Source organism: Filicampus tigris, chromosome 3 (assembly GCF_054856515.1).
Source record: "Filicampus tigris isolate MCC_2025a chromosome 3, RoL_Ftig_1.0, whole genome shotgun sequence".
NCBI classification, from domain to species: Eukaryota; Metazoa; Chordata; class Actinopteri; order Syngnathiformes; family Syngnathidae; genus Filicampus; species Filicampus tigris.
Window position 1 is genome coordinate 17111086 of NC_141219.1, and position 288358 is coordinate 17399443.

At 40.2% G+C, this 288358-nt stretch overlaps 11 protein-coding genes and 1 long non-coding RNA gene across 25 annotated transcripts in view; 7 read left to right on the forward strand and 5 right to left on the reverse strand.

The window, feature by feature from the left end:
* The first annotated feature begins 2492 nt into the window (after window positions 1-2492).
* On the forward strand, window positions 2493-19718 carry aqp9b (aquaporin 9b). Its single transcript, XM_086025539.1, has 6 exons — window positions 2493-2739; window positions 3232-3358; window positions 8884-9021; window positions 9962-10080; window positions 10717-10934; window positions 15823-19718. Exons 1-6 carry the CDS (start codon window positions 2638-2640, stop codon window positions 15983-15985), a joined length of 867 nt encoding a protein of 288 aa, XP_085881665.1. The 5' UTR covers window positions 2493-2637; the 3' UTR covers window positions 15986-19718.
* Window positions 19719-19896: 178 nt separating this feature from the next.
* lipca (lipase, hepatic a) lies at window positions 19897-31822 on the forward strand. The gene is made up of 9 exons (XM_086025135.1): window positions 19897-20143; window positions 23424-23611; window positions 24391-24570; window positions 25752-25869; window positions 25939-26172; window positions 27824-28066; window positions 29028-29142; window positions 29323-29541; window positions 31312-31822. The coding sequence occupies exons 1-9, from the start codon at window positions 20041-20043 to the stop codon at window positions 31427-31429; spliced, it is 1518 nt and encodes a 505-aa protein (XP_085881261.1). The 5' UTR covers window positions 19897-20040; the 3' UTR covers window positions 31430-31822.
* Window positions 31823-31927: 105 nt separating this feature from the next.
* adam10a (ADAM metallopeptidase domain 10a) lies at window positions 31928-58892 on the reverse strand. Its single transcript, XM_086025134.1, has 16 exons — window positions 58514-58892; window positions 52921-53071; window positions 48004-48122; window positions 47335-47493; window positions 44449-44549; window positions 44185-44343; window positions 44002-44094; window positions 42636-42813; window positions 41129-41292; window positions 40851-41034; window positions 39081-39231; window positions 36611-36794; window positions 36415-36526; window positions 35697-35917; window positions 35487-35613; window positions 31928-34246 (listed from the first exon to the last, which is right to left on the reverse strand). Exons 1-16 carry the CDS (start codon window positions 58572-58574, stop codon window positions 34152-34154), a joined length of 2259 nt encoding a protein of 752 aa, XP_085881260.1. The 5' UTR covers window positions 58575-58892; the 3' UTR covers window positions 31928-34151.
* Window positions 58893-61898: 3006 nt separating this feature from the next.
* mindy2 (MINDY lysine 48 deubiquitinase 2) lies at window positions 61899-96245 on the forward strand. 3 transcript variants are annotated; one of them, XM_086025913.1, is made up of 10 exons: window positions 61899-62312; window positions 62412-62796; window positions 64035-64092; window positions 70296-70360; window positions 78812-78970; window positions 79152-79254; window positions 82319-82461; window positions 84707-84880; window positions 87384-87572; window positions 88034-96245. In XM_086025913.1, exons 1-10 carry the CDS (start codon window positions 61969-61971, stop codon window positions 88223-88225), a joined length of 1812 nt encoding a protein of 603 aa, XP_085882039.1. In that variant the 5' UTR covers window positions 61899-61968; the 3' UTR covers window positions 88226-96245. The 3 variants fall into 3 exon arrangements, with proteins under 3 accessions (XP_085882039.1, XP_085882038.1, XP_085882040.1); XM_086025912.1 differs by having other exon boundaries at window positions 61899-62796; XM_086025914.1 differs by lacking the exon at window positions 88034-96245 and having other exon boundaries at window positions 61899-62796; window positions 84707-84898; window positions 87384-87526.
* LOC147150122 (uncharacterized) lies at window positions 78030-87548 on the reverse strand. Of its 2 annotated transcripts, none has more exons than XR_015086192.1 (4): window positions 87390-87548; window positions 83513-83562; window positions 82744-82806; window positions 78030-79310 (listed from the first exon to the last, which is right to left on the reverse strand). It is a non-coding gene; the product is annotated as an uncharacterized LOC147150122 (long non-coding RNA). The 2 variants fall into 2 exon arrangements; XR_015086193.1 differs by lacking the exon at window positions 78030-79310 and adding an exon at window positions 81132-81198.
* Window positions 96246-97111: 866 nt separating the features above from the next.
* On the reverse strand, window positions 97112-114471 carry sltm (SAFB-like, transcription modulator). The gene is made up of 20 exons (XM_086025708.1): window positions 114307-114471; window positions 113426-113513; window positions 113288-113343; window positions 111428-111455; window positions 109123-110284; window positions 108522-108565; window positions 108327-108436; window positions 108106-108255; window positions 107406-107518; window positions 107193-107332; window positions 105433-105533; window positions 105296-105352; window positions 105083-105210; window positions 104712-104871; window positions 104479-104597; window positions 103239-103415; window positions 101443-101745; window positions 101215-101353; window positions 99975-100186; window positions 97112-97677 (listed from the first exon to the last, which is right to left on the reverse strand). Exons 1-20 carry the CDS (start codon window positions 114439-114441, stop codon window positions 97572-97574), a joined length of 3528 nt encoding a protein of 1175 aa, XP_085881834.1. The 5' UTR covers window positions 114442-114471; the 3' UTR covers window positions 97112-97571.
* Window positions 114472-115322: 851 nt separating this feature from the next.
* rnf111 (ring finger protein 111) lies at window positions 115323-146205 on the forward strand. 3 transcript variants are annotated; one of them, XM_086026190.1, is made up of 15 exons: window positions 115323-115421; window positions 122071-123025; window positions 127418-127550; window positions 132586-132740; window positions 134984-135178; window positions 135267-135646; window positions 137403-137643; window positions 137772-138129; window positions 139594-139719; window positions 139805-139922; window positions 141328-141408; window positions 143379-143474; window positions 143710-143796; window positions 144056-144159; window positions 144962-146205. In XM_086026190.1, the coding sequence occupies exons 2-15, from the start codon at window positions 122149-122151 to the stop codon at window positions 145077-145079; spliced, it is 3069 nt and encodes a 1022-aa protein (XP_085882316.1). In that variant the 5' UTR covers window positions 115323-115421; window positions 122071-122148; the 3' UTR covers window positions 145080-146205. The 3 variants fall into 3 exon arrangements, with proteins under 3 accessions (XP_085882316.1, XP_085882317.1, XP_085882318.1); XM_086026191.1 differs by having other exon boundaries at window positions 143713-143796; XM_086026192.1 differs by lacking the exon at window positions 143710-143796.
* Window positions 146206-147725: 1520 nt separating this feature from the next.
* myo1ea (myosin IEa) lies at window positions 147726-213172 on the reverse strand. 3 transcript variants are annotated; one of them, XM_086026187.1, is made up of 30 exons: window positions 213049-213172; window positions 211459-211719; window positions 191489-191632; window positions 188803-188892; window positions 185586-185680; window positions 179650-179737; window positions 177656-177745; window positions 176327-176458; window positions 175702-175836; window positions 175465-175597; window positions 172816-173012; window positions 172176-172256; window positions 171557-171643; window positions 171372-171455; window positions 169242-169409; window positions 167488-167573; window positions 163634-163715; window positions 162388-162494; window positions 160965-161063; window positions 159642-159786; window positions 156517-156631; window positions 156251-156420; window positions 156031-156176; window positions 154102-154248; window positions 152532-152692; window positions 152369-152449; window positions 151797-151992; window positions 151305-151340; window positions 149856-150025; window positions 147726-149217 (listed from the first exon to the last, which is right to left on the reverse strand). In XM_086026187.1, exons 2-30 carry the CDS (start codon window positions 211459-211461, stop codon window positions 149141-149143), a joined length of 3345 nt encoding a protein of 1114 aa, XP_085882313.1. In that variant the 5' UTR covers window positions 211462-211719; window positions 213049-213172; the 3' UTR covers window positions 147726-149140. The 3 variants fall into 3 exon arrangements, with proteins under 3 accessions (XP_085882313.1, XP_085882312.1, XP_085882314.1); XM_086026186.1 differs by lacking the exon at window positions 213049-213172 and adding an exon at window positions 212713-212809; XM_086026188.1 differs by lacking the exons at window positions 151305-151340; window positions 213049-213172 and adding an exon at window positions 212713-212796.
* A 25-nt stretch (window positions 213173-213197) lies between these two features.
* mtmr10 (myotubularin related protein 10) lies at window positions 213198-228560 on the forward strand. The gene is made up of 16 exons (XM_086026195.1): window positions 213198-213764; window positions 214729-214789; window positions 216660-216796; window positions 217123-217195; window positions 217634-217776; window positions 220741-220834; window positions 220919-221066; window positions 221473-221560; window positions 221669-221757; window positions 223366-223496; window positions 223596-223665; window positions 223909-223979; window positions 224157-224329; window positions 224418-224588; window positions 224781-224963; window positions 226257-228560. The coding sequence occupies exons 1-16, from the start codon at window positions 213708-213710 to the stop codon at window positions 226863-226865; spliced, it is 2298 nt and encodes a 765-aa protein (XP_085882321.1). The 5' UTR covers window positions 213198-213707; the 3' UTR covers window positions 226866-228560.
* A 1577-nt stretch (window positions 228561-230137) lies between these two features.
* atxn1l (ataxin 1-like) lies at window positions 230138-244187 on the forward strand. 2 transcript variants are annotated; one of them, XM_086026194.1, is made up of 4 exons: window positions 230138-230276; window positions 234226-235001; window positions 235158-235397; window positions 236122-244187. In XM_086026194.1, exons 2-4 carry the CDS (start codon window positions 234348-234350, stop codon window positions 237511-237513), a joined length of 2286 nt encoding a protein of 761 aa, XP_085882320.1. In that variant the 5' UTR covers window positions 230138-230276; window positions 234226-234347; the 3' UTR covers window positions 237514-244187. The 2 variants fall into 2 exon arrangements, with proteins under 2 accessions (XP_085882320.1, XP_085882319.1); XM_086026193.1 differs by having other exon boundaries at window positions 234226-235397.
* Window positions 244188-245224: 1037 nt separating this feature from the next.
* Window positions 245225-267277, reverse strand: znf821 (zinc finger protein 821). 5 transcript variants are annotated; one of them, XM_086025084.1, is made up of 6 exons: window positions 267146-267277; window positions 255167-255298; window positions 254931-255031; window positions 253725-253823; window positions 252539-252705; window positions 245225-251843 (listed from the first exon to the last, which is right to left on the reverse strand). In XM_086025084.1, exons 1-6 carry the CDS (start codon window positions 267147-267149, stop codon window positions 250928-250930), a joined length of 1419 nt encoding a protein of 472 aa, XP_085881210.1. In that variant the 5' UTR covers window positions 267150-267277; the 3' UTR covers window positions 245225-250927. The 5 variants fall into 5 exon arrangements, with proteins under 5 accessions (XP_085881210.1, XP_085881212.1, XP_085881208.1 ...); XM_086025086.1 differs by having other exon boundaries at window positions 254931-255034; window positions 267146-267276; XM_086025082.1 differs by lacking the exon at window positions 267146-267277 and adding an exon at window positions 264795-264864.
* The window catches only part of ap1g1 (adaptor related protein complex 1 subunit gamma 1), a 27130-nt gene continuing 5920 nt past the window's right edge, over window positions 267149-288358 (forward strand). Inside the window, exons 1-22 of one of the 2 annotated variants that reach the window (XM_086025079.1) lie at window positions 267150-267424; window positions 274094-274297; window positions 274384-274508; window positions 274692-274833; window positions 275386-275482; window positions 276814-276890; window positions 279772-279867; window positions 281082-281162; window positions 282561-282659; window positions 282741-282796; window positions 282999-283112; window positions 283220-283360; window positions 283632-283686; window positions 283813-283935; window positions 284051-284140; window positions 284533-284657; window positions 284767-284871; window positions 284978-285119; window positions 285228-285354; window positions 287399-287503; window positions 287590-287750; window positions 287911-288009. In XM_086025079.1, coding sequence (XP_085881205.1) covers window positions 274097-274297; window positions 274384-274508; window positions 274692-274833; window positions 275386-275482; window positions 276814-276890; window positions 279772-279867; window positions 281082-281162; window positions 282561-282659; window positions 282741-282796; window positions 282999-283112; window positions 283220-283360; window positions 283632-283686; window positions 283813-283935; window positions 284051-284140; window positions 284533-284657; window positions 284767-284871; window positions 284978-285119; window positions 285228-285354; window positions 287399-287503; window positions 287590-287750; window positions 287911-288009 — 2361 coding nt within the window. In that variant the 5' untranslated portion in view covers window positions 267150-267424; window positions 274094-274096. Of the gene's footprint in view, window positions 267425-274093; window positions 274298-274383; window positions 274509-274691; window positions 274834-275385; window positions 275483-276813; window positions 276891-279771; window positions 279868-281081; window positions 281163-282560; window positions 282660-282740; window positions 282797-282998; window positions 283113-283219; window positions 283361-283631; window positions 283687-283812; window positions 283936-284050; window positions 284141-284532; window positions 284658-284766; window positions 284872-284977; window positions 285120-285227; window positions 285355-287398; window positions 287504-287589; window positions 287751-287910; window positions 288010-288358 lie in introns of both variants that reach the window. The other variant, XM_086025080.1, reaches the window with a different exon arrangement.

Genomic DNA, 288358 nt, shown 5'->3' on the forward strand with positions numbered 1-288358 from the left:
GCACCTTGAACACAGCAATGTAAACTTGTAGAAGTTAGTTCATATGACAAACGTCCGACGATGAGGATGACGTTAAACGATGATAATGATAACGAAATGTCTCAAAGGACGCTTCTTGCCCATCAGCACATCAGACCTCTTTTTTTTTTTCTTCACACCAAGCAAGAGTGTGTGAGAGCGTGCGCGCGCGTGACGTGTGCGTGCGTGCGCGCGCTCAACTTCAAAGAAGAGCACGCATCGACTCAGTGACAATGATGAATGCATTGCAAACACAAGCATCCCCGAGCCAGTCGCCTGAGCGCTTCACAAAGCCAAGTGAACGGAAGATAAGGCGGCGGGCGGACAGGGGTGACAAAACTCAGCCGGCACTGTTTTTAAACGTATTCATGGAGCTCCCTCTGTTGGATGGACGCGGCCTCCGACTAGGAAAGCACACTTCTCACCACTTTTTTTTTTTTTTTTTTTTGTTAAACCCTCCATGGTATACCAAGTTAGTCATCACTAACATAATGGTGGCATAATACGTCAAAATGGAGCAAAAACAATATATATATATATCAATTTTGATTTAATCAATGAAGATTTAGAAATTGTGGAGCTTTATTGTCATAATAGATGCAATGAAACTCTACTAATACTAATTTCAAACAGCGCAAAGAAAAGCATGATAAAATACAAATAAATATACATACGTTTCAATTTCCATCCATCCATTTTCATCTGTATTCATTAGGGTCATCATAGGTGAGCTGGTATATTGATACTGATACTACTACTGTACTTCTTGTACTACTACTACTACTACTACTACTACTACTACTACTACTACTACTACTACTACTAGCTTTAGTACTTCTGCTAATATATATATAATGACATTTCTGGAGTAATAGTGTGTGAATACTGACAAGCAGTGAAATTAATTGAATTTTTGAAATGTAGAAAGTGAGACGTGGGGTTTGAATAGGATGATGATACAATATCTAATACTATCTTTTCATTTGGGAATATTTGTGTGAAGAGTGTGGAATTTTGGGACTGTTGTTTCCAAGATTTGGTTGGTTGGTCATTTTATTCAATCAGCTTTGATAGAAGAGAACAGAAAAGTCGATACAATTTTTCAAGAAAACAGTCGTAGAATGAAGCTTCATCTTCATCAGTAAACCTTTTGTACATAACAAAGCATATTTCAGCAAAGAAAATCATTGACCACATTATGCTAACACAAACAAAATTCACCAGCAAATAAAATCATTGGCCACAACACACAAAATTCATCATCTCACAAAGTTGAATTTGATAATAGATTTTTTTAACAACCTTGTCAAACCAAAAACAATTCACAATTTTATACTTACACTTCATTCATTTATTTCATCAATACTTTAAATTTGAACTTAATCTTTTTTAATGTACTTATCTATTTTATATTTATTATCGGGCTCAGGGATTTCTTCTGCTAAATTATAATCAGCATCGACAAAAAAACGACTAAACTCATTTGCTATATCTCAAATTTTTTCAATAAAGTCTTTATCTTTTAAGATGTCCTGAATGAATGGGACATTTTGAAGTTGAAATGGTTTGAATTGGTTGACGAATGTGAAAGGATGAGGTATGTCAAGTATTACTTCATTTGAGAATTTTGAAAATATGAGAATTTGGGGAGTGTGATAAATAGCTCACAAGATGTTCTTAATTAAAGAGCTGAATTTTTTAAAATTTGAATCCATGGAGAAATGTGGAAGGAGGAGAGGTAAATTTGTAAAAATGAGCTCTTAAACATGGGAATTTTATTCAAAGTTTGGGTTGGGCAATATGACTGAAGATTATATCACCATATAAGTGTTGGTCGATATCGATATGTATTGAATTTTTTTTTCTTTCTTTAACTGTTGAAAATAACACCCATTCCACTCAAAACACCAGGTCCCGCCTTTTAAAGCCATACACACTCAAAGTCAGAGATAGAACATGCAGATTAGGCAAAAATAATGTTATTGTGTTGACACTAATATTGGATTTTTTTTATCTGATTAACTGATAGGATCAAATGAGCGATTCTAAAAAAAAAATTGCTAGCTGCAGCTTTACTGGGCTTCCTCCAGTGGTATGTGAGGGAATCACTGCCTGACTACAGTTCAGATGAATTTAACTATTAGGTCAAATATATTTGCATTTAACCTTTGTTTTTAGACATTTATTGAGGCACAATTTGTATTCAACTTTTATGTGCAGAAATATATAATTAACATTACAGTATTTTGTATTCCCATATTTAAGCACATTGTTGATGTTCAAATTAGGCATAATGTTACACTGGCTTACAACGATATAAAATACATTTTTTAGAGGAAAAAAAAACAATATCTTGTTTTTGATGCCCACTTAATCTAACGCTGTCCTGATGGTAGTATTTGGAGAGCTAAGTATTTTTTTGTTTGGGGGTGGGTGGGGGGGGGGGGGGGGGGTTGTTTGTTGGTATCCCCCACTAGTGGTGACAAAGGGAGCTGCATCCCGCAGAGGCTCCGGCATGGAGTGGGAGGCGGCAACCTGCGGCGAGCATCGTCGCTTCTCGCCTCTCCTTCTCGTTATGTGTTTATTGTGTGGAAGGAGCACACGACGGGACGAGGGGAAATGGAGAGTGAGTGCCGAAGGAAGTGGAAGGCGAGATTTGCCCTGAGGCGAGACATCTTGAAGGAGTTCCTGGCGGAGTTTCTGGGGATATTCGTCCTGATAGTGAGTAGCTGTCCCGTCTGCCTGCGTGCACCTGTCATTCAGCTTAAACCGCCGCTTTAAGGCTGCTAATTAGGTGCCTCTCTACCTCTCCTGGGACTCTGCTGTCTGTCACATACACGTCTCGATTAAGACACATAGTGCACTTTGATGTGGGACAAGATCTTCAGCATCACAGTGTTTGCCTGTTTTAAATGTCCTCACATTGAATATATCTGTGAGCTTTTTCCCCACTTCTTTTCACCTCCACCTGTCACCACCTAAGTTCAATGACTGTGACCCATTAGTGCAGCCTTTTTATGCGTGGATGACTGCTCTCATTTGTTTTGTCCTAACTAAGTGGGGGGATTCTTTATTTTGCTCGGACAAATTGTGGCTGGCAGTTGGAGGTTGTTGTTAGACAAGGGGCTAGTGTTAAGGCTGCCTATAATTGGAACGGTGGAGGAAAAAAAAAAAACAACAATAAGCAGCTTCTCGTCCCTGTGTGTCTCGCAGCTCTTTGGATGCGGTTCAGTGGCCCAGGCAGTCTTGAGCAAGGGGGCTCTGGGGGAGCCCCTGTCCATCCACCTTGGCTTCACTCTGGGACTTATGATGGCCGCCTATATTGCAGGAGGCGTTTCAGGTAAAAGTATCTGGACACAAAAATTGGATACACGTCTGAAATAGGTGGTGGAGGCAATCATATGGCTGCTATTTACGCCACAAAAATGTAAAAGTGACACAAGAAGGATTAACAGGGGGTCCCCTCCCAAAGAAATGACATTTGAAATGGGGCTTCTCGATGATGATTTTTTTTTTTAATCACGATTATTTTGGTAATAATTTAAATCACGACTATTCGACGGTCATTTATTTTTTGGTACAAAACAAGAAAATGTTTTAACGTAAAAAAATATCAGGAAAAATACATTTCTTTGAAACACTATGTAAGTTCTTTTTGAACCAAACAAAATTGATCAAATTAGTTATTATAAAATAAAAATGTGTAAATGTATAAATTCAAGTCTGATTTCTTTGTGGAAACAAACATAGTGCGTTGGATATAAATGCATATTAATGATCATTTTTTACGATTATGCCAATTTTCTAATCGTGGAGTGTAATAATCATGCTTGTAATTGAATTTCGATTAATTGCACAGCCCTAATTCAAAATATAAATATCTGGGGAACTACATGTACATGTCCTGTCGGCCAGTGTGTTTTCATTTTTTTAATATTAATATGCCCCAAAGTCACTTTTATATTTTGTTTCGGGTATAATTTGGACAGACGTGACGCAGCAGCATTTGACAGCTTAGGCTTTGCAATTTTTGTAAGCATGCCTGCTCAAATTGACATTAAGAGCAGTGTTGCAAAATTGATACCTGGCAAGATGTTTTACTGCAGTTACCTGACTATAGTTCAGTCCAGTGCAACCCTGCGAAGAGACTTTCTAGAACGCCTGCTCTATGTGTTTGGTTTACATCAGTCGTGGTAAGTAGCAAGCCTTCCTCTGCGTGCTTTGTCACGAGAAGTTTGGAGAAACTTGCCGCGGTTAGCATAAATTGTTCTAAGCGTTACGTTGGAGCAGTGTGACGGCCATGAAGATTCTCAAACTGGCAGAGTCGAGGACCGAAAAGCTTCTTGCCAAGTGGAAATTTTACAACACTGCTTCAATGTCAACTGGCGAGCCATCGGCAAGGCAAGCTTTCAAAAACCGTAGGGCCTAAACTGCCGAATGATGATGGCTACACGTCTGTCCAAACGATACCTGAAACAAAACAGAAAAATAGTGTATTGTGACTTTGGGACTCGCTGACATTATTCTTTGGTAGCGCGCAGTGAGATTAAAATATGTGCAGTGAGATTAAAATATGTGCAGCGAGAAACTGTCAAATGAAACTAAGCAGGTTTTGTTGTAAAATAATACATTACTCATTAAAATTCCAACAAAATTTAATAAAACGTAATGCACTTAAGTATATCTTGCCTAACATTTTCTAATGCCTCAATGATTTCGTGCCTAAAGTCCCACACTTGCATGACATCGGTCTACCTCCTTAAAAGAGGCTAATTTCAGCAAGGCAAGCAATGTTGTGTATAAAGTGTGTTTTTATCTATAATAGTGTCATTTTGACAAGCATGTTACAGAAATGATATTGAAATGCCTGGAAGATGTTTTAAATTGTGGAGAAATGAATATGTCTCCTTTAAACTTGTTTTTCACATATCTCAATACAATTTCAGATAATGTGAGTGAAAAGTGACCCAAAAGGAGAAGTATTATACATTCCGCAATCGGATGAATGTACGATCACAGATATCCTCGTCTGATTTTAGAATGTAAAAAAACAATAACAACAAAGCAGCCGTCGTTCACGGTGATATCAAAATATCATGAAATATAATATCTTAGAGCTCCTTGTGGGCTTGCAGAGCATCAATAATGGGCATCATTAAATTTTAAACTGTAATTAGAGTGAATGTGAAAGTTTTTGTTGCGCTGGCTTGATCACTGCTTTTCATTTCCTTCACTGAGAGGCAGTAAAGCGAAGCGAGGAGAAGACATTGTTACAGCGTGCAGAACATGTTTGGATTGAAATAAAAAGTGAATGCCACAGAAGGTGCAGGGACAGCAGAATTATCACAGTATAACCGATTAAGGATGGTAGTGCATAACCGTCTTTCTCCCCTTAAAGCCTGGAGAGCATATACGTCATTTTCTTTTTTTTATCCAATTGTTGTTCTCTTAACCAATGAAATGCATCAGAATATAGACGTGACGGTGTCGTGAGCCCGCAGAGGATGCTCGGGAATCCTTTCGAGTCATAATGGCGGACGCCGTCGATCGCGGGAGCTTTGAAATGAGTAACGGCAGTGATATAGACGATGCGCTTGTGGACTTTGAACCAGTAGAACCAGTCGAACGTGATATATGGTTAAGATATGTGTTTGTAGACAATGACAATATCGACGTCTTTGTAACAAAATAGAGGATGGTAATTACCACTTGAGTTTTAAAATTAACAATAGCGCATCTCTTACACTGACCCTTTATTTTTACATCTTCGATTGACACGGTAAAGATGAATAAACTCGGGCCTTTGTGCAAGCCACGTGTCTAAGGTCTCAAAATATTTTGGAGTTATGTTTCTGTCTGCTACAGGGGCTGAGATATTAATTATTTTGTAGGTGTTGAATTTCTGGGAAAACTTCAGGTTTTCAAGGGTAATTCCAAAGATGACCTTAGGTTTTGGGGAGCTGTTGAGCCAGGCACTTTAGGCCTTAATGGGAGAACAAAGAACGTTAAAAGTTTGCCTCATTAGGATTGCAGCTGAACTGGAACCTATCCCAGCTTGACTTTACGTGAAAGACAGACTACAGTTTGGACTAGTCGCCAGTCAATCACGGAGCACATATTCACAGCAGCAATATTCACAATTTCACCAAAGTAGGAGCAACCAACAAAGTTTGAAAAAAAAAAAAAAAAGACAAGAGCAGTGTTTTAGGGGACACCAAGGAAAATTGAAATCTAGCAGGTAGAAAAAGTGACGGAGGTTTCAGGCATTGCCGTTAGTCTGTGGGAAGTCATGAATAATAAAAGTAATAAATATCATCCAGTCATGCCTCAGTAATATTCATCCAATTATATAACTAGTGCAAGAGCCATCTGTCTCCTATAGGCCAGCCACTTATCTTCTCTAAGGTCGCAAGTAATATACTGACGGTATACAGCAGACCAAGGCAAAGTAGGGCCCGGGGGCCACATCCGGCCCACCCGCAGTCTCTGATTGGCCCTCACAGTGACCAGGAAGTCGAAATGAAACAAATGAAACGTGAAATATATGATGCTTTGATTTTGAAAGTTGTGTTTTTATTTTGTGTGGATGGTAGTACAAGCGAGGTGGGAAGCAAAAGTGTCTGCAATGTTGCCAATTTAGCAACTTTTCTAACCGCTCTAGCAACATTTTTTCCCAAAAGAGCGACCACGGTGGTGTTAACGTTAGCAACATACTTATTTCCTACACGGTGGAGGGAAGAGGAACCAGAAGATTTGGCTGGATATTACTGTATGCAAAACCACAGTTTCATATGTTGTTCGTATTGGAGGTATTATAAGTCATCATTGTATCATGACACATCACTGTCAATAATATTATGCTTTGGCTAATGGCTAATATGAGTTATATTTTTGTTTAAAATGTGTATTTCTTAATTATAATAATACAAACCATATCTACACACGTAGCAACTTGTTGAAAAAAAAGACTACACTTTGTCTGTATGATTTTGAATTTATTTTTAAAAAGTTGAGGTTAGCATGTTGGCTTGGCCCTCTGCAAACGTTCCAGTTTCTCACGTGGCCCTTTTGCAAAGTTAATTGCACACCCCTGCTATGAGATGTAATCATACAGTAGCAGATGTATCTCTTTCTCACTACTATTACTACATTTGTCTTTGTAACGCCGCATCATTTAAACATTTGTTGTTGATAGTCATTACCAGAGCTGGGCATCGCCTAACCGTCACAAAGTTCCCGTCTGCATATTTAGCGCGGTCCCAGTCAAGTCCCGCGTTGGCGACAGCCAGTCGGCGTCGAGAACAGAATGTTCACGTCACACGCAGGCGCCGCACGAGCAGATAAAGAAAAAATATCAAATAAAAACAACAGACACACACACGTGTGGTGATCGGTGAAATAAAACCAATATGGGGCACATGTCATTGCCTCTATGGAGCCGAAAGGTGTGCGCCACCTGCGTGTGACTTGGTCCTGGTAAAATCCATTCTCGACGCCGTTTGGCCAACTCGCACCGACTGGGACCACGTGGGGGTCGGCTAAATATGCAGACGGGGACTTTGTGACGGTTAGGCCATGCCCACCTCTGGTCATCACCTCACTATTGGCCACCTCATATCTCTCTAAACTTTGTACATTTGTGTTTTATGTCCAAAATGTATCGTGCCTTTTTTTTTTCGGTCTTACCACGAGAGTAACTCCAACCGTGGGAGACAATTTCCTCGTGTTGGCCAATAATTGTGATCGGGATTCCGATGTCCCCGATGTAGCGTCCGGTGTAAGCGTCCCACACCGGCATCGCGTCGAGTTGGTTTGACTGGACGATGCTTGCGCTGTCTACTTGCTCTCTCCGTGACTTAATGAGAGTCGTAGCGGTAAGGCTTGAGAGGACAAGGAGGTTAATATATGGAGAGATTCTGCTGCATGACTGGGCCATTTGGGCCCCGGGGTCCACAGCACAGTGGGAAGCTTCTGTGGGACGACATGTCTGAAGATGATCATAGGTATTGGACTAATGAGCTTTACTGGGGCATGGGTCTCCGGAGAGGAAGGCAGGAGGCTGGGGGGTCAGGTGTGACCAGCCTGCCTTTAAAGGCTTCCCTGGCGGGGAGGCCCCCGTCGCCGAAGAAAACACAATTGTCTCCTCTTTGTAGTCCCCCGTTTTGGAGGACGGCGGAGCGCAAGTGTGACACATCCTGGTCACTCTAATGACCCGCGCTCTACGTGTGCCTTAAGCCGCTTGGGCCAGATTATGTCACATGCAATTGGGCCCGCCGCTTCTGGCTGCGTTGTTGCGCCCGGTGTTTGTGAACAGGATGGGGAGACGAACAATGGCCGCATGGTTGATACCCCCCAGCGGTGTTACCACAGAAAGGTCAAAACGGAGATCCCAGAGTGTTAAATAAATGAGCCCACACTGTCAGCGCAGGCCTACAACATTTGGATGGAATGTTGTTCACTCTGCTTTTTTAGGGGGGGGGGTTGTGAAGGGCAGAGCTGGGCATTTGTCTACAATTTGACTGTCCGTTTATCGCCTTCCGTCTGCAGCGTGGGACTCTTCCGCTGTCCGTTTTGTCAAGCCGGACCAAATAGTAATCGCATACACTGGAAAATGTCATTTAAGAAATAAATACTTGTTTTTAGAGGATTCTGACTAAAAATAAGTGAAATTACCTGACAGTGAAGTAAGATTTTTTTTATTATTTATAATTAAATGTACACGAGGTTAAAAGATAAAGCATGCCCAAGAGTGCATGTCATTTACAAAGTGGCGAACACCCACCCATGTTTTTTTTGTGAACTCACCCAAGTAAGGCCTTTTTAGTCAGAGCAATGACTTTGTGCTTTGTGGTTGTGTTGCTCCAGGAGCCCACGTGAACCCTGCAGTCACCCTGGCTATGGTGATGCTGGGCAAGATATCCTGGAAGAAGTTTCCCGTGTATGCGGCCGCCCAGTTTTTGGGGGCCTTTGCTGGGGCCTGCTGCGTTTATCTGTTGAATTATGGTGAGTAAAAATGTCTCGACAGTCGACACCCACACAAGGTACAGTGGAACTTCTCTAGGTCCACTTCTGGTTTGTTCAAATTTGGAAACAATCATTTAAAAAAAAAAAATGGAAATGGAAGCTATCATGACACTTTTAAAAGCATTTAAGGCACCGTGCTGCTCTTAAGAGAAGTTTAAGTAAATTGTCTACTCAACTGTGATACCAATGATACCTCAGATAAATATTCTATATAGTTATCATCAAATTGTTCCTGCTGCATATAGTCTAATATCAGAATTGCCTCCAAAATTTTGCTGGTCCGTCATTCGGCATCCGTCATTTTCCGTGACTAATCAAATTGTAATCGTCAGTTTGTCGGTCAATTTGTCCGTCCAAAGTCTGTCGGTCCGTCGGTCCCGCCCCCCTCCAAAATAAACGCCAGCAAAACGGACGTCCATCAGTGACAGACTGATGGACCGTCACTGACGGACGCGGTTAGTGACAATTACACTGACGGACAAAATCCCACTTCTGTTAGTGCTTGGTCTGTCATTTTTAAAGTGTCCCATCAGTCATCAATCGTCAGCAAAACGGTCATGATAGACTGACCGACCGGACCGTCATTTTTTTTTTATTTACAATATCAACAAAAATCTGAGTGATTACATTGTCAGTCATCCAGGTCATGGTAATTTGCATGGATTGAATCAAGGCGACCAGACTCTTTTTATTGGTTGAAATTGTTCTGTTTTCTTCTTGTTTACTGTAAATGTTTAATATTTACTTGGGCAATTATGCTATCAGGCCATTGTTATCTTTTTGGAATTGTTTGTTGATGTTCGAGGATCCACCGTTCAGTGTTGAAAATGTTCCGTTTCTTATGAGTGATTCCCTCTCTGTAGTTGCATTTTGCTGATTCAAACTCAAAGCTCTTTTACTGCATGTGTTGTTCTCATAGATGCTTTAATGGATTATAGCAACGGAGAATTTATCGTTATCGGAGAGAACGCCACAGCCGGCATATTCGCATCTTACCCTGCAAAACATCTCTCGACGCTCAACGGATTCCTCGACCAGGTAATAACTAAAATGCGCCCGTTTTTGTCTATTTTTTGTACCCGTGCCAAAGTGATTTGTGTTGTGTACACCTGTATGTTTTGCAGGATTGGACAAAACTTTGACCTATGTTCTCTGAGTGCTCTTGTTTTCCATATGGAAATACTGATGATGAAAAGTGCAAACAATCTTACGTAACACTGACTGTACTGTATGTAGAAGCTACTAGAGCGTGCAAAGATGCTTGAGAGCATACATACCGTGCGCCCGTGGGCATAAATGTTAACGTTGATGTGACTTGTTTGCTGACGAGTGAACAATTCCGCACAACGCTAAAAATAGATGTCACGTGTCCTTGATATATAAGTATATCTGTGCTGCATCATTGAAGAGCACGCAGGAGGATTTTTCATCACATAGCTTTTCATTTTGTTTTCTGATTTGCACGTAAACAGTCGTATGTTTGTCTGCTTTAAAGCTGTCTCATGGAGCCATAAAGCAGGGTAAAGGGAAAACCGTGTAATAAGCTTAAACCAAACAAGAAAGGTCACAGGTGATCGCAATTTACAAACCTCCTCTGGAAAGCGGCATCGTACAGTCGTTTTGTGAGTTGTGGTTTGGCGTTGTGGCGGACTGACCGCCTGTGCGTACTGTCAGGTGGCAGGAAGTGCTGCGTTGATCCTGTGCATCTTGGCCATTACGGACTCGAGGAACATCGGCGCTCCCAAAGGCATGGAGCCGCTGTGCATCGGCCTGATCATCCTGGCCATCGCCGTGTCCATGGGCTTGAACTGCGGCTATCCCATCAATCCTGCACGAGACCTCAGCCCACGACTCTTCACCGCCGTGGCGGGATGGGGATGGGATGTCTTCAGGTAATCGGAGCCGAGGAGTTATGAGTTGAATTTGTTCCGCGACCAATCATTTTTCAATTTGCCCACCGTCTACCACTACGGAACAAACAGTTTAGAAGAAAAATGGTATAAGCACATTCATACACAAGCTGCTGCCCAAGCATTTAAGTGGCTCGCAGTTAGCCAGGCGCTAACCTGAGTTACTGTAACAACAGCCAAATCTACACTCTCACTTGTTGACTCCCACGTCACTCACCAAGCCAGGCCGCATCCTTTAAATGCATACACACTTAAAGTCAAAGATATAATAGTGTGCAACATGAGAACGGCGATCCAGAGTAGACAACAATATCTGCACCTCACACGCATATTTTGTTGTTCAATAAAGCAAAATCTTTTTTATGACAAGTAGAAAAATCAATTTGGTAAATATTCAATTGCTGCAGCCCTACTGAAGAGATATTTGCATTATCCATTCTAGATGTTCCTACCCCGGGGCTATGCGAACCGCTACAACTACCGATGTCACAATTTTATTGGTTGATTGCTTTAATGCAACCGCAGCCAAATGCTTCATGTTTTCGACCGCACTCATGGATCACATAAAAGAAGAGAGATTATTGTACTGCCAATTGAAATAAGTATTTATTGTGTGTTTTGAAATTTTGGCCATAAAAAGCTGATGCTTTTAGCAAATGTTCAGTGCAGTGTTGCGGCCCTGGCTCACTGCTTGCTGACACTCCCTCAATGTATTATTGCACATCCTCATGTGAATAGCACAATTCACAGGCACATCTCTTCCTTTCAGCCTCTCTTTGTTATTAATATTTCAACGAGCACTCGTGTATTTTGTGCATTTTGAAACCTTACTGTGCCATTCGGGAGAATAGGGAGCCAGTGATATGAAATATTCAATGATTTTAATAATGCCAAAGTGTCTTGACCCGGCAGACAGCTCTGACTTCAGACTACTGCAACTACTTTGACTTCACTTGATCACACTCCACTACAAAGCACACATTGTTTTCTCAAACTCGTCCACGATTCTCATGGGAATTCAGTAGGATTTCATCCAATAACACATAATGCGCCGTAACTACTGCAAAATCTCATATTATACACATGTACAGAGAAAGAAATGCTATTTAAAGCGGAAGTCAACCCAAAGATATTTTTTTCAAGAATATGTTCTATGCAAGCCCACTAGTTGAAACAGGGCATTCTGATAAATATTGCGTTTGTGGAATAAGTGTTAATCCACTCGTTTTTAGCCATCTCAGGGGGCGGCCATTTTGTCACTTCTGTCGACTGAAAATGACATCACAACTGCTCACGACAACCAATCACAGCTGACCTGTTTTCTGAATCTGAGCCGTGATTGGTCGTGAATCCTAACTCGTTTCCTTCTTTTTTAGGTACTGTCCATGCGTTTTTGTAGGAGATACTATATTTATATATTTAAAAGACAGGGTTCAAACTCAACAATATTTATACAGAATGCAAAAATTTCTTGTGACTCCAAAAGTATTTTCTCTCTCTCAAGTGAGCTGATCATCTTGATCAGATATATCTATGTCAGTCTTCTGAGCCAAACAGTTAAGCTTGAATTCCCGCTCAGACAAAGTCACTGGAAAGTTGGACCGCATTCAACTCATTTAATGGACAAACATGTTGCTGTGTTGGTGACTCAAAGTTACACCGGACTTTCTAAAACCCTGTTGACAACTTTCCACCGAGGTGCTTTGAAGTGCCGATAATAACGTAGCGTAAACAATCTCCAGGTCATGTGGCGTTTTTGTTTTCTTTTGATGTGACAAATAAGAAATATTGCCACCAAATATATGGTGCGTCCGGAAAATATTCACAGTGCCTCACTTTTACCACATTTTGTTATGTTGCGGCCTTATTTTAAAATGGATTAGATTCATTCCTTTTTTTTTCTTACCTTCTAATTCTACACACAACACCCTATTATGCCAATGTGAAAATAATGTTTTTCAGATTTTTGCCAATGTATTAAAAGAAGCCAAACAAGAAGAAAGTACATGTCCATACGTACTCGTTCAGGACAATGAGACCAAACAGAGTGTTCTTGTGGTGATGTGCCTTGTGATTGGCTGGCGACCAGTCCAGGGTGCACTTTGCCTGTCGCCCAGATTCCGCTGGGATGGGCTTCAACTCACCCGCGACCCTAATGAGGAAAAGCACTTTAGAAAATGAACGGACGGATGCATAGTTGGAAGGCCGTGATGCAGAGTGTTTCCTTCCAGATTAATCACCATGTGGCTTAAAGACTTGCAAAATATGCTCATATGGATGCATGCACATACAGTATAGGCTCTTGCTTCTACTTCCTGTTGAACATCTGCACATTTAATCCTATATCTACTTCATCCATCCATTTTCTTTCATTTATCTGGGGTCGGGTCACAGGGGCAGCAGCTTATGCAAGGAAGGCCAGAGCTCGGTCCCAGATGCCCGAGCCACCACATTTGGCTGATCCCCGACACATTGTGGAAGAAACTCTTCAAATTCATTTCCATTTATTACAAAATGAGGAGTAGATGTTGAAGTTTTTCAATCTTGGGCTTGTGCACTCCTCGCGCTATCCACAACTCTATTAACACTGCCTGCTTACATTTCTTGTGCTGTGCACGAATTGACAGGCGTGACAGTGGCAAGTTTATCATAGTTAACGAAAACGAACAAAGTAACTAAAACTAAAATTGAAATTAACTTTTTAACAAAATTGAAAAAAAAGGCTAGTGCTTTTATGCGATAACTAACTAAAATTAATTGAGGTTACAGTGAAAATGACCTTCATTTTCGTCTTTGTCAATTCTTTTTATGCATGTGATACAGAGCTTAATTTTTTAGTAATTTTACTCAACAAATACTCCACACATTTTTTTTTAAAAAAAACTAAAACTAATACTAAAACTACCATAGTACAAAGCATTTCCCCCCCCAAAAAATAGAACTAACAACCCCACTGTAAAAACTAATTAAACCTTACTCAATTCAAAAAAAAAAATTCTAAACGAAATAAAAATGAACTATAATGAAAAATCCCAAACTATTTAGAACACTCGACAGTGGACGTCTTCCTGTCTCTGTAGTTTTGCTTCATTTGGGCTTTTGTTTTGCTAAACCGCAATACAAATTGTTTTCTTCGGGAGTAGACATTTTCTCTGGGTTTATTTCACAGAACATTTCATCAGCCGAGTACCTGATTAAAAACTTTGAGAACCGCTGAGTAAACCGTAGTCCCTTGCCATATCGTGCATCACTTTTTGTGGACTCACTGCATCGTGGATTTAAATCATACATATTGAATATACTGATTTTTTTGCTCTCTCGCTAGATTTTGTGGTGATATTATTTCCACAGGGACTAATGTTTCAAATCTTCACCTCTCCAAAACCATCACTTTAATGGAAACCCAAAAAATGAACGGTATGTTTGTTGAGCCCTTAATATTGCACCATCGGAGAGCAAAAATAACAGATCCATGCGGGGGATTGAACACTGCTATGGATTTGTGGAAAAACAGGTCAGCAAAAGCATGTTGTATTGACAGGCAATATCTGAACATTCATATTTTCTGTTTTATTTCATTTGACATTGCTTCTCGGATTTAAAAAATAGATAGATCAGATGTTCCACACCAGTTACTCAGTACTTAAGTATTTCTTTGTTCACTAAATACTGCATGTACGTACTCTTACGCAAGTAATTATTTGTAACACTTCTTTGTACTTGAGTCATGTTATTCTAAACTAATGCTACTCCTACTTGAGTACAGTTTCTGGCTACTCTGCCCACCTCCACTTTTTTAAATTGTAAAGTAACTTTGTGGACATCTTAGATATTTCATTTCGAAAAATGTGCGATCAGGGCAGGGGATTTCATCATCCCATATTAGTGTAAATTGTGTGCTCACTGTGACAAAGTGAGCCTGTGTCCTGAACAGCGGCACATAAGTGGACAATCCAGTGGCATGCCGCCTGCCGACAGCCTTGGACTTCCTGGGAGCCTCCAGGAGGGATAAGACAGACCCCCTCGTCCTCCGCCCCCACACCGAGTCACTTGTACACTTTTTCTTTTATCTTTTTTTTTTTTTTTTAAATAAACCTGTGCCTACTTTCACCTGCTGTGCTACAATGTTAAACGCTAATCACTCACTTAAAGAGTCAGCCAGAGTGACAATGAGGACACATGCAGCAGACAGAGCTGCTTATTAGAAGACTTTAATCAGGGATAAAGACGGGCTGCTTACCTGCGCTCGTCCACTCTGACATCAACATCTCTGCACACGACTGGACCGTGCACATGCTTTCGTCTATATGATCACATGAATCGTACATTTTTCATCAAATATACAGGGTATCCATAAAGTCGCCTTAGAATTTAACACATTTATTGTGAATTGAATTAACAGTCAAATATGTGCCGGTTATTTTACTTTGAGGTCATCTTGTTGCAGCTATAGGCAAGTATTCATCTTCTGGGTTGGCGTCAATTACGCGCAGCTTTTTGCTCTTCATGGCAGAGCTCTGTCCTGACATGCTGCAGTTCCTTGGCAGCAAGATGCCACAAGATGGTGCCAAAGCATTACTTTTATATTGGACACGGCTTTGGCCTGAGCACAAAAACAAGAACTAACAGTGGCTGGCCACCTCCCCAAAAATTCTAGCCATAGATTAATTTGCGAGTAGAGAATTGTAAATATGCAATGGATTGATGAATGGATGGATATTTTAAGAAGAGTAAGCTCACTTTCTACTGTAAATTCACTTTGTCAGTGAGGCCCTAAACCAGGGATGAGCACATGTTCTTTAGTTAAAGTTCTGTGTGGCTCCAATAAATGCCTTTAGTGTGTGTTCACGTGGATGTGTTTTTCTCGCAGGGCTGGAGGTTGCTGGTGGTGGATCCCTGTGTTCGGACCCATGGTTGGCGGCGCAGTGGGAGCCGCTATTTACTTCCTTTTCATCGAGCTGCACCATGCCCAGCCCAAACAGCAGGAAGAAAACAACGGCCAGCAAAAGTATGAAATCATAACTTTGTCTTAGAATCAAAGATGGTGACGGCATAAAGCAGTTGAAGAAATGTATGATTTCTCTCAGACAATCAATGAAGAAAGGCAATTTTAAGGATGGAAAAACAGTATTAATTTATAAAACAATTTACTCTACTGTACTGTTATATTGTTATTCTTCATTTTTTATTTAAACAGTTACAAAGTCATTTCAACTATTATACTGCGGTTGAATACCAAGTAGAGTATTTCAAGGCGTGCGTTTACCTCAATGAAAATTGTTCATTTCAGGCACATCAAAAAACATAGAACATTAAATATTTTATTATTTTTTTATCCTGGACGTTATCAGTAACTCTTGGTAAGGTACAGTTGTCTTGTTTTCACAAAACTGAACGTACATCAGGCTATTATGATAACATCAATTTCGCAGGAACAATGTACTTGCGCGTGATTCATGTACCGTATGTATGTAGGAAGGGTGCATTTTAGATCCATTTTCTTTTAAACAGCATGATCATTAAATATTGTGTACTTACCATTTGTATTACATATTTTAGCACCTAAATATGTGTATTTGCTCAAGTAAGATACGGTGGAACCTGCATATGATACGTCCGCATGTTGACCACCAAGATGTGCCAACAGTTTTGTTCTATCATAAAAAGTGTACAGACTAAGTAGTAAGTACACTTATAGCCTACTATTTTGTCATACAAGCAGCACACACATACACTCACACATGGATGAAAAACACAGTGTATTTTCTTTAAATATATTGCGTTAGAACCAAATAAGAATACAGCAAGAACAAAATATAATTAGGATTAAGGAAATAAATCAAATTTAAAAAACAACAACTTCATTTTAATTTTGTTTGGGATTGCAATTCCGACTCACAACTGCGTACAAATATACAGGGAAACTAATCACTGTGAAATAAATCTAAAAGTAAAAGTACTAACCGTGTGTGGCAATTTATAGGAATTGCTCGATTTGATTAAGCCTTGTGATATTTTATTATTTGGATTGATGATGTGATACTGAGCAGCCAGAGAATATTTCCGTGTGTGTTATGGAGGTTCCACTGTATACGAATGCATTCTAGTAATTATGTGTTGAGTAGTATTCATTTTATTTTATTTTTTGCATGTATTCAAAGCTTTGTCAGTAGTTGGAGATGTTTTTTATGTTGTTATGATTAATATTATTATTATTATTATAATACATTTTTTTGTAGAAACTCCCGCCTTAAATGATTCAATGCTCCTCCCTTCTTTTTGTATTCAAGCACCCTAGAGCACAGGTGTTAAACTCGGGCCCTTGAGGGCCACTATCCTTAGATGATTCCCTCCTCCACCACACCTGCTTCAAGTGATCAGCTCATCAGCAAGCTCTACAGGAGTGTTATTAGTGAGCCTGATTATTTGAATGAGGTGTATTGGAGGAGGGAAATATCGAAAACATGCACGATAGTGGCCCTTGAGGACCGGAGTTTGACACCTGTGCCCTTGAACTATAAAGTCAAAGTAACACCAAAATGTCGTTACTGTGTCAGTGAAAAGCCCGGAACACTGTAGTTGTTTACACGTGGAAAAAACGAATTGACATGTAAGTAAGAAACATTAAACATACATATATGTATTGACTTGACAGTGTATGGTTAAGAATTCCCACATTGTGTTTTTTATTTGCTGAGGAGAGTTGAAATGTACTTATAAAGTTATATCACGTGTACATTGTGTGCGTGCCTGTGTGTTTGCGTACAAGTAGATTGATTGCCAACAAAACGGAAATGGAAGGAAACAAAAACAGACCAGCTCCTTAAAGCTCTTTTGCTGATCCCTGATGACAATAATAATGTGATAGTCCTAATGGGGATCGAAACAGTCTCATTGATGTGGAGCAATGGAGGAAGAGCAGCATTATTTATAAACATGTGCACTTAATGGACATTTAAATAAAGAATCAAGTTTTAAAAGTTTCATATTTAATGAATATCAAACTGTAATGGTGTTGTAGTGATTTCCAACGCAGGAGGTTAAAAGCTTGTTTGGAAGGCTTCTTATAATTTTTTTGAACCCTGCTGTCTTTTCCTTTGGTACACCAAAAATGTTCATTCAGTCTCATTGTGACTCACTGCATGTTTAAAGAGTTACTCGGGGTAAACATTTTCTCTGCAATAATATCTTCTATATGCCCCCACTCTCTCTCTCGCAGTATTCTGGTTAATATTGTGTTTGTGAAATAAGAATTAGACACCCGGAATTGGTTGCCAGCCAATCTCAGGGCACACACAGACAAATGAACATCGACACTCACAATATCATACCTAGGGACAATTTAGAGTGTCCAATTAAGCTACCGTGCATGTTTTTGGAATGTGAGAGTACCCGGAGAAAACCCACGCAAGCATGGGGAGAACATACAAACTCCACACAGGAAGGCCAGGGCCGGATTCAAACCCATGACTTCTGCCCTGTGAGGTAGACGTGCTAACCAGTCCGCTCACCGTCATGCGCTATTGTGCCAAAGATAATATAGAATCATATACAGTACATGCCTATACGTGTAGTTAATTGGAAAGCTTAAAATAACATTATATGGCTCATTTATAACAAAACTTTATTGTTGTTATATTTAATGTTTCTTCCTGTAAAATTATTCTCCCAACAGTCTTTTTCCCCCCTCATATCGATTCATTATTTTTGTAAAATTCTGAGACTCGTGTTTAAGAATAAAACCTTCTTCTTGGATATTAAGGGTTCTATTTACTTATCCAGCGCAAGTTTCACGCAAAGCGCAAAACTCCCTCAGGAAAGGCGTCGAAGTAGGTAGCACGGCGGAGTCCATTTCAGGACATTAACAGATGCTTTGAAATGTGTCAAGCAAAAAAACGTGGACAGCCTTTGGCGCCATTAGACTAACGAGGGATCCAAGAAGTATACTGGTGCACAGTTAATTTGTATATAATGCTATTATATAAAGCTTATATAAGATCATGGGCAATGAATGAAGAGTACGGTTTAGTAGTCCCCAGAGTGCATCCTGAGCTCATCAACCTGACACTATAACAGCTATTACAGTGTGTATGAGCTGACCTTCACTATTTTTTCTTGATATTTGTTATCTTTTTTCATAGGGAAATCATTTCCTGTTGTATTGATTTACTGAACATCATTTCAAGTGAGACAGTTAATGGATAATAAACACGCACACACAAATGTTTGCATTTGAACAATTGTGTCGACTTGACGTCGCATGTTTTTCTAAATGTAACTCCAGACTGAAAAGTGTGCATTACCTGAAGCAGTAACATTGGACATGACCTTTTTCTGTTTACTTTTGGATCCATGCCCACTTGATTTTGGGACATCAGAAATGCAAAGACTTGGAAGAGTAAATAGCTGCAAAAAGGACAGCAAATAATGACTGTTATTGTGACCTATATACAGGTGCAATTCAAATAGAAAGCAATTTCATGATTTTATTTGTTGTCTTAAGAAATTGATATACGTATTACACAAGAAATGGAAAATATGTAGAAATTGGTCTTCTCCAAAAAAGTATTGTCCTGTGTTCAATAAATCTACATGAGATTATTTTCTGTATGACTTTCTTTTTTTTTTTTTTATTTAACAGAACTCATAAAGTCCTCCACATATTAGTCACACATGTGAAATACAGAAACACATGATTTTATAATTAAGGCCCATACTGCATTTAATAATCTGTGCTAAACAATCAGAATAAAGGACATTTCCACATTCAGTTCTTTGAAATCTTCATTATTTCTATTTATACAAAGTACGTATGCTGGGTTTCTCATGGGTTATGTTGGATTGCATCATGCGGCCACCCCACCATTCGTAGCTCGGCTGTTTCGCAACCTGTTCGATCCTCATGTCCTGACCCCAGCCAATCAGCACAGGGCCAGTGCCCCTTATCCCCATGCAGCCAGCTGCGGGCCTCCCGCTTCTCGACTCTACTGTACTTTACTTCAGTCCACATGACGACGACTAGGCCCCTCTGACACAAACAGCAAGAGAAAGGATCTCATTCCCAGACTTGACTGTGACATCTGAAGGAATGATGAACGAGTGTGACACCTTGTCTGTGCTCAAAGTCTTGTGCTGTCTACTGCTAACGTGTCACGCTGTAGATGGAAGGAAGACGAGAGGAAATCCAGCGGGTGAGTAACATAAGGACTTCACTTCACACACAAGTGAAACACCCACAAATTGAAGTCCAGAATGAATCTGTTTAAATATATATATGTACACTCACACACACACACGCACACACATTAAAAATAGCATATATATATATATATATATATATATATATATATATATACATATATAATGCTGTCAAGTGATTAACATTTTTAATCATAGTTAATCGCATTTTTTCATAGTTAACTTGTAGTTAATCGCGTATTTTATTTACTGTCAAAAAATGTATTGTTAACTGTGAAAAAATGCGATTAACTACGATTAAAAATTGTAATCTTTGACAGCACTGATATACAGTATATATATATATATATATATATATATATATATATATATATATATATATATATATATATATATATATATATATATATATATATATATATATATATATATATATATATATATATACATAGGAAAGGCACACTTGTCTTTGTACTCGTCACTTGCTTGAGCCCCTCTGAACCAAATACATTTTCTTGGTCTCATCAGACCACAAGACATGGTCCCAGTAATCCTTGGTGTGTCTTTAGTCTGCTTGTCTTGTATGTGGGCTTTCTTGTACATCAGCTTTTAGAAAAGATGTTCTGAGATGACAGTCATGCAAAACATGCAAACTTAACACAAAAGCATACCAGAAGCCAAAATTTGAACCCAGAAATTTCCAAACTGTGATGCATGTCAACCATTTGTCCAGTAATTAGTCTGCATGGAAAATGATCTATTTTCATTTAATCGCTCCAAAAAGTCTTGTTTGCTACAAATAATGTGTATCTTTGTTCATCTATCCATGCGGGCAATGTAACGTATGCCACTAAATGGCATAAGGCAGGGGTCCCCAACCACCGGGCTTCGGACCGTTACCGGGCTGCAGGCCACTTTGGACCGGGCTGCAGCAGACCCACGGATGAAAGAAAGAAAAAAAAAAGTACAGTACTCCCGGTTTATTTATTATCCGATGCTGAAAAACATTTTATTTTGAAAAGTGACCAGATTTTCTCCGTTTCATCCATGTAATGACTGAATCTTAACGCGTGGCAAGTTGTCTCCGTCGCGTAATGCTAATATTAAATGCACAAGCTAGCAAATGAATAAAATAAACACACGTATTTGGAAAGACTTCTGGAGACATTTTGGTTTGTTGTGCTTCATGAGATTTTTCCAATATAAAATATACATGAAAAACACAAATGTCCAATTTTGTCTTTTTTCTTTTTTTTTTTTCAATTTTCATGTTAATGAAATGTCTGTAACACGAAACCCCGTTAACGTAAAAAATGGACATAAGTGTTTTTCACAGGAAAGCGACAAATGTGCCATGGCCCAATATACAGCAAGGTGGAAAATGACGCACTCATCTACTGTGATACTGAAATATATAATATTTTTCCTTTATACTGTATCTAATTGGTTTTAGCGTGTTAAACAAAAGGTTAAATATGTCAAAAGGATTTTTCTCTGACCTAAAGTCGATGACACAGCCAGTGTCTTGTTTTGTGTTGTGTTGTGTTTTGTTTTGTTTTATTTTGTTTTGTTTTGTTTTGTTTGTATTTGACATCTTTTAGAGTAGAGGCCACTATTTGGGGATATGTGGGTCGGGACAAAGTGAGATCACATTGCTGTGGCTGCCTTTTTGGCATCACTGTCATTAAAAACATTCAAATCATTAAAGAGGCACGCACAAAGTGACCACAAACCATCAATCCGAAAAATACAACTGGATGTGGATGTGCTGGATGTGGATCAGTAATATTTGTGGGTAAAGAAATGATATACAAAATGGGGATGGAAAAGTCTGGCAGAGTTCCACTCAACAGAATTGGCAAGGTCCAAAGCAGTCCTCATGACCTGGAAAGCCATTCAACATTTTATTAGGGTGCACTAGTACAATGACTAGCATGTTCATAAAGGTTTTTTTCCACTACTAGTGCCACTTTTGAACAATTAGTAAGCAATTAAGCCTTACTAATAGTGAGCTTCACTAGTAAAACTACAAGGCACAAATAGTAGGAATGCCTCACGCATGAGTAGAACCCTACTAGTAGCTACAAAATCCAATAGTAGTTTTGCCTCACATGTAACATGGTTGTTCTACGAGAAAGATCCTTTTTTTTAAACTAGTGCACCTTAGTCATACTCCTTCTGCACTGAATATTCTTAATAATGAGGAAATAGAGGGTACTAGTACAATGACCTTAAACTGGATATTAAGGATATCGAATACATGCTTTTTCCACTTCTGCCTTTCATTACTGTATGACATCTGTACACCAGTAGAACTACTTTATCATGCTAGTCGGACAATACATGGTACTAGTGAGGCAAAACTAGCAGTGGGCAGTTTTGTGCTACTAGTGCAAGATAAATGCCTACTCCTTGGGCCTACTAGTGTTACTAGTGCAGCACTTTGGGAGTAATTGTGTACTGGTAGACCAAAAGTTGCACGAGTTGTAGACAAAAATGTTTCTAGTAAGACGGTTGTTCTACTAGCGCACTGAATTGTCTTACAAATGAAGACAAAGGCAGCTTTATGGAAAGTCCATGTACTAGTGTAGAAATGCTCAAGCAGCTTTACATCCATTGGAGCATTTATTCAATATCCTTGATATTCAGCTTAAGGTCCATGCACTACTATAATACGCTCATTGTCCTCACTAGTAGGACAACTTTGGCATACCCGTACGTCAACTACATTTAGTGTGTTACTAGTGATATTATAACATTATACTAGTTAACATCTAGGTGTCAACTAGCACACTGTTTTGCCCCACTAGTGACATGTAGTTGTCCTACTCGTGTGCAGAAATGTCATAGAATAGTGGGAAAAAAACTATGAGCAAACACAATCGTTGTACTAGTGCGGCAAATTGTCTAGTACAATTGATCTCCAAGTGTGGTACGTTGGCTCCCTCTAGTGGTACTGTAACAGTGGCTTCATTTTTTTTTTTAATCCAGTATAGAACATTTAAGTACAGTTCAGCTGTATTTAACTTTGACGTACAATATCGCATTCGTGAGGACAAAAAGTGCACTAGTGCCTGGACACCAAGCTGGCTATTAAGGGTAAGGAAGAAATCCTCCAAAATCTACAATGGATCACGTAATCCCATCAATATGTACACTAGCATACTGTTTCGGTATTACTTGTAACTATTCACCTGAGCAAACACGAGTGTGCGTAAGCCTTGTTGTGTTACTCACAGATAAGCTTGCGTGTGTGTGTGTTTTCTCCCCTAGATGTGGCCCTCCCGGGAGACAAGAGGGGCCCTGTGAAGGCGAAAGAGCACCACGTCAGCAGCTCGGTCTTCCGGCTGTTGGTGGCGGGGGAGGACACCTGCACGCTGGAGCCGGCGCAGCTGCGCGGCCTCTCGTCCTGCGGATTCAACGCCACTAATCCCCTCATCATCATCACTCACGGGTGGTCGGTAAGGTCACGCCGCCGGCCGGCTCGCTGTGAAGCGTGACGGGGAACGACTCACTGCGCCTACACCTGCGCTGTTTAATGAGGGTCTATCAAAAAGATCACAATGCTTACTTTGGATTGGATTATTCGTTTAACATCTTGATGTATATTATCCTGCTTGTAGTTCATACTGGATTAATGCGTCCCTCTCATTTAATAACTAAATTAGTTAACCGTAATATTAAGAAACAGCAAGATGAAGTTCAGTTCTACACTACTGTAAACTATAACCACAGTTATAAATAGGCATGTGCACACATTTTTGGGGGCAGGTGCTCAAGCCCCCCCAAAAATAAACCCATCGGCAACATTATTCATACAATTAAAAAAACAGTAACATGTAGACATATACCATTGTATATTATTAGTAGTATTTTTTTTTTCTACTTATTTTTTTTATTATTATTATTTACTAATTTATTTTGTGTTTTTTTTCTTTCAGTTATATTCCAAGTTGAGTCTTTGTAGGTATTGGTTGTGTTTCTTTATCGTGATTTCAATAGCAATTCAATTCAAATAAAAAAATCACAAATTTATACTACTGGTCAGTCCATATGTGTTATTTTTTCAAAACATTTACCCATATAAAGTGTTGAAATGGCATACCGGTACTTTCTTTGACGATGCAAATGGCTGCACAAAAATGCCTTTTTTTTCCTCTGAAAAAGTGATGATTTTGGAGGAACAAATATTCTGTCTGATGCAACGACATGAAGAGTGTGTTTGGCGATGTTTGGTCAGGTGGACGGCATGATCGAGAGCTGGGTGGGCAGGTTGGCCTCCGTCCTCAAGACTCATCTGAGGGACGTCAACGTCGTGATAACCGACTGGCTGTCCCTGGCGCACCAGCACTACCCGAGAGCCGCACACAGCACGCGTGCGGTTGGGAAAGACATAGCGCATCTCTTGTCCTCACTCAAGGTACCAAAACGGTTTTCCACAGCTGCATGCACACTAGTTGGATCGTTTCAACAACACCGCGCTTGAATATCGGAAAAGCAAAACAAATCATACTCAAACAATCATTCAATTAAAATGCATTGCATAAAAATTATATCAAAGATTGTACCTAAATAAATGGTAGTAGAATTATTATTTTATTATCAAGTCAGATGTACAGTACTGCAAGTATGTCATAGTACTATTACGCTGAATTGTCATGCTAGTGAAGACAATGTGCATATAGGCTCTCTACAGGGTAAAACTTTTAGTGGGTATTTTGGTGTTACCAGGTGTGACACGTCTACTTGTCGGGCCTAGTAGTGTTACTAGTGCAGCGTTGTAGTTGACTAGTAAAGCTTAATTGTGGCCTAGTACGCCAAAAGATGAAGCGATTTTTGCTGTAGTAAGACAGATCTACTAGATTGTCCTAGTTGTTCTGGTGGTGCACTGAATTGTCTTATACTGAGGACAAATAGCTACTAGTACTAGCAGTAATATTATCTTTCTTTTTCTTTTTTCACTATTATTACTGTTTGCAATTTCTGCACACTAGTAGGATAGTTTCATGTTATGAATTAAGTAAAACTGCTAGTGGGCATGTTGGTGTGACAAGTCCAAGAGGCACTCTAAAAACAGTTGCGTTAAAAAATAAAAATGGACCGATACACAAATTGAGTCAATTTGACCCACTTTCTTGCAGTGTTTTGTACACCACAGCCCATTTTTTGCGGGGTTGTTTTGTACAAAACTACCCAATTTTGGGGTTGTTTTCTGCAAAAACAACCAAGAAAGTTGGGTCAAATTGACCCAAGTTGTGGATCGGCCTATTTTTGACCCAAAATTGTGTTATTTTTAATCCAACTGTTTTTAGAGTGTGAGTTAAACACTAGTGCAGCACACTGGTTTACTTAATTGTGGTCATGGAAGTTGATCAAAGTTGCTAGACGGAAAGGCTAACAGAAGGCCATTTAAATTGATAGGCGGACCAGCCTGTGGGCGATTACTATTTGGTCCAGCAAGACAAAAAGGCGGATAAACGAACGGCAAAAGGGTACGGGCTGCTAGCGGGAGGCGCTGAACGGACCACAATTTTTTTGTAAAATGTCTGGCTCTGCTACTAATTGTAGGTACTAATAGATTACTATTACTCCCACTCTCAGAAGCACTACGAATATTCATTCCGGAAGGTTCATTTGATTGGTTATAGTCTCGGCGCTCACATCTCCGGATTTGCTGGAAGCTACCTTAAAGGGCCAGAACAAATCGGAAGAATTACTGGTGAGTTTGACGTGGAAAATATAAAGCTGTGTTTACAGCAATTCTTGGTGACCTTTGACATTTGCGCAGGTCTGGATCCTGCCGGGCCGTTGTTTGAAGGCATGTCGCCAACGGACAGGCTGTCGCCCGACGATGCCGAGTTTGTGGATGCCGTGCACACGTTCACCCATGAGCGTCTGGGCCTCAGTGTGGGCATCAAGCAAGCTGTGGCTCATTATGACTTTTACCCCAATGGGGGCGACTTCCAACCTGGATGCCACCTGCACAACATCTATGAGCACATCTCCCAGTACGGCCTTCTTGGTAAGACAAAGACGTTGAGCTACAACTGAACCGCTCCAAACATTAGGAACACTTGCACGATGAGAGCGTTCAAATGTTCCATTCATCCGTTTTCACAATCACATTCTTATGCACACCCCGTCTCGCTCACACATAATTTCTCAGTCAAACCCACACACACACACACACACACCTAGATGCGTACTGTCACAAACACATGCGCACACAAGGAATTATGAACAGTTCTAAACAGCTGTCAGGTGGCACAAAAACGTCCGGCTTCTGATAGAAAGCAAAACAATGTCATGAAAAGCCCGCTAGAGTCTCATTTTTTTATAGCACAAAAACGTGGCATTTCAATAGGGGCGTGTAGACTTTTTATAGCCACTATACTGTATAGAATGAAGAAATTAGTTTTTAGTGGTTGTGAAAGGCTTCTCACAAGATCAATAGTATTTTTTCCCCCGAATGAAATATGTTCATGTGCTGGTGCCTATGTGTAAAGGCAAACATGTCAGTCAGAGAGGAAGAGCTATGTCGCATCCTTCTCCGCTGCTCTGTCATAACATTGTTTTTTCTTAATTGGTGCCGCCACCTCAAAACACAGATTTGAGGAGCCTTGATGCGCTCAGCCCGTTCATCTTTGCTGGTGTTGACAGTTTCTCCTTGTGTGCGTTGGAGCGGATGAATTTAATTCGCTCCAGCTGAGCGCGAGAGGCTCGACGATTTGTGGTGTTTTGGTGCCTCTCAATGCATAAAAAAAAACACGGCAAGCACCACATTAAAGCATCTGTCAAGCTCGGGAGTTAATTAGCAACATGTGCCTTTCCTTCCCGTGCTCGGTCCGGCCGTCTGAGGCGAGCTGCCTCCAGGCTACGCAGTCACATGATGACTTGAAAGGGGATGTGACAACGTCAACGTGTGACAGGTGTCAGCCTTAGACAAGAATTATGCCCGTCTATGTACATCGTGATGTTGTTATGAAAGCCATCGACAGCCTTAGCCAGCCGCAATCACAACTTTCGGCAGTGGTGCCTCGAGATACGAATTTGGTTCGTTAAGTGGTCAAACTCGCAATTGAAAATATCTTAAATCATTTCAAAAAAATCTTTCCCAGTTGAATGTCATTAATTCATTCAAGCCTGCCCCCCCTAAAAAAAGACAGCAAACCATTTGATACAGACTATCTGTAAGTCTTTATTAACAAACAAAATACATACAAATAACATTAACCAATCGCTGTTTTTGTGTACTTTTACTTCCAATGCTTAATTACATTTAATATCAGAAAATCAGTGTTGATAAGTTAAGTTCAGAAAATTTCAGTTTTACTCAAGTAACATTCTTCAAGGTCAATTTTTCACATGTAAAAACATGTAGACAGATAATATAACAATGCGTGCAGCAAGTCATGCATTCTTCATCCTTAGCAAAGGCCAAGGAGTAACTTGTGACGGTTTCCGTGTACAATCATGTCTATTATACTGCCCCCAGGTGGCCAAGGTGCAAATAACAGAAGTAAAGGACGTAAAAAAAAAAAACAATTAAATTACTTGAGTTTTAAAAAATATAGTTTTTAAAAGTATATCTTTTCATCCATCTTGTGGCATCGATAGGCTACAATAAAAAAATATACTGTGCAAAATTGTCCCTCTTTCATTGTATGCTGCAGGCTTTGGGCAAACGGTGAAATGCGCCCACGAGCGCTCCGTGCATCTGTTCATTGACTCAGTGCTCAACGAGGACCGTCCCATCAGGGCGTACAGGTGCAGCAACAACCGGGCCTTTAACAAAGGTGTCTGCCTGGACTGCCGAAGGAACCGCTGCAACACGCTGGGCTACACTATCAAGAAGGTCCGCACGGGACAACACAATAGGCTCTACCTGAAAACACGCTCCAGGATGCCCTATAAACGTATGTCTGCCTACACACGTTAGTTTTTAAGATTTTGATGTTTTTTTTTTTTAACTTCTTTCATCGTCAGCTTTTGTCGTTAGTGTAAAATATCCATTCTTTTTTTTTTCATTCTTCATATTCCAGCCGAAAATGTGCCTTGACTTGAATTTATTTTGCTCGATGACCACACTTTAACTGAAATCATCTTCCCTCCTTGACATGAATGTAGGACCGAACCACCCTGCGAAGAGTGAAAATTTGCACATAATTGTCAGCCATTATACAAAGTAAATGCATTGAGAAAATTAGTATGTAATTTTTAACCCAAAAATGTGTTGAAAAAAATGGGAATCCACCTCCCGTCACTGTTTTCCACGAAAAAAGAAAAAAACTTTTATTTTTAATATTGAAAAATACAATTTATGAATAGGTGAATCCGCGACATGCCGAACCATGAGCATGCGGGGTTCAACTGTAGTCCGTTGACAGCTACCCCAAAAAACAGCTTGGGCATCATGAAAATTCAATGGGCAATTTTTGTGCTCTTTCTGTGCGCACCTTACCCTCCAGGGGGCAGTATAAAACACACCACATCACAACAGCTCAATAAATTGCAGTAATATTAGTTGCTCTTCCAGAGCATAAAGAATAAATGTATGTGATATCCCTCTATTGTCTGTCTAAATGTGTTGATCCACCGTTTGTGATCAAATATATGTAGCCAGTTTTGTTAGCCCATCTATGGTGTTTCTTGTCATGACTTTCGCATGATGCAAAGTTATGTTGCTGTTTTAAATGCACAACATAAAATTATTTTCTTTTTCTGTCATGCAAAACTTAAAATGGCTTTGTTCACTATCTGTCAAACTGCTGATTGTCACCATTTAGTGCTAGTAACATTTTTTTTTTACTCACACGTTACAACTCAAGAAAAGAAAAAAAAAGACAATGATCAGGCCTTCATCTTCCTCCTGTGCAGTTTATCACTACCAGTTAAGGATCCAGTTTGAGCAGGCCATGCAGAGCACCAAGCCCTCTCTCAGCATCTCTCTCACCGGCACAGAAGAGGAAAGCGGAGCAATCCCCATCGCCTTGTGAGCACCACCCTCCGTCACATGCATGCACCTACGTGCTACCATGCATAAATTGCAAGCAACACAGCCTGTGCGAATGAGTAATTCACTCTCGTGTGAAAATCTGCACATGTTTCTTAAGCAAACGAGATGTGGTATGTTGTAATGGTCTAACATTGTTACATTTCTCAACCCGACAAGCACCGAGCAGGTTTTGGAGAATAAGACGTACACCTTCCTGATCACCTTGGACAAACATTTGGGGGATCTGATGTTGCTCAATATCCACTCGGAGGGTTCGGCTCTGTGGAAAAACGTGTGGAACAGAGTACAGACCATCATGCCTTGGGGCGGACATGACACCAAACCACTGCTGACTGTGGGTAAAATCAGTGTCAAAGATGGCGACACACAAAAACGGTATGACCCCTCCCCCCATTTTTTTCCATGGGAAGTTTTTTTCCGAGTCTGAGTCACCAAATTTTGATGATCCTCCGAGTCCTGATCCAATAGCTCAGCAATGTATTAAGGAGAAAAAAAGAGCGCATCCAAATTGTCTTTTTTTTTTATTTTAACAAAACTATCCAAACATGACACATTTTATATGGCTAGTGGAGCAAATACAACATTTAGATCCCTTGTTTTTTGTAGGCGGATCCGTTTTTCAGGGGGCGTATTAAATTAGATGTGTTTAACGCAGCTCTGTTCTTTCCCCAGGTGAAATGCTCCATGAAATTAAAAGAAAATTATTAACAATAAAAATTAAAATATTTTAAAACCTCAATCTTTTTCCTCAAATTCCGATCAACTGAAAATAACATGATCGTCTGATTCAGGGCATCCATATTTTTTTTTTTCCATTTTCAATTTTCAAAAATCTTAATGGGCCGATGTGTTTAATCATAAAGAAAATACTACTTTAAGGACACTAGCAATTTTTAATGATGGAAAATAGCACTCTGTAATTTTGTACTTTATAAAAGCATAATGACATGATTAAACAGAATATTAAAGAATTAGATTATATTAAATGGACATTGTGTCAGTCCGCTGATAGTGTAGTGGTACACACGCCTGAGTTGTGTGCGGGCAGCGTGGGATCAATTCCCGCTCAGTGACAGTGTCTATGTGTGCCCTGCGACTGGCTGGCGACCAGTTCGGGGTGTAGTCTGCCTTCGCCCATTGACGGCTGGGATAGGCTCCAGCAACTCACCGCGACCCTATATAGGATAAGCGGTTTGGAAGATGACATAAATGGACATTGTGCTGCTCCTTTTGGCAATATAATTCAGGCCTGGAAATACATAAGAATACTCATTCCACAAAAAGCCTCAGTAATATAAGTCATCCTTTGCTATATATACGTGCTGTTGTTTCATTGTCGTGTTGCTTCACCATTTGTATTCAAATGTCCATTGCTTATAAGGATTATAACACAGTCACACAGATGCTACATGCTACTCATTAGTTCTTCTATAGTGTTTCCCATTATGTGTTAGCATTAAGCTACCAAATTTATGTGGCTGTTGTAGGTATACAAAGTGTTTTATTTTGTTTTAAATTTAGTTCGAGAGCAAGTTTAGTTTGAGAGTTGGGGTGGTACAAGCAATACGCAGCCTTTAGTTTTTAAAAAAAAAATGTTCGGCTGCTTGTTGAAGTGAGTTTAGTTACTACCACCATACATTACAGTACCAGTCAAAGGTTTGGAGACACCCTCTAGTAATTCACTACTTTTTTTTATACTTAATTGCATATTTCGTCATAGAATTCTTTGGTTAAGCAAACAATGTTATTAGAAACAGAAAGTTTGATCATTTTCATCCTTTAAAATAGGCAACTTTTGCCCAGATAACAGCTTTGCACGTCTTTGTATTTTCTGTCAACTTTATGATGTGGATGATGCTTATGACCTCGAGTGATTTTCAGTTCACAGCTGTGCATTATCTAGAGCTTAAACCTTCATTTTAATTTGGTGTTTCCAAACTTGTGACTGGTTCTGTACATACATACCGTTTTTTTATGCCTGACTATAAGCTCATATTTCGTAAATTGGGTCACCCTTGTTAAAAAATTAAAATTGAAAAAAAGTAATTACTGTCGGATTTCAACGCCACCTAGTGGATGATTTTGTCTCTTGTCTTTAAACGTTTACAGTATTACATGCCTGTGTGCCCTTTTCCACCCTCTCAGGACATCTTTTTGTGCCATGACAAACGACGAACAGCATGCGGAAATGTCACAAGTTAAAGTATTTGTGCGCTGCCAACAAGAGTCTAGTAAGCGGCACAAGAGGCGAAATCACAGCTGAGGAGACTGAGGCACGCCTGCTCCATAGACTGGCTCTCTTTCTGGGTGACGATGTGCAGTTCAAAGATCGGGACGGTCTCTGGATATGTGACAGAACCAGGAGAGAATGTGTTAAATCATCATCCGAATAACAATTCTGGCGTACATATTTTGCTATTACTAGGTCACATTTAAAGTTAGATTAAAACAAAACAAAGATGCGTTGACTTTTGCGTTGACTTCCCCTTTTCTCTGTGGTGTCCTACTTTTTTTTTTTTTTTTACAAATACCCTTGTTATGTGATGAACTGTTGTGCCTTCCACGCTACTATATTTTTATGTTGGTCACAAAGATCTTTTTTTAGGTGGGATTTACCACTGAAATGAGTCATTAAATCACTCTCTGGGGAAATTTACATTGCTATCCTTGTCCAAAAATGGGTATGATGACATCTGGCAAAACATGCACACAAAAAACTACTAAGTCTAGAATGAGTAATTGTATGAGTCCAGCCAGTAAATCACATTTTTAAAATGCATTTTTTCATGGGCTTCAAATAAACAAAACAAAACTCCACCCTTGGGGAGTTTCATTACATTTTCAATACTTCTAAGATTGTGTTAAAAAAAATGGGTGGACACAGAGCCCAGAGGATTAATGCATTTCAAGTAGGTCAAAGGCAATTCGGACAATACAAAGACAAACAAACCTGTAAAACAGTACAAAAACCACAGACACTAAAATCAGGCTCACAATTCTGCAATTGTTTTAACTCGACTCCAGTGTAGGAACACACACAAAAAGCTTTAAACATGTTCACATACAATTGGCTTCAACTACACTAAGTACCAATAAAAACCCAGTAACATAAAATTGCAATTTTCCCCACACATGTATTGAGTCTGTATCCATTTGATGGAAAACAAAAAAAGGCACTTTTCAGTGAAGAGGCTTCTGCATAGTATAACAATCCTCACAACAACAAAGTGCAGTGGTGTGTGACACAACGGACTAAATAAAATGTATTTTGCTGTGCCAGAAGCCAACTCGTGTTCTGTACATACATTTCCTCCAGCATGATACATGAAACTCTCTCTCGTGTTTTGTGTAATGTGGGGAGATATATGAATGGATCGATTGATGAATGGGAGCAGTCACGTTCTTAAGGCATCATAAAATTGCACTCAGGTGTGTTCGCGTGCGGTTAATTTGGAATTACTTGTCACTATAGTGACGAAAGATGAACCTTTTGAGGAATGGACAAAAAAAAAGTTACAAAGGTTCATACACAAGTTTCACCATTCACGTCTGATGTAAACAATGCCTCCATAATGCTCATCTAACATTCCAAACACAACCAGTCCATTTTTGCTATTTCATACCAATGTATGTATAGAAAGCTTCTCAGGGGACCAGGCGCCAGTCAGGAAGTGGCCTTGGTTTCCAATCAATAGTTTGTTCATTTAAAACCTGAGAATGTGATTTTTAAACAATCATCACTAAGACTCACACTTGCCTGTCAATGTATTTGGAGCACGGATGTCAATTTCTTTATTTTTGCTGTGGACTAAAACATTCAAAGTGCAAAACACTCAAAAGTTCCAGATATTTACATCTGGATGGAAAAAATCTCACAGCTCGTATTTTAGTACAATCCATTTTCATTTAATTTTTAAGAATGGTCGCACATTTTAATTATTATATATTTTGTGCTATAGTCTTATGTCCACAAATACTTTTCTTAAGAAAAAACTAGGTCATCTTTAACCTAAAGTAAAAACTGCAGTCACTTTCTCAAAGCTCATTGTTTCATCTGCTATGCAGCGATGGCATCGACAAAGAGGGAATCTGGAGCGGCTTGTCAAATAAAATGCTACATGTGAGCTATGACAGGAATGTTCCGCCTCTCAGTGTCGTTTCCCACTAAGGTAGGCAGTGATTTGCTTTTTTTCAAACATCAGCTTTCTTTTTCTGTTTCGTTCCAGTTAAGGCTAGTGTTCGTCATATCATTGAAAAGGTTGGGTGACCCCGCTTTTGAGTAAGCCTGAAGTGAGTAACCGCCCCAAGAATTAAACTGAAAGGTGGAGCGGCGAAAGTCTGAAAAACATCCTCCCAAAGTACCGCAAAAGTTGAGTGCTATCACTTTGGAACGTTCAATGGAGCAGATGTGAAGACCTAGCCATGAAAAGAGAAATAGTCATCTCAATGTCAAATGCAAACATTTCAGTCCACAGCAAAAAAATAAAATAAAATTTGGCCTCACAGCAAAAAAATGCGTACAATCATGTGGAAAGAATTTAAAAGTGATATGTTCGAAAAGCGTGATTGGCAGCAACAAGATGTCTCAGTGTTGATTGGCAGTAAAATGCTGCGTTTCAGTTGCAGTTCTGCTGCGGTCTCAGCGAGGAAGAACAAAAAAGTACATTTGGAAAGATAGTTGAAGAGAAGCCATTGAAAGGCAAGCTTCATCCCTCCTTCTTTCTCTGGTAAAAAAAAAAAAAAAAAGTCACAGTAAGAGCACATAACAGATCAGTGAAAGTCTCTTTTCCATAAAAAGGCGATGGTATGCTGCGATCACAGCACAGAGGCCTCAAGTGAGCTTGCTCGGCCTCTGCATCACTTCAGGAACGTGGAATCGGTCGCAACTGTTGTTAAGACTTGCAGTAAAGGTAGAGGAACTCTTTGGGAGTCAAGTGCTTCCAGTGTAGGCACTAGAAGGGAGCAACAGGCTCACAGCAACAATGTCAGGGCCCCATCTGACCCATTTGGTAGTCCTCGCCTCTGCGATGGCGAGAACGCCGCGGAGTGTTGGCGTAGTACTGCCTTCTCCTCAAGGTACCTGCGAGGGAACAAGAGCTCAGTTCAACTCAGGTCACACTCGGGCTTAAATAGCACTCTATGTAAATATTTTGCTTTACAAAGTACAATCTTGAAATATTTTGCTTTACAAAGTACAATCCATCAGGTCAAACAGTCTCAAAACAAGCACAATTACAAAACCATGCAGCGCTGGAATGATTCAACTATCATGACAATATTTGATACAGAAATGAACAGATTTTGTTCAGCAGTTGAAACAATAAACTAGCTGCCTTGACTCGATACCATCTGACTTTTTCAAAACTATGGTGAATCAAACCAAATTACAGTTTGATTAAACCAAATTACAGTAAATAATCAGCTGCTAGGCGAACTTGCTAAACCCCTGAAATTCACGGCTGTCAAGGCCCTTCTAAAAAAAGAGAATGCTGGATGTGTGCTTATTAGCAAATTATGGACCTCAAATCTCTCAACCAACACTGTTAATCAACTCACTGACCTTTTGAAATCAGACTTTTTTGCGCATGTTTGTCCAAGTTGGTAGTCGGAAACTCCAACGGAAGCCCATTTAAAATGAGAAGCGGACCGGCCTATAGGCGATTACTATTTGTTCCGGCCGGACAAAAAGGCGGATAGCCGGACGGCGGAAAGGTACCCCAGTCATAGGCGGTAGGTGACAAACAGACTGCGAATTTTTTGTAAAATGCCCAGCTGTGATCCTTGGACCCCTTTGTTCAGTCTGTATGTGTTACCTTTGGGTCAAATGCTTCAGAACGCCAATGTTGGCTATCCTGGTTATGCAGCTAACACACAGCTATATTTATAACATCAGTTGAATTAACCATCTTGTCCAGACAATCTCCTTTCTTGCAAAATCCAAATTGTTTCCAGAGAAACAAACGCATTGCTTCGTCTTCCTCCTCGCCGCCATAATCGATGTTGATCTATTATTATCGGTCATCTACGTGGCGTATGACATAAATCTCCGGCACCGACCAGAGATGACTGCATGAGTGAAAAATAAATAGAGGGTTTATTGAAAAAACGTATTCAAACCTGAATACATTTTGGGGAATTATGAGTGTCAAAATATTTCGTTAATTGTATTGATTTAATCTATCAATAACTTATAAAAAAATGATGCCGCGTCGACGTGTGGCCAGCATCGATGTGCACTAGCCCAGTGCCGATCGCAGGGCAGACACGTCGATACATCGATTAATCAGATGGATGTATTTGCATATTTAGGTGTGCGGTACCTGGCAGCGGCTTTGGAGGAGGCAGTTTGGGGTTGCTGCTGGGGGTGTGGACGCTGCAGACCTTGATGAAACCAGCCATTAACAAAATAAGAGCGATGCCCATCAAAAGCACTGCCCACCAGTGATCCTGCAAGACAGACACATATGGAATGAACAAAACAAACACACAGTACATTAAATCAATCCACGTGTCACATCCAAGAAACTCACCACGATCCATTCTGCGATGGTCTCATAGATTTCTGTATTGAATATGGCTTTCTTCAGCCTTGACAGGGGCCCGTCGGCATCCACCAAACGACACCTCATGAACACATCGCAGTAGCCCTTGAAATCATTGCACGGTGAGCCGGGCTGCAGATTTGTGATCTTTCTGTTGAAGAAGTTGGCCCATTTCTCCGAGCCTGAGCTTCTACAGGTGCTAGGGTTCACTTTGGGCAGAAAGAGTATTTGTTTCCTGAATATCATGATCCTTAAAGCGGAAGTAAAACCCAAACATTTTTTTTTTCAAGAATATGTTCCCAGCAGGCCCGCTAGTTGAAACACGGCATTCTGATTAACGCAGCGTTTAAGCAGCAAAATGCCCCATTTTTTTGCCATCTCCGGGGGCGGCCATTTTGTCTTCTGTCGACTGAAAATGACATCACAACTGCTCATAACGACGGTTGTCGTGAGCAGTTGTGGTGTCATTTTTAGTCGACAGAAGACAAAATGGCCGCCATCAGAGATGGCTAAAAACAAGTGCATTTTAACTTATCCACAAATGTAAAATTAATCAGAATGCCGTGTTTCAACTAGTGGGCCTGCTGGGAACACATTCTTGAAAAAAAATGTTTGGGTTGACTTCCGCTTTAAAACTTTGAAATGACTACGACTGGTGCCATCATGCGTTAAAAGCCAAGCACAATTTTTCGGACGATTAACTCACTTTTTTCCATGCAGCACACATGACAGAGTTCACCCGCCTCATCCTTTTCGTTCTCCGTCGCACATGTGCATTCTTCCAGATTGTACTTCTCACAAATGGAACCTGAACAGTCCTGCTCCAAATAAGTGGAGAGAAGGAGTTTAACTGAAAATCAAACGCATTCCTATTACAACACGTGAAAGTGAAGGTCACTTACCCCATTGATACAGACTTGTGAGTCCTCATGGCAGGAGGTGAAGTTTTCCTTTGGTTCCGAAGCAGGACACTGAGCAGCGACTCCGTTGCACATGCCTTCAAAAGCACACTCAGACTCCTTTCTGCACATTTCGAGTGTGCTCTTAAAAGAGCATGCCTCAGAGCAGCATGGGCCTTGGCTTGGACTGCAGGAGGAGGTTTTTAGTCAACAAAACGGGTTTTCATTCATTCCCATAGCCACAGTTCCATTTAGGAAAGCAAAGTCTGATCAACTACCGGATGTGTTGACTAGTTTTAGAGGTTTTTTTTTTTTTTTCTTTTTTTTTTCTTTTTTTTTTTAGTTAGCTTTATTAGTTCTCGTTTTTACAAAAATGAATCATTTTAGTTTGTTTTTTTTATATATGGAGTATTGTCGAGTACAGGTTGAAAAAAAGGTGACTAATAATCATTTAATAAAGTAGACTACAATTCTCAAATAACTGTTAAACATTGCTTCTTTTATACTGACGTATAGCAAATTACATTTAAAATGAACCCCGAAAACTCATGAATGATATTAATTGAAAATACGAAATGAAACAAATTACATTTGCACTATAATTAGTTTTTTCAACTAAAGTTGTACTGGTAGTTTCAGTTAGTTTTTTTTTTCATTTCAATTTCTTTTTCATTTTATTCAGTTAATGAAAATGTTTAATTTTAGTTTTGGTTAGTTTTCTTTACACTGCTCAAAATGAAAATAAAGAGAACACCAAAACACAACAGTAACTGAGCCAATCCCACTTCTGTGAAATCAGCAGAGCTGGGCAGCGTCCCTCCGCCTTCGGTTTCCGTCCTGCATATTCAATCGACCCAGGTGGTCCCAGTCGGTCGGAGTCAGCCAACCGGCGTCGAGAACGGACTTTGCCGGTACCGCATCACATGCAGGTGCCGCACTCCTGACACGCGGTCGAGTAAGGAAACAATAAAAAATAAAAGGGTGTGTCCCACAGACACAATGACATGTGCCCCGTTTTTTTTTTTTTTCATTTCACCGATCACCACACTGTGCGTGTGTGTGTCAGTTGTTTTTGTTTGATATTCTCTCTTTGTTTGGCGGCGTGTCTGCTCGTGCGGCACCGGCGTGTGACGTAATAATTATGTAATAGAAGCCGATTGGCTGTCGCCGGCGAAGGACGGGTCGGGACCACGTGGGTCCGTTCAATATGCAGGACGGAAACCGGGGACTCAGGGTCGCTGCCCAGCTCTGGAAATCAGCCTGGCTAATCGGGAAGCAATGTAGATTGTGAATCAATTTGACCTGCTGTTGTGCAAATGGAACAGGCAACGGGTAGAAATGAGACACAATGACTAAAACAACCCCTATAAAGGAGTAGTTCTGCAATAACATGTTACTAAGTAACGCATTAATAATGGCTGCCATTGTGAACAACTAGTCATCTCAAATGTTGCTTCATCTAATACAGTAGTCTGATTCACATTAGTAAACAAAGACTTAATGTGTTGCTTTGCAATGCCACATCCATCACAGACTGTCTGACTGATGCTTTGAATACGTCTGGGATGGTATCCCTCAGGGCACAATTCACCATCACCACATCAGGAGCACAACCAAGCGGAAGGAAGTCATACAGGCACGAGGAGACCTCACACAATACAGAGCCTCACTTTGACTTGCCCTCAGGAATTTCCACTCAACTTGGATCCGCCTGTATTGTAAGTTTCCACTTTTATTTGGAGTAGGGTTCCCAAACCACAACACTATGAATAATTGAATTTTAAATTGATCATTTTTGTTATTTCATCCTCAACACATTCCACTATGTGATTAATAAAGATTTTGAACAGAAATATTTCCTTAAAGGGGAAGTTAATCAAGAATATGTTGTATGCAGGCCCAATTGTTGAGGCATTCCGATTAATATTGCGTTTGTAGAAGGTGTTAAGCAGCAAAATCCACCCATTTTTAAATGAAATCATTGCTCCTTTTACATTAGATTAATTTCTTGTTACCGTCAAGTCCCCAAAGACTCCAAAATCCCTCTCTTTTATTTCTTGAATGAAGACCTCGCCAAGCTCCTCCACTCCTACGCACCTTCCCGCAGACGGCGCCGCTCGAGGTGGCGAGGACCAAGCGGAGCCTCGGAGGGGATCGAGCCTTTTCTGTTGCTGGTCCTTCCCTCTGGAATGACCTCCCATTGTTTGTTAGGCAAGCCCCCTCTCTGTCCATTTTTAAAAACCCGGTTGAAGACAATTTCTTTTCTCTGGCTTTTGATCAGACCTGACATTTTCGGATTTTTTTCCGGTGTCATTTATTGGTTTTATCTATTTATATTTGATGTATTATTTATTTATCTCTAGATTTATTAATCCGTGTACCACAGCCTTGTTTGTGACAGCTCTAGCTGTTATGAAATGCGCTATATAAATAAAATAAAATTGTATTGTATTGTATTGTAATCACATCTGACCTGCAGATCTTTCCAGGTTGGAGTTTACACCTTTTGCCCTCCTCTTCATTGGCGTTATAGCAGCAAGAGTCCGTACACTGATCACTGTAGCCGCAGTCACACTCCTCTTCGTCCTCCACAAGTCCATTGCCACAGATGGGCTCTCCAGACACTGCACATTCAGACAACAAAATGAAAACGGAATCTCAACAACAGATTCAGAAAACCCAGGGAGCCAATTAAGTCATTCACTGCCATGGATGTCTATAGTCTTCAACTGGATTCCACCGGTTCACTGCCATCAAAGTGAAAAGCCAGACTTTCACTTGGCCCATGCGGTGTATCAGCGTTGCTCATGGAGCGTTTCATAGTTGCATATCTACAAATAGTTTTGACATCAAAAGCTTTGCCGCAGTCGTGTGATACAGGTTTTGCTCATTATACATGTATTTCGGACCCTGCGCCTTTCCTTCAGCTGATAGGTTGGTCGTGTACCAGATAGTGTTTACCTTGGATGAAAAGTTCAACTTCTGTCTCATTTGACCTAACAACTTTTATCTGAGACTGTTCTTGCTCAGACCTTTTGCTGGACAGCCCTCGCTTCAGAGGTTTGTTGGGGTGCCAGGTTCTTTTTATTTGATTTCAATTATTTGATGGAGCTCCGAAAGGACTTATCAACAAGCTGGTTTGGAGAGGTCTCTCTTGCTTAGGTGTTGCAGCCTCTGGGGTCTTTCAGGTGTGTGATACTGACAGCTCGTCTGAGTTATTGCATACAGGTGGGACTTTATTTCAACAATTAAAAAAATTGGTTGCATCAAAGCTTTTTAGTGGCATCATAACCATGGAGGTTACGTACACACAGGTTTTAGTTTATTTCAAGGAAAAGGAGCAGAGAGAAAAGTTTACATTTTCTGCCCCTTTTGACAGGGAATATTTACATTTCATATTTAAATTTCCATTTTAACATCTCTTATTTGGATACATTTACCAGGAGCAGCAAGAATCAATGTTACATTTTCTGCCCCTTTTTAACACAAAATATGTACATTTCAGATTTTATCAGCATTTATCAGGAGCAGAGAAGAAATCTGATATTTTCTGCCCCTTTTTACATTTCACATTTAAATGTCCCTATAAGTATCTCTATTTAAATAGATTTACTAAGAACAAAGAAATCTTACATTTTTTGCCTCTTTTACCACTTCAGTTAAATTTCCCTTGAAGCATCTCTATAGTTACCAGAAGCAAAGAAATCTTACTACTTTTTACAGGAAATATTTACATTTTACATTTAAATGTTGTTTTACGCATCTCGACTTAAATAGATTTACAAGGAGCAAAGAAATCTTACATTTTCCGCCCCTTTTTACAAAAATATTTACAATTTACATTTAGTAACTCTTTAAATACACTTTTTATAACCTTCTAAATGTGTAACCATAAACTTCAGTTAGTTAGACTATTTTGACAAGATCCATCAAATAAATGAGTTGAAATCATCATTTCAACTGTTTGAGTTTGTCATGTAACATAATAGGTCAAAATAAAAGATGGTATGAACACTTTTGCAAGGCACTCTTTGTTTCTTTTGGTAGTGTGGGAGCGCTTACATTGCCACATAACCCAATACTCTGTGGTTCTTGAAAGATGAGTCAAAATGGGAGCTATGTTCTGAAGACGGCTGGTAGTGAATGAGTTAAGGGGTCAGAGAGTGGCACAGCAACATAAAACAAGTGAGGGCATAAATATGTCTCCAAAACAATTCATAAGCACTAAAATGACAGGATTTACCGACAAAACAGTCGTCCTTTTTCACTGCCAGAACGGCACTCATATTGCCGATGCTGCACGTTGAAAACTTGTTATTGTTGATCTTGTCTCCCGAGGTGGCTCGCGCATACATAATGTAATTGCCCATCTCCTTTAGGGCCGGATTGGAAGACGCTCCGGGGGTGCACTGGATCCCAGAGTCATGCTGCCAATATAGACAATGTGCCGCCCGGTTACACTGGCGGAAAGTAATGTCACACGCGCCAGCGGGTTGAAGTGTTTTGTGTGCGCGCACTTACAGGAGAGCCAAAGCTGTGTCCGACCTCATGGGCGAAGGTGATGTGCGACACCTTCGGGGGCACGTGCGAGGCGTAGTTCTGCACGGTGACAATGCCGGTGTTCAGGGACTTCCTCTTCCCATCTGAGTACAGTCTGTTTTTCTCACAGATGCCTCCTGAGCTTCCTGCGGTCAGAACAACAGACTGATTATCCTACCGCAAAGAGAGGTCAGTTCATGGGACTGAAAAATACTCCCAAGGAACATTCAAACAGCCCCCTCCGAGCTCTTCGGATGAAGCCAAAGCAAAAACAAATGATATCTTTTTTGTGTGTTTTTCTTTTTAGCACAATTCACTGTTCGGACTGTTACAGCTGCAGCTAATTTCCCCAAACGAACGAATCTAGACGGAAGCGTGCACTACCAGTTATTATACTGTAACACTTCTGTCCATTTGTTGGTGAATTATTTGGAACTAAAAAAAACACACTAAACAAATGAATGTAATGTTTTTTTTTTACTGACATGACTCATCAAGATAGAGAGAGAAATTCTCCCTTGCAGATGGCAGCATCATGTCATCAATGTCAAATATAAAACGTCTAGTTTTCAACAAGAATGGTTTGGATACAGTATAACCAATAACACTAATCAAAATGAAAGCTGAAGATTTTTTTCGTATAGCAAAACAGCACTTGTATTATTCGATGTCACTACTCTTTCAGTTAAGTTTGCAGCACTTGTATTATTCGATGTCACTACTCTTTCAGTTAAGTTTGTGGCCATTAAACAGATGTAGTCTGTACGGTTCGAGGTTTTTGCTTTTTGTTGCAAAAAGTTTTATCAGTTCTTGCCATTAGTATGGAATAGCCATTTTTATGTATTAGTCCTTCAAATTCCACTTTGTTTTGACATTTTTATATACCTATTCTCAGTACGGTATTATACCACATTTTCTTCATAATATCATTAATAGTATTTTTTCAGCCAGCAGAAGGTGCTTCCACTTCTTAAATGAAAATGACATAAATTCTAACAAAAAGTTCTGGGAGTACCCGGGGTTGCCAGCGTGTCTTAAAAAGGATAAATGAAAACTTAAACAATAGCTGCATGTAGTTTTATACAGTAAATGAACATTTCAAAATGTTAAGCTTTCACATATCTTTGTTTTGATTTCCACAGTTTTAAATTGATCCATTATCGGCCAACAGAGTTTTTAAAAAAATGTAGTATTTGTTAATGTGTACATTGTTGTATATGCTGTGGTTGTACGTGCCAGGGTGTGGCTATATTTTTTTGCAGTTACCTTCTAGCTTTGCTTTTTTACCATGCTGTATTGCTCATGATATTTAGCAAACACAAATCTATCAAATCGGGTCTGCGTTAGAGTAAGAAACAATTATTTTAAATGTAAAGATCCACAGATGCATGAACTTTTGTTCTCTAAATAGATGTTAGGTAACTTCCTGTTCTTAAGATAACACAGGAAGTTACTGTCAACCAGACTGCGTTGAGTGTATGTGACGAACCTGAGGGAGAGGCAACCCAAGCCAGGCCGAGAACGCCTTCGTCAAAGTCCCTGTCAGTGAAGACGTAGGCCAGGCAGTAGTCATCGTGGTTCTGTTCCGAGTTGATCTCCAAAAACTTCTCCACTCCAATGTTGGCAAAACGAAAAGGATTGTCGCTCTGGTCATTTGTGGTGTTTATCTAAGAGGTGAGGTCATCAATCAGGACAGAAATGGTTCTCCTACAAAGGCAACCTGGGCTATATGCACAATCATCACATTAGTCTTGAACTATACAAAAAGTTGCGCAAGATGGAGCAATATAAGATGTCTACAACCTCTTGTGCTCCTTCGGACCTTCCAGACGCACACAATGTTATCTGGAATGATTTTACCTAAATGTCCGCCATGCACGGCAAAGCCCGTCTACAAGATGCATTAGTTAGAAAGCTAGCGGGAAGGAGCATCGCTGACGAGCATCGTGAATTATTATTGCAAGAAATCAAAGAGCTACAGGTTAGCATGCTACACATTTCAAAGACTTCCCTTCAAGTCAAACCAGTGGTTTATTTTGGCACTAACAATCTTGTTCCCGACGGCTTGGCTTTGATGAGACAATTGGTAGCGGAATAGGTCACGCGGCCTCCATCTACGCAAATGCATTGAGCCATTAGCAAATACATAACATTTGTGTATTGTTTACAATGGAAGAAATCAAATGAAGTCAAATTAAAAAAGCTTATTGCCCAGCATTAATGAGTACCCTGCAGGTTTGTAAGAGCACATTTAGTTTCCTTTCAGAATCAGGAATTTTTTTTAGGAAACTATACTACAAACTACTCGCACAAATGTGGCTCATTGAATGCAAACAAGATTTCTTCATTTGTACACACAAAAAGTCATTCTCTTAACAAATTTATGAAAAGACCGTGTTGCACAAATAAGTAGACCCCGAGAAAAAGACTGACAACTTGTTCATTCCTGGTCTAGCAGACATGTTGCTATCCATAAAAGTCATGGAGGTCATACAAAATACCAGATATAGTCATTTTTGTTGTGGGGGCTGTATTCATTTGTTGCATTCATTAAATTGATTAAACTTAAGATTTTTAAATTTATACATTATATTATCAACCCTACTTTCATGTTAGGAGTTGAACACATACAGGTACTGAACATAAAAATATTTTGAAAATTGTTCTTAGAAGTAGTAACCTAATATGATCTTAAATACACAAAAAATACAAAGAATTTGAAGCTGTTTGGTAAGCTATTATGCAGCTGCGTGATGTTTTAGGTTTTTGCCGTGGATTCGCTTCAGTAACTACTTCGAGGTACTTTACGCAGGTATGTGAAGGCTCACCACAGCTTTTCAAGAGATACAACTCACCCTGATCCTTTTAACCATGAAGCCGATATTTCGGATGCCTTTGAAGTCTGTGATCTGGTAAAGGGAGTTTATTGCCTGAACATGGCTGGAGATCTGTGGTCAAAGTTAAGGTTTTGATTAATGGTCAAGCAAACATGGGGCATCTAAAAACAACGCATGTCCAGCTTGTCCATGTGAGAATACCTGTGCAAGGACAGCTTCTCGAGAGCCATAGTATTTGTAGAAAAGGTGGTCGGCCTGAATATAGAGCTGGCAGGTATTCTTCTCTTCCGCCACTGCTCTTTTCCTTCTTAAAATGACAGGACCGTGGTTTCTCTCGTCTATCTGATCACTATTCGCACGCTAAACAAAAGAACATACGGGAAATACATTTTTTTTATTCTGGTAGAGGATACATTAATGATAGTGTGAGACAGTTGTGAGAGGATTTATTTATTGGTGACTTACTCTGACAGGCGGGTCAACAGCAGATGCCTGGTACTTCCTCATCCTCTCCAAGATTGAGGGATCAGCACAGCCTCCATCAGAGCCATATTTATGAGGATAAGCTGGTAAACAGGCAGAAAACGCAGACATGAATGGTGCTTTTTGCTCCTCACTCCCGAGAGAGCTACAGTGTAATACTGTAGTTCACGAGCCTTCAATCAAATTTGAGATGTTACTGCGCATGTGATAGTGGGCCTCTGTGCAATACCGGTAATTCTGTCTATGCGCCAATATCAATACTTTGGGGCTAGGAGCTGTGTCAGCTGTCTTGTGTGTGGAGATACTTTAAGGAGACGGGTCACAACACTTGGCTAGGCTGAATTTTTATTTTTATTTTGCATTCAAGTTTATTGCACATGTTCTCAGATTACTGTTTATTAATGGATTTTATTCTTATTTAGTATTGTGTGCAACGGCTACTTGTTTGGTATACACTTCAGGGGCAAATTAAATGTCAATTGCAGGTTATTTTTAATACGGCGGCAAATAATTATTTGTCTCAACAAATTTTTTTTTATGCCAATATTTTCTTTTTTTACTGAAAATGAGTATCGGCTATGACTACTAATGATCGGTATCGGGCCTGAAAAAAAAACATATCGGTCTATCTCTACTCTTAATCCATTATGGGGCACTCAAAGGCTATTACTGTAAATTTACAAGTCATTAGAGCTGCCTGCTGATCCACGGCACACAATGCAGCCTTAGTTCATTCTGTACTTCAAATTACTGATTTTTAAAAAATATTACGCACTATTCATACATGCAACAAAGTAAATCTCTAGCTAACTTCTGAAGGATCTGAATCTATATGAATGGCTTTATATTAGCCAACAGGTTAATCAAAAACCAAATTGGGAATTACACATCACATAATCAGTTCAAAGTTTCAGAGTCAGCGTGCCCTGATTTGAGCACGGGACCAGCTGGTGAAACTCAGCCCCATAGGCAGGGCCAGCCAGGGAGGAGACCAACCCACATTATGTTTAGATTTTGAAGACAGTATAAATGTGAGGGCTGCATGTTAGACCGCGCCCCTTTTCTGCCCTTGCCCATCTCGGGAGAGAGCATTCGCGAGGATGGAAAGCTGCCCAGATCTGATTATTGTACGATTCCTGAACTTCAGAGATGGTAAAGAAAACTAATGAGAAAATTCAATGAATTGTGTGAGTCTTTATTTATATTGGATACCTTCTTGAAAGATACAAGGAACACGCATTGAGCAAGTAGTTGTTTTGTAAATTGCTAATTGGGCTTATGGACTCCAGACCTACAAAACATTCAAAAACTTTACAATTCCAAGTGAGCCTGTCTTCTGAATTTTGCCCATTTCTGACAGCGTGGCTAATTTACATAATGCGACCGACCTTCCTGAGGTTTAAAAAAAATTGATTGTTGACCGAAAAGCCTTCCATTATTGGAACGGGAGCTTCCTTGCTGGGTGTGGATGTTGTAACCAGGTCACTAGACATTTCTCGGTAGTGCTACACGAGAATGGAAAATCATGTGATATCCGATATGGTTGTTGAATACAGCGATACAGATATTGAGATATTTAACATGCACATAAAGAAATTAAATTATCAAAGAAATACATTTTTTCCATGCAGCAAAATGAGCAAGCTCAATGTATTCTTAGCTAATTAATTACCCTATATAATGTTCACCTGATGGATGGGTTTAAGTTTGCATCTGACTGGTCAAATTCAGACAAAAGCATACAATTCCCTAAGAAACTTATTGCATGTCTTTGCGATATGCATGTTGCATGGGCCAATATCACAATTTTGATATATTGTGCATGCGGCCTTATTTCTGAGTATCCAAAAATTGTTTGGCATGACTGCAATTTCAAAGTACAGTGGTACCTTGACTTACAAATTTAATTAGTACCATGACCATGCTCATAATGAAAAACACATCTCAAATAATCTTTCCCCATTGAAATGAAAGGAAATGTCATCAATCCGTTCTTGCTCCCCATAACAGCGCACAAAAAATGTTCTTTGCATATGACAAACAGCACTCTACAGTATTTCATTTTCTTAAAAAAATCATACAGTACAAACATAATTAAAAATGAAAGAATTAAACAGTTTTTTCATGATTTCATGCAGCTCATTGTACCTCCCTCATATGTACGCACCTTGGGCACCAGGGGGCATGTAGCTGCATATATACACAAAGACGAACACAACTGCTCAGTAAGCTGCTGTAGTATTAGTCGTTTAAATATATGCCTGTGATTGTTGTTATGCCTTTTTACATTGCTGTACCACCTAAGATCATTTTGTTAGCCTGTCTTTGGTGTTTTGCTTTTTGTGTTAGCCTTAAGATAGCAGACTTTCAGACCAAGTTATGTGGTGTTTGGTTTACTACATAATGAGAAATGCTTTTTGTTTTTGCAGGCAGTGCTCAAGTTTTGCTCAGAACTGAAGACAAAAAAATGGCTGAGGGACATCTTGCATCTTCAAAAAGTCTTAAGTTAGATGACTCATAGCTCAAGTTAGAACTGTAAATTCACCATCTCTGTACATTCCTGCACCTCAGCACAGTAGACTCTTCACCGGTTAGCTATTAAGCTGCCCCGAGGCAGGGTGGGGCCCCTGTCATACTCACTGCAGTCCATTTGGGGCTTTCGTGAATTTTACCATACCCACTTATTTCTTGTTTGACCTCTATTTTTCCTTCTGTAGCTTTTTACATGCTTTGATTGGATTAAATATATATATCTTATATTATATTGATATATGGATGGAATTAAGCAATACAAAATCTCACAGGGTAACTTTTAGCATCAACAAACATAAAAACATAACTTCTGTGAAAACAGAGACAGATACTTACTGATGTCATCCTCATGATAAATGATGGAGTGAAAGGGGGCAGTCTTCTCCTTCAAGTACCTTTCCGAGGGTTCAACGTAATATATCCCTTGCTGGGTTTTAATGAAGCCCTCGAATCGCCCGTTGATCACAGATCCGTGGCTCAGTGTTCCATTTTCACCTGAAACATGAGGGACACCAAAGGAAGCAGATTTAAGGCAATATGTGAGAGACTCAATGGTTTCATTGTCACAAATATCTAATTTTCAGTCTGTTATATTATTTCGCAAATTAAAGCAGCAGACGTGATGATTCCATGCTGCCTGATAAATGTTTCTCATAAAACCACAAAATTGTCTCCACGTTCTTCACACATTCAGTGATAACAGATCCTCACCCTAAAAGAAAAACGATTCATAAAATCATGTATGCCATATCAGATAACATGAAGACAAATATTGTAAAAAGACCCTGAAGAATGTATCTGTCTCTTTCTGTTCCATCCTGCCTCAAACACACAAACTTGACAAAGAGGATATTGGGTTCATTTGAACTCTGCAGAATTAAGACACAGCAGGGTGGGCGCCCAAAAGGGGAAATCGTCGAGAACACAAGGGAGTGAGTGGTTGTATGTTATGTTCAAGGGAGTGAGTGGTTGTATGTTATGTTGTCATAAAAATTAGATACCTACCCAAGAGTTTGCCGGTGTAGATATGCGACGTGTCAATTGGTTCCTTCTCTCCTGCCACCTCCATGACGACATCTGGAGAAAACACTGATCCGTCCCTCTTCATCTGCAGGTTGAAATGCCTGAATGTGGCGTACAAGTATAGTATACGTGTAATCAAAACAATAAATAACATTATCATATACGGTAAACACCTATTTGCAATAGGGACCAAGCCCTGCCGCGAATAGCAAAAATCCACAAACAAGTGACGCGCCCCCTAAAATTGGGTGGAAAAACAGATGCCACAAGATGGTGGAAAAGCACTTAAAGTGAAAGAGGATCATAAAGCATTAACATCATGCATCCAGCATGAACACAATCATGAACCCATGTTGAATAAACGACTATTCAGCAGTGAAACAACCCGACACAAACCAACTTCCATCATTAAAATTAGCAAGCCCACTAGCACAAACCGACTTGACATCACATGTGGAAACAAGTATGCACACTTGCACTTAACACAAATGGTCACTGAACTCACCTTTTGGCATTTACAATACACAGAAATAAATGTGAGGGGATACACGCAAAGAAGACTACATGGGCTATTAGTACTGCACCAGGATAGAAGCAGAAACACGATTTCATCTTCGGGAGTGCATGAGATGCATTCAAGGGGCACCAACGAAACTAAACATCCCAAACGCAGACGTAAACTATCAATAAATCATTCAGTTATTTCTACATACCGGTACATAAAAATAATTCATTTCATTTCCCCTTCTTGAGCTGTCACGTTCAGGAAGAAGTTTCTTTTTTTTGTGCCAGAATAGATATCAACTGACCAGAAACTATAGGAGCCAATCAGACATTAGCATTGGCCCTAGTGCTAGCACAACAAGGCTATGCTGTCTGCAGTAGACTGACATCATAGCCTACTTTTGTGAACTGGGGTTATTCTAGCAATGAGACATTTTTATTTCATTACAGTGGTACCTTGACATATGAGTGACCCAGCTTTGACTTATAAGCACAAATTTATATGAGCACTGTATGGTGGCAATGAACTGAATTTAACTCACTTTAGCATAAGCAGCAGTTTGGCAAATATTGAACAACTCATCAAAAAAGTGGCTTTGGGTGGTTTAATGCAAGTCTTATCTTAAGTCTTCTGTCAAACTAAACATAGCTCTGCATGTTAGCATGTCCGTTGACATGCTAACTGTTCGATATCTGAACACAAGCAGTTAAGAAACTAATAACAATAGTCACAGACGTATTCTTTATCCTCTACAGAAAGTGATTAATATTACATACTCTTACTGAGTTACTTAAGAGTGGTAGTAAAATAAATACTACTCTTCTTAGTTTGCGTCTGCATGACTGCTCGATGAGTGTGTTGAATATCTCGTGAGGGTAACCACATGCACAGAGCCAGAGTTCAGATTTCCTAATCCTCTTTCAAATCACATCTCACCACATCACATAAAGTGCACATGAGCTATGGACTTGCCCAAACCTGAGGCAATCCGATGACTGCTCACAATACTTCCTTACTAATAAACGCACTGTAGCAGATAAACAATGGTTGAAAATATTCACATTAACCATAATGATTGCCATTAGTACATCTGTGTCTCCTAATGGAACACAATAGCTTTTGAGGTTTATGTCACTAGAAAGAGAAGTGAGAAAGCTGTAGAAGCAGGAACCTTGAACTAAGTACAGAATGACAAACACAACACTCTTTCTGAAACATTTCATTTGCTAGGTATTAGTGTGAGGAATTTCATGTCCCTTTACTAAATTAAATATTTATGGCATGCTGCCCAATCCTCTTAGGTTCACATTCTTACGAACATGCCAATCCCTGAAGGTTTGAATGCTTAAGAAGTGAACGAGGGAATTTGAAAAAGAAAAAAAAAAAAAGACATGCAAAGAATTCAGAGCATTATGCTTCATCTTGGAAAGACAAACACTTCTGATTCTTGCGCATTTTTATACCTGTAGATTATATGTAATTTATTTTGTAATTTTATTTTCATCAACGTGGTGTCCACACAGCACCCAAGCTCACGAGCAGCGGGCCTGTTCTAAAAATAGCTAAATAGCTCACCAATTATGGGACATTATGAATTTCTAGTAATCTTGTAGAAGTCCATTTGAAAATGTAAAACACTGGCAGTGTTGCACGTAGACATTTTTCTTTGTCTCCTAATTATTGCGAGAAATCATTAACATAAAAAGTGTCTTCATATATTAACCATATTAATAACAGAGTAACATTATTAAAGGTCATTTGGGCAAATTTGTTGTTTACAAGTGCATGGCTTTAGGCTCAGTGTTGTTGTACTCGCACAAGCAGCTGAGTGATGAATTATTCAGACATGGGACAAACGCTGAAACCACATCATCATCTGACAGTCAGGCTGCACAGAAAGCAGAGCAATCCAGACAGCCTCCGATCATGTCTGCAGAGTGTTAAACATCCCCTCCCTTGCAAAAGTATTGGAGCAGTAAGGTCCGTTCCTTCATTCTGGGTTTAACATTAAAGACGATTAAGAGAGATCCGCTTTCATCTATTAATGGAACACTATAAGCAGTCAAACAGAAAAAAACAAAATGAAGGTACTCTCAAGGAGCATGGAGAAGACACTGCAGGTGAAGTGAGCGCATAGCCAACTCGAGCTGGAATCGGCGCTACTGACGTCAAATCACTAGGCCACGAATGACAGAAAAAATGTTAACATTATGATTTACTCTTTGTGAAGAGGCTATTTAGCAGGGGAAAAAAGTCTTCCAAAAAAGTCTTCCTCATTCATTCATTCACAGATTCTGCCATCATATTCAAGTAGCGGGCATCACAAGAAGCTTTTGGTACAACAACCCTCTGTGGTGGGCATGCGGCCTCAAGAGCCGTAAGTTATTCAAAATGACAGACAAGCCAGTTCAGCACAAAGAAAAATCTAACTTTGGACTATTACAGTGCAGGCTTGTATGAAAACAATTTCAAACTGGTTCTGTTTCTACCTCCTTAAACATGACATCATCGGACAAAGTTAACACAGAACGACGCTGTGATTATCTCCTAAATACAAGTGCACCAGCTGTACAACTGAGACAGGAAGGAGCACAAGTGCACAGGAAATTAATCTGTTTTGGGGAACTAGATAACATTCTATGAACTGGGTGACCAGGAAAGTAAGGCTACAAAGCTGCAAAGGACAGAATATCGACACATTGAGCTTAATATAACACACTCACTATGTATGAACAGTGGACATACAAAGCCTGCACACCCCTGTTCAAATGCCACATTTTTGTGATATAATAAACTGACAGCAAGCTTAATCATTTCACTTTTTTTTTCCAATACCGGTATTAATGCAACCTTGAACCGTTACAACTCAATTAAAAAACGGCAACACTGCTCGTCACCAAGAGAACGCCATACTTACAGTAAAGAATTTTGGTCATTTGAGTTGTCCACGTTATTGGTCACATTAAAGGGTAAAAAAAGTTTTGAAATTAATTACGTTGGTCTCGTTACTTTTTTTTAACATCACAAAAAAACAGTCAATTGAACAACGGTGTGTAGACTTACTTTTACCTACTGTATTATCAGGGATAATTAACTATTCTTTGGTTGTTAAGGAATTGATCGATTGTGTAATTGATCATCTTAAAGCGGTTGAAACAAAATGGCGTGCAATAACAGCTTTGCAGGATAAAGAAGCCAGCCTGGTGAAGTTGAGGTATATCAACGCAGACCTACACCATGGCACAATGGCAATGATTCTCCCATTCCATAAAAAAGTAATAGACATGAATTAGTTATATGAATACATCATTAATATTCCCCATAGTCGATCAAAGACATTTTGTAGAATGGCCATCCCTAGTGTATATTGTTTTATCTTATCTATGTGTGCGTGTACAAAAGAGCCTGTGAAAAAAATAAACAAACCAAGCCAGTCTGACCACATTTTTGTGTTGTGTTGAGGCAAGGTAATTTGCCAGTAACATCAATAACTAACGACCTTCATTATTGTCAGCAATTGTAGCTATTTAACAGGAAGAACTGACTTTGCTAAATATGATGTATCAAAATAATTACAAAAGTCCAACAGAAAAATACCAAGCCTGAACAATCCCAATTTGGGTTAACACCAAAACGTAAACCACTTCCTTCTTGAAGTTTCTTGGCCTAAGGATCCAAGCACAGGCTAATGTCGAGACTGCATCCATCCATTATTTGAACAGCTTTATCCAAAGACTATAAACTGTTGTGGGAGCAATAACTACACTGATTTTTAATTTCTCTTAGCATTTAATTTGGAAAACTAGACACTTTTCAGGATTAAGTATTTTCTTGCAATATATCGTACATTTGTATACAAGTATGACATGAATCAATTTCTGATTTAAAGGGGAAGTCAACCCAAACATTTTTTTTCAAGAATATGTTCTATGCAAGCCCACTAGTGGAAACAAGGCTTTCTGATAAATATTGCGTTTGTGGAATAAGAGTTACTCCACCCGTTGTTAGCCATCTCTGGGGGCGGCTATTATAACACTTCTGTCGAATGAAAATGACATCACAACTGCTCAGGGCTCAGGTAACGACGGCTGACCTGTTTTCTGAAGCCGAGACGTGATTGGTCGTTACCTGAGACGGCTAAAAGAGGTGGATTTTGCTCCTTAACTCTTATTCCACAAACGCAATATTAATCAGGATGCCATATTGCAACTAGTGGGCCTGCACACAACAAATTCTTGAAAAAAATATGTTTGGGTTGACTTGACCGCTTTAAGTAAATCCCACTAAGTAGCGGGGTTCAACAGTACAGTCACAGTCACACTATTCAGAAAGCCACACAAAGTGTGTGTGGGCCTGAGAAGTAATGGCGGATGTGTGCTTGTTCCCCAACTGACCTGCCGTGAGAATGGAAGTTGAGGTGCAGGATATCGTCTTCAGGTGAGAGTGCCCTCTTGGCTCTCTGGTGCCTCTTGTGCAAGGCCTCGGTGTCATAGGATAAACCCTCATAATGGCCAATGTATTTGTTCAAGGGTCTTCGCAACAGGGCTGCAACGAAATATCAAGGTGATGTACAAGTGCTGAGACACAAAGGAACATTTTTCACCAATAGTGTTGGTCAGGTCAACAGCCATTTTACGCAAAAATCTAATGAGCTACGACAGGGCTATGACGGAAACTCAAAGGTGTTACGGTCAAGGTATTGTGCTGACTCATCGGAATAGGAAGGCAGATTTTTGTGACTTTGGACATGGTTCGGTTTTGGTGGAATGGTCAGTAAGTATGGGTATCATTAAGATTTTAACGATGCTACTACTCTTAGCGATATTGCTTATCAATATTCATATTCTTTTTTTATTTAGAAAAACACCAAACAAATATTAGAACAGTTTTTTTGGGACAAACAAACATTCATGTAAAAAAAACAACAACAATTAATTTACATGTGTTTAGGGGGGTTGAAAAAAACACTATTATACTTTTAAACATTACATAAACATTCACTTGGTTACTTGGTGTAAAAGAAAAGTGGTGTAGAGCAACAAGGCTGCATGTAACTGGGCTGGAAAAAAAGCACTTATGTGTGAGGTGAGATGAATTTCCTAAATGTTTAAGCTTGCTTGTATGATTGTTATTTGATTGCAATTGTGGCAATGTGCATCATCACCATCCTCATACTCTGCGTTCTTGATGTTGAGAAAGGGCTAGTGATTTATTCGTTGCGTACTCAAAAGAACCAAACAGCTTTGCTTTACAAATCCGCCGCTACTTTGACGCTAACACACCATTGAGGGGCTCACGATTAGCACCAATAGTCACGGGTCACGGCATTATTACCCCTTGAGCAACGGCTATTTGAACAAATGGTGGTGCAACACATGATATACAATATGATAATACCCACAGGCATATACTCATTTTCTTCTGTGCAAATAACCACTAATAAACAATATTGAAGCTGATTGAAAGCCTGAGAGCAGTGGTGACTCTTACTCATTTGGGTGTGTATGACTATTACACACTGCCCCCCCACCCCCGTGTCCAAAGAAGGCACACCAAAAGGAGTAACAGAATGAATAGAATTGAAGCATTAAATTGCGTACATTCCAATTATTATCTTGCTCCAAGTTAAAAATTTTTTATATATATATATATATATATATATATATATATATATATATATATATATATATATATATATATATTATTGAGTACTATTTTCCCTCATACTCTTACTCATTTGGGTGTGTATGAATGTTATACACTGCCCCCCCAGTGCCCAAAGAAGGCACACCAAAAGGAGTAGCAGAATGAATAGAATTGAAGCATTAAATTGCGTACATTCTAATTATTATCTTGCTCCAAGTTAAAAACAAAAATATATATATATTATTGAGTACTATTTTCCGTATTAAAAAAAAAAGTGTTTCTTTGTTGATTTATTTGGGGAGGCTTCAACAGTTTAATGGCAATTCAATTCATTTCAATAAGGAATGATCTAAAGGGGAAGCCAAGTCAAATGTTTTTACAATAATATGCTCTGATGAAACCCCACTAGTCTAAGCACGATATCTGTGATGTTGTTTTCAGTCGACAGCAAGTGTCAAAATGGCTGCCCCCTGAGATGGGTAAACAGGTGGACTTTGCTGCTTTATTCATAGTCTACAAACATATTACTCCGAATGCTGTTTTTGACTAATGTTGGCACAAGGAACCTATTATTCACCTTTAAGTCACAAGTATTTTGAGTTACAAGCAATAAGCACAGAACAAATTAAACTTGTACTTCCAAAAACCATTGCTTTTCATAAATTACTGGCTTGAGATTTAAACAACAATCACCAGGGGTACCAGAAAAGGTGCTATGTATAATATTCAGCAAGCATCGCTTCTGGCCAAAAATACCTTGTCAATGCCATACACCAACAGTGAAGTGACCACTGACTTTTTTTTCTTATATGGCAACGCTGTCAAAACAATCCACATTTTACTATGATTTAAAGACAGTGGCCAGAAATAACTACTTCCTCAAGAAGTCACTGTATGAGCAATATTACAACATAAACGAGGGTTGTCCTCAGTGTTTACATGTATGTCTGTTGGAGGATTACACAGTTGTCGCCAGCTATAGTGCAATCTGTCAGTGGTCATGATTTACATACTTGTTTAGCTTACACACATGGCTCTAAGTTAAGGCTATTGGCTTTCATATTCACCAGTTTATTGTTCTTTGTTCTGTCTTCTAGCAACAAGAAAGTATGCGGTCCATTTAAACCTCAAAGTATCACATGATGTGATTATAATGTGATACAAGACATCAGGTGATTTGAGGATTTTTACTTTTTTTTTTTCAGGAGAACTGTATGGCACTGTGTCCGCTCAGTGGTCAGGCGGTTACATACCGATTTATACTCCCAGTAGAGCTGCAACTGTTCAATATTTTTAGGTTTGATTTTTCTACCTATTATCCTATTGATATTTTGCTTTATTAGTGAGACGCAAATATTGTTGCCCATGTGGAGTTGCCACCTTCACGTTTCATGTTATAATATCTGTGACATTGAGTGTGTGGCTAACCACGGCTGGCCGTTAACAGGCTAAATGTTAGCCAATCTGTACTATGTTTAAGTGCCTGTGCATCATTTGTGACTGTAGAAGCAGTGTTTATTTTTTTAACATTTTTCTTCAGTGAAAAAGCAAGCAAGCACTTGAACACTTGTTTTACTTGGCATTACAATACATTCTACCTAGCAGTGGAAGCTATCTTAACTGTAAGCTAACATAACAGATACCTATTGTACACGTGCCATTGTGGTGGATTAGTTCTGCTTTGCAGAAGACATGTTGCACTTAAACATTTCATACTTTAAAAAGTATGGAAATTGGATATTCTGTCTTTAATGCTTTCTTTCTGTAACGTATTGTGCTCGAGTATTGTGCTCAAAAATGATCATTCACTGCGAAGCTTCAAGGTGACTTCTATGTAATAGAATTATTACTTACTGCTATTCGATTAATCATTTCATTCTTAATTCTCATCAGAATAAATGGAACAGGGTTGCAGTCTGGCTATGAGAATCAATCAAAGTTGCAACCTGAGTTCATGTGTTTTCTCCTGAGAAGTGAAACGGAAGAGTAACCATATCAACATTAAACCTAAAGGCCAAGAGACTCCACCTTGCCGCGCTGCTTTGTTGCTTCACTGTAAGGCTTCCATGCAGTGAGGACCTGACAGGTAGAGGCTGTTACAGGCTCGTAGCAACTTGTCCACAAAAGCAGACAAATGCCACAAGGTGTTGCCAATGCAATATTTTAATATTAGACATGGCTTTGGTCTGAGCAATGCAGACGGTGGATTTACTGCACATAAAAGGCATTGTATGGTCGCCAAATCCAATGCGATTGGATGCTCAAATCAACAAGTCCAAATAGTTCACAATAAGTCCTCTTGCTTGCTCATTTTATTGAGAAAGCAGCTCTTCTGCAAAGTATCATAGTAAATGTGAAGTATGACAAAGTTTTCCCCTTTGCCTTTGCTAGGTCTCACTCTGAAACTATGAAATGTGAGAACAAAACATTCAGGTTGAATAATCACAATAGTGTAGCTTTCAAGTTAAATTAAATACAGTATTTTAATGTTTAGTTTGTAATGCAGGTTTATTCCTGGCTCAAATTGAAGCAATGTGTTACCAATTGATGTGTTATTACACCTATTACTATTATTTATATTAGTAGTAGTTGTGGTGTCATTTGCACAGGTGTAGTGTATATGCCACCCCAAACTGGGTCAAACAATTTTTCTGTGATGTATTTACATATATTTTATCACTCTAACATTTCTTAAAGGACAGCACCTCGCCTTAAAAAAACTGCTCACTTATTTTAAAGACATTTATGAAAAGTCGAAAACATGTTGTAACACCTGTCTAACATGCTTTTTTTCAGGTGAAATTGCTTGGTTAGAAGCAAGGTTAGGTTTGAAAATCCACAAAATTGTCTGACACCTAGGTGTAGGAAAGAAAACCAAGTTTTAAGTGACTTCCAGCTGTCTATAATATGTCATACCATACTTGTCATAACATATTTTTGACGGGGTTGACCAATTGTGTTATAGTTAACTGCAATAGGTTTTCATTAAGTCAGGTCAGAAGTGGTGGTGGAAGCAAAATAAGCGGGGAGTACACTTTCAAATTTTATTTACAGGAAAGCCCCTGTATTTTGCTCCTGTCATGGATCATAAATACATCACATAAATTAAGACTTTGTCAGTATTAATAAAAACTGAGCATTTTTAAAATTGGTTTTAGCTTTTCTATTGACTCACATTGTATGAGCAGTTGAACCTAATGGATGAAGAAGTACAGTACCTATATAGAGGACTATACTTATTAGACATTAGGCCATATTTACAGTAAACTTATGTCAAGCATTTCTAGACGTTATACCCGACAAACGGCATTTGTTTTCCATTTTTCATCTCTAATGATTCATTTGCATGAGAAACAGCAGATACTGTATGAAGAAAGGTTTTCAGCAACACTCTATTACACTGAGTATTCAAAGGCACCATCCGGGTTAGCCTCCTAGTATGATAAACTGAACTGATAAACTGAAACTGAGGATTTATTTCATATCCTTGAAATCCATTTTAAGGTCCATGTATTTGTACGCTCTTTGTCCACACTAGTAAGACAAGTTAGCGCGCTTGTAATACAACCACTAGGGGGCATTAGTAGAACAGCTTTTTTTTTTTACATTTCTACTTAGTGCGACTTTTAAGTAAACTATGGGAAGCCGGTTTGAGCATGTATTCAATATCCTTCATGTTGAGAAAAAAAAAACAATAAAATGGCTCACCATTAGACTGTAAGAGCATTTGATAAATAATTGTGATATGATCCATCGTAAGGCTCATGTACTAAGTACACTCTTAGTCCCCATTAGTATGAAAGCTAACTGTTACTAGTGTGGGAAAACGTCGCACTAGTTAACAAATGTGTGCTACTAGTACTAGTGATAGTTAACGTCTAATGCAGTCCTAGTAGTATGCCAACGCTGTACCAGTGTAGCAATGTCAGTTTGAAAAAACAAACAAACAAACAAACACGTTACAGTAAGACACAGAGACTGTACTAATACGCTGAATTGTCTTACTAATAAAGACAAAGAGCACGCTAGTACATGGACTATGATGGATATAAGATATTGAATAACGCTCCCATTGTTCCAACTAGTAGGCCAAAAGCGCAGTGGTGTGCGAGTTTGTATTTTCATTAGTTTTTTTTTTAAGGGGGGTGGGAGAGTCCTAGGGGGCAGTGGATAGGACAGTCCTCCTATCTGGATACCGAAGTTATCACCAAAATTCTTAAAAGGCTACATATCAAATAAATGGTCCTAAATTATTCCCATAGAGTATTAAAGGAGAAGACAGTTCTGATTTCTGAACTACCTGAAAGTTCAAACTTTTTTAACGATCGTTACAAAACTTACCTGTGGTATGGAGAATGCAGCAAAACGTGAGAAGCACTTTAACCAATATCATGTTGAACATTTCTTTAGGTAAAACAAACAAAACAAAAAAAGACAAAACAAAAAACTTGGAAGGCGAGGTTAGTTGGGAGTTTGGCAGAATTGTGACTTATGTCGAAATAGTGGCGCTTCCTAGTCCTGCGGCGCCTCAGCCCGTTTGACACTTCTGCGTTCCGGCAGCGTGACGTCACATGTGTACAACGGCCGCCTCCCTTCCGACAGTTTACTCGTCAAATTAAAGCACACCTTACATGCAATAAGAAAAACGACAATACATAAAGCAACACGCAACGAAGGACGTTTTTGACTTGAAGCGTGACATACACACGCAACGCCGCTGTGTATCGGTTGTTTTTTTTTACGCCACTTTGTGTACTTGCGCAAATCCTGACTTCCGGGTTTGACGATTTAGGGAGGGACAGTAAAGACCTACTAATTCGATATAAATAGTTATTAATTATTGTTTTTTTAAATACCACTATTACTATTATCAAATTGATATTATTTAGAGTAATAATTACATAGTGTTCTTCAAGAAAGAGTAGGGTTGGAGTAAAAAGGTTTACTGTAATTGTAACCACTTTTATTTAGTAAAATGCACAAAATAACTCAAACATGAAATATAGCAATATTTACATTTTCTGATTAAAAATACTTCGATCTTATAACGGCTGAACAGTGAGGGAACAGTGAACATTGTATCTGTACACTCATATCAGTGTAATGCAGGAAATGCTGACTCCCAGCGTTTGTAAATAGTTACTGCATCTAAATGAGGACGTTGATTTAAAGATCATGGAATCTGCGTAATAGCACGCTCTTTGTCCTCACTAGTAAGACAGTCATAAGAGTGACCAGCAAAAGTGGGAAGCAACGAGTTACATATTTATCCGTTACTTTTACTAAAGTAACTCTGAATTAATTGTACTTGTCAGAGTAATCTTACATGTCTGATATATTTCTACAGAAATATAAATATAAATATAATATTTATCATCGCTTGCGTGACCTATTTTGGTTTGTTAGATTCTAAAAAAGGCATGTGACACAAGTCTTTGTAACGGTTATAAAAATACGTGCCAGATGACACTTTTTTTTTTTTTTTTACAAATCCAACTACATTCGCTCAAACAGCTAGAGAGTCACAACTGCACACAGTCTCCGTGCCTCGGCACCATCAAGAAGCAAAGTTTTCAAAGTAAAACATGATACTGGCAGAAATCTTACTCCAGCTCATTCGAGTGAGGATTATCATTTGCGGTATGGAAAATGGATAGACAGATGGACTAAGAAAAAAGAACAGTTACCTTATACCATTCATTGTAATTGTGTTTGTCTAAAAATGTTCACATTTCAACCAATAAGAACTACACAGCGAACTTGAGAAAACATGATGAGGTCTTCCAGGGGCGGAGCCATGAGTGGGCCCACCCAGATTGACAGACTGCCACCCAGTGAGATTCATGAAAAAATATATACTTTTAAATTTTTTGTAAATTATTATTAAATTATTTTGGAATTCGTGTTTTGTTGTGTTTTTTATGTTATTGAATATTAAGAATGGCATAGTTGTCCTTTGTTGTCTGAGGAAGATCTGAACTTCAGTTTGTTATTTTATTTGAATATATGATGTGTCGGCACAGGAAGATTGTGGTCAGTGAGAGAAATATTCAATCCCACCCTGATTTATTCAGGCCCACGCATTAGCCACCTTCTGGCCCCTGAGGTCCTCTATGTATTTGCCGAGTGAGCCTATTGTGCTATTTCACGAATGTAAACAGAGTTCATTTAAGACCATTTCATGTGGCTGAACATGACTTCATTTATTCAGTAATTTTTGTAAAGATGTTTTGTTTTATTGAAAGTGATACTGTTGGGTAATATCTGGAGTTTCACATTCAACATTTGATGTTCATGCACTGATTAAAAATAATAAACCAGAAATTATTCATCACCTACTTAGTACTTGAGTAATTTTTTTTCACTGATTGCTTACTAATATATACTTTTAAATTTTTATATTATTAAATTATTTTGGAATTCGTGTTTTGTTGTGTTTTTTTATGTTATTGAATATTAAGAATGGCATAATTGTCATTTGTTGTCTAAGGAAGATCTGAACTTCAGTTTGTCATTTTACTTGAATATACGATGCGTCAGCACAGGAAGATTGTGGTTAATGAGAAAAATATTCAATCCCACCCTGATTTTTTCAGGCCCATGCATTAGCCACCTTCTGGCCCCTGAGGTCTTCTATGTATTTGCCTAGTGAGCCTATTGTGCTATTTCACGAATGTAAACAGAGTTCATTTAAGACCATTTCATGTGGCTGAATTTGTCTTCATTTATTTAGTAATTTTTGTAAAGATGTTTTGTTTTATTGAAAGTGATACTGTTGGGCAATATCTGGAGTTTCACATTCAACATTTGATGTTCATGCACTGATTAAAAATAATAAACCAGAAATTATTCATCACCTACTTAGTACTTGAGTAGATTTTTTCACTGATTGATTACTAATTACTTTATTTACTTGGAGGATCATATAATGTAACAGTGCACTTATTGATTACAACTTGTGGCTATTCTACCCACATCTGGTGATATAGAGAGGTCGCAACAAGGCAAACCAGTATACAATAGTTGAATGTGGCCCTGAGCCAGAGATGACATTGGCCCATAAAGACAACATACGTGGCAGTGGTGGCACTTACGGTCCTGCAACAATATCGGGATGGGAATCCCCTGCATAGAGCCCCTTACTAGCTGTTGGATTGGTGGCTGAGGGTCCAGAGAGAAGTCTGAAATTGGTCCGTGTCAATTAGCAGCAAAGTGAAGCAGGACACGCAAAAAGAAAAAAAGATGAAGACAAAAACATGTGATAGTGATAAATGGGAATGCATCTTTTTCCATTAGTTTTTTAAACTTGCTTGTGTTTTTATCGATCTGAAAATGAACATTTTATTGGTGGAAGTCTGGTCTCAGCGTTGGTAGTTGAATTATTTGTGTTTGGCAATAATTTAATAATTAAAATAATTTCAATAATTTTAATAATTTTAGTAATTAAAAATTTAATTAAATTTAACAAAAAAAACATTGTTTGTTTGTTTTTGATGGATTGGGGGCGGGGGTGGCGACAAATAAAGCCCAAAGCATGCACATGAATGGCACAGGATACATTGGTCTGAAATGACAGGTGTCGATAGGAAAAAAAAAAAGTGAACTACAGACATCAGCAACAAAAGCACGAATATCCGAGGGTCCCCAAACATATCACCACTTGACTGCTGCGTCTCGAGCGCCCCCTAGTAGGCCTGAAAAATTCTCATTCTGATGACGTCACCGGTAGAGTTGTCATGGCGTCTTTTGGACCGAATCTACTGCTGCAATTTAGCTAGAATCTGTCGACAGTCGAAATGGAGAAAAATGCAGACGTGCATCGAGACACCGTCGGGTGCGACACCATTGGGACGGACACAGTCGACGCTCCTGCTGCGGGAGGCGGGAAAGGAGCGGCGGAGAAATGCACAAATAGTGAGGCTCGTCTCAGTAGTTTGCTGGATACGGATCGCTGTAAGAACAGCACTGATGAGGAGCCTAGCACCCTTCACGTCAACCGCGGCGCGGGCAGGTGTGATTTAGCGGAGGTCCTGCAAGTCCTTACCGGACAGGAGGCGAAGAAGCACGCTGAGTGGTCCGGGGAGCAGCAGATCACTAACGGGATGGGGTCGGATCCAGATAAGGAGGGTGGTGCCTCAAAGTTAGTAAACAACCAAACCGACGGGCCGTCCTCAGGTGCGGATGAGAATGAAAGCGAGCCGACCAAACTTGCCAACCCCACCCATCTGTGCCCGGGCAGGACGATCCCAGAAGACCTGAGCACGCACGCCTTATCCGAGGGGCTGCCAAGCGGCAGCGACCCAGACCCGGACGCCAGCCTCGGCGGGTGCGAGTCCCGCAGCCTGGACTCACTGGAGGAGTCCTTCTCCAAGCTCAACTCGTGCCCCAGCTCAGACTTGAACAGCGAGGGCCTGGAGGAGCAAGGGCTTGCCCTGGCCCTTCAAGGCGAATTTGGCCTAGATGGCACCAAGGCGGCGTGCGCCAAGGACCGAGCGGCAGGCCAGTCGATCTACCACATCAAGTGGATCAAGTGGAGGGAGGAGAACACACCGATCATCACCCAGAACGAGAATGGCCCATGTCCGCTGCTGGCCATCATGAACGTGCTTCTGCTTGCCTGGAAGGTAAAACATACACCTAGAGGTCTTATTGCTTAAAAAGGATATTTAATATTGTCAGGCACTTTCACTGTGCACAATTTGTAACTGTGGTTAAATATAGGAAAATGAATTGATGATTCAATAGATGTTTTGTACATAGAAGTTCAACAATACTGTACTTTAGTAAAAGTTTTAAAGTAAACCATTCTGAACAAATCCAGATGCATTGTACTAAAAAGTTAAATACAATTGAACTCTACTTAGGCAGTGGTTTCTTTCCAACAATCCACTTTCCGTATACCGTGCACGTTGTTCGGCTTCATGTTGAGTTGGAGCCTATCCCGGGCGACTTCAGGTGAAAGGCAGACTATACCCTTGGTCGGTCGAATATCAGTCACAGGGCAACCATTCACACTCACATCGTCACTGAGTGGGAACTGAATCCATGCACGTATGGAAGTCAGGCAAATGCACCACAACTACACTATCAGTGACTACACTATAAAATCTATGCTAATGTAAACCACTCTATACTGCACTTAAATATAGGAAAACATCACTTATATCAGGGGTGCTCAAGTCCGGTCCTCAAGAGCCCCGATACAGCCCGTTTTCTATCGCCTCCTGCCTGCAACACACCTGATTCAAATGATTCACTCATCACCTGGCTTACAACTATTGTGATCATTTGTATCAAGTGCGTTCAGGTAGGGAGAGATGGAAAAAACAGGCTGGATAGGGGCTCTTGAGGAACGGACTTGAGCACCCCTGACTTAAATAATGATTCAATTAAAATGTAGGGCGAATAAAAGTTGAATAAAAAAAACTAGACACAAGTTTCTATACGCAAATGTATTTAAAATTTAAATACGACGCAACTACACTTGAATACACTGTACTGAACCAAAAATAATTAAAGCCGCTGTAACATAATGCACAGTTTGAATTAGGCACCTATTTACAAACATTATGAAATAGACTATTTTACATTACATTCTTACAGCACGCCACCAAACAAAAATATTTTTAAAAAATGATATAAGGGATAATTACTGCATATGCCGTCCTTCTGCCATCTTTATCAAGCATAAAGAGTTGAACGGAAAAGCATTATTTGTAAATAAAGAATTTTCGCAGCTTGCCCGCAACGAGGAGAAGCGGTTTTAAAAAAACGAATGGATGGACGTGTTAAAACTGAACCCACAGTGCCTCGGTTGCATACTATACCCAACATGTTTGCTTTATGGATGTCTCTGTCACAGGTTAAGATGCCTCCGATGATGGAGATTATTACAGCTGAGCAACTGATGGAGTATCTTGGTGAGTGTTACTGTTGTTTCAGCATTTAAACATTAATTGGTGGTCGTCATTTATGTAGACCATAGCACAGATTTTTGTGGTTCGTGACTTCCGTTTGGACACTTCAGAATCGCAATCATCATTATTGGCCAAGTACTGTAGTTGCAGTCTCAAAAGGAAAAACTAATAACATATACATTTATGACATAAATACACTAGTGCAACTATTGGGTCGGGACCCAAAAGTGGGTCGGAGAGGTCACGGACAGGTGGTTAAAAATGACAAGGGCTCCTCGGTTTACAATTGTACCGACGTATGCCATTGAGGTTACAAATGGCATGAGAATGTTTTCATAGAAGGCATGCTCAGTTGGTGCTGTATTTACTCTCTTTCATTGGATTTTTTATTTTTTGCTGAAAAATGTTTTTCAAACCAAGTTCTACTGTAATTACTAAAGTACTGTGCTAGCAGTAAAGTGAAATGCCAAAACTTGTTCTGATATGCGTACAAATTCGAGCTAGGTCATGCCTTAGGAGCAGTGAAATTGCCTTTGATTTGGGGAAAAATACTTTTGACAGGCATGCGTCAGAAACATTATTACTTGGGTTGTCAACACAACTTCCAGCGGCATTGAAACAACCTCTCAGATACAACTTGCGATTGGTGTTTTTATATCAAAATAATTCCGACTCTTAAGGTTTATTGGGTCATCATCTTTCATTCTTTTGAAATTTACGGCTTAAAGGAAGAGAAAGAATTGATGTTGCGCTTTCCTAAAAACAAAGAGATCAGTGCTAAGATATTCATTTTTGTACATGCCATTGTCATTTTCATCCTCCGCTTCTTAAGGTGATCTGAAAGGCATTTTGAACTTGGAAGCATGTCGTTATGTTTGAAAGTGTGATATAAATCTGTTTTAAAAGGCTATTTAAATAATGCAAAGATCTACACCGCTTATAGGCTTCAACTCACCCGAGAAAATGGATGAATGAAGGATGAAGCGTAGTGTGTATCCATACAGAGACGACCCTATTGCGGGAAGCGGTATAGAAAATGGATGGATGGCTGTTTGATCATCAGAATTTTCTCATGCAGTAGCTAACAGTTATACCATGCTTTAAATTCTCTCTAAGATAAAAGCTATAGTAGCATTTGTTTGAAGGTTTACAAGTACCGTAACATTGATGCACATTTTTTTGTTAGCCTGCCCGTCACATTATATGTTAGCATAAAGTTAGAAGACTTTTGTTAGACAAAATGATATTGTTGTTTGGTTTGAACATTTTAGTGTAGTACCATGTGCCACAACATGCCAGGCAGCACTGTGGTCTACTGGAAGGGATGCTGCACGTAATGAAGCACAAGAAGAAGATGCAGAGAAGGTCCTCAATCAAATACAGCTACAGTAAAAGTCATTGCTTCCACAGAGCAGAGAGAATGAAGTGTTAAAGTAACAGTTGTTTGAAAGTTTAAACCCACCGTATCATCGATGAAAATTTAGCGTTTAGCGAGTTTAGCGTTTTAAAGTATGTTAGCATTACGCCAGCAGGCTATTGTTAGAATTACATGGTCTGGTTGACCATTTAGGTGTTTATATATAGTATATCAAATACCCTACCCTTGCAATGCTCAAAATACTTTAGTTTTATGTGTCAAGCAAGCACACTTAGCCTCTTATTTGAAGTGTGCAAGTGAGACCGTCTTCTTAGTCTTCCATTTCTTGACAGCGAGAAAGTGAGAGCAGTGCGTTTTAACAAGTTTAAATGTGTTTAAAGCGTGCGGGAGCGGCGAGCGCTAAAACTATTTCAAAATGTTTTTTTATTGGTGTCTCCATAATTGCGGCTTTTTCACCCTGCATCGCGGGTGGGTCTCAAACTGGTTCACTGTACACTACATTACTAATGTAATGTGAATGTTTTGGGAAACTATGTTCTGCCACACTATTTATATGATACTGTAATACTGAAATGAAGTTTCTAATCTCAGCACAATCTGTCGTCCTAGTGCGTTGACACAAGGGCGGCAGATGATTCAGAGGGTGGTGGGCGTCACGCAGCAGCTCGTGGCGCATTGTGCTGTCAGTTGGGAGACCAAAGCTTACTGGAACGCTAAGCACCAAGGAGCTTTTCTCCCGTGGTGACAATTGGAGTTGAAAAGAAGTAGATTTTGATGCTATGCCTGTGTAGATTCTCAGTCATTCAGGGCATGGTAAAGGTTGAATTGCGGCAACTGGACTTTTTTTGTTTGTTGAAGGCGTTTCACCTTTATGTCTTCAACAAACAAGAAAAGTCCACTTGTCTCGATTCGACCTTTGTGGATTACATTTAGATGATTCTTTTTCTCCTGATGCGGTGCAGCTGGTGTCTCAACTACATAAATTGGTAACCAACGTTTTTTGGGGAAAAATCGTCCAAGAAAAAGCTCAAAAGAAACAGATCAAAACTAATACAAATCAAAACAAATCAATCCTGCTGGAACAAATGTGTTTTTAACTGCTTTAAAAAAAGTCCACTGAAGAGGAGGCTCTTCACACAAAAGGAAGCGCATTCCACAATTAAGGGGCAATGGACAGCATGGCTCTATCGCCTTTAGTTTGTGATTTTGTGTGAGGACAGAAAAAGAAAAAGCAAAGCACAATTGCTAGATTAATCCTTAGGATAAACAGAGGTCTGCTTGCAGTATGAGAGTCATGATGGTGGGCTCCGGTTAAGAACCAAATTGTTCAAGAAAAGAAAATGATTATTAAATTCCAAATTCCTCACTCTGTTCCACTTTTTTAAGACGCTTGTTACATCACAGCATATCACTGCCATGATCCCCAGATACCAGGCAAGTATGCATGCTTGTGAATTTGATGAGCAACGGGGATGAACACCAAGGCAATTGAATAAAATGTTTATTTTTCCTGTAATAAAAAAAAAAAAAAAAAAAAATCCAAATAAATGTTTTTCTCCGTAGTCTCTCCCTTGATCTTTAAACACTTCAGACCAACGTACATCTGGGCTATGAAAAAAATAATAGCTCTCCGGTCCCAAATGAGTCGCATTTTATGTTGGAATCCGACGAGAAATGGCGACGCTTTCCCATTCTGTTAAAACAGTCCCAAGAGTGTGAGCGCTTGACAACTAGCTGACTACAATAGCACATTCATGGCCATGGTGCCAATATTTTACTTTCCATCAGATTTATGACTCATGAAGTGGAAATACAGTAGCTGAATCTTTTTGCGGGTGAACAAGCCAAGCTAGAGACACGGCTGTCTGCTGCTACACAGCCAGGTCAATAGAACTCTCAAATAGCAACAAAATGGACGGTGGGGAAACATGGACATAAACGTGGTTGAAACAGAAGCAGACATTGCAGTTTGTTTGAGAATTTAAGAAAATGTTATTGTTGTTTGACTTCTGGCTTAGTCGCTTTTAGTCAATTACTTTTATCAATCAATTACTCAATTTTTTTGTCCTTTCCAGGTGTATGCGTCCATCTTCTAGGGTTTTCTATGTTAATGTACATGAAGCAATTAATCAAAAGAATAATGTATAGCAGAGTCTTTCAACGAGATCTTTGTCATTTCATCGCAACACCAAACAACTCCAAGAAAATTATTTTCTTCAAAATCAGACAATTCCAAGATGTTCACATATACATACAGTGCTGAGAAAAACTATTTTCACCGTCCTGATTTATTTTTTTTGCATGTTGGTCACACTTAAATGTTTTCCATCAAATAAATTTAAAAACAGTACTGGCTAAAGACAACACAAGTAAACCCAAATTGCAGTTTTTAAATTATTGTGTTTTTTTTTTTTAATTTCAAGAGAAAAAAAAAAATCATCCAAACCTACATGGCCCCGTGTGAAAAAGTGATTTTCTCCTAAACCTAATGACAGGTTGGGCCGCATTCAGCTGCAACAACCAAAATCAAGCATTTTCTATAACTCGCAATGAGTCTTTCATCTCTGTGGAGATATTTTGGCCCACTCTTCCTTGTAGAATTGCTTTAATTTAGCAACACTGGAGTGTTTTTAGCGTGAACAGCCTTTTAAAAGGTTATGCCGCAGCATTTCAATGAGTCAAGTCTGGATTTCAACTAGGCCACTCCAAAACCTTTTTTAAAGACATTTCGAAGTAGCTTTTTTTTTTTTTTTTTTTTTTTTTTTAAATCGCTATTGCGATGCCGAACCCAAATGCGCTTCAGCTTGAGGTCACAAACTGATGGCCAAACATTCTCTTTCACGGTTCATGGTTCCAACAATCACAGCAAGTCATCCAGGACCTGAAGTAGCAAAGCAGCAACAGACCATCACACTACCACCATGTTTGACTGTTGGTATGATGTTCTTTTTCTGAAATGCTGTTTTACATTTACGCCATATGCAATGAGACACATACGTTCCAAAACTTTTGTTTTGGCAGTCCGTAGAATATTCTCCCAAAAGTCATAGAAATAATTCAGATGTGTTTTTCAAAAATAACACAATCTCTTATGTTGTTTTTGGTCAGCAGTGGTTTATGCCTTGGAACTCTCCCATGGATGTCATTTTTGCATAGTGCCTTTCTCATTATTTAGTCATGAACACTGACCTTAACTTTAGATTTGTGGCCCCGAACCACCGGTCTGTGGCCTGGTAAAGGTCCGGCAGGGCACTTGGTACAGGTCTGCACAGGTTGGGGACCAATTCCTTTGTGACCTCTTGGATCAGTCGTCACTGTGCTCTTGAGGTAATTTCTGTAGGATGGCCACTGTTCCACGCTTTCTCAATTTGTGCATAATGGCGCCCACCGTGATTGGCTGGAGTCCTAAAGCTTCAGGAATGATTTTGTAACTCTTTCCAGACTGATAGATGTCAGTTGCTTTATTTTGTCATTGTGGCATTTTGCTGTAGCTTTTTGAGATACTTTGGCCTGCTTTATTTTGTCAGACAGAAAAAGGTGATTAGCCATATGAAAATTCATGACTTAGCAAGGGGGGGCAAGAACTTTTTCACATAAAATCTGAATTTTATGTTTATTTAGGTTATCTTTGTCTGAGCTTTACATGTGATGATCTTAAAGCAGGTAAACTGTGCAAAAAAATATTAGAAGGGTGCAAGTACTTTTTCATGGCACTGTAAAATCGTACTCAAATGGTAGATATAAATCTTTGTGAATAAAAATTTATAACAGGTGCCGTGTAGAGTCTACTAGAACTACTGTCGCTTGAATCAACCATTAACCTTAAATTAAGAACCCTTCTAATCGTAACCCCTTAAAATGGAGAGAAAAGTCACGTCGCTAGCACAGTCGATTATATGCGTGGTTGCCGCTATCCTCAGGATCCTGTCGACCAACTTCATTGCAGCCAAACATCGACAGAGGCTTCCTCGTAGAATCTGCGGACCTGATCACAAACACCAATCTAAGATTGAGTCCATTGAGTTTCAAGACATGTCTCTTGGACTGTTTCATAAACCAGTTAAACCAGTTAAAGGTTATTGTATTTAATGCTCAGTTTCAAAGCAACTGTACATTATCAACAAGTTTATAAGAATTCATGGGTGCAGACATGCTTGAGGACATATGTGGCAAAGAAAAAAAAACAAATATTTTTTTTCCCCAGCAATATGTTCCCAGCAGGCCCACTAATTGAAACAGGGCATTCTGATTAATATTGTGTTTGTGGAATATGAGTTAAGCAGCAAAATCCACACGTTTTTAGCCATCTAAGGGGGCGGCCATTTTGTCACTTCTGTCGACTGAAAATGACATCACAACTACCCAGGGCTCAGGTAACGACCAATCACGGCTCACCTGTTTTCTAAAGCTGAGCCGTGATTGGTCATTGCCTGAGCCCTGGGTAGTTGTGATGTCATTTTCAGCCGATAGAAGTGACAAAATGGCCGCCCCCTGAGATTGCTAAAAACGGGTGAATTAACTCTTATTCCACAAACAATATTTATCAGAATGCCTTGTTTCAACTAGTGGGCTTGCATAGGACATATTCTTGGAAAAAATATGTTTGGGTTGACTTTCCCCTTCAAAGGAGATGATGCTGGCTGCAATAAAATACAAAGGGCAGTTCCCGGATTCTGAAATAAAACCTTTGAATGAGTTTTACACGGAAGTTGTTTGGTTTTGCAGGGTTAGGAAATTCAACATTGAACAATGCTGTGATAGGCAGCAGGCGCTAGCAGGCGCTATGATTGTCTTGGCCATACTGAGCAGTCTTTACGTTCCCCTGCAGGAGACTACATCCTGGAAACCAAACCTAAAGAGATCTCTGAGGCCCAGCGACTAAATTATGAACAGGTAAGTCCTAACTATATCTACCAGATCAATGCACAGAATTACAAATGAATGTGCTTTTTCTAATTATACTCACCCGCAGTGGTTAGCATGTGTGCGCACGTCACAGTACTGACTACTGAGGTTCAGGGTTTAAGCCTTGCAGATTCCAAAAAGAGTTGTCAAGAGTCAATGTTTGATCCATTGAAAACAGATGTAAATGTGAATGTGGTAGTTTGTCTCTATGTTTGCTGGTGAACACACCTGAAAGTAATTGACACAATTGGTTACTCTCCCCTGCTCTGATTGGATGGCTGAACTGATGACAAAGGCCACCAATCAGGGAAGAGCAGGGGAGAGCACCCACACACAACCACTTAAACAGCCAACTCAACGTGGGCCGTAACACTCCTAAAATCAGATGGGATCGGCTCTACCCGTGACACTAAAGACGAGCACTGTAGAAAATAATGCTCAAAGATAATAAATGCTCAGAAAGATTTGACTTTAACATCCGTTTTATCAATGTGGTCGTAGTTTGCAGTGGCTTGCCACTGCAGCATACTGACAGCCGTTTTTAATATTTTGATGAGCTTCTTAAGCTACAAAAGCTCAACTTTATAATGTCAATAATCGCTGCCAATATTGCTGAATGAAATAAATGACACTCAGGTATTTTTAAACCGATAGCTGCTCTCCATCGCAAAGGTTCAAACAAAAAGACTTTACGCTCTGCTTTTTCATCTCATCTTCAATTTCATCCTTGAATGCCGGAATGAAATGCACCCATACGGAGTCTGACATGTAATCGTCAAGGTGCAGGAAGTCGTTTTGTTCTGCTCTTTTATTTACAAGACCTCTTGGCAGTTGTACTGTAGTTTGCAGTGGTGTGGAGCTACACTTCATTACTGAGAGTTTCTAATATTTGTATTGCATTGTTGCACCCCCCATCAACCGCCACCCCCATTCAACGATTATGTTTAACCGCATGACATCCGCACCCCGTCGGCGGCTAAGTTTTGGCACATGACGGCGCAAAACAGCCGCGCAACCCCTCCCATACCTCCCCCGGGGGTGTTTTTATGGGCATGACGGCCGCACATCGTAGTTATGGTGTCCTTAGGAGGGCCGTTGTGAATATGAATCCAAATAAATGTCTGATGGCTAGATCATACGCTGGCGTCGGCCCAGATCCTCTTATGTCACCATTTGGTAAATGTAATATTTTTTCATGTGTGACACACAATGCGGACATTTGTTGTGATAGTAATAATTTTGACACGCAGACGGTGCAACCCCGGTGTATGTTCACCCCCACGACTTCCAAGTCAGTCGTCAGCAAAACGGGAGTTAGTTAGTGACGGACTGAGAAGGTCCATCGGTACTGACCCAGTTAGTGGTGATTCTAGTAACGGACGAAAAACCACTTCCGTCGCTGGGGATGAGGATTTAGAAAACAGTCAGCCGTGATTGGTCGTTGTGAGCACTTGTGATCTCATTTTCAGTCCACAGAAGACAAAATGGCCGCCCCCGGAGATGGCTAAAAACGAGAGCATTTTGCTGCTTAACTTATATTCCAAAAACGCAAAATTAATCAGAATGCCGTGTTTCAACTACTGGGCCTGCTGGGAACATATTCTTGAAAAAAATATGTTTGGGTTGACTTCGGTTTTAAGTTGCCCATCCCTGGTCTGTTTATTTCCTGAAACTGCATTCCGTACAACATTGGGCTCTTTCGAAAGGCCATTCACATAGGCTTCACACTTATTTGTACCCTTCTATTTACACAAAATGGTACGGACCAATTTGTGTACCTTTTCTCACCGTAAACAGTACTACCGGTAATTTGTCCCTAGTGGTTCAATTGTGAACGCTGTCGGGTACATCACAAAAAGTTCTACTTCAGAGAACAAAAATGGGGCCCCTACAGTAACCTTTTTTCTGACATGTAGAGATGAACATACTGTATTTGGATGCTTATAGTAAAACGTGAGCGAAGAGGATGTTCTTTCCTGCGAACATTTACACTGAGTTAATCGCAAACTTCATCAAAGTGAAGCTTAGCTCTTTCTCCACCGCTCTGTGTTACATAAGATGCGTCTTGCGAGACTCGGTGAATAACGGAGGTCAGGGGTGTGCGATGTCGTTCGCAATGGCGGTAAGCGCTTAGAGACGCACGGCTGCATTCGGCCTCCGGCTATTACTGAGGTTTGCTTTGTGTGTTTTTGTGTGTGCGGTTCACCATGCGAGGCACTCGGGTCGGAGATGGAGCTCCACTTCCTCTGCTTCCTCCCGTCTCCTGCGGCCTGCCTACGTTGCGGCCTGTCCTTGCTCCAGCAGCACATCTGTGGATCATTTGAAGCCACGTTTTAAAGGCGAGGAGACATTTTTGGCAGCGCGCTCGCTCGCTCGCTCGCTGATGCTCAGTTGCTCAGTGGCACCGGTTTTCTAAATTTAAGCGGGGCTGAAATGCAACTTCTTAAATAAATCAGCAGCGTCTTCAGGGAGGGGCTCGAGTTTTGCGTTGCACAGTAATTATGGCAGTCTAATCCTAGATTTTGGCCTGGGAGCTCTAATGCATGTGGGTGTCCGTGCGCCACTTGCATTGCTGCAGACAACAGTGGGCGGTGCTGGAAGCTCAGGTCCAGAGTGTGAATAATCATTTGCTCTTTCCATTTTCCAATATATCACGGTTCATTGTGCGCCTCTGCTATATCGCAAAGGGGAAGTCAACCCAAACAAGTTGTTTGCTAGAATATGTTCAATGCAGGCCCACGAGTTGAAACAAGGCATTCTGATTAATGTTGCGTTTGTGGAATATGAGAAATTCACTCGTTTTTTAGCCATCTTGGCGGGCGGCCGTTTTGTCACTTCTGTCGACTGAAAATGACATCACAGTTACTCAGGGCTCAGATAATAACCAATCACAGCTTACCTCTTTTCTGAAGCTGTGACCTGGAAACCTCTCCGGGTTAATGCACAGACAGTACAAGGAAATTTCTATTTATCATTTCAATACAATGCAATATTGTCTGTGATATAATATGGCTGATGGGCTGCGGTCGCAGTCCGGTCTGATTGTGACGGTAAACAATCGAACACATCTATACTAATGCTTGTTACCAATCTTCTGGGTCCCCTGACCAATTAAATATTCAAATCAAATGTAGTCCCGTGGCCTTTTTTTCCATTTTGTGTTTTTGATGTGCGCCTAAAATCGAATTTGATTTCAAATTAAACATGAAAAGAACGACTGATGAACTGATTGTGAATGCGTGCCCTGTTCATTGCATTCTGAAAGGATTTTTGTTTTCATTGCATGTTGGATTGAAGCGTTTACACCAGGACATCACAACAGTTCTATTTTTACATTCGCGTTCATACGTCATTTGTCACACGAGTGTATGAGGATTTAAATAGCAGTCGCTGCTCTTAAGCGGCTGTTAAATATTTACTCACAGGAGCTTTGTAAGTGAAGAGTCCGCTGTTGAAATGTGTATTTGTTTCAGTGGAGCTGAGCTGCACTATTGCAAGACAAATGTCTAATCATAAACCTCATTTTAACGGTGTCTCCTTTGTTTTAATGTCTTACCCAGAAGTGCTTGCTCAAAAAAAAAACAAAAAAAAACAGCACACTAGAAATGCATGGACATGGAGTGTCGCAATGTATCCCAAAGGGCTTCCTCCAGTTGTACCATTAAAGCTGTTCAACCAAACAACCAGTTTCCAGTAATAGAGTCAGCTCAGACACAGTCGTTCTACTAGTGCTCTGAATTGTTTTACTAAAGAGTGTACTATATGTACTAGGGCTAAAAGATTTTCAAAGATAATGTAATTGCATTTTTATTGTGATTGTGATTTGTGCAATTTAATAATATCATTTTTTCTGGGTCCGATTCCCATGTATTAATCGGTATTACCATAAACATGAGCGTTTTGGATTTATAGGTTAGGCTTACACTAAAGGCAATGAACCATGAATGAATATGAAAGACTATCTACTTTAATTGGAGTTGTTAACTTACTAAACACTTTGACTTGCAGTCTTTTAAAGATTAAGTCAACCCAAGCATATGTTATTCAAGAATATGTTCTATGCAGGCCCACTAGTTGAAACAAGGCATTCGGATTAATATTGCGTTTGTGGAATATAAATGAAGCAGTAAAATGCACCCACTTTTAGCCATCTCGGGGGGCGGCCATTTTGTCTTCTGTCAAATGAAAATGACATCACAGTTGCTCAGGGCTCAAGTAACAACCAATCACAGCTCACCTGTTTTCTGTAGCTGAACCATAATTGGAATTATCTAGACACTAAATATAAATACATAAAATATCCATATATATTAGTGGTGTGCATCTCTGCAATAAAGAATGAATTGATACGTATCTCGATGCATGGAGTAGGATTCGATTCAAGATAGATGCACTTTCAAGCGAAACCATTCAAGTCGGTTCGATTCAGTGGGATTACAATTCAATTCGATATGGTACTGTGGTAGGTTTTGTGATGTTCATTAATATGTAACAACATGTAAAAGCTCTCCAAAGTCCAAAATATTCATTGATTTAATTCAATTAAAAGAAGCAACAAACCATCGGCAACATTAAACCAATTTATATCGATTTATACCTGTGTGCAAAGAAAGACGATTCAATACGTAACTGGATACATGGTGTGCGATACAATTCAAGGACGGTACTTTTTAAAATGTAACAGTTCAGTTAAAACCGATTTTCTGATTCAAATCAGTTTTCGTTACGACGTTAAAGCAGAATTTTAATTTTTTTTTTTCAAAATTGGAACATTTGCGATCTGAAAATTGCATTCTACGATTAGAATTTGATTGATTGTTCAGCCCTTATATGGATCATATGCTGAATATGAAGAATATCGAAAAAATTCCCAAATGGCTTTCCTTATATCTTGTGCAGTAACATTGCACAACAATTGTGTATTGATGTCAGCCACTCGTGTCTTTGACCAATTCAGTGTGAAATGTTGGCCCAACCGTTTCAGTTTGAGCCTGTTTTGTTGCTAATGGCCTCGTGGAGCTGGGATCCATCACGAGCGTAGATGAGTGCGAGTGATGCGGCGCTAATCATATCATCTGCTGGTGCTCACCTGCCGTTGGACGGAGCAGATGTGCTCCGTTACAAAGCTTCGGCTAATCCCGACGTATGCGAAGCTCGCCAGCGTCCTGGTCCGCACACTCTCACTCGGTGCTCATCTCCAATGTAAAATGATAACCACGAATGTCGCAATTGTAATCGAACTGCACTGCATCATACTGAGATGTTGCTAATATTTGGGTTACTGATTTAAATATATTAGAACCAGCTCTCCGTATGATACAGCAATAATAAACATTTTGTTACCTCTCTTACACTAAGCATCATTATGTTTTTAAAAGAAGATTTTTTTTATTTCGCTCCTATATCTGATTGCACAGGTGTCCCCTCCAGGGGAACGGATTCAATTTGTACAGCACAGTGTATCTGCTTACAGTGTAATGAAAACGTTGAAGCGCTCGGATGTCATTGTCATAGCCGAGTTGTAGGGCTAAGTAAGCTGCAGGGCTTATCTTGAGTCCAGACTTTAATGGCAGCGTGGTTCGCGGCCAGCAGGGAGATGCTTCGGGGCCGAACGCGAGAATGGGTCGTACTGCGATTCATCAGGTTCTCAGGTGTGTGGGCGCCTGGCACTCGTTCTACATACTCGTACATAGCAACTAAGGCATGTGTGGGAGTAACAAGGCAATGGAAAGTCACCGCTCATTGCTCACCTTTTCAAAATCATGGATGCTTTTCAAAGAGATGAGAAGTTGTCCATTCCCTGCCTTTTTGCTTTTGCCAAGTGCAAAAACTACAGTACCGATTTTCACTTTACTTTGAAGCCATCCATTGACATCTGTTGCGTTCAAAAGTTCAGAGAAGGTCAAATTAAGTTCTTCTTAAAAAGGAAATCAACCCAAACTTATTTTTTTTCAAGAATATGTTCCCAGCAGTCCCACTAGTTGAAACACGGCATTCTGATTAATATTGCGTTTGTGGAATATGAGTTAAGCAGCAAAATCCACCCCTTTTTAGCCATCTCAGGGGCGGCCATTTTGTCACTTCCGTCGACTGAAAATGACATCACAAATGCTCAGGACTCAGCTAACGACCAATCACGGCTCAGCTTCAGAAAACGGGTGAGCTGTGATTAGTCGTTACCTGAGCCCTGAGCAGTTGTGATGTCATTTTCAGTCGACGGAAGTGAGAAAATGGCCGCCCCCTTAGATAGCTAAAAACGGGTGGATTAACTCTATTCCACAAACGCAATAATCATCAGAATGCCTTGTTTCAACTAGTGGGCTTGCGTAGAACATTCGCCTTCGCCTTCAAGTAACATTTTGCAAGTAGTTTATCTTAGCAGTGCGCTTTACAGACAGCTATTTTGTTTGTGCAGTGAGTTGCTGCAAGACTTTTTAACACACAAGTTATAAACATCATAAAGTGCTTTGTTTTCGTATGATTTCCTATTTCACACAGATGGAACATGCAAGCATTACACCAAGATAAGCCAGTGGTCAAATCATTTGATTCATGACTTATTAGAGCGTCTCTCTTCTTCTTCTGGCTTCAATTTTCTCCACTGATCATCCTGTTGATTGCATGGCTCAGTGGCCCAGCAGCCTTCATTAGGCAGCTGCTGGACTGCATTATCATGTCAGATGTATGTCATCAAAGGGAGGTTGCACGTGGTCAAACCGGACAGACCCGAACAAGAGAGGCGGCGCTATGGTTAAAAGCAATAACAGTCAAGCAGCTAATGGTTTCTGGTAAAGGTAGAAAAATCAATGGGCTGCCATCCTGACAGTGTGCTCTCTACAGGCCGCTAGAGCGTACACCAGTCGGACTGAATGCTATTTATGGCTCTGTCAAAAAGCGTGTTTTCATCACTGTGTGTTCATTAACGGGTTTACAGTAATCCCTCGTCTATTCATGAATTTACCTTTTTCTGTCTTTTAACCTATCATCTAGAGATGTCAAAATTAATCGAAAACTAATCTATTATCAAATTAATCAACAACTATTTTAATAAACGAGTAAGCAATGACTGAACCAGTAACTAAAGCAGTTTCAAAAAGGTTGGTGAGTACATGGGACAAACTTCAGGCTTGGAATAAAGCAGGTTTAATTACTGTTTAGTTGTTGTTGTTTTTTTAATCACTAAACACTACCAAATAAACAACTATAATGGTTAATAAACAGTAAAATGGTTGTAAAATAGTGTAAGTAAAGTAGAATGTACGTTAAAAAAGTAATTGTGTAATAATATTAAATAAGTAAATAATAGTAAAGTAAGTCAAATGGTCAAAATGGTTTTGTGATTCGTCAATGCGAATTAAAATTTGATCTATTATTAGATTATTCATTCATATCCATTCCAAAAATATTTGATAGTGACAGCCCAATTATCTTCTTCCCTTATTCGCTGAAAAATTCACGTCTTTGTGTGCTTTCTTTCACGCTCTAAGACTCCACAAGATGCTGCCAAAGCCCTGTCTAAACAGGAATTGGTGACAAGGAAGTATGCTGAAGTGACACATCTCGACTGAGAGACAAGTAGAGGTGCAACGATTAATCGACAACCAATCGATTGTTGAAATTATTTTTGACAATTAACGAATTGTTTGGATAGCTTTTTTAATTTGAAATTGTTCAAATGCTTGAAATATCATCACCTCAACAGTAAATGTTATCCGATTCTGTAGTCCTCCATGAAATTAGACTGATTATCTTTGTGTTGAACCAAAATGAAACGTTTGATTTTACTTTGGAAAACAATGATCAACATTTTTGCATATTTTCTGACATTATAAACCAAACCACCAGAGCTGGGAATTTTACGACAAATTGAGCGTCTGTCATTCGTCATCCGTCAGCAGCGTGGGTACCCTTCCGTCGTCCGTCATTCGCCTTTTTTTCTGGGGGGGAAAAAAATAGTACCCGTCTATAAGCCAGTCTGCCTCTAATTTTAAATGGGCTTCCATCAGCGATTCCTACTAAACTTTCACTAGCAGCGCTGTCAGTTTGAATGTCATGTTTTTGAATAAAGGCATGGAATTTTTTTTTTATCCAATTCACCAATTAATCTACAAAATAATTGACAGATGAATTCAAACCAAAACAATCGTTAGTGCGGTCCTAGAGACAAGCTTTGTATGTCGGGGGAGGAGCTTAGTTTCGAATGTGTTGCCAGTAGAAGTTAGACGAGCACGGGCACTTAAGTTACTTTTTTTTTCAAAATCAAATTATCTGTAGGCCATTTACTTCTAAGGGTCATGTTGTAAAATGAGTTTGAAATTTATATGAAACTGTTTTGAGACGATACTCAATTCTGCAAATATTTGACAGCCGCAGCCCCGAATCGATGGATGGTTGAACCCAAATTAACATGACTACATCCCCTTTTTTTCCTCCCCCTAGAACATGAGCGACGCAATGGCAGTGCTGCACAAACTACAGACGGGCCTGGATGTCAATGTGAAGTTCACTGGCGTGCGAGTCTTTGAGTACACGCCAGAATGCATTGTGTTCGATCTGCTAGACATCCCCCTCTACCACGGCTGGCTGGTGGACCCCCAGGTACGGCTTGACCATTCACAATAGTGAAAACGAGCTTGAACAATTGTGCTACTTCATACTGGGCAGGTCGGGTGCTTGTTTCAAGCCTGCATTTTTTGGTCATGACAAATAGTAGCTTTGTGCCGTCTGCATCAGTTCTTGGCAAATGTTGTTTCCCCACAGTGTCTATCTTTATTTGCAGATGTGTGACATTGTCAAGGCAGTGGGCAACTGCAGCTACAACCAGCTGGTGGAGAAGATAATATCCTGTAAACAGTCAGACAACAGCGAGCTGGCAGGCGAAGGTCAGTACGTCTCTCTCTGGGCTCTCTTCTTGTGCTCCTCCCCCGCTTCTGTTACACTGCAACACATTACAAGTTATTTTCTCCCCTTAGTTGTTGTCCGTGAATGCTTGCCACAATTTTTCCTTGACTTCAGTTCAAAACCACTTAATCATAATAGTGTGGTGCTTTGAGATCCAAGTGAACCGACTTATGATGTTGTGGTGTTATAACCTTTTACGCAGTGGATATTTGGGCACAAACGGTGGAGCAACATATGTAGACAAACAATATAACCAGAGCTGGGCATCGCTTATTTCCCGTCTGCATATTTAATCGACGCACGTGGTCCCAGTCGGTCCGAGTCAGCCAAACGACGTTGAGAACGGACTTAACCTGTACCACGTCACACGCAGGCGCCGCACTCCCGACACGCGGCCGAGTAAGGAAAAAGTCAAAACTAAAACAATGTTCACTTCCATGGGTTATAGTTATTGTTCAGTCTGCCACCTAATGGCGTCTGTGTGGAACAAGCATGGTAAGTGAAAGCTTTTGACCATCACACAAGCTTTCTCTGTCATTCTTATTGTTCACGCTTTGCTCTAAATGACAAATGACGATAGACACGATAGGAAAAAAAAATGACACAATAAAAAAGTCTTCACTATCTATCGTCATATCAGTCAGCTCTACTCACAGGTATATATTCTTTATCCTTTGCGAAAAATGACTAATATTACTGGAGCTTGGAGAGTCAGTTGCTAAAAGAACGGACTTTGACAAAATGTAAACATGTTAAGAGAAAACTTCCAAATCATTATTATTTATTTATTTATTTATTTATTTTTTAATTTTTAAAAATGTTTAGAATACTTAAAGCAAAGGTATAGGGAAAAGCAAAGGTTTTAACCTGGATTGAAAAGCATTTTACACTCTGGGCTGACTTCACTGCTGTTGGCAGCTTATTCCGAAACCTGAGCTGCAGCGTTCTGAATGAGCTGCAGCTGTTTGATGTTCTTCTGAGGTAGTCCAGTAAGAAGACTGTTACAATAATCAAGTCTACTACAGATAAAAGCATGGATAAGCTTGTCCTGATCTGCTTGGAGCTTGCAACCCTTCAGTCTGGATATGTTGTTCAACCAGTAATGCTGATTTAGTGATTGATTTGACGTGATTGCTGAAAATCATCTTTGAGTCTATCAGCACCCAAAGATTTCTGACTTGGTCGTAAGTGTCTGAAGCCAGTGACTGTGGCCATTTTCTAACAGCAATCCTCTTTTCTTTATTGTCGCAAACGATTACTTTTGTTTCGTTTCGGTCGAGCTGAAGTAAATTTGAGTTCATCTAGTTATTAATTTGTCCGTGACAGTGACACAATACGCTGATTGAACTGCTGTCATTTGAGGACATTGATAGATATAGCTTTGTGTCATCTGCATATCTGCGATAGCCAACACTGGTGTTCTGAAGCATTTGACCCAAAGGTAACATATACAGACTGAACAGAAGGGGTTCAACGACTGACCCTTGAGGAACTCCCACGTCATGGCCATCCTGATTTGAAACTTCCAATGGTCACCAAGTAAAGTTCCATTTCATATGATTTTGTAAATCTTTTGGAGGGTGCATCAATTAATTTCAGATTTTTGCTCTTTGCGACTAGTGGGGGAACACTGTATTTCACTTATTGCCTGTCAAATAATAAACAACGCTGAGGCGGAACTGAGAGGTAGATAACATCAGTCCACTGAGAGGCACGTTACAGTAGAGCGCATACTGTATTTCTAATGGACTCACCACTGCAAAGCCACTCGACACAAACCACCAGCCAAGTGCAAATCAAAGCGAGACGTGCATGTGGCGACACACCGGTGACCTACTTACACAAGTCATGCTTTCCTCGCCGGCACACTTCAACTTGGACTCTCAGTATTTGCCCAGTCAACAGCGGGCTTCCTGAGCGGCTGCCTGCGTTGTCACGTGAGAGAGTTATGCCATTCTCATTAGGTACATCTGTGCGGTACAATCATGTTTGTGTAATTTAGTTCGTTATTATGTTTGCACAACTTCAGAAAAATGGCATTCTATGATGTTATCATTTATAAAATTATACAGTAATGACTTCACGAAACAGTTTTTGCAAATTGTGTTGCTATAATTCAATGGACATTGCGCTGCTCCTTCTAAATACAGACATACGGATGCACTGTACATGGAGCTCTCAACTCTTCAGTAAGTAATGTTATATGTTCTTGGCCGAGGATAAAGACTATACACATGCGAGTATTGTTATATTGGTGTGTATGGGTGAATGTGAGGCTTTGTAAAGCGCTTTTTATGACGTAGATTAAGCGCTATAAAAATGCAGTCCATTTACCACCTTAACTATTTCTATTATCTGCCTCCATGTTTTGCTCCACCGGTTTGCATAAAAGGTGATAAAACCACCACATAGGCACTATTAGTTATCCCGTCAAATGCAATTGGCATTATATGTTCGCTAGCGGAGGCAAAGTTATGTGGTTGTTTAAAATACACGATGTTTAATTCATTGTTTTGTGTTTAGTTTAACAGAAAACTTCAACCAGGGGTGGCAATACGTCTGCTTGTCGTGTAGTGAGTTGAGTTCACTGCCACCATCTAAAATTTTGGCTTGCAAGTAAAAAAAAAAAAAAAAAAAAAAAAAAACGAATCAGCTGAATGACAGCGAACCCATTTTTAAGCCATACTTAAATGTAATGGGTTTTTACTTGGGGTCAATCATGAGACCACCTTTTAAAATGTAAATCCAAATTACTAATCCTGCTAACAAATGTGAACAAACGTCAATGGAAATCTAACCTTCTTAGCACAGCTAAAAATAAACATTTTGAAACGTCTGTCAGTCAAAACTGAGCCTTTCAGAAGCTTTAATTAGCCGGTGCTGGCGATTTTGGGGAAATGCTTTCCAGATTCTGGCCCATGCTCATGGATGAGTAAGGAGGGTGCTGTGATTGTAGATGTGCGGTAGATTAAAGGCATGCACTGGCCTTGCACTATACTTTGCCAACAATTGCCATTTTTTTTTTCCTGCACTCGTGTGTGGCAGGCATTGTGGCAGAGCAGTTCCTGAGCAGCACGGCCACTCAGCTGACGTACCACGGCCTGTGTGAGCTCACGTCCACCGTGCAGGAGGGAGAACTCTGCGTCTTTTTCAGGAATAACCACTTCAGCACCATGATTAAATACAAGGTGAAATACAGACTAATATTCATCATCGTTGTCGGGAAAGACTATTGTTCTGTGCTGTATAAATTTGCCCTTTTAGCAGTTGCAATGCATTTAGCGTTTTCACTTTTTCAACATTTTATTCTACAGTCTTACTCCAAAATGGATTACATTCCTTTTCCCCCTCAACATTCTACACACAACACCCCATAGTGAAATGGTTTATACATGCACATTTATAAAAAATTTAAATAAAAACTAATAAAAATCACATGGAATTCCAGTGGATTTAAAAAGTCTACCTACCCCTGTTAAAATGCCAAATAGAGAATAGCAGTCGGGCGGTGTCATCACAAAACCTTCAGGTTTCTGTCAGAAAGCAAAATAAAATAAAAAATGAAAAACATCAAAACATGCCTACTGCAACATTTGAACTTTTTTGGGAGTTATTCAGAGGCACCTGAGTTTGAGTTTATCACTGTTTCAATGTGATTGGTCAATTGAAAATGACTGACAACGGCCCCATCCCCAGTTATAAGAGGGTGTGCACAATTGTGCAACCACATCATCTCCGTTGGTAATTTTTACCAGGGCCTGGCTGATTACTTCTTTTTTTTTCGGAATTTAAGTCTCACTTTTGTAACAGTTTGTCTGGTCCAGCGACTTAAACTCAGGTGTGACTTGTACATATTAAAATTAGATCTTGGACTGGCACCCAAAATCCATGTCCCATAATTGTGTTGACTTTCTGTGCATTACCGCCACCTTCTTTCCACCAGTAGTATTGCACCAAAAGTATTTGCCAATCGCCTAAGGAAAGGAGAAGAATAAATGGAAGCAGAAGATCGAGAAGATAAAGAATAACTGTAGTCATGGCAACTAATGTGTGTTAAAGCAATCGGCAGCACATGCTTGAACTGTTTCCTTTCCTTTCCTTGTAGTACAAAAAACATCTGCAATATCGTCAAGTATAAATCGCAATATAGCAGGTGAATACTGTATATGAAAAATACCTTTGCCCTTCAAAATGAATTTTTCCAAGTAGCAGCATGTAAAAAAGAAAGCTGTTACTCACATTATCCTCTTGACTGAAACTCCCCGGTCTTCACAGCGTAGCTGTCACTGCTGTGAAAGTGATTTAGGAAAAAAAAAAAAAAGCGCTGTGTTATTACATGTAACTGCTCATTACAATTATAAATGAGTGTGGTTCTGCTTGGTTGAGAGCTGCATGCAGCTGCTTGGGTGTATTATCAGTGCATTGGGTGTATTATCAGTGCAGCTGAACTCGACTTTTCCTGTTATCTGCAGGAGAGGAAGTGAGTCCCTTTGTACTGTCTGTTGAACTCTTCACAATCATACATTGGCATTGCCAATGCAGGCAAAGCCTTTGTGTGTCACCTTCATGCCCCATATTCACAAAAAAAAAAAAAAAAAAAAGTCTGTGTCTTAGCGTGTGCATAGTAAGAAGTGTGCACTGGTGTTACGAGTGTCTCAAATCATCTTTTCCCTTTGAAATGAAAAGGAATGCCTTTAATCTGTTCCAGCCTTGATAAGAAGATCTAAAAATCTTGTACTATGTACTTTAACGGTGGGAAAATTGCACTCCATAATACTGTGCTGTACAAAATCATACAGCAATGACATCATTAAATCAAATTAAAAAGTATTCAACAATTTTTGTCACAATGCATCAAATGTATCAAAACCTTGGGGAGTATTAAGATGGATGGATTGGTCGACACGTCTTACCCCTTTCAGCTCATTAGTATGGCACTAATATGAGTCATTCTTTACAGAGGATAAAAAATATATGACCAAGTACTGTTATATTGTCTGTGTTGCGTTTGTGTTCAGTCCATTGCTTAAAGGGCTAGAGCACCGCCACATAGATGCTATTCAGTATTAGCAGTTAGCATTAAGCTAGTGGACTGAAAGGCTAAGCTATGTGGTTGTTTTAAATACACATGTAATTCTCTTTGTTTAGATTGAGCGTAAGCTTCAAGTGGGGTGGCATTAAATAGCTTAAAGCCTCTTTTTGGGGGAAGATTTGTTCACCTTTTGCCAAATTGCTGCTTATTGGAAAGTGAGTTGAGTTCACTGCCACCATACAGTACTCGAATTTCAAGTCTGCGCTTGCATGTCAAAGCAAAAAAAAAAAAAAAAACAGTCTAAAAGACGGCTGCTATATTGAAAAACTCCTCAATCGAATGTCTCATATCCCAAGGGCCCAGTACATTTATTTACTGCACGACTGTGTTTTTCTCTCCAGGGTCAGCTCTACCTACTGGTGACCGATCAAGGCTTCCTGACGGAGGAGAAAGTCGTGTGGGAGAGTCTTCACAACGTGGACGGAGATGGAAATTTCTGCGATTCTGAATTCCGGTTGAGGCCCCCCTCGGACCCGGAGACCGTGTACCGAGGACAGCAGGATCAGATAGACCAGGTCTGAGCACTGATTCAGGCAAGGCTAGCAGAACCCGCAACCTGGATGTTGTTGTTACGCCATCAAAAAGTATGAAACAACAACAACAAAGATCGAAGCCTTGTAGAATACGATTAAGAAGCTACATGAATATGCTGTGTGCAGCGTAGCCGCCAAGTATAGTTAAGACATCCGCCTCTGATTTTGCCATATAATTACATCCAAGCCCTCTCATAAAGACTTTTTTCACCAAAGTTTTTCCCCCCCAAATTAGCCTCTTAATTATTTCATTCATAGAAACGTAGAACACCCTAAATTATTGCTAATTTCACAGAGCTTTTTGCTATTGTGTTTGAATTCTTCATATACACAAACCACCATTCACACCTCCGGGAAATTTAGAGTCTTCAATGAACCGAACATACATGTTTTTGGAATGTCAGCGGAGCCTGCAGTACCCGTACAAAGCCCACGCAAGCATGGAGAGAACATGCAAACTCCACGCGTGAAGGACTCAGCCGTGAATGGAACCCAGAACCTCTTGATTGTGAGGCAAACTGCTAACCGCGAGGACACAGTCCTGCCCCAACGCAGGGCTAAAAAACAAAGACAAATAAATATGTAGCCGCCACTTCCCAAATTCAGCTGCACGCTTGTCAAAAATTGTCAATAATAGATGAGTTATAATTGACGCCGCCCTCCATCGTCCTAACGCACCCCTAAAATTCTCTCCACGATGTACCAAAGCTTCTCGGTGGCCCCTTAATTATTCATCAGCCTTTTGTCTCCTCTGCAATTTTGCTGCTTTCACAGCCATCTGTTTCAAAAGCAGAACTTGCTGACAAATTCTCCACTCAGGCAATAGCTTGGGCCGACTTTATAGATGACTTGTTTACTCAGACAGGCAAGGTTTGAGGGGGAAAATCCATTTTGGAAGGTCACAATCAACAACACCCTTAGATTAGAGGAAGCACTAATGAGACCCTTGGCGCAATCAGGTTGTTTGCACCAAGATTGTATCCAAGAGGGAAGAGAATAGATCGTATGTCAAACGTCAAGTCCAGCAGCACAACCTAACGAGATCTAAACAAGAGACGTATCAGTATTGTGTAATGTGTATTGTTTTGGTTGTAGTTTGTGGGGAACTGCACTGCATCATACTGAAAGCTGCTTAATTGAACCGTCCGTCTAGGTCAGTGGTTCACAAACCCTTTACAAAAAGTACGACCTAAAAACAATAATTGCCCCCTCAAGTAGCACTCTAGTGACCAACAAAAAATAAAGTAGGTAGTAGGGCCAAGTGTCTAACTTGCCTTCAGTAATGATGACATTAAAATGAATTGCACATTAACTCATTCAGTACCAGGCATTTTTAGACCTTTTACCCTAATGTTTGAAAAAAATGTGAGAAAAAAAAATGCAAATAATTTCCTGGGATTGAATGGCTGGACTGTGAAAAGACATATAAATATGCCTTTGGGATTGAATGAGTTTTAATGCCGAATAAAAATTGGAACAAAATGTTTTTTGAAAATTATATAAGTATATAGTTTAAGTGTTATTCTATCGAAAACTTAATAGCAACTGGACTATGCCTTTGAAGGGGAGTCAACCCAAACATATTTTTTTCGTCTCACCTGTTTTCTGAATTGTGATTGGTCGTCATCTGAGCCCTGAGCAACTTTGATGTCATCTTCAGTCCACAGAAGTGACAAAATGGCCGCCCCCTGAACTAGCTAAAAACGGGTGGATTTCTCGTATTCCACAAACGCAATATTAATCAGAATTCCGTGGTTGGACTAGTGGGCCTGCATAGAACATATTCTGGAAAAAAATGTGTTTGGGTTGACTTCTTCTTTGAAGATGTACTGTATATAGTGGTGTCTTTAGATACGAGTTTAATTCGTTTCGTGGCTACCCTAGTAGCGCAAAACGTTTGCATCTCAAATCATCTTTCCCCATCGATATCAATTGAATTGCCGTTCATCTGTTCTGGCCCCCTCGCATTTTTAATGCACTTTTCAACAAGAAGAATAGTACTTTTCCCACACTTTTTTGTGTGTTTCAATTCAACCTGTGTTTCAAACCTGGGGCAAGAGAATATAGACCTACAAAAATACATACATGGAATCAGTCAAAACTACTCAATAAGATGCAGTAATATTAGTCATTCTTTGCTGAGAATAAAGAATATATATGCCGGTGAGTATTGTATTATCTGTCTACATCTGTTGCTCCCTGAAAGTTAAATAAAAATTGTAGTATTGCACCTGAATAAATCTTTGAAAACAAACAGTTCTAAAAGATGAAATGCAAATGTTTTGTACTTAAAATGTTCAATACAACTAAACTGCATTTGAAAAATGTACTGGATTTAAAAAGAACAGTTTAAGTCACTGTAACAATATTCCATTCAGCGATACTAGCGGGCTCCCTCGAGTGGTCCATGTAGCACACCTTGCCAATGACTGGTCTCGGTTACGTATTGCGTGTTGTATTTCAACATCATCCTTGTTTGCGTCAGGACTACCTGATGGCGCTGTCGCTGCAGCAGGAGCAGCAGAGTCAGGACCTCCAGTGGGAGCAGCTCCCCGGCATCAGTGACCTGGAGCTAGCTAAAAAGCTGCAGGAGGAGGAGGACCGCCGAGCATCGCAGTACTACCAGGAACAGGAGCAAGAGCAGGCGGCGGCAGCTCAGGCGGCACAAGCGCAGGTGTGTGTGTGTGGGAGGGGCAGGGGGGGGGGAATAGGGGGCTCGAGGCAGATGGAAACGAGTTGGAGGCAGGCGCTGAAGGGCTCGAAAACAAATGGGAAGCGCTCAGTGCACCACGGTGGGGGTTGTTGCTATAAGAGTGTGACATCTGAGCCTGTTTTGGTTGAATATATATATATATATTTATATGTGTATGTGTATATGCCCAGCACTACCCTGTCTGATATAAAATGATTGCTTTTGTCGCCATCTTGTGGCATCTTAATGCCAATGAACTATGCAAAAGTAAGGGGATTCGTTTCATTCAGACGGCCACCCTGTCTAATATAAAAGCGATGCTTTGCTGCCATCTTGTGGCATCTATCTATCGGCAACAACAAACCTTTCAAGTGGGCAAATTAGTGTAGAAAACGGTTGGATGATGACACCCGACGGGCTCTGTGGTTGTGTGTGTGCTGCAGGCTCAGCAGGAGGCCGCAGAGGGAGACGAGGCGGACAGAGGGGCAGCGGGAGCGGGTGGTCAAGCAGGTGGCGTCGGGACGGCGGCGGCGAGTGCCGGCCAGGCCACGGCCAGCCCAGGAAAACAGTCGTCTAGTGGAGAGCGCAAGTCCAAGAAGGAAGCCAAGGATAAAGACAAATGTGTCATTTTGTAACGTCAAGCGAGCGTATGGCAAGCCGTTTGAGCAATTAGTCCATATGCTTCCTATCCAGCTCAAGGTCCTTGCACTAGTACACCGGTTGTCCTCACTAGTGAATTCAGCGCACTTGTAGAGTGATTGACTTACTAGTATTTTTTTTCTATATGCAGCACTATAACACGACTAGGCCCAACTAGTAGACGTGTCACTCACTGGTCGCCTTCTGGACACTACTAGTAACAACAAAATGCCCACTGTTGTAGTAGTGACATGTTGTAGTACTAGTGTGAAGAATTACACCGGGGAGCAAAGTTTTTGTTGAGTTTGGTCTGACAAAACTGCTCTCAGTTCTTCTCTATCACACCAAGTTTTTGAGCAAGAAATGCATGTGTATGGATGTAAACAAAACACCAAGATGGAATAGTTAGAAGCTTTGAAAACTCCCAAAAATGAAATAGAACTTACAACGGTATGGCCATGGTTACAAGGTGAAGAGAAAAGCTAGCACTTAATTCCTACTATGCTAGCTTTCTGTTTGCAGGTACTGATAGTACTGAGCTATTGGGAGCCGCACACACCTCTCACTCAGTCTCAATTTTGACTGCACAATTAAGTAGAAAGAATTACCGGTAGTTGTTTCATACAGTAGTGTTTCCACTCGTACTAAAGGGCATACTAGTACAGTATGTTTTCACTACTGTATGAAACAACTACCAGTAGTAAGACGCAGTTGCTGTAGTAGTGTAGTGTGTACTGAAATGTCTCACTAGTGAGATATTAAGACTTAAGACTTTAAATCGTTTGAACATTTACATCCATCCATAGATGATACTAGTAGGATGACGACATGTTACTAGTGAGGCAAAATTGCACTTGTTAACATCTGTGTGCTACTACTACTAGTAGTATTGAAGCGCTGTATACTAACTAGTAGAATTTTATAATGTCACTCCTAGTACTAGTCAACTAGTGCACAGATTCATAGAAAGCCGTTTAAGCATTTATTAAAAGTCTTGATATCCAGATTAGGGTACATGTACTAGTATGCTGTTTGTCTTCAGTAGAAAGAACGTTTACAGCATTGGGAAAACGATTAGGGCGCACTAGTCGAATGGCTGTTTCTTACAAGTAACATTATTTTTTCCACTGCTAGCGTCACATTCGGCCTACTAGTACGACTTAGGGATGGATACTAAATTAATAATCAAACCGCTTTGATAGCCTTTATATTGTTGAAGGTCCTTGTACTGGTTAGACAACCATGTTACTAGTGAGGCGAATCTAGCGAAGCACTCGTAAAATTTGCTAATGTCACTAATAGTACTAGTAGCCTACAATTGTCAATCGGCTTATCATGAAGCCATTTGAGCGTTTCTTCAATATCCTACTGGTGCAACGAATGGTGCCACTAGTGAGGACAAAACGCGTACTAGTAGATGGACCTTGGATATGAAGAATATGGACTAAATGCTTAGTGGGTGTGCCATGCGTGCGTGTTTGAGAGTGTGCGTGTTTTTGGCGTCCAGCGAGGGAAGGAGACGCACACGAGAGGATTTGCTTCCCAAACCACTGGTGCCTGCTAGCCTCCATCCTCAGCGGACCACTACGCGCCCCCACCCGTCCCCCCCACGGGGTCTTTGGACCGAGTCAGCCAAACTTTGTTACACGGTGTGTTTGTTATATATTGGTCATGCTGGCTATCTTTTCTAGTGAAAGACGACATCGCCGGAAACTAAACGTCACACGTTCTCCTTCACACGAACCTTTGAACCTTTTTTGGGGGGTGGGGGGGAGGTGGCATGTTACACAGCAAAGTTCATCTGCTTTATGTAAGTAAGATGTGGATGCCAACATTTCTTTATTTTGATTTTACACTAAAAGGTGTGGAAAGCCGTTCATTCCATATGGTTGTTATCCAGCTTAAGGTGCATGTACTAGGGCTGAACCATTTAGAAAATGATCGAATTGTGCAATTTAACACGCAATCATTTTTTCAAGGCCCCTTCACGTGTGTTTTTAACAACACAAGAAATCAATTAATCTGTATTACAATAAAAACAAGATATTTATTATACATAAATGTTTTGGTTTTAGAGATTTAAGGCTTACGCTAAAATAAAGCCAAATGAAGCATGAGTTAGTATGAATGACAATTTATTTATTTCCTTCAATGAGAGTTATCTTACCTTTGACTTGCAGTCTTTTAAACATTCACAATGACAACTTCACAAAATTCAACAAGTCAGGTGTGAACACAAGCCAGTTAAATAAATCAGATTCCAACAATAATGCAAACAAATCTGTGGCTTTATCACTTTATCACGAAACAATGTAATATTTGTCGACTGCACTTCTTAAGCACTGAACCTATCTGGACCCTATATAATGTAAATACATAAACTATACAAATATATAAAAACTAAAGTCGACCGACCGAAATTTTTTTTTTCCTCCCAAATTGTTGCCTTTGTGATTTGAAAATTGCATTCCACTGCATTGCAGTATCGATTTGAATTTGATGAATTGTTCAGCCCTACCATGTACTAGTTCACACTTTCTCACTAGTAAGCCCATTCACTGCGCTAATGAAACAACTATGTCTTACTAGGAACATTTTTTTCCACGACTTTTGACCTACTAGTATGTAATTTAGCATGACTAGTACACTGCTGTTCTGCACTAATAACACTCCTAAACCTAGCTAGCAGCCTCCTCAACCCTACTAGCATCCAGCTAATTTGGCATACTAGTACAGCTACATGTTTATGGTGAGGCAAAACTATGTACAGTACTAGTTCAGTCCACTTCTACTTCTCGTACTGCTAGTGAAGTATTAGATGTTCCGTAACAGAATTGTACAATGTCACATATAAAGGCTTGAGCATTTATTACTACTACTAGTATTAGTACATGTTTTACCTTCGTTAGTAAGACAGTTCATCACACTAGTAGAACTACTGTCTTACTATTAACGACTTTTCCACTATTGCCTTCAATCACTGCATGGCATTTCTGCATACTGGTATGACAACTATGTTACTAGTGAGGCAAAACGGTGCACTTGTTGACAACTGCGTGCTACTAGTGACATGATAAAATTGGACTTGCTAACATTTAGTGCTTGCACTAGTAGTCCCAATAGCACACAGATGTCAACTAGTGCAAGGGTTTGTCTCAATAGTAACATGTAGTTGTCCCTCTAATATGCCAAATTAGTCATACTGTATGTGTGGGCAGAAATGTCATCTAGTAGTAGAAGTAGTAGTAGTTGTAGTTCATTCTACTACTGCGCTGAATTGCCTTACTTGTGAGAACAAAGCATGTACTAATGCATGGATCTTAAGGTCCATATATTGAATAAATGCTCAAATGACTTTTCAGGAATTATTCTCATCGAAGGACTATTGGGCCACACAGACAATTTAAAAAAAGAATAAAAATACTGCAATGATAATAGAGTTCATAGGAGTACCGTAATAAAATGGCAAAGAATGGAGTCAAAAGATGCAAAGAAAAAGATGCCAATTTGTATAAATGATGAAGTTATAATATTACGAGAATAACGTGAAGGTTTGTCCAGAAGAAAATTGCGGGATGAAGTTGCAACAATACGTGAAAAAAAATAGAATTCTGAATTTGGATTTTGTAATATAGCAATTGTTGCTCACACACTGCTGAAATGTAAAAAAAAAAAAAAAAAAAGTTTTAACATTACAAATTTATTCTCATAATTAAAAAAAATCTTGTAACATTATGACTTTATTCTGATATTTTTGCAACGTCATCCTTGTAGCATGACTATTTTTGCAACATTATGAATTCATCCTCGTAATTTTACACTTTTCTTGTGACGCGCAACTTTATTCCTGTATTTTCACGACTTCATTCTTGTAACATTACGACTTTTTTTTTCTTACATTACGACGCCACCCTTTTACTATCACACCCGTCAGCGTTACACTCGTAAGATTACGACTCTATTCTTGTCATAATTTAACATTTTTTTCGTAAAAATTATTAACTTTATTCCTGAAATTTTATGACTTGGCTGAAACATTACGACTTTCTGCCCGCGTACTGTTCCAAATTCTTCTGAAATTATGAGTATATTCGGTTGAAATTAAAACTATACTCTTGTAAAATTACGTATTTATTCTTGTAATTTTAAAAGTTATTTTTTTTTTTTCTCTACTTAGTGTGGCCCAAATCCTCTTTTTGAATTCAGCTATTTGTCTGTTTTGGAAATGCAATTTAATGCTTTCGTGTGCCCACTGAAGAGGCTCTGATGCTGTAGCGGTGTAAACGTTGTTCATCACAATTTGGCCTTACAAGAGTGAATGTGTTTATGCGGTTTGCTCACTTTGAATGTGTGTCCTCGTGTGAAGTGTTCAGCCAGTTTGGAGAACGATCAAACGTTTGACACAACGCTAGTTCCGGACTTTTACCGTGCTAGATTTTTTTTTTTCTAAAGGTTTGTGTGGCACAAACGCAGGGGATGTTGGTGACTGAATGAACACTCTATTGTCCCATTGTTGCGTCAAGGAGAAGTAGAACCCTGGTCGTGTAAAGCTCTAGCTAATCACATAACATGTATGGAAAGGCCTTTCAGCATTTAGTAGAACGACTATTGCTAGCATGACTCGTAGCACGCAGTCAACTAGTGCACAGATTTGCCTCAGTAGTAAAATGTAGTTGTCGGACTAGTATGTCAAGTGTGTTGTACAGCGTGGAAAAATGTTGCAGGGAAAGACAGTTGTTCTACTAGTACGCTGAATTGTCTTACTAGTGAGGACAAAGAGCATGCTAGTATATGGACCTCAAGTTGGGTATCAAAAATATTGGACAAATACTCATTCCTTGATATGTGACATTGAAAATTCTTCTAATGAACTTCCAACAATAGCAGTACTAGTACCACAAATGCCAACTAGTGCACAGGTTTGCCATACTAGTATCATGTAGTTGTCCTATTACTACTAGTATGCCAAAGTTGTCCTACTAGTGTGCAAAAATGTCATACAGTATTGGAAAAAAAAAAAGTTAGTGGTTTGTTCTGCCAGCACACCCAAGTCGTTCTACTAGTGAGCTGAAATACCTATTACATGGATCCTAAGATGGATATCAAAAGCTGTTTGATGATTTATTTGATAGCTGGTTGCCCGTCTTCAGATCCATGTACTAGTATACTCTTTATCCTCTACAGGAGACAATTCAGTGCACTAATAGAATCTCTAACTAGTAGTGCTTTTTTTCATTTTTATTATTATTATCAAAACTGTGATATTTCTGTGTATTTGCTTGATCATTTTTTTTTTGCCATACTAGTACGACTAGTGAGGCAAAACTACAAATGAGCATTTTGGTGCTACTAGTAGGGTCCAGGTGGCTACTAGTGCACGACTCCTTCCTACTAGTTGAACCTGATACTAGTGCACAGTAGTTTATTTTTAAGGCTTAAATGTGTACTAGTTGGTCAAAAGAGGCGCCAGTAGTGGAAAAAGCTTACTAGTAATGCTACTAGTAAACTACCAATGCACTTCATTGTCTTACCGTGAGGACAAACAGCACACTAGTGCATGGATCTTAAAGTGGATATGCAAGAAATGCTGAAACGGCTTTCCATGCAGACAGTGTACATATTTCTGAAACGCATCTGCAAGAGCACGCTCCCGAGACCTTTTTCTAGAGAAACATTCCAGTCGGATGCCTTGACTCAAGAGGAGGGACGCAGTCGGATTAGGTGCGGGGAAACTCCTCTCCGAAAACCCCCAACCCCCCCACCCCCCAACGGACAAGGCGCCTTACGTTTTTTCTCGGCCAAATCCAGGCGTCCAAGCAGTGTGAGACAATCCCGCCAACATGCCAACTACTCAGGCCTTTTTGCGAAGGGACATACTATTCAAGCTCTTTTTTCAAGCTTTGTATGGGCGCACTTTCTCGGGCCTGCAGTCACATGTTGAACTATCGCTGCACACGCGCGCGAACACGCGATGAAGGATGCTTGATTCGTAGACTTCACTCCAAACTAAAGCTGCTCTTGCATTGGGACTACCTAAAAATTGCAGTGAACCCCCGCTAGTTTTTTTTTTTTTTCTTCATTTTTTTTGAGGGCCGGAACCTATGAGTGAGTTGAAGAGCTCCATGTAGGGCTTTGCCACAATTTGGGTGCCAAGGAACTATGTTGGTTGAGGCGACTCGTGTTGTGCTTTACTGCCATCTTGGTGCCAATTAACTATGTTGAAGTGAGCTGAGGAGCTTCGTTTAGAAAATAGTGCTTTTCCGTCATCTTGTGGCATCTTGGTACCAAGGAACTATATTGATGTGAGGTCAGGATCTTCAGTTAGAGAAAAGTAGTGCTTGCTGCCATCTTGTGGAATCTTGGTGGCAAGGGAACTGTGTTGAAGTGAGTTCAGGAGATCCATGTAGTGCTTTTCCACCATTTGGCGACATCTTGATGGTTAGGAACGAAATGCAAGTGTATTGTAAAGCTTTATGTAGTGTTTTGCTGTCATTTTGCTGGCAAGGAACTACGTTGAGGTTAGTTGAAGACATTCATGTAGCACTTTGCCGCCATTTTGGTGCTAACTAACCCTGTTGAAATGGATTGAAGAGCTTTATGCAGTGCTTTGGTGTCGAGAAACTATGTCGAAGTTGAGGAGCTTAATTTAGACAAAAGTAGTGCTTTGCCATTATCTCGTAGCAACTTGGCACCAAGGAACTATGTTGAAGGGAATATAGGAGCTTAATGTAGTGCTTTACCAGCATCGTGTTATCAAGGAACTATGTGCTGCGTATATTGAAGTGAGTTGAGGAACTTCATTTTGTGATTTTGAAATATCTTGTAGCGTCTTGATGCCAAGGAATTATATCGAAGTGAGTTAAGGAGCTTCATGTAGTGCTTTGCCACCATTTTGCGGCGTCTCTTGGCAATTGTAAACCATTTTGGGGCCGTCAATTAGTCGCAGATGAAATAGCGGGGGTTCACTGTAAATGAATACATTTCCAGTGAATATAAAGTCATCTTGCATGTGCAGAATGACACTATATAAAAAAAAAAGAATACAAAATGACAAAACACGTGTAATTCAGTTGAAAATCAATACAGTGGAAACATCTATTTCACAGGTGCAGACTTTTATGATATTTTTAGTCATCAACAGTCAATTTGAGGGGCTGTTGGTTTTACATAATGCTGGTGACACATTTTGATAATGAAATGACATTGGTGGAAGTTGCTTTGAATATATATGTATATATATATATATATATATATATATATATATATATATAAATTTTTTTTTTTTTTTTTTTTTTTGCCATCCCAGTCATTATCCCCAGAATTCATTGTGAAGATAACTTGATGGTAAGGACATGTGTCAACGTGGTTTCTCGTTTGCCTTGTATTAAAAAAAAAAGTGAGTTCAATCCTGTAAAATGTGTATTTCGACACATTGGAAACTAATAATAGTGTTTGTCATTTGGTTTTTGATATGCACTAACAGCAAAGCAACATACCTCATTTTGTATGGATCATAATTGTGCAAAGGGCACTGTTGTCCTTTTGGGTACCTTTTAGAAAAGAAGAAAAAAAAAAAAGACGAATGGCCAAAAGAGTTATCGAAACTTGGTAGCAATCTTAAGCCAGCTGAACTCTTAATTTATTAACATACAAAAAGGGCTGTTTTAATGTTGTGGCCGTTGATGACTATTGCAAATTGCTGTGTTCAGGTTAGTTTAAAAGCACTTCCAGGGGAGCTGCAGTTTTGTGTTGACAGAAATGCTTCAATGTTCTCATTTCCATTCTTTCCATTTCCTGTCAGACCCCTACTGATTTTTTTTTTTTTGCAGCAAACACACTTGTCAACAAAGGACTCATTTGTGCTAATTTCATCTATTTACATAAATGACCAAATAATGTATGTAGCCTTTCACATTGCAGTCGCATTATGTATATGGTGATATATATTTAACTAAATGCCTTATAGACGAGGGACATTCAACCTGATTAGAATTGCCAATAAAATAGCAATCATCATTTCATGTTCTTCTGTCATCATTTGGAATGGAAAAGGGGCGAGTAACTAATTTGTGCGTGATTGAGCATTTATCCCATGTCCAGCTTAAGGTCCATGTACTACTACGCTCTTTGTCCTCACGAGTAAGACAATTCACCCAACTGGCAGGACCATAATGGCACACTGGTAATGTTTTTCCCCATTACCGGTGACATTTGTGGCCCGACGGTACACTATTAATTCAACCTTACATGTAAACTACTGTGCTGCACATGGAACACTACTAATTCCAACTAGTAGCCTCTTGGACCCTACTTGTAGCACCAAACAGCAACAAGTAGTTTTGCCCCACTACTACTAGTTGGCCAATTAGTAGTGTGCATGAATGTCAAACAGGAGTTTAAAATGTTTCTGGTTAAGACAGTCATTCAACAAGTCTACTAAATTGTCTTACTAATTAGGGCAAATAGTGTATTAGATATGGACAAGATGGATATCATGGATGAGGCATTCTATTTTAAATTCATTCACTGCCATCCCTCCCAGTTACATCAATTGCCTTTGGTGGCAGTGAAGATAGTGTCCATTTACTTGTTTTCTCTGTCCTCACTAGTGGGACAACTACATGTTAGTGTGTACACAAGTTATCAATGTGCTGCAAGTACTACTGGTCATAATGGCAACATTCAACTTGTTTGAATCTAGCACTTCACTAGTAATATGTAGATGTCAACTAACATTTTCCCATTGTGGGATCAATAAAGGCCTTCTTATCTTAACCATTAAATTGTCATACGAGAGGACAACCGTGAGGATGGGTATGAAGGATACACCGTAATGCTCAAATGGCTTTGCGCAATACCAGATTCAAAAACTGATCAGGTGGTCAACATAACATCTTTATTTCCTTCATGTGCATTAACTGACAGTTATGAAACCTTATGCATGTGGGCTAAATTACCATTTGTAATAATTCCTGAATTATTAATCTATAATTCTAGAATTTATCAAAACATACTACTAGTTATGACAGCTAACAAATATTTTTGTGGTATGTGATATTTTAAAAGTGGAATCAAGAATTGCCTTGATAAGAATAAGAAAATAAATGACAACTGGAGGTAAATATTAACATGTTACAAAGAACAATCACCTAAGTACAATTCAAGTTGTGAACAAAGTGGAAATGTAAAAAAAAAAAAAAAAACAACAACCCTATGATGAACACTTTTATACAAAATAAAAATTATTTATCCCGCCAATGTCACTGCGCCACCTTAAAGACTTACTCTAGAAAATAAAACGCATCAGAGTCCTCAGTTTGTACTGGTTCGATGTGGTCCACATTAGAATTGCCGTGTTCTTTTGAAAGATTTAAAGCCACCCGTGCTGCCGCCGCTGGGAACGGAACTGCTGGTGATTTGGACGATGCGACTCATTCCAGATGAATGACTGGAGGAAGAGGAGGACATGTGAAGAGTCAAGAATATTGACCGTTAGAATTTTTAGAATCCATTACTCTACCAATCGTCCCAGAGATTAACTCATTCACTGCCAGACATTTTCAGACCTTCTCTTTTACCCTAACGTTTGAAAAAAAATGGAAAGATTTTTCCTGGGATTGACTGGCTGGACTGTGAAAAGATAAGTACATTCGTCAATGGCAGTGAACGGGTAAACAAAGTAATCACATAAAAGTTGATTTTGCATTTTTAAACAACAATAGATGTACAAAATATGCGTGAGTTTCAGTATTATTTTTGTCCACTTGGGGTCACCATCCTTACATTTTCAGAGCTAACACGCTATAGAACAGTGATTCTCAACCAGTGAGCCAGGCACATTTGTGTTCGTTCCGTGAGAAGCTCTTCAGGTGTGCTGCAGGGAACTCATCAAACTGGTTAAAAAATGATTAATAATTTTTTTTAAATCTTTGTTCCTCTATCTATAATAGTGACTTATAATTATATAAATAATTTTCTTCTATTACATCATACAAAGTATAGATTTGACATTTTTTGTAACATTTTGTTTGGTGGCGTGGCGTGAAATTTTTCGAGCTTAATTATTTGCTCATTAAAGGTTGGGAATCACTGCTATAGAACTTCACTTCTTTCATGTTTTTAAAAATTTTGTTAGCAACATCATGGTGAGTGGCTTGCATCTTGTGGTATGGCCTGTCAAATTCTTCTTTAAAGTGGAATGTGATACCTTCACCCCCACCCTGAGGAGGTTGGCAGTGATGTCACTAACTGTGGTTTTTTGGTTGTTTCTTCACAGCTGTTTTTGTCATCAACTATGTTGATATTCTTGGCCGACCTGTTCAATTGTAACGTGGCTGGGTCTTCCAGCATGATAACTAAACTGCGTGTCCACGATAACTAAACTGCGTGTATAGACCTGGTCAAGAACTACAGGAACCGTTTGATCTCTGTCTTTGCTAACCAAGGCTAAATTACCAAGTATTAAAAGTGACTTTTGCTGGCTGCCCCATACTAATTGGCCACCCATTTTCACAAATTGTATAAAAATCATACAATTTGATTTCCTGGATTTTTTTTTTTTTTTTTTTTTACATTCTGTTTCTCACGCTTGGTGTATAGCTATGATGAAAATTACAAACCTCTCAGCTTTTTAAATGGGTCAACTTCCAAATTTTTTTGTTGCCCAATACTTATTGGCCCCACTGTAAAAAGGAACACCTGAGCAACTAGACGAAACATAAATCAGTCACATGTTCCAATAGTTATGCACTTATAATGGGGTGGCTTCAAACAAAAGGTGCTCTGTCCTGAGTTGTTTAACAGATCTAGATGTAAATACCGTGAAATAAAAGATGGCCTTCTGAAATTATCTAGCATTCATCTTTTGGTCTGAAACCCTAATGTCTTCAGTACGCAACAAAAGCAAAGGAATTGACCTTGCCGTTCCAATACTTTGGAGGGGAATGTCTTGTCTCATTTTTCATATCACGTCTGAGCCGCTTATCCAAAAAAAACTGGAATTTGAACAGCGGTGTGTAGACTTTGTATATTCATTTTAGGAGGAAAGGGGAAATGTGTTTGAATGGGAAACAAATTAGGTGTGGCATCAAAATTGATACCAAAAATTGGAATACAACAGCAAGATACTGGATATTATTGATTTCTTTGACTTGATGTAGGATCTCAGGGACTTTATACTATTATAAAATTGCGCAAAGGCATATCACAAAGTTCAGGATTACTACTTTTCTTTTTCGATAACACTGCGACTACCAGGATTTTGAAATTATTAGAACTACGAGAGCAGTCATTTTGACGGAATGCGCTTTATTGCACCCTGACAATGACGTCATCAACTAAAATGATTGCTTGCTGCTCGAGTGTCTAATAAAGGTATTTTATTTATTAAAATTCTATTGAGTATATTCTAATGTAAATTATGTCATAAATGAATGAGAAACAGTTGGTGGAGGGCCTATATTTTCCCCGAGCGGCTCTTACAATGCGTGCGTGTCAACTGTTAAGAAATATATTAGTTTGGTGCCGAAAGAAAGGAGACGCGTGTCGCAAAATACTTAACTGCACTTCACTTCGAAGAAGAGGAAGTAAATCAGAGGTTCGGCACACAAAACATCTCCGTCCCGATCGCACCCCAAAACTTTTATTTTTCCCCTTGGTGGAATTATGTCAACAAGCACCACATAAGCTCATTATTTTATTTATTTCGACTGTGTGCCATGTACTACCCAGAACATCTGCGTTTACCTAGACGGCGGCGACATCATGCTGCCACGACTGTTGCTCATCCTGCGGTTGTCAGAGAAGCTTCCTCCTCCTCCTCCTCCCCCTCCTCCTCCGCTGCCGCCGCCGCCGCCTCCACCGCCGCCTTGGGAAGCCGAGCTAGCGTGCCACTCTTTCCTCATTCCCTGCTCCCTGCTATGACGCTGCACCACCACCCGGCGGCCTGAGTTGAAAGGCTGTACGGACATGGAAAGCCAACTGAGCGTTTTTTCCATACACTTCAGATCCAGTTTGAGGTCCGTGTACATTTGTTGTCCTTACTAGCAAGACAATTCAGTATATCTATATTATCTATATACCTACAGTCGGCGGCCGGACCAAATTGTGTTCGGGTAAGTGGAACGCGTGTTCTGTTTTTATCAATAGAAAAATGACCCAAGCTATATCTGAAACCTTCTCCTCATGGTGATAACACACTGTTATGGGATTTTCTTATTCTTTAATTTTTTTTTAAATTACTTCTTTTTTTTTTCACCGCGAATATAGACGATTACATAGACGGGAAAAATGGGATTCTGACTATGCTTAGTCCGACAATTTTTTTTTTTTTTTTTTTAACTTGTGTCAGCTCTTACTGCCACTGCTTTTACTGACGTTTTAGGTTTTTGCTGTGGGAACATTTCAGCATTGGTATCGTAGTCAGCATTTTGGGTTCATGACAACACCACCAACTAGTGTGCAGAAATGCCATCAGTAGTGGGAAAAACAAAAGTGGTAAGAATAGTCGTTCCACTAGTCTGGCTGCTATTGAATTGTCTTGCTAGGCGAATCAGTTTGAGCATTTATTCAGTAACCTTAAGGTCCACTTGTCTGCTCCTTGACCTCTGAAGTAGCACATCTTTGGCATGCTAGTAACATCTTACTAATGAAGCAAAGCCAGCTGACAAGTGAAAAATTCAACTAGTTGACATCTAGCACTTCAGTAGTAATACTATTAGCATGCAAATGTCAAGTAATGCAAACATTTGTCCCCACAGTAACACAGCACAGAGATGTCATCCAGTAATGGGGAAAAACATTGACCGATAATCTACTAGTGCACCCCAGTCTTTCCAATAGTGCACAGAACCTTAGTAGATGGGACTCTTGAGTGTGTTAGTACATGGACCTGTAACTGAGAATGAAGGATATGGAATAAATGCTCAAACGGCTTCCCATAGGAATAGATGAGTGGTTCGGCGTGATAAGAAGCTGGTAAGCAGACCTGGCTATTCATCACCATGGCTCTTCCTCCATCCCGATTGTTAAAGGAGCCTCTTCCTCGGCTGGCTGAAGAATCTCCTCTAAGTGCGGAACCTGGCCCGTCTCGGTCCGATCGCTCCGTGCGAATTCGCATGGGTCCGCTGGGTAATGCACAAGAACGCCACAGCAAATAAGCTGAGGTCATATAGGGGGAAAAAGCAAGGGTGACAAACGGGGGGAAAGGGTTTACCGTAACTCGCCCTTATTGGCATTCATGTCAGCGTTGTTCTTCCAGCCGTGGCTTCCGTCCCTGGGGGAGCGGGGTTGGGACATGCCGGACACCCTGGCTCCCATCGGTCGATCGTGCATCTGGATGGGCCGCCTTTCGTCTCGATCCCTGCGGTCGGTGTCGCGGAGGTCTGTGCGCGAAGGAAGCGGCTCGGCCCGTCGCACCGCTTCAAAGTTCTTGGGATACCGTTCGAAGCTGGTGCTCTCTCTCTGAGGGGAGAGGCGACTCTTCTTTGCTTCCGGCTCGCCGGCGAACCGGTTGCGCCTGTGAAAAGAGGACAAAGATGAGACTCAGTGTGAGCATGTGTGTGTGTGTTGGGTGGATTTTCCTAAGTTGCTTAATTATTTCATATTTAGCATCTCTATACTGTACAAGTGCCCTCATGGCTATGACTGTGTACTAACCTCACTCAAATCAAGGCATTGCAATTGCACAAATTATTAATCCTTCAAAGAATGATCATCTACGTAATTATCAAAATATTTATTCAGCACTTACAACGGGGCACAATATATGTATTTTGTTATAAAAGCAGCAGTCCCCAAACGTTTTACCAACCATTATTATGTGAAGACATTATGGGTGGCAAAATAAGTCGACTTATTTTATTTTTTTAGTTTTTCTCTCGAAACTGCTTCTCCCGCCGCTCCTGCTGGCCATCTGCCTGTCTGTGACGCGCATGCGCAGTGGTGGTATCTGGGTCATCGGTGATGTCAACAGAGGCACAATGGCTAATTTAGGGTAACGATTAACCGATGTTTGCATCAAAGTCCAGAGGTGGTTAGTGGCGCATCCATCGAAAAAATTATGTGTTGCAAACACACCTTTCAAGGCAGTAAGTACTGTCTGTAGGTTATTCATAATAAGTACCCACCGCCCCCCGGGCACTGGTGAGGGGTCTGCATGAGGCTAACCTTAATTCATCCCCCTATATCCAGCCAAGTGTGCATCGGGTGAGTTTGTTTCTTGTGGCACCACAGCATCCTCTCAGCTGGCTTGTTTCAGGATAAACGTCTTTCAGTCCAAAACTGAAAATGTACTTTTGGGACTTGAATGTTCAATGATTTAGTGGCCCGGTCGGGGCAGGTTATGACAGTGGGCAGTGACATGACACAGCAGGGCGATGGCCCCGTGACGCCATTGAAGTCTAACCCTGGGCTGGATACTCAATACAGACACTAACCTAGGTGAGTTAGAAAACATTCTGACACACCAACAACGTTGTTTTGAGAAAAATTTAACGACTGACAAGTGTCCTTCTAAAACAACTTGGTGGCAAGTATGGGAGTGTCTGTACTTTAATACCTACTGTAGAGGCAGGGATGTTTCTTGCATGTTGCTATGGATAAGAAGTCTCTTTGTGTGTGTGGGCGGAGCTAAGTGTGTTGGGGTGTGTCACTGGGGTGGAAAGATTGCCTAATTAATAGCACCTGTGTCTACCTGGAAATCTTTCGTTTGCTTGGTACAGGGAGAGAGAAGGCAGGGTGCAGATATTTCTGTTGACTGCTAGTTTTTACCATCCTTTGTCCAACACTGCAACTTTGTTTTGATTCATTGTACAGTGGGAAGCATCTGATGAAGAGTCAAATAAACACCAACAAACTGCGGTAATGGCTTCCATCTTGGATTCAGTGTGTCAGACAGAGCCCTGCTTTTCCCATCTCAGTGACTAATGTAGTTTTTTTTTTGACAGTCACGCAATACCTACAACACTGTAGTTCAGCGACTGATTTGCTCATAATTGAATTGAAGCGAACCTGTCAAACGTGTTTGTCTGCTCGACATCGGCCTGTGGGAAGCGGCCCCTCTGGCGGGTGTTGAAGTTGGAGAAGCGGTTCGGCGGCCGGTTGAAGTTGCCGCCTTGGTTAAGACGAGCATCAGCTGCATCGGCTGGAGGCTTCTTGTTGCCGTTCCAGTATGTATTGTCTCTCCGACTGAAATGTGAAACACATAGTGGTTTTACTTTCTTTGCTAAGTTTCATTTTTAAGCATTTTCTCATTATAAACCCGACCATTTAACTGATTACTGTATTGTACAACAAATACAACCATGATGTAGCTTACAGGAAGAAACAATTGTTGCAAAACTATTCACACCAAGTCATCAAATCATAGTCAGTACTTGGTTGCCGCTCCTTTGACAACAATAACAGCTTCCAATTGCTTTGGATAGCCAGCAATGGGTTTTGCGCAATGTTGTTTTGACAGTTTTGCAATACTGCGCCGGCTGAGTCAGGGTCCGGGTGATCTCAGGTGGACGGCAATCTTCAGATCCCGTCGCAGGTTTTCTATTGGGTTGCGATCCGGGCTTTGACTTGGCCAGTCTAGAACCTTCACTTTCTTCTTCCTGAGCTGTTCTTGTGTCACTAGTTTTTTTTCTCTTTTCCCTCTCTACGTTTGTTTCCTACACATTGCTGTGTCAGCAAAAGGCAACCTTTCTCCCCATAGTTGTTAACTTTCCCATCGCACAGAATGCAAAGTGATTTTGTTGTTTTGTGTTTAAAAATATCCCGCTAACTATTGTGGAGGTTGCCTTAATTTCCACAACATCTTAAATTAATTTCAACGCATAAAACAAAACTATGTTGCCGTATTGCATTCTCGTATGGGATAGAATGAGATATACTAATACTAGGGGCTATTCATTTTACCACAGAGACTTCCTGAATGTCAGGGAGAAAAAGCAAAGTCGACCAACACATTGCTTAACAGACCAACTAAACCACAAAGTGTTTACTTAACCAACCCTATTTTATGGCTAGATAAATAGCAGGATTCCATTAAATAGCGGATGTCTGCGATCCCTGAAACGTGGACGGCAAGTAAGATTATTAACAGGTTAATACTTGGTAATGGTTTTGATGGCAGCAGTTTTAGCCTTCAACAAATTAACGAAAAGCTGAACAACTCGAAAGTCATCTAGTGTCATGGAACTGATTTCAGTGTTGCTCCAGCGTAAAGTCGCAAGACAACGCTAAAATAGCAAAGTGTACAGACCCATGCTCCACATCACGGCCTCTTTTAAGGTTTCTCTTTTCCTGCTCATAACGGAGGTGCTCCTGCTGTCGTCTGAGCTCTTGTTGCCGTGCTATGTGTTCTGCCTCTTTCCGCCGCTCCTGAAAGAAAAAAAGAATTCCACACTTAAAAGAAAACACCTCCAAAAATGATTCTTGATAACGATTCTTTTTACACTTTTTTTCATTTTTACGGGCAGTATACCGTGTACGTACTTGCTCTATTCGGATTCTCTCCCTTTCGAGCTTCTCCCTCTCAAAGCGTTCCCTCTCCAGCTTTTGCCTTTCCATCTCCAGTCTCTGGCGTTCACGGAAAAGGTTCTCACGCTCTTCGCACTCCCGCTCACGGCGTGCCTGTTCCATCATTTCACGGTGCCTATAAATAATCAGCATAGACACAATTTAGCACTAAAAACACTACAAATACAAATAACCTGTGATGTCAGGTCCTGCTTGCAGATTGACACATTAAGATCCAAACAGCAATTAGCCGGTCAAAAATGTGCCTGACATTTTCCTTCTTAACCAAAAAGTGTTGACGCAATTGAAGTATACTCCTACATTTATGTCCATTTTTATTCATCTACCTGCGCATTTCTGTGGCTCTACGGGTACGCTCCATCCGTTCGCGCATACTCTGCTCCTTTATCTTTGCAAAAGGAACAAAGCCGCCCTCCTTGTTGACAAACCGCTGTTTGCTTTTAATCATCTCCAGCTGCAGTGGGAACAGTAAATTTTACATTGATGAACCATCCCATTGGTGAAGACCAAACAAAAATAATGGAAAAAGATGTGAAAACCTCTTCAGGGGGTATCAGCCATTTGGGACGTCTTTGCATGGGCATGTGAACAAAAGGCTGGAACAAACCAAACAGAAGTACATTGTACAACCAGGTGGGGATGCAACTAAACCGTCTCGAGTCAAAGTCTTTCTTACCTTCTCAAAATATCTTGTTTTCCTAAAAGGTCTCGTTTTGAAAAAAGTCAACTTTCCTTTGGTCTGATCTCCCTGCTCCATACTGCCTGGACTCTTTGACCCTAGAGAGAAAAACAAAAAACAATAGAATAAGGCCCCACAACTGTTATATTGAATTATAGAGGGTTTTTCCTGTCTTCAAAATTGCGAGGCAGCCGCCTCCACCTAAATTTTATGCCCGCCTCCAGCCAGAGCAATTGATGTCCTCTGCAGCAGCAATGCATTTTAACTGCAATTGCAGTGTTTGCCACTATGAAGGACCTACATCAGGCCTGGCCGACCGATGGCTCTTTGCCCGGTTTCATGCGGCCGTAAGCCATTTTCGCTCTGAACTTGCAGCGCGCCGTTGTCAACTCCATTCATTGTATATGTGGTGAGGGGCGGCACCCCAGATTGCATTGTTGGGCGGCGCTGCGCATACTCAAACGTCTGCCACAACGGCAAATCCCTTCGGATTGAAACATTTTCTACTTTACAGTGGCGCCGACGTGACGTCAGAAGCGTTTCCAATAGGAGAGGGGCTGGTAAGCGATTTATTTATTGCCATTTTGGCGGACTTAAGTAGCGGCATGAGGACAATGAAGGAAGCCCTGAGAAATAAAGTGCATTTACTGCAGTAACACTGAAAGACACATCTTGTCTCCTCCTGATTTTTCTTTTTAAAATGAGCAAAGACTGGGCTTTCTTTTGTAACAAAAGATGCATCTTGTAAACAAGTGGGAAAAGCCCCACTTTTTACTTCTTGGTCGGCTGCAACATCAGCACTTCCAAATATGGGCACGCTGTTACGCGCATGATAAAGGGCTTGTCCGAACGCAGCGACTGAACAGATTACATTCGACAAGCGAGGTACTAGGTATGTGCTTCTCACGCATGCACTTTGATGCAAATTAGACCGAGGGGAAAAACGTTCAGTAGTGTTGCCTACCAAGGTCGCGATCAAAATGGGAGGGAGGGGGAAGAAAAAAAAAAAGAAGAAAAAAATCCCCCCCCCCAAAAAATCAGACCATATCAAAAATATGAAGTTCAACAGAGGATGTTTTAACACATTTTTTGTTGAATGTAATGGCAGTTCCACAAAAAACAAAACAAAACAAGAACACCAGCACAAATATGCTGCAAAATTATCATATCTTGTGGGCTCATATGATGGTCTATGTTGGGAGGTTTTCTGCAGGTTCATTCTGCCTCATATCTTTGGTATCATTTGAGCAACGCTTCACATCTTTAGCAGTACTTCAGTTCCCTTCATGCAAACATCAACCAGGAATTTTCCAAAGGGTACTGAACTTCGCAAGCACAAGTTGCTCTTCTTGAAAGGTCAGGCGTAAAAGTAGACAGTCGTTCCCAAAATTTATGCTTTGAAATTTGAACACCGCATTAGCTAAAAAGCCATACAAAGACCCCTTCTTTGTATTTTGTCAAAAAATGCAAGAGAGCTAGGGAGTGAGAGGACGTGATGGGGTACTTTATGTGCGCCCATATGTATAATGTGCAGTAACACTTTAAAAATGGTGGCTCTAGTTTCAATAAATGAATGCTTTTTGATAAGTCATACTTTTTGAAACTCTTAACTTAAAGTATGTTCCCTGTAAAAAAGTGAGGCAGTTGAATTTACAGAATACATGCACGTCATGGGACATGGTCAGGATGATACCACGTATGCCTCAATTTGAGCCGTAAAAAAAGCTGAGAAATAACAAAAAGAAGTAAAAACCTACGTCCAGATCTGTCATCTCTCTTTGAAGAACTTTGGGCAGAATTTGATGTACCAGAATCACATTTGCCACTTTTGGTGTCCTTGGATAAGTCTTTGTCCTTTTCCCCAGATTTGTCATCTTTTTTGTAAGGTTGCTGTGATCTACATGGAAGGACATCACATTGAAGTCATTACATAGAGAAGGCAATCCTTTTGCCATTTTATTCTCACCCACTTGTTAGACAACTTGGTCCCTGTGGAACTGCGCTTTTCACTTGACTTGCCGGTACTTGCTGTGTCATCCAATTCAGTCTTGGAGGACTCTTTTTTGAAAGGGTAATTTTTGGCCTAGAAAAAGCACACAGCAGGTTAAAGAAAGACATCGCAATGATGTACCAATAACACTTTTTACAGACCAAGTATTTACATTTGAGTACTGCTTGATATCTGGTAATGCCATTGTCTTGCAATTTTGCTGCAAATGTTTTTTTCAAATAAATTGTTGTTGAAAATATTAACTTTAAATATAGCACTGATTAAAAATATAACTCATACACACAGTCACAATCAAATCGGTAGAAACCATCTTTTATTAAACATGGATTTATAATATACAACTCCTTTTAGAGTATAAAGAATAAATGCGTATGTGTATTGTTACATCTAGTGTTTACGTTGTGGCATTGTTTGTTTTTATATTAGGTTTACGTTGTGGCATTGTTTGTTTTTATATTAGTTACCGCACACTCAGGGAGGACTTAAACGTACGTATAGCTTATGAGGAACTGGTTGAGTATCAGGTTTCATACTATCTTAGTGGTATTACAAGTACGTGTACAGACATAAGTATCGGCAGCAAATCATTCCTAGAAAGAAGGCAATGCAAGTCAACAAAAAAAAAAAAAGTTTCATGTTCTGAAGTTTACTTCACTTACGCATTCAACATATATCTCCTGTCCATCAAGCTCAGTGCAGTCCAGTTGAGAGATGCAACGTGTCACCTCTGCACTGGAAGACATGGTCACCAGGCCATAACACTTCGAGCTCGGACTGCGGGCGTTTGTTAGGACCTTGGCACTTAAAACCTGTCAGCAACAGATTGAGATTTTCATTTCAACCATACTGGGCGGAAAATAAAAAGAGGATGCAAAATTACCTTGCCATATTTGCCAAAGAGGTTCTTCAGAGCCGCTGCTTTGGTGTTGAAGGACAGGCCACTCACCCAAATGTTATGAGAAGAGGTAATGTTGCTGCCACTGCCAACAACTGCTTTCCCACAACAAATTAAGCAAGGATTGGGAATTAAAACAAAAAAGTGTCAAAAGAAATGAAGATTTCCAACACGCCTTACCCTTATCATCCTTTGTATCTTTTCCATCTCTGTCTCGTGAAGAGCTACAAAGCAAACGGTGCCACAACAAACAGCAAATGAGCTTCGGCAAATGAAATATTCTTATGAAGTGACAAGGACACATCTTTGGGGGAAAAACAAACATTATACGTTTTGGAAAGAAAAACAATCCTGTGAACAAGGCGTGTAGATGTGACAATGTCTCAAAGGCTTCAGAGGTTTTCCAGTGGTGATGAGTCAGGATGTCAGCCAATTACTTTCCTTGACCAATGAACTCTTCAGGTGGTGTGTGGACCTTCTCAGTGAATATAAAAGGTGCCATCAAGAGAACTAATGCTCTTATCAATGCACTTCAGCCAAAAATGGGAAAGGCGTTTACAGCGTTGGAAGAGGCAAAGTAACAAAGAGGGCTTTTCAACTCCTGGGTACTGTTGTAATTTACCATGAGAAAAAAAAATAAAAATAATCGGAGGGATTGGGATCATCTGTGAACACTTCCCTTATGGCAAAAAAAGAAAAATCTTGAAGCTACCCACAATGTTGCGCTGTGATAGAGGTGAACTTGATAGTAGTATCAAAGAACTGACATAGAAAGACAAACCTCTTTACTTGACCAGATACCCCAGTAGACGAGGGACCTTTCTTCCCAGAATCCTTTTCTTTATCTCCGGCTTCAGCTTTCTTCGTGGCCTCTCTGCCGTCCTTTGACGACTCGCCCCAGGCGCCGTCATCTTGCTTACCATCTTTGTCTTCCATCTTCATGTCATCATCTGTACTCATCTCGGCAGAGGCCTCAGGCTCATCGTTGCCCTTGTCGGCCTCTGAATCTGGAAGTTTCACATGTTTACCTGTGTCCAGAAGATCATCACCATCAACATCTAAGGTGATGGCGTCTTCATTTTGCATCGACACAGACAGGTGATCGTCCTCGGCCTCTTTCGAGGAATCCACGGCTTCGGCAGCCATCTCTTCATCAGACTCCAATTCGGGTTCGGCCTCCCCGGCCGCCTCGGGCTCAGCTTCCCAGTCGCCCTGCGGCTCGGCCTCTACCTCGTCGTCTAGTTGCGGCTCGGCCTCTGCTTCGTCGTCGTCCTGCGGCTCGGCCTCTGCCTCGTCCTGCGGCTCGGCCTCGTCCTGCAGCTCGGCCTCTGCCTCGTCCTGCAGCTCGGCCTCTGCCTCGTCCTGCAGCTCGGCCTCTGCCTCGTCCTGCAGCTCGGCCTCTGCCTCGTCCTGCAGCTCGGCCTCTGCCTCGTCCTGCAGCTCGGCCTCTGCCTCGTCGTCACCCTGCGGCTCAGGCTCAGCCTCTGCCTCGTCAACTTGTGGCTGAGCCTTTGCCTCGTCGATGTGCGGCTCGGCCTCTGCTTCGTCACCGCTCTGTGGCTCAGCCTCTATTTCGTCGTTAACTTGCCACTCGGTATCTGCCTCAGCCTCTTGCTCGGCATCTGCATCCAGCTCTGGCTCGACATCCGTGTCAGCGTCCACCACCTCGGGCTCAGAATCGGCCTCGCCGACAGTGGCTTCAGTCTCCGGTTCAACCTCAGGTTCAGCCGTGGTCTCAACCTCAGGTTCAGCCGTGGTCTCAACCTCAGGTTCAGCCGTGGTCTCAACCTCAGGTTCAGCCGTGGTCTCAACCTCAGGTTCAGCCGTGGTCTCAACCTCAGGTTCAGCCGTGGTCTCAGCCTCAGGCTCAGGCTGAGAGAAGCTGTCCTCGCCGAGCGCAGGCTTACAATTTTCGTGTGTACCATCATCTGTATCTGTTACATCTGAGGGATTTAATAAGGATACACATGGCAAAAACACGTTTAACATGGACATGTCACATGTTTCACCTAAAAGTAGAATAGAAAGCACATTTAGTGTTAGTGGTCATCGAGGGCGTAGACACCACAGGAAGACACAAAACACACAATCTTCATTGAAAGGGAGCGAGGATTTAGTATTCATCACTTGGAAAGGACTCCAGTAAAGCCAATTCATGGTGAATGTCGCATTCCTGATGGCGCCCAAAGGTGGTGAACCTTTCCTGGTGGGACTCAAATCAGAAATGAAGGTGAGGGAATTCTCAACCAATCATCCTCTACTTTCATTGATTGCAGTGGTCAGTCCAAGAAAGGTCATCTGTATGTTTAAAATAAATAAAAAGTCCTGGAGTCCATCCTTTTGATGGCCGTCTGACGTGTCCAGTGAGCAAACACACAGCTGTGTGCACAACATGCATCTCTGTAACCAAAGTCTTTGTCGTTGTAGTCCAAGCATCGTCGAACTGTTGCGCTGCAGCTTACGACTCCCGACTGTCGTTCGCGGGAAAGAAATCCGTGCAGTTTAGATGGACAACTGCCTTGAAGAGTCGATCAAATCCTGTGACATTCCAAATGCCGATGCATTTTGAGCTTTTAAAATTATGTAGACACAGGCCGTCTCCTGCAGCCATCTCGCATGATGGCCGCTTTAAGAAGAGTCCAACTGACTACTATTCAGTTTACTTCGGCTGTCCATGATGTCATGTCCAGGATGACAATTCATCATGTCAAGAGGAGCAGATGAATTTCCTCAAAACAAATGATCCTCAAAAGTCTTCGTTTCACTGTTCATTTGATCATATATCAGTTAGAATGCCGCCCATTGCATCTTGTGACTCCTGCAATGTGACAGTTGCATTCCAGATCCATTGGAAGTGCTGAAAAACCAACAGCATACGTCCTACAAAGCTTGCGTGCAACGCCTTTCCAGTGCATCATATGTGGGACATATCGATATTAAACATGTCCATTTAGCGTTTAGTAACCTGAAAAATGAAGTCCCTAGAAGAAAACATAAACCTGGTATGCACAAGGTGCTTTTGCCACCATCTGTGCATGATTTGTACAGTATAAAGACCTTCTACATTAATGCGTCAGCATACATACCTTTCTCTGATGCACACTCCTCTGTTTCCTAGAAAAGATTGCAAGTAAAGTGAGTCATTAGGTGTTTAGAAACAACAAACGAGAAGAGAAAGCCATTAAGTGTGGGTTTGCTCAAGTATGCCATCAAAGCTTCCGGTAGACTTAATTTAAACAATTTCAGTTCTGTTTTGCAGTGCCCTTATCTTCTTTTTTAAGTATGAAATGATACCACAATTTGGACATTGTCTTATATGCACTCTTTCGTCCTGGCTTGCCACCATCCCACCAATCTATTTCTACATGCAGTGGCAAGCGAATGTGTAGTAACATTGGTCCATGTGGAAAATGATCACTGCAAATCTTTGAGACAGACTTTCCCTGGACTCTTTTCGTGATATAATTATTGGTTATTTGCTTAATCACTTCAGCCCTAACCAGTCCCTTCAGGATTTTGCAATGTTGCGATCACAACTATTAACGCAAATTCAAGAAAATTCCACAAAATCTCACTTTACCGCATGTTTGTTTAAACACCGCCACAACTACATGATAAAAATGAACTTTTCACGAAACTTTGGGAGTTATTTTGCCTAAAAAGGCTCCGAGGGCACCCTACTGGAAATAGCAGCGGTAGCTAAAGTCACGAAGAAGAAAATCCCAACGTCACATCCCGTTTCAGATGATGACGCCCGTTGACGGCAGAGAGATGTGGAGCAAAGAAACGCTAAGCATTTACCAACTAAAAACACGGCATAGGACCATGCAAACCAATATCTGGACCTCTTGCAGCAAAAAGCGGGCGTAAACTATTTTGTTCTAAATGCAGTGTAATAATAGATTATAAAAGAAAGGAATCCATCGACAAGCACTTCAAGACTATCGTTCCAATTACACGTGAAAAGTTTTGAAACAAACATGCACTTTTTACAAATCCTCACGGAGGCGATGGAAGTGAGGTCTGTCGGGAGCACAGAACAAATTAAGGTTAGAAACAGTTAAAGGGAATATAAAATGTGTATGCGAATAATGTGTGGTAAGCCTAGCGTTGGGCAATATGCTAACGTAAATCAATCATTAAACCTATCGCTAAATGTGTTAGTTGAATCATCAGACAAATTTGAAATATGTGCAAAATTACCAACTGATCATATTAAAATGATTGTAAATGTACTATTACTGGTACATGTTTTCACATGCTCCTAATAACATTCACAAATTGTTTTTAAAATTTGATATATTGCCCACCTGTAGTTATTTCACAGTACAAGCTGATGTGATATTACATTTTATCAAGGCACCCATTTGGGGGGGAAAAAGTCTAAGAGTGGTCAAAGTTTTCGCTTTCTTGTCAGATCTGTGAAGCTATCAACATCCCATTGTCTGTTAGTGACTACCCAGCTATGACAAGATCCCCGAGAGAGAACGTCATCAATGGATGAGCCATTCTCGCTTATCATCATCTTACAAAAATATATGTATTTAGCTGCAGTCTACCAGAAAGAAGATGCACTGAGGAGCAGCTACATTAAGAAAAAGACTTGCCGTCATATTTGACTCAACTCCAGATGCTGAGAGATGTGTACTAAATATCCAATTTCAATAATATACACATCTGTAAATATCTGTTGCTCTTTCAAACATCTTTTGTAAAAATCCACTTCAAATTTGTAGAAAAAGTTTGCTTGATTGTAAACAAATTAGGTTTTGAACCCCAGAAAATTGGAACTTTTATCGCAGTTTTTGCTGCACCTTTTTGGAAAATTGCCCACGAAATCAGGCATTTTAGACCGCAACAATCATAAAAAATGCCCGCAAAATCCTGGAGGGGCTGCCTAACGGGGAAAAAAACACACGGCAGCAACTAAAAAGTATGTCACTTACCTTGGAAGGCATATTGTCTTCCACAGTAGTGTCCAAGTCCGAATCAATTTTCTTTCCTGAATAAAGATGAGTGCAGACATTGTAAACCGTCGAACTACTTTGAAGCCACACTGTTGAGTAGTGCAAACAATAGATTACCTTTGCCTTTTACACTTTTCCGAGTAGATGTGCCTACTGGAGCTTGTCTTTCAATACCGCTGGAGTCCGCATCTTCACTCTCAATAGCCTTGAAGCAGATAAGCATATCGGTTAAACCCTGTCAAGTTCATCCCAATTACACTTTTGACTAGTGGCTCCACAAATCATGTCTGGAAAAGGCTTAGCCCACCTTCAGAAATTTCCTAAGTGCTTTTGAAAGAACAAATGATGATGAGAAATACATTCGTGAACCCAAACACCCTTAACTGTTCTGCCACTGACGCTTATGCCTCTTAACTTTCGTTGACGCAGTAATAAAGTTTTCTCCCCCCATGAACTAGGCCAATATTATTTAGATGGGAAATCACCAAACTTGCGTTCACCAAACTAGAAGGTCTAAGTGCACTAAACATATGTGGCCTCTGAAAACATGAAATTGTGATACTTCAATCTTCAACAACGGCTCTAAGAAAATCATAAAAAAGAAAACATCACCTACTGCGAATAATCCCATTCTTTCATGTAAAGGCTAATAGTACAGAACAAGGACAACGCTTAACTGCGTTGGCTTTGTTCGTTCCTCAACATTAACGTAATGCAATTATAATCTTCGGCTTGCTTTTTCTAACCATTGTAGTATTAAGATACACTTAACTCGCAATCGTGCTGCATTTATTTAACGTAACTAATAAATTGTCTGATAAGACAATGACATTCATTTTTGCTCCGACCATCAAAAAAGTGCGTGACTTTGAAAGTGAAATCTTATCCGTTCGGTTTACCTGCTTTTAGGCAGGCTTTAAACCAGCTAGCTCGCAGGCTAACAATTCGCTAGTAGATGCACTCCATTGCGTTGAACACACAACATTCACGATCTTTACCTCCTTCAATCTGGCGAGAAGCACACTTTTAACACCTGAAGTGTCCAAATTCCGTCGTTTGAGCTCAGATTTGAGGTCAACAACCCTTAATTCTGTTATTTTCTTCAGCGCCGCGGAAATGGCTACCGACGCCATTTTAACGACTGACTTTTACATTCACGTGCGCAGATGGGTTTTTTCCCCACCTTTGAACGCGACAGTGCCTCACGCTGGCCTGGACGAACAAATCCATGTGGATTTGGTCTCGAGTACTCGAGTACGAATAAGAATGGAACACAAGTAGAACGACTACTAAGGTGTATACTGTATAAGTAAAAAAAAAAAAACGGACTCTTACAAGTAACATTTTCCCACTACTATATGAAATTTCTGCACTCTAATGTAGGTTAGCTTTGAAATAGTATTAGGACCACTATTATGTGACTTGCAGATTTTTTTTTTGTGGGTTCTCAATACGCATTTGTGACTTGAGTTACGCATTTGTAGATTCTCAATACGCATTTGTGACTTCAGTTACGCATTTGCAGATTCTCAATACGCATTTGTGACTGTGTTTACGGATACGGATTCTTTTTACACATTTCTGGATTGAAATACGCATTTATAAATGGTTTTGCTACAATAATGACCCCATACAGCAGTATTAGAAATACTACTATTTGAAGAAAACGGGTGGATAGATGAAATATAAGTTTAATTTCTAAGGTCGCTCGTAGGTGTCGCTATGACCACCAGTGGGCGCGATGGTATTGCATTGACAGACAAGTGGCCTGTATATACAAAACAGTGAAAGCAATAAGCATCAATCACGGTCATGAAAATCCTAATCTTTAACCCTGAGTAACTGGCATCTTTTCGTCACTGATTGTGCAATGACAAAAAGAAAGACACATATTTATGTAAAACAACCATAGTTACAAGATGTGTCGGCTGTCGGGTCAACCAATTCAACTGTCGTAAAAGTGTCGTAAACGCCTAAGGTGCGATCTGGCGCCTCCGTGCGGTAATGAATACAATCCCAGTATTGTAGCCAGCGAGAGCGAACAGACGACCTGCTGGGTAAACAACAGTGTCGACTCGAGAGGCAGGAATGGGAACTTCGTCGAGAGCTCAGAGTGAGATATTTCCATCTTATCTAATAGACACACTGTATAGATGTTGTTCTGTCCTTGGTGGTTTGAAACGAGACGCTCGCGGGTCTAAATAGTGGTATAAAATCGTCTATTTGCATAGTGGAGTTGAGCTAGCCTTCACGTTAGCTTAGCACGTAGCCCTTCAGGGCCCATTGCTTTCGATGCTGCTTTTCAGCTCATCGGGACTGTTGTCAGTTTCACAATCCCAGCCATTTACAATTGCGACTTCTATGTAGGCCCGCCGAGTTACGGCTTGTCTTAACGTTGATATTTATGCCTCGATTCGACGCCTGTCCTATTTTTATGTCGGGTTTTAACCTCCCGGTCGAACTGAAAGACCCGTTTGTAAATGAAACATGCAGAAAACAGATACGCGTAATCTTTGTTGTGTTCTAAGTGGCTGCTAGCTCTCCTTTCTAGTTTTGCCTCTTTCAACTATTGTCGAAAATGATAATTCCGATGAGGTGGCTAGTCCTGTTTCCTGCGTTTCTACGCGAAAACAAGTTAATAGTGGTTTCGATAGCGTTTGTGGGAAATATTCGGACAGCTGATAGTCACTATTAACCAACCGCCCTAGAAGCTATGACTTACATGCTTGTCTTGACCAAATACATGCGTTTAATTCCTTTAAAAAAATAACTAGGCCGAAAGACCCAGTTATTGCTTTCACAATCCCGCAGCTTGACTTATTTTGCAGCTGCAAGTGCTTTTGAAAACATTTGCTTCTAGCATCCGTAGCCATGTTGGCCCCAATATCGTCATTTGATCTCAGGGAGGATAAATCTTTATTCATAGTATGAAGAGAATGTGTCCTGTGACTTCTGATGCTGAGCTGGGGAGGGGGGGAATGTACGCCATTTAGACACCTTCTCCATTTGGTAGCTGAGACTTGCACATCACTCAGTTGCATGTCAAACTAGACACAGTGAATGCTTATGGAAAACAGGTTGAGCATATTTATTCCATGTACTAATGTAGTAATACACGAGGGAATGAGACTCTGCAACCCCTTTTACATGAAGTGCCAGTGTGAAGGGAGTTAGTGTATTTTGACTGGGTGTTTTGTTATTTTTTATGATGTTGTTATTTTTGTTTTGTGTAAACCACTTTGTTACAGCTGCGGGTGTTGTGATATGAAGTTGCGTTTACGCAACAGATATTTGAATACAAATGGCAGCACTTGTAGACAGAAAATGTATCAATAATCATAGGTAGGGCAATTACTAACGATTGTTTTAATGATCGATTAATCTGTTGATTATTTTGTCGATCAATTAATGACTCGGATAAAAACATGTTTTAATTTGTATCCCTTTATTCAAAACAGGACATTCCGAATTGATGGTGCAGGGAGTGCACTAACGTAAATGAATTATGATTCAGTTACTGTTTCACACATGAAAGAAAAAATATATTTTAAATTTTGATTTAACACCAAGATAATCAGTCAGCTTTCATGGATGACTACAGAAAACAGAGAAAATTTACTGTTGAGAAATGGAAATTTTGAAGATTTGGACAATTTTAAATTTAAAAAATGATCTAAACGATTATTCGCTGATCAAAAATAATGATTGATTTATTTGCTATTGATAGCTATTTGCTATCAATTAGTCACCGATTAATCGTTTTACCTCTAATCCCAGGCATATATTATTATCCTATGCGAAAAAATGGGAAATATTACTACAGCTTACTGACTCCCATAGTAGTCTTTATTTTTTTTCTGGAATATACCGCCCCATGTTGGCCGAAGTGCACACACAAAGGAGTATGATGTAGGGGTGGAATGTAGCAAAAGCATTTCCATTCTATTCAGTGGGGAGAGATGATTTGAGGTACACGTGGTTTGAGTTATGAGCGTGGCCATTGTCACTAAGTAAAACTCGTAAGTCAAGGTGCTCTACTTGCCTTGTATTCACTAGCAAGACAGTTCAGCACACCAGAAGAACAACTGTATCTTACTTGTAACATTTTTCTAATTACTCTATGGATAAAAAGATGGCTGATGGTGATCACATAATGTCAGTGCAGCATCAGTTCATTTCTGTCCATGATCTCGGGGGGGAAAAAGTCCAAACATTACAGAACTGATTAGTATCTTGATTAAGGAAAAATTATAACTCAGCCATCTCTAATGAGCTGGACATATTTTAAAATTCAGTTGAAATCCAGTTCCAATTGACAATGCAGTAATACAGTGTTAAAAGTGTGAGTAAATGTACAATTGACCACTGAGGTCAAGCAATCTGTTCTGGGATGCAGGTCTGTGAAAAGAGATTTTCCTCTAGGACATCAATGAAATGCAATTATTCGATATCTGTTGTTCTATTAAATAGACCCTATGAACTCTTTAAAGGAACAATTTAACAGTATTTGTCACACAAGCATAACTTAAATACTTGATAATAACACTTACAAATTCAATTCAGCGCTCAGTCACCCATGAATGAGATATAGTATGGAAAATTGACTTATTGTTTGATTACACGTAGTTGGATTACTGCAGTGCCTGCCCAACCTTCAAGTGTGACAGTAAACAATCAAGTAAATCTTGAGTTAACTTCTTCTGTGCTTCCGCCCCACTGTTACGAAACAGAGGGACAAATTAACATAATAACCACCCCCACACTAATTTTCTCCACCAATGACATGCCAATGTTCCAGAGTAAAAGAATCACTTTGAAGCACAGTCTTGTAGGGCTGAAATTATTAATCCAGTGACTCCAATTATTTAATTCAGTAAATAAAAAAGTCCAAACAAAATATTTGCAAAATATTTGTGATAATTTTTCTGACATTGTCTAATTCAGTGACTTGCAAACAGTCTGCCATGAGAAATCATCAGGTGTGCCGCTGGAAATGATCCAATATCAGTTGTTTTAACAAAACTGATTCTTTTCTTTTACAACAAATGTTTTTACTAATTTATCTATGCTAACAATGTATAGTAACAGGCAGAACAACCAAATGCTCTTCAACTAGATGACAGAAGGTGTACAATTAAACTGTGTATCCACTTTTTGTCAATTGTTTTGCAAAATGGTGTGCCTTGAGATTTTTTTTTTCCCCCGAAGTGAAATATGTGTCTTGGCTCAATAACAGTTGGGAATCACTGGTCTAATGCACCACTCCGTGTTGAAATAAGTTGGCGCGATGCAGGAGGAGAATCGTCGAGACAGAATGTTTCACGAACCCCAGTAGTTTGGGACTGACTAATAACTAATTTAAAACAGCATGGCTGGCCATATCTCAGGTTTAGCTAACCAAAATCTAGTTTGGGATCATTTCACAAAAAGATGAAAAAGTACAGTGTATCTACTGCAAAGTAGAACTAACGCACCACAACAGAACGTTTCTGATGGCCAACACAAAGTATAGATGTTAGCTAATTCAATATAGCCTACCAGCGCTAGTTGTATTCTAATGCCAATATAATTGTTCGAGGATAGACAGAGCCGCCGGTGCACTTTCAGTCCCTTTATTGAACAAACGGTAACAAAATGAACACATAATAAGTATATTCATACACAAGCTTATATGGCCTCAGCTGATGGCCAGGCACTCAACAATATCAATTTAATTTAATTTAACAATATTTAATTTAATAGTGTGAAATATGAGGATAAATGAAACCTGTTCATTGCTCTCTGAATTTGTTTAGGTGGGGGTGGAGGTTTGTGTTAGTGAGTTGTCCATGGGCTACAAAAAAAACCGCTTTCTTTGTCTTGAAGCTTAGCAAGCTCGCTTGTTTACCACGCTCTGCTTCCACTAGTAGAAGCTAGCAGCCAGCTGTTGTGAACATAGAGGAGAGGACTAAAATGCTGGCGGGAACTAGCTTGCAAGGTACAACCCACTGCTTGTCATTTGATCAAAAACTGGGCTAGCCATTGTCCCAGCAGTAGGTAGGGCTGGCTGAGGGTTGGTGTACTGCACAAGATGGATCCACGCTAAAACAGGCCGATTTCAACATGGCAAAAACAGGATGTCAAAAATATGTCTAGAGCAGGGGTCACCAACTTTTTGAAAACTGAGAAGGTACTCTTTGGTCACTGATTATCCCATTAAGGCCTAAAGCGCCTGGTTCTACAGGCCCCCAAAACCTAAGGTCGTCTTTGCCATTACCCTCGAAAACCTGAAGTTTTCAACACCTACAAAATATTTAATATCTCAGCCCCTGTAGCAGACAGAAACATAATTCCAAAAGAATTTGAGAGCTTAGACAGTCACACAGGCCCGAGTTTATTCATCTTTACTGTTTTCAATCGAAGACTTAAAAATAAAGTGTCAGTGCAAGATGAGCACTAGTTTGAATTAAAAAAAATGGAGTGGTAATTACCATACTCTATTCTGTTGCAAACACGTCGATATTGTTATTGTCTACAAACATATATCTTAACCACATATCATGTTCGACTGGTTCTACTGGTTCAAAGGCTACAAGCACGTCGTCTATATCACTGCCGTTACTTATTTCAGAGCTCCCACGATCGACGGCGTCCGCCATTATGACTCGAGGCTCACGACACCGTCACGTGTACATTCTGATGCATTTCATTGGTTAAGAGACCAGGAATTGGATTAAAAAAAAAAAAAAAGATGACGACGCATACGCAACCAAACTGTACTGCTTGGGGAAAGGATCATGTAGAAATGCACTAAAATCAGTTTTATTTCCAAGTAGACATTGTTACTCCCTCAGAAAGAGTTTGAATGCTGCAATTCGTATTTGAAGGTCAAAAATTTGGTGTGAGTCTGTTCTTTTCATGGTTTCCCTGGTCTTAATCTCAGTTTTGGGTAGGGCTGCACAATATATTGAATCTAGGGTACCGTATTTTCCGGACTATAAGATGCACCTTTATATAAGCCGCACCCACTCCATTAAAAAAAAAAATAATAATAATAATAATGAAAAAAAACCAACTACTAAAACTAACTACCTATCTATATTTAAAAAATTGATATTTACTGCATTTATCGAAAGATTTTGAACTGTAAATGTACATGTATGTACCTGAACAGATTCTTTCCTAACAATGCCCTTTAACACGGCAGAAACTTTGCTGATTAAAACGGAACAGTTCCAAGAGAATATAAAGTACTTATCTTCATTCCACTGCCCACTGCCTCTCCAGTTAACGTCCACCTTTTATTGCTGTACTTCTGCATACCACCTAATTCATAACCTGGTCCACAGCGCCCTCGCCTGTTGAACTCTACCACCTACAGTCACAACCTGATAATGGCTATTGTATTGTAATGTATTGTAATTCCAGTTAGACCGCCCCTAGCGATGGAAGAAAAATCCACAAAATAGCCGCACCTTTACATAAGCGCATGGTTCAAAACCTACGAAAAAAGTAGCGGCTTTTAGTCCGGAAAATACAGTAATTAATTTAATTAGCTAACAATACATTGAGCTTGCTTATTTTGCTGCATGAACAAAATGTAATTCGTTCATTAGATAATACAAATGTCATTTCTTTAGGTAATATCTTTTCCTTATAGTCAACATCCATATCACATGTTTTTCCGATATCGTGCAGCCCTATTAGGGTTTAGGGACTGTTCAAGTCACCGTGGATCATGCCCTTTAAAAAGAGACAACATCTCTGTTGTATTTTAGAAGTGCGTTAAATGTCACTACGCTGGTGTTTGGCATCAATCTAGCAGAATTTACACTGTAGAGAAATTTCAACAGAACAAAGTGTCTATTCTGTTCATCTTCATTGTGACATTTTGCTACAGACTTGTCATTGGCCTTGCAAGTGGATGACTCATTGAATCAAAACACTTGGCCCACTTAAGGAGACATTAGCATACTTTTGTTCATTTTGTCTTGGGATTTATTTATTTTTTTGCTTCAAGCTTCATCAGTTCTCAAATCAAGTCAAATCTATTCTTAATAGACCCCCCAAACCCAATTTGACCAATGAAAACTTGGAAGCAAAAACATTTTGGGGAAATACAGGAAGAAACATGGAGAAAGGATCAGAGATGACAAAGCTGCAATGGGCGGCATGTGGGCAACTTTATTCGCTATGATGCTCCACAACCTCACTTGCTCATTGCCACTGACCTCTCTTCCCCCATTGGTGGTAGGAAGATGGGGGAGAAGCGGCATTAAAACAGGCCAAAATCCAGATGCCATGGTGTGAGTTTAACCAAATGCGAGAGTGTAGAAATAAATCTTATATGTTGAGATTTTAACACTTCTATCAAGATAGCCACTCTAATTTTGGCGGTTAAGGCATTGGATAGTGCTGGAGCCCAAATAAAGACTGCTCTAACCTGCTGACTTCTCTTTAGCAGCACTCAAGAGTTACCAAAAGACCAGCATGTTGCTTTTCTCTCTTTTTGTGAGAACTTTTGTTTTGATTTTATCATTTGGGTGGGTCACATCCGTAGAGCCGTAAAGCATCTAACGTTCCATGTCATTAAATAATATCATGCTACAGTGGCGCTCGACATGCTCCCTTAATTTACCACTAATGATAAAACAGACCATTTCTGGATAACCTTTATTTAGCATACCTTTCATCTCTGGTATCGGTTCGCAGGATGAAGTCACAGATGGTGGCTTTCAGCACAATGCCTTTAACTGTCTGGTTTGTCTTTCCTGCTTTTGTAGGTGTTGTGAGATGAAGTGGTTGGACGCATAGGAACTGCGCACTCGCTCTGTTAGCTCGGTGAGGACAGAGCTGCCGCTATGAAGAGTGAAGTGCCATCTGAGGCCTCCGGCAGACAGGAGCATCTGAAGGAGCCACTGGTAAACCCGGAGCCCATGGAGGCAGCTAAGACCTTCCCTAGCAACATGGAGGTGATTGGAATGGCAGACAGCGAGTTTGCGACCCTGTGCTCCGAATCGAGGCATCGGACCTTGAGGGACACGGCGGCTCACAAGGACTCGGAGCGAGGCCTCTCCGGACGCAGAAAACGAAAGGTCCAACAGGCAGGACCGTCTGACTGTTCACTTAAAGTTGGCCATTTTAGTGAGACTTCTGTGGCCCCTCAGTGCCCCAGGGAAGAACTCTTGCGTCACTCTAGCGAGGATGAACACAATCATGAGTCGTCATTTAGTGACTGTGCCTCGTCCCCTTCCTCCAGCTTACGATTCGGTGACTCGGAGACACTGAGCTCTGAGGAGGATGTGGAAGCTGGGCCAACAGCGGGCCAACCAAAAGCCCCTGTCCTCACAACAGGAGCCACTGGAGTTAATCTTCGCCCTGTCGTGGGTCGAACGAGGCGGACCCGATCGCATAAATGGGTGCGGCCTGAGGCGGAGCCCGTGTTGCTGAAGCGGCCGTGTTTGAGCAGTCGGCGGCCTCTGCATAGGAAGCGATTTGTCAAATCAGTTCCTGGGGGAGGGCAGCGTACGCAGAAGCAAAAGGAGCGACTACTACTGCAGAGGAAGAAACGAGAAGTGATTGCACGGAGAAAATATGCTTTACTCAATAGCACAAGTAGTTCAAGTGAGGAGCTGAGCAGCGGCTCGTCGTCCGCCTCCTCGACCGAAGCGGAAGATGAGCTGTATGTGGATGTCAGCAGCACCAGCAGCCAGCCCAACAGTGCTGCAGTAGCCACAGGTAATTAATTGGTAACCTTGATGCTCTAGTTCAATATTATCTCTCTGTGTTACACCCGTGTCAGTAGTCCTCTGGACATCACTTGACTGATCACCGCATGCATTTGTTTACACTGCCATGCTGGCGGGATGGTAGCGATATTGGCAGGGGAAGGATTTATAGTCATCTGTTGTTTGATATGAAATACTAACATTTTGATAAAAAATTTCAGACGTATCGCCCAGCTCCATTTTCCAACTTCATAGTGTCATACTTAAAGGGAAGTCGAGTCCAAAATTTTCTCTACTATAGTATGTTCTGTGTAGGGCTGAAATGAATCGTTCATTTGTGTACCTCGATTAAAAAAAACTCAAATAAAAATATTGACTCGAGGCATTTTTTTTTTTCATTGCCTCGGGTACTCGCTTTTTTATGCCAAGAGGTCAGCAACAATTTTTTTATGTTATGCATGACAGTAACACGCCACAGCGGTAAGAAGGCCAACTTCAACATGAAATAACATAACGTTCAATTGCCAATTAAGGGCGCTAAAATGACTTGAAGAGGAAGTCATCCCTCCCAAATTCTTTGCAATTATATGTTCTATGTGCCTTCACTAGTCTAAACACAACATTCTGAGTGATATTGCGTTTGTGGAATATGAGTTAAAGCAGCAAAATCCACCCATTTTAGTCATCCCACGGCGGACATTTTGTCACTTCTGTTGATTGAAAATGACATCTCAGTTGCGCAGGGCTCAGCTAACGACCAATCATGGCTCACCTGTTTTTTGAAGCTGAGATGGCCTGCATAGAACATATTCGTGTAAATAAAGTTTTGGGGTTGACTTCATCTTTAATTACGCTGACTATGTATTTCTTGTGCGGTGCCTCTTGCCAGTGTTTATTGACAGCTCGGATCATTTTTCAAAGCCAGTAGACGTTAATGACTCTGCACACTTGGATGCTGATAGCCTGACACAGTTGCCGTTCCAACTGATCACTTCTTAACAAACCCGGCAGACTTACTCACATGTGCTGTGTAGGCTGGCAAAATCTCTACTCTGGTTCTGATGTCACTTCGTCTCGTAGACCAAGATGGATTGGGAGAGATTTATCTAAATCTCACTCATGTTTCTAGAGAGGAAAATAGTGTACAGCTATAAATAGTTTAAATTTAAGGATAAAATGTTGATTCTCTAAAAATGAAAACCAGTTGGCTATTTATTATTAAAATAGATAAAAATGGTGTTTTTTGTCTTCTGTATCTTTAACCAAGCGACAAAGAAATGTAATTTTTATCCAAATACCCGATTATGCAATTCAAAAATTCAGTCGGATATTTGACTAGCAAAATATTTGATCGCAGCCGTAGTTCTGGCGCAAACAGTGTTCTGATTAATATTGCATTTGTTCATTATGAACAGGGGGTGCGCGCAAACATTTTGGTGTTGTTCTCACATGATCACCTAATCTTTGTTTCCTGACCCACCGACCTCATGCATGAAAGTAAAGATTAACAGCACATCTGGGCAAAGAAGGGCCGGCGGGCCACATCCGGCCTGTCCTTGGTCTCTGCAGCCTTTAGGACAGGGGTAGAGAACTCCGGTTCCTCGAGAGCCATATCCTGCCTGTTTGGGATCGCTCCCTACTATAACACACCTGATTCTCAAGAATTGAGTACTCGTACAGGTATCAGTCTGAAAAACAGTGGTATCGAACATCCCGACTTTCTGTGTCCACTCTATTTTTGCAAAGCTTCTCTGCCAAGAATTCAAATTCTAATTGAACAGGTGGTGCGGTGTTTTTGTGTAGTGTAATATGCATTGCATCAACCTGACACTTCCATTGATGTTACAGTTTTGTGCTTTGTTATAAAGAACTGTAATGGTGCTTGCAGGCATCACAATCTGTAGTGTTGCCAAAATGAAGTGCAGTCTTGCATGAACTAATACATTTCAATTGAAGTGATGCAATGTGACGTAATGCTGATCAACAGTTGAAGAAGCCATTACAGGTTGTACAACTTGCTTTAAAAGCAGTTTTGAATCACAATTTAGAGTGCTGATGTGGTTCATTTTGGACTTCACTGCACAGTTAGGGATGAATTAGTCATTGTCTCGAACACGTTAGCGCATTACCCCGTCACATAACAAAGAATGTTTTTGTTTTTTTTGGTTGCAGTATGATTTTAAATGATCTAATTAAGAGCCTGTCTAGTCAAGAGTATCAAAGGGGAATTCAAAATATGATGTGGTGGCACAATGGTTTGCTTTTATTGAAGCATTTTCTAAACAGACATGTCCCTCCTTGGTTAGGTATACCAATTTTTCATGAATTCTATCCGTCATTTCCTCTCACTAGCATAGTGCTTCAGTTTATGTATAATTACCAGTACCCTATTATAAATCACTCCCGAGTAAAGGTTTCACCAGTCAAAAAGTGCATCATAAAGAAAAAAACCAAGAGTTGCTCCAGAGTATAAGTCCAAAATTTTCGGGGGGAAATTAATTTTTCAAAAACCGAGGCGAAGAACAGTAGAGGTCGAATTGACGCTCAAAACCTCCATTCCTTAATCGTGTCGACAAGTTCCGGTTGGATTAGAAACGTTTGCTTCTAACCAGAGGTGGTCATTCCATCCCTGGGACGAGACGGAACGGTCCGTCCGTTCCATCCCGGACAGACACCCATTTTGTGGATGGTCGGACAGAGGACGATAACTCTTTTAAAATGGACGGACTAAGCGAGGACGTAGGAAGGTTTTCGTCCGTCCCTCTAATCGTCCCAAACCGGGTTAAGTACCGGCCTACGTGTTGTGTTGGGTTCTTTTAAAAAGCATGACTGCCTCCTACGCCTGTGCAACACTGGAGTGCTCTTTTTCATGTGCATTGCCTCCCTGCAGTATTGTTCTCACAGGCATAGTCTGCCCTCTTGTGGACGCCGATTTCACTGACAAGGAAAAAAAAAAACGTACTGCTTCTGATCAGTTATTATTAGCGTGGGTTTACGCGCAAATAGGTGAGTTTTCACATGGACGCTATTGAGTGTTGCACGCGTTGGAGAGTGGGGACACAAATGAGGAGCCAGTATGCCAAAAGCTGGTATAAATCATAAATGCATGGATAAATGGCATTATTATGGCATACGCAAACAAGCCAGAGCCCGAAGATCCCCCCGTGCACGGCGGTCTCCTGTTTGGGAACATTTGGGCTTTCCTGTTAAAATTGCAGATGGGGAAAGGCACGTGGATAAATCCCAAAGTTGTGTGCCAACATTGCTACATGTAGATGGGTGACTATGTTGCAGGTGGCACGTCTAACATAATAACGCACTTAAAAAGGCACCACCCGACTGTGAATGTTTCTTCCACGAGGAAGAAAGCAGTGTTTTTAGCCAACCTGTGACCAGGGCTGGCAAGAACTCGATACCAATTCAGTGGATTGTATCAGGCTGTCCTTACCCATGGCCTTAGTCAGGAGACATGCAATAGATGATGAATGAATCCATATAGCGGTACTAAACCAAGTTCTTATTTATTTCAGAAAGTACTTTTGAGTTCCTTTTCCATTGACACGTCATTATGCGTTACTCGCTTGCAGTAATAATTCATGATTACATTGTTTTCATTTCTTGACCAAACCTATGTGCGGAAGTTACCTTGTAGTCTGTTGTTTTTGTAATCACATGAATGCCTCACCAGAGTCTCAGTTAGTTGCAGAGGGTGCTGCTAAGCAGCAGTGCTCGGGGGACAATCGGAATAGAAATTCCATTTGGGAATCCTAAACTCCATTTGCATGGCAAGTCGCTCACTATCCTACACAAAAACACCCCTGCAGCGCAAAGCAAACTGCTACCATGATTCTCTAGTAGTACATATGACTGTAAAAGCTTTACTTTTGTTCCTGCATATAACCAGACAGGACAAGACCAACTTCATCAATTTAGCATTTACAATCGCTTGTATCTATATGTTTGTTTTGTTTTTTCAGAAGCTGAAAAGAAGTTAACGTGATAGGAAGGAAATAAAGGGATTTTTAAAGAGGAAGTCAACCCAGAAATATATTTTTTTCAAGAATAGGTTCTATGCAAGGCCACTAGTTTAAAGTGACTATACCAAATTAGCCAATCTGAACCTAAACAGTCAATCTGAACACCTAATAATGTGACTTATATGTTAACAACATGTTCTTTCTCATGGTGACTCGCTTAATGTTTCTGTTTTAGATGGAGTTAGTTCTGTATTATTGACACAAAAAACTGGTCAGTCGTCTTCCTTAAAATGTCAAAGTAAATGCATGACCTTGGAAAAGGATTTCTTGAGCCACTTTTAACAATGTGTTTGAAACCAAATGAACTGATGCCCAAAGCTGTCATTTCATTCACATGCATGTCATGTTCCTGTCCATGTGCACAGGTGCTCTGGATGAAGACGTGGTGGTGATTGAGGCTACTCCAGCTCCGGCACCAGCTGTCCCTGCCAGCGAGGAGATCAACGTCACCTCGACAGACAGTGAGGTGGAGATCGTCACAGTTGGAGATGGTTTCAGGTAGTCAACGTTTTATTTTTAAAGGGGTCACCCTGTCGGGATCACCCTATCCATCCATCTTTCAATAATAAGCTCAATTTATGTATGTGTTTTTATCAGCAAAATGATAATAGCTTGCATTTTCTGTTTAATAAATTTGTTTTGGAGAAATCAGTCAATAAATAACGATTTGAAAAACGCCCCCTAGAAATAATGGATATGGCCACGCCCCCTCTCCTCCCTCCATGCCCTGGTGGGAGTCACGCCAGGGATCGATCACAATTTGTCCATTTAAGATCATTGTAAATACGTTGCTAATTATATCAAAATATTGGGGACCAACCGTGGACATCTCAACTTAGGCCCACTTTAACCTCTCACAATATCACAAAACGATTGGCCTTTCCATGGCTGACTTAAAAGAGCAAGAAATGAGCAGCCTATGTGCAGCTTAGGTGCCGGTTCCATCACGTCTGTCTGTTTTCTTTCATAAGTCACCAAGGTACTCTTAACACAATGCGTACTGAGAGGCTTTTTGTAAGCTGATTTGTTCATAGGTCGCTGAAAAGTCTGTTGCTCCAAATCTTTCCAAGTCCAGCTTTGAAATGACGACAAACCAACCTCCTGGGCCTTTGAATCATCTTTCCTGTTGAAGGCCAACTAACTGCTGGCGACGGTCCTCCCTTCAAAGCACTTTACATTCCTTAGCATCTTCTTTTTGACTGACACATCACACATTCAATCTAGTAGAATCAGCGACACCTCGCCTTGTGAATGACTCTTGCCGTAACACCAATCATTCATTCAAGCCATTTAGCTGTTTTCTCGATCTCTCTGACTTGTTCAAATGACATGGAAGGTGGTGATTACTAGTGGTGGCATTAGAGAACGCTTCAGCTTTTGCCCCCCGGATGAACGTCTGACGTCATGGTGAATTCTCACATTTGTTTCTGTTAACTCGCAAGCCATTTTTATTTGGTGAAAATGCGGAGTCAATTATTGGATTTTTCCCACGCTTATTGCTGATAACGCCACGACATAATATCCCAATTGTCTGGGACGGGCCTACTTTTTTTTTTTTTTTTTCCCAGGGAGCACCTCTTTCCTGTGAATACATGTTGTTCAGTCTGCTGGCTGTTTTGTTGCTGCTGCTCCCAGGCAAAGCAATGCATGAAGAGAACATTCCAGTGTTTCAGCAGTACACAGTGGGATGCTTTCGAGTGATGTCCCGCCCAGATCGCAGTGGGTTACAGCAAACGGCATACTCGATATGAATCAATAATAAACACACTTGATCGGCCCCCGTTCTCATGCTAAAGTTGAGCTCAGGACATGCATGTTGTCACAAAATTGTTTGTCAGCTTGACTGTGACTCTAAAAACACAATGTTGGCTTTATTGTATTTAATGGTTTCATTCAGGAACTAATTTATTTAATTCTAGAATTGGACACAGAAGTATAGTATAGAATTGTTTTTTGTGAAAGGTTACAGAGTGATGTTCTAATTTAAAATGAGGGAAAACCATTATTACCATTATAAGAACACTTGTTAACCGTGTTTGCTGTCTTAATGTGTTGTTCATAACATTGCCTCTTCTAGGAACTAATCATTGAATGTACAAGTCTACAGTAAATATCAGCAAAGCAGTGTTACTAAGAGCTATTTCAAAATGTGTTTGGTGAAAAAAAAACATGGTACTGTATATACTCGAGGTATTAAATTGGAAGGACGCATTTGAATTTTTGGTTGCTTCCATTGTAATAGATCAAGAAATGTGGATTCTCAAAGAGCATGTATTATCAAAACAAATTGTGTATATATTTTGACAAACCTTTTTGTCACATTTTTTGTGTTCTAACTAGAGGTGGGCGATCTGGCAAAAATATCATATGACGATCTTTAAAAAATAGAATCACGATTTTATCATGATTCTTTTTTTTTTTTTACATTGTTTTTTTTTTTTTTTTTTACGACAAATTTGCACATTTCTGACCATTTTCCTCATGTTAAACATATAAAACATATTTATAATGCGTGTAAAACTCTAAAAGAAAAAAAATGACATTTTAAGTCAGCGAAGCTTTCTGAACAGGTTTTAATTTGAATAGTGACATTTTTTATCAAAATGTGCAGTGAATGTAAACATAAAAGGTAACATAATGTAAACATGAAAAACAGCTCGCAACGCAGGTCTAGTACTTTGAAGAGTCTTTTAAAGCCCTCGTTTTCCACTGTTTTAATGGGAATCATGTCTTCAGCAAGGTAATAAGTCACTGCCTCAGTTACCTCTTTTCACTGCTTGCTTGTTTTTCATATGGAGCGCTTTTGTTAAATGACTGTAACCGTGAGTTGCGTTAGCTTGGAGCTAGCGGCTGCCTCTGGCTACCATGTGTCTGATCTCCATTTGCTTTGTCTGTCGGCGCTGACGTCCAAACCGAGTCTCTGCAAACTTTGCAAATAACTGGTTTGCGCTTTCTCCTCCGAGGAAAAGCCAAACCAAATCGACACTGTGGATGTGGAGTTTCTTTTTGGGACCAACTCTGCTTCGTGGTGACTTTCCCCGCTATACAAACAAACAAGGAGGCGGGGACTGTCACGTACCGTGCACTGTGCGTGCTGTGATTGGTTGGTCGAGTGTACACGTCAGCTGCTTTGGCCGCCATAGAGCTAAACTGTTTAGAATGTGCCATATAAACGATCAAACGATCTTTCGGCTTTATGAGATCGTGAACACGTTCAACCGCTTAACGATCTAATATCGTCATATCGCCCACCCCTAGTTCTACCTAAACCAATCTGCTCAAGGGCATATGTAAAAGATGAGAAGTCTTGTGGCATTTAATAAAACGGTTGCAATTATCTTGATGAAATTTGATGACATTATGCCCTATCATTATCCTTCTTGGATGTTCTTTGTTTTGTTGCTCTGAGGTTAGTGTTTTTGGGCTTGGTGTTTGATTTCAAAGTGTTGACCCAAATTGTATTCCAACACCAACAGAATCTCGTAACAGAGAAGCCATACTGGTTTGCCACAAAGTTCCATCATTTTTTTCGTACTTGCCAACTCTGTTCCCCTTCTGTGGTGGCACCATAAAGACAAAAAAGAGGGAAAAAAGCGAATCACTCTTTTTAGCGAGTTAATTTCAAGGCCATATAGGCTTTGCTGAGCTACCACCATTCCACTAGTACTCATATTTACAGTTAAATGTTGTCCTCCAGCCTGCCGCCCCCCCCCCCCCCCCGTCCCAATCCTCAGGGACGTATGGTGCCAAACAGATATTTACAAAATAATCCTGAGTCTACTTAATTAAGGACCCTTCCCTTGTGGATTTTACTCTGCCCTAGGAGGAGCTGGGGAGCCTGGCCAATTACAGCGTTTTCTTCTGCACACCACTCGCACAATTTTGACCTTTCGTGTTTGTGTGCGTTTGCCTATAAAAGTGAAGTTCAGAAATTTGAAAAGGATTGTCTTTTCCGTTTGTTTTCTATGTATGAAATTAAGTAAATACAGACGTGTGTCCATGTCACAATAAACACGGCATGCATTACGCCATTCATTATTATTCACATGCTTATTTAGTAGGCCAGTCATGTCCAAAGCAGTATAGTTGCAATTTGGCATTAACAATTTCCCGGTACACCTCTGTAGGTTATGAAAGCTCTCATGAGAGGTGTAATGATATTCCCCAACCACGAATCTCCATGGCATCCCACTTTACGACACTCCCGTACAGGCTCCTGCTGTAGCTCTCCTCTGACTTGCTCTCCCCTCCTCCCTGTGAGGGGAAATGCAGCTATTCCCTACACACACTCAATCCAGACTCTGAGAACTTGATGTGAAAGTAGGGCTGCAAATAACAATTAGTTTCTAAAATGGTTGGTTGTTTTTAAAATGTTTCCCAAAACTATTTTTGTTGAATTTTTACTCCGCAGTACTTGAAGTTCTTTTAATCTTACACACAAGAAATTACATTTAAAAAAAAAAAATAATAATAATAATAATACCAGAACAAATAAAACCTACACTAAAACAAAGCATTTTCAGTGGGGAAAAAACTAACAGACCTGCTCTGAAAACAAATTAAAAAATAAATTTAAAAAACAAAACTCAAAGCAAAATATAAAAAGTAGCTATAATGAAAATTCCCAAATTATTATAACCCTCGTACTTAGTTTCACCCAAGTTGTTATTTTGAATACTACTTTTTACTAGAGTCATGTACTCTATCCACCTCTGGATAAAGAGTTGTATACCTGTTAATAAGTTGACATGAATTTGGATATTTGTGATGACAGTCTAAAAAGAAAAAAATAGCCCTAGTTTTTGACTGATTTGGCATGATCATTTGATCAAAGGCAGAACCTGATTTCCATTTAATAGAATTTGTTGGATAATATTTAGTACTACTTAATATCCCCATGATCGTGGCTAAGTGTCAGTGTGCCGCGAGATATTGTCAGGTGTGCCGTGGGAAATGATCTAATTTGTGTGCCTGTGCGGTCTAGCGCCTGGCAGCGCAATCATGTCTTGACTACATTGTAGTACTCTTCCATACCAGCAGGTAGCAGCGGCAGCAGGTAGCTAATTGTCTTTTTTTAGAGACAAGCGAATTAGTGACACATTATCCAAACAGGCCCATGTTTCACACCAAGTAAGTATCAATACGAAACATTATAAAATACTTTATTTAATTCCTATTCAAGACGTTATAATATAACGTCATTCTTCAATATAAAGAATGCTTATGTAAACAATATTAACACTTATATTGTTAAAATAAATGTCACAATTTCAGCTGGTGGTGTGGGATTTTTTTCAATGAAATAAATGTGCCTTGACTCAAAAAAGTTTGAAAAATACTGTCATAATGCCAGCAACAAACAAGGACGTGAAAAGCACAACCCTAGAATTTCCCAATATTTAGTGACGTTGGCATTCAATTTTCAACTGCTGTGTTCTTGTCTCATTGTACACCAAAGCAAACATTGCCATGGAAATAATGGCGCGCCTCTGTTTGGCAATGTGTAAGCACCATTATGTCTTTGTGTTTATAGGTCGCGCTCATTGGGTGGTCTCGGTAGGATATGGGCTAACAGCTGCGCTCAGACCCGTCTCCAGGAGCCCCGAGGACGTCACCGACTGTCCACCGTCATCCAGCCGCTGCGTCAGAATTCTGGGGAGGTGGTGGACCTAACCGTCGATGAAGATGGTAAGGAAACCATCTCCATGTTGCTCCTCTACATCCAGATCTGCCGTAGAAGCCCAGCTACCACTAAGCAGACGAGTAGAATGAGTTTTTTGAGAAAGCTAATGCAGCTCGTTACGTATTCCCACGGCACCTCACACCATTACCATAGTGTGAAAGGGTGACTGAGGCACATTATGAAAGCACTTGAAAGGTAGAAAGGCACTATAAAGGCACTATATAAAAACGCACTCAGTTTGGCGCAAAACTGTAAAGACAGTTAGAGACAGACATTTTCTAGCATGTTGAGTTCGCACTTTTAGCCCTCTGCTAAACTGGAATCTTGAACTTTCCTCAGCTTTTATTGATTTTTATTAATGACTTGGATATGGATTTTTATCCGTATCTGAAACATGTGTGAATGTTCACTTTTGAGAGTGCAGACAGGACTCTTTGAGCTGAGAATGTGACGGAGATTAATTTGTGAATAAGTAAAGTAGATGGCATGCACACACCAGAATGCTAATGAGACTCTGTCTTCTCCTCGGCTGTTAAGCATCTGCTGACCAACACGCACGCACTCATTTTTCTCTCACATTCACGCACACGTGTACACACACAGAGGTTTACTTTTATGACTGTGAACACATGGAAGTGTATATTCAGTTATCAGATTTCTTTATAGCATCGTCTTTCATAAATGAGGCAAAATGTGCATGTATACCAACCTGATTTATGTCTTTGATCTTACATTAGAATAGACAATGATAATAACAGTTCATTTGTTAGTTTATTTTTATTTATTTTTGTTAATATAAGTTTAGCAGAAGCAGAGTAGCAGTACAGTATGTGGCGGCAAAGCGCTATTACAACACAAACAGTGCAGCAACACATGTAGACAGGCAATATTACTAGATATATTCTTTAACAAAAAATACTGCAGATTAAATAGTCACCTAGTTGTGAAATGAGGCTTTGTGTATTACAAGTGTTATACTTCCCCCTGGTGGCCAAGGTATACACACCACTAGGAGCTGCACAATGACTTAATCATGATTGCAAACTGTTGAATTCTTACATTCCATTTGTTATTACCGTATACTTTTATTCAGTACAGTAAGTACAGTCCTGTCAAATTCTATTTTTGTCATCAAAAAACATGTCAAGTTTTTTTGGTAATATTTTAGGGGTGGCTGGAACAAATTAATAGAATTAGCATTTCAGTGAAGAAAGATTATTTGAGATACAAGTGTTTTAGGTAGAGATTGACACACTATTGGCGCCGATTTTTGACATTTTGTCGAATATCGCCATCAGCCTTTTTAAAAAAATCTGCCAGCTGATAAGAGATAATTTTAAGATTGGGTAAACCTCAGGGAATTACTATTATTATTATTAGATTTTTTTTTTCCACTTAACCTTCTAAGCTGTCCCTGGGAACTCCATGCACCTTTTGTTTTAAACAAAGTTAAGTAAACATTAACATTTCAAGTATACTGACATTTTGGGAAACTCCAATGTAGGAAACCTCAAGGAGCTATTTATTTGTTGAAGTTTTCATTTAATTTTCTAAGACATGCTGCTGCACTTTTCGTTAGAATTTGAAAACACAGACGTCTATCTCTCAAGATAAAAAGCAAAACAAATTTAACATGCTGAAAATATGAAAAGCTGTTTAATAAACATGCTTAAAAGCATTTGTACAGAAATATTTTCATTTTTACTACAAATGAATATAGGCTACAAATATCAGTTATCGGCCCCCTTGACTGCTAATAATTGTCATCGGTATCGGCCCTGAAAAAAACGATATCGGTCTATCTCTAGTTTTAGGGTTGTCTCAATCACATGATATTCAGATGATTGGTATCAGCTGAAAAAGACTGCATTTTTAAATGTTCTTCATTTCTAAAGACAAGAATAACATTTTAATTCTTTACTTGGTATGAACCACTGCTGATTTCCAGCCATATGAGGATGTATCATCTTGGGATACCTTTATTCAAATCATTTAAAAAAAAAATTCTAATTTTTTTTATTGAGACAATTTGGACATGGTCTTCCTTTTCTTCTTCATCGCATTGCATTGAAAAGGTATTGGATCAGGACTTTGTGTCGGCAGACATTCAAAATCAAGTGACTTGGGTTTTGTCTCGGGTGCAAAAAAAGTGATCGGGATATCCCTAGTTTTGGTCACACGAGGGTCGGGACTATATTTTCTGTATGCTGTATATTATATCTGCTCTTGAATCTGTCTTTGTCTTTAGACCTTTCAGTTGTGCCAACAACCTCTGGCAGCATTCACCCTCAAACAGTCAGGTCGTCCTCGTCGTCATCTTCCCAGCATGCCTCTACCTCAGAGCTCAATGATGCCGCAGGCCCGTCCACTAGCTGCCCAGGCTCAATACCGGACAGTATGCACGCACCGAGGCCGAGTGGCTCGACTCGAACAGCCACAGAGGGTAAGACAACCAGATGCTTTATTGATGTAACCTTTATTTATCCAGCAAAGGCCATTGAGACCATATGCCTTTGTCTCCTTCTCACCAGATGACAGCCGACCAGGCTTGTCAGGTTCAGCGGGAGAAACCGCAGGCACGGCCATGCCCAGGCTGCCGTCGTGCTGTCAGCAGCACTCGCCGTGCGGAAGGCCCTCGCCCGGTCATCTGTCCCTCAGCCACTCCCATTCGAGCTGCATGCAGGCCTCGTCCTCGCAGCCCAACGGCTCCCAGCACGGTCACGGCAACGCGCATCATTTTGTCCTTCATGTCCACCATCCCACGCCGCAGCCCCCGGGCACCCTGCCTTTCCAAGAGCCCAGCTGCGCTGTGGAAAGGCCCAGTGCGTTGCCTGCACCTTGCGCCGGAGTGAGCGGCGGGAGTAGCAATAGCGGTGGCGGCAACAACGCTGCGGCCCATTACCACGACCAGGTAATACTGGATTCCATGCTAAGATAGTAGTGAGAATAGTAGTAATCTGTCTGACTAAGAAAAAACGTTTGAGCATTTACTCAATATCATTGATGTCCAATCAGCGCTCTACTTGGAATGTTTTATTACCCCTCAGCCCCCAGTACATACTGTTAATGGAGATTCCGCATTACGATCATTCCGTTAACATCCATCCATCCATTACCCTAACCGCTTATCCTCACAGGGGTCGCAGGGGTGCTGGAGCCTATCCCTGCCGTCATTGGGCAGCAGGCAGGGTACACCCTGAACTGGTTTCCGTTAACATGAAAAATTAAAAAATGACAAACATGGACATAAGTGTTTTTTTTACAGGACAGCGGCGATTTACATTTGAAGTGACAACAAATTCAGCTGCGAACCTTTGACATACAGTTTGCGAAATGTTGCTCCACATACTACACATGTGATCGCTGATGTAGCCATTAGGCGGAGCACTAGCATATAAGAACAGACGAATATCGAACATCCGGCAGACTTTTAGCCACTTGCGTAAAGTAAATGTAGGTGATGGCGTTATTGATGTCTCAACTTGGCGAGGGTTTCATGAGTGTATTGGTGAGGATTTACTTTTCTTTGGCGTGAGTCATGCTGGAGTTGCAAAGTTCTTCGTGAAACATAGGTGTTGGCGAATTGCGCTTCTTGCTAATTGTTGCGACCGTTTTTCGGCACATCTTACAAATGTTATTTCGACCGACGTCAGTCTTGCCAAGCCCGAATCAGTTCCAGGCTAGGGATATGGATTTATGTCTTGCTATTAAATTACTCACTGAGATACTCCTCCATATTTGAAACAAAAGACATTTCCAGACCCTCTTTTACCCTAACATTTGAAATATATTTAAAAATATAGAAATAAATTCCTGAGATTGAATGGCTGGAATGTGAAAAGACAAATAAGCATCTCCCTGGCAGTGAATGAGTTGAGTTGATTAACTCATTCAATCCCAAAGACATTTATATGTCAAGACATATATGTCCATGGCACTGAATGAGTTAAGATGGATATTGAATAAATCAAACAGTAACTGGAAAGCTGTTTGAGCGTTTATTCGATTATACTCAACCATGCATCCATCCATTATCTGAACCGCTTATCTTGACGAGGGTCTTTCACACTCACCTTCCCCATTTAATCCTGTAGTTTCGCTAGTTTCAAAACTTTGGTCACCGCTGAGTAGAACAAATCTGATTAATATACCTATAAATTGCTTTAACAATATTTTTTTTCTTCCCGTAGAGTGCAAACTCTTTATTATACATATTATTGTTTTTGCCGTTAATGTTATACATTAATGGCTACATTATGCCACCGTCCCTGTGTTACCTATATCTTTGCTGCTGTAACACTGAAAATTTCCCCACTGTGGGATCAATAAAGGCCTTCTTATCTTATCTTATTAGTTGAACACAAAATACTTTTTAGAAGGCCGAATTTCTACATTCTACATTCCTACCTAATATAAAGAGACTTTTTTTTTAATTGAACGTCTGAAATAACTGGATTTTTCTATGATGTTCTTATTAATTGAGAAGCACTTCTGTAGGATATGATATTGATACACAGAAATATGAATTTATCATGTTGAGCCTCAAGAGACATTCCAGGTTTGCACTGTAATTACACCAATGCATTTTGCGGCCTCTAATAGACAGTTATAAAATATACAGTAAATGAGGAATGAATTGAAGTTCATCCCCCCCTTTCTTGTCACAGCAAACTCTACCAGTGGACCTGAGCAACAGTAGTGTTCGAAGCAGCGGGGCTAGTTTCCATGGCAGCACATCAGCCTTTGACCCCTGCTGTCCTGGCTCCACCTCACGGCCTCCTGCGTACGTTTCCCAGGCCACCCCCGGTCCCAGCCAGCCAGCTACGGTGGACTCGTTCAGCTCTGGCATGGTGGCCCAGCCTCAAACCCAGTTACAGCAGCCATGCAGACATTACATACACCCCTCATGTAAGTATGAACTTTATCAAATGCTCCTCTTCGTATTCATAGTTCGATGGTCAACTTAGGTTGGAAAAATATGACCTGCAAACACAATCTAGATTTGCTTACATTTTTTTTCCATATTTTCTTCACAGATGGCTCTCTGGCACGCTCATTGCATCATCAGCCCTCCACTGCCTGCCCTCATTCCCACGGGAACCCCCAACTTACACCTCAGCCCCCTCCACAAGGCGATTATGTCCTTCCCCACAACGTCCACTCCTTTCATCCGCCGCTGCCATCCCACCCGTCAGGCCACACCGTGCCTAGCGCCCCCCCTCTAACCGCCCACCACCTCTCCGGTTCGAGTGCCCCGCTGGCGCAGCACCTGCCCGCGGAGCACCAGACCCTGCCGCACCATATGCCACCACTAGGGTCAGTTCAGCGGCTACATCAACATGAAATGTTGCAGAGGATGGAAGTCCAGAGGCGCAGAATGATGCAGCACCCCACGTTAGTACCGCTGTCTTTCATCACATTTAAAACAACTATTGTGTGTGGTATACATAGCATGTTTTTAACACTTGCATATGGTGCTGCACCAAGTACCAGTATCGTACTGTGAATTTTAGACGGCAAAAATGTCACGATACCATAATTCCCAGATACCTGTACAAAACAAACACAAAAAAAAAAACACCAAGGCGCTCTAACTCAGATTGGAAGACTGGGCCAATGCACAGTTCGTCCGCAGAAGCCCGTCGGTGACGCACGTCAGCCGGTTAAATCCTTTTTATCTAAATAAATAAATATCCAAGTCTGGATATTTATATTGGCATTTTAAAAAGGACAGTGTGTGAAAAGTGTATATTTTAGGCGGCTTCCTCGATCGCCCACATCCACTGACGCACGTGCACTATATGCACCCATTTTGCATTTTGGCGCCGTAGTGTGTGCTTATGCATTTGATCCAAGTACAAGTGGAATTATTAATACTGTTAGTATTGTTGTAAAACACAAAATGTATACGTCCAGTTGGGTCTCTATCAAGCGATTTCTAGTTTAAAACACGCAAGCATATTTATTGTGCGTGTAAAAGCGAACGGATCACTCAGGTCACGCGTGCCATAGTAGATGCTTGTACTAGTATATTTGTCTTATCGTTTGTCATATACTCCACCTTTCTGGTTCATTTATAAAACAGAGAGGATCATAACAGGAGTAACACTCATGTGATTCGCTTTCGGCACGAAACACGAGGTACATTCAAATACAGTACGATATTTCAAACACAGAGAAAAAAAAACTCCATTGCATTAAACGTTCGTAACTACAAATATCTAAACGTTGTGGGCTTTCGAACAATCTATAAAAGCTGACAAGAAAAATAATGGGGGTAAAATTACTTTGCTGTTTTGCTTACTTTACTTTTTTATCCATTTATTTCAAGGGCTTACTTTATTTGTTGAAAATAATAAGATACAAAGTTGTAAAATAATATTTCTAATATGCATTACTTTATAAATTCTTGATACATTCAATATAATCAAATGGAAAAAAAATATTTGATTGGCTGGCAACCAGTCCACAGTGTACTTACTGTCAGCTGGGATAGGCTCCAGATCACCAGCGACCTTCATGAGAGCACAAAAATGAATTGATTGGATTATTAAAATGTGAGCTTTTCAACTATTTCTTTTTTTTTTTGTTTTTTTAAAGCTTTTCCACACATGACTTGGCCCAACTGTCCATTTTAAAAATCACGTCGCCTTTGATCAAAATGGCTTGTCTACCTCAGTGTATACAGTAGATCATCTTAGTGTGTATTATTGTGATCTACTTCTGTGTGGCGTCACGAAGCACAGCGAGCTCAGCTCAGCTAAAACTTAATTGCACCGATTACTTATTAATGCATAGGAGGGTAAAGCCTTTGAATCGTAATTCGATGATCAATCCTGTATGACTCGTTCATTGCAGACGAGCGCACGAGCGTCCTCCTCCTCACCCTCACAGAATGCACCCCAACTACGGCCACGGGCACCACATCCACGTGCCGCAGACGATGTCTTCCCACCCTCGCCAGCCAGAGCAGAGAACCGCATGGTTTGTGTCGGTCTCTCCACGCTTTTCCGTTCACGACTAATCTAAGGGGATATTACTAAATGGTGGCAAATGTGTTTGTCAACAGGGAGCTCGGCATTGAGGCCGGAGTGACCGTGGCGTCGTACCCTTCGGGGCACCTGCACTCCCACCTGCACCACTACCACCCCACCTCCAGACTGCATCACTTCCCCATCCCCTTCATGGTAACACATCAGCATACATTTGCATAAATACCACTCACTTTTAATTGAATTGGGTCTTAGATCAATGATGTTTTTTTTTTTTTTTTTGTTTCTAACGTCGCTCATTTCAAGGATGGTGTGGCGAAGATCATGAATTATGCATAAGCAATTAATAAAAGCTCATCAGGCATTTCAAATGCATAGCTATTCAAGAAGCCTTGAGGAAAAGTCTCGGCACAAATACAGTCGACTGTTTCCTGATGTCATTTTTTTTTCTTCTTTTGGACGCCTCCAAGCATCTGCTGATTTTCTATAGTAAAAGTTCAGCACAGTGAGCATCCTCCGATTTAATGGGAAAAAAGTGATTCAGACGGAACATTTGTCTTACCTTACGTTTGTATAATATTAATTCATCACAGTGGCATACTTAACATACCGGGGTCCTCTGTGGATGGTGATACCGGTATATGAGGTTCGAAAGTGCGCGAAATATTTACCAGGGTTCTTCCCTTCATGGGGAAGTCAACCCCAAAATATGATTTACAGTATGTTCTATCCAGCCCCACTAGTCTAAACACAGCTTTCTGATTAAGAATTTGTTTGTGGAATATGAATTAAGCAGCAAACTCCACCCGTTTTTAGCCATCTCTGCTTAATTCGTATTCCACTAAGGCAGCATTAATTAGAATACAGTGTTTAGACTAATTGAGGTGCATAGAACATATAATTGTAAAGACATTTTTTCGGTTGACTTCCCCTTTAAAGTGATGATTTAATGAGTGCAGATATTCTCAGATCTAAAAATAAATGGACATTCTTTGAAAAAATAATATGCCAAATGACTTTAGTGGAAACGTCACACAATTCCGAGAGCAGAACCAACAAGAGTGATGTGATTTTAGTTCGGACTCTTGACTAATTCACTGCCATTGACGAATTCATTTGTCTTTTCAGAGTCCAGCCATTCAATCCCAGGAACCTATTTATATATATTTTTTTCGACTTTTTTTTAAAGGTTAGGGGAAAAGAGGGCAGGAAAATGTCTGGCAGTTGAATGAGTTAAGAGCAGATGCATATCACTTATGGACTCGAGCAGTTTTTGGACAGCATGCGACATTGGGAAGTCTTGAATTTAATTTCAAATGGAATGAAAAAAGTCTGGAAAAAGTCTTGAATTGAATTTACCTTTACTTGTAGGATCCCTATTTATGCATGCTCAGTTGCCGTCACATTTACTATTTTTTTCACATATAATCCAGCACCTGTCGATTTATAAATTGGATTTATGTTGCTGCCTTTGACACGAAACTCCTTAGTAAACCCCTTGTATTGAAATGCTCTTTTCACTCAACATCTTAAACAGGGGAGAAAAACTGTTATTTTGTAATATCTTAAAGTAACATGCGTGCGTTTTTCTTCCCATCAGCACACTGGTATATCTGAAGTCACCTACCCGCACATTCGCTACATCTCATCTAGGATGACTGGCTTTGGAAGAACCTATGAGGTGAGTGTGCACTGATTGCATCGTCTACGCATAACAACCCAGTTGTGGACTTTTGTAAGGACACTTCAGTTCAGTTTAGTCGACTAGCGCTGTCTGTACTAGGGTTGCATGTTATATTGGTATTAGAAAAGTACAGCGATACATCACCGTCAAAAAAACGATACCATGTCTTTTAGTAACGTTCTGTGCAGTTTGTCAGATAGCAAACAGTTCTCCAAAAAGAAGCAAAGCGTGTGTGTGGTTCAAGCTGTATATTTGCTCCTCCTGTAAGATGTATTTGCATGTGAAAAGATTTACACATACTTATTAAAGCGGAAGTCAACCCAAACATAATTTTTCAAGAATATGTTCCCAGCAGGCCCACTAGTTGAAACATGACATTCTGATTAAGTTTGCGTTTGTGAAATATATGTTAAGCAGCAAAATGCACTCGTTTTTAGCCATCTCTGGGGGCGGCCATTTTGTCTTCTGTCGACTGAAAACTACTCACAATGACCAATCACAGCTGACCTGTTTTCTTAATCTGAGCCGTGATTGGTCGTTGTGAGCCGTTGTGATGTCATTTTCAGTCAACAGAAGACAAAATGGCCGCCCCCAGAGATGGCTGCAAAACGAGTGGATTAACACTTATTCCACAAATACAATATTTATCAGAATGCCCTGTTTCAACTAGTGGGCTTGCATAGAACATATTCTTGAAAAAAAAATGTTTGCGTTGAAGACCTCCCTTTTAATTCAGCCTCACACAACTGTACAGTCGAATGCATGATACACAACAACTCCCGGTTGAAGTTTACTGTAAAAGTATTGCACCCCCCCAATAATTCTAAACATAACCGCCTTGTTTGATTAATAGAAAAAAAATGGCTCCCGTCAAGGCAGAAAATCTGGATACCAGTAAACTTGAATATTTTCTGCGTTGATAACATCTCCACCCTAGCCTGAGATTCTTCAGACGTTGCCCTAAAACACTGCGCATGTGGACAAAGGCCACAAGGCATGTTTTTAAAAATACCTGTCTTCATGCCCGATGCTCAGAGATAAAACCTCCTGACATTCAAATGCACAAGTCAACCCCGTGATTCACATGCGGAGTTATGTCAACGTGAAAGCAGCCTCGTGACAGTAAAGACTTACTGTTGATCATTTAATCAATACGAACACGCATTTTCCCTTGGAATAAAAAAGAAATATGTTACTCATCTATGCAGCAAATTAACCATCCTTTTTCTATCGCTACACCCTAAACTGGTTGCCAGTCAGTCACAGGGCACCAAGAGACAAACAACCAATCGACCATTAACATTTGAAGAGTGTTAAATAAATCGCAACATGCATGTTTGTCGAACGTGGGAGGAAGCCGGAGTGCCTGGAGAAAACTCCACACAAGGACCGTATCATTTCATGTAACAAAAGTTTGCTAGCTTAACGCTAACTTGTAATGTGAAACGGCATAGGCAGGCTACCAAACTAGCATTCATTGAGTTTATTTATATCGCCCTTAATCACAGCAACGTCTCAAAGGGCTTCACATGGCCACAAATATTAATGACATACCCTGATCTTAACGCCCAGGAGGTAGTTGTACTTTATACAACAACAGAAAGCACATCTGCAATCAGCAACCCAAGGTAACAAATGGGCTTTCAGTTGCTTTATTGAGCAAACGGCAAGGGAACAAAGGTACAATAAGCACATTCTCATCCGCTAGTCGCCAATTGCTACGACTCAGCCATGCAGCTTAACAGCGATTACGCCTCAATATTGCGATTTAATATTCAAAGTCCTCTCATTCTCTTATCCGTGTCTTTTGTAGCAAACACAAGCAATACATGAATCTGTATTACAATAAACAATCTTAGATTTATTACATAGAGCACATTGTTGCCTGTATTTGTAAACCAGGCAACTTTAAGAGTGCCATTGCGCAATACGGAGCGTTGAGCGTCTGGTTGTTGTGTCCCACGCAGGACCTGCTGCATTTAGAGGAAAGACTGGGGACTGTGAACCGAGGAGCCTCTCAGGGAACCATAGAGAGGTGCACTTACCCACACAAATACAAAAAGGTGAGCGCTTTTGGCTGCCCATAGCAGCATATTGAACATGATGGTGTGTATTGTCCAGATACTTTTGTGTGGTTCTGCTTGGCTGTTACCATGTGTTCTGGGACAGAGTGGTCTTTTGTACTCACGTGTAGCAAAGTGCTGTAGTGTCTTTTAGCTGTGAATGCAGATCTTGTTGGGGAAGGCTTTCCCTAGGTGTAACTAAACGAGCCATCTAACACCCTGCCACCCAATACAGAAGGTGTTGGAGAGAGACATTGACCAACAGTTAACCCCCGAAGCTTGGGCCTCTATTGGGAAAAATATGCACGCAACCCCTGAATCGGTGAGAAATAATGAACCAATCAATTTGGAAACAAGTGTTAGCTGTAGTCTTGGGGGAGGGGCCTTGTTTTTTTTTCCAGGACAAAAGGACCATTCTCTCTGTCCCCAAATAAGAATAGATAACTCTTTCAATAAAATGTTTGCATACAGTTAAATATGTATAGCAGTGTCTTTAGGTGAGCATTTTCAATGTTTGTTTTCAACACAGTGTGATTGTTTGCCCATGGCTTTTGATGTCTCCAAATGTTTGTCACCTGTAGAGAAAGCTGCATGGCAAGCAGGATGAAGACGAGGGGGCGGACGAAGACACGGAGGAGAAATGCACCATCTGTCTGTCCATACTAGAGGAGGGGGAGGACGTCAGGTACTTTGTTCACTTTCGCAACCACGAAGGGAGCCGCAGGAAACCCAAGAGTGTCTCAAATTAAGGCCCCGCCGGGCCACCTTTTCACACTCGTGCGATATATATATTTTTAAGGCTTTCCCTCTGGTGGCAAAATAAGGTTTGCATTATTAGCCTAATAGCTTAATCACCTGAATCATTTTTTAATTCACCAAATAAGGAGACTCCAGTTTCCTCCATTCAACCTTTTTGGTTTACGTGATCTGGATGACTGAGAATCTACAAAGTAGGGTTGCGCGAGTAGTAGTTTGTCGAAGTTGGTAGTCGGAAATGCTAACGGAAGCCCGTTTAAAATCATAGGCCTATAGGCGATTAGTATTTTACCCGGCCGGACAAAAAGGCAGATAGACGGACGCCGGAAGGGTAGACGATAAACGGAAGCAAGATTTTTTTGCAGAGTGCCCAGCTTTGGTATTACAATCATAAGATGGCATTGTCTCATTTTTCCTACTCGGTGGCGTGTGTGATGTTAGTAAGTGGAGATGGGGTTAGCTTTAATTTTATACATGTAGTTTTTATTTAGTTATCCGTCTATATGATAAGTTGAATGAGCGTTGCAGTCCAATCTGCAGAGGGCAGGTTTAGCAGCCAATAAGGCGCCACCACATCCCATTCTGCAGGTGCGCCATAATAGGAAGGAATGGAGAAGGCAACAAAGGCATACTGCAAAAATTACAACATGTTCAAATCTGCCCAAAAAAGCCTGAGGTTTTCTTTTTAGGACTTATAACTGTTTAATTTTGCCCTGATGTTTGTCTGGCAGGCGCCTGCCGTGCATGCACCTCTTCCACCAGCTGTGTGTGGACCAGTGGCTGCTCACCAACAAGAAGTGCCCCATCTGCAGAGTGGACATTGAGGCGCAGTTGTCTGCTGAGAGTTGATGCTGTTTGATTTGTATCCCCCCAGCCCCCCCCCTCCCCATCCAACCCACCAACTGTGTCTCTTTCTAACAACCACCTTTGTTTCCATATTCATCATTTCCTCCTGAGTACTGCAGTCAACCAAAGAAGGCAATGAATATACCTGCGCAGCTCTACTACTAGGAACATCTTGACAGTGCCGGCTTTCACTTCTTCTCCATTAATTAAGAGTTTATGTATTTATAAAGCTTTTATGTAGCTTTCGGATCGTTCCCTCAAGTGTCATCCTCCCCCTCCCCTCCCCCGCATGTTTCCTTGCAAAATGCATTTGTTTGCACATGTACCACGGGCTTAAAGGCGAGGAGAGCTGCTCTAGTAAAGCCGCGATGCCTCGCTTTACTAGACTAGAATGTCAGCCTCCACAACATGGCAGAGTTCACTTTTACCAATCATCGTATTGATTAGTTTGTTTAGAGGATGTGGATTGTTAGTGAAAGATGTCTTTTTTTTTTTTTCTTTTTTTTTTTTTTTTAAATAAAGCATTCCTAGACATTCCTAACTAGGGACAACTGTGTTGAACAGATCAGCTGCTGTATTAGTACACACACATAAACACACTTGCACACAGTATTTTCTCAGCACACGCCCTTAACGCCCCACAGCTGGCAACACACTAGTCGCATCCAATTCACACGAGAAGAATGTCACACAGCCCTCATCCAGGAGCAGGGCTTGTCGGTACATGTGCAGGTGGTCATATCACGGATAACTAGCTAGATGGATAGATATAGTGTTTACCGCCCCCCTCCTGTCACTCAGTGTCTGTAGTCGAGCATCAGCATTGGGAAAAGATGAAACACAAAAGTGTTCACTGGCATAGACTTGCACAAGAGAAAGAGAAAAGGCAGGATTAGTTGCGATTATCACAGCTTGCTGAGGCCATGTATTTCCACTCTGACTATGAAATACAGTACAGTAAATTAAAAAAAAAATATTATTTTGAATGGAGTGATGAAATGCAGTACTTAATGAATCAAAAGCAGGTATACATGCGGTCATCACTCACCCTTCAAAGGCACCAGGAGCATATTCTGTGGGATTTATATTAGTTAAAAAAATAATATTAATAAACTTGGATAACTCTTGATTTGAGTGGTTTGTGTCATCTTTGTTCTTTGAAGGAATTCCAAGATGAGGCCACCAAGGGAGAGGCCCTTTGGACTTGCCAGGGAAAAAAGTATCCACAGTGGAATTCGTACACCCCTGTTCTTGTAATGTTTAGGGGAGAGTGGGGTAATTTGTGCCAAGGGCAAGTACTGTATCACCACCCCTGTTATTTAGAAAACCATAGAAGTTGGTCATGTGACCATATTTTTGAAGAGGCATCAATTTTGCTCATCCTGCAAAGAAGGGATGCGCGTGGCTTGATAGGCAAGACCATTTAAGTTAAAAAAACAACACGTTTTTGCCCTGCAAAGTAAAATTTCTATGATGGTTTTTGATTGTTGTGTTGGAACAATTATTGAAAACTGAAAACAATTCACACGTTTTAGTGGTTAGGAAGCTACATCATGAGTCTATACAGTTAGCATGATACTAGCTCAAAACTTGGGGATGCATTTAATTCAAAATGGTGGGCTTGGTGTAATTTGTGCCAAAGGACCTGCGTCAAGTTGTTTCAATGAAATAACTTCCCAACTCATGATGATTTCCTATTACTATAAAAACGTGAGACGTTTACCAAGGGGCGCTAATCTACAATTCAATATCTCAGCTTTGTTTCTTCTTTCTGTAGCTAAAACGCAGATCGGAACGTGGACTTAGCAAGTCCAACATGAGAGACTATAAGTACAAATACATACTGCATGAGGCGGAGCTGAGGTACATTTATTGTACCTTTGGTCTTCCTTGGGCGTTGTTTTCAGTCAAGGAGTTTGTCCTCTCCGGAGGCCTCTTAGGTCCATCTACGTGACAAACAGTTTTAAGAGGCTGTGATATGTAAGGAACTAGTTAACTGCTCTAGACCGAGTGATATGCTATCGCGTAGTGTGGCTCTGAACATTGAACAACAGTACTGATGTAATGTGAGAACAAGTTACAGTAAAAGTTCGACATACAATTAAGTCTCGTCATTGAGTACCCAAATAACACAACAAAGGTGTCCTAATTATTGATGTTAGATGGGCTTGAAATGGTGATGTGGAAGGAAGAGGTAAAAGATTTAAGAGCTCTTGTGGATTTTGCGATAATGTGGAAATTTGGGGTATGTGAATAATTTCCAAAATGTCCTAACTACATTGTTTAGTTGAAATTGTGGAAGGAAGTGTTAAAAAAAATCTTTTTAAAAATCACTTTATTTGGTCGTTATTTTACTGTGATGGTATTTCCCAAGATGTCCTGAATGAGCTAATATTTTGAAGTTCTTGTATCAGTGGAAAAATGTAGAGGGAGTGAATATAAATGTAAAATGTATTTATTTGTTAAAATTGTTAAATTGAATGAAAACTGAGGGAATTTGAAGAATGTGAAAAATAGCTTCCATGGTGCCCTGTATTAGGTGACAATTTAAATTGGAATGGTGCGGTGAGAAATGTGAGCGCTCTTCTGCATTCACACAACGCTTAAGACTTAGGTCCTGGTACATTCGTTGGAAATAAAAGCAAACAGTTGTTCAACAATACATGCTTTATTTAAAAAAAAAAAAAAAAAAAAAAAAAGTCTAATTTACTGTCTTGTATTGCACAAGGATGCTTTTAAACCATCCAAGCTCCAAAGTGATGATAAGTCCCAGCAGTTGATGAAGCAACTTAGAGCACAATGTGGTTATTTGGTCAAACAAAACCAAGTGAGAGGAATGTGAAAGAAAATGCAACTTGCAGTGCACAAAACGAAAAAAATAAAGGGCAAAAAGTCACTTCTGTGAACAAGAAAAAACAAATCGCCGTCATGTGTGTGAGAGAAGCCTTAAAGCGACCCTGTGAGTATTCAGACTAATATACTGTACAACAATTCTTCATTTACCAACAAGAACTCATAGGGAAACGCCATTGGAGCATTTATTCCGTATCCTTGATATCCAGCTTAAGGTTCATGTACTAGTGTTCTCATTGACCACCAAGTGAGGAAAACAAAATGTGTGTAGGGAAACTTTGGCATACTAGGAAAACGACGTGCACTAGTTGACAATTGTGACACTAGTACTAGTGCCAATATAAAATTCCACAAGATGACATCTAGCACTTCACTAGTAGTTATGCACAAATACCAAGTATTTTGCCTCACTAGTAACATGTAGCCCAAGTTGTCCTACTTAGAGTGTGAAAATATAATAAGCAGTGGCTTTACTAATCATTCCACTACTGCTCTTGAGTTGTTTTACTAGTGAGGACAAAGAGCATACTAGTGCATTTTCTTGGCCTAAATGTTCAAACGGCATTTCCACGTGAACTCAAATACAGAAAGGGAGCTCAAAATACAATTGTGTAAAAGTGTAAACAAAATCAGGTGGGGCCTTCGTTACTTGACTCGACAAAGCGTGTGTCCAAGGTAGTAGTACCTGTACTGATAAAGTGCTAACACACCACAGACAGCGTGCTCAGGTTACAGTACACACAGAGATGCTTACTATCTTTGGTGTCTAAGAACGGTATAAAATCACTACTTAACATCCATTCCCTGCGAGCTTTGCATTGACATAAATAAATATGACGGCATCTTTTAGGAATCATCTCATAAAAAGGGTTAAAAAAAAAAACCAAAATCACAGCCATTTCCCAGATTATGTGTACTGTAATTTTGAAAGGGTTCCTCAGCAAAAAGGTGATCAGGAGACAGAAAGCATGTATAAATACAATAAATAGTCGTTTGTTTTTGTTCAGCACTTCCGAAAAGAACAAAAGTAGTCCTCTTGTGTGGAGGAAGTGGACTGACAATGAGAGTTTACATTCATGGACTATGCAAGGCAGTAGTGGAGGGTTCATCCAGAAATCCCACAGTGCTTCTTGACGCTCCACCAGGAGGGATCTCGGAAGAACTCCTTCGTCCCACCCGTCCGTCCGTCTGTCCTCCTTCTCCTCCTCCTCCTAGATCTTGGCCACATAGTTGTTGGGGAAAAGGCCTTGCTTCCCCCGCAAACGTCCTGACCACCATCCAGAAGCGTCTGAAACAAACATTCATCAGATTAAGTCAGTTGTCAGTTACAAAATCATTATCATTATTGTCAATAATAATAATAACTATTATTATTATATAATAATAATAACTAGATAACATTTATATTCTTTAAATTATATGTTTATTTTAATGAACATATTTCAAAAACCTGATGTGCGACAAAAATGTAAAGACATTTTTTAAATCAGCATCAAAAATGTATTTAGGGACACATCACAGCAATCGCTGATTAAAATTTGTTGTTGACCAGTGTGAATTTGTTTTAATGAAAATTTAAAATAGTTTATCTTGGTATTTTACTGAACCATGTAATGATACAGGTAAACATGTTGTCAAATGTATATGTAAAGAAGTTTTTATACTAAATTAATTCATTTTAATTTTTTTTGACAAATTAGATATTTTATTATTTAAACAATGTAGCAATTATTAAATTAACCAATTATTTAACTAAAAGAAAATATGTTACATGCACAGGTGAAACTGCTTATTTCACTAGCTTTGAGGGGCACCATTCATTTGCAGACTGGACGCAGAGGGAGATTGAGAGACACATGCTGATTGTCCAAAATAACGACAACCTCAAATGTCTCCTTTCTATACGTGATGCCGATGCACACATACCCTCTTTGATGATGTCAATGATGTCGTTGGCGTTGAAGCTGAGCTCGTCCGTGTCCTGGGCGTCGTAGGCGTACAGTGCTTTGCACTGGGGCACCTGAGGTTTGGGCTTGGGTGCAGGCTTGGGTCGTCCGCCCCCTGGTGGAGGTCTGGTGGTTGACGGTCGATGAGCTCTGACGACGACACATCAACGGGAACAACGTTATATTAGTGTCACCCGCATGACCGCGTAACACCCGCACCATTGCCGCCACAAGAAGCCGATCAGCTGTTTCACTGCATGATACGATACGCATTGTCCACGCTTCTAATAGAATGATTCTACTAGAGACAAGAATCCACATTCCGCACTGCAATCAATGGAAAAAGCCCTTAATCCATTCCAGCCTACCTCCCAAAAAAACAACATTTTTGTTTTTTTTGAAAAAGGAAAAGACATTTGAATCTACATGGAGACGGTCACATGGTCCTCAGCAGGCTGATGCAATATTTGTCATTTTTCACAGAGGATAAAAAAATATATACAACTATATTTTTCTTTTCAATGGGCGTCATGCGGAGAGGCAAGCATGAAATTGGTGGGAAAATCGTTTTTAAAAAGGGCAAATACTGACACAAGCATTCAGCAAAATGAAATTCTGATATAATATAGCAATCAAATTATTGTGTGAATGCCAAGATACAAACATATCAATTAGTGCTATTCAACTGAAAAAAAAATGACTAATGTAAAATGCTGACATAAGTATTCTTTCTTACTGTCAGATTTAATATTGGGTAAATGCATTCTGACTAAATGTTTTTCCCCATGTTATTAGTTGGGGGGAGGGGGGGAATAATTGTTTTGTTATAGTGTGAAGGGTGACAGACACACTGAAAATGCAAATGTGTTATTTTTCTTTTGGATTTTCTTTCCCTTATTATATGAATAACTAGGGACAAGCATTCAGCATTGAGAGAGCCATGTTGTTTTCGGTTGAATTATTATTACTTTTTTTACTATCATTATTATTTTTTTTTTTTACAGACATTGCCACTACTGTAAATGTAAGATATTTTTAATAGTATAAATGCAATATAGTGCTTCTTTTGGCCTACTAATATGATCTTAAGTTGGATATGGAATAAAAACTCAATGACTTTATGGAAATCCGATTAATAGAATGAATCCAAGTACCGTAAATTATACTGCAGTCCCCAATATTACCTGTATAATAAACCAACTTTTTTCGTGTACAATGTGACAGCACACACACACACACACACACACCCAAACACACACAAATACAAACATCAACCTCGGGTAGCTTGAAAGCAAAGCGCGCCGCTTTGCTATTATGGGATGTTTGTTTTGCAATTGAAGGCGTCGCAGCAGTGGAGTTAAAGCCATCTGTAATTAAAAACCTTTTGTACTGTGATCTAACCACCACCCAAAACACAGCAAACACTCACATTCTTCCATTTGAAGCAGCTCCACTGACTCCATGACTACAAAAAGAGTACATTAGCCAAATTATGTCAAATTCGAGACATGTGTGTGCATGACCAACATCACCCTGGAAATGCATCGTCCTGGATGTCGTCGTGTGTTCAATATGTACTACAGAATTGGAGGACATTTTCTGTCATTTGTAGTTTTCTTTAAACCCTTTGTTGTTGGGTTAGGATAGTGGATCTTTTCTACATGTATTGAAAAATGTATTATCAAAAATGAAATTTATTGAGAGTATATATTTAGCACGTATTTTGTCCATATTTAAAATAGCATTTTTGCTATAAATCTGGCCCTCGAGTGGTCGCCTACAGCATTTAAGTTGGCCTCAATCGTCCTCCAATTGTGCAATCACCCGTATGTGTTTTGCGTAGAATCACACGTCGCTTAGAATCCCCTTTATCAATATTGCCTCATTAGCCTCAGCAAATACTGTGTGTGAGATTCCTCACCCTGCAGCTCCTTGATCAGGAACCTTGAGAAAGTCCAGATTGGGTCCAGGTTGTGGTCGTACGCTGCCCCTCTCCCTGGGCTGGCTGAGGTTGCTGGGGAGGTGAGGGCGCATGGCGTCGCCTTGGTGCTGATATAGCGAGTTCCGCGTATTGGCCATGTGATTGCTATTCTTCAGCCCGCCGTTCTGGTGGGCGACTGTGATGAGGAGAGCGGAAAAAGATTAGGGCCTATGAGCGATACAGATTTTTTTTTTAGGCTGATGCCGATTCCGATACGATCAAAAAGGCCAATCCATTAAAAAATATATCATGTATAAACGTACTTACTTTTGGGTCCCTTAACGCTTACAACAATAAAGATGTGAATTACGGGCACAACATTTGACTATTTTCCAATAAAGTGTCATTTTGCCAATAGCAATTGTGTGACAACAGAAAAATCTGTCCCATTTGTTTTGCCTATTTTGTTTGTGTCATTATCTTTGTCTACGTTTAATTACGTAAGTATTCTGAGGTGAAAAATCGTTCTGCTGAACCCAAAAAGTTGAGAACGGAGCACGTGAATACAGCACCTGGAGGTCCCGGCGCGGCCCGCGACGGCGTATTCTGGTGTGTTCGAGAGCGTCTCTGGACGTTGCTGGCCCTGGAGGGACCTGAGAAAGGAAGTCGACGCAAGTGGGTTTTTGCGCACATCTCCGGGGCTCACTTTCTCAACTCCGATGTGGTTCTACTCACGCGTGTTCCGAGGAAGTCCCGGCCCGATGCTGACCTGCAGATTTTTGCTGGAAGGCTTGAGCACGGCCATGTCTCCCTGACCCTGGACGAAGGTGACCTGTCGGGAGCCAGCTCCCCCACTTATGATGCCCCAATTCTCCTTCTTCAGCTTCAACGACAGTCTGACATCCAAACAAAAAGACGTTCACTGTCCAGCCTTGACATCCGCTAGTGTGTTGTGATTTGGACTTTACTGATCCATACTGATCTGTCTGTCTATAGTAGAAAAATATTGTACACAACCCTGTTAAAAAGGTCTTTACAGTATCCAGGCAAGTCGAAATTTCCATTTGCGCAGCTTCAGTGTTGTATCACATTGTGCCACAACATGCTGGGTAGCTCTGTGGTCTGCTGGAAGACGCGGCTCGTAATTTAGAGCAAGAAGAGGATGGAAAGAAAGTATATGCTTGTGAATATTGTTATAATCTTTCTTTGTATTTTACTGCTTCATTTGTGTAGACTAGTAGTTGTTTCAAGCTTTACAGTGAGCGCAATATTTTCAAAGGTGTTTTGAATTTTATGCTAGCATTAAGCTAAAGGACTTTCATTACATAAAATGATAGTCTGGTTGAATAACATGGGTGTTTTAAATATACAATGTTTAATTTTGTTTTGTTGTATGCTTTCTGTGTATGTGTTGCTGCTCTGTTTGTATTAAGTAGCGGTTGTTTGAAGCTTTGTAATTATGGTAACATCCATGCTAATCCCTGTTAAGGCATTTTTCATTTTATGCTAGCATTAAGCTAGCAGACGTTCATTAGATAAAAATCAGAGTCCGGTTGAACAATTTGGGGTTTAAATATTCAGTGTTTGATTCTGTTTTGTTGTATGCGCTCTTTGTTTGTGTTGCTGCATTGGAACACTTATTGAAGGTTTGGAATTACGTCACATCTGGATTAATTTCCGTTAGCCCGTCGATGACGTTACGCATTATAGTGAATCGTTGTATATTTGCGGATTGGCATTCGCAAATTCACAGTTTTACAGATTTTACCTGGACCCTATTCCCAGTTATTGTTGGAAAGCCCCACGCTTATTTGCATTTTTTTTATTTTTTTACTCAATCCTCCACTTATTCATGTTTTTTGCCCAGATTTTTCTTAATGGTAATTATAATCAAACATCAATTATTTTCAGATTTACATGTTTTAATAACTTTAAATAACATAAACCTACTTATGGTGGGAAAGGTAACACTATTACCCGTAGCTATATATTTGTGGTCACTCTATATCCGCTATTGATGGAGGATCTTAAAAAAAAATACCTGTGATAAATGGGGACTCACTAGCTGGTCAGGGAAGCTACAAAAACAGTTACAGTTACGTTAGAGTTTCTGGCGGTGTCCGACGTGACAATCTCCCATATCCTATGGCTGTCATGGCATAGGCATTTTAACAGGGGGCATGAATTCTTTATTCATCTGGACATGTGTGTGTGTGTGTGTGTGTGTGTGTGTGTGTGTGTGTGTGTGTGTGTGTGTGTGCGTGTGGGGGTGTGTGTGTGAGTGTGTGTGAGAGAGTCTCCTTACGTGTTACCAAACTTGAGCGGTAGAGTCCTCTGGGTTTTCTCCTCGAACCTGCGGGCCAGTAAGCTAATGAACTCCGTTTTGAAGACACACTCCAGCAGGCTGTCGTACTCCTGCTCGTGTAGAATGATGAAGTCATCCTGTAGGGTGCTGGGGAAAAAAAAAACACGTATTTACATGTTAGCGGTTACAAACTGTAAATAATGTCATCACATTAATAGTATTAATATGAATAATAGTAATGAAGAAAGTACTTCCTGGTTTGTTTGGGCTTTGGTATCAGATATCTGCTACACAAGGATATATGAAAAAGATCTGCCTTTATAAATGTGAACAGGATCTATTTTTCTGGACACTGTTACACAAGTATCAATTCAGCAACATGTTTATTACTTATAATTAATTAATAAATATTTTAATATTTATTGTAGTTGTAGTTTTGCAGTGGTGACAAAACATTAGAAACAGCTCTCAGTATGATACAGTACAATCTGCACTACTCAAAATTGCAACCACAATATTAAGCATGACAATTATTTTCATGTGCGCTACTAGTAGAACTAGTGCCTTCCTAGACATAAAGTAGTTGAATTTACTAGTCAAACTACTCCCTACTAGCGCTACTTTTGGCCTACTAGTGAACAATTAACCTTTATGAGTGAACTACTATGCTGTACTGGCAACACTACTAGGTCAAACTAGTAGGCATGTGTCATGCACTAGTAGCCTACTGGACCCTTGCTAGTAGCACCAAAAGGCCTAGTAGTAGTTTTACCTCACTATTAACATGTAGTTGTCCTACTCTTAAGCCAAATTGTCCTACTAGTCTTCAGGAATGTCACAGAGTAGTGAAATATAACCAAACAAAAATGTCATTCGTAAGACACAGTCAGTCTATCAGTCAATCTAGTGCGCCCTAATTGTTCTACTGGTGCAGTGCATCTTACTCGTGAGGACAGAGAGAGAGAGGTTATCTTAAGGTCCAGGTACTTGTAATGACTAGTAGGACAACTTTAGCATACTAGTAGGACAACTACATGTTACTAGTGAGGCAAAACTGACCACTCGTTTAGGTCAACTAGTACTAGTACTAGTACGCTCATTGTCCTCACGACACTGGAAAAAAAACCTGATGAGTTAGTTCAACTCAAATGATTAGGAAATGGATCAAGGGTCATTTAAGTTTAATACAGTAACTCAGACAATTTAAGTACTTTGAAAATCGTTTTATTTGATTACAAGTAACTCAGAAAATTATTATATTAAACAATATTAAATTATTATATTAAATTATGGTATATAAGTAACACAAGTGAATAAAGTTTTATTTCAAAATTATTACCGGTACTCAAAATTAAAATGGGCTTTCTACCTTTATTAACAATAATATAATAATACATTTTGTTTTGTGTTATCCAATGGCCTACCAGTACTTAAAAGCAAAGTCAACCCAAAAGATTTATTTCCAAGAATATGTTGTATGCAGGCCTACTAGTTGAAACAAGGCATTCTGATTAATATTGCGTTTGTGGAATATGACAAGTATTAAAATCCACATCTCAGGGGGCAGCCATATTGCCACTTGTCGACTGAAAATGACATCACAGTTGCTCAGGGCTCAGGTAACGACCAATCATGGTTCAGCTTCAGAAAACAAGTGTAAATGCTCCAAAATGTTACTGTACTGATAACAACTAAGTTAAAAAAAAAAAAAAAAAAAAAAAAGAAACATTTTAAGTGAGGTTACTCTTTCTGGAATGAGTGATTATTCCAACTGTTTTACAGGCTTAAGTTATGTTAACTTAATTCTTCTAGTGCGGTGAATTATCTTAATAAGGAAGACAAACAGCATACTAGGACCTGAAACTTAAGATGGATATCAAGGATATGGAAGAAATGTTCAAACAGCTTTTCATTGGCACGAATTAGTACCTCAAAGACAGTCCCAAGATCTTCTCCACATTGATGTGCCGCTTGAGCACCTCGGTCACTTGTCCTTTCTCAGGTCCCTGTTTCACTTTTTCTCTTCCTATCAGGTACACCGACCTCGGCGTCAGGATCAAGTCCCTCTTGATCGGCTGAGCACGAGATATATAATTCATTAGTACATCGTGAATCCGCAAAGGAGTAAAGAACCGAGGTTGAAACCCACATTGAACCGGCGATCATATTTGGTGACTTTGTCAGCAAAGTCGATCTTCTCCCTCTTGGCCAGGAATTGGCGCAGCTCGGGCCTGTCATCCATGCCCAGGTAGTCTCCCACAAAGTTTCTGTTCAGGCTGTGTCGCCGCCTCTCCTTGTGATTCAGCAGCAGGTCAGATGCTTCACAGACACGCAAACGCACACACACACACACACACACACAATCTGAGCAAAGCGCTTTGGACACACTGGACCTACATGTGACACTTCACTAACCTTCCTCGCGCATCTGGACGTACTTCTTGCGGGCCGCATATTTCCTCCAGGCTTTTTGGATGGTTCTAGCATAGCCATCAAACTTGCGCTCCCTGGTCTCCTCGAGCAGAAAAAGCTGACAAAAGAGGACAGAATAGCTCATCTAAAACTAGACTTAAATACATTAACACCACAAAGACAGCCATTTTGTACACCTATGATTCCCAACTAGTGCCGTGAAAAAATCCAGGTGTGCTGCGGGAAATTATCCAATTTTACACAATTCTTCAAACAATCATTATTTACTACAAGTAATATCTATCTTTGCTAGCAACGTATAGTGACAGGCAGAACAATGAATTGCTCTTCCACTACATGAAAGAAGGTAAATAATTACATTTTGGTGACATTTTTCCAGTGTAAAATATTGTCACTGTCGGGCGGAAACCTTAGTTTGCCATGATTAGTACGGTACTAAAATGAAAAAACTCCATTTTGCTTGAGTTACTAAACACTAAAATTAGTAATTAGGCTGTCACTGATTTAAAAAGTATGAACGAAAATCTCCCACCAAAACTTGTTAATTCCCCGCCAAAACTAGTTAGTAACGTGTGGACATAAGTATACGTTTGTGAAAAAAAGCCATTAAATTGCCCATATTTGGACACAAACAATGTTCTATACTATTATCCTATTCTGAGTCATGCAAGTACAGATAAATTGCAAGTTGGCCAGTGCCCTGATTGATCCAGCAGATGGCACTGTGGCGAAAGAAAAGCTTTGCTAATGACTGACGATGAATTTTGTGTCACACTAATGCTGCCGAGTCAACATTTTAAAATTACATTTTGACACGCTTCTATCATCTATCACCTATAGTAACCTATTCAAAAAGAACATGCTCAAAAAGGGTAAAAGCCTAACTTCGGGGATGAATTAATGGCGTGTGGATGAAGGCGGCTGTTTTAAATTAGTTGTGCTCAATGTCAGAAATTCTTTTCTATGTAGTTTTGCCATAAGGAAAAGTCAGTTTCCCAGTTCAAGAAAAACAGCTGTTTTGGGTGTTATTCTACATGTCATTTCGTGTGAGACTATCAAAAACATGCAATCACACTCCGTGGCCTCCAAGACTACCAGACTAAACATCCTGCCTGCCCACCAGCACAGCACAGCCCAGCCCAGCCACTTCGTCAGTACACACCATGGCACCACCGTCGTCGCAACAACAAAAAATCAAACAGCATAAGTGTCACGTTGTTATAGCCCTTTACAAATAGATAGCCCTTTACAAATAGATATTTGAACAGAAATGGTGCATCAGTACATGTAGACGGATAATTTAACAATACTCACAGGCGTGTATTCTTTATCCTCTGTGTAGAAGACTTAATATAACTGCAGATACATTTATATCTTTATTACTCTGCCCCCAGGTATATAGTGCTTTATTATCCTTATTATTTTTGCTTGGAGCATATTCAATACATTCTCAATTGTCACAGCAGCAAAATTAAAACATTGAAATCTAATCCAAGCAAAACAAGAAAAAAACGGATTTTCTCGCGAAAGCTGCTACCTCTGTAAAATGTTTAAATCATGATATTAAGACTTATTCCTACAATCTTGAATTTGGTTAAACGACACCTAGTATGTAGCTAGTCTCGCCCTGCTTCACCCACTGACATCTAAATGTTGGCCTGTTTTACTGCCGCTTGTCCTTCCTCGACTTCACACTTTTACTATTATATTTTTGACAATATCCTTTAGAATATTTTTTTTCATTTTTCCACTTACACGCGTCATTTCGACCCATTCGACGCAAAAAGTCACTTCAGCCAGGGTATGCATATTTGACTTAACAGTATGAAAGACGGCTCTCGCCAGATCATCCATCATCACGTTGGGTCTTTGCGGCCATTTGGCCATCAAACATCAAACAAGGTTCACTTGTTTCGTCCGACAGAAAAAAAAAAACCCGCTTCAGTCTGAAAACTAATTAGCCAGCCTCTGTCCTATCGCAGAGAAAGGTTTGTTTTGAGAAGCCTGTCAGCCGCTTTCATTTTGTGTCATATTTGGCTTTCATAAGCGCACCTCAGTGACGTGGACTTTGAGCGTGAGGCGGGGGAGGCCGCTGGTGAATAAGTAACATTCAGCATCAGCTGTGAGGGGGAATTAAGACTAAGTTGTCTGTGCATTCATTTCTACACATGCGTGCGTGCGCGCGCGTGATGTGATGTATACAAATCTCAACAAGTACGAGCGCGGACTCGACACAAGTGGCGCTTTCATAAAAAAATGGCCAGGGTGGAAAAAAGACGAGCCTATTGGATGTTGTGTCAACTCGGCAACCACACTGCGTACTTTGTTGAGCCGGTGCTGACGCGCAGCGACGGCTCGGGTGGCGTCTCCTCCCATACGTCGACGAGCTGCTTGCGATTTTGGATACTGATCCCGATGGAAAGCCCAGCATTTATTCCATATCCTTCTGTCCATGTACTAGTATGTCCTTTGGCTTCACTAGTACGAAATTTTAGTGCACCGGAAGGACTGTGTCGCTAGTAACATTTACTCCTCTATTTTATCACATTTCCGCACACTTGTAGGATAACTACATGTTACTCGTGTGGCAAAATTGCTAGTGGGCATTACGGTCTACAGGTGTGCGCTAGTTCTACTAGTGCAGTGATTTGTCTAACTAGCCAAGACAGAGAGCGTATTACTGCATGTACCTTCAGATGAATATCAAGGATACCAAATAAATGCTCAATCAGCTTTGCAGTGATGCCTTAATATGGTGTTTAAAACGTTTATCTCAACCACTCATTCATTGTTTTGGTGCTCGGGCCAAAGCCATGTCTAATATAAAAGTCGTGCTTTGGTGCAATTTTGTTGCCAAGGACTGATGTTGAAGTGAGTTGAGGAGCTTCGTGTAGCGGTTTGCCGCCATCTTGTGGCAACTACAGGCAAATATAAATCTTATTTGGGCGTCATTTCCTGTTGGAGTTTCACTATTTGTGGCAGGATTCGCAACACACTACACTTAAATAAAAAGTATATAGCATGTATGACTTAGTGGAGTTAAAGTCAGTGAGCAAAAGAAAAACAAAACAAAACATGAGAGGGCAATGATCCGAGGCCAAACGTACCGACTCGGGGGCTTTGACGAACACCTTAGTCCGGCCCAGCTGGAACTGATCCTGGTCCATGTTGACAGAGCGCATGAGGTGAAGGACACCTTGTTTCTCGTCACCTTGCCACGAAGGCCACGACTCTTTGGTCAGGATGGCATACCTGCAAAAACAAAGATCAGCAAATCTCACTGAGGAGTGCCATTATCCATCCGGTGGCGTGTTTTTTTGTTGTCGTTTTTTTTTTTTTCTTGGGGCAGTTGGCTCTTCATGGGTTGGCCCTTGGCAAAAGGTGCAGGGAGGTGTTGAAAGCTCTGCAGCCACACCAGGAACACACCACATCGTTCCTTTGTCGTTGCCCTTTGCTGAGCTGCATTATGTCTCGCTCCCACGTTGGATTCTGTTCTCTAGCTGCATGTTATTTGTGCTCTCGTTTTTTTTTCTTGTGAATGCCTGCATTTGCCTGGTACTCCTTCCTTGCCCACCCATTTACTGCTGAAATATTGTTGATGACTATTTTCCCTACTCATCATTCACACTTTATTTTTAATTAGCCTTTCAGTTTTCTTATTCTGTACTTAGTGTGAACTTACAATATCTACTCGTCAGTAGCACCTTTTTGTTCAACCCTAATTGGAGTAAAGACTTTTGAGTTACTCTTTCTACGTTGCTTGCCTGCTTGGTGGTCCGGCCAGTCGCTGCGTTTGCTCATGCATTAGACACGCAAGGGATTCAGACTTTAGCATGCTGTAAGTTTAAATTTCATGTAATTGCTGAAGTTGATCTCTGTGAATACTTTGGAGCAGAATATTTGCAGATTTCACCAAGCCATGAATTTCTTTGAAGAGCTTTTATGGCCACTTTAAACAAATGTATTCATCTTAGTGACTAATTAAAGACTCATTGCAATCTCCATTATGCTAAAATGCTACACAGTAATTACAAATTTCCCCTAAAAATACAGCAATGTTGTATATTGTATCTGGCTTTCATAAGGCTCTTGAACAGGCGAGTTAAAGATTGTGCGTCATCTATCCTAATTAGGGAAGTAGTTGTATTGGCCATGGTAATTATAGCCAAATGTTGAATTGCCCCTCCTTAATGCTGATTGTTTTTTTTTTTTGTTTTTTTTTTTTCAAAATCTCAATGATGATGACCTTCGCTCATTCAAATAAAGGATACATAACATTTTTTTTTAAAAACTGTGTAAAATGTCCAGCTCGTAATTGATGCTAACCTAAAGTTTGATTAGAAAATCCCCCAAAAAGCGGTTCTTGAGAATCTTTTAAATGTGCCGCTTCTGGCAATGAAAAGGATTTTTCAAGGTGGCGGTTGCGTTACCTGTTGAGGAACTTCCTGAAGACGCGGCGGTAAGCGTAGCCAGCACGCCTCACCCTAATGTTCTCCTTCAGGCCCAGATATTCCACCTGGTGCTTCACACTGGACACACACAAACACAAGAATTAACGAATTGATAGCCCACTGCCTTTTTTGTATGAAGTCGCAGTCTGAATCAGAACACCATTCTAGAGCTCTGACCTACCTTAAAGCTTAATACGGTGAACTCTCGCTATATTCATCGTTCATGCCCTCGCCGTATCACAGATTTTCAAGCAATCATTTTTTTATGGGTTTTCAATGTATACGGGCAAGTCGGAATTTAGACTTGTTGTATGCTCTTGTTTGGTGTGTTGCTGCGCCGTGTGTGTTAAAGTAGCAGTTGTTTGAAGGTTTCGGAATTAGTGTAACATGCTATGCTAGTTTCTTTTCGCCCGCGACATTTCACATTATATGTTAGCAAAAGGTAGTGGACTTTTGTCAGAGGAAATTATAAGGTGTGGTTGAACAATTTGGCGTTTAAATATACTGTTTATTTGTCTTATGTGACTTTGAGGGTTTTCATTTCAAATGGGATTGAAAAATAGCTTGAAGCAAGCACGCTTTGGCTCTCATTTGAAAAAATGTGAGTGAGTCTCTTTTGGTTACTTTTTGTTTCGTCAAACTAATATTATATGATAGCCTTTCATTCATTCTCAGCCAAAGGAGGAGAGCAGGTGCTAAGAAATACTTTATAAAGTGCGTTTAATTATTAGTTTAAATGAGTTTAAAGCATGAGATACATTTATTGAAAAATGCCCAATGAAAGTGCTTTGAACTTGAACCCTGAACCTTATGACTCAGTTAAGTGAAACTAAATGTTATGTGCTGAGAGAATCCTGTATGTGTTAACTTGGTAATACGTATTACTAAATTGATGTCAACTGCCACACACTGCAAGCTTTTTTTTTTTTGCCATCTGTTGGATCGGATGGATCGCTGTACTAATTAGCCCCAATTTCTTATATAATTATGCTAAACAGCTAACCAAGTAACCGAAGCACGAATCAGGCTTGGCATCAATCCCTCCAGTAGAATTCCAAGTATCAATAGACAGATACATTTATGTCATTGAGAATCTAACTACTTCGTAAGCGTATGCATATGAGCTACTTTTTCCCCAACATGTGCCTCCGACAATCTATTTCGTACTTCCTGTCAAAACAGCGGTCCCGGTGCTAATTAATGGGTCCGACTCAACAGGAAGCTCAGAGACTGTGAACAATACAATACAAGTACTTTTCAAGCCTCTGAGCGGGAAGCTGAAAGAAAGCGATAAAGAAGGGGAACGTCCCTCACGGTACGATGGCCTTTAGATGGAGAATTAAAAAAAAAATAGAAGAAGCAGGAAGGTGATGAAAGAGGTTAGAATGACTTGCTCGCTTACCGGCCCTCTTCCCAGTCTCGGGGTTTCTTGGTCTCATTGGGTTTGATACAGCGGATATAATGGGGAGTACATTTCATCAGTGTGCTCACCAGGTCATTGGCTTGTTTCTGGGTGGGTGAAAACAAAAGGATTATCAATATGCTGGCCGTTAGGCATCCCTGCACAATCAAGAGGGATCCGATACAAGAGCTGTGAAGACAATTCTCAGTTTAGGTACAGATTTTAGCAAGAAACATGAAGTACGTAATGTGATTTAGCGGGCCACATAAAATGATGTGTTGGACCTAGGTCTGTTCGATTTTGCCTAACAAGAAAATCCCGATTATTTTCTCTCAAACCCGATTTTACGGATACGAATTCTTTGTAAATTTTGAATGTCTTTTATTCAAACTGAATTTTTCTTTCTTTGAACTCAAAATGCCAGTTAATTTAACTTAATACACACAGAACAATCCATTGGGATTAACAGCATTTTACTTACACAATTAATTTTCAGATCTGTTCTTAATTAAACCAATATTGAAAGAAGAAAGTGCATATAGCATCTGAAACGAAATCATCAAAATGAGAGAAGGTAGACAGTCAAGTCTGTAAACCAAACAGTCTGTCAGCAAGTCATTTTGCCAACCAGCTAGTGACTAGCCTTTCACATTTCTCCCTGGTCTCACTTAAACATAAATCAATGATTAGTGCAAAACTGTCACTCAATAATACAATGCACTGTCAAGCTTCAGTGGATGCATAGTCTGTCTGGCCAGAGGTTCGTTGTAGAGGAGAAAAAAAGTGACGCCTTTCAGACGTTGAGTTACTTGCTCACGGGTTGTGTTGTACATGCGGGGCACACACTACGCTACAGATCTATTTTTGCCCGATTTATTAACTCGTTTCGGACTGCGCGCTCGTGGGAGGAAGCGGAAATGTAGAGGAAACTACGGTGGCTTAGATACACCAAAAATAAAAAAATCGAACGTGCCGATTTGAACGTTTTTTAACATCGTTTGATCCAGAAAAGTCGGTTTCGGTTCAAAATCGCTTAATCGAACAGCTCTAGTTGGACCGGAAACGGGTCCCCCGCCCCTCATGTTTGACACCTGTGACAAACACAAACAAATATGCACATTGAAACACACACACACACAAGTTCAATCCTACAAAAACACACACACAGACACACCCCCACACACAGACACACACACACATCACTGAAACACACACAAAAGACAGAAAAACAAAAACAAGCACACACCTTTATTTTACTGCCTGCAGTAGTGGGCCGACCCTTTTTATCCGCATTGAGGTTTTCAGGAAAGAGAGCTCTGAAGAAAGCTCTGTTGGGAGCACAAAAGTGAGCAGAGTCAGTCGCCGTCATCGTCCATTCAACATCATCTCTTGGCAGCGCAAAACAAAAAGGCAGTTAATGATTCAACAACCGAAAGGTCGCCGACAAACGTCATCCATTTACATTTCAAATCCACCCAAGGTCACAAGTGTAGATCGTTAAACTGGGAAATGACTTGTTCACACAGAAATCCTCCCTGAGAAAGTGGAAACACAAATGTGCTGGCTTTCACTTGATCAGGGAACTGATGACAACCTTTTGACTGGAAATGCCTTTTGCAAAAAGCACAACAAAGTCGTTTAAACAACGTGGACCTCAGAATGGATCCCACATGCTTAACTATGACACAGCTTGTTTGATGGTTACTCATCCGCTAAGCAAAACAAGTGCTACATTTTATTTTTGGAGGCACCCTTTTCATTTATTTCCCCTATATCGCTAGCCTAATAGCATTAGGCTGCAACAAACCATTATTTTAATTACAAAAAGAAAAGGGATTCGGTTCAGATACAGATGGATTTTTTTTTTAGGAAATGCCATAGCTATAAATGACAATGCATGGTAAATTCCGTATTGTGCAATATCTTATGGGCTAAACCTAAAAAACCCCCAAAAATATATCTCAAAAAACTGATGCCGTAGAAAAAAATACATTTTTTAATCAGCGTCGAAAATACTTTTTAAGGACACATAAATGATCAGCGTAATTCATGAGGTGGCAATTAATAGTAATTGTGATACCTCTAAACAGCAAAATTGCCAAAAAGTCATTTTAACTTACTGTGACAATATCAATAAGAAATACCAATGTGCGTGCTAAAAAAATGTTTTTTTTCCTTCAGGTCTGTGTAGATTCTCAGTCATTCAGGTCATCTGCAAAGGGTGAATCAATTGTGGTTTTTTTCTTATCTTACAAGTAAGTTACAAAATGACTTGGGCAATAATGCTACGGGGAGATATCAGCAATTCCTACACATGTTTTCACTTCGTTTTGTACTCGTATTAGAAAATATTGCACTAAGCTGCGCTACAGTTTACACATCGCCGTTGTTATTTTATTGTTCTTTCTCGAGTCGGAATTCTTCGCCCTCGATGTAGGTTTATTTAGATTTGAGCGTGGGCCTCGAAGCTGGGTGGCTTGAGAACAAAGCCCCCGCAGTTTGTGTGTACGAGTAACACCCAGCTGACACTGGTCATTTCTTTCTTATCTTTTAACCTGGTACTTTCAAGAACAAGGTGGTTCCCTTCCTTCCCAAGCTTCCTTTATGACTGCCACATGTTTTATTGCATGTACATGACTAGTACCTTGACTTTCAATTTGCTTGTGTCAAATCAGTTTCCCCCACTGAAATGAATTGTCATTAATCTACCACCATTTTTTTGTACATGTTTTTAATCATAAAGCACGGTGTTGTGAAATATGAATACGAAAAAAAAAAACAAGAAAACTTCAAATTTCAGTGGGTGTCTTCTCCACGCAGAAGCGTTTTCGTTTTCTATTTGTGTTTGAATCTTTGTACTGATCAATAAGCAGCTGGAAGGGTATCGTCATTCCTAACTGATTCATTGGCAAAGACAAATGTATTTGTCTTTTCACAGTCCAGCCATTCAATCCCAGGAACTTATTTATATTTTTTTCTATTTTTTTCAAACGTTAGGGTAAAAGAGGGTCTGAAAATGTCTGGTAGTTAAACAGGGATGGAACTCAAAAACAGGTTCTTTACGAGAACTGATTTCAAGGAATTGTTTGTTGGCTTCCCCGATTCTACTGATCGATTCCTCAAAAGATTGTTTAATAATAATAATAATAATAATAATGCATCAGATGTTTGACCGGCAGCATGCCGATGGTGAGGCTGCTTAAAGCTTCTCGTTCTCAGGTGTGATTCTACCGACGCAGTGGAGGGAAAGTTAAGAAGCACTTTGAGCGGGAAGCCGAAAAAAAAATGTTCAGATCCGTCTTTCAGCTGTCTCAGATGTCCCTGTGGGGAAGACTCGCCAAAACCAAATACTAAATGTTATTTTTGACAGGACAATTATTTGTTTTTTGTTTATGTATTCTTTGTTATTTCCCCCACCCAATGAGAATCGATAAGGAATTAAACTGCTAAACAGTTATGGAAAACGGCATAATTTGTATCCCAATTTTTTTTTTTATCAGTTCCCATCCTTACGTATATATCAAGGTACCACGGTCAATATATGGAATGCTGCATGTGTCCGAAATCACAAAAGCTGGTTCACAAAGGAGGTGGGGTTAGAGGGTATCCATAAAGTACGCTTTCCACAGATGGCTCCTTAGACACACGGAAATCCAGAGGAACCACACCACCACCAGAGCTGACCCTCTCAACGATGCCCCCGTAGTGAAGGCCAAACTAGGGTTGACCCCGAAAGATGTATATCTCGACTGCAGCCAGACACGTTTCAAAGGTCATGTCGTAATCCCGCTTGCCCGCCCACCCAGACTTCTTTTGCATCACAAAAGTTGCCTTGACGCTGACATTGCCACATGTCTGAATGTATGGCTACCACGTAGGAGCTTTACAGCTAAAAAGGAAGTGTTCACCCAGATTTAAGGGATCAAAATGAAAAGAAGAGTCCACATCAGCAACACAAATACTGAAATCAGATTTGGATTTTGGGAAATTTTGCTTTCATTTATGGCTTCATCTATGCATGCATTATCACCCAAAATGTAATGGGGAAACTTCCATCCACTTGTACTAAATTATGTTTTCTGATGAGTTTGAGTTAATTCCTGTAGACGTTGAGGGAGAGGTGGGCTACACCCTGTACTGGAGGCCAGTCAATGACAGGGCACACACAGTGGATTTAGAATGTCGGCACACCCATTCAAATGCCAGATTTTATGATTTACAAAAATCAAGACAAAGATCATTCTTTTCAAAACTTTTTCGACTATTTATGTAACAAATCAATTGAGGGAGGAAAAAAGGAAATCTTTTCGAAAGGAAAAGTACATAAAAACAACTGAGATAATGTGGTTGCAAAAGTGTGCACACCCTTAAGAACTAGGGGTGTGGCTGGATTCAGAATTAATCCATCACATTCAAACTCATGCTAAATCAATCGGCACACAGCCGCCACCATTCAAAGTGCCTGTGATTAACCGCAAATAAAGTTCAGATGTTCTAGTGGGCTTTACCTGACATTTGTTTGCATTCTACCAGAAAGCTGATGGTTTTGTGCTAAAACTGACTGCTATTTGGAACCGTTCATAATTCCCCTCCACCTTGACTAAACTAGAGAGACAAAAAGCACCAAAACATGATGCTTCTACCACCATGCTTCACTGAAGGTTGTTCTTTTGATGATGAGCAGTGTTATGTTCCCGCCAAACCTTTAAGGATTTATAGCTTTTTGGATTTATAGCCCAAAACTTCAACCTTTGTTTTATCAGACCATCGCACATTTTCCACATGTGTTTGGGAGATTTCAAGTGTGTTTTTACAAAATTTGGAAACAAAAGGTTGAACTTCTTAGTATAGACAAACAACCATTTAAACTTAAATGTACACTTATACACAACAGAGACTTCACTACTCCACCGTGCTGCCTTAATGGGAGCAAATTCATCATTAAAGAAATAAAAAAATCATGTTGAAAATTGAGAAAAAACGGTAGACACTGCCATGCAAGTAACTAACGTACAAAGGTGATAAGCCCGCAACAATGACAACAAATGCATCGAATGTGAACACAGGTGGCTGCAATGAAATACTGTAAAAATGACTCACATTTGACTGCTCTGCATCAATTCAATGAGGTCAGTGAAAAGGACGTCTCGGTTCCTTTCACAGAATCCGTCTGCATCGTAGGACACCTGGAAAGGAGCAGAGGGCCATTATGAGAGGTTAAGCCACACAGGTTAAATTTGATGAAAGTTGCACATGTGGGAAAATAATGTGACCATAAATCGATGGATTGTATTTTATGACATTGAGGAAAGATGAGTTTATGCCTCACAGGTGTTGTGGTATTAAAAGTGGAGCATAAATTGAGCCTTGTTATTCCTCTACCGTCGTAGCCTGAGAATGGAGGTAGCCTGGTCATGCGAGCCGCTCAAGTTATTAGAGAATTAAGCACGCGGCATATGTGCCAGGCCAAGGCCACCAAACATCTGGAGGAGCACGGTAACGACCAGGGCTTAAAATAAATGAATATAAAATATATATATATGGCTCCATATTAAGTGTCAAGCTGTTACGTCACAGGTGTGCTGAACCTATATAAATAGACAAAGCAGACAAAGCAGAAATGCTTTAGAAGTGTGAGTTTGAACCTAAAAAAGACGATGACATCATGACCAGAAATATAACCACCAGAAGTGTAAGCTATATTTATAGGGAGCAGCAGCAATTCCCATACTGACACCACAAAAATAGCAATTTAATAATGCTGCACACCACTAACCACTTTACAAGGTGGGGTAGCTTTTTGGTCATAAATATATGGAGTGGAACAAAGCTTAAAGTGGAAGTCAACCCAAACATATTTTTTTCAAGAATATGTTCTATGCAGGCCGACTAGTTGCAACAAGGCATTCTGATTAATATTGTGTTTGTGGAATATAAGTTAAGCAGCAAAAACCAACCCGTGTTTAGCCATCTCAGGGGGTGGCCATTTAGTCACTTCTGTCGACTGAATATGACATCACAGATGCTCAGGGCTCAGATAACGACCAATCATGGCTCAGCTTCAGAAAACAGGTGAGCCGTGATTGGTCGTTACCTGCGCCCTGAGCAACTTCGATGTCATTTTCAGTTGATAAAAGTGACAAAATTGTGACAAAATTTCTCATATTCCACAAACACAATATTTATCAGAATGCCTTGTTGTGTTGACTTCCCCTTTAAGTATAAAATATAATTTTGTTAACAATTCATTCTGTGACCAGGTTCAAAACACTTTAAACTCAAATCATCTTTCCTCATTGAAATAAATGTAAATGCCATGAATCCGTTCCAGCCTCCCCAAAAAACCCCAACAACTTTTGTGATGTGTTTCTTGATAAAGAAATATCACTTTACAGTACTTCACTTTGTAAAAACATAAATAGAATGTCAAGAATTTAACAGTTTGAGCATCATGATTAATTTATTACAGCTCCTTCTGGTGTGTGTGACTAGGCCACAAGGGACAGTATGATATAGTCATGAAGACTGGAGACACACATGAAGAAGAGCTTCACAACTACTATGAGTCAGTAAACTGATAAAATTGTTTTTTCGCTGAGGATAGAGAATATGTGCCTGTGAGTGTTAAGGTTAGGGTTAGATTGTTTACTTGCGTTCCTGCACTGTTTGTCTTGGTGCCAAAGGAACTATGGTGAGGTGATGGAGGATCTAAATTTAGACAGGCCAACGCCGATTGTTACATGCATACCTGACAGTCAATCTGAGTTTAATTAACTTTGTAAAGTCATCAGACGTCTTGAGATTTTGAACGTGTACCTAATGTGCGTGTTCATGTTTCTGGAGAGCGGACCGACCTTGCCAGCATAGTGGTGAATGATGAAGCCTTGGTTCCAGCTGTTGAAGTGCTCGTGAGTGTTGATCTGCATGCGGAGCTTCTGCAGCATAGTCTGGTCCGCCCCCTCGCCGACCGCGTGCATGGTGGCGCACACGTCGTCCAGGATGCACATAATGCCGGGAGGATTCTGGGAGGTAAAGGAAAAACACAGATTTATCATATCCCTAACAGCAGATCTTACATTTGGTACTAAGTATTTTTTGTTGTTCAACCTCTGCTAAGGAAGGGGGGGTTTCCGGCGAGGAGGATTGGGCTGATTGTGTTTTCAGTTAAAACGTATGTATGCAACGACCTGTTAAATGTTATTCAAATTCCCGTTTATAGATTTTCTTTCTTTCTGTAAAAAGCAGTGAATAGTTGCGGAATAAAAATGTGGATTTATGCTTCATAATTGTCATCATATGTGCAGAGTTGGATGTTGTCAACCTTAACATGTCCACTCCGTCATAGCGAAATGCCAATTGATACAAAAAAAAAAAACAACGGAAATCAGAAATCAGAAAGTCAAATACATTGACTAAACAGTACATACTTAGCTTGCTAATGTTATGTGGCTGATGAAGGTCCGCCATGTGATCATTAAATTCTAACGTTAGCCAAAAATGTCCACCCTGTCAAAGGTCACCCTCTCAGCAAGCGGCACATATTTTGCTGTTCATAGACATTGTCTGCTTGCAATTAATGTGTATTAAATAAATTCTGAGGAGGCTTGACTTATATATATTTCTAACAGTGCTACCTGTACTTATTTAATGGAAAATCTAAAAGTTTTGGGGGTGAAAAGAGAATGTTCTCACAAGATGCATTTAGATCTCATTTTTAGCAACAAATTGAAGTGAAAATAAATAGCAAATGGTGACAAGCATATTGCCAACTGTACAACTATTGTACAATTAATTAAAAAAAGAAAGAAGATTGGTAACAAAAACGGTTTGTATCAAACAATATTGTGATTAAAGTGACACATTTATCCCCCTCGTTTTAGGTTTTCTTCAAACATTTGACCATAGGTGTGAATGTGAGATTGAATGGCTTTGTGCCCTGCGATTGACTAGTGAACAAAGATTTACAATTGGGTAATCCACCTTCATATCATTGTTTTCCCATTATTGATAGATTCATCCAAACGTGTCATGAAAACACAAATATAAGGCCGACAGACAATTCACAAGGACAATGATGGGCCTCAATCCGAAAAAGCCCCATAAAAGGTTGATGATAAATGGCCCCTGATTTGTATCCTGGTTAAAGAGGATTATCTGACCATGGAGGAGAGTTGTAAAAGCCACAGTATAAATGTGACCGTGTGTGGAGCAGTGCGGGGGCCTGTGGACACATACTGTCCTGTTTTGAGTCAACAGTGTGTCCCACTCTACACACACACAAGTAGTGTCTTGTTCAGGGCAATGTGAACTTGCAGCTGAAGCATCAGGCGCTGATATGGAGCTGCTATATGCCTCCTCTCGGACACTAGCAGCTTGTTTTAAACCTCTTAAACATCTCAGTGGGACTGATGAATCTCATTATAATCACTCTTAATCACACACTAAGCTACTCGACGAAATACCACAATCGTACTTTTAGCATTGCAGACAGGAAAAGGAAGTAAACATATTTAGGTACCAGTTTATTTATTGGTATATATATTTCAGTGTATACTGAAATATGATACTGACCCAATACCTTTGAATCAGTGATTCTCAAAAGTGTGGTACACTTACCAGCTCCCCTCTGGTAGTTACCGGGGGGGGCTTGGCGTAGCGGAACCCAGCACAGCCCAAATACAGTACAACTGTACTTAGCTTTTAAATTCAATATGGTTACATTATAAGCTATAAGAAATTATTTGTTTTTAAACATTTATTTAGGTCTATTCAAGACATTTTAATTCAACCATTATTTAATTATGCATTTTAAATTTTTTTTTCCTACATCTACACAGTTGTTGCACTGGGTCATTAGATTTTAAAGGCATACCCAATGACGTTTTCAGTGAATATATTTGTGAAGTGTGTGTTATCATTCTGAATATTATGACAAAGCGTCTACACAGAACTTGGATGCATACATCGGGAGGTAATTTATTTACTTTGCTCTCGATGAGATCGCAGACAATCTTGTTATTGAAGTACTCAATAGGACTCCACTTGATACCCTCCTGAACATACTCCTCCTACAAACACATACATAGAAGAAAATGCGGAATATAAACCACTCATTGAGGCTGGAAATGTTTGAAACGTAAAGAGTATTAATGAAGTTGAGGAACGTCACCTGTTCAGCCTTGAGTGTCAGCTCAATGAAAATTTGCTGCAGTTTTTCATTCACAAAGTTGATGCAGAACTGCTCAAAGCCGTTTTTCTAAAGGGGGTGGGGGTGGGGGGACAATGCATGGTTAATAAAAGGCAAACACGTTAAGAGAGCTTTGTCTTCTGCTGAGGACGGATATCCTCTGAGCTCAATGGGCTTTGTTTGGGTGGGAGCTTTAAGCAGGCTGCCAGCTATCAGGAGGAAAGGCCACATTGTGTAATTCACGGCACATACAATGGACCTTCGGCCCGAGCCTTATGTGCTGCTCGTCTGCATCTTCCTGTCTCGGTGACCTTTTCGGACCGAGCAGGAGAGCCTTACAACTGCGGAATTTGTTTGTATTCGCAAGACTGTAATATTGATGTCTTATTAGCACTCCATAGCAGTGCCACAACAATCTCATGAAGGCAGCTAAACAAACGCATAATCAGCTTAGATGTGCATGTTGGTGTCTGCTCTTTCAATCAAGAGATGGAGACCCAAAGACGTTAAGTCTCATCCTGTGTGTTTAATCTGTTTATATGTTCAACCTTAAGACCTGTTGATTTAATGCTTACTCTGTGTCAGCTTGTCAAACACTCACTTGGAAAATCTCAAATCCGTAAATGTCTAAAACGCCGATGTTCAACTCCTGGTGATCCTTTACCATGGCTTTATTGATGGACTGAAGAAAAAAAAAAGAACATTACAGGACATTTTGTTAAGCTTAAACTTGGTGAATGCATTGTAACTAGCTAGCTAGATAAAATGTATCTAGCAAGTCAGCCAGACAGATAGATAGATTGCCAGATAAATTGTCAGTTAGATAGTCAGCTAGACAGATAGATAGAATGATAGAATGTCAGTCAGATAGACAGAGATTAAACTATTTTAGATAGAATAGATAGCTAGATAGCAATAGATACAGAGAGAAAAATAGAGAAAAATATAGAGATAGATAGATAGATAGATAGATAGATAGATAGATAGATAGATAGATAGATCGATAGATCGATAGATCGATAGATCGATAGATCGATAGATCGATAGATCGATAGATAGATCGATAGATCGATAGATCGATAGATCGATAGATCGATAGATAGATAGTTGGAGATTAAACTACCTTAACAGTATCTTAAATGAGGTAAAAGTGCAGATAAAAGCTGAAATAAATTGAAGGGTCTCAATACTTAATTTTCTAATCATTCTAATTGTGCATCAGTACAACGTGTGACAGCTACCTCAACTAGGTAGTCAAACACACGGAAGTGCAACGCTTTGGAGAGGGCGTCGCGTGTGTAACACGCCTGCTCCACGTTCAAGGTCACGTCGATGGACTCCACGGCACTGCCCCATTTGCTGTCCATCTTGCGGCTGGTCAGTTTATCCTTCAGACGATTCTGGTCAATACCCAGCAAGAAGGCAGGGAAGGCTAGAACTATAAGGGAACATGAAAAGAGTGATAAGAGAAAATGAAAAGAGTGATATAGTATTACTTATGCAATTGGTGATCTGAAACTGTCAAAGGATTAACCGTGCCAAAATCGTGCGCAGCAGTGAGACCGATCCATCCGTATTCTGTGCTACATTCACTCTTATCAAGAGGAGATAAAGTCTCTCCAAGCAGAAAGTATCCACCAATGACATCAGTGTGATCAAATTTAGAAAACGGCGGCATTTCGATATTATGCAACTGAAAGGATACGTCATGAAAAAAAAGACTACTGAACACAAGCTGCTAAAAAAAGGACAAACGCATTTGCCCCAACTTGGCGTTAATTCTGTCCCCTGAGAGCCCCTCCCTGACTTAATAATGTGACTCACTTCCCCTAAAAGGAAATGGCCCTCAAGTCTGCACATTCACTGTGTCTGGGAATGCCTAAGTCGACAGCACTAGTTCTCCTTTTGGGACAATCTGATTGGGTGAAAAAGTCACCTTTTGTGTTGGTGGCAATTGTACACTAAGTTGCATGGGGTGGTTTTGTTAGTCAAAGTGGCAGCTGGCAGGAATGTGGCTGACAGACAAAACAAAAGAATGGATAGACTGACAGGTGGACAGGTAGGCAGCAAGAAGCAAAAGGTAAGCAGAGTACAGTAGACAGAGAAGCAGTTAAATGGACAGACGCAAAAACAGACAGACAGATTGATTCATTGACAGACACACGAATCAGACACAGCTTGGCAGAAAAACAGATAGGTAGACAGTAGCCGCTTTTACACTGTCATCCTGGAAAATTTGTGCATCACTCATAACAGTAGAGCTGCTTTACATTGGCCTGTGCATTCCAAACACAACTTGCCAAAGCAGCATTCACACAGCTGTTGTAGCTTTGTGAAATTAAGATAATTAGATCAGTGACAGCAGTTGACACAAACGGCGTGGCCAGCAAGCCTAGGGTGTTAAAACTTCACAGTCTCTTCTTCTTCTTGCCAAGTTATGCCACTGACAACATGCCAGAAGCCCGCACAAGATTATACAGAAAAGCAGACAGACAGCTAGACAGTGAGAAACGATAGGAAGGAACTCCGGACCTGATTTACAAAGACCTCAAATAGCGGGCGCTAAATTGCATGGTCAGGCAAAATATTGCACGTCCTTAACTGGTGAGCATGATGGGTGTTATCTAATAAGATTGCAGCACAATCGGCAAGATGCGTACAGGTTGCGCTTCAGTAGCTCCGATAGTTTTCGCTTCGCAAGTTAAAGTGATGCAATTGGAAGTATAAGTGGAAGAGGCAAACAAGCATTACTAAGTTACAGAAAAAGTTAAAGAGTTGAAAAGAGTTTTGTCATTAACGATGTGGCATGACTCCTGTGACTGGCACCAAGTCAGCCCTAATATCATAAAGATGATACAAAACTTCATCGCCGAAGACGCGATGTGTCTTGTTATTTTTTTCTTTATGGCATTTCAAAAATATTTACACATGTGGAAAAGATCAATACTGCCTGTCGCCTTTCATTTTGCCTATGCTACTCCTTGTCACAGTAACTACAGTCATCGTTACGCACAGCAGTGCTGCTGGTTTACACCTGCCTTTAAGAAGTGTTACCTAAAGACGCAAAATCAGCCCCCACAATTCATCTCAGGTTTGATAAATCACATTGCATGTTCTAAATTCATCCATATGCTTCTACTCCTCCCGGTATTTTGTGTGTAAATGGGTAACTATTTTAACTCTATGAGGTGTGTCAGAAGAGTTCCAGAACAGGCGTCATTAAAAATTTATACTAAATGCCCTTGGTGTGCAAAGTACTTTCCCAGCATCTTCTGCCATGCGTCTAAGCACTACTCGATGAATTCTTTCAGGATGCTGACCAGCTCTATCATCACAGGAATCTTGATGTCATCCAAAAGGAGACTCTTGACAACCCCCTTCAGCTTGGAAAGGGGAGGTGGGGGATGTCGATGCAGCGCCAGTTTGTGCAAGTAGAGAGGTTGCTCCAGCACGGTGATATTTTTCTTGGCCGGGAATTGTCAGATGCTCGGGACATTGTGAGTAATTGTCATGGTGAGGAAGCCACTAGGTGTCCTACCACGACTCAACGCCGCAGGATCTCCGTCTGGATCACAATGACGGGGAAACCCAAAGTTTGGGATGGAAATACATCTTTTGTGACACCGGTCTTGAAGCTTTTCCGACACACCTTCGTATTTGCTTGCCAGAAATCGTAGTAAATCGAAATCGACGAAAATCTGACAGGCAATTAACAGGCTTGCAACAACACAGAACCCCGTTGAGGTAGGCATAGAGAAAAATGAAAAGACAACTAGATAGGCCAAACTGAAAAACCAGGGCAGGATACAAAGACACAAAGGAACACGGATAAACAAAGAGTGGTAACCGCACACTGGTGCTTCTTATGTCCAGTAGGTGAGGCCACTTACACTCTTCACTCTCCACAGCAGCGTAGTTCCCTGCCTCCTTGAAGCTGATGTTGCCCACGTGCAGGACGCCAGCCACAATCTGAAGCACCATGGCGCGGTCCTGATCCGAGATGCCGATCACCTTCATGGCATGCTGGCGAAAACAAAGAGCCAACAGTCACGCTAAAATCGAAGGCCGCAGTGGACACACTCACTGGAACAGAAGAGTATGTGTTGAGGCGCTACTACAGTACTTACCATAGTCTCCTGAAAGTCATTTTTGTCATTAATGTCGTCCACTTTATAAGATCCAGACTGGTTGAGGTAAGTGTAGTAATCCAAACTTGTGATTCCAAGGCTGTTCTTCTGGTCATCACTCGCACCTTCTATCAACTGTACGCGGACACACAATGACATGTAATGCTGTGCTGGTTCACATCGACATCAGATTCTGTTAAGATGTACTACGTGAGTCAAAGAGCTCACATTAGAAAACACATTTTCAAGGGGCCAAATGGTATATGATATTCCATTGCACTTACAGAAAGATAAAACAGAAGGAATTAAGGAGTTGTCTTCCCATTTGCAGCTATAATAATTTCTGCTCGTTGGGGAAAACGTTGGCGTGTGTCTGGGAGAATTTCTGTCCATTAATCCAGATCAATATGTATTAGTTCACGAAACCTGAGAGGGCTAATGGTTCACAATCTCTAGTTTATCCTAAGGGTGTTCAATGAGGTCCAAGTCAGTGCTGCAGTTTGATAGGTGAATTGATAAAGAAATGTAGCCCAATACTTCAATCCATATCCTGATTCCCCCTCACAGAATGTGTTGGTTAGCCAACCATTTCCTGACTGCTCCACAGGTCGCAAATAGCCCCCACCTGATAGAATATATGGAAACTCCTCTCGCCAGGATTCCTCATGACGACACGTGACTTCTCCAGAAGGAAGTTGGAAATTTTCCCTCCGTCTGGCTCGCCGCCGTTGCTGAACTGGATCTCAAAGTATTTCCCCTGATGGACCAGAGAGACATTTTCACCAACGGAGTGGGCTCACAGACAGACAGGAGCTGTGGGCTCTGACATGCTCCTGTGTGTGCTTCCATACATTTTACTGCATTTTCGCTTCCTTCACCAGACGGGCGTGTAACGTAATGTCTTTTCCAGTCGCTGTCAAACTGAGAGCAGTAGCCCGACACTGAACAGAGACATTGACTCAAAAGACGCTACCTCAAAAGCAGTGATTTAAGGCTGATGGGAGCCAAAATAAAGAGATTTTGCCCGAGACAATACAGCAGGGTTGAGGAACCTACGGTCTGTGGGCCATACACTGAGCATTTGATCTGGCCCGCCATGCAATTCTAATGACCAATATAACCGAAGAAGAACCCACACGCTCATAATATAGAATAAACATGTGCTCAATCTTTGCATCATATAAATTTAGTATGGAAGACTCAAATGGCCCCCGATAGGAAAAAGGTCCCCCGCCTTGCAATACAGCTTATCTCATATATGGAAAGTAGACAGCAAAAGACCATTTCATTGGACCGGTTTGCCTTCATTTTAGGAAGCTAGCCATCTTACGTACGACTTTGAACGTTTTTTGCAAACAGAACGTTATGGGTTATCAGTTGCATGAGACACATGATAACTGCCTCTCTGTGTGTATGTATGATTTAAACGACATGCCGCCAAACAAAGAAAAGACATCAAACAAAAACAACTGATACACACACAGCGTGGTGATCGGTCAAGTGAAAACAATATGGGGCATGTCATTGCGTCGGAGGGACAACAACGGTTTATTTTTTCCTTACTCGGCCGCGTGTCAGCAGTGCAGCACCTGTTTTGTGACATGGTACAGGTTAAGTCCGTTCTCGACGCCATTTGGCCGACTTAGATCGACTGAGACCATGTGGGTCGTTAAAATATACAGACAGGAACTCGGTGGCGGTTAGGCGATTCCCAGGACTGCTGTTACAGCCCCTTGACCCAAAAAGTACCTCTGCTCTAAATGATCATACATTAGCACTTATGGTATCTAGTGTATCCTTTTTAAAACTGTGTTGAGTTGTGTAATTCTAATCACATCTTGAACTTCCTCATACAGGCAAGCACTATTTGAAAGTGGTGTGTCATGGCTTACTTTTAAAAACGTTTTATAAGTAAATCAGTGTGACAATGGTATGAGGTATTGGGAAGTCTTACAAATCTACTGGAGTTGTTGTTCCTAACCGTCTTGGCGTTACCAAAGGCCTCCAGCAGCGGATTGGACTGCAGGATGATGTCTTTGACGTGCTGCGAGGACACACAGGGACATGCGCAATGAGCAATATCTCACACACACACGCATACCGTAGTGTGTATTAGGTAAAGACATCACATTCTTCACACCCTCACTAGTGAGTGCGACTGGAACTTTCCACTCACACACTCTTATTGTACAAACACACACTGTCTGGAGGACATCTTTCCTTTGCAAGGCCTTTCTATGTCAGACTCTCATAAGATTGAAATTACATACTTCCAGTCACTTTATGCAGACTGGAATGAATTACGTTACTCAGAAAAAGGTTGGGATATACTGTAGATCTTGCTGGTTAAATTTCAGAATTAAGCTACAATGCAGCACAACCTTTTCAGGTAAACATAAAATTGACCTTGACTAAACTTTTGAAGGTTCAAGTCTTACAGTTTATTGTTTCAGTACTTTTTGCACAACTTTAAAGTGATGGAAAGGCCAAAGTATGGCAAAAGAAAGGCTATGATGGAGGTAATGTCATGGCTAGGGTTTGCATGGCTGTTTCTGGAACTAGTCTATATTGATGATGAAACTCATCATGGTAGCAGCAGAATGAACTCGGAAGTCTATAAAACCATTTTGTCTGATAATTTAAAAATGCATCCAAACTAATTGGGAGAAGATTTATCATGCAACAAGTTAATGATCCAAAAGACACTGCCAACACAACATAGGACTTCATCAGGGGGAAAAAAAAAACGGAAGGTCTTAGAATGACCAAGTCAATCACTGCACCATTCAGTTAATTTCATAATGTCCATTCCAATATATCTAGATGGAAATATCAAATAAACGCTGCCGTTCTAAACTTTTGTCTGCTATTCATCTTTCGATCTGGAACCCATTGATCTTGCCGGTCCAATACTTTTGGAGGGGAGTGTCTATTGTTTATGTATTCCTTATTACCGTTAAAGAATAGCTATATTGGTAGATGTGCTTTATGTGGAGGTGTTGCTAGCTAGCTTTCTAGCTTACTTTGCTAATTAGCCAACTTCCCACCACCGTTATTGGGTCAAATGCTACTGTGTGTTACTCTAGTACTATACTTTTGAGCGCAACTGTTGTCAAACAAATTTGGTATTTTCTGGAGGATTAGAACAGATTAATTGCATTTCAGAACGAATCCGACGCATCCGGAAGAACCACTAATCAATAAAAAACACTCAAGACTCTGACCACTCATTTCTTAAAATCCTTTTACTTCAAATACTGAAGTACTTTCAATACCAGAAAATTACTTTTGATACTTATGTACATTCAATGTCATAGACTTGAAGACTTTTCCTCAAGTAATATTGTACAGGGTGACTAACCTCTGCCAAAGTTGTTTTCTGTTACAATTCTTGTACTTTTATTCAAGTAGCCTATCATTTTCAGATACTTTATACAAGACTGGTTACACAGCTATTATGTCACACTATACACTGAGCTGTTGCAACTATCACGTCTGCGGAGCCTGCAGTAGAAACACAAGCCAGTTTGGGTTTTGCTGTTCCAGATTTTCGCGGTGAACTGAATTGAACTGTACTGCTTGGAAACCAGGACAATTTTTCAGTCATGCAGTTTTAAGTCATAAAGCAACATCTCACTCTGCCTAAAGATGTTTTCTGATTCGTTTATGTAAAAACAAAAACAAAACGATTGACTATTAAAAAATGGAATCCCGCTGCAGTTGCAGTGCAAGCATTTCCTCATCACATTTAGATCTTTATCAATCTTAGAAACAGGACGTGTTTATTTCAGGGGATGACAGACAGCTGGAAGAGAAGAGGCTGTTTATATGTTAAGGATCTAAGATACCGGTAGTCTATTTGAATTCATGCATTACACATCAAGTATAAAAGAATGAGAAAATATTTAGACATGATTTTTTTTTTTTTGGGTAAGAAGATGGTCTCACCTGCACCCTTGGTCCGCCACCTGACACTCTGGAGATATATCCCATTATGTATTTGGCCGCCACAGTCTTGCCAGCGCCACTCTCACCACTAAAAGAGACAAAATCCATCCATCATGCAATCCGCTTACCCTCACAAGGGTCGCGGGCGTGCTGGAGCCTATCCCAGCTGTCTATGGGCAGTAGGCAGGGTACACCCTGAACTGGTTGCCAGCCAATCACAGAAGAGACAAAATGTAACATGTAATTTCTCTCTCCTTATTCATCTGTAAAACTGAATAACAAGATAGAAAGTGCTGCTATTTACACAGTTATTGTGTGCTTTACAGACCTAACTTGTGCATCTCTTTGTAGTCACTATTCTTGTTTTCCCAGTTCTGGATTCTTTGTGGTTTTGGACATTTAGTTCCTGTTTTTCACTGGAGAACATTTCCCTCTTGCACATAATCAAAGTCATAAAATGAGTGCTCTTGACTCTACCCCTGTACTTTGGTGACTGGACTTTACAGTTTGCAAAACATAAATACGGTAATTTATTTGAGAGCATACGTATACGCCACAGGCACAGTGGAGCTGAGATTTAGTATTTGGTTTGCAAGCAATGGTTTTGTCATTAAATCTCAAGAAATGAGACTGTATACAGTGGCAGGCAGTGCATTTTGGACCTGCGTTTTTAGTAGCGACTTAAATGACCTAATTCAATCCTTAATACCACCAATAACGTCATAATTGCACAAATCGTGATGCACACCAATGTCACCGTAGCCTTATGTTGCCCAGTAATTATTGACAAGAGCCGCTCCATCACACGACATGGGTGATCGCCTTGCATTTCAGTATTTTTTTTGGGGGGTGGTATTTTTTTTTCCCCATCCACCAACCACATGTGCCAAATACACTTTTCAATTTATTTATAAGAGGAGAATATCGTCGTTGTCCTGTGAAAAACATTTATGTCAATTTTTTTCCCGATTTTGTTATTTTTTTATGTGAATGGTGTTTCCGCGTTACAGACACCGCATTAACGTGAATTTCTTTTTTTTTTTTTTTCAAAAATTCAACATAAGTGTTTTTCACAGCACAGCGATGATATGAAATTATAAACTGTAAACACAGCTCGGGTTTGAGTTTAGTTTTTTTCTTATGCGCTATATATATTTGCTGTGTACTAAGAGGGTGAGATCAGTGCGCAGCTTAGAGGGAACATTGCTTAACGTCATTCCAAGAAAGTGAGTATATTTTAAAGTGATACTTTCAATGTTATCGCTACAAGTTAGCCGAGCGACCGATGTTCTGAAATTCCTTCCTACCCGTTGAGACGTCCTACCAACGTGTTTTCACGAGAATTTTCAAACTTTTTGTCCAAACTGTCTTTCGTTCGGTTACTGTTTTCGTTTTTAATTGAGTCTTGACTTTTTAATTGCCTCAAAAATATTTTTGGCGTGTGTTTTCCATCATAGGTTTTAAGCATAATGTGTTTTCTTGTCGTAGACATTCATCACACTGTGTATGTTTACCACACTCAATTGCCTCATTCAATTGTCAGGACATCCTATCTGCTTGCACCTCTGTGTAAGTATTTTCTTAAGGGATTTTTTTCAAGATCTACCTGTATGCATCCAAACAAAACACGCTGATATATTTTGGCTGTCAAAATAGCCTCTGGTAGGGAATTTCACACGTGTAGGATATTTTGGCAGAACACTAGAAGTTAGCACAACATCATATCCTAAATGCAGAAATGGTGAATGCATATAGCGTCCATTTGGTGAATCTCAAATCTTTTTTTTTTTAAACAGCCCTGGGCAGATTACACTACAGACTGAGCAACACATGAGCTGAAATCTGTTTGGACAACCCAAAAACCTAAAATTGATACTAAGATGGGGAGCCAAGAGAATAGCTATCAAAAATGTTTGTTTTCTCAGATTGTACTGTCTTCATAAACTAAATAAATAATATTGGTGACAGTCTGGTGCATGTAAATCCTGTTGGGACACACTTGCCTTCATCTCAGTTCCCACACCCTACACTCTACTTTCCCTTCTTGACTTTTGGGTCATACTTATTTGGACGCATGCGGTTTGGCAGTGGAGGCCTGCGGAGTTTTGTTTTTATTTTATTTTTTTTCTCCAGCGCCTTAAAGTAGAGTCGCCTTGCTAAATGCTGTGTGAAAAACAGCTGCAGCCCGTTAGCGGCAGCCAGAGGAAGTCATGGAAGCCACTCGTCTATTAACCCTCCCCCCAGTCCAGCACCTCCTCAGCTCTGTCGGTGCCTTCTCACTGTACGCTGGAAGTGCTCACACTACTGCACGTGACCATACGTTTTGGAGACTCCGACTTGAAATGTGTTTTCCATTTTGGGCACATCGGTATCAAGCTGTGGGGGGGTCAAATGATGTCTGCAGGGATATTTATCATCTATAGTTAAGCGTCAATTCTCATTAATCAAGGAAATAACAATAACAGCTTGGTTTATATAGTAAATCTACTGCCTTCACGTGAGATTTAGGTAAAGACACGCAAGTAGGTTGACTCAGGTAAACGTAAATTCCAAAATAAATCATGTTGAAATACGGTGAACCCCCAGATATTTGTGACATATTGGCAACACTTTTGGGAATCTTTCTGCCGTTATTCGCTGAAAACTCAGTCTATATTTTTGTGCTCTGGCCAGAGGATTAAAATTATTGTTTTTCCGCCATCTTGGTGCCAAGGACCCATGTTGAAATGAGCTGAGGTGCTCCAGTTAGACAAAAGTAGTGATTTGCCATCAACTTGTGGCATCTTAGTACCAAGGATCTGTGTTGGAAATAAGTTGAGGAACTATATGTTAAGACAAAAGAAGTGCTTTTGCCACCATCTTGCGCCATCTTAGCCAAGGAGCTACATTAAATTGAGTTGAGGAGCTTCATTTTGATAAAAGTAGTGCTTTGTACCCATTTTGTGCTATTGACCAGAATTTAATTTGTTTGAATAACAATTTTGATTTTAATTTTGAATTCACTGTAGACAAATGTATGGGTAAATATGATGTAGTTCATTTTTTAAAAGAAATAAACAGGAAGTCAAATTATGACGACATCGTAGTTTGCTCATGGCATGGGCATCATACACGCACCACACACCATCAGGTACACACAAAATGCAACGAGGTTCATTAAGAACTTGATGAAATTTCAGTTTTCTTTCTAGAAGTACGAGTAGCTTGCAGGTGTCAACTTGTGTACAGTATTGCCTCACTAGTAACAAATTGTTGTCCTAAAAAGGACAAAGAACATACTAGTACATGGACCTTAAGATGGATATCGAATAAATGCTCAAACAAATTTCCATACACTAGTTACTAGTAGTGTGCAGACTTTAAATGACGGTAGTTATGTCTCAATACACAGTATTGTGAAATGAGAGGCAGAGCACTTCTGGAAATGAGCTCATGGTTAGTTCATTAAAACAAAACACAAAACAATCCTGCTTCTGCTGGAGATTCCACTCATGTGCCATAATGATGTGAAATCACAACTTCTTACATGACAACATGCACTAATCACGCGTGCTGGGAGCCACCAGTGTCGCAATCTTGGTGCTGACTTCAAATACAGTAACAATTTGTACTTCTTCACTGGCGAGTCCGAACCACTGCTTATATTGATCATTTTCCAAGTAAATGGAAAATTGGAAACACATGCCAATGCTGACCACACTGTCTGGCTAGCAGTTGGCGGCAGGCTCTGTTTGCCTCATCATAACACCACTTCCCATGCTTTTGTTTGCTGATTTAGTCCATCGCATAATCCACCTCGGTGCCTTTATGTGGGGGAAACTGAACTAGCAAGTGTTCACTGGGCAAACAACAGGATTAAAGTGCTGAAGCAGGATTCATTCAGCATGAGGTAAGCACTATAGGAACCGCGGAGCTCAGGTGATTGACCCATAGGATAAAAGGCCCCATCATGACACATCACTCCTCTCAGCACAACTCACTCCAGAAACAACACCCTGCTGCATAAAATGACCTAAAAACGGCTTTCGATCCAAAGGAGTCGAGAATCATGCAGGTGGGCTTCCTGGGTTTTTTTGGGGTTTTTTTAATCTGGAAAGCAGGAAGTTGAGGAATGAGCATTATAGCAGTGCACATCCTGACTTCACGTCATGTCAATTGTACTTGAATATTCATACCAGATATTATCTCAAGGCACTTCACGATTCAAGAACCAAAGTCCACATAAATTAAAGAAAACCAACTGAACAACACATGAGCCGGCACTTTACAACAGAGGCAAGGAAAAAAAAAAAAAACAAAGGAAGACGCCTCAAACAGAACTCAGGCTCTGTTGGGTGACCATCTGTCTCAGCCGGTTTCGATGGAGAGTCAGAGTAGAGGGACTGAGGGTAACTTGAGTGAGAGAACAGGAAAAAGCAGTTGAGCGACCAGTGGAGGGACGAGAGAACAATGGGCACAACAACTGTATTAGAAACAGTAGACAAATTCAAGCGCAAAAGCAGACAAGCAGCATTTTGTTGAAAATAAAGCCACGCCTTCAAGCAGGCTGTCTATCATGGGATCGTTCAATGTTTTATTTCCTAACCGTGCAAAACCAGGGATCGTTCAATGTTTTATTTCCTAACCATGCAAAACCAAACAACTCCTATGTGAAAACACTGTAATCCCCCCTCCATTGCGGGGTTTCGCTCCAGACCACCCCTGCAATTTGTGAAATATAAAAACACTCCATAGACATGTTTTTACATTATTTATGGCACCTAACTCATTCCATCCCAATAACATATTTATATGTCATTTCACAGAGGGTCCGAAATTGTCTGGTACTGAATGAGTTAATAATAAAAAATAAAAAAAAAAGGTCTTTAACTCGTTCACTGCCAGACTTATTCAGACCCTCTTTTACCCTAATGTTTGAAAAATTTTGAAGAAAATATAAATAAGTTCCTGGGATTGAATGGCTGGACTATGACAAGACAAGTAAATTCATCAATGGCAGTGAATGAGTTAAGTGCAACTTTAAAATTATGAAAACACATTTAAATTAATATATTTTGAGATCAAGCAAGAGCAATGATAACACAAAAATATTGTACAAACAGTGCAACAGTGCACTCTATGTGTTTGCAGTAAACACGTTCCGTATTTTCCAAACTAACAAACTTATCAGCTCGCAATACACATCAATAATCAAGCCCAAATCTGCACATTATAAAACAAACCTACAGCTATCACTTTCAGTAGGCGTAAAAAGCAGGATTGAAGACGATTTGACATTCAAAATAAGCTTCAGCAAAAAAAAATGGCTCTACTGAAACACTTCCTGTTTCCATATTTTTTCAAATCTATACCATGTCAAACTAAATAGTGCACCACCGTCTAGTGGTCGCCAGTGGACACACTGGATGGTTGTTGGTTTAAAAAAAAAAACAAAAAACAAATAAAAACTAATTCTTGAGTTGTCTGGTTTGGCGATTAAACATCGCATTACTTTTTGGAAGACCTAAGAATGTTCTTAAAAAAAACAGCTTCAACCTGGAAGCCAGAAATGAAAAAACTCATTTTAATACATTCAATTGGAGATCTGCTTTTGCGTTTGAACTCTTCAGTAATAGTCCCAGGATGAAAACGACGATGCTCCATACTGTATTTCCTTTCAGTTGGGCCTATGTCAATTAGAATGAACAATAATATAATGGGAGGAAAAAGCGTCTTTTCCCGTCAGTCGCCTCCAATGATTACGATGCGGATTAACCTGTTAGGTTTGTTCTTCTGCGCTCCTCCTTAACCTATGATCATAATCACCTTCAAAATGCTTTCAGTTTGAATGATCAGCTCACATATCAAGATTTTGTGATTTTGGATCCCAATGCTGAATATTCATTAAGAAGCAAATAGTTCCTATCTTCTTGTCATGCATTTTTTTTTTTTTTTACCTAATGATGACACACTGGTTTTCTCGGTCTATCATCATGTTTCTGTACATGTTGTCCGCCAGAGCGTAGATGTGAGGAGGGTTCTCATACTGGGCCTGATCGGAGAGAAACAAAATCACAAAGACAAAATACTTGAAAAGATTTGTTCCAGCATTGCGTTGGCTATAAATTCCCGCAGATTCATCTCACTGTGTTGTCAGCCATGTATCAACTGTTGTACCGCTACTGTCCGCAAGACAATTAAACACACACTGAGATGAATGAACCACACTGTTGTTTCCCTTTTTTTTTCTTCTTGAATCCCATACAGTTCCCATACAGTTAATATAAAAAGTCTAAACACCCCTATGCAACACTGGAAAGTTTTGCCCTGGTTGATGCAAGGACACTTGTTCGAGTTTTCTCCCAGGTAAACCCAACAACCTGCCTTTTGGATCCAATTCCCACATTTCTTTTTAAGACATTTTATGGATTTTTTGAAGAACAAATTTTAAATATAGTCAATTGCTCTCTTCAGACAGGCGTCTTCCCCGCTGCCTTTAAAACGGCGGTGGTGAAGCCCCTTCTGAAGAAGAGCGGTTCTGACCCGAGCGTTTTTAATAACTACAGACCCGTATCCAACTTACCGTTTTTAAGTAAGATTTTAGAAAAACTGGTTTTCATCCAGTTGAATCATTTTTTAAATACAAATAATATTTTTGAGAAATATCAATCTGGTTTTAGGATGAACCACAGTACGGAGACTGCTCTTTTAAGGATCTTAAATGATATTAGGTGCACTGCAGACGTGAGAAAACTCACAGTCTTGGTGCTACTGGATCTAAGCGCTGCTTTTGATACAGTAGATCACCAAATTTTATTAAATAGACTTAAAAATCTAGTGGGCATCTCTGGTACTGTTTTTGACTGGTTTTATTCCTATCTCACAGACCGATATTTCTTTGTAAGTATGGATACTTGTTCCTCTAAAACTCATGAAATCAAATGTGGGGTTCCTCAAGGTTCGATTTTAGGCCCCTTACTTTTTAATCTTTATATGCTTCCCCTCGGGGATGTCATCAGGGGACACGGCATCAGCTTTCACAGCTATGCTGATGACACGCAGCTGTATATTGCCGTGTCTCCTGATGACACAGGACCCATTGATACCCTTTTAAATTGCATTTTAGATATCAAGTCATGGATGGCAGATAATTTCCTACAGCTCAATGAGGACAAGACTGAGGTTTTAGTTATCGGTCCCGAAGGTCAGAGAGAGAAGCTTTTACCAAAACTACACATTTTTAATCCCTCACACTGTGTGAAGAACCTTGGCGTCATTTTTGACTCTGAGCTCAGTTTTATTCCTCATATTAAAAATGTAACCAAGATTGGTTTTTATCACCTTAAGAATATCGCCAGAGTCCGCCCGTTTCTCTCTCAGGCTAACACGGAAGTGCTGATGCATGCCTTTATTTCCTGTCGTTTAGATTACTGTAATGCCCTGCTCTCTGGCCTCCCGAAAAAGAGCATTTCACCACTGCAACTACTGCAGAATTCAGCCGCTCGGGTGCTGACGAGAACCAGAGGGCGGGAGCACATTACGCCAGTTTTGAAATTGCTGCATTGGCTCCCTGTGTGTTTCAGGATCGATTTTAAAGTACTTTTATTAGTTTATAAATGTGTTAATGGTCTTGGGCCATCTTATTTATCTGATTTGCTTTTATCATACCAGCCCTCGCGGATCCTGAGGTCCTCTGGCGCCGGCCTTTTATTTATTCCAAGGGTGAGGACCAAAATGCATGGCGAGGCTGCATTCAGCCATTTTGGTCCTCACCTTTGGAATAGCCTGCCAGAGGATGTCAGGTCTGCAGAGACTGTTGATATTTTTAAGAGGAAGCTCAAGACACACCTTTTTAGTTTGGCTTTCAACAACTTTTAAATAATTTATCTTTTCTTTTGATTGAAGATAATTCTATGTTTTGCTTTGAATGTTTTAAAGCACTTTGAGTTGCATTTTTATGTATGAAAAGTGCTATATAAATAAAATGTGATTGATTGATTGATTGATTGATTGATTGATATGCCTGGTTCATATGCAAGGTTTTTAGCCGAAAAAAACTAAAATGTGCAAGATAAATAATTTTATCGTTATTATGAGTCGTACATGTCCAACTCAACTGGATTAAAAAAATAAATAAATTGAATGAGGAAATAAAAATGAACTGAGACACTGTGGTTGCATAATTCAGTTTTTACTTTAACAATGATCCAGGGCACTACGTGACTGCGTCGGCCCGCCCAAGTTCACTGATGCTGAGATGATGAATACAATGAAATCAACACGTTCTTGCTTTTCAGAATATTCAATATTCACTGTTTTGGGGTTTAAATCATCATGAATCTTTTTACTGCGCTGTGCAATTTTTTGGGGGGCCATCAGGTTACATCCTTCCAAAAGGAATGACTAAAACTAAAGCCCAGAAAATGCCAGCCAAATGTTAAATATTCAGTTAGATTTTATACCGTAATAAAACCCCGTAACATGCAAAATAGTAACTAAACAGAAGCAATATTTACTTAAAGGCCTAAATAATGCAGCATAAAGACTCTAAACATAGCATATTATATCACAAATATACAGGGCTAGTGTCGGTTCTGACAGGGCGACCACAACATGGCTGAAATATCCATGTTATTCCACCACCACATCATTGCTATTCCATAGCCCGTCTTTGTTAGCATTAAACTAAGCACACTCATCTAAAGCTAAATTATGCGATTGATTTAAAGATTAAACAGACAGACGGACGGAGATTTTAATCATGATGGATGAGCAAGTTTTCCTAAAAGTTTGTACTGGCACTAAATAGGTCAGATAAGGATCGCATCCTTTGCTCTCCACCCAGTTTCTTGACTATACATACAATCTCTTATGCATTTTTAAAGGCAACCAGGACATTGATCTGCACAATATTGAGTATTTGTTACAGTGTCCGGGGCTTTAAAGTGTGCAGCTGGCCGAACACACAGTTCTATGACGCCACTGCCAAGCTTTCCCGGCGATCAGGGCCAGTTCCTGACAGGCAACATCTGCACTCGCCAGCTGGAACGTTCGCACTGAATCCAACCCAGTTCTTTTCAGCAACTTTGTTCGGCAGACGGCAACATCTTAAAAGCTGTGCGTACTGCAGTCACAGCCTGCGCGGATGCTTTCAGGGTCAATTTAGCTACTCACCGCGCCTTGGTAGATCTCCACTTCTTTTTCCCCAAAGTAAGGCATCTGCTTGAAGGGGTTGATGGAAATCAGCACAGGACCAATGTAAGTCTGATGGGGGCGTTGGTTAAAGATCATAAAGTGAAGAGTAAACTAAAGTAAAAGCCAAAATTAAACTCAAGAGAAACAAAAAATGTAAATGTCTGCTTTGTGTTACTGGTGACAAAGCAAAAACATTAGTGTGATATCTAAATTTGATTTAAAAATTTTAATTAAATAATTCAATGAATACTATTTTAATTAAAAAATATTTGCTACTTCTATTTCAACCGTCCATTTTCCGAATCGGTTATCCTCACGAGGGTCGGCGTGCTTGTGCCTATCCCAGCTGACTTCGGGCAGTAGGCAAGATACACCCTGGGATGGTTGCCAGCCAATCGCAGTTACTTATCTATTACTGTTATTTACAATTATCTCAAGGCACTTCACGATTCAAGAACCAAAGTCCACATAAATTAAAGAAAAACCAACTGAACAACACATGAGCCGGCACTTTACAACAGAGGCAAGGAAAAAAAAAAAAAACGAAGGAAGAAAAAAAAAATTATAATAATAATAAAGGCAAATAAAAATGTCAAAAAGCTGCTCAACTGCTATTATAAATTAGAAAAAAAGTTTGAAATTTTTCAATAAACTTTTGCATGAAAAAATTTTACATTAAAGTATATCTTGTAACATTAAATGTTTGTTAAAATTTTAAATGTAAAAAACATTGGCAAAATTTTCAATACCTATTGATTTTTTTTAATCAAGTATGATATCTTAACAGCCAACTTTTCTTTCAATTTTAATTAAAAACTGCTTCAAATTGTCAATTTTTTTTAACATTGAATAATCTTAAATAAAGTGTTATGTCTAGTAACATTCCTTTTTTTCTCTACATTTTTACTTTCAATAAAAACAAATTGTGCTGTCTCTTAAACATTTTCACATTTAATCATTTGATGCGGTAGTCCAATAAAATACGTGTTGTGGGCCGCAAATTGCCCCCCCCCCCCCCGGCTAGACTTTGGACACACTTGAACTACATGCTTGGTTATAGTTTTCAGTTCCAGTTGCTCATGTACAAGATAATTTAATACTCTAACAGTAAAAGAAGAAATTACCTTATCTAATTTTGCTATCTTTGGTTTTTAACAAATGGTTGAGAATGGGCTCGGCATTCAACACCGTTGTGAGGTTTTATACCCTGAAACCAAAGCGTTGCTGGTGACAAATAAAGCTGCTATTGTGGGTGGCCTACAGTGAGTGACCTTCAGTACTGCTGGCAAGGAGGCCACACAGTTGCTGCTGTTTGCTGACCAACATCTAAATCCTGACAAAGAGTTGTCAAGCTCAAAGCTGCCAGAGTTTAGCAAAGTTCACAACCCGCAGATGCTGCCATTAAAAGTGCTTAGAAAACAGTTTTTCAAAGGGCGTCTTCATTATTCATTCATGAGTTGTTCATTCACTAAATCGTGCGTGTCCTTGGATTGAAAGAATAGTCATAATAGTTGTGCAATGTACATTGCTTTCAAGAGTTTAAATCAAAACCAGAAGTGCCCACGAAGCTGAATACAGTATGCCTGCAGAAACATTCGCTATGTTTTTAAATGAACTTCTCTGTCAAAAGCAACAGGTTGCACTATATCCACCAACTCTTGAGGCAACTTGAAGCCTGGAGAAAGTCATACGTGGTAATAAATAAATAAATAAGTTCTTCCTTGGGCCACTACTCTCTAAAAATGAATAGAAATTGGTTTTACAGTGAATACTTATGAATTAGCTGTTTGGCATTTGCAAATTCACCTACTTGCTGGTTTTCGTTCTTATTTGTATTTATTTATTCATTGATTGATTAGATTTTGGCCCCTGCCTTCCTATGTGGAGTGCGTGGAGTTTTTTCTCCGGGTACTCCGCACATTCCAAAAACATGCATTGATCACTCTAAATTTCCCCTAGGTGTGATTGTGAGTGCGGTCGTTTGTTTGTCTCTGGGTGCCCTGCGATTGGCTGCCAACCAGTTCGGCGTATACCCCGCCTACTGCCCGATGACAGCTGGGCTAAGCTCCAGCACGCCCGTGACCCTTGTGAGGATAAGCGGTATATATAATGGATGGACGGATGGATGGATTTTTATTTATTTTAAGGGGAAGTCAATCCAAAATGTTTCTTTCCAATAATACGTGGTTCCAGTAGTCTAAACACAGCATTCTGATGAATATTGCGTTTGTGGAAAATGAGTTAAGCAGCAAAATCCACACGTTTTTAGCCATCTCAGGCGGCAGGAATTTTGTCACTTATATACACACATATACATGCAAACATACATACATATATGCAACTCATTTATGTATGTATGTTTGTTTGTATACACACATACGTACATAATATGTATATGTGTATGTGTACACATGCACACTGACTGTTTCGTCATAGTTTGCACCCCAGTGAAATCTTCCTTCTTTGAGCAAGTGAGTCAAACATCTGGCAGTGGTACCAAGCTGACCTGTGCACCTTTAACCACGGCAGGGGCGGGTGTAAGGTTTCGACAACGAGGTTACTCACTGCCACAAACGACTATCGGGCTATTCTGGGAAAAGCGGAGGTGAGGGGAAGCTCTCAATTCCTCGCCGAGGTGCGAGGCGCCATTGTGAGGTGAGGATACAAAGATGTAGTCATCCATGTATCTCTTCTTCAGGTTGTCCACGATGGCGTCCTCGTTGATCTTGCTGAGCAACACCATGTCATCCACGCCGCTCAATTTGACATTGTGGCTCTGCCAGTGGTACCCGAACTGACCCCGGCCCCCCTGAAATAAAACACACACAAGGAAAAAAAAAATAGTTAAGATGACCCAGCAGAGCCAACCAGAACACTTCATTTACTTTTTAGTGCACCTGTCATAAAATGAGATGATTATATGTCTAATTAAACAAATTGTGTACATGCTTTCATGTGTAAATAAGGTGACTGAATCAGAGTATTAGCTACAGCTCTCGATATGATGCAGTGTAGTGCAACCACAAGAATCAAGAATTTCATATAATAGCTCTCAAAACTGATGATAATTATCTTTGTAAAGGCAGAATATTTTCTAAATACAGTTTAAATCACTGATTCTTAAACTGTGCTACGAGGGCTGCAATCTAGTGGTACGCAAAAAAAAATGCTGCTAATTGCAGTTCAGTTTTATTTAATTTTAAGGTCAAAATATTTGCATTTAATCTTTAAAAAAAACTTGTTTTAAAGCAGTTTTTTAATTTGGATTTTAAGTACAATATATTTGAATTTAATTTAATAATTCAATCGATCAATCAAATGTTATTTATCTAGCAATTTTCATACATAAAAATGCAACTCAAAATGCTGTGCAATAAAAATATCAAAATTACAACATAAAAAGAAGACCCGCTCCCTCCTCCCAACATGGACAAAGACTTATATTATACCCACAAGCACACCTGTACTCACACACGCACACACACGCACACACACCCCCCCCCACACACACACACACGCGCACACACACACACACACACACACAACCTGTTATGTTAAAAAAAGACATGACAATGCACAGAGACTGATTTAGTGTAAATTATTTAGCATTGTACTATATTTAAGCACAGTGCTAATGTTCAAACTGCATCATGTTGCAGCCTCTTACGATAATATCATTTTTTTTCCTATCCATGCAAAACCAAACAATAACTAAAACCTCTGCCTTGTTTTTATAAACACTTAATGTATTTTAATGTTGGTCATCATGGCGGTACTTGGATTTCCAAGTATTTTTTTTAGGTGGTACTTGGTGGAAGGATTTTGAGAACCACTGCCTTAGCTTGTGCAGGTGTACCTAATGTTATGACCATTAAATCTATATTGCATTGGTTTGATTTACTTCATTTTTTAATGAAGGTGCTACAACAAAAAGTAATATTTAGTTTGACATTCAGGACAGAACATTTACCTTTTGTCTGTTAAATACATTGTATGCCATAGCCAAAGTGAAAGCTTTACTGAAAAATATTTTTTAATTGAATTTATTTCGAACATGTAAAAAAGACAAAGTAAATGTGATTCGCTTGTGAAGACAAAAACAAAGAAATAAATACATAAATTTACAAACAAAGATACCACAGAAACAAAGCATCAACGAAAGCAACACAAGTTACACAGTAGTCAGCAGTCACTATAAATGAAATATCCATTAAATATACATGTTCGAAAAGGAGTAGGAAGAAGTATGAACTTGTCTAGTCCTAACCCTTTAATCTCCCTTACATGATCAATATATCAATCATTTGTCAATACACAACAATAGTTCTATATCATATAATAATACAACATTAATAATATTACAATATTGGTGATAATAATAATATAACATAGTCATTGTTACGACTTAAGATCTTTGTCTTTCCTATACTTTTCAAAAATGTTGATTTTATATTTCTTTTTGAATTGGTGTATGTTTGGACATTGTTGTAGGTCATTATTAAGTCTGTTCCAGATTTTTACTCCCAATACAGAAATGCAAAAGCTTTTCATTGTTGTCCTTGAGTACTTTATCTGTAAGTTATATATTCCCCTTAAACCATAGCTACCCTCTCTCTATGAAAACACATCTTGGATGCTGCCTGGAAGTAGGTTATTTCTCGCTTTATATAATACTTTTAAATTCCACTAGATCAAACAGTTGAATAATTTTAGATTGTAAAAACAGTGCATTTGTGTGGTGAAGGTGTCCAACATTATGAATTGCTCTTACAGCTCTTTTTTTGCCATATAAATAGACGTTGCAATGAACTCTTGTAAGTGTTTCCCCAAACTTCTGAACAGTAATTTAAATATGGTAATACTAGAGAGCAGTACAAGATGTGTAATGATTTCTGGTTGAGAAAACGTTTTACTTTTGAAAAGATGGAAATGCTTTTTAAAAGTTTGGATCTGACACGTTTATTGTGTGGTTTCCAGCAGATTTTATTGTCGACGATTACCCCTAAAAATTTAATCTCTTCTACTCTTTCTATATCTACACCCTCTATTTGTAATCTTACCTGTTTTACTGTTTTGACATGTCCAAATACAATGAATTTTGTTTTGTTTGTTTTTACTTTCTTAAATTCTGAAGTAATTGTGTCCAAAGTACGATGCATTTTCTCACCAGAAACCAGAATGGTTGTATCATCTGCAAATAATACAAATTTCAATAGATGAGACACATTGCACAAGTCATTAATATATTAACAATTTTGGTCCCAATATTGACCCCTGGGGAACGCCACATACAATATCCAAACATTCTGATTTAAATCCACCCAACTCCACAAACTGCTGCCTTTCTTTTAAATAGCTTTTAAGCCAGTTCAAGGATATATTTGCCAAAGTGAAAGCTTTACTGGAATATTTTATTTTGAAAAGAAGACCACTTTTTTCAATTTTCATTGTGTTTTCTGTTTATTTTTTTACTATGCATCGCACTTTACATTTGAGTTGTTGATTTGAGTTAAAATAATAAATACATTAGTTTTGACAGAGATATGCAATCTATAAAATAGTATAGAAATATTTTGTTTATAAATACTTAAAAATTAAATAGTATATACAATCAAGTAACAATCATTGTATGCATTTATATATATATATATATATATATATATATATATATATATATATATATATATAAATAAAATTGAATAGGCTTTAGCACAGCCTTAACACATGAGGATAAGCAGTATAAAAGATGGGTGGATAGGATTCAATAAAAAAAAGTGTGGCTTTGAGACATCTATGAGGTCATCAGACAAAAAGAAACACTTATTCACAATCTGCACATTTTGTGATTGCTGCAGCACGATGAGTGTGTTTCTTTTTGGATCCGACTTCTATCCACATCCGAACACTCTGCCCACATCTCCTTGTTTTGCTAAAGCTGACTGTGAGGTCATCCATCAGGCGCTATGAGTCAGTGTTGTGTCGCTCAGTGTGTGGCTACTGTGGAAGAAGGTCACATCACGCCGTGCGGCCGGCGACGGCAAATCATCCATTATTTAACCTTTGACTTCTTCCCAAGAGGAAAGTGGGGAAGCATGGTGAGGGGAGTCTACTTCATACTCTCAAAATGAAAAAGAAGAGAAACAATCTACAGCCACGATCTAATCAGATCAAAACCGGAACTGTATTAAACAAATCGTCCTTCATAGAAGTAATAAATATGTACTAACATATTGTGGAAAGCCAGTCACTCATTAACCTGTTATTGAGAGAACTGGTGTGCTTTTAACATCCCCCAGGGTGAATTTAGACTTTACAAGAAGAAAATCAACCACTTGACATGCTGTGTGATGGCAGAAAATGTTCACAGCTAACAGCTAGCCAAGGTACGTTCCCTCTCTGGTACAAAGACCATTTAACACCCAATTAGTCCTTCAGATCACACCCATTAACATGTTTTACTGCTTTTTTTTAGGTGGGGCAAAGGGAAATGAACATATTTTCCTTTTTACAAAAACATTCCAAATTGCCAGGTTTGCCTCAAAAAGAATGGAAACATGTATAGAACAGGTGTTACATTCATCATGTTAGCTTGCAAACAAAAAATCAGAACATTGTACTTTTTAAAGGTAGCCATTGAATGCTTGGTTAATAGTGGGAGGCAACTGTGCTACAATTGGTGTTTAATTACAGATTCAAAGGAGCAAAATGTGCCATTTGTCTGGGGCTTTTGAAAAACGTGTCTCTTTCGCAATGTATGTTTCGTGCTCATGAGGCCACATCAAAGGTTGGTAGTAATGAGTTACATTTACTCCTTTTTTGTCTACTTAAAGTGGAAGTCAACCCGAATAATTTCTTTACAATAATTTGTTCTATGCAGGCCCATTTGTCGAAAACATACAGTAAAATCCACCCGTTACTGTCCATCCTAGGGGCAGCCATTTTGCCATTTGTTGTCGACTGAAAATGACATCACAGTTGCTCAGGGCTACGATAACGACCAACCATGAGCCATGATTGGTCATTATTGACAGAAACGACAAAATGGCCGCCCGCTGAGATGGCTAAAAACGGATGGATTTGTTGCTTAACTCATATTCCACGAACGCATTATTAACCAGAATGCCATGTTTACGCGAGTCGAGGCGCATGGAACATACTGCAAAGAATTATGGGTGGTTGACTTCCCCTTTAAGTTGTTGAATAAATTGTACTTGTCAGCGTACCGTTACTGTGACATATTTTTACTTGAGTATTTTGAGTAGTTTAAGAAGAAACACAATTTTTATGCCGGTTCCTTTAGCTACATTCGGCTGGCTACTTATATTTTTATCTATAGATATTTCTTACTGCTTGGGTGATCTATTTTTGCTCATGAAAAAACATGGCAAATATGTATAGTAACTTTACAGAGTGGCTGTGGCTCACTGAGTGATGAGAAGATGTACAGAATATGGATGTACAGACAACAACAAAAAACAGCACCTGTGTCAAGTGCTGTCATTTCATGTAATTTCATCTTACAAGAACTCCACTTCGTTAGCATCTCCATTTTCAAAACGTAATGCTCTGTGGAATTAAACCAGCAGGTCAACCACAGCACATAAATGCAAATCGCAATTCCTTTAAGCTAATCAGAGTTCCTCTCTGAAAGAAGAAGGGAGAAAAGTAATCCGCATTGTATGCACAGCACTGAAAATAAAGATGTAAATTGCCAGAACTCTCATTGTTTTTGAATAACGAAACAGATGTGAGTTGCAGAAAAATGTGGGTGCAATAATCTTAATAATCTTAGCCTGGTGAGAGAGAGAAGACTTACTGCATCGTGCTGGTTTACCGCAATTTAAGATCATTAATTGTGGCTTCATTTGAAATAGTTTGTTATTTCATAGAAAAACAAATCTCATTGTTTTAAGGTGATATTGTTGGGCAATATTTTAATTTGTTGAGACAAAAGCAGTCCTTTTCTCCCATCTTGTGGCATCTATTTTTTGTTGTTTGAGGTTGGCTGGGCGTCAATTACGCATGGATTTTCACCTAAAGCAACAAGGCTCGGTCTCTTTCCCCCGTGTTTAGCGGAGCTTCACTGTATTGGACTCCTTCTTTTTCGTAGGTTACATATGAATGGTATCTACCCTGATATGCTGTGACAGTCACCCCCATAATTATAACAATAGCAAAGAGCTACAGTTAGCCAAAACTTACACCTTGAGAAGCACACGCACACTAACCAGCCAATTTGAAATCACTCGCTAGGCCACAACCCTTGAAAGGTCTGCATACAACATAACAGTTCTTGTTGTGACCTGACTTAGTCCCACCGTACGATACTTACTAGAGGGCGGCATACAAAATTTTGCTGGTCCGTCATTCGTCATCCGCCATTTTTCATAGCGAATTGAATTGTAATTGTCAGTCTGTTGGTACATTAGTCAGTCCCCCAGAAAAACGCCAAAAAACGGGCGACCGCCAGTGACGGGCGCGGTTAGTGACGATTACATCGATGGCACATCCGTCATTCGTCAGTCCGTATATTTTCAAAGATGTCCCGTCATTGGTCAGCAAAATGGCCATCCGTCAGTGACGGACATGATGGGATGCTTACCTCTGGTAATTATTACACTTTATAAAAGCAGTTTATTTCATTACATTATATTCTCTTTTAATACATTGCATATTTTTTTATGAAATTCTGTTATTTTACTTAATTAAAAACATTGGCTGAACACCATTTGTGAAAGTATCGCACAATGTCTCCAACACTTTAAAACATGTGATAATACATGCTGTGCATTTTACATAAGCATGTTTCGGCACCACAGACAAAACCAGGACCCACGAATGTTTCATGTCACTAATTGACAACAGAGAGCGTGTGGAAAACCATCTGTGTTTGGTGGGAGGGAGGGACAGGGAGGAATCAAGTGTGCCGCAATTAACCTGTCTGGAATGAAAAAGAGCAGATTCATGATGAGGCAACTAATAAGTTGTGCATGTAGGAGGTGCATGTCAAATGTTGGGAGAATACCTTCATGTGTTTTGACTCGGGCTGGTTTAATGAGGCAAGACGACTGAGAAAATAGCCTTACATCAACAGTCACAGGCAGGGAGGAGGCCAGGGAAACAGGGCGGCACACACAAATACAGAAACTTACACACAAAGATGCCTGGGAGGTGCCTTGATTGATCGCACACTGGGATAATATCGGGTTCAAGGTCATAGCGCTCAATGTGATAGTGGTTGAGATCCGCCACTTTCCAAACAAAGTTGCTGTATGTTCAATATGCTTCTCCAAGATGAAATTTCAACTTCTGAGTGTATCATAGCTTATATTTGTTTACTAATAAGCCTCAAGCAAGACAGGGTTTCGTAAGCTAAACCCAAACTAAAGGTCGGGGACTTCCCCCCCGCCCACGTTGAAAAGGCATTCCAGCATCCGTCCTGATCCATAAGTCCCGGCTTTCCCTACCATGCAAATACCATCACCATATATGGAGAGCACTGAGCAGAAGCTGGCTCAGCGAACAGGAAATGGCTGGCTTTGATTCAGTATCATAAGCGGCACTTTTCCCCTCATTTCTTCCTTCTGTGCTTTTCCACCGCAGAAGCTGACACACAGTCCAGCCAGTGTTACCACTGTTGAGCATGAGAAACACAAGCCCGCCCTCCTAAAATTAGAAACAAGTGAGGTCGCTAATCACTTTGTAGTGGCAATCTTGAGCAATTGCCCTACTTGTACTTGAAAACAACAGACTCTATGAGGAAGTGCTTTACAGATTGTGATTGCGTCTACCACAAAATGAAAGAAATCAAGTCCTTGCCATGTGGCGTGTATTGAAAAAATGACCTCTGGGGGAAGATCAATCATATTAGGAGCAAAGTGAACAAAACAGATGTCAATTAATGAAGAACAGTTTCTTTATAATTGAGAAGATATATCAAGATTCTTTTCTCCTAACGTAGGCCCAAAATTTCTAAAGTGAGATGTGAGCCTGTTTGATAATGCTAAATGTGCTGAGATTAGTGGTCCCATGTTCCACTTTGGCCTCAATTTAGAGAGAACTGTTGTGGTGCCCGTGTTCAAATTTTTGAATACAATATTTTATAATTCAACAAAACATCAATGTGTTGTCAAATTTCCATAAACATTAATAGAAGCAGATCCCCCTCTTTTATCGGTAAATACTCTACCGTGAACAAGTGCTGCAGATATCGAATATTATTAGAATCAAGTATTCTGCCAATTATCCAGTTATCAAATAAAAACTTGCTTTGCATTTTGGCCGCATGTCATCACCATCTACACGTTCTAATGTAGTATCTGAAACTGAGTGTTTGTTGCTTTAAATGGCAGGTGAGTGACTTGGGTGTATGTGTAGAGTGGCTGTTAACTGGCTAAAATGTCAGTCACTAACCATGTGGAAAAAAAATCGCTTTTTTGTAATTAAATTATTAAAGCCATAGCCGTGTCTAATATATACAAGAAAAAAAATGCTTTGGTGCCATTTTGTAGACTCTATAGGCAATTAAAACCTTTTGGGTGAGCGTCAATTAGTCATGGCAGGGCTGCGACCCCAGCGAATAGTGAGGATTGTACTGTACTTTACAAGGAAACTGGTAGCCAAGGAAATTAGTATTATGTTTACGACAGTTTAGCTAGCAGCAGGGATACAGCGATTAAATCCACATTTACAGATTACTTGCTTTACTTTACTGGTCATTGACAATAAGGCCACTGATGATAAAGCAAAGGATTAAGACTCCACTAAGCTCATTTTGTGAACACGTCACAAATTAAAGCACTTCTATCTTAGTAACGGGTGGAACTAGTCTATGAAAGAGTCTCCAACAATAATTATACAGGTATATCATAAAATTGATATGCTGTAATAAGACAAATCTCTATCTAGTTGTGTTGCATCAACAAGCCAAGTAATAAAGCCAAGTAATAAAATATCCATCCATTTTCTGTACCGCTTATCCTCACAAAAGATACTTTAAAGAATGAAAAAGGAAAAAAAAAAAAAAAACGATGTAGTGGATGCGACTTGTCATGCAACCATAGTTTTTCCTGTGTCTAGATGCCAACCTTGGTGGCTTTCTTTTAATTTGAATGACGTATGGACATCAACAAATAGAGACATAAACTTGCTTGTAATTAGCCAGCAATTTATTATAGGGAATACGTTAGACCAAGCAACGTCACTGAGGAGTGTGGCTGGCAATAGAGACTGTTGTGAAAAATGATTCTTTGCTCAAGCTTCGTCAGACATGACAAACAATTTTTAAATAACAGTTACGATACCTACAAGCAATGTAGAAAATCATCACGTCCAATTCAAAATTGGAATATTGTACTTTGTTACTGGCCAAAAAGTAACTTCAACATGACACATACAGTAACTGTGGTCTTGACAGACTGTTTCTTCTATTCTGGAAACTGGTTTAGCCTGAGCGGAAGAAAAATTTATATTTGGACAACAGTATTGCAAATCTGTTCTCTGAACTCCATCCACACAAATTAAGATGATCAGAGTTAAGATAAACCAACTGCATGTGCCTTCATTGAACATTCATAACTCCTAATTAACACTAAATGAAAAACATGAACATGATGTTTACGCTCAAACTAACCATAGAACTAAGAGAATTACACTTTGTGTATTTAAAACTACCACATGGCTTTGCCTTACAGTCCACTAGCTTAATGCTAACACTAAACAGCATCTGACTGTGGCGCTATACTCCTTTCAGCAACAGACTGAACACAAACCACAGACAGAATATAACAGCTTGGGGTGTGCATCTCCCCACAAAAGACGAGTCGATACGGTTTCCGTTATGTAAACGATTCAAGTACGGTTCGATTTGAAAGTGCAACTATTCGGTTCGGTTCCACTCTGTGAGATTACGATTCAATTTGATATAGTATGGCTCAGCTCGATAATGTATGATGCAATTATTTTTATGTGTAATTTTACACACGTTAGAATTAATTTGTCAGTACTGTAAATGTTCCAATTCCTTCTACGATATATCTCTCAAATAAAAGCGGATTCAATACGTATCGATTCATTTCAAAGTAAAATAAATCAATTTGATGCACTCGCACTTTGTAAATCAAAAAAACGTTTTTTGTGTTCAAACCATTTTTTGTTACACCCCTAATAACAGCACTCCCTCATATTCCTTATCCTCGGTGAAGAGTAACTAATATTAGTGTCGTACTGATGAGGAAATGAATGGCCAAAAAGGGCACACCAGAAAGAGCAGCACGATGGAAGTTCAATTGATGCAGTGTGACAAAATCGGCTAAATTCTTTTTAATTGTAATTAATCATGTCATTACTGTATGTTTTTATAAAAAACAGTAATATCGAGTGATGTTTTTCCTCATTAAAATACACAATACAATTGTTTTGTAGTTTAGTACACATACCATAGTACTATACAATACATAACAGCTGTATTTCGTTATGTACTTACTCTCTAAAAACAGTTGGGTTAAAAATAACTCAATTTGGGGTCAAAAATGGACCAATCCACAAATTGGGTCAATTTAACCCACTTCTTGTGTTGTTTTGTACAAAACAGCCCAGTTTTTGGGGTTGTTTTGTATAAAACTACCCATATTTGAGGTTTTTGCAGAAAACAACCCATAAAGTTGCGTCAAATTGACCCAAGTAGTGGATCGGTCCTTTTTTGACCCAAGATTATGTTGTTTATAACCCAACTGTTTTTAGAGTGTACTGTATACAGTTTAAAAAAAACAACAGTATCAAAATACAGTATCTCCAATTAAATATGGTGTTTTGATTGACACTGTCAAAAAGATTATGTTAAGATTCTCGAAACAGCATAACCCAGAAATATTGTAAATCTAAACGTAATTTTTTAAAAATCTGAGCGTTACCAGTTTTCTGAGGGTAGAATGTTTGTCACAACTCTCAGATTGTGCAAGTGCACCTAATGTTGTGACCAGTGAGGCTATATACTCCTTTCCATGTGTATTTTGGCATTCTGCCAAATACCACAATTTCACACGAGATCTCAGCTTTACACAAGTAGGAGTAGACACTAGCAATTTGTTACTTTTGCTGGATGGGGGTAACATGAGCGCTGACTAATTGTGCAGTCACATAATGCTCTGCCTACAGGGAAGGGTGTGTGTATGTAGTGCGCTGTCCCGCCAAAGAAAAGATCCCGAACACATCATTAACTAAAATTACACACCATTTCAGTTCTGGTCAGTCAGTATTTATCCGTAGAGCCTATTTGAAACATCTCTGACAGAATCAGTGTTTAAAAAAAATATTGAAAAATATATAGTCCGTGAGATTATTGTGTTCAGGGTGGAACTCTTGTGGATATCAAAGACAGGAGCATGTCACACCAAGTACAGTAGCCTACAGTATTCTTTGTAGAGCAGCCTCAGTAGTGGTTGAATATAAACACAACATCTGCAGTCATGGCCAATCTGTGTGTGTCACTTGAACTTCCCACTCGGGTTTCAATCAATGATTCTGAGGCACTTTGTACTGAACACATGCAAAGAAACAATTGCACACTCACTTTTAAAACCTGAGAGCCCAGATGCCCTCAGTTGCTTTTCAATGACATCTATCCTTTCTTTAAATCACCCAGACAACCACCAAGGCCGAACAATCCTGAATATGTTCATAAAGTTGGACTGGAAAAAAAATATACATTTCACTCCAGTACTGCAGGATGTGCTAGAGAGTGAATAAGATGCAATAATATTAGTCGTTTTGCCACAGATGATAAAGAATACTGTATATGGCTGTGAGCAGAGCTGGGCGTTCTGGCTATCTGATGGACCGGTCCGTTTATCCGTCACTGACGGATGCCCGTTTTGCTGACCGTTGACGAATGACGGGAAAAATGTTAAAATATAGATTAAGCATGGACGGGAACCCCTTTATTTAGTCCGCCATCCGTCTGCAGTCCGTCATTAGTCTATTTTTGCAAGAAAAGGTCAGTTTCAGTCAACACACAACCCGGTTTCTAGTGACAAGGAAATCAAACGGAACTGTTACAGCATCAATACAGTTAATGCTCTTTGCTGTAAGTCTTAACTAAAAACACACCACTCATTAAAAGAAGCTGAACAATGGCATTAGTGTCTCCACAGTTTCTCTCTGTGACATAGTGTGGAGCATGTACATAATGAATGACACTTTAAAGAGCTTATCTGAGCGATATTGTGTTATGTACAGCACAGATTGTGTTTTATAAAATATTCAATAACACTACTAATATTAATCCTGTAGCATTATTAGGTTTTTTTTTAGTTCATTTCAAACATGCAGACCCAAAAACAAAAACTGGAAAAATATCCATAATAGAAATATCCCAAAATGATACTGCTCGTCCGAAAAGGGGTAGGAAAAAGAAATGTATTCAGACAGGGTCCTCTTAAATTAAGCCTCTTTGGGTGGTGACTGGTGCGCCATGTTGTGGTGAACAAGTCAGAATTGGCACTGGCCCTATACAGTTTTCATGATGCACCATGGTATGTTTCAATTATTATTTCGTATTTAGAATATTTCTACAACTGTATTATTTAAGCCTTTAAGAAAATATTAACTTCTGTGTAGTTATGTAGTTTTTTTTTTTTCCCTTTTTGCAACAGCAGCATAAAATGAATATTGAACATTATATATTTTCAGGGCTTTATTTCTTGTTCAGACCATTCCTTATGGAAGGATTTAACCTCACGTGCAAAAGAATGTGTGCAGTGCAGCAAATTTGTAATGGTTCAGTCAGGCCAGTGTTAATGTAGAACCCCGTTGGTCTATCACTTCTCCAATAGTTAGTTAAGATACAGTACAATACAACACAATTTTATTTATAGAGCGCATTTCATAACAGCTAGAGCTGTAACAAAGCACTTTACAATACAATAAATAAAACAAAAACAATAAAAGGCTGTGGTACATGTATTAATAAATATACACATAAATAATATATAAAATATAAATAAATAAAGCCAATAAATTGACATAAAACATTATATACAATTGACACGGGAAAAGAGCCGAAAAATTCAGGTCTGATCGAAAGCAAGAGAAAAGAAATGTGTCTTCAACTGGGTTATTAAATGGACAGACATCACAGAAAAATATTTACCTTCACCTCCCACATACCCAAATGTTCTTTCCCATGTACATAATGCACATGCATCCTCCCTTCCCAACATGCATCTTGTGCAACACATTTTATACGTTCTTTCAAGATGGTTTATGTTTGGACGTTGCTTTAATCCTTCACTCCTACTGTTCCACAGTCTCACACCACAAAATGGACAAACAAAAAGTCTTCCCGGTTGTGTGTATGTAATGTGTGTAATGTTTAAAAGTTGTGTTGGCCCTTTCAATGATAATTCCCTTTCCTATTCCGAAAAACAGATTTTGGATGTTACGTCACATCAAGGAAGCATCTAGTGGTCCAAGAACCAAAGTAGTGCTGTAGTAATATCCATCCATCTATTTATGTTTGTTTTCTAATAAAATTATCCATGATTAAGTTAAATCATACTGTACAATTTTCTTCTATACATGGGCATGAAGTGGCATCCTAAAAGCAGTGACTAACACAGTGCGTAACAATGTTCCAGAGGAACAAAGGACTTGCCAACTCGGTTATTGTTCCCTATTGCTATTGTCTACATTTATTTGAGTTTTTTCCACATGATTCAGAACTGTAGCGTCACAGCACACTAATATTAGTAGGCTCTCACGGAGGTCATTTATATATAGCAATTGAGGTAAATTAATTAGATTAGAATTGGATTATTTGAACACAAAAGAAAACATATAAAAGTGAAATTATATGAAATTATAATGTATGTATTATTATTCACATTCACTGCCATTGACGAATTTACTTGTCTTTTCACAGTCCAGCCATTCAATCCCAGGAATTTATATTTGTTTTCAATTTTTTTCAAACGTGACGGTAAAAGAGGGTCTGCAAATGTTTGGCAGCGAATAAGTTAATAACTAAAATGTCTCCTTGTGGCAAAATATGAGTAAAAAAAAAAAAAGGTTGAAATTGAGAACTTATCGGCAGACAACCGGAGCACAAACTTTGACCTTGTTGACAGCCCACAAAGGCAATGAGGGATTGTCATGCAAATAAGCAGTGGCCCTCTGCCGCATCGCTTAGCCCTGAGAAAGCTTGCTGCAGTTGTTGCAGCATTATCAACTGAAAAGTTTTGGCTGAGACGCCAACAGCAACATTGGACCTTACAGTGACGGTCTAATAATATTATTGTTGTATCAGATCACAGCCAAGTAAAAGGCTACGGGCTTTCAGTTAGAACGTTTTCGCTATTAACGGATGAGCTACTGGGCTTAATGCAGTCATGCTTTTTCAAAATGCGATGTTGATCTTCAGTAGCGTCATGCAGATGCCAAGCATAATTCTCATTTCTTATCATACAAACTACAGGGGAAGCAACATGTTTGCACGCAATGTTCACCTGCTTAGTGTCAAATAATACAAATGTTCATAGATTTGATCAGTTCCGAGGAATGCCTGGAAAAGAAATGAATTGATGCTGGATTTACACGTCTCGATCATACCTAGATGGAGAGCGACGGTCTATCATTGTTGGACGTCAATAAATTAAATCGATCGATGACACAGGCGCATCAAAACAACCTACCAACGGTAAACTTAAACACAGGCAAAAATTTGGAGAAGAACAGCCAATTCAATAGGGGAAACCAGAATTCGGAGCCAAACAGAATGGTAACAAATGTATGTATAAATCTTTGGTAAGGAATGTTTATATAATAATTTTCTATGTCATCACGACGGAAAATAAAGCACATTCATTCAAGACCTGCTATCGACCACAACTCACACCCTGTGACTCCACCCACTGCTTGACTTGCGTGAACGTTCAAGCTTAAATATCCCTTTGGCCTTTCATCTGAAATGTTCCTTTGTGCTTTCATCTTTAGGCACATTACAACCGCAGTCACTGCAAATAAAGAGCCTTAGATTGTGCTGCGAAGCATGCCGGGAATTTCTTGGGTCTTTACCATCGCTAAACCGGAGCAGCATTGCACAATTGTCGCCTGACAAGAAGTTTTTCTGTTCTGAACTGCAGTTCAGTGCAGCTCTCTGAATAGACTTTCACTGGCTTTGTGAGAACGCCTGCGCAAGCAGTTCAGTGTTTTCATCAGTGGATATAGTAGCGGACCTTCAACTGAGTGCTTTGTCAAGAACAGATCTTGTTTCAAGAAAACTGCCATCGATAGCGTGCATAGTACTATGTTGTTGGAGCAGTGTGCCATAAACTAAAAGAAAAACTTTTATAACGCCGCTCCAATGTCAATTGGCGAGCCTTGGGCAAGGGAATGATATGCTTTCAAAAATTGCACAAGTCTAAGCTGTCAAATGCTGATGGCCTCACATTTCTCCGAATGATACCAGAATGAAATAGAAAAAAAGTGTACAGTGACTTTTGGGACACCCTGTACATTAAAGCGTTTTTGAAAAACTGCGACATCACACATTTCTATTATATGTGATAAGGCAAATAAAGAATTTCCGAGGATTTTAGAGTAGTTTATGGCCATACAATCCCACTAGAATAACTCCATTGCTGCAATCACCGATTTGACCTCCACACTCAAACATTTCTCTAAAGCAGTGCTTACTTGTGGATCATTAATGTGACATGTTCATGAATCGGACCTTGACACGGAGCAGAAGGTGGAGCAAACCATTTTTGCTTCTGAAACTTAAATACTGTATCTTTATTATCTCTGCATTATGAAGAGACACTGTTAGTAGTTGTTAATAGTTTTTCTTTGCGGCTTTGCATATATAGAAAAGTGCTATATAAAAAAACAATGTATTAGTTGTCGCATTGTTTGTCTATGAGTGCCCTGTGATTGGTTGGCAACAAGTCCAGGGTGTATCCCGCTTACTGCCCGAAGACGGTTTGGCTGGGCTCCAGCACGCCCGCGACCCTCGTGAGGAAAAGCGGTTTGGATAATATATGGTTGGATAGTTGTAGCATTAAAAGTTGCAGTAGTTGTCAACCATACTACCAACTAGACTAGACATTCTTGGCCTATGATGACATACAATAACAATATCATTGGAAAGCCTTTTGGAGTGACAAAAGTAATACTTCACAATCCTGATCGAGCCCAACTACACACGGATTAAACGATGAACACATGATATGGTCATAAAACATTACTGCTGTGTAATAATTGTCCAGTCAGGAGGAAGTCCATAGTGTCAACATTGTGTGGTTATCATATGCATTATTATTAGGTCATGTTGCTAACTTTCCTCATTAGTCACTGTGAAATAGAGCAGATGAGGTTACAAGTCAAGGATTCAGATTACTTAAAGGTCTGGCTGCCAGTCAGTCGGAAAACAAGGCCGGGGCCTAAATACAGAGTCGCACGACCACAGACAGTGAGCCGCACACAAGTCCTTACAACCAGGAACTGCCCCTACTAGGAACTCAGAGTTCTTGGGCTGCTTGGTCTGAAAGCCACTATATAGTACACACGGTGCTGTGGGGACACTGTGAACTTTGTGTATGCAACACGAGGTGAAAAAGTGCTGGATACTTCTCCTCTGACCAATTCTACAGTCGAGAGTTACATCCGAGCCAGGAATACTAAATGCCTGACGTCATCACTACCAGGGTCGCATTTACCATTAGGCAAACACAGCAAACCAGACATCTGGGGCTCTGAGATTTAGAGGGGCATCAATATGTAAAACCTGATTCATTAAGTTGTCTTTGATCTCAAGAAATTAATGTTGCACTGTACTCTTACTTCTAGTGCTTAGAAAGACATCAAAATGCGTAATCTATCATGACATCGTCATTTCGATTTTGGCTTCTCTCAATCTGAAAACAGTACCAAAGAAAAACAATTAATGTGCCGAACTGCGGTATGTGTGTGTGCAAGTTCCCGACGCTGTGAAAATACCCTGAATGCACCATGTGTGACGACATGTGATTCTGCACCGTGATTTTTAACTGTTTAATGACAACCCGTTGGGAGTTTACTGTAAAACTAAACACACAAGAAAAACAATTACACACAATGTCGATTTAAATACAAATTTACAAAACATGCTTTTTTTTTTAAAAACATCTCCAGTGCTAATGCTAAAGTCAATGTAAAAATCCCACTGACATGCTTCGGGGGTGATGTTCCTTCAAATGCCGAATATTCACACAAAATTGCTGTAGGAGCACATGCATACCGCTAATCTAACAATACTCAATCTGTGAGAAACGACGTATGTTAATCGAGCTCAATAGCAACTTTCTTCTTCTACTCTTAGCTCTGTGTGTACTCCATGCATGTCCCCGTACTCCCCCTAATGGGCCAATGCAAGCGCTGCAAGCTCAGTCTGTATTATTTTTATTTCTTTCAAAATATTGTTTTAGTATATTCTTTTTTGACAAATTTATTTTCTGGTTGTTCTTTCACGTTACATTTAAATGTGAGTTTTCAGGGATTAAAGGATTTTTTATTGTTCGTATCATTACACATTTTCACATGATATGGCACGACGTACAATACTTGAGGTCCAGGTTTAACCCAGTAAGTCCCAAGACTTTCTGAAAAACAGATAAATAAAATAATATAAAACAAATACAATAAAGAGATAAGGTTGATGCTTGATTGCAGTTTAAATGTATGCAAAGAGGCAATGCAGTATGCTTGAGTCTTTTATTTCACATTTTTACAATTTCATTTTGTATTTAACAAAAAGCAGAGTGTTCAAGAATAAAGTGTTCAATGTGTAGCGTGAATGCGCTTAAAGCTACGATGGTCGTTTTGAGTAGTAGTTTTGGTAGTTGAATAAATAGTTTTTGAAATCAATGACTAATCATTTTTAATAATCGTGATTTGAAAATCAATCAAAATAATTATGATGATTATTTCTTTCCATAATCAAACAGCCCTATATTATCTTGCAATGGATTATTCCGTCATCTTACATCGCACGTGCAGATTTAATTTAGGAAGAGGGTAGGGAAAAAAAACATGTTGTGTATTGTGAGGAAAATCGAGAACAGTGGACTGTGCCATAACAGGGTGGCCAAATGATCAAATACAATACCAAACCAATGCGGAAACAAAAAGCAAAAAGATGACACCTATCACTCCTTCCGTCTATGCTCAGACAAATAAATATCAACATGAAATGGGCTGAGCTTGGATTTTGCAATGTGTCAAATGTTAGTTCAATCATCTCTCCAAGAGCAGACTTCAAAGAACATCAAAGTATATTTTGGTGTGCCTTTGTAAATAAGATCAGAAAAATAAGCAGCTCTTCAGCTGAAGTGTACGCTTCTGTTTTGAGCCACACCAATGAGTTTCCATTGCTTTTTTTTTTTTTTTTTTTTCTTTTTTTTTTTCAGATATTAGCATGATGCAGATATTAGCATGATGAACACTGCTTCATTAATATGTTATCTATGAAATTTTAGCCGCACACAGTTAATCAGTTAGTCAACATCCCTATAAGGTGCCTTTGAGACTTCCCCATTTCACAAAAAAGTTCCCATTCCCATTTTCCCATTAAGCTTCATGTTAATTGTATTTAGTTGATACTAAGCTGTGAAAATGTATATTGGTCAAGATTACATATCCTCGCTGTGATGTGAAAAACACTTATCTCCATTTCTTTCATTTTCTTATTTTAACATGAATCACGTTTCTGCGTTACAGACATCGCAATAAAGTGAAAATTTAAAAAAAGTTTCCAAAATTGTAGATAAGTGTTTTTCACAGGACAGCGACGATATTTTTTTATAAATTAAGTACAAGTACAAGTACAAAAAGAGGGGGAAACAAAATGAAGTAAACACATTTTAAGGGGCTTATCTTTATACTGCTATGTGTAGAAATATTTGGACACTTGTAAGACTTCAGTTTCTTCACTTTGCTACATTTTAATGATGGTTTTGTGATTCTACTAAGGAAACCTGAGGCATTTTATAGGGATATTGAGTAATTTTATCAGTGAACATGCACTCAATTTCAACTGAGCAGACATGATTGTATAGTTCAGGTTGCTTCACACTGTGGACCAAACAAGTTAACAACTCTGCGCAGTGATCACAAGCAACAGCAGTGCAGCGAAAAGGAGGACGCGTGGGTCCGTTCGAGAGGAGTGTGCTGAACCACAGCAACAAGCCTAACGAGTTCCCCAGGTGAATGGGTGTCCGTCCTGTTTCGAGAGAGAGGGAGCTGGAATTCCAGAGCAAATCTCAACAGCAGCGACGGGTCAGAGAACGGAGTGCCAGCTTTGAAACCGACCGAGAGTGAGCGGGGGCTCGGTCTGGGAGAAAGAAAATAATGCAAACCATCTGCTGTCATACCGACGTGCTATCCAGCATCTGGCAGAGAGTGAACTACCGAGCGATGCTATTCACTTAGCATGGCAGTCTAAATATTTACTCCCTGTTTTAATCACATGGCATAGTCTCTTGGGCCTTAAGATCATCTAAATATGGGTAAACATAAGGGTTCATATGAGTTTGATCCATTGTATCCGATTTTTCATATAGATGCTGAACAATTTACATTGGATGAAGATTGTGTCATACAGTTAGTTCACTAATAGATGAATCAATTACATGTATTTTATTTTCCACTACAGTTGAAAGCGAAAGGCTCTGGGCTCATTATATGAAGAGTTTTAGTCTTTGAAGAGCATCACATCAAACAACGTAAAAAACAAAACAAAAACCCCTTCAACGGTGCTCCTGAGAATAAAATGCCATCTTTTTCCTGGATAGGTCATGTAAATTCTCTTTGCAGGGAAGGCATGTTGGTCACCTTTGTTGAAGAATATCCAACATAGTCTACCCCCACCCCCATTTAACATCAGGCCACCACATTTGGCCATTTAACCTGATGGTTGAGGGAGCTATTGCCATAACAAGGCTGAGTGAAGCCACATAACCTCTAGGTGTGTCTGTTGTAGGGATGCCATTCAGTAACCAGGAAAAACCTGTCTCCATGCAATCAACAGCCAAACACACACGCACCCACACACACACACACACACTGAGCCTGACACATGCTACCTGATTCCTGTCGCATGAATAACCGGTTTGTGACAAGGATGTGTCCTTCATGTGTCAAGCTACATTAAACCCATTGGCCACAAGATTCGATGCACCTGTTGAATAAAGCTGTGGCTTTATATGAAGTTTTTAAATTCAACAGTATGTTTAGCACTGGTGTGGAACTGCACTGCATCCTCACAGGTGTTTCTAATAGTTTATACAGAATTGCCATATTTCAGCCACACCAAGGGGAAACATTTATGATAAAACACATCTGAAAACCGAGAAAACAACATTATCTCCACAAAATAAAGCAGTTGTACCTAATGAAGTGTCCGGTGAGTGTATGTGACTGGGAATCAAAAGTCAGTACAAACCTTTCTACCATCACCTTGAGGAAACCATAAGTAAAAGTCTCATAATAAACGAATAGAAGGTAAATAGTGTCTGCTTCGTGTTGAAAATTTGGAAATTACAATTTTTCCTAACACGTCATGTTTTATTTAAATTTTTTAAAAAGTCGTTAAACATCACTCACCATCTTCAAAGCAACAGTGTTCTCCTTCCCCGGCAGTCCAACGCTATATATGTTTAAAAAGAGTCAACTTTGAAACTGCAGGGCCAATATCCAAAGCAAACGGGAGATATTTCCGATAGTGTCCGACACGCGTGGATGCGGCCACTTCAGCGGTGTCCTCCGTCCATTGTGAGCAATGACGTCGTCTGAGCCCTGTGACAGCGGCAGGCGGACGAGTTCAAGCTCTGATCCGTGGAGAGCAGTGCCCTCAAAAGTGGGGCTCTGAAACAAAAACACAGGAAACGGAGCCACGACCGTCCAATCAAAGGGTGCCGAGCTGGGATGTTCATTAAATATTCAGTATGTCCCAACGCGCATGCGCAACTGTGAGACAACTTTAACGTGCAATTTTAAAGTACCTTACTTATCCTTGGGAATTTTTTTCTACACAAATGTAAAATTTTGAAGGTGAAACCAAATTTCTTCTATTTCACACCGAGTTTGTTTCTTTTTCGAAAACCCTCAGATTTATGAAAAGTTGAAATGCTGTCATTCTTGGTTGTATAATTGACAAATACATGTTATGTGAAAAGCCCTAGCAATTTTTATTTTTTTTATTTTTTATTTTTTAGAATTTGTATTATTATTACTGTTATTTATTTGGTTTCGTGGAACGTTACTTTGTATTGTATACTAGTTACTATTTACATTTTGTATTTTTTGTGATAAAAGCCATGATTGTTGTTTAAAATAAAACAAAATAAAAAATTAAAGTGCCGTACTGTCATTAGCGCAAATTTCACTACTGTGTATTATATTCCCTCTTTAGCATACATCTTGCCAAAACTCACGGTTTACTTCGTAATTATGTTTCATTTTGATATATGAGGGAACATGAAAGTCAAAATGAAAGCTTTAGTAAGACATTAACCTGTTTTTAATTCTGTTTTGCATAACGCTCAGATATAACACTAGATTTACAATAACATGAAATACTTTGGCATTATATAGGCTTACATGATGATGAAACAACAGACAAAATCACTAATAAAAGATTGCTTTTTTTGCCTTATTGGTAACGAAAATATTGGCGGACGCCACTAATTGAGTAAATTGAGTGGTAAACGTAGACAGTATTTTGTCGCCATCTAGTGGGTTCCTTTCACAAGGCATTGTACGAACATGTTTTGAAATTTACACTGTGAAGAACATTATAAGTTTTGTTTTGAAATTTATACTGTGAAGAACATTATAAGTAAAATAAATAACACTTACATCTTTTTTCTATAGTTACTGTTGTAATATTTTTCGTTCTTCATCTTTTGTTTTTGTTGGATGGGCAAATGTGTCTGGCGAGCGTAGATTTTATGAGACGTATACTTACTGTAAAAAAAAAGAAAAAAAGAAAATTTCCGTACCAAACTGCACATCATAAATAAAAAACATAACAGTTAAAGACATTAAAACTGTGACGTACACTGATCGACATAGCGCTGAATCTTTTTTTTAAATCACAAATTGTTGTTCGGCTTGCAGTGTATCAATAAAGGTATTGGTTTAAAAATGTGCCTAACGAACGTTCATGGGAATTGTAGTCCATAAAATATGTACCTTTCACTGATTTATGGCTTCTTGTGACTGGCAACGGCAGTTGAATGTAAACGTATTACAGCATAAAGTCGTAAACATCTGTTTAGATAATGTAATTGTCAATAAGCACATCTATTTTAACTTTTTAAGTGCGTAGGAGCCTCGGACGCACTAGCGCTTGAAGTCCGGAAGTAGGGTGGGACCTCACCGCTTACTTTCCAAACATGGCCGTTAAGCCTTTGACTGCATCTGCTCCTGCGTTCGGTTGAATTAGTCACACTTTGAGGAAGTCACTGGCAGCTCTGGACTTCGGTAACAGGTGGTTACGAAAATGTAGGCGCCCGTCGGAGGCCTCTATATTTTCCTAGCGAGTTAAAGTTGAGTGACTTTAGCATTTCCAAACTTTTATTCCGTACTTTACGCTAACGAGCGAAGCGAGCTAACGCCGACGTCCCAACATAACTTGGGTCAACTTTTTCCCCAAAGCGGCTAGCCCGAAATGGAGGAGTACCATCGTCCAACTAAGACGTCTGTGTGAATATTTTTCTTCCAAGGACGCCTCGGGCTCAACTTTCAAACGGGCTTTGACTCAAAGGCTCCATTTGATTTGTTTTTCCCCCGTGGAAGCTAGCTGTTCAAAACGCCCATTAATAGCAACCTCGAAAGGGCGGACATAAACAATGTTTTCTGTCAAACCCATGAAACCAACCTTCAAGTGTTATCTCCCTCCTGTACAGGTAAAGTACATGAACCCAACGCAACGCAACACTACACAAACGTGCATGATATTGTGTCTTACATATAATGTGGGGAATTTTGCAGATTCCTAAATGCGTTGCATGCAGCCTTTCACTTTTAAGCAAAGGTGGCAAAAGTACTCACACTCTGTAAACTGTGGTAAATGTAGAAGCAGTGATTCCTGTATTTAAGAAAAATTGCAGACCGTGAAATGTACTTACAAAAAAGTGAACTTTTTTTTCCACAGTTTTGGAAAATCGCAAGGGGAAAAAAATCGGCAGAAAATCGGCAGATTTTTTTGGGGGGGGGGGGGGGGGGTGAATGTTTGAACGTCATAATTTATGGTATATCTTTTTGTAATGTGTGTGTTAAAAATGGCAGATCAAACGGTCGGGCCCTACTTATATGATGTTAGATAATTATACTCTGCAGGGACTTATATTTATAAGTATACATATTCATAGTCTTGATGATGAAAGGTGGATATTAATTGCCTTCTAAATTATGTCCATTATATTCCAAGTTATTCTCAAGCAAGAATGTCCATCAGTTGCTAAAAGGGTCATACCATTTCTTCAAATTGACCTGTATTAATTAACACAATGCAAATCTGACATAATGCTGATGACACTGATTTTTGTGTGGAGGAAACTTAATGGTGCATGAAACTCATAAGCAAGTAATGTGTAGTCAACATGGTTAGCATACCATTTTGATAAATGATAATAGTATTTGTTTTTGAACCATTTGTAGAGACTTGGCTCATATAAGACTTTATTTGGTTGGAAAAACATAGAGGCATTGTACAAATGATAAAGCATTAGGGGAACCTTGGTCTACATGGCTGCTCTTTCCATGGGAAAATATAAACAAGGTCATAATTCTCATGACCCACTTTGTAATGTCACATTTTTGTCATCATTCATTAACCCCTGACTGCTGGTTACCGTGTTTCCTTTTTAGAGTGATGTGAAGAAGACCATTGACCCCCCTATTAAAAAGTTGGAGCCCAAGCTACTCCCAGGTAAGCTTGGAAAGCGGCATATGTTCCCTCAAAGACCCCAAGTGGACAACAATGATATCTGCACCTCACATTGCCCGTTTTGTTGTTCAATAATACAAACACATTTTTTTTAATTCAATTAGTTGGTGGAATAATCAATTTTAAAAATGTTTGATAGGTGCAGCCGCTGCAACAAGCTGTCCTGCAATCTGATAATTAGATGTGGCCTTTTGACATTTAAAAGTTGTTACGGACAATTGCTTTCATTACAACAGGGCATGACAAGCGAATGTTCCGTGCTAAGTTTTACACCTCTCTCCAACCTTCCAGGGAATTCCTTTACATACACGCACAATCCCATCTTTGTTACAGCTCTGATATTACCTCTGAAGGCTGAAAATATATCGCTGCCATTTATACAGAACATCGACACTGGGAAATAAAGAGGACAAAATGGCAACTTTCTTTCGAGTAAATGCAATCGCTAACAAAGTTGAACTATTGCCATGCAACAAATGACAAGTGGCTTTTCTTAGACACTTAATATTGTTAATAAAGAGTAGTTGGAGGTCGATGAGCTTTCTCAGTACCACCCCGCTACTTATCTTTGCATCTTGCCCATTGTCGCATCACCCTTGTGTTTGTTTTCCTTGATCTGCCTTTTCTGCAAGGAATAATCACCGTAAAGCTTCGTCACGAAAGTCAGTTTCAAATGTTCTGCCAGCTAATTAGAAAAATTCAGTCTCACGTGCAGCTCATTCATGAACTGGCATAGCTGGAGAGTTTTCAAATCTAAATATAATTGTGGTGTAGGGCTGACCAGATGACAAGGGATCCTCAAGGGAGTGGCTCATTGCAGCCTTTGAAATAAAACGTTGTGGTGTACTATTTAGAGTAATTATTCACAGGTGAAATACCATGGAGAGGAATAGATTAATTATAGTCTTGAATTATAAACCCGCTATATATTTGAGCATAATGCCTTCACATGGAGTCAAAGTGAAAGTGACTGGTAACAAAAATAACTTTTTCGTACAGAATTTACCACAGCTTCCTGGTCATGAGTTTGGTCCACTTCATAGGAAGCTTCCGCTATTTTAACGTGCTGGCATGTTTAAAGTGACAGTCATTGTGATGTGATGGCAGCTTGTCTGAAAGACGTTTCTCCATATTCAAGTCTCACAAAGTTTTCTCACAGTCTAACACGGTGCCAGTGACGAGTCATGGGGGGATGGGGATGTTGAGTCCCAGAGGCTCAAAGGCGCACTGCGGTTCAGCCCGTGGTCTACCACGGATGCTAGTATGTTCCATCCCGTCCCGTCGCTTTCTGATGGTGTGCCTCAAGTTTCTCACCTGCTTTCAAGTCCTTCTACTGTTAAAACGTAAATGCCAGGCAGCTTTGGATTACATTTGTCAACAGGTGCTTCACTAATCCATTTCTTGTACCAAAACAGGCAACAGGCGTCGCCTCACGACCACCCCGTTTTGTACACGGTGGCCTGAAACAGGACTGCCGTAGCCAGCCGAACCATGTTGTAAATGTAGTTTTACTTATAGATGTATGATAGTGATTTTCCTTGTTTTGGTTCTTCTTCATTATTAGAATAAAACTTGAGTAGAATGGGCAAGAATAACATACAATTTGATTTTAAGTGTCACAGGAGCAATGGAAATCAGTTGGGTATCTCACAGTTTTTCTGTTCTCAAAAACGAACAATCAGTGTTGCACAATACAATTAAACAGAATGACGAATAATCCACAACCGAACCGTTCCGGAGAGGCAGGGCTAATCATGCCACCAGAGTCCTTAAATAAAATGAGTTTAACTTCCTTTTCAAATGTCCTTTTATGAGTTTATTCTAATCTAATTTTAAACACGTCTGCTTCCAGGGGAGATAGTAGTTAACGAGGCCAACTTTGTGAGGAAATGCATCAGTGCTGAAAGCAGTCAAGATGACCTATGGGGCAAGTTGATATGTACCAACTTTAAGGTCTCCTTCATCCCTCAAGATGCTCCAACTAAACCGGTAAGAATAAGGTTATGTGATGGTCATGTACTGTATTGAATGACACAAGCTGTAAGCAGAAAAAGTACTTCCTGGCGTGTGTAACCAAATAGAAAAGGATGAATGAATGACTCAGAATGGTGCACTATATTCCCACTTCCATATCTGTAGTGTGTATGAACTGGGAAAGAGGAAGTGAACTTTCCTGTTCTTCATTGTCAAGTGAGAACATGCGTCATTTCCACCTATGCTGCAGACTGTTGCAGAGATCATAAAATGCCAAGTCATTGCTGAACCAGATTTTATTGGGTCCCAGTCACACATTCTGCTTTTGTTTTGCCACTCAGAAGTTTCAGCTGTCCCACCTGCTGCTGGGAGAGCATGACATCCCCCTGACATGTTTGGAGCACGTGGTAACAGGTAAGACTGGTCCCACACATTGGTCGTAAGAAATGCCTTTTGTTTTGTTTTGTTTAGCTGACTTTTTATATAATGACTGTCTGCTCTTTAGCCGTTGCCTGATCTACCCCTCTGATAACAAGTGATGCCAGCACAAAGGCAGTGTTTTGCATCCGATTGTGGATTAGCCTTGTTTACACATCTCACTAATGGCTTACAATGCAGGCCTCACTGAGCACAGAAGGAAGTGTGTTGTTGTAAAGAGGCACGCTTGTTTCATGCTAACACACTGGGCTTTGTTCCAATCGAAAGGATGATATCACTTGACAGCCCTCACTTTAGCTTTCACCAGATTGTGTTTTCCAGTCGTATTCACAGCTCTACCTGCCTTTTGAGGTTTTTTTGTTTTGTTTTTTTGCACATTTGATGAAATACTCAACTTATGTTTACTGTTTTCAGTGAATGATACAAAAGGGAAGAAGAAAGTTTTGGGCTCAAACCAAAAGCTCAAGTTTAACCCCACTGAGCTCATCCTTTACTGTAAAGACTTGCGGATCATAAGGTTCTGCTTTGATGAGGCCGGGCCTGAGAGTGCTAAAAAGGTGAGTGATTGCTGCTGCGTAGTTTCTTTTGTCCAAGGTCAACTTTAATGTTGTCTTAAATCCGTTGTAAGATTCAACTTTTACATGAATAGTTTTAGTCAAACATTTTTATGAGAGTCAGTCCCAGCTCGACCATATTTGTGCAACCAGGATCTTGTCATCAACAAATGAGAAAGGACTTGCGATTACTCCCTTTTAACTTTGTCCATAGTAGTCACAAAAAAAAAAAGAGTTCACTGAAAAGATCCTCCAAAAATGTATAGAACGCTCAACTCAACTCATCACTGACTAAATTTGCATTTCTGGTGCTTAAAATGTCCAAGACAGTGAGTGGTGTCTTGACTTGCGAGTTAAATTTCCATACCCACACACATAACTCAAAACACTAGCATCTCAAATCAGCTTTCTCCGTTGAAATGAATGGAAATCCTATTAATCTGTTTCGGCATTCCAACAAAACATGCCATGAAAAATTGTAAGATGTTTATATTAAAAACAATAGCACTCTATAATGTTGCACTTTGTAAAAACACATAGAATGTATAGATTTAAACAGATTGTACATCATTAATTCATTGTGTGGCCTTTTTGCTTTGTGTGCCTTGGCCACCAGAGGGGAGTATAATATGTACATACACATTGAAACAAAGATGACGGCCACAGCTCTTCAGTGCGCTGCAGTAATAGTCGTCGTTTGTTGCAGAGGATACATTTCTATTGTTATATTGTCTGTTTACAAGTGCTGTTTCACCATTTGTGTTCTAATATCTGTAGCTATGCTAGTTTAGTTAACACTATCTGACAAACTGCTGCGTGTTACGACACAAGTTACCATCTAGTAGTGCCGTTGTTCATATTATTGCCGTTGTTCATATTAAGCAGAAAATCGACCAAGCGATAGGTCGTGTCTCAAAAAACTCGTTAATCAGGTCTATTTTAAGTCGAGGCACCCCTTTACTCTTGATTATCTTTATTATGGATCTTTGATGGAAATGTATATTTTGCATTTGAAAAGCAAAATTCTCCATGGTTAAAGAAAAAATGTTCATAACATTAACTATTGGAATTTGATTCCCCTGAACTACATTTATAGTTACAAATTTGTCAGCGAAAGTAGTCTGGTGGGACACAATGATTGTCTACGACCATGCATTTCTAGATAAGTTAGTTTTCATCTAAGCATTTTGCTTTGACATCATGTACGTGAAGCTTAGTGCTGATTGTGCAATTTGTGCACTTGCTTCCTCTGTCCACGTCTGAGTTGTCTGCTGCTGCCCCTTTCATTTCCTGACTTCAACCACACATGCACGCACGCAAACACACAGCTTTAGTGCCATGGCCACTTTCTCAATGACAAGAAAAATTATAACATTTAGCCATCGTATAGTTACTTCCTCAGCAATAGCCACAAAATAAACCTTTTTGACCAGTAAAATTCAGTTATGCGAAGTTATACTGTGCATTTGTAGATCACGATATAACGTGCCAGTGACTGAACACTTGAATATGCTAAGTTGGTGTCTGATCTGTTGCCAAGCCATCTGGGAGCAATTCCCTCAGTACATACCTGCTACACATTTGGCAAACATATACCTTTAGTGTATACACGGTCCAACACTGTGTTGTCTGAATCTAAAGAAATAATTGACTAAAATTTAAGGCAATGGATTTAGTGGCTTGTCTGCATAATAAATGCTATACCTGGTGGGTTTTACTTTAAAATTACAGTGCCTTGAGATTCGAGTGACCCGACAAACCCGAAAGTTTGAGATACAAGCTCGGTCTGAACAATTACAGTAAACGATCTCAATGCGATTCCATTTGTATTTTTTTTCAAGGTCCTTCTCTATTTTTCAACAAACCAATCTTTTTTACAACAAACAATATCAGATCTATTATGCATTAAAGCATACCGAGATAAAGGCAAATGAAACATTAATTAATATGAAAGACAGTTTATCTACTACAATTATGGGTATAAACTTAGAAAATACTTTGACATGCAGTTCAGTAAGCGTATACCATTAAAACACAATTCTGCCACACAGGCGTGATGTAAACATAAGTATATACTGTACTGTGAATCAGTAAGACTCAAACTAAAGTCCGCTCCGCTGATGAGAACTCGCTCCGGTAAAGAACAGCCATAGATATGAATAGGAAAGGCAAGGCAGCTTTATTCATAAGATTTTACAACCAGCATTAATGTGATAACAGGAGGCATCTAATTGAATTGTATCTCAGGGTGAAATAGTCATGATGTCATTTACTGTATTCGGCCTCTGTTGACTTTTGTACTGTTAGATTTTGTTCAGACAGTATGTTCTTTGCTACAACATGGAAGTTCTGTCACAGAAATATATTAGCCACTCCTCACTGCTGTGGATTTTTAGGGACACAATGTTAGTAATTACAGTGTGAAGTAAAAAAAAAAAAAAAAAATAGCCCTGGCCCTGTTTCTCTTTACGACATATGGAATTAAGCCAACCTATAATAACTTATTTGGCTGTAGTAAATTACAGAGTTGGGTACTCCCTTACGCACGCACACACGCAGTGTTTTCTTTGGTGTCCTCATGCTTTTCACAGCTTTTCTTCTGAATGGCCTGCTTTGTGTGACTACAGTGCAATCCAGAGTAAAAGGCTTGGTTCCCAGGTCACTCTTGTTCGTGTGTTGGAAGCTTTTAAAACGCCTTCAGTTTTTTATTTTTTTTATTCTTTTTTTTAATGATAAGATAAGAATGCCTTTATTGATCCCACAGTGGGGAAATTTTCATTGTTACAGCAGCAAAGATATAGGTCACACAGGGACGGCGGCATAATGTGGCCATTAATGTATAACATTGACGGCAAACATTTAGGATCAAACCTTGGTACTTCGAATGAAATTGTCATTAAAAAAAAAACATTTTTCAGTTTTATTCAGTCATTCGTGAGTAGTTCTGTTGTGCTTCTCTTATTGTAGGTTTGTCTCGCTATTGCTCACTACTCCCATCCAGCTGATCTGCACCTGCTGTTTGGCTTTGAGTATCAGGGGCGGCGGTACCATGAATCCAAAGGTTCTAAAAACACTCATCACAATGAAATAATACAAATGCTTGTACATGCAAATGAGATTGAATTCCTGTGTCTTTGCTTTCCAGCTGAGCGACTTAACGGGTCCATCCGACGAGGAGGATTACAGACGCCCATTTTTGATCGGCGGTCTGAGTGGGACAGAGAAATCAAGAGAACGGGCGCCTCGGAGTGGAGAGTGTGCTCCATAAACGAGTTTTACAACATCTCCTCAAGGTTTGGTCTGCTGTTATTTTGCAAGTGCAATGAGCCTGAAGGAAAGTATGCCGGCACCTCCTAGAATATTATTGACGGTCTAAAATTCTCTTTGCAGTCATACCTGGTATGTTTTGGCAAAACAGTGTATTTACACTGTAAATAATTTTTGTTTCACTGTAATGCATGTCTCCATTTGACAGGGGGTGCCACTGAGTCCAGAGGTGACCTCATAGAGGTTGCATTGTAATCATTGTCCAGTGTTTTTTATGTGGTTGTAGTGTTTATTCCTTATTACACATGAATAACTTGACACCTGAAATGACTTAGGTCAATGTACTTGATTGTGCTAACGCATACTTTCATGAACAACAAACGCCTGCATGCATTTTGTGACTCACTGTCTTTTTTTCTATTGACTTCTCAGTCTTCCGGAGTACATTGTCGTCCCAGTTTCTCTAGCAGACCAAGATCTTAAGCAGTACTCCATATTTTTAACTGGCAACCGCCTCCCAGTGAGTGTCATTTCCACTTAATGTGTGCTGTTTGTCAGATGACCAGGAATGTTTTTCAATTTTTTCCTTTGACCCCAGCAAAATCAACCATTGTTTCCTTTGCTGTAGCTTTGGTGCTGGAATCACCGTAATGGAAGTGCTCTTGTGCGCATGTCCAGTGTGTGTGACCCGGTCCAGCAGAGGAAGATTGAGCAGAGGTAACACAAAGAATGCATAGATTATCTAACCATGGTCAAATTGTGAATCACTCCCTATTGCCCTATCTAGTGAGCTTGCCATTTTGTAGTGCTGTTGGAATATCTAGTGAGTATAGGCTATCCCTTATATACTGCCCTGACTGTATCCCACAATGCATCTTGAAAAGAGGTCAACGATGACAGTCACTGGAAAATGAAATATATCCCATGATGCGTTGCATTGATACAGAAAAATGATTGGTTGGTTTGAATACTATTGAATTTTCGCACTTGAAAAATTCACGAGTTGTGTTGCAAAACTATTTTAACTAAGTTGAGCAACACATGAATCGACATACATGGAGGGCCTTGAGATACGAGTGAGCCAAATAAAGAGTTTTTCTTGTGCACAATTCTAATATATGGGGGTAGGGAGATACAGATACAAGTTTTCATTGCAACCTGTTTTTTTCACTTTACTTTTGTATATGAAATTTTGTATTTGCTCTTTGAATTAAACTACTTCATTCATTCTTCAAAGAAGAGGTTCGTTGCCAATCCCAGTTGAAATTTACAGTCAAATTAAACATAAAATAGTTGACATTTATTCAACACAACCACGTTTGCCCTTAGAAAAGTCTGTTAAGCATAATGCTAACAAACAATGCAAAACGCCATAGACGGACTAACCAAACTATCAGCTTTCTTGCGGTGTTACAAGCCCTTGAGCAACAAGTATTTGAACATAGTTGGTGGAGCAACACATGTTGACTGATAATCTGATGATATAACAATACTCAAGGGCTTAAAAAATATTTCTCTGCAAAGAACGTTGACTATTACTGTGACTTGCTGAGGACCTCTATGTACCTCTGTTCGTCACTGTCACTTGTATAGCGCTTTTCTACCTTCGGCACTCAAATTGCTTCACCTTTACCTCATTTACCTACTGATGGCGCAGCATCAGGAGCAACTGGGGGTTCACTATCTTGCTCAAGGACAATTTGACATGGTCAGAAACAGCCAGCGATCGAAACCACAACCAACCTATGGGTTGGGAGACGACCACTCTGCCACTGAGCCATGCCGCGCCCCCTGTATTATATATTATAGTATTCTGTATTTACTGCTTGCAGGTGGCCATGGCATGCACACTGGAAGGTGCAATCTTGACATGACAAGACAATCTTGAAATGAAGCACAAGGGGGGAAAAAAAAGTGCTGTAAAGGGTTTAATGCTTTATTTCTATTTAAATATGTTACTACTGTATGATTTACAAGTACAATATTATAAAGTGCTATTTTCTTGTTATAAAACGCACAACAAAATATTTTGTTGTGGGGGGACTAGAATTAATCAATGGTGTTTTCATCTATTTCATAGTCACGAAATGAATTTAACTTGTTTCTCACTGCTTTGTTTGTATTTATTTTAAATATGCTACAGTATATACAGTAGTCCTTTATATAAATATCCCTATGTAGTGAGTAGGGGATGAGTGAATTATTTCAAATACCACCCAGGGTTTTCAGCAGTACAACATTTTTTTTTTTTTTGTGCTAGACAGTTAACTTACTGATGTTTGAAAGAGTTCATCAATCCTCAGTGTGTGTCATTCATTTTGGTAGGATCATCACTGCCATCACAAAAAGCCACCCACAGTGCAGTGAAGTCTTCACTTCCGACCTGGACAAGTGTCTGCCCAACATCCAGGAGATCCAGAGTTCTTTCGTCAAAATCCGACAGATCTGCGTCATAGGCGAGCCTTGTTACCGGTTCCCATCTGAACACAAAAGAAATTCCTCGACATTCTTGTGTTCAGTTGAGATTACAAGCATTCTATTTTGATTGTGTGCAGATCCTTTTGAGGAGTCTGAGGAAAGGTGGCTTTCATCCATTGAAAACTCACGATGGCTTGAGTATGTCAGGTATGAAAACAAACTGCCAGTTTGTGATAGCACCTCATAAATTGCCTGAGTATAGAAACCCTTACGCGATACATGCAAAAAAAAAAAAATTTTTGTTTTTAAGAATCACAAATGTTGGCCCATTTTATGACTAAACCCAATCGCTAAATTTTAGAGATGGGTTGTGTTTCAGCGAGTAGTGGGAATGTTTAAACAAGTAGTAAATACACAAAAACATTTCTAAGGTATAATCTGTGATTGCAGGGCCTTCCTGAAGCAGGCGTCTGAGATAGTGTACCACTTGGAAGGGAGGAATGTTTCAGTCATTCTCCAAGGTAAGCACTTCTGGGTCAATAGTAACATGAGGTGCCTTTGAAATTCCCCCCATTAAAAAAAGTTAACTTCATATTCATCTTAATAAGCACGTTATGCTGTTTGAAATGTTGTTCAGAGACTCAAAAGAAAAGTGCTCTTGTAAACAATTTGATGTTGTTCCGCATGATCTTCCACAGAGGAAGAGGACCGCGACCTGAACTGCGTAGTGTCCTCCTTGGTGCAGCTCATGGTGGACCCACACTATCGCAGCCTTGTTGGATTTCAGGGTTTGGTGCAGAAGGAGTGGGTGATGGCAGGCCATCGCTTCTTGGACAGATGCAACCACTTAAAAAAGAATGACAAAGAGGAGGTATTTGCCCGTTTGTACACGTTAATGCACTTTTCTTTTATCAAGACACTTACATTGGTTGTGTATTTTTTTTTTTTTTTATAAAAAGTCCCCACTGTTCATGCTGTTCCTGGACTGCTTGTGGCAAATGATGAACCAGTATCCAGCTGCATTTGAGTTCACAGAAGCTTATCTGACAGTCTTAAGTGATAGCATGTGGATCCCACTCTTCAGCACTTTCCTCTTCAGTTCTCCTAAACAACGTGCCCAGTACTTGATGGTGAGGAATGTAAAATAAATAAATGAGTATTTATTTTCATTGTAAATATATTTCTGTGATTGGTTGATGCGTGCTTTTTGTCTGTTACAACAAAGTTTTATGATGTCACTTGTTTGACCTTGTGTGTTGGTTTGATGACTGATCAAATACTTAGGTTGTAGTTCAACATATTTAATTGTCTCTCTTCTGTAGGACTTTGCAAGGAATAAAGCCATCCCTCAAGGGGAGGACCCCGTTGTGTACTTCCCTCCTGTGTGGGACTGGTCACAGCAATTCTCCACCAAAGACCAAACCCTTTTTAACAACCCCATGTATGTTGGCAAAGGAGCTGCATGTGTTCTGAATGGGGAAGTGAAAAGCTTTAGACGTGCAAAGGTAACAAAGACTGCGATTTTCTGTCTGCTGATTTGTCTTGTTTATCTGTCGTACTGATCAAAAAGTGATGACACTTGTGGAAAACTATGTAAGCCCCGCTATGCTATGGAATTCCGATTGGGGACGTACATTCTTACGGGCAGTTAAAATGTGTTCTGCTCTTCAGGTGAAGTCAAAAATGTTTCAGACATGATGAGACAACATGCACGATAGATGAACTCATTCACTGCCAGCCCTCCCAGTTTGATACTTTTGGTATATATGGTAGCTGCCTGTCAGCGGCAGTGAATGAGTTTATTTGGAGTTAGCAAGTGAGTCTGTCAAGTACCCTGGCTTGTGTTTGGCTGACATAAGATTTGGCCTCTACCACCTAACCGCAGTAATGTTCGTTGATGTAATCGCATCTTCCCCATGTACAAAACTAGCTTTGCAGCTCTATGAGTTCACTGTAGGCAGGCAGGCAGGCAGGCTAGTTCGGCGGCTAAACAGCAGCCACTCCTCTAAGTCTCGTATCAACGCCTGCATTGCGGTGAATAAGCGACGCTTCTGATCGTTCACTCAAAAGGAGGACACGTAATTTACAGGCAAATACATGCTAATCCTAATCCATGATAAACAGGTTCTAAAACATTGTTAAATGTAGTTACAAAACACCAGAATAAATGATGTTATGGTACATTTTTTGTCGCTCAAGTCTCACTGGAACCACATTCATTACAATGGAAAGTAACCGACTATGAACAGCAAATAAGTGTGTCTAGAGAGAAAATGAAATACATATAAGAGGGGCCTCATACTGGTTAGAGTGTTCAATATTTATAGAATCAGCAAGTTTACTTTTTGTTTGCACAATAACGTGCTGTGATTTCATTTAGAATTTTGAGATCTGCGGGATAAATACTCTCCAAATTACATTTCTTACTTTGCTATTTTTTAAATCGATTCAGCTTTGCTAACTGACCATACAACCTGATAATTATTTTTAGGATATTCTGTAAATCAAACTGTCACTACATTATTGTATATTTAGCAATACTGTGCTAAGACAGCATGCGGAATCAATCAAAACTGAAATAAGAACAATTAAGATGCCATTATCTTGTCACTTAAAACTATTCTAATAAAAATCTAATGAAAATATGAATGTTGTCTTTCTGGTGGTGCGTATTTGTTGTTTTGGCTGAGATGCAAATGTTCCTGACAGAATATCCAGAATGTTTCTCAGATGTAATTGGTAGGGGTTGCCATCTCTAAATACGTCTTCATGGATGTTTTTTTTTTCTCTCCTTCCAGAAATACGGCTCCGTCTTCCGAGGAGCCTCTACATCTCTGCGTAACGGCTTGAAAGGCGGAGAGGAGGCGCTCACCCGCCGTGGCTCCCTGGGGGCCGAGCTGAAGGCTGACTTCTCACCCATGAAATATGTGGTGGAGAGCCCGTCGGAGCGCTTCTTCAGGGAGTGGTTCTCTCGACCCGCTGACCAGCAGGGCCTCTTGCTCCCCCTGCTCTCGCCCTCCCACGTGGCCCTCTGGAAGCTCTACTTCCTCCGCTGGGTGCCGGAAGCCTGCATTTCCAAGGGCGGGTCCATCACTGCCTACCACAAGCTCTCCCAACTGGTGGATGAAATCGAGATGCTACAGAAGCATCTCAGGCAGTACAAGGCACCCACCCCGAGCGGGACGCCCCTCCCCAGCCCAAAAGGGCCCCCTGCTGACCAAAGGCGAATGTATTTTCAGGCCGCTTCCCCAAATGATTCCCCTCCAGAATTCCTTTCCTCCTCTTTTCCTTTCACACCTGTCGGAAACCTGTGTCGCCGCAGCATTCACGGAACTCCCATCAGTAAGTTTTTGAATGGGGCGAGGATCTGGCTCTCCACAGAGACACTCGCTAACGACTCCCTCTGAGATTTGGCGGGGTTTCGTTTCGATCCTTGTTACCACACTCAAAAATGCAGACGATTATAACAAAATAACTTCTGTCTTTTTTTTTGGTGGTTCTTTATAAGCTAGAATTTTCAACATTGATGCTGCTTCAAAATCTGAGGCAACTGGAAGAGCATCAATCGGAAAATAGCTCCATCAAGCCTTCAATTCAATAAATCGAGAATGCAGAAGTACATCCTCCTCATTGGCCAGTGACATGCTACTGTGATGTGCCCTCATACTGTGAAAGGTGTATTATATCTTCCCCACTTAAATCACTCTTAAAATGTTCTGAAGATAACCGCTCTTCTTTGCCGAGGCTGCAGCATCCACTAATCCTATGCGGGATTGACCCACGATGTCAAACGGTGAGATTAGCCTTCAGCAGTCTCACAGTCCAGATTTTATTGCAGCAACAGTGATGCATTTCACCAACACTGATTGCAAACTTAATGTGCACCTTCCAGGAAGTATGATGAGATAGCATCTCTTTCTTTGGGATTTTTTTATTATGATTTTTTTAATTATTATTTTTAATGTTCTTAATCCAGAGCAACACACAATATAACACTACTAACCGCCCTGCTATGATAAGTGGTGCAAACAAAATGGATCCGTGTGCATGCGTTTTTACTTCCACAAATTTAAGACTGTTTGCTTCTAAATTCTATCATTTGTTTGTTGTTTTTCTGTTGCAAATACTGTGGTTCTGATATGAAATTATTTCAATCTGTGGTAAATGCATTTTCAGAGTGGCATCAAGAACTAATAATGTCTTAAACCATTCCGTTTGACAAAAGGAAAGAGGACTCAAAGCAATTCTTAGTTTTCTATACTAGGGCTCTCATTAACTGCTGAACCAAAGACTGTCTGGTAAAAACGAGTAAATGGTTCAGTTGTTTAAAAGTGCTGAGAAGATAGTAGTGAGAATCTTTACATCAGGTTTGTGGAACTTGCGGTTAGAGGGCCTTCAAAAAAATAAAATAAAATACTTTAAGAGATTAAAACCACAAATGCTCATATGTTTGAAAGGTGCATATTTATTTTTCATTCCTTTACAGTAGCCTTGTCAGGACAAACATCAATGGCCCCAGATAGGAAAAACGTTCCCCACCACTATTAGACAGTAGTGACCCATTTCACTTAAATGTAAGATTCCTTGGCAATAACTAAAATTGTGTGTGAGTGCTGCGTCAGCCCTACAAAAATGCTATTAATTGCACATTTTACCCAATTTATGGTTCTTAAAGGGCTGAACATAAGTTTGGCGTTTTTTGATATTCTATGTGCTTGAAACCTGATATTTTTAGAGTTGATGGTACTAAATAAGTCTAATCTTAATTCTGACTACGTATATATTTTATTGAGAGATATTTATATGATGTTATTGTCCTTTGCTGATTCTATGAAGACTGTGTTTATTGTGACACAGTTGGATGTGCCAGCAGATGTATTTATTCATATTATGCAAATGTTCTCTTAAGGGAGACGTCATGGCTACTCTTGTGCCTTTTGGGAAGACTTTGTAACAATGCTCTATATATCTGACTTGTCTACTTGTGTTGATTTTAATGGTGTATTAAACCTTTAACAGGTACTGCACTGAGAAGGGTTTCCTGGCAGAAAAGAGGGCTCAAATGTACCAGTAAGAAATCAATACATTTTATTTTCAACTGAGGTGCCTCTGTCTCATTTTTTCACCACAAACTAATTCATGGCTGAAGTTTCACTCGATAGGTTGATGGGTTGCTCCAGAGATGCGCTTTATGACTCCCTTTATTAATACAATCCACTAAATGTACATAGTACATTTTTTGTCTCATTGCTAGTTTTACTGAAGTAATATTCTACTCAAAATACATGGTTTTGTTTTGGCCAAAATTGTCAAATAGCTTTTAGAGATAAGGTCTGAACTAGGGTATGATTTGGTTACTAAATGGGAATTTAAACCTTTTGTCATTTTTTTTTTTTAGGTTAAAACAAGTTCATAAAAGCTGTATTTTGACTGCGGATGGAGTGCTGCTGCTCTTAGTTTGTCACAAGGCAGCCAGAAAAAAAATCTTACTCTGCTTCTTTAAGTATCTTAATCTTAGGAACGTAATAATCATAAGATGTCTTGCGTTATTTGTTGTTATTTATTGTCAGATGAGGAACAAGGAGGCTTCAAGTTGCTTAATTCCACTTCCACTTGGTTTTCTGTTGAACTAAACAAAAAATCAAACATTTACAGATGTATTTAAAACAGACACATTGCTTTGAGTCTGATTGACTTAATGCTAACAAACAATGCAAAATGCCATTGACTGGTTAATAGAACTGGCATCGATAGAGTGTTATAATTCTTTAAGCAATGGATATAGGTACACAAACACTGATGCAACAAATGTTATACACTCTTTATCCTTAGCAAAGAATGACAATGTAGTTATATAGGTTATTCTGCCCTTGGTGGTCAAAGCATGCACAACAGAATAAGCAGCACATTGTGCAGTCAATTTACAGTTTCATGGTTTTTCATTCTATTTAATTGTCATTAGTGTATGTTTTTATTAAGTGTAATAATATAGAGTGCTATTTAAAAAAAAATGGGGTTGGGGTGGGGCTGGAACAGATTAATGTACGTCAATTCATTTCAATGAGGAAATATGACTTGAGAAACAAGTGTTTTGCGCTACCAGAGTGGTCACAGAACGAACTGAACTTGTATCTCAAGGCACTGCTGTATTAAATAAAATAATAAATAATAGGCTACACATGTACTTTTTTTCTTATGTCATCAAATGACTGGGATCATTTGTGTGACAGTGCAGTTCCCATATACTCTTGGTTTGGCACCAGTGGATTTACAGATTTGTGGTGGTGTTTTTTTTCTTTACAATTTAAAAGGTTTTCATTTCCCCCCGTTTTTAGTCGAAAGCGCTTATTGGCGATACATCCATGCCTTGTCAAGAATTTTTGGGGTTATAATTGACACCGCCCCATTTTTTTTTTCAACGCACTTGAGTGCGTGTCAATTATTTGCGGGATTTTCACTATTCGGCCTGTCCTGTCACTATCCTCGCGAATAACGGGGGTGCCTTATAATGGCAATGACAATTTGATAACAAGCTGGTAATGGACAACGTGACGACCTATGCATCATCCTGAAGAACTCTGTAGTCTTCTTAAATGTTGGTTTTGAATTATGTAACCCAGCAGGGCAGCTAAATGTACAACAAAAACATGAGTCACTTGGAAGTCGATACAATCAACCCGGTGACGTCATCGGTGAGCGCCTCCGCTGGCCTTCGAGATGGGCTCGACTTCTGAGCCTTGATTTTTGTCACATATCGTTCATCTTCTCTCCTTAATTCCACCCCCAACAGCAAAGTCCTTCCGCGATGACAATTGGAGGTAGGTATGCGTTAGTCCGCTACGCCGCTGTGTCTAAGAAGAACAAAGTACGCGTTGCCGTGGCGTTTGTGAGGAGATAGGAATCGAAAAGGAGTGGAGTTGAGTGAGCTAACAGCGTTAGCCGAGCAGCTAACTAGCCGGAACCTCTGTCCAGTGGAGCACGACACGAATAATGAATAACAGGGCTGCGAACTTAACTTTTTAAACACCAAAACACGTAATCACTTTAAATGGAAACGTGGAATGTAACTTGTAATTTCCGCTATATAAAGTGTCAGTACTTAACGGTGTACAGTGCCTGTGCTCTGAAACGGAGTTCGAGTGACTTTTGGGCTCACCGTGTTCCAAGTCCGAACCAGGAAGCCCATCGATGGTGTCTCTGTAACACTATTTACCCCTCAGATAATTGACCAAACTCACGACTAATTGTGCCCTTCTCACGATTCCGCTGCTTGTTAGTTCATGGTGACATCCTCGTTTAAAATGATGCGGCTATGCTTAACAAAATATGTCGAGTTGTATTCTAAGTGTACTTTGAAATACGTCATATTTTCGGACGTGGTTACATAAACGAAAAGTATCGAAGTAATTATATGATGTTGAATTTATGATATGGTAAAAAAGAAACTCATGGTAATTGTCTGATTAGCCTTAACGTTAAATTTGCTTTCACTAAAAACATCTAGCAGAGGTGTTGAGTAACCTTATGGCCCTGTGATTGTAAAAATATGGAAAGCCTTTGAGCATTTTTTCGATATCCATGTACTAGTGCGCTTTTTCCTCACTTGTAAGGTAATTCAGTGCACTTACCAGAAGAACCACTGTGTGTATGTTACTACAGTGGTACCTCTACTTACGAAGTTAATTGGTTCTGGAAGAAATTTCTTAGCTAAAAAAAATTGGAAGTAGAGCCGTGTTTCCCATGTAAATGCCCTAATCCGTTCCAAGCCCCCAAAATTCAGACATAAATGCTTTATAAATCTTAAAAATGCATCAAAACCTAACAAACATGAGCTCAACCACTCAACCACCTTTCCATCCTCTCTGAATTTACTTGGGCCTGCATTTTATTTTGTGCGTAAAGATGCAGAGATCTGTGAGCGCGAGTGCACTCGTGATGGAATCAAAGTTGAGTACCAAATGTTGCTGATGGACATTCCAGATAAGACAAGATAATCCTTTTTGTATGCTCCTGCTACAGAGAGCAAAAAATGTGAACAGTGAACAAGATGTTGTTCATCAGTGTAATTCTAAGTTGAAGTACTAATATTGACGATCAGCTATTGTACCTGGTCATTTACACAGCTGTTACAGTCCATTTTGAATATTTGACATTTATGTACCGTACTTATAATGCCTGCTAATTCTTGCATGTGATACATAACAGTATTGTTCACAAAAATGAGTGTGTAGCGTTCAATACAGTGTCTAAATTATGATGCATTACTTTCACCAAATCACCTGCAGCGTTATGAAATATGACTTTGAACTTAACCTGCTGATGGATTTTTAACAAAACAAATGATGTCTTCATTAGTACTATTTTTTATTTTCCTTTTTCGAAAAAGTCAGTTGCTAACGTAAATACTGACTATGGCAAATTGACGAAAAGGGCAACTAGGGATAGTACAAAAAGGTGGGACCTAACAGTATAGTAACACAAGCCACAGCAAAGCGGAAGAATGCATTCCCACTGACTTTATAAAAATCCTGTACATACAGTTTTTAGCTGCCAACACATCCACGCCGGTCACTAGAACGGAGCCTGCCAGGGGACATCACAAGAATATTTAAGATTGGTTTATAACGCAATACTATTGCGTTTTATTGAAAAACGTTTGAGTTGTAATGCAATATGATTTCAGTGTTTATTGTGTTATTTCACAATAAAAGAATTATTGCAAAATAAGCCAAGGTTATTTTAGGAGGAAACGACTTCCACTTTTGGGTTGTACGGCGACACTGACATAGAGTTTTACGCTCAAGAGACTTCCCAGTCCCAGACAAGGGCATACTTCGCATACAAAGGCAGAATAAGATATGTAAATGTTAACAGTTAGTTAACAAAACAAAATTGCTATCAACCTTTTGCCTACGTCCAATACATATCGTATCCCGGATTGGACACACAAGATAGGCAGGTCGTGTTTCTGTCAGTCTGTGAGTGAAATGGCATCCTGTGGGTTTTACATGGTATTACATGTGGTGAACCACTAGAGGGCAGACTATGCCTGTGCAATTTTTCTGCACGCACATGACAAGTGTTGTATAGGGAGTTAAAGGCGGCTCCGCGGTATCGCAAAAGAGAACAGTGGTCTTGCTTTTTAAAAGAACCCAACATGTCTTGACCCGATTACGAGCGATTAGAGGGGCGGACGAAAACCCGGTTCCGTCCTTGCTTCACATACGAGTTGTATTAATAAAGTTTGCCACTTCATTTATTCTTTTTATTTTACACACTGCCCCTAAGAGGCCAAGGCGTGCACAGGATGAACCGCTGCTATTCTGGAAAACAATGAATAATTGTGATTATTAATCGTGATTTCAATATCAATAAAAAAATAATTGGCACTATTATTTTTTCCATAGTCACCCAGCTCTAGTGGTAATGCCTGAGAAAAACATGCTTTTTTTGTATACTCAACAGTTCAGATCTGGTGCAGGATTGTTGTCTTCACCATGGTGGATAAACAGCAGTGCCAGTGACATCATTGTGATAGCATCATCTTTTACTGTCCGTGTATGATTCATTCCAACCCCTAAATTAAATAAAGTCATCATGATGGCCATTTAGTAAATGTACCTAGGGCTGTGTGATATGACCTCAAATCAATATCACGATAAATTGGGCAGTTTTACCTCGATAACGATTAAAGCACGATAAATTCCCCCTGCGGATCACTATATATTTATGCCATCTGAAAATAACTTCAGGAAATGCATAATGACCGGCTTTTCATTGATTTATTGACCAACTGGCACACTTTACTTTCAATGAAATATAAAACACTAATAAACAATTGCAAATATCTACTGCCAAATACTAGGTAGACAATGTTTTACATCTTTTTAACAAACATTTTAAATGGTGCCATGGCCCATGTGCAAAAATGACAACTTAACACTGATGATTCAAAGCAAAAGTGGCTTAACTTGTCAGTTGTTATGGTGACAAGGTTCTCTTCTTTGAGGTCCCATGCAGAGAACATCAGTCTCGGGTCATGTGCGATCATCTCTCCTATTTTATCATCAGGAAAATATGCTGTCTGTCTCGAGCACTCTGGTGCGCATTTGCCACTCTTCGTCCAAAGCACAGTCAGGCTCATGCAAATGGCTCCGTTCTGGGCTGATGTCTGGACGTGGCACTTCTCGAACCTTGCTTCTCACTTTGAGCTTTTGCACATCTTTGAACTCGACAGCGTGGTTGTGCTGTAGGTGGTGAAAAAGGTTGGACGTGTTGCTCTGAGTGGTAACGATGGTTTTCAGACACACTTTGCATTTCGTGCTCAGCATCTTCTTTATTGAACCCAAAATATTTCACAACAACAGACGTCGAATTTCTTTTCGGGACAAGCGCGCGATCAACTCGACTAACGTTGCTTTGTCTGCAGCTGTGTCAGCCGTTTCTTCCTTTGAACCATCAGCCATTTCTTAATTGTCCGTTTCTCTTCTTGTTCAGACTGGATGGGTGGACTCACGTGACTACACATGCTGTGCGTACAGGGGAATGAACATAGCCGACCAGCACACACAGTCAAAACAGACAAAAAAGACTTTTATTTTCTTTTTTACGAAAACACAGAATTTACAGACATAGGCAAAATTACGTCAGTTATTGTCGTAAATTTTGGTTCCAGTAACTTTTCGGTTCATCGCCCAGGCCTAAATATACCCCGAGAGAAAACATGATTTTTCTCTCCCGCTCATGTCTGCTTTGTTTTTCCCTCAGGAGAGCTGCCAGCGCAAGTCAGCCGGGGGATTTCAGAGTTGGTGCCTGCGCGGCCCGACTGGCTTGTGAGTGTCGGCTCCTGCGACGTACAGTGAATTTACTTTGTCGGTCCCAGCGTCGCGATGAAACCGGCTCAGGAACGCAACCAGGAGTGCCTGCCTCCTAAGAAGAGGGACCTTCCTGTTAGTAACTGTGGCGGCGCGGCAGGGACACCAGCAGTGGGGTCTGCCGTTGAAAGAGGAGCAGGGGGTGTCGGTGCCAGCGGCGGAGGAAGTGCTGTTGGGGAGGATGAAGTGGGCTCCGTCCCGAACTGTGGAGCCAACAGTGACTCTCAGGGAGGCCCTCCGTCCGGGGAGTGGCTGCGAGCTCAGCCGGGACTTCACTACGGCGTGGACACTTCTGAGGGCATATCAGCAGTACCAGTAGACCACTGCAGTATGCTTTATAAAGTGGCTCTACCGTCTGTTACATACTCCCCCACCAGTCCTCACACAGTGTTAAGCCACATCTCTCCAGCCTACCCTGTACACTCGCCCCTCCTGCAGCACCCGGGCCTTCCTTATCCTCCTTTGGGCTACGCGCAGCTCCCTCATTCCTCCCTCCAGTTCGTCGGCTCGCCATATGCAGCGGTACCGTACGCTTTACCCCCCGGCTTTGTCCCCGGTTCGCTAATCTCCCCGTCGGCGACCATCCCTCAGGCCCACGCCGTGTCGCACCTCGTCCCTTACCAGTCTGTCATACAAGAAGGTGTGGTCTCCCTGCCTCCTCAGGCTCAGGTAGCCACTCATACCTTTGCCAAAGTTTCTGCATCCGGCGGCGTCCCGCTGATGCTGCCTTCAGAGCAGGCCGCCCAGCAGCACCTCGGTGCTGTCGGTGTCATGTCCGCCGCAGAGCTCAGCTCGCGGGGCATGCCGCTCTTCTATCACCCCCAGGGTGCTGCCAGAGCCGCCGCCGCCTCCAGGGACACGCACTGCGTGCATCAGGAAAAGGAGCCAGAGATAAATGGAGGGGAGAAGGACCAGGGGGGCAGGGAGCTCGCTATGGACTCCTCCTACCCCGTCAGGAACACGCGTGTGCAGCAGGCAGCCGCCATCCCTGCGGCGCACGAGCCCAGCCACAAACGCCGGCTGAGCTCCCCCGGACATCGCAGCACTCCAGACAGTGACCTGGAGGTGAGTGTAGGACACATGTATCATCTAAAATGACACGCTTCCATTATGACTCAGACTCCATTCTCAACGCTTTGGTTAAGATAATCCTTTATCCGTCAAGATATTTAACTTCCACGTCCATCCGTTCACTTTCTATATTGCTCGTTGGGGTGGTAGTGGGTAGCGCGCGTCCCAGCAGTCTTTGAGTGAGTGGACACCCTGGACGTCAGCAGTCAATCGCAGGACACAAACTGCCATTCACACTTACAATCCACCTTTGTGCAATTTCTAGTCTTCAATGAACCATGCATGTTTTGATGATGCTGTGAGCAGGGTCATGGACACGTTCACATCGGAGGATGTCCAGGGGGCCTTCCAGAAGTTGTTGGAATGATATAACAAGTGCATTGCAGCTGGGGGGGGGGGTGCTTTGAAGGGGGCTAGAGTTTAGTGCTTGTCTGAGGAAAAAAAGGATCCCTACGAAAAAAGTCTCAAAACTTACTGTAGGCATAAATGTGCACCTGCATAAATATACAGTACCTGCACCTCACGTGCTTACGTTAATGTGCGTAACAATACAAAATTATTTTTATTATATTACTCAATTAATGGATGGGATGATTGGTAGAAGGCTCTATTGTACGAATACAAAAACCCTACTTTTGAGGCATATCTTTTATTTTTGTTTTTTTTAATTAGATATGATTATTGATATATATCTTTTTTTTTTTTTTCTCTGTTCCAGGTGCAGCAGGTGGTTGGTAGTTTGGCTTCCTCCTCCTCTTCCAGCCAAGGTGTCAGCGGAGGGCGTAAAGAGGTCTCCTTCGCCCCCTTGAATCTGTCGCAGAATGTCCAGCGAGCCAGAGATGTCCACGGAGAAAACCCGGCTCTCGCTTCTGCCCACTCCGGGTACCTGGGCCAACCTGTGAGCTACGGTGAACCCAGAGTGAGCGGACTGCAGCAGCAGCAGCAGCAGCAGCAACAACAACAAGCGGGGCAGCCGGCCCACGCTGTCATGCTAGCCAATGGGCAGCCGGTGCTAGTCCCCGTGGAGTATCACCCGCAGCCTCAGCAACAGGCTAATGACGGCTCTCCTAAGTCCTCCTTTAAAGCCACAGATCCTTCAGGCCGAGTGTGCCTCCCCGAGAGGGCCGTGGGTGAGCCGGTCGTACCCCAGCAGCAGCAGCAGCAGCCTCCTGCTGAGGTGACCCAGGCCTTAGCTCCCAGCGCCATCCCCAGCTCGGGCGCCGGCAACCCGTCGCACTTCATGAAGGGCGCCATCATCCAGCTGGCCACCGGGGAGCTGAAGCGCGTGGAGGACCTGCAGACTCAGGACTTTGTCCGCAGCGCCGAGCTGAGCGGGGGGCTGAAGATCGATTCTAGCATGGTGGTGGACATCCGCGCCAGTCAGCAGAGGCCCGGTCTGGTGACGCTGCACTTTACTGTGGGGGAGCAGCAGAGCAAAGTGACCATCGACGTACCCCCCGAGCACCCTTTTTTTGTGTTTGGCCAAGGATGGTCGTCTTACAGCCCGGAGCGCACAGCGCAGCTTTACGGCCTGGCCTGCCATCAGATGCAAGTCGGGGACGTGTGCGTGTCCATCACGCTGCAGCAGCAGCAGCAGCAGCCGGCGCAGCAGAAAGCCGCCACGCAACACCACCATCCCCAACAGCAGAACGTGGCCAGGACGTTGAGCAAAAGCGCTTCCGCGTCCGAACCCGTTCACCAGCTCATGGGGCCGCCCGCCCCGCAACACCCGCGCCCTCAGGCTCATTTCAGGACAGAGCGCGTGCACAGAGACAGGCCCAGGGAGGCCGAGAAAGACGCGGCCGACAAGGAAGAAGCCGCACACCACCCCGAGCCCCACGTCAGACCGAGTCGGACCTCAGGCGAGCAACCCAGGAGTCAGAGCGGCTACCAGTTGCACACGGACGCCTCTGCCTTGGCGGGTGCCGCCATGGGGGCCGTGCTGGGTGCTTCTCAGAGACGCTGGTCCTCACCTGGCCTCCAAAGATACAGTATGAAGGGAGAGCACGGCGCCTGTCCACAGATCAGCACCTCTGGACACATCCGGCCCTCGTTTATTCCCCAGGAGGTCAAACTGTCCATTGAGGGACGCTCGAACGCAGGGAAGTAGCAACGATGTTACGTAGCAATTAGGGCTGAACGATTCATCGAATTCTAACCGACATTGCAATGTAGAAGAACTCATTTTTATCCAACGTAGCATCCGCAGTCATGCTTTCGTGAAATAAAATGCACACATAGTAACCTTGCCCAGCACACTCATTATACAAGCAGGAGCAATTATAAGTACATAGCACTTAGTGAAGCTTGATTTACTGGATGATGCCTTTTCTTAACCGTTTGTTTGCTTTTATCAATTCCCATTTCTGGTGATCAGTTATCACAGACGGCCAACGCCATTTTGCACAGACAATCTGGCAAAAACTGCTCGCCAACTAACAATTTATTTATTCAGCTCATATCTAAGAAGCACAATGACTGGAAAAAGATACCGCAATCTCTTAATTCTTCACATGCACAAAGACAGAACTGATCAACTATCTATTAGCAAGTGCAAAACAGCAATGATAAATACATTATTTGGGGAAATTTAAATTGCTTTTATTACAGAACTTTACGCTCCAAAAATTCAAAAAAAATCTGTATTACCTCAATTTTATCCACCACTTTTTTATGGAAGGAACATATTTTGCCAATAAATAACACCAACAAGCACAAAACAGCACCACCAAAAATGTCAAGTTTCATTACATTGAAAAAATATTAAAGAATTCAAGTAAACACTGTTATAAAAATCTCCTCAGCAAAAAATATAGGAGAGCTAAAGGAAATAATCATGGGTAAAGTTCAGTAGTAAAAATGATTTAAATTTCCCCCAACGATGCATTTCTTTATTATTTCAAACACACGAAAGAAGACTTCAAAGAATAATCACATATTAAATCACAACACTGAGGGTAGAAAAAAAAAAATGCAATTCGATTACTTTTCAATATCGTTCAGCCCTAGTGGAGGAGAACCCACTGTGGAGGAGACCTGCTGCGGATGGAGAAAAGAGTGTGAATGTAGCCTGAGAATGTTGAAGATTTTTTGCACATCCAACAAGAAAAAAAAAAAAAAAAAATCTTGTTCTGGCTCCGCGTCGCTTGCCCCAAGGGAGAAGTTTGTAGTTTCCAGGAATAGTCCTCGTTGGCTGCATTTCTCCTCCCTCTGTCACCACTTCCTCACTGGAGGTCACCATCTCATTGGGAACGCCCCTGCTTCCTGATTGCAATGCACTCGGACTACTCCAGCTCGCGTTTGGAGCCCTCTAATCTTTCATCCATTCCTGACTGCCGGCGTCAGTTACGCGACGCCGACACACAAAGCGCGGCACGTTCCGTCGCTCGTCTTACAATCCAACTTGTGAAGAATCAATCACGCCCCGTTTTTGTCCACTAACACTTCTCCATGTGTGTGTGTTTGTCTGGTTGTGTGTGTTTTGCTTAAGTACAACAAACTGGAATCAGTGCTTTGTTCATTCCAGTATCATTAGCGAGCCCCCCCCCCCCCCCCCCCTGCCCCCACTCATCTCCTTAATGTACCTCAGAGACCTCCTAAAACAGCAGACTGGGAACTTCGGGAATAACCCAGAGAATCACGTTAGCCTTCGTCTCGAGTCTGTTCATTTACCAAAATTGAAGCAATAGAGCCCACTAGCGGGACTATCCTCATCGGATATTTTTTTCCCCCCAAAAGTCCCTCTTGTCTCACCCCGACTTTAAAAAGTGATGCACTATTCCCGTTCTCCATTTTCTAAGCTTGTTGATCTCGCTGATATTTGATCACACTTTCGTCTTGTGTTTCATCTTTACTTTGTCACTGACCTTTTGTCTCGCAGCACGCAAAGGGAATATGTTTGGAAAACTGACGTGCATTTAAAAAAAAAAAAAAAAAAAATCTGTTTACAAATTAGCCAAGTTGAATGCTGCAGTTTCCTTGCGCTCACTGAAGATACAAGTGCAATTAGAAGACACAGAAACACAAAAGGTTTAGTAATCAGGCGACACATCACACACACGCAGACATTCCTACTGAAAAACAAAAAACTTTTTGGAAAGTTGAAAGTAACTTAGGCTTTTTTTAATTTTGTATCATTTATTGTCTGGCTGACTTGCTTTGTGTTGTGAGCAGCAAATGTACATGCTAAAATGTCCGCCCTCGTCCCCCCCCAAAAAGTAATCTACAGGGTGTCTCTTAAGTCAGGACACATTCATATACAGTATTCATTTAATTGGCGTACAGTATTCACGCAGGATTTTTTGGGTGGGTAGCCTATTTTCTAACAAATAAAAGTAGTGCATTGGTGCCATCTTTGTGCCAAAGAACTGTGTTAAAGAGCGGGTAGGAGGTTCATTTAGGCATTCATAGCCCTGTCTAATTGCAAAAGGAGTGTTTTGCCGCCATCTTGTTGCATATATGGTCAGTTACTTAAAGGGGAAAAATCAACCCAATCACATTTTTTTTTCAAGAATATGTTCCCAGCAGGCACGCTAGCTGAAACATTCCGATTAATATTTTGTTTGTGGAGTATGAGTTAAGCAGCAAAATCCACCCCTTTTATAGACATCTCAGGGGGTGACCATTTTGTCATTTCTGTTGACTGAAAATGGCATCACAACTGCTCACGGCTCAGCTTCAGAAAACAGGTCAGCCGTGATTGGTCCTTACCTGAGCCCTGAGCAGTTGTGATGTCATTTTCAGTTGACGGAAATGACAAAATGGCCGTCCCCAGAGATGGCTAAAAACGGGTGGATTAACTCTTATTTCACAAATGCAATATTTATCAGAATGCCTTGTTTCAACTAGTGGGCTTACATAGAACATAATCTTGAAAAAAAATATGGGGTTGACTTCCACTTTAAAGAGTGAGGGAGCACTGTATTAACATCGTTGCTATAATTTCCAACATTTGTAAAGCAACATGTCGATGCATTTTGCAAAAATCAGGTAAACTTGATGCAATAACTCAGTTATGTGTCCAGACTTTCAGGACGCCCTGCATGAGGGGTTTTGACGATCTTAGCAATATGACTGCTGTTTTTTTTTTTTTTTTAATTTACAAACACGTCTTCTATGCAGTAAACACAGTACGAGCGCTCAGCCGATTGCGATTTTGCTCCACCGTTCTTCTCTCTGCTTGTCATCGCGGATGTTCAGCAGCGGCTGGGCAACCCGACCTGCAGTAAAATATCTGCTCCCGCTTGCCATGCAATCCTAAAAACAAATAAAACCTCAGAGGAACTCTTTAGAAAAGGCCAAAAAACATTTTACTTAAATATGTCCGTAATATATATTCCCAATCTTTATTGAGCTAAGGCACATTTTACATGGGAAAACTCACGGACCACCATTAAACAAAAAAAGTCAAAAAGTTTACTGAACTCATCGAGGGATGTTGGGCTTTTGGGATTCATTTCAGGATGGGTTTAAAATGCAGTAAAGCCGTTACCGGTGAACTTACTTTGACCTCCAAACATTTGAATGCACATGTCCAACTATTGTTGGGAGTGTTTCAGAACTAACAAGAAGTTCAATTGCAAAATTCATAAATGGCCCAATACATTTCCTGTTTCCACTACAATTGGACACACCTAGAGGACATTTTAAGCGTCACAAGTGTCTACAACACGTTCCATCTGAGATTTTCTAATACAAACGGGGCATAAATTCCCCAGACAAATGCCACTGATTTGCATGTCAATAGAAAATAATTTAAAGTCAATTTTTGTCTTTTATTTATTTTTTTTATTTTTTTTATATGGTTTACGTTTTTTGGGGCAGGTAGCAGAAATGCTACCCTGTGCCGCCGCACATATCGTACATGCCAGAATCCACCACTAGTTTAGAAAAGGTCTCATTAATCTCACTTTTAAAGTGCATTCACTTTTTGTGACTAGCATATCCTAAAATAAAGATCTTGTTTTAGTTTACTTACTCAGTGTGAAATGGGCCTGCTTAACTGAAAACAAATCCTGTTCAAACAACGCCTGTTCCAAATTCCACTTATATGAATGACTACTCAACAGATGGAAACACAGATTAATTGAAGCTTCTGTCATCCAGCGGAAGAATTTTAGTTGTATCAAGAGAGACATTATTGTAGTCACAAAATTATTTTGGAACCAATTAAGTGAAATCAGATTATTTTCTAATCTCTCACGGCATAAAAATCAACAAACGGATTAACAGACAGGAAGGGGTGGGGGGGTTGCAAGGAATTTATCTGTATTTTTTTTATTTTTATTAAAAACTGTAAACTAAATACGACTTGACTTTAGACAATTATGCTAACAGGCTAACAAAATCATGATTCTTGTAGGACTTTGGAAAAACTAAAATCACGCCTGTTAGGGGAAAAAAAATCCCCAGATGATTTAGAACTTTATTAGTGTCAACAATCACGAGGTTTTAAGCCATTTCAGGGCGCGAGCAGTGCCGCCTATGTCTTTCCCTCTTGGCCAGCGGGGGGCACTCCGTTATGTTGTTATAGCGCCACGCCAGCCTTTTGTGTTTTGTTTTTGGGCCGCTTGTGTTGACATGGCTGAAGGTGTGTTGCTGTGAGTTCTTGCACTAATGTCCCCTTCTTGGTAGTATTTGCCGCTTTAACTTGAAGAGTCACAGGACGGAAATCCCGGGTTTGCGTGTCGTCATTGTTGTGTATGGAGCATTTCTTCGAGATCCTTCGTATCCAGTTTGGGGTCTATGTACTAGTATGCACTTTGTCCTTACTAGTAGTAAGTTACTAGTGAAGCAAAACTGTGCACTCGTTGACATCGGCGTGCTACTAGTACTATTATTGAAGCGCTAGATGTTAACTTGTAGAATTTTACAATGTCACTCATGCACTAGTAGGATAATAAATTAATGGAGTAAGCCATTATAGAATTTTTTTTTTGCAGTGCACTAGTTTTCATTCATAATTAAGCGCACTAGTAGGATATGAAATAAATGCTCACACAGTTTGCCGTAAAGCCGTTTGAGCTTGATGTCCTGTTTATGGTCCATGTAATAGTATACATTTTTTGTTTTAAAAAGGTTTTTTTTCCGCTCCTAGTGGCTTTCCTGGCCCACTAGTATAAATTTATAGTTTATTTATTTGATAACCTTATTAACTAAGTTACCTCTACGAGGTATCCAAATCAACGCTGTTGGAGTGTGGTGCTCGTGGGCAGAAGTAAAGGTTAAAGTGAGAAGTTTTGAGAATAGTTTCTAGGAGAACAATATAAGATGGCTGACTAATCATTTCGTTCAACCCTTGTATTTTACAGGATAAGAATTGTATTTAAAGATCAAAAAAAAGCTATAAGAACAGTCTTTCAATCTAAATATGCTTTCTATTTGCAGTAATTCCAAGATTTTACTCAGGTAAATATCTGTTAGCAGTCGAAAATTGTGACTAATCACGATTAACTCATTCAATCCCTAATACATTTATGTCTTTTCACAATTCAGCCATTCAATCCCAGGAATTTATTTATGTTTATTTTTTTCTATTTTTTTTCAAACGTTAACCAAAATAGGGTCTGAAAATGCTTGGTACTGAATGAGTTAATTATGTAAAATTGTGTTTAATTTGTATTAGTTAAAAATTGATCGCATGACATCACTAATATATATATATATATATATATATATATATATATATATATATATATATATTTTTTTTTAGACATATAGAGAGAGAGAGAAGGAGAGGTCAACTGGTTACTAGAGAGGCAACACTAGTTGACATCAGCCTCTACTAGTATTACTACTAATGAGGCCTTAGATGTTAACCAGTAGAATTTTATAATGTCTCTACTCTCTAGCACACTAGTACAATATTGAAGTTTAAGGGTTTATTCTGTATGCTACAAGTGTGCTGAATTGCTAGTGAGGACAAAGAGTGCACTAGTACATGGATCTCAAGTTGAATCTGGAATAAATGGCCAAATTGACCACAATTGTTTGATGCCTTAACTCCCGCTTCGTACAATGTGTGTGAGAGTGGTGGTGGACTTCCCAGAGGTGAATTTTGAGGATTGCTACCATGTTGACTTTAAACGAGGGTGGGAAAAAAAGAAATGGAAAGAAAAAAAAAAAGCAGAACGGTTTCAAGTTTTAAAGATGTATTTTTCCCAATTTTGTTGTACTTATTTTTTTGGCACAAGATGACACTGCTTTGTATGTGAAGTTGTGATGTGTAACTGCGGAAGAGAAAAACAAAAAAAAAAATGTAAGTTTTGTTTTTCTTTTCCAAAATGCCTAAATCTGCAAAATATATGCAAAGATGTAAATGTAACATTCAATCCTCAAGTATAATCCAGGTCGTCTGAATTTTTGTATAGTGACTTTTAATATCGTATGGTCGTACCGATATGTATTGATCTTTTATCAGAAGCCTTATAGAGTTGTCCACCCAAAGTGCACCCTTAGAACTACCCTACACCTACCTGAATTTAACAAAGCATTAATATTTCTATTTTGTTGCTTTTTTATTATTATTATTATTTGTACCCTTTATTGGATAAATTAGATTTGTACTGTATATTTGTACCTCTGTGAACTACTTAGGCTGTTTTTTGTTCTTTATTTTTGTTTGGTTATTTGAATTTTATGTACTTTAAGGACACAAAGATATTGTATTTTTATTGTTACAGCTAACTTGGAGACGTTGCATTCAACATGTTAAGTCGACAATATAATATATATATATATATATATATACATATATACAAATATAAATATAAACTATTATCAAAATTGTGTGCTATGTATTTCTTTGATTTATTTGTTGTGATTTTCTTTATCCATGTACGCAAAAGGCCCATTTGTAACACATAGTCTTCTTCACAAATCTGTTAGTGAGCACTTCTTTGCCGAGATAATCCATCCACCTCACTCAGTCACTGATGTCGTGTAGAACACGGATTGTGCACTGCGATAACACTTGTACCTCACATGCGTAATTTGTTTTATCATTCAAATTTTAACTGATTAATAGATGGGATAATTGGTCAAATAATTGACCTCTATGAATTTTTTTAGGCCGAAGCAACACAGACATTTGGCAGAATAGAATGTCACTATCTGATTAATCGTTTGATTAATTCAAAATTATATATACGGTAATGAATAATATAACTTATATTTTTTGCTTCCTTAACAACAATGTACTGCATATGAATTACAGGCAGAATATTTGACTGTTCTACAATACTTTGTCTTTAGTATTTGTTACTTGACACGGAGAGAAATATCAGCTAATGTTTTGTTTTGTTTGAACTTCTTTATCTTTGTCTTATGTTAGTGTGTAAAAAGAACTATAAATAATAAAAATCTGAGCTAGCATCGGCAAATTAAATCAGCTGGGCACAGATAAAAATGTTCAAAAGCTGCAGCCCTTGACAAATTTAAAATCGGATTGGTTAAAGTCGAGAAACACTCCTACGGGTAACACGGTTCAGTGTACAGCAGTGCTACTCAATTATTTACGAAGAAATCATTTTGCGCCCCCTAATTCAAGAAAACTTTATTCATATGTTTTTTTTTTAGTCTGTCACGTGCATCGATTAGTTTCGAATAAAATGATTAAATATATTAAAACGCCACTACCATCTACTGGACTGGTTATGCACTTACACTTCATATTTGTATTGCAAAAAAAAAAAAAAGCATGTAATACTCGCCACACCGTCACCCTGCATAATCAGACGTGGCCACCACTAGCCCTCTGTGCTATCGCTGTGTGCTCATGACAAAGAATAAAAAAATGAAAATTCTCGTAGTAAAATCAGTTTATTTGCACATTGGTGACCAGGTTCCATCCGTACTGTACATGCTGTCAAGCCGCCAGTCACTGAAACCGGCCTGCCCTATAGTCAGTAAACACGGACGCCGGCGACAGGAAATCCTGATAGCTAAATCAACGCAAAGGCCATCTTCATTGTAATTTTTTTTAGAATCACAATGTATTAGAGAGAAAAAAAACAGCATGCATAAATAAAGAGACCATGAGAAGATGAGCTCATTATTGGATTGCGCATTTAAAAAGGACTAGTCTTCTCTTTGTCCTCACAACCTGTAGTACCTGTAGTAGCACAACTACATCTTACCAGTGAGCCAATAACTGCACTAGTTGACATCAGGGGCGGAGCCAGAACGTGGTTTATGGGTGGGACTTGAAACATCAGGGTGGGCCTGAATATTTCCCACACTGAGCACAATCCTCCTGTCCCGACAGATCGTATATTCAAATAAAATGACGAACTGAATAATATCAAGTTCAGATCTTCCTTAGACAACCACAATCGTGCCATTTGTATTCAGTAAAAATAAAAAACACAACAAAACACAAATGAAAAAAATAATTGAATAATAATTTACAAAAAATGTAAAAGTATATCTGCGACTGGCTGGCGACCAGTTCGGGGTGTAGTCTGCCTTTCGCCCATTGTCGGCTGGGATAGGCTCCAGCAATTCCCCGCGACCCTGTACAGGATAAGCGGTTTGGAAGATGACATGACATGTAAAAGTATATATATATTTTCATAATAAATAGAAAATCATCAAAATATAAAAGTTGCATAGAGGTTTGATGCACTCCTAGAGGATGGAACCACCATTACACAGAAAACGAAAAAAATAAGGCAGTTCAAAAATGTGCACGTGTACCAGAAATAGTTTCTGAGATGACTTAGAACTTTATTTGCATAGAATGACCCAAAAATGTCAATTTCGTTCAATAATATCACAAGGAAAAATGTTTTTATGAGACAGTGGAAAAAAGGGACAAAGTTAAAGACACATTACAGAATATAATCCAAATTATTTGTAATTAAAATATCATAAATGATATAAAATAAATTGAGCAAATGGATTTCATAACTTTGCACGATTTATTGAGAATGACTTCGGAATTCAAGTTGCAATTTTCTTTAAGTGTAAATTTTATGAGAAAAATATATTGAACTTTTTTTTTGTTTTTTAATACAGTGCATTTTCAAGTACAGGTCAATTGTATTTCATTTTTAAGTACCGGTACTTAAATATTTAATTAATACACAGCCCTGATAATTTTGTGGGGACCATTTTTTATTTTTTTTGCATGCTCTAAATCATCATCAATGATTGTCAAAGGCTCCCTCTAGTGGTACTTGAAAGAATCACTGCCTAAATTCAGTTGTATTTAACTTATCCAATCCAAAAGACATGTACAGTATTTGTCTTTTCACAGTCCAGCCATTCAATACCAGGAATTTATTTATATTTTTTTCAAATGTTAGGTTAAAAGATGGTCTGAATATGTCTGGCAGTGAATGAGTTAACATTTGCATTTAAATCTTTGAGAACTGTTTTTGTTATTATTATTAATTTAGGAAAGGTTTTTAACTTTTGTATACAATTGAATTACTTTTAAAGTATTTTTTAAATTTCCTATATTTAAATGTAGTCTCCATTAAACTGCAAAATGTCAATAATAATCATGTGCATTTAAGAGCAAAATCTGTACCTCATTTTGATGAATACTTTGGCCTACTAACTAGTAACTAATGCTAGTGTAGAAAGTGTGAGAAGCACAACTCAAAAACGTCAATATTTTGTATTCTGTTCAATAGTAATATTCAACTCTATTCCCGCGACATTTAATCAACAAAATTTTATTTCACAACATGACAAGTGATGGGTTTTTTTTTGCAGTGTTATCTGACTTTATTCTCATCCAATGGTCTGCTTTTCACAGTTGTTCTCCCCTTGACGGCGTGGCCCTAGGAGTGACTCAAACACAAGCACTTGTTGACGTCTCTGCTCATTGGTCGTCACATCATGTGTAAACGTGGAAACTGGGGGTCAACAACAAGGAGGCAAAAAAAAAAAAAAAAAATCATAAACATATCAGGCGGTACAAAAATCAAACAAACACGAGAAGAAAAATATTCACAATATATTGCAGAAATATGTGCCAGGATGAGCTTCAGGGATGTGAAACGTATGGAAAGTCATTTCAACAGTTAGTCTAGATCTTTAATATCCTGCTTCAGGTCCAGGTGCTAGCATGTTCTTTGTCCTCACTAGAAGGACAACTACATGTTACTAGTGAGGCAAAGCTATGCAATAGTGTAGTTGACATCTGTATGCTACTATTATGACTCGTGACGCACAGCACATTTTGTTAATTCGTACAATTTGATGTCACGATTAGTACTAGTAGCACGCAATTGTCAACCGGTGCACACCTCACTGGTAATATGAAGTTGTAATAGTTGAAAAGTAACGTGCTTTACCAGTTGTTCAACCCTTGATACAGACGGGGTGCAATTTTCGGCAGGGGTGCTATATTCGGCACACCGGCGGCTCCTTTAAATTGGGCGGGGCTTCTTTTTCCACTCAAAGTTGTCCTACTAGTGAGGGTACTAGTACAAGGACTTGAAGCTGGATTTCAAGAATATGGACTAAACGCTCTAACAGCTTTCTATATGGGCGCTACAAGGAATGAAATTCAGGCGGATTTCAAGCAACGGCGACATTTTGAGAGACACAACTGAGCTTTGAAAAAGAAAAAAAAAAAAAATCAGCCACAATATTAGGAAAGCACATTTTAAACCCAAATGTGCCAAATGAGCTGAAATGCCAGAAAGTTGTGACTTGTGGACTAAAACCTGGATTGAGTCACCACAGCAAATCAGTACATCCAGGTGCATCTCAATACATTTCAATATCAAGAAATTGATTTATTTCAGTAAAGCAATTCAAAAGTGAAACTCAGCAAAAATCACATTCACACGTATGGACGCTTTAGTGTCTCAGATTCAAACCTAGAACTTCAGCCTTGTGAGGCAGACAAGCAAACCACTATACCACACTATGTTGCCTTATGTAAAATATAATCCTCAAATTCATGAAAGATTCCACTAGTGACTATATAATACAGTATGCGTTTCACTTTTTGAATTGAACTGCTGAAGTTGATCAAGTTTCCGGCTCTACTCCAATGGACTGCGATGCATCTGTAAGTATGTCTTGATGAGAGGTAACATCTACTGAGAACCACCAGCAGAGACGTGAGGAGGAAGTAGAAAAGGTTGTGTGGTGTGTCGGCTTGCAAAATTTTGCACAGTTGAAAACTTTCCATGGGAAGCAACCTGCAACAAAAAATGGACACTCCACCATTTGAAAATTTGAAATCACTAACTGACACCACAATATGACAGCAAATGGCGCCAAAGTCATATTTTTGGGAGGTGTGGCTTTAGCCTGCGCACCAAAATGATGAATTAGGGTTTTTCAGCAAATAACGTAAGATAGGTTTCCTACCCCCCAAAGAAAAATTGAATGCAGAACCTTGAATACGCGGCACTGTACTGCCCTCACATTTGGACAAGGGGAGCTGTATGCTCTGAAGCAGCTACATATCTTGCATATATTATTCGTCCTCTGCGAAGAACAACTAATGTCACTGCGGCTTACTGAGGACCTGTGAACATTTTCTTCATTCAAATCTGTATGTATAGCTTACACTGCCCCTTGGTGAGTTACGACCGTGATCACGGAATAAATTCAACTTGTACTTCAAGGCACCTCTGCATGTATGCCTGCAAATCCTAGTCTATTCTGATAAAACCCCATTAATTCCCATGAAAAGTTTCCAATTTGGAATATGTCCAAAATTCCCCAGTTTAAATTCCCAGCAAAATTTACCAGAAAATGTCCACCCCTTTACTGCACTAGTGGAGTGTGACAAAGGGAAGCAAGGTTGCTCAAGGATGCGTTTTGGTCCCGTTAAGTGGAGGCAGTAGCAAAAGAGTCGTCATTCAGTCAAGGGGGGCTGAGGTAGAATGTCTCCAGGAAGCGGAACTGGACCAGTGAGGAGGGCAGAGGGTTCCCCCAAGCCCTCCGCTCCCACCGCAAAGGGGTCCGTGTGCAAAATGATCTGTCTCCTCTTTGGGAAGCAGATCAAACAGGTTCAATCTCTTTACAACATGCTTGAAGGTAGTCGTCCATACCACGTGGAACATTAGCAACACTTGGAATAAATTAGAGCAGGGGTGTCCAAACCATGGCCTGGGGCTGTTTCGGGCGCAGCGTCCATTTATAAGCAGCCCGTGTTTGGTTGCCTACACCGTACGACCGACTTTCTGTATATGTATGGAATCGCTTCGCATAATTCTTCCTATGCTGATAGATTGGTTTTAGTGTGTTTAGTAAATTAAGTGTGTTTAGTGATATATCTCACAGCGGTAATATGTGGAAGTGTGCACAATGGCTTATTTTTCACAATTTTGAAGCCAAATTTTATAGACTTGACGATTTTTTTTTTAATCATTCAAATTTGGAAGGATGGCTAACAACAGCCTTATTTTGTGTCAAATTTCGAAGGCACCCAAGTTTCACTTTTAAGGGACTTGAATGGTGAAGAACGTCAACGTGGCCCTCGTGTCCTTTGATTTTTCTGTACGCGGTAGGTGTGGCTGATATATATTGTCACTGAGAAACTTTGCCAGCGCCCAAGCACGCTAAACAAAAGCTAAGTAAACACACATTCAGAAAACCCTCGCCGAGTTGAGCAAACAAACACAAGCACGCTGTACCGGATTTTCGATATTCGCTTAACATTCAGTTTACACGCTTGTGCTCCGCATCAACTACATTTGCGACGTGTAGAACAATTTCAGAAACTGTCTCGTCAAAAGATCACGGCTGAATTCGTTGTCACTTAAATTGAATATGTAATAAAATCAGTGCGTGACGCTGTATTTCTCCTACGGTCTGTGTTGTAAGGACAGTCCACAAATTAGATTGCCTGTATTTCCGAGCTACTATGGCGTATTGTGACGCCAGAATACACCCAAACGTGAATGAAGTCACAAGTCTACATACCAGTGATGAATGAGTGGGAAAATGCACTTTTCGGTAAGTTGCAGTTTTGTTATTCAACTTTATTCCAGACGCGGTGGCTAATGTATGAGAATGGGCGTTGTCCTGACGACGTTTTTTCCCCTCTCGCTGGGTGACACTAATAATACACTATCACACAAATCACCTAACATCAAATACGTTTTTTCCCCCCCATTCTGATTGCTATAGGAAACACATTTTCTCATTCTGATTGCTCTAGTAGTTGGCAGTGGTGCATTAGTATTTACTGCAGCTCAAAATGTCATTATATATGTCATATCATTATGGTATAATAGGAGACATTTAAATGACATAAACATTCCCAAAAATAAATGTAAGTCGAGACATAATTGTAAGTTCTTCATTGTTAAATATTGCCGTAGAATTTTGTTGTTTTGCAGAAGCTGTATTTAGCAATTTATAAGATGAACAAGGGCTATTTTTCACAAATGCTGTCTATCCATAATTGTTCTGTGAAACTAGTGCAAATTTAAAATATTTTTTGGGAGAGATATATATTTTTTAGCCCATATTGCCCACCCCTAGTAGGCGGCACTTGGCGGTTTGGACACCCCTGTTTTAGAGTGTTTGTCACAGCTGCGGTCCTCTTAGGGCAGCTTCATGAAGAGCCCATTGCCCATGGAAGGGACGGACACGGGGCAGGGGAACTGAAAGAGGTTCATGTCGGCCGTGAGAGCGGCCATGGCGGCCGGATCGTGCTCGATCTGCGTCCTGAGCGCGGGGTCGATCTTTTCCAGCCGCCGCTTGATCCTCTTAGCCTCGCGCTCGCGGACCAGCCGGGCTTGCCGCTTCTCGGGCGTCTCGTTGGCCCTCTTGAGGCGCATGGCGTCGCGGTCCCGCTGCAGGCGGCGCGCCCGCTGCTCCTCCGACTCCTGCATCCTCTGCATGCGCTTGGCCTCGCGGTCGCGTAGGCGCCGCAGCTCGCGCTCCTCGTCCGTCTCGCACGCGCGCTTGTTCTTCTTGGCCGTGCGCTCGCGCTCCAGCCGGTGCAGGCGGGACTCCAGCGGCTCGTTTTTGCGGCGCAGGGCCCATTTGCGCATGGGAGACTGGGACTCCACCAGCTGCTGGTAGGCCACGCAACTGTTGCACACCAGGAGCACGCCGGCCGGGTACACGGGCATCGGACTCAGGATGTCCGGGATGGGAGGGAGACCTGAGGAGGAGGAGGTGAGGGCGTCGGGGATGGACGCCAGCGACGGTCCTTCGGACAGCAGACTGTCGGGCAGGGAGGGAAACGAGGGTCCTTCGTTCGAGGGGCCCTGACACGGGCCGGACATGTGGCAGCTTCGATGGGCTTGACATAGGCTAGCGCTGGCGTCATGGACTTGACATGACTGAGGGCCCTGGCAGGAACTGGGGCTGGGTCCAGGCCCGTGACAGGAATGAGGGCCCGGTCCTGGACTGGCCATGGGAGTGCTGGAAAGTGAGTGGGTCAGGGGACAAGTGTCACTTGCGCCGGAGACATCTAGCCTGGTTGTGTCCAGGACATCCTTGAGCTTCTCCCTGGAGTTAAAAACAGCAGAGACAGCCAAGACTAAAGAGACCTTTTTTTTTTTTTCCACAATTTAAAACCGCACCTTGACTTCCCTTGTACTGCCGCAAAATCAACCTCTCAGCTCAACTTGAGACTCCCAAGCAAAATATGCACAAACAACATACTCCATGAACAAAATATATAAATACAAATTAAAAATATGAAAATAAAATATTTAATACTAGAATAAATAAAATGGAACTTAAAAGTGGAATTCTAATAAAAAAAATAAAAATAAAAATGAAACCGAAATGAAAAAATACAAATTAAATTAAATAGAGTAAAAGGAAAGTAAGCCAATAACACAAAAAGAATGATTTAAAAAAAAAAGATTCAACAAAAACAAACAATAACAATAAAAAACAAGTATCCGTACATTGAAGTAAAAACAATACAGCTAACAGTTAAAGTAAATAAAATAAAAACTATTATTTAGTAATTATTCAAATTTAAAAAAACAACAACAAAAGACACACTTCCACTGCGTCAACATCTTCACGAGCGATCAAGCGTGTGTAAGTGCCACTTATTAAGTGCTAACTAAGATAATCTGAGCATCCAACAAAATTCAACACACCAGCCAAACGACCACTGGTGCATTTCACCATTTCCGATCCCACCAAATATTTCGGCCCGCTTGCATGCGCTAAGAAGAGAGCAGCACCTGTTGAAGTTGTCGGTGTCGGTGAAGTGTGCGCCGCACACGGCGCAATTGGAGAGACGATCCTCCGAGTGGATGAGAAGATGGCGTCCGAGCGAGCCCGGTGAACTCAGCGCTCGCCCACAGACGGGACACACGTAGCTCTTGGTGCTGCTCATCAGGCTCGTGTGCTGTTCAACAGACAAAGTTATCAGCAGTGGTCGGTGACGTACAGCATTCACATAAATATGATCACTTTAAAAAAGGGGTACTTGTCCAGCTGCAATATGATAGGCTGCCGCGTGTAGTTCAGCCTAGATGCAGCAACCAATCATATTGCAGAGGCGGGCGTGTCGTGCCTCCAATGTGATAACGCCTCAACTCCTCACTCTGCTCATCAGTACGGCACTAATAATAGTTGTTCTACGCGAAGGATAATGGGAGTGGGAATGGGAGTGCTGTTTAGAGGTGCAACAATAAGTCAGTCGACAACTGATTGATTATTAATTAATCGATAATTGTTTTGAAAATCGATTAATCATTTACAGACCTTGTGTAATTTAAAATGGCCTAAACCTGAGGAATTTCAAACTCTCAACAGTAAATCTCCGATTTCTGCAGCACTCATGTAAGCAGGCAGATTGTCTGATTGAAAAAACATTTACAAACATCTGCGTTTACAATGAATGATTTTTTGACTTGTTACGGACTAAACCAGCAACTTTATGCAGATGCATTTTTTGCACTGCCAATTTGAAATTTGAAAGTCCTGTGTTTAAATAATGGGATGGAAATTAAAACATGTTTTTTTTTTTAGCTGATTCATTGATTAATTGGCAAAGTAATTGACAGATTATGAAAATAGTCATTAGTAGCAGCCTCAGTACTGTTATTTTGTCAGTCTACATGTTGTTACTGTACCGTTTTGCTTTCAATCCCTTGCCTAAAAGGTTAACGCACTGCAACATAGATGTTAAATAGCGTTAGCATTATGCTAGCAGCCTTAATAGCAATAAATATATATGTATTTTAACTAAACAGCAGCCCTTATCTCAAAACACTCTGAATAATAATCTAATATTAACTAACGTAAACAACAGTCTGTCCGTTTTTCCACAAGTGCTTCCTTTTCATGTTGTAGCTTCATGCAGTGCATATTTCACATGATCTTTGAGAGATGAGACACGCCCACCTCTGTGGTTTGGCTCACCTGGTAGACATGGGAGATGAGCTTCTCTGGGCTGCTGAAGTCCAGCGTGCACAGAGGACATACAAAGTTGGCGCAGTGGTCGGAGCCTTCCTCGTGCTCCTGCGGAAAACCAAGCGCCCTTCAAATACATATTGCACACACATATTTCCACATTTTACATTCCAAACACTTCGCGCCGTGGAGTGACTTCTAAGTTCATTCCGGAAACAATTAGACCCTGTAACAAAAAAAAAGAAAAAAAAAAAAAGGGTCAAATTCACTGGAGACCGAGATGGCCCACTGCTTGCTTTGCCCACTTGCTGAAGCCGTTCTGCCAGTGCAATTTAATGGCATGTTAAATGTGCAAGTGAGCCGCTATGACTCAGCCATAGTGACAAGGTGCTGTGTAGCGTCTTGAACATGACTCACTGTAATGCTGAAATGGAGAACATTTGTTAACAGAAGGCACCCAGCAATAAGAGCTGCTTCTGCCTTTCATTTCGTTTTTTTTTTTTAAAGAGGAACTATGAGCAAATAATATTTTAGCAAGAATATGTTGCATGCGTCCACACTAAACGCTGTATTCTGATTAATATTGTGTCTGTGGAATAAGAATCAAACGGATGAATTCATCCACTTTCATCCAGCTCAGGGGGCCGCCATTTTGGCCAATATCGCCATCTGCTGTCGAACGAAATTAACAGCACCACAGGCCCCCCCCGGGTTTGCATTGTTATTCTTTAAACAGTCTCTTTATCATGCTGTCCACATTTTTGCCACCCCGAGACCAAGACGACACCTGAAAACGGTTGCCATGACGAGTCTTAAACAGGATGGAGGGAGCGAGGGAAGTGGCCACGAGGGTTGGGGGAATGACAGAAAGGCAGACATTTGGATGTTCTTTTGAAACCTGTTTTGAACCGTGGCGTTCAGCTCCTTGTTAGGGAACAGCAAATTGTGCAAAAAGGTACTGAAACCTTGAACCGTCGGACATAAGTTTTGATTTTCATCCTGAGATTTCACCTGACAGTGGAATATGTTAATGATCATTTGAACAGGCTGACATATTACGTGTGCACGGAAATGATCCGACCAGGTATCATCAATACTGTGCATCGGGTACTAATGAAGGATACCGATACCAGCCACTGATACATAAAGCAAAAAAGAAAAAAAGGACATTTGAGATACACTTTTGTCGAGTTTCCATCCAGCCATGGCTCTCACCTCTTTGACTCCTCCTCCTTGCAGGCGGCACGGCGCCCTCTTGGCAGTCATGTGGTCGTCGGCCGAGGCGTTGGACGAGGAGTCCGGGTCGCTTTCGCTGTCTTCTATGGAGGCAAACACAGCCCTATCAATACAGATGGGGCAACAGAGCACAAGGGCAGGGCTTACTCTCACTACCACCCCCTCAGCGCGAGGAACGTTGCCCATCCCTGCCGCGTCCCTCCGCCTTCCTATACCTGTGGCGCTCTCGTGTCCGACGACTTCCTGCGAGTTGTTGCTGCAGCACTCACTGTCTTCGGTGAACTCGTCCCTGCCGTCCATGTTAATCGTGTGCTGAAATCCCGTGATGCCCGAAGTATGAAATGGCCCTGGAGAGAAGTAGGGGAATACGATTCTCAGGTATGTCATACATGGAGTGTTTGTACCGGTGCTAGATACTCTTTCTCAGAGGTGAGCGTTTTTGCTAAATGTTGCTGATCCGTCATCCATCAGCGGACGGGCTACCCGTCCGTCATTCGTCAGTCCTTCATTCTTAAGCCGAACCAAATTGGAATCGTCAATCCGTCAGTTAAGTCAGGCAGTTAGGTCCGTCAGTTAGGCCCCACCTGCCAGAAAATGTCAGCAAAATAGGCGTCCGTCAAGAGGTCCATCACTGACAGACGCGATTATTGACGACTACTCCGACGGGCAAAAATCCACTTCCGTCAGTGCTTAGTCTGTCATTTAAAAAAAAAAAAAAAAAGGGTCCCGTCATTTGTCAACCGTCACCAAGACTGTCGTCCGGTCCGTCAGTCTGCCGGAACGCCCACCTCTGTGGTTTCCTTATTAAAGTCAAAACAGCCCTCTGATGGAAACCATAACAACAAAGTAGCCTGTGACGAAAATGAGCTTGGCACCCCGCTAAATGTAAACTGATAAATAATAAAATACTTTATTATGGGAGGATTTCATCTGCAATGTCAGCCATTAAACTCAATGACATATTCATAACGGTAGTGGAAAAATCTTTCTGCCTGTCGGACAATAAATCAGCTGCAAAAAAAAGTCACGTCAGCTAAAAATGCCCGAGTGACATTGCTGTAATTATGAACAGCAGGCATGAAAACATTCAAACGCAATACCCGCTAATATAACACAGACGGCACACAATTGGACAGCTACGACGCTGTTGATCAACTCACCACTCGTTTCGAGACGTACAACTGTCCAAAATTCAGGCCATGTCAGAGAGCACATGCCAACTGCACGCATGAAGCCCCGAGCCAACATTTGAACCTGGTACCTCTCGACAGTGAGGTAAACATGCTCACCACTAGGCAATGTGCTGCGTTTTAATTCAACTTTTTACTTTTTTAGTAAAAATTTATTATATTTTTATAAGGTACTGTGCAGCATTACATTTCTTTGTTTCACTTAATTATACTAGAAGAACACGTAAAAATGTGTGCCATACTGGACAATAGGATTACATTTAGGATTTTGGATATAAAAAGCCAACACACCCCTATTAAACAGTTATGTTTTTCTGATTTATAGCATATAATAATTTCAAAACGTTTTCCACCATCAACACATTCAGTACCAGACATTTTCAGACCCTTTTTTTACCCTAACGTTTGAACAAATTTGAAAAAAAAATATTTGTAAATAAATTCCTGGGACTAAATGGCTGGACTTTGAAAAGAAATTAATATGTCTTTGGGATTGAATGAGTTCATATGAACCTAGAACTCAACTCAATTGATTTTTTTTTTTTTTAAGGGGAAGTATAAACAACTGAAATAATGTTTGCATAAGTGTGCACACTCTCTTATAACTAGGAATGTGGCTATGTTCAGACTAAGAGGAAGTCAACCCACCCCTTTTTAGCCATCTCTGGGGGCGGCCATTTTGTCACTTCTGGCATCACAACTGCTCAGGGCTCAGGTAAAGACCAATCACGGTTCACCTGTTTTCTGAAGCTGAGCCGTGATTGGTTGTTTCTTCAACCTGAGCAGCTGTGATGTCATTTTCAGTCAACAGAAGTGGCAAAATGGCTGAGATGGCTAAAAAGGGGGTGGAGTTTGCTGTTTAACTCATATTCCACAATCGCAATATTATAACATATTCTTGAAAAAAATATGTTTGGCTTGCCTTCCCTCTTTAATGCGCACAATCTATTTAAAACATTTTTTTTTTTTCAAATGTCATGTCTGGGGCTTCGTAGTTTACAGACCTACTCATGTGGCCCATAATATTTAAGTGGATCTTAATACTGTACAGTACGGAGCCCCTCTGGTGCCAGGGTATGAGAAAAAATATTTTTTTGCTAATCTGTACCCGCAGATTAATAAACTTTACCCACAATTTAGTAATCTGTACCCACAGTTTTTCACACCCTGGCACCAGAGGGGCTCCGTAGTATAGCAACATTGAATGAAGCTACACAAAAATGACACAAGGCTCTTTATTTCCATAGCAACATGGAATCCGCCTTTCCCGCCTTATTTACCATAAGAAGTCATTAATTTTTCAACACTTGTGCATGCACCAGCGGTCCCCTGAAACACAGTGGCGCGTGCAAGCCACTCCTCTGAGAACACTTTGCCATTTGATTTCATAATCAATGCTTTGGGGTAGTTCAAAAACTAGCCGCTGCCAAAAACCTCTGTACCACCGCGTTAATCATCATCAGACCTCTTTATAGACCTTTGGAATCTACGGAAGAAGCAAAACAACACAGAGCACGCCGCTTTCCCATCAGCCGTCCTGCGCTGGGACATAATGAATGTGATGCCAGCCGAGCTCCATGACATACGTGCACGCTTCATTTGCATCCCAACCCCCCCACCACTGTTTCACACGCACATACAGCCTGATACATGCTGCAGTCCCGCAGGGGGAAGTAGGTTGCGTTTTTTTTTTTTCCTGAAGCTCGCCAGCCTTATTCTCTTCTCTCACTACCACCCACACACCGAACAGCCCAGCCGCCCTCGTGCGCAGCTCCCACCACTTCCATAACTACACGGCCAGCTCTGAGGGGGATAACCGAGCTTTGGCCATAAGCGACTCCGTTTAACTCCTTCTTTACTTCTGTTAGCGCACTTGACCTGGAAAAACTGCGCTCAACTTCCCTTTCCGGGAGGCGCTGCTGTGGCCTTCACAAACTTCACACCTTGAAAATGACAGCTTCAATTTTCCTCTCTCTCTCTCTCTCTCGTTACTTGAGAGTGACTACTCAATTAGAGCCCAAATCATGCCCCCCCCCCAACAAAAACCTCCAAAATTATTTTAAAATATTGGTGTGACTAAAAACCTTAGATTAACAAAAGCCGCGCAGAATGTCCCTGGAGTTCATGTCTGCTGTAACATCTTATTGTTTCGATCAATGACGCCCGTGGCGCTTCAGCTTACTAAAAGGACCCTCAGACTATTCCAGTTAATATTGTATAGCACCACTTTATTAAGTTGAATGTTGACCACTCGGCGTCCATTGCAGCCAGGTCATCACCCCCTTCTCAAGGTTTCTTATTTTTCCCTAATTTATTTATTATTTATTTTCCTTGCCCTTCTGTTCGGGTTAAGATCAGGGGACGTTGTTAATATTTGTCAACTGTGGGCTTGTGAAGCCCTTTGAGACACTTTTGTGATTAAGGGCGATACAAATGAATTTGACTTGACTTGTCATTGATCGACCGTCAAATTATGACATTACAACCGATTCCTGATTTTGCATGAAATGCAAATCCGATCTGCTGCTCCGATCCAGCCGATCAGATCTGTGTAATGTCTAATTTACACTCGGGGATGTCCGGCTCATAATTTTTTTTTTTTTTTTATAAGGTTTTTATGGTCTTGAGAAGCCAAATTCAAAATCATGATTAAATGCCCATCCCTACATCTCGAGGAGGCTAGTCATTCTACTATTTGGCTACTGACCAAATAAAGCTAACGTGTGAACCCAGTTTGGGCACTTTTCCCATAGAACCCCGTTTGTTTGCACTGCTGGAGTGTGTCTGAGCGCTGAACTATGAACCAGCACGACAAGCCAGCTTCACACAGCCACGTGATTGATGTGTGGGAGATGCCCCCTCCCCCCGCTGTTAGTCTGCGTCTGTACATCTGTCTCGCCACCCTCCCTCCATCAGTCTTTGCCACTGTGATGTTATCTGTGAGTGTCTGTGTGTCTGTATGCAGGAGGTGACGCAGTGTCTGACTGAATCCAGACAAAGAGACAAACTCATCAGCCAACAGACGACGAAGGGGGGGGGGGGGGGGTTATCACCAAACCCGGCAAAAGATAGAACACCAAACTCGACTTGAGTGCCAATCAATGAAGGGGATCGGGGGTATGCTCTTGAATTCGTAGCACCCCTTTTCATTCTTCTTTCAATCAATCTCCAAATACTAACATGCAGACACAAAACATTGTCTGAACCTGCAGGAAATTCCGTCCCTCTTAGCTTAATTCTTCACAAGGATTCTGGATCTTACTTTTAAGAGGGATTTATTTGTTCCAACAGATGTGCATCAAGAGGTTGAACCGAATAGTCGACTAGTGGACTTCACTAGCCCGCACCAACGTTTAATGCTTGAAATCGAATAATCGCTAAGAAGACTTTCCGCCAGACTGTAACGCTCTGACGAGCGGCGGAATGTCCAGCCTACAAGGTGCCCTCATACATCTGTGCGGCTCAGAGTACAATAATAAGGCCTTGTCTACACTGCTTTTTTTTAAACAGCCGAATATTTCTCCCCCACTCCGTGTTGGAATACACATCCTCGTTTGTTAAAAACGCAGCTACACTACATCGCGGAAGTGCGTTTTCAAACGCATGCCACGCCTCTAGGCGGCAGTAGTTAGCCAAATACGGTCCATTCAGAAGGAACTTCCGTCCTTTGACGTCACGGAGAAATTAGCTTTGACGATTCCAATCGCCAATGCGACAAGTCACAAGGGCAGCGATGCGAAGTTAAAGTCCATCTTTGTCATCAAAATGTTTCGGCTAATATTGCAGCGAAAACAACTCTGCGCTGCTAAAAACTGTAAGAAAGAAGACACGACAACACTGGATCATTTGTGCATCTTTAAGACTCTAATATCTCTATTATATTATAACCGTGGGCCCCAGCTACACCACAGATAGATCGGGAAAGAAATTGGCTTTTTTTCCAATTAGCTTCCAATCGGGAATATAACGCTTTTTTTCCCCGTTTGGTGCGGTTTGTATTCAGACAATTGCTGGGGAACTATATTGGTGAACTATATTCATCAAACGTGTGACGATCGGTCCTCCCATTGGACAGAAATGACGAGAGCATAAACCAGACAGAAACATGGAATTCCCTACTTGCTGCATTCTTTCTCTGCATATTTGTATTGTTATTAGAGCTGCAAATAACATCTAAAATCAACCTTTAATTGGAGACCGATCTCGAGGGCAAGGTGCAAACTGTGACTTTAAGAATAATCCTGCTCAGAGACAGACACAAATCCCCCTGGCTAAAGTAAAACTGACTTCACACATTCATAAACCCAGGTATTGCTCTTGCAAGAGGGGTTGGGAGCCCTGACATCAACCCTAACAAGAAAAAACTGTGGGATGATCTAGAACAGACGTCCCCAGTAAAACTTAAATGGACAGAAAATCCCACAGTCGGATTTCAAAATTTCTCAGAACGTCTTCCAAAAAGAAGGCTATGCGGGTGAAACATGCACAATTACCTGGAATTCCAAGCCGGTTCTTTTGTGTGTGTCAGCCTGTGTGTTGATACCAGACAAAAAAAAAAACACGTGTCAAACAACAGACAACGTCAGCGTGCTAGAACGCCAAGAGCTGACAAATAATCACCTAAGGCACTAAAAGGTGTGGTGACATTACACAGAATTAGGCCTGCCTGAAGGATTTCAGTGGCCTCGCAGGCCGTTCCAGGGTATAGCGAATGAGCTCATTAGCTTATACAGCTTCCAGCGATCACAAGAGAAAGATGTATTTCAACACCTGGGTAGAGAAGCTAAACTTAGAAGCAGCATGAACCATGCCTAAATTCAGCAGATTACACATGAAAATCGCCTTGATGTCTTTGAAAGGTGGGGCCTGGCCTGGTAAGTGACATGGGTGGCAGCAAGTGAGAGTGTAGAGTTGACTACTAGCCTGCGTGTTGCGTGACTTGGCGTTTTGGCCATCGGCAGCTGGTGTATGAAACGTTTGTTTCTTCTCTATTGTTTACACATAGGCTTTGCCTATCCTTGACTACTTGACCACCACAATCACAATATATTATAAGAAGCACTGGTAGTCTATAGTAAATTAGCTAACAGGAATAAATTAGCTTGTGTTAGCAATTTTAGACATGCTGTTGTGGTATAGATTTCACCGTTTCTTCCTTATGAAGTGTGAAATGATCCCAAACTTTGGACATTCTATCTTTACAGACTCTTTCCTCCTGATCTACCGAGATCTTATTTGTACAGAGTGATACAGGCCGCTGCAGTAACATTGGTCTGTATGTAAAAATGATCCCTGCGAAGCTTTGAGGCTGAGATTTTGCTCCAACCTTTTCTTGTCATTGAATTTTTCAAGTTTAAAACATTCGACTAAAAGTAAAAAAATATATTTGAAAAAATAATAAATCAATTATTTAGTTGTTGATTTCCCCTATAACACAAACACATTTCAATGTCCATCTCTAACAGACAATATCAGCTTTCAGACCACGTTGTGTCCTTCTTTGTTGAATTCCTTGTATTGAGAGGTCATAGTGCGTCTCACTTTAATGATGTCACACCTGCTATTTTGGCTACACTGTGGCCCAAACACAAGCCAGATCAGGTTTTACCATTCCCAAGCGTACCATGGTGAATAAAACTTAACTGGATCACCAGTTATTAGCTGTACTGTTCTGAATCTGGGACATCAGCAGAAATGTGATTACTATCAAGCAAAACTCAGCGCCTCGGATGACTCCGGATGACTATGACGAAGATCTAGATCTCGCTAAGCTGATCTAAAGAAAATCACCTTAGAACTAAACACAGAGTCTAAAAATGGGAGCACTCATGCGGGGGTTCAACTTCAATAAAAGGCAATCTATTCTGAAAAGCATCTTGTATATGTATAAAACCAGCACGTCCTGAACAATTTTAGGAAAAGATTGAATTATGATTTGTCTGACTCACACGGATAATTTGATTCAATTCACGATTTTCTTCAAATGAAGCTTTAACTGAAATATTCACTAGCATGTACAGTAATATTTACAAACATGACAGAAAATTACATCATACCATCAAAAGATTTAAAGCTATTACTCTAATAATACTAGGACACGAAAGAAAGAGGCCATAAGAGGGAGCTATAGTCCTTTTTCAAAGGTTTTTAAAATGTCTCAATGAGGCAAGACCTGCAGCTTGCTGTCATATTTAAATGTATGAATATGCAATTATGTGTAACACTGTATCCATCCATCCATTATCGATACCGCTTATCCTCACAAGGGTCGCGGGGAGTGCTGGAGCCTATCCCAGCTGTCTTCGGGCGGTAGGCGGGGTACACCCTGAATTGGTTGCCAGCCAATCGCAGGGCACACAGAGACAAACATCCGCACTCACAATCACACCTAGGGGCAATTTAGAGAGTCCAATCAACTTACCATGCATGTTTTTGGAATGTGGGAGGAAACCGGGATACCCGGAGAAAACCCACGCAGGCACGGGGAGAACATGCAAACTCCACACAGGGAGGCCGGAGCCGGGATCGAACCCACGACCTCTGAACTCTGAGGCGGACGTGCTAACCAGTCGACCACCATGCTGTAACACTGTATATAAAAATAAATTTCAAACCCATTTTTTTAAAACTTCGTATTAATGTACATGTTCAGATGTAAAATTATTTGGCATATTTTTGTTTCAGACCTAACATCAACAAACCAAACATCTGCTTTTTGTTTTAAGTAATGAAATCAATTTAACAATGAAAATATATATACTGTAGTCTCTACACTAAAACCAAAATTAATTGAGAAAATGAGAGTCATTTTGAGACCTGTTATTGTGTAGATCTCAAAATGACAAGCACCGCCTCTGGCAGTCAAAATGGACATCTATAGAACTCGGTACATGAACGTAATATGTACATTTTTGGAATGTGGAAAGAAACCGGAGTAACTCGACTTCACTACAAACAGCAGATAGTGAATAATCATTTCTAAATAAAAGAAGCTAAGTGCTTAATTGGAGCAAAGAAAACTACACCTTGTGTATTTAACTAACTGTAACTCAGGAAAGTCTGCTACCTTAACGCAAACACTCAATGTAAAATGCTATAGACGGGCCTATGAAACAAGCATTGATGTCATGGTAGTTTTATTCCCTCCCCGGGAAACACGTGGTAGCACACATATACCATTTTATTGACGGGCTTATGAAATGACTGAAAAGACTTACTTAAATCTTGGAAATAATTTATTTAATGTTTCTACGTACCCCCAGCAATGAATGTACTTGCGTACCCCTAGTGAGTATGTGTACCCTTGGTTGGGAAACATTAATTTAGGCAATGGATATCTAAATACAAATGCTGCAGCAACACATGTAGATTTATATATATGACAATAATCCCAGCCATATATTCTTTATCCTCTGTGAAAAACAATGAATATTAATGCATCTTACTGAGCTAAGAAGAGACTGTCTTTGTGTATTACAAATTACACTGTCCCTCGGTGGCCAATGTGCAAACATCTGAAGGAGCAGGGCAGTGAAGCATGGAATCATAATGTACAACTAGTTGATCATTTTTGTTATATTGTTTAATTATGCTATTACTTGGTGTTTTTTTAAGTACATTACAGTAGGGTGATAATTTTATTTTTAAAGGGGAAGTCAACCCAAAAATTGTCTTCAAAAGAAAATGTTGTATGTAGTCCCACTAGTCACAGCATTCTGATTAATATTGCATTTGTGGAATATGAGTTAAGCAGTAAAATGTACCCGTTTTTAGCCATCTCAGGGGGCTGCCATTTTGCCACTTGTTGTTGACTGAAAATGACATTACAGTTGCTCAGGGCTCAGGTAACAACCAATCATGGCTCAACTTCAGAAAACAGGTGAGCCGTGATTGGTCGTTACCTAAGCCCTGAGCAACTGTGATGTCATTTTCAGTCAAGAGAAGTGACAAAATGGCTGCCCCCGGAGGCGACTTCCCCTTTAAAGGCATGGTCTTATTTGGGTGGCTGGAACAGATTAATGGCATTTCCATTTATTTCAATATTGAAAGATGATATGAGTGATGAGCATGGTCACAGAACAAATTAAACTTGGAAGTCAAGACACCACTGTATAGATTCAGTTGTGTTTCCAGAAGTTTTTTTTTTCTTTTTGTTTTTAGGTAACCAGATAAAAGAGGCAACTCTCTCAATACGACACTACATTGCAACAGCCTCTAACCAAACACATGCATCAATCCATCAGCCTGGAGGGGTGGGGTTGGGGGGCTTTACCCAATCTCATCCGATGTTGAAAGGTCTGGACTGACCACTAGCAGGGAAATTTATAAACAAGGAATGAACCAAAAGTGGAATTAAAGAAAATATCCATTGTAAATACATGTAGTACTAGTACGATACTAGTAAGATCATGTTGCTCCATTTCTATGACTAGCATGCTTCTGCATCAGGCAGAGCTGCATCAGCCTCACACCTCAATAGTGAAATCAAAAGGCTATTTTAACGAAATGACATTCTTCTTTTAGAAGACAAATCAGTTCAAGTATACTTTACGTAATTCTGTTGACAGTCACAAACAACCAGACTAACATAAGCTGACCTAAGCGTAGTAATCAAATAACAAACGTATAGTACACAAATAGCTGAAATACCTACAGTCGACTTTGAAGGGGTTGGTCTGTTTTCGCCTGGACATATTATGATCCACTCCCAGGGAATGAAGAAAAAAAAAAGTGGAATCCCCTCCGCACCCCCAGGACGTCCCCCCTCCACCCCCCCCCACACACACCGGTCCAGTTGCAAAATAATTTATGTTTCAAAATCGTCGATCACAAGAAGAAAAAATATTGGTAAAAACGAATCCACATAGAGCGTCACATTCTTGCGGTGGTCATGAGAATAAAAAGGTGTATCCAATGGACGGGCTCCGTTTTTAAAAGCCGACTGGGATCGACCGAGCCGCCCCGGAGCAGCTCTGATGAAGAGCCCCTGACGGGCGCGTGCACGCCGCTGACGGGCGCGTGCTTACTGCGGCGACGCTCCAGCTCAGCTGATCTGTCACATAAAGGCTGTCGCGGTGCATTGTGGGATAAGTACAGCCAAGGCGGAAGTGTTAGCTATCAAGCAAAAGCTAGTCGGCTAGCAACTACCAGGTACAAATAGGGAGAATATCGAGAGTTTGACTTATTTTTTAAAAAAAGTCTTCACATTAATATGCGTTAAATGAAGCATTATGGATGAAATAAAAACTAATTTTACTGTTGGAAAACATGAAAATGTGAAATGAGCAATGAAATTGTATCTCATCCAGAGAGCAGTGTAAATTAAAGATACGTTTAATGACTACAGAACATGACATTCCCCACATAACTTCTATCGTTTGTTTAAATAATCCATTTGATAACAAAGGAAGGCTAAATTCAATAGGTGAAATATGACTAGATCAGCAACTATTTTACATTAGCTCAGGGGATACCAACCTTTCTTGAAACTGAGAGCTACTACTTGGGTACTGATGAATGCAAAGATCTACTAGTTTGATACACACATCTGAAATAACACATTTGCCCAAATGATGTTCAATAATACATAAAATTGTATTGTATAGTACACCCTAGTCGTTTGCTGAATTATCTTACTAGCAGGGCTGACTTAGCCAATTCGCTTGACAAGAGATACAACAAAATGGGAATGGAGAATTGAACCAATCTCTCCTGTGTGTGTGTTACTTGCTGTGGGACAAACAATCTGTTGTTAGAAAATTGCAGTTGCTTGGTTACTGTCAAACTCAGCTTGGAAGTTGGAACAAATGTGAGTGGTGTCATGCACACTGTGATAATGACATTTATGATCCCAACGCCCCTACGCTGGTCAATGGACACTCGAGTAATGCGCTTCAGTCATCTACTAACCGCTTCAAACAACATATCGCTGGCGTCGTGCCAAAACCTTATGTCACATTTCGGTAGATTTAATATTTTTTCAAAAATGCAATACAATACAATTTTACTTATATAGCGCATTTCACAACAGCTACAGAACTTTCAACTTTTTCACACTGACACCAAATGTGCGTAATCAATAAAAGCAAGGGCTAGATGTTCTTGTCAGTTGCAGTAGCACTGCTGTCAGTATCTGCTGTGGGGGATGCAGTAGAGATGAAATGGAGAGAGACACAAAGGGATGTTTTGGGGGTTTTTTTACCACGAAGATGTGAGCAATATTAAATATCGATAAATGTCCTTATCAAATCTAGTAAAAGCATTGAGATGATTATTTGTTAAACAGTAATCCGCAAGATAGATTCTAAGGGCTTCAATTTTCTGAAAATCATACATTAGTCGATGATAACGATTAAACGTGAAAATCTTTGCGGTACATGAAAGTGGAGGGCCCCATGATTGGCTTACCATGGGCCCGCATAACGCCCTTGCTCACTAGTAAGGACAAAGACTGTACATCGACCATAGGTCGACTATCAGGGACAACCAGAATTGTTATATTTTAGACATTCATTTTCATCGATTGTTTTTCTTTGCCTAAAAAACAACAGTTTGGATGGAACAGATACAAAACATACCGCTAGATGGCGCTCGGCGCCGCCATACACCTAGTGCCACAACATTACACCAACAAGTCGTCATCACTGAATGCCACGAGTAAAAGGACCGCATCACCACATGGACTAGAAAAGTGATATTCTTCCGCAAGAGAGGAAGAAGGGGGGCTGAACAGAAAGTAATCCACATCAACAAAAATGATATCACTGTAATGTGCCGATCGCGGTCGAATAAAAAGCGACACGCACATACACCGCACAGCAAAAGGCTTAGGACCATTACTTTTTTTTGTTCGGTTCGCTTGTAACAGAAACAAATTGACGTTAGCGAGATGGCTAACAACAGACTAGCTCTTTATAATAACGATGCATCAGAACAGGCGCTAGACAACACCGCGCACGTTCTAACCAATGCGGACATACAGTACTGATATAATCAGTGCTTTACCCATGTTATCCAGCGATCGTCGGCGTATCAGGCGTGCGTCTTGGAACAGAACAATACCACGATTTAAACAAGTCCTCCGATGAAAGCTAACGCTACTGTACGCTGCACAACTTGAGCAAACCTTCTTGCTCCAAAACCTTTTGGGACATGTCAGTGTAACCCTCCGCCTGCGGTAGATGTGCTGAGGCTGGAGTAGCCACCATTTTGCATGTCGAGTGTGTTCCTCCCTCCATTGCTAATAGAGACGATTCCACTTACTTTCTGGCGTCACCACGGCTGGTAAGTGCATCGCGAGTGAGCACCTGTCATTAGACGTGCGGAAATGGTGCAATATATAGAAATAATTGGTCGTTTTGTTGGTATTTACGTTGACAACTCACGGTGGCGCTGCATAGGAAGTGCTCCATAGTGCACCGGGGTTGTGCCTGTCAGAAGCTAACTTAGGTACACACAACCATTCATACTACGCGACTCCCAGCTATAATCGCCGTGACAGCACCGTTTATTAAATTCACTTTTACCCGGCTACCGTAATCAACACTCCATTTGAATGTACATATCAGTGGTATTCATTGAAAGAATATGGAGATATAAAGGAGTGACCAGGTAGCAAGCTAACAACGCCTTAAAAAGGCCTAAAACCGCATCATATCCCGTGGACAGGTTCAGGTGTAATTTCCAACAGCGATCGCATATCAGTTTCAATGAAAAATGTTTCGGGACTCAACCGTCGTGTAATCGTTTGATGTCAGTCAAGAGGAAGGTAACTTATTCCACTAGTGGTAATTTGAAATGCTACTCCTGTTAGCTCGTCGCTAGCCCAAATGTGTAGGTGTCATTTGTGTCACCGAAAGCAACGTTGCAATGTTACATAGCTGGATAATAAATGCAATCCTTACAGGTGTCTGGATCTCTAACGTTTTGGACAAAGTACCACCTGCTAAAATACTTAGCTCTTTAAGTAACACCATAATGACCAACATTAATATACAGTAGCATAGTAGGCCCAAGTGTAAGTAAAATGTGTTATTCAGTAAGGTATATTTAGTATTTTTGTAACCCACTGTAAATGACATCATGTACATTTTGAAGATTAACACTGTGCCTAAATATAGGAAATTGACACAAAAGTCATAAACTGGCATTAGGATGTAAGGAAATCTATGTGTCAATTTTCCAATGTATGCATGTACTCGCATGATGTTGGTCTTGTAACAGAACAGCAGAAAGTCAAAATTGTGACAAAATTATGAAAATTACTAATAAACCGACTACTGCATGAAAAAGTATTTCAGAGTAAGATGAGCAACATTAGTACACAAAACAGCAACACCTTCAAACCAAAATCTATCACTTTCTATGTACATTGGATACTTTTAGAACACCTGCATAATCTACAGCCTGTTACAGCCTACATTTTTAACTTATGAGCGACCCCTCAAGGCAAGGGCAAAAAAGCTGCATGTCTGAGCGACGCAGGCACAGTGTGTGGGGTTCTGCACCTAGTTTTCTTGAGTGGCCGACTGTCTGCAATTAGTTTAATTTTTAGCACAATTTTTGCACACAAAAAAAAAAACCTTCTGAAAAATCACCGGACACAGCTTTGCTACAAAGCTAAATTAGGTACTGTAATATCTGTTTTTTCAGGTAAGAGATATTTTTGGGAGTGACAGTGTCACTGAGGTACAAGTTTAACAGCACTTTGTAGTTCACACAACGTCCCACTGAGAATGGTTACTAATATTTGGAGACATTGTTTAACCATAGAAGATGAGCATAATATACAATACAATACAATTTTATTTTCCATTTGTGCAGTTCCAACACCCTCTGGTGGTTAGTTTATTAGTGCAGTTTAAGTGCCTCAATATTAGGTGTTTGGTCATTGCAGGTCATTTATATACATTGAGGTTAATGTTAACTGTACTATTTGAACCATGTATAATTAGGACCACAGATAATTACCATTGTGTAAAGACATTTACATGCAACTGCGCATGTTTATTTTATTTGTATATATAGACCATGATACTTTGCACTACTGAGCCATGACTGGCCAGGCCTATTTCTTTGTGAATGCTGTTATGTACAATATCAGAATATAATAGAATATGATGTTTTGTTTTGTTTTTTAAATATGAGCTCTTTTGTACAATATTGTGAGCTTTTATCCAGTATCGTGAGATTTTATATATCTCCAACCTCCCCACAATATTGTGATAATTATCGTGTCGTGACATTTGGATATCGTGACATTGCTATTTAATACCACTCTCACAGTGTCAGAACTAAAGAGAACACCGTCAAAACAATTAACCACTATTATTGGACCAGATGCATCTCAATTTCCAGTGTACTTTCTTTTCTTTTTCGATTATTTTTACTTAAAGGGAAAGTTTGCAGTTTTAAAACTGTGAATAGTATTTGAATGTAGCGTCACGTCACTAACCTCCTCTGCACCTCCTACAAAAATATCAACAGAATAGCAGTGCTAGCAATGCTTCCCTGCTAATTCCGCGTCACTTCTGAATCTTCTCAGTTGCCCGAGGTCCCATTGCTGTTGTTGGCAAATGAAGGACGGGCATGTTTTATTGGGGCGGCATGGCTCAGTGGTAGAGTGGTAGTCTCCCAACCCAGAGGTTGTGGATTCGATCCTCGGCCATTGTGACCATGGCGAAGTATCCTTGAGCAAGATTCTGAACCCCCAGTTGCTCCTGATGCTGCGTCATCAGTAGGTAAATGAGGTACAGTATCTGAAGCGCTTTGAGTACACAAGGTAGAAAAGCGCTATACAAGTGACAGCCTATTTACCATTTATGTGCCGGGAGTAGATATTCTGTCATAGTTTCAGCAAAGCTCCAGAAGCCCAAGGTAACAGGTCAGAACAATGCCGCTCAAGTGTGCCCGCAAGTGTCTGGCAAATGGGAGACACCTCATTAGTAACAGATAATTTTCAGGTCATAGTTACTTTCAACAAATATTTGACAAAGTTTTTTTTTTAAGCGGAAACTGCCATGATGCAATACAATAGGGCTTGATGGACGTTGTATTCGCTACGGAAAATAATGATCATTAAGAAACTATTAATTGTTTTTTTTTGTAGGGATGTCAAGATCATATTTTTCTGCAGCTGAGTCACAGTAAAGTCACTTCATTTTGTAGCGATACATTATCACAGCATTGCTGATTTCTACCGTTGTTGCGTCGGTGACGGGAGCGTGGCTGGTTTGGCTTCGGTGCGAGTGAGCGATGGGGGTCATAAACCTCAGTGCTTGCCGGATGGCGGCCTCCTCAGTTGCCTCCATTTTAAAGGCCACAATTTGAAGTCAGCTGAAAGTGTTGTCATCCGTGTTTACCTTAAAGTATCGCTGCACGATTGACATGGTTCCTACCCGGAAGATGTATGTCAGGCTAATGAAGTGGTATCGACATGTAGTATCGGTGTATTTTTCGGAGTGTGACTACAGCCGTATAGTCTTGGTGCAGCCCTAACAACAACCTTTGGGTTTTTAAGACTTGAGCATTTCTATTGTCTGCGGTTCACTAAGAATAAAAACTGAACTATGGTTTATGACTTTTTGAAACATCATTGACATGTTTTTCCCCTCAGTGTGTACTCAGAATAATGAATAATTACTCAGAATAATGAATAATTCAACATAACTTTCAAGAATGTGATTTTGAAAGCCTGTTTAATCTGTTGTTGTACGGTACGTGGCAGGTTGACTTCTCCCAGTGGTAAACGGAAGCTTTGACAAGCTTGTTATTTCTTGGTCTCGGCCCCTTGAAACAAAATCTAGCGCAACAAATCTCACGAGGGGGAAAACTTGTTAGGAACATTTCACAGTGCATACATACTATTCCCATATGAGCCACGTATCTACATGGCTGGTGCCTTGCCCCATTAGGATGCCCATTTCATAGCTTTTGTATGGTTTATTTTAGGATTTTGCTAGTAGAATAGTTCTTCTGATTGCTGTTTTTCAAATGCTATCGGTGAGATTCCTGATTGTCAAGAAATGTATTGACAGTGCTCATCAAACATGGAATATCACTTAAGCCCTCTTATGAGACACGAAACACTTTATTCTTTCCATGTTTTAATGTCTCTGCTTTGTGTTGCAAGGAGTGCACTTAACGCCACTCTCAGCCATGATGGAGTTCCACGAGTGCACTAATCGAGTGCATCGCTACATAATCTCCAGTGTTATGTAGAACTTCACCCATTGGGTAGTGTTGAAGTCTGCCGACAGACTTAGCTGTATGTTTGACATGACACAAACCCTTTTGGTAATTCCACCTCCTTATAGCAAGTCCTTAATAGGTCCTTGAAAAACCCAACTGACTCACCCAGATCTCCGTCTGCAATGGAGTTGCGCTTGAATGTAATGTTGCTAAAGGGAAAAAATAGGCAAGGCCGCTTCGTTTATATATTGCATAGTTCATACACAAGGCAATTCAATGCGCTTCACACTGCCAAATTTGGATTTCTGAGTTTAGAAATCAAACTTGAATATTTCATGTCATCACCATTCTAGTGAACAAAATGATCACTGTAATTGTAACACTTTTGAGTGGGAAACTGCCTCTGACTCCATCAGTAATTGTGTACACAGTCAGTATTGTTTAACATTAAAATCACTTTCACAGTTTTTTAAATGATGGACAGAATTTGAACCACCTTGTGAACACACAAGATCCCGCCTTACTCATATTGAGATTTATCCTGACTCTAATAACAGTGACAGTTACAATGTCTAAGAGTATTGGATATCACAAGAATGTTAAGATCTAAGAATGCTGCCTTGTTCTGCATCCAGAAGGAATTTTTAATTAAAACAGCTCTTGGTAAGGGCAGGATTTAGTGTTCAACACAGCAAGAGACTGGAAGACCCCTTTTGTAACGACTACAGGTTATATGAATGCTGTTGGATCACACTCGACAGTTTGTGTTGCAGCAAGAGTTGTTCTTCCCTGCCCGGGCTTTGACATTTTGTCGCAGCCTATTTTTAGATTGTTTATAAACTGACAACTTGTGACACTGCGATCTATAGTTGTTTTACCTATTGTCATGGTAGTAGGTAAAAATGTATGTTGTGTTACTTGTGCCCTTTGGCTTGCTTCCATTGATATCCTTAGTCTTTATTCCAGAATAATCATTTGTAACAGCAAGGGCCTTAACACTTAAACATTAAAAGCTTCCTAACATTTGTTTACAAAACCCAAAACAATAACAGAAGTATAGGCAGTTGCACTTGAGGCCCAATTAAACCTCTGTTACAAAACAAAGCTGAGACTGGTTATCCAAAAGTTGTAGACTTAGGCTGAGTTTTTTGCATGTTGAGTGCCCCAGCGTGAGTTGTGGCCATGGGCAGGTCGTGTATGAATGCGCTTGTTACATGTTTGTTTTCTTACTATTTGTACAATAGACCGATTGAAAGTGCACTGATGTCTTTGACCACCCTTTGACCATCCTTGACCACATGCGCAGGCATTACAATACTTTACAACGAGTGATGGTAGGCTATATTAAATTATCTAACATCCGTTCATTATCTTGTGTTAGCGATTGTAGAGGACGAATTCATCAACTAATAATTATGCCCATCCCCAGCATCTGTGGTCTTTTTTTTTTTTTTTTTTTTTTGCCATTTTGGGAATGCTTGACGAATTGTACCTAGAGGGAAATCTTTATCTACACAGTGAATGTGGAAATCTTGTGAGAATTTTCTGGCAGCGCAAATCCATTTGGAAGCGGTGGATTGGCTTACATTTGCTACAGCAGCTTAATTATGTTTGGCAGTCTACCAGTTGAAAGGCATCAGGGCAGTGAGACCAAGTGCACTAATTGACGGTCATAATCCACTGTCGTGATTGTTTCTCGGTTCATAGTTCAGTTCCTCACAAACCGTGGCATGATATTTTTCAATGATGCGTTTGATTTTATAAAAGATATCCCACCCTTCTTTTATGTTTGGTTTTGTGTTTAACTGGGTGTTGGTTTTAATAATCACAGGAGAATTTAAACTTAACACTTGTACTACATGTAAATACTAGGGCCTGACCGATAAGATTTTTTTAGGCCAATGGTGAAAAATACAGATTAATCAGCCAATTAATTACGGTAAAAAAAGATATGATGCATAAAATACATGTATTCCGCCAACGTATTTCAACGGACATAAATTATACGCCGTTGGAAGGACATTAGTCCTTGACATATGCGTGTTTGTGTTACCAGTAGTTGAATTTGTCACATTTAACGCATTTGTTTGATTTATGGTGCATTATGTTTTTATTTTATTTTAAAAAATAAAATAAATAAACAGCTACTTTATTTGTGTGTAGAATTATGACATCCAGGTCAATGCATTGCTCAATTTGGATTGCTCACCCAAGTATTGCTTGTATTAAAAAAAAAAAAGAAAGTTTGCTTTGTTTTTAATGAATGACAAGTCCATAGAATGACCTTATCAACAAATTTCATTATATATATATATATTTAAGGATACAAGATTATTGTATATATATTTGTGTGGAATAATATAAAATAATGAAACCAGTGTTGTGTAAAACTGCTGTAAATGGTTGGAATACAGAAAGGTAAAAACAAGTGGCAAACATCAGCCATTTGGCCGATTATTTTTGGCTCATGTTTGAAGGGCCATAATCGGCAGATTAAATCGGTTGGCCAATTAATTGGTCGGGCCCTAATAATTTCACCAACCTTTTCCCGTGGCATGTTTGCTGTCAGAAGTTGGCCAAGGATTTGGGATTTCGCCTCATATTTCTCTCTGCACTGTGAAACGAACGAGCCAAAGAAAAGGTTCATTTCAATTGGCAGCTCTAAAGTCAGTTATTACTCCCACCATTGGCGGATGTTGTTGGACGTTCTATTCTGCACCCGGTGTTTTAGTTTGCCAACCTTTTTTGCCGTCTATGTTCCAGAGAATGCCAGCTCCGATCAGATTGCGGGAGCTGATCCGGACTATCCGGACAGCGCGGACCCAGGCAGAGGAGCGCGAAATGATCCAAAAAGAGTGTGCTGCTATCCGCTCATCTTTTAGAGAGGAGGACAATACATATCGTTGTAGAAATGTGGCAAAGCTCCTTTATATGCACATGTTGGGCTACCCGGCGCACTTTGGGCAGGTAAGCGTTGTGTGCAGAGTATATGATACTGATGGACACTGTGTAATATCGTGACTATAAATCTCTTATCCTTTTTTTTCCCCCAGCTTGAGTGCCTGAAGCTGATTGCATCCCAGAAGTTTACTGACAAGCGGATAGGTTATTTGGGAGCTATGCTGTTGTTGGACGAGAGGCAGGACGTACATCTATTAATGACAAATTGCATTAAGAAGTAAGCTGTGGCCTGAGACTCAATGTGTCCATTCGATATTCTGCTGGGAAATCTGTTGTTGTTCTTCATAGTATGTTTCCGTAGTGTCCTTAATGTCTGTTTGTTTAAACAAAACAAACGACGCATACATTCAATGATGCTCCCTGGAATTGCTGAATGTAATTGTTCTCTGTTGTCCTTCAGTGACTTGAATCACAGCACACAGTACGTCCAGGGACTGGCCTTGTGCACTTTGGGCTGCATGGGCTCCTCAGAAATGTGCCGTGACCTGGCCGGAGAGGTTGAGAAACTGCTCAAAACATCAAACTCTTACTTGAGGAAAAAGGTGAGCTGCGTCTCGATGAACTGAGTTCCATATGATTAAAATAAATGCGGTCTCTAGCAGTAAATATGCAATAATGCCTCCTCTTGTCTTCTGTCGTACAAAGGTTTTATGTGTTTCTGTTGTGTCTAATTCTCAAATTGTGTTGTCATGAGTGACCATAATTGAACCATCCAAAAATATGCTGTAATATGCAACTTGAAAGCTCCACAAATCACTGGAATTGAATTCACTAGTTTAAGATAACAGTACAGCTTGCGCCTTATTCAGAGATGTAAAAAAGAAATATTGATGAACTCTAGTTTTGGACTGCATTTTAGCTAGCTGAACCATATGTATACACCTGAAAATAATGACGATAATAATTTTAAGAAAACACTTAATGTAGTTAAGGTAAGAAAACTACAGATTCCAGCATGTTGACTATTCGTAAGTAAACGTGTGTGTTTTGTGTATATGCTGAAGAATTATTAAACACCAAGTCGAAAATTGTTGATGGTTAAACTTTGCTTTTCCGCCTGTGTCTTATATCTAAAATGTTTGTTTTGCTGACAGGCGGCACTGTGTGCAGTTCACGTCATCAGAAAGGTTCCTGAACTCATGGAAATGTTCCTTCCAGCCACAAAAAACCTGCTGAGCGAGAAGAACCATGGTTAGTGCAAATGCTTTGTCAGGATGCGTTCGGTGGCTGCCCTTCACCACTGCGCCACTCATCCTGTTCTCTGCCACTCGCTGTGCTGTGCTCTGCCCTCTGCCCTGCTTGATGCGTGTACTTCACAGGGCAGAGGAGAATTAATGAGCGTAAAGCTAAATAAATGAATTAATACCAAGTCTCTTACAGATATAGATAGATATAACAAACTGAAAGATTTAGTTAAAAAAAAAGTACTTTCCTCCCTCTGAAGCATCAGGGCTGTGCTGTCTGAAAATCTTATTTTTTCAAAAATATTAAAACGGTTTTACACCAGCATATATTATAAATCCATGATACAAAATACTATTATACAGATTCAAATACAGGTGCTCTAATATTTGAAGTGAGCATGTACAAGGTCCGTGTCTGTAATAATGACTATAAGAAGTAGTTACCGTTTTGTTTTTCAGCTTACACCAACTGTTAGCAAGGTAAAACAACCTGGTATCCACAAGGCTCACAAAGTCATCAAAGAACAGCATTTACATTTGAATAAGTGTCACTCATTGTCATAGTAATCAACTTTTTGGCCATACAGTTTTGACCTTAGATTTAGACTTGACTTAGACTTGACTTTATTGATCCCTTTGGGATGACTCCCTCTGGGAAATTTGCATTGATTAGTCGGTCTCAGATCAGTGAAAATATTTCTACAAGTATTAGCTTAAAATGTTACGTTCATATTATAAGGTTATTGACACCGGACCCATTTGAACACTTGTCGTGTTTCCTCTTCGGTGTGTTGTGCGTCTTTGCGCATCTCTAATGCAAAGTGAATGGGGGAAGTGTGATCTCAAGCGGAAGTATGTGTTTGGAAGCTGGTTCTGGCAGTGAATGGAGACACTCGTTCTAAACATGGCCTGGCGAAACCTTTTGTTATTGGTTGTTTGGCTACATACTTTGAAGCAGACACAGAGACTCTAATTAGAATATCTAAGTGCAGATTCACTTCAATGGACAGCAACAGTATCCATTTTACAATGTTATTCTATTATCTCGCTCGCTCACACTCACTCCTAGTAACTATGTGATACCCCGAATGCATAGTTTGCATTTCTGTTTGTAAATGATCATTTGAAACCATTAGCATGTGATTCGAAAGCTCCTGCGGAGAATATTGGAACTGCTGCCATGATTTGTCACAAACTCATCTCCAACTCGCCGTTACAGAAGTCTTATTACCTTCCTTTACAGCAGCATAAAAACATCAACGCACTCCCACACAACTCCGTTGTGCACACCACCCCTCCTCCGTCAGCATAATGACTTTTTGTTTGTTTATCCCTTAGGTGTTCTCCATACATCTGTTGTCCTCCTTACTGAAATGTGTGAGAGAAGTCCTGACATGCTGTCTCACTTCAGAAAGGTACAAACCCATTCTGTTTAGGTCAGGATATTTACTTGATCTGTTATCCTGCCTTGTTTGATGTTTTTATTTTGTGCACCAAACGAAGCAGATTTAATGGCACACCTGGATGTGATATTAATAGATGGTTGGGCTGCAAAGAGTAATCGATAAACTCAAATAATTAGATGACAAAATATGTTCAAAGAAAATATCTGCCTCGAAGCTTCACAGGAATCATTTTTCCACACCGAATGTTAGGGCAGTCGCACACACCACTCCGTGCAGAAATAAGTTATGCAATGCCGGCAAGCCAGGAGTGAATACTCTGTAAAAGACGCATGAGCATATCCAAAGTTGGGAATAATTTCACGCTTAACAAGGAAGATGCAATTCACTTCTATAGCCTACCATAGTTAGAAGGTGTTGTAACACCCCCACAAGTGGTGAAGGATAGACACAGCCGCTGTTGCACTTTATTGAAAAAACGTGTAAGAAAACATACGTAGTAGTCGAGTTACTCAACACGGGCTAACGAGTCAACCATTTTACAATCAGTAAACTCCACACCAGCGAATTGCAGCGTGCGGTCCGCGGGCCAAAATTTGGCCTGCTTCCAATTATATCTGGCCCACCAGATGACCTTGACGGGAGGAAAAAAAACCTGATAATTGGGGATGTCATAATATTCAGGGAATTAAAAGTGCTTCGATGTCGTCATTGATTAAAATATGATTAAAATTAAAATATTAAAATATCGTCATTAAAATATAATTTTGCCGGCCATGTTGCTTGGAAGCGCTCCCCTTCCTGGATTCGCGTTATGCGGCCAATCGGATGCCTATATTCACTATACAAGCACCTGACTGGCTGACTAACCCAAGTGAGGAAGTGACCACGTCCCAAGAAATACACTGATGACTGGCTTACTAGGAGACAGTACTTCCGCCAAGTCATGTAAAGGCAAACACTAACTGCTGCCTGCTCTAGCTGTTATACATAATGTGCAAACAATCTCCAGATAAAAAAAAAAAAATAGAGAACTAATGTAAATTGAAGGACGCATTGATTGTGGACACTTCAAATGCAATTAGCGGCGCCCAGGCGTGTTTTAGCATTCATTCATTTCAATCGTCTGAAAGTCCTCCGCTATACGCGGCTGTGACGCGCCATCGCCTGACCTCAAACGTTGGCCGTTGGACCTGCGCTTCTGCTTGTTCTACTTTTCACAGACATTAACTTGGTTGTGTGACTACCTCTGCTAATAGCTGTATTTAGTGCCTGCATTTGCACTCAGCGCTTGGATTTAGCAGAGTAAGCTCATGTCACACTTAAAGTGTCATACTCGATGCCTCCCTTGTGTTCACATTTTCATCTCTCAGTTTAAGATTAAGTGGACACTTGTGAGAGAAAGTTAATGGCAAAGCTCAGCACAGCCCAAAAATGCACATCCAGCTATTTCTAGGTCACGTGCAGGATAAAAATATGCGTGTGACGGTAGAAGAAAACTGGATGTCTGCACACTGGATTAACAGCTCCCACCACTAAAATGAATGAGGCAGTTATTCACCAGGCAAGGCCATTAATGCAAAGAGAGCTATTAATCCCGTGTGCCTATACCCACTTCTCCACTACCTACTAAATAAAAGTGGCCAAGTAGAATACTAGCTCTTAAGTCACACACTGTAAGACAATGCTAACACCTGGGATTTTGACTGAATTGTGCGTCAGTCTTATCTTTCTTTTGCTGTCTTTTTTGCTTGTACTCTATTTCACTTGCTGGCTGTCGTCTCTTGATGCAGCAAAAACTGTGCCTGAAGCGCCACCCCCCATGTTCATGATCTACTTATTTTGAGCTCTCTGAAAGTGAATGATTTTCCACTCCCTAACATCTACCTCATATTTTTTCTGTCATTTGTCCTTGTTACAATTCCTGCATTGTGTTAGAATGAGAAGGTAAGAGTGCATTCTGATCTCATAGCTGGTGCATGCTGTAATTAGTATTCAATCTTCACAAGTCACCTGAGATGTAACCAATCTGTCCTGTAATTCATGGTGCTTTTTTTTTTTTCTTTTTCCTCCTCAAAATTTTTTTAAATTTGTATTTATCTTGTACGGTGATCATTGCAATGTCAGTGCGTGTTAGTATCCGATCCGGTGGTTTATTTGTTAGCTGCACTCCTCATCCAATTCTTTTTATCTGATTTGCCAAATAGACGACTCATTTGGTCACTGTTGAGTGGGTCTATTCTCACGACTGTCACAGGTGTTATCACCAGGAACTGATGGTATTTACAATGTTCGTCGCCGAGGTTGCTTCCATGTATTCATGTAGATGACGGTCTTTCGTGTGTAGTTGTGGGGAAATGTTCTCTTTAACAGTTCAAACTAAAGCAACAATGCTACTGTTAAGTTAGGGCAGCTCTGTTTTATTTCGGGTTGATTGTCACCATCCCCACAATTTGTGTAAAATGTGTGTATCCGCTCAACCTTGGTTAGACCAGAAACCATTAACGTACATAAAATGTTGAATTAGTCCTCAAAAATAGAGCACTTGAAGATCAATTTTCTTCTGGTTTCTAACAGAATCTAATCCTAAAATAACATTTATTTTCACTAAATTCTCATAGTGTAGTGATCCTGTAAGCTAAATATGTGTCCTTCTAACCAAATATTTCTCTACAAAGGATTTGATTTGACATATCAAGCGATTTTCAGTTTGATTGCCTAAGTTTTTACTTAACAGCTAACCCCACCATTTTGTTCTTGATGGTTGCTAATGATAATAATGACATTTAAATTTTTACTTTTCCTGTAAGTATTGATGCAGCGTATTGGAATGTCTAAACAAAATATTGTGACACCACCTCTTTTCTCTTTTGATCTTGATCTTTTTTTGTAGCTGGTTCCTCAACTGGTGAGAATCCTGAAGAACCTAATCATGTCTGGATACTCACCTGAGCATGATGTGTCGGGCATAAGCGATCCTTTTCTACAGGTAAATCTCCTAAATCTGTCTCAAGAGTAATGTTGAAAAACATCAAAGTTTTAATTGCTGAAATGCCACACGGCTAAACCATGCCCACAGTTGACAAAACAGAAATTGTCAGACCCGTCATATTCTGAGCCATGTGGCCGAAAGAGACTGAACTGGACAATTGCAAAAAAAAAAAAATACAGTCCACAACTCACACCTGCACATCAGGCTATTGACCCCCATGTACATAATCAACTCGCTCCAACAGAAAAACTACAATGGCCAGTGTTCTTCTTGGAAAACATGGTTTTGAGGCGCTACATACACTGTATTCACTTTTTTTTTTTTTTAATTGACCCACAAACAGCATGGTGCAGTTGTCAAGGAGGAAGCTGATTGCCCTGGCTGCTGTAGCTATGTTATAATTAAAGTTAGGAAGCAAACAAGAAATTCTGTAGAAGGAGATTGTGACTGTTTGTAAGATTGTTGGCTCCATTCATTGACTATATTTATGTATTTCCGTACCAAAGCCTTTCCAGCTCTTTATTTTGTCATCCACAGGTGCATATGGATTATGGTCTGTATGTATATGTCAACAGTGCGGGCAAAAAAAAAAGAAGCAGCGACTTGTGAACTTGTCAAAGTGTTGCCAATTTAAAGATATTGTCACTGTATTCAGTGACTTCTCCAACCATTCTAGCAACTATTGAAAAAATAAAAATGTCTCCAACGCCAAATGTCTTCTGTTGGCAACAATAAAGTCAGATCTAAACTGGAGGCTTCTAGTCAAGCTCAAGTACACTGCTGATGTGCAGCCCTGATTATGAATATGATTAAGTATTATTGTAAAGCACAATACATATTATTATGGCTTAGCGCCACTGCCTGGATGTCGCTTTGTTCCGAGAAACATAATTTTTATTGCGAAAGTTAGTGTGGATTTGTAGCAGAAACACTTAACGCTTTGCTTCTTCACCCACAGGTACATATTGAATAATAAATATACTCTGGCTTGGCAATTGCAGTGGCTGGCTCAATCTCATTAATACCTGGAAATGTCTATTTTGCGGAAATGTCTCGTGACACGACATGGCCTTTTTGGTTGGATGTTGTGATGCTCTTCACATGCGATTGCCAGTTCAGTCGAGTTTGGCCCCGTCCTTCAGTGTGCAGCAGTCTGTAACAAAGTGAATTGCATTTCATGTGTATTAACAGACTTGTTTTCCTTTTCTTAGGTGCGAATATTGAGACTACTACGAATTTTAGGCAGGAGTGACGATGACTCCAGTGAAGCGATGAATGACATTCTTGCACAGGTTAGAGTTGGTTATTTCCTTATGTGACATTTTTTGTTGATTCATTTTTGTTTCTTATTTTATTAACTCCGCTATGACATTTCCTTATCAAACAACACATGTGCCTTTATCTCTGGGCATTTCTAGCAGCGCACACACATTTATACTAACACATTACAGCTGTGCTCAGTTGTTGTATCCCACAAAAGAGAAATAATGGCAAACAAAGGGAACAAAATGAAACTGCTACAGAATAGGACAAGAATGGGACAGATCACATTGAAAGAAATGCTGTATGATGATAAATAGAGTGATCCATCGTCTGAAAGACTGTTGATACTTTATATTGTCTGACAGCATTCATCATCATGTTGTGTTGTATACAGCACACATATGTTCCTCAAGAGGCGCAGATGGGATTTTGAAACTGGGGGGTGGGGGTTAAGTTTATAAGAATAATACAAATTTTTACTTGTATGTGTGTGTGCTGAACATGTTCAAAATTTCTTTGCGACAAGAAAAACTGTTATAGACCATTCAAATTGTTGACGAACGTCTTTGTGACTGTTGAAGACCTTGAACGAACCCCGACGGAAAAAATACATTTGCTTCGTAATGAAAACAAAGATTTTTCCGCTGCTTTTTTAAGAGTATATTTCAATTCAGGTATTGTTGACTACATGCCACAAGACTATAGCTAAGGAGAAAAAAAAAGTTACAAACATCTGCTGGAAATTTTTTCTTCTGTTTTTCGCGTTGAGCAAATGTCAAATGAGCAAAATGTGTTCAAGTGAGAGTCGGAATTTAGAGCTTGCGACACTGTAACGCCAGAATTGCGTGCTCCCCAGCTTTATAAATGTACAACAAAACGTCTAACTACAATTTTTACATGAGTAGCACATAGCATCAATTCTGTCTGACTTCTAAGATTCGTCTGCCCTGCTGAGTTGGAGATCCGACTTCAAGAAGAGGGATGATTAAAATTCTGACTTAGTGGTACAAATTCCGACATTTTTGTGTAACTTAAGCACATCAGTAGTTGTAGCACAACATACGCTGTGCTGGCTCCATCACCAGTCCGAATGGAAGAGGAACATTTTAGTCCTCTGTTTGACCAGAGATTTTTGTCACTGTACGTGGAGGGGACGGATTATGGTCTTTATGAAACTGATGGAGATGCGCCCCCCCGCCCCCATTCCCAGTGCCATCTGCACCCCTGTGTTCATCAGTCCATACATAAAAAATATCAACGTCCATGAGTCACCATTGTTGTGGTGCCTTTTAAAATGGCCTTAAAATGAGATGTTAGTGTCACCTGTTCTCACAAAAATTGAATACCTGAATAGGATCAGGACTCTCACCAAACGTCCATCAGGTTGAGTATAACACCGATGTGCTGTGTATTATTCTTGGCTGTAGGTTGCGACAAACACTGAGACGAGTAAAAATGTGGGCAATGCAATCCTGTACGAGACTGTGTTGACCATCATGGACATCAAGTCCGAAAGTGGACTGAGGGTGAGCTCGTACAAACCAAAAAACAGCATTTAAGTGTATTTCTTTACTTATTTACACTATTATGACTCTTTTGTGTTACAGGTTTTGGCAATTAATATATTAGGTCGATTCCTCCTTAATAATGACAAAAATATAAGGTAATTCCTATGTTTATGTGGATTTTTGAGTTTCTCGATTGTCACATTTATGAACTGGTGGGGGATTGGTACTCTGAAAATGCAAAATAATTTGGATAATTACATGTTTGCAAAGTATTCATCCCACACTTGTATTAAGCCAAAACTGAAGAGAGAAGAGCAGAATTAAAAACATTAAGCCCTGTATTTGTCACCCTTGCAGATATGTGGCATTGACATCCCTACTAAAGACGGTACAGACGGACCACAATGCAGTGCAGAGGCATCGGAGTACCATTGTGGATTGTTTAAAAGACCTTGATGTATCCATCAAGAGGTAAGCGGATGATTTTCAGTATTTTGAAATGGAGGACCTTCGCCCATTCACCTTTTTACGTAACTGCTTTGTTTCTGTCCTTGACCGTCTTCCTGTTGCTGCTGTAGACGTGCAATGGAACTGAGCTTTGCCCTGGTGAACGGCAACAACATAAGAGGCATGATGAAAGAGCTGCTCTACTTCCTGGACTCGTGCGACCCGGAATTTAAAGCCGACTGTGCATCTGGAGTCTTCCTAGCAGCAGAAAAGTACGACATTGACACACATTTTCCACTTGACTTACTGTTGTGCTCCATTTTGCACTACAGTGACAAATAACACATCCCAAAGGCTTGTCAAATATATATTTTTTCCTAGTGAAACCAAAGAAATGCTGTGTGATGATAACAAGAGTGATCCATCGTCTGAAAGACTGTTGATTCTTTTTCTTATCTGACAGCGTACATCACTTTATCACCTCGTTATGTTGTGAGTAGAAAACTTAACATTGCCTGAAATCTCAATGTGTCTGTGTTACAGGTATGCCCCTTCAAAAAGATGGCACATAGACACAATAATGAGAGTTCTCACTACAGTACGTATAATTATGCGTTACACCCAAGCGAGAAATCTGTTTATTTAAAAAAAAAAAAAAAAGAGCTATTTCTACCAAAGATCTACTTGTATGCATTCTAATCAGCTTGTCTGCTCGTCTTTGCAGGCAGGCAGTTATGTGCGCGACGACTCCGTGCCCAACCTCATTCAGCTCATCACAAACAGTGTTGAGATGCACGCATACACAGTACAGAGACTCTACAAAGCTCTTCTGGATGACATCTCACAGGTCAGAACTGGGAACCGGCTTGATGATTCATATCGGACATACTGGAATTATTATGCAGTTTTATTTTTTTATGGAGGAGGGCAGAAGAGATGGACTCTTGTTTCTGTCTGTGTAGCAACCTCTTGTCCAAGTCGCATCCTGGTGCATAGGAGAATATGGTGACCTACTGGTTTCTGGACAGTGTGAAGAAGAGGAGCCCATTCAGGTACATGTTGAAGAATTGAATAATGTGAAACACTTAAGGCACACATGTAAACAATTGGTAAGTGTGGTCATGTTGTTACCTTTTCAGCAAATACATCTGAACACAAACGGTGCAATAACACCTGTGGACAGACAGAATACTCACAGGCATATATTCTTTATCCTCTCCGAGGCATGTCTAATATTACTGTCGTACTGAGCAGCTGTTATATGTCTTTTACACTGGCCCTGGGTGGCCAAGGTGCACACACCAGAATGAGCCGCACAATGTGCTCGGAAGGAGAAAGTGTGACCAAAACTGTTACTGTATCTTTTAACGGGGTATAATATTATAGCAAAGCACCTTTGCCTGCTAAGCTGACATGCATTAATTTCCATCCTTTTCTAAACAAGGTGACTGAAGATGAAGTTCTGGATGTGCTGGAAGGTCTTCTAGTATCCAATCTGTCCACGCCTGTGACTCGAGGCTATTCTCTTACTGCCATCATGAAGCTGTCTACTCGCTTCAGTGGTGTCAAGTGAGTCACCGAATTTAACACTATACATAATAAGGCTTTGCTGTCGTGAACTCATTTGGAACAACATGCACCCCTGCAATTTCCTGCTGACATTCAATTTTTTTCATAGCCGAATCAAGAAGGTGGTTTCGATATATGGCAGCAGCATTGACGTAGAGCTGCAACAGAGAGCAGTGGAGTACAACGCACTTTTCAAGAAATACGACCACATGAGGTGAAGTGGCAGATAAACCAAAATAAAATGGACCATTTAGTAGAATTGGTCTTTTCTATTGTGGTTCGGTGTGGTTCATCCTCCACTGCTTGTTCTCCTCCCTCAGGCCAGCTCTCCTCGAGCGAATGCCCATAATGGAGAAAACGGCCACTAATGGTCCCACCGAGATCGTGCAGACCAATGGAGAGACAGAACCCTCCGTTGGGGAACCTAAACATCCACCCCCTGTCAGTCAACCAGCCAACCAGGTGAGCGACACTTTCCCCACATGAAAGTGGAGTACTTAATTTTGAAGCCTAATTTGAGCACATGTAACTATTGACGAGAGTCACTCATTTAACACTTAACCCTGGCAGGCAAATGATTTATTAGACCTGCTGGGTGGTAATGATGTGGTGCCAGTAATCCATACCACCGTGCCCCCCAAGCCTACGTCATCTGGAGGAGAGCTGCTGGACCTGCTGGGTGACATTTCACTAAGTGGTAGGAGACGGCAAATCTTAACAGTCAACATGTAGGAGTTGCTCTGTGGTTTTATTTGAAACAAAAAAAATCAAACATCAAGTTTTATACTTTAGTATAAAGTATTCTGTATTTGTGATTTTTTTTTTTTTTCGCCTCCATCAGCAACATTATACTGACTCAGTTGATTAGCAAAGGCTACATACACTGTGTTCCAAAATTGTTAGGCACGTAGGGTTTAATTTAAAGTGGATGTCAAGTCAAAAATGTTCTTTACAGTAATATTAATGCAGCCCCGCTCGTCTAACCGCGGTATTCTGCTTAATATCGTGTTTGTGGAATATGAGTTAAGTAGCAAAATGTATTGTTTTTATCCATCTCGTGGCGGCCATTTTGCCTTGTACTGCCACTTGCTGTGGACTTAAAATGACATTACAGTGCCTAAGGGCTCAGTTTGCAAACATCACATGAGCAAACTCAGAAAACAGGTGAGCCGTGATTGGCCGTAACCTGAGACCTGAGCCTAAAGGCTGTGATGTAATTTTCAGTCGACAGCGAGTGAGAAAATGATTTGATTTGATCAAAAAAAGCTCATTTTTTCTGCTTAATTCATATTCCTCAAACACAGTGTTAATCACAGTTTTGTGTTTATTAGACTAGTGGGGGTGAATAGAACATTCTATTATAAAGAATCACTTCCTCTTTAAATAGCTTTTCTGTAGAATATTGTTTGTGCAAATTCTTTCTCATGATATCGATCGATTTCAAACCGGTTAGCCAGTTAATTTCCCAGCTTAGTCTATTTAAAGGGAAATAATTCCAGGAAGTTGTTGCCTATTATTAATCAAGTCACAGTTTTCATGTAGTCTGAGGAAAATATTCTTTTTTTCTGATGAAAAGCATGAACTAATCCAACGTCTTACAACCGGAATGAATACACTGAACATCATGAATTGTTGTTGTAATTATTAAAAAGGCACAAGGCAGCAATGTGGCCGAGTGATGTTTTGGGCTGGAATAATGGAAAGTGAGTTTTTTATTTAAGGTGCCCGAAGATGTCAAAGGGACCTCTGCAAAATATGAGCAATTTCTAACTGACCACATCCTTCCATGGTATGAAGAGAATCCTGCCTTCTGCAGTAAAACAATTCTCATGCAAGACAATGCACCATCCCATCCAAAATACCATTGAAGCTTTAGTTGTTGTGGATATAAAGGGAGAAAACTATCGCTACTATCGCTCCCTGACCTCAACCCTATTGAACATTTCTTTCAAAGTTCTTTACAACCTATTATACTTAACTAGAAATTGATGTGCATAATTTGGAATTATATTTTTTTTGTTGGCTAAATTTGCAAAACATACCGTTGTCATTTTTGGTAAAATTCCACATTATTATGTGACATAATATAATTGCTCATGATTAAAAATGTTTTCAGTGTAACGCGGTTAGACTTTTTGAGGAAGATAAAAACTGCAATATGCCTAATAATTTGGAATACAGTGTAAGGCAGTAAGCCCAAATAGAGTACTGTACTGTACAGTAAACCTCCCTCCATCACGGATTCTTTGTTCATGCCCCATCTTTTTTTCTTTTTTTTTTGTTGGTCCAGTTATAACTCAAATTTGTTTTTGTGTAATTCCACTTTTGCCCACAAGATGGTGGCAACGCCATTGTGTTTTAACTACATTTGAAAGAAGAAGCGTGAACAGGAAGTATGTCAAGATCAGCCTCATTTTTGCTAAAGCAATTAGGACGAGATTAATGAATGTCTCAATCCTCCCCCCTCCTGAATTTTATGATTACAGAAAGCAACGGCTCTACTTTCATTTTTAATGCACTTATCTTTGGGCAAAAAAAACAAGTGACAAATGCTAGAAAAACATGACTAGAGTGTATTTAAGTAAGGTGTTTCTATATCGCTGATTTTTGCATATTGCTGGGGTGGTCTGGAACGTGATGAAGGGGGGCTCACTGTTCTAGATGTTCTAGCATGTCTTTGAGGATCCATTTCCTAATGGGTCATGGTGCATCAAACTCTGATGTGACCTTCCCCTCCCAAGGCGGTCCAGCCACTGCTCCTGCTCCCTCTGTACCCTCCTCCCAACCCCCTTTTCTCCTGGATGGCCTCTCCTCACAGCCCCTCTTTAATGACATTGCAGCTGCAGGTGAGAGTCCTGCCCTCGCTTCACCCTCCGCACCGCATTCGAGTGTCTCGTTTACAAACACTTCCCGCTCTCAAATGTTCCTGCAGGTATTCCTCCCATGACGGCCTACAACAAGAACGGCCTGAAAATAGACTTCACGTTTGAGAGGGCAAACCCCAACCCCAACGTCGCTGTCATCACCATCCACGCTTCCAACTCCACGGAGGCAGACATGACGGATTTTGTTTTTCAGGCTGCTGTACCAAAGGTAACGAGGGCTCACTGTCACCAAATCTGCCGACATGGTTTTTGTTGGCGCTCCGTTGGTTGGCTCATTTTGACTGGCACGTTCAGTGCGCCGTGCTTTTATATGTACAGTAGTTCTGTTGTTCACGTGAGTGTTCTTTTTTTTTTTTTTTTTTCGTCAGACATTCCAGCTGCAGCTCCTGTCCCCCAGCAGTAATGTCGTCCAAGCACTCAACCAGGGATCTGTCACACAGATCATCAGAGTCCTCAATCCACAGAAAGTTAGTATGCTGTAGTCTGAGTCGGTTGGTGCATTTCAAAAGTCTACACACCCCTGCTCAAATGGCAGGTTTTTCTGGTATAAAAAAAATGGCCAGGATAAATAATTTAAAAACTTTTCCACCATTAATGTGGCGTATGCCTGTGCAACTCAATTGAAAAAAAAAAAACTCTTTCAGACAAGTAAGAAACTTGAGATAATGTAGTTGCAGAAGTGTGCACATTCCCTTTTCAAGTGGGGTTTTTGGTGTATTCAGAATTAACCAATCACATTCAGACTCATTAAGTTGGAATCAGCACATACCTGCCACCATTTGAAGTGGCTCTCATTAACCCCAAAGGATTTCCCAG

Bases quoted from the DNA above. Each gene is read 5' to 3' on its own strand.
- aqp9b (XM_086025539.1), top strand. From the start codon at position 2,638: ATGGAGAGTGAGTGCCGAAGGAAGTGGAAGGCGAGATTTGCCCTGAGG. The intron at 9,022-9,961 runs GTGAGTAAAAAT...TTGTTCTCATAG, and splicing joins CGTTTATCTGTTGAATTATG to ATGCTTTAATGGATTATAGC. The intron at 10,935-15,822 runs GTAATCGGAGCC...TTTTTCTCGCAG, and splicing joins TGGGGATGGGATGTCTTCAG to GGCTGGAGGTTGCTGGTGGT.
- lipca (XM_086025135.1), top strand. From the start codon at position 20,041: ATGATGAACGAGTGTGACACCTTGTCTGTGCTCAAAGTCTTGTGCTGT. The intron at 29,143-29,322 runs GTGAGCACCACC...CAACCCGACAAG, and splicing joins GGAGCAATCCCCATCGCCTT to CACCGAGCAGGTTTTGGAGA. The intron at 29,542-31,311 runs GTATGACCCCTC...CCACCCTCTCAG, and splicing joins GATGGCGACACACAAAAACG to GACATCTTTTTGTGCCATGA.
- adam10a (XM_086025134.1), bottom strand. From the start codon at position 58,574: ATGTTCAACATGATATTGGTTAAAGTGCTTCTCACGTTTTGCTGCATT. The intron at 42,814-44,001 runs GTGAGTTGTATC...CTCACCTCTTAG, and splicing joins TCATGGTTAAAAGGATCAGG to ATAAACACCACAAATGACCA. The intron at 35,614-35,696 runs GTGAGTTTCTTG...TCTGTCTTGCAG, and splicing joins CCATCGCAGAATGGATCGTG to GATCACTGGTGGGCAGTGCT.
- mindy2 (XM_086025912.1), top strand. From the start codon at position 61,969: ATGGAGAAAAATGCAGACGTGCATCGAGACACCGTCGGGTGCGACACC. The intron at 62,797-64,034 runs GTAAAACATACA...TCTCTGTCACAG, and splicing joins TGCTTCTGCTTGCCTGGAAG to GTTAAGATGCCTCCGATGAT. The intron at 64,093-70,295 runs GTGAGTGTTACT...GTTCCCCTGCAG, and splicing joins GCAACTGATGGAGTATCTTG to GAGACTACATCCTGGAAACC.
- sltm (XM_086025708.1), bottom strand. From the start codon at position 114,441: ATGGCGTCGGTAGCCATTTCCGCGGCGCTGAAGAAAATAACAGAATTA. The intron at 104,872-105,082 runs GTAGATGAATAA...GATTATTTATAG, and splicing joins AGAGCCACAGAAATGCGCAG to GCACCGTGAAATGATGGAAC. The intron at 101,354-101,442 runs GTAAACCCTTTC...TGCATTACCCAG, and splicing joins GCCAATAAGGGCGAGTTACG to CGGACCCATGCGAATTCGCA.
- rnf111 (XM_086026190.1), top strand. From the start codon at position 122,149: ATGAAGAGTGAAGTGCCATCTGAGGCCTCCGGCAGACAGGAGCATCTG. The intron at 123,026-127,417 runs GTAATTAATTGG...CCATGTGCACAG, and splicing joins CAGTGCTGCAGTAGCCACAG to GTGCTCTGGATGAAGACGTG. The intron at 139,720-139,804 runs GTTTGTGTCGGT...GTTTGTCAACAG, and splicing joins CCAGAGCAGAGAACCGCATG to GGAGCTCGGCATTGAGGCCG.
- myo1ea (XM_086026187.1), bottom strand. The intron at 188,893-191,488 runs GTATCCTCACCT...CGCCCCCATCAG, and splicing joins ACATGGATGACTACATCTTT to ACTTACATTGGTCCTGTGCT. The intron at 156,632-159,641 runs GTACGTTTGGCC...CTCTTTTGTCAG, and splicing joins TCGTCAAAGCCCCCGAGTCG to CTTTTTCTGCTCGAGGAGAC.
- mtmr10 (XM_086026195.1), top strand. From the start codon at position 213,708: ATGTTTTCTGTCAAACCCATGAAACCAACCTTCAAGTGTTATCTCCCT. The intron at 214,790-216,659 runs GTAAGCTTGGAA...GTCTGCTTCCAG, and splicing joins GGAGCCCAAGCTACTCCCAG to GGGAGATAGTAGTTAACGAG. The intron at 223,980-224,156 runs GTAAGCACTTCT...GATCTTCCACAG, and splicing joins TGTTTCAGTCATTCTCCAAG to AGGAAGAGGACCGCGACCTG.
- atxn1l (XM_086026193.1), top strand. From the start codon at position 234,348: ATGAAACCGGCTCAGGAACGCAACCAGGAGTGCCTGCCTCCTAAGAAG. The intron at 235,398-236,121 runs GTGAGTGTAGGA...TCTCTGTTCCAG, and splicing joins CTCCAGACAGTGACCTGGAG to GTGCAGCAGGTGGTTGGTAG.
- znf821 (XM_086025081.1), bottom strand. From the start codon at position 264,834: ATGTCCAGGCGAAAACAGACCAACCCCTTCAAAGTCGACT. The intron at 255,035-255,166 runs GTATAGGAAGGC...TTGCCTCCATAG, and splicing joins CGGACACGAGAGCGCCACAG to AAGACAGCGAAAGCGACCCG. The intron at 251,844-252,538 runs GTGCTGCTCTCT...TTTTAACTCCAG, and splicing joins GACACCGACAACTTCAACAG to GGAGAAGCTCAAGGATGTCC.